Source organism: Astatotilapia calliptera, chromosome 8 (assembly GCF_964374335.1).
Source record: "Astatotilapia calliptera chromosome 8, fAstCal68.1, whole genome shotgun sequence".
In the NCBI taxonomy this organism is placed as follows: domain Eukaryota; kingdom Metazoa; phylum Chordata; class Actinopteri; order Cichliformes; family Cichlidae; genus Astatotilapia; species Astatotilapia calliptera.
The window spans coordinates 19232864-19516179 of record NC_137429.1 but is presented as its reverse complement, the minus strand read 5'-3'; the positions used below and the strand labels follow the sequence as shown (position 1 = coordinate 19516179).

Below are 283316 nucleotides of genomic sequence, written 5' to 3'. Positions count from 1 at the left end.
CTGCGCTTTGTCAAAGAAAACAAGCATGAGAAGCTGAGGTGTTAAAATGCTGCTCAAAAACCCTTCAATTTGGCTCATTTCCAGATAACTTAATAATCTTAATAATAAACACCTTCATTTAGAAAAAGCATTTTATATTTACTCTATTATCTTGGTCTAATATTTACATTTTTTAATTATCTAAAACACTTAGGTGTGACAAACATAACATAAATAAATAGGAAATCACACCACTTAAAGAGTTATCCATCAGCAGAGGAAGCAGTGTGGGCCATCAAGCAGATTCACCTTTGGTTTTCCGTTCTACGCGCTCTCTGGGGGCAGCCGCTTCCTCTGCCTCTACTTCACTGTCCGACAGGCCGACATCCTCATCTGACCACGCGTTTTTCTTGGGCTTCTTGGTAACAGGCTTGAACTGAAGAGTGGTCTGCTTGCCCGTCTTTGATGCTGCTGCACACGAGAAATGCACTTCTTTATGAACTTAAACAACAATGTAAAATTTAAGTGCAAACTGATATTTATTATAGCAACTTGCTTATGATTATCAACATTTTTGAGTGAATGTTATAGCAAGCACCAAATTTTACACAATCCAGTTTTGTGTGCATGAAGGAATGACTGCATAGTTTGGATTAGGTTGTTGAAAACATAATCCAAACTTTAATTCCCCAAAAATGGAGTTTGTATCCATGTTGGCGGAGTACAATATCATTTAGTTGAGAGCCGGAAATTTTCAAAACTTGAGGCTAATTTTGATTTTGCTCCAGCGAGGATTGTGGAGGTCAAGTCTGCAAAATGTGTATTGTTACAGGTTTGCCACTAGATCTCACTAAAGAGCTTCGTGGTTACACCAGTAAGCAGAGGTGTGTGATCATAGTTGAAATGATTTCCAGGCGATATCCTGAACAGTCATTTCTACCTTTTTCTGCTGCTTGGGTCTTGGTTTTCTTGCTCAGCCGTGCAGCTAAGCCCTTTTCCTCAACCGGCTCTGTATTTTCTGCATCCTCTCCAAACTCCATCTTCATCACAACATCTTCACTCTTCAGAGACAGAAATGAGGTCAAGAAAAATGTTACTTTTGGGCAGTTTGTTGTTCTGAATGTGTTAATGTAAAAAACAGTTTATATGCACAATCACATATGAAAACATACCTTGATTTTCTTTCCTCTCTTGCCCTCTCCTTTCTTCAGATCAGCCTTCCTGTTAGCTTCAGCCTTCATGGTGCTGGTGACACGTGGAATGACGCGGCGGCCCTGTGGAGTGGGCAAAGTCTCCTTTTTCACCTTTACTGCTTTGCCTTTTCCAGTTTTTACAGGAAGGGTGGCATTTTCCTTTTCCTTTGCCTCAACCCGCTAAACACAAGAAGAAGAAAAATACATCACAAGTTTGACCAGGAGCAAAAGCACCGATCACAGTTGTTCTTTAGATATAACATTATCACAATCTGATCACATGACTAACAAAGTGCACCGATTGGATATAAAGCAGAAAAAGGAAAAGAAAAGAGGAAAGAAAAGATCCAGTACCGCCAGTTCCTCAGAGAAGGCAGCAAGGTCCTCCCTCCACAGGTCTGCTGGACTCTTTTTCTTTAGGGTGTTTAGCTCTGTCACCTGTACAAGAGTTAGGACAGAAACACACGACCTTAACACAGGAGCTAATAATCTACCATTTCAAGCTTAAAGCATCACTAAGTTTGCCGCATAGCTCACCTTAGCATCCCTCTGTTTGCACAGCTCCTCCTTTTTCTCTTTTGTCAAGAACCACATGGGCATGCTCAGCAGATAATTGTAGTCCGGTCCAGTCGAGTCGTCTTTTTCTCCTCCTTCCCCCTCCTCCTCCTCCTCCTCCATCTCCTCCTCATTCTAAGAGAGTTCACACAGATGGTTATTTAACATCCCTCTCTGTTGTAGCTGAACTTTGTTGGAACTGTCGGAATCAGAGTGTCCCACCTTCTCCTGAGCCTGTTTCCAAGTCTTGACTGGGTCGGAGTCGTAGCCCATCTGTTGGAGCATGCGGATCAGCTCCTTCTTTGGCTTGTTCTCTGCACACACACGGACAGCATTAATACTAATCAAGGAACAACCAAACTAACTATGAATAACTATATCAGAAGATATACAGGATTTTCCACTGTTATTGAAAAATGTGCTTGAAAACAAACAAACAAACAAACAACAACACAGAATCTATTTGAAACTTTGCACTTACCAATGACCAAGGTGCCCTGAATTTTCTCCAGGATGAAGCGAGCCTGGTTGCTGAGCTTGGCGCTCTCTGCTCCCAGCATGCCTGCCAACCAGTCCTTTCTCAGCACGTAGTACTTCATCCTCAACTCAAAGAAATCTCTGATGATATCCTGCACAGACTCATACTTTTTCAGGCTACCCACATGGTCAAACAGAACCTGGAAAACAAAGGGAAAAATGCTGATGCTTCACAGGGTTTGGAAATATGTGGATAAATGTTTGAAATTTCACAGGAAAGCAATAGACGACTTTATTCATCCTGCTGTGAATGTGTGCAAATAAGTGGCAATCATTACCATCGAGTTGCAGGTGAGGGGGCTCTGCAGCTTGAAGACTTTATGGAGGCCAGCAGCCTCAGCCTCCCTCAGCTTCTCTTCTGTCATCTTGACCACAAAGCGCACCGTGGTGTCAGTGTGGTAGTCCTTGTAGTCTGTGATGAGAGGAGGAACCTTCTCTGTGCCATTCAGCATCGGCTCCAGCACATTCTCCTTGTAAGCCTAGACGAGAAAGTACATGAAGAGTTCAGCAAAAGGGTAAGAGGGTATTTATTTGAGTCAATCTAATAAACACTATGCGTACATATGGCAAAATGTTCTGGAAATGACTTAATTGACCAACCTGTGTCCATGTTTTTACAGGCAATTCAGAGATTTCAATAGTGGTCGAATCAAGGATGGAGATCTCTCCACTATTCAAGTACTGGTTATCCATCACCTGCTCAATTGTGCCTCTGAAGTCTTTATAATTTGGAAGCTGTAGGAGGAAAAACAAGCACTTAGTTTTTGCACAGCAAATCACCCAACATGGCAGATCTCAGGAAACCATCCTGACCATGGGCAGAGGTTCCTCGCCGTCGAGCATACGGTTGATGTTGCTGATGATCTCACGAATGTCGTAGTTTGGAATCTTGCTGGCCCAACCTGTGCCGATGCCTTCGGCTCCGTTCACAAGCACAGTGGGGATGATGGGAATGTACCATTCAGGCTCTACCCGCTGGTTGTCATCATAGTTATACTTGAGCAGGTTGTCATCCACTGCTGGGAAAACAAGGCGGGCGAGGGGGCTAGAAGTAAAGATTGGTGGGAGAATTTTCGTTAGTGACTCAGTAACTAATCCATGTAAAAAACTGTCCCCATTTTGTTAGATTCATGAAAAAAAGTGCAGAACATGGGCTGATAGTTCTACACACTTACATACAACTCATTCATCCACAATGCATGATGTAGCAGTGCAAGAAGTGACAGCGGTTTAACTACAATAAGCCTTCTTAACAATGACCAATAGTAGCCTCTTTTCGGTTGCTGGCTCCCTACATAAGCACTTCGTTATTAAATCTATGAGAAATCCTGCGTACCTGAGCATAGTGAAGATGTATCGAGGGCTGGCAGAGTCCTTGCCACCGTGCAATCTGGTTCCAAACTGTCCCAGAGGCTGCAAGAGATTCATGTTGTTGCTTCCCACAAAGTTCTGGGCTAAACCAATGATGGTCATCATCAGAGAGACCTGAAAACAAGAAAGAGTTTAGAGTAAATACAACAGAAACAGCTATGTACAGCCAGAATGACTTGCATTGTTTTTTTTAAATCTTTCTATGAAAGATCACTGCTTCTACTTTCCTTTAAATAAACTTTATTTTACCGGAACCTTCTCCATGTGTAACAATTCAAGTTCTGGCAAAATTGACAGCTACCCTTAGATATAAGAATTTGATGGCTAATAACATACAGTATTCAAAAGCAAAGCCTATTTAAAAAGAAGTGAACATTTTTCTGAACATAAAAATGATACAGTTAAACTGAAAAGTCAAACCAAGAATCTAAATTAGAAACACACTGACAAAACCCACACATTAAAGCCACCTCACCTCTCCATGGTGATAGGCCGACATCTCAGCCACTGAGCCTGCCAGCTGTGCCACCTTCACCTCTCGCTTGTCGTTCCTCTTGAAACAACAGTACAACACCTTCCTCTGACCTGGTTTCAGTCCTGATGTAAACACAAATGCATCCAGACATTAGACCAGCGGTTCACAACCTTTTACACCTGTCAAGAAGACTCAGCAAACCCTTCCCTGAACACATGCTCAAATGACTTAAATTTTAAACTGGATCTGGACAACTCTCAGCTTTCTATTTCTCCATAATTAGTTAATGGCTTTAAATCTTTCCTTTTTTCTTAATTATCATTATTTCACGCACCATCCACCAGGCAGGGAATGGACCTCTCGTTATCAGAGTTGGAGAAAAGTACCAGCTCCTTGTTGACGAAGTCGTTGTACGACAGGGACTTGGTTGACTGACCGTACAGGTACTCCTGCAAAGAGACAGTAAAACAGTCAAACTTAACAGAACAGAAACAAGATATTGAGTTCACCAGTTGCACAGACATTACCTCAGGCAGGTTGTGCTCTCTGCGCTGGCGTCTGTTAATCATAAAGTTGGTAAGCCACTCTTTTCGCTCTTCCACTTTCTTCTTGCTAAAGGCCTTCCCAGAGAGAAAAAAAGAATTGTAAAAACAGACCCAAGAACTAATGCTCCAACTGTTAGTCATGGCCTACAGGATGTTTAAAAAGTCCAGATCAAATATAAATTGGCCAAGGAATGATCGACACAGATGGCTAACATCTTACAAGGGTGATAGCTTCATCGTCTTCAGGTCCTGAGTACTTGAATGGGATACGATGTCTCTGCATATCAGAGAAGTACTCCTTGGCTTCCTGCGATGTGCTGGTTCCCAAACCTAGATGGGCAATAGCCACAAAAGAAAAAAAAGAGATGGTACAAGTTACAACAAAACAATATAGAAACTATAACAATGACAATGGCCATATGCATTATGTGTTGCTTACTTGTCCGTTTTACTACCACACAGGGGTTTGTAACAAACCTTTGTAGTATTTTATTTTCCAAGATTTGTGGTTTTGCTGGCTCTCCTTCCATGCATTGAATTCAGGAATACTGTAGAAAGACAGCTGATTTTTCTTGAAAGACGCCTGAAGAGACACAGAAATAAGATGTCCATCACCATGGTTCTTGATGCATAGTCATTTAAAGCTTTTCACATTTTAACATTATTAGAAAAAATGTGGATTTTTAATTTAAAAGTAACTTGGAATTAAAAAGAAAAAAAAGGGGGGGGGGGGGACCAAGCTTTCCATTAAGCTCTGAGTATTCTGAGGTTTTGACAGCAGATGGCAGTATCGTTTCAAATTTCCAACATGGTTAAAAACTCAGTCACATTAACAAATAAGCACATGCCATAGCTCAACTGTGCATCTCTCAGGTGTCTTTGAGGGAAGAAAAACAAAACAAATGTGTGCATGTTGCGAAGAATGCTCATAAGAACAATAAGATCTTAGAACAGGGGTGGGCAATTCCAGGCCTCCAGGGCCGGTGTCCCTCCAGGTTTTAGATGTATCCTTGAACCAACACAGCTGATTTAAATGGCTAAATTAGCTCCTCAACATGTCCTGAAGTTCTCCAGAGGCCTGGTAACAAACTAATCATGTGATTCAGGTGTGTTGACCCAAGGTGAGATCTAAAACCTGCAGGACACCAGCCCTCGGGGCCTGGAATTGCCCACCCCTGTCTTAGAAGAACAAACTCATATTACTTGGTTGTAGGGATGGGTACCCTAACGGTAGTAGCCAGACCGAAAAGCAGCGCACATTTCATTGCTTTATTTCGGAGCTTTTTTTTTCCCCCCTGAGATGTCATACACTTTGGATTCCAGCCAATCATTTTACCTTTGCAAGCTTAGTAGTCGGGCCCAGGTACGTACGTTCTTTTAGAGCAGAGCTACAGATTAAAAATGCCCAAAGCGAAGCGGTCAAAGTCTGGCTGTACTTCACAGCAAAAGATGCAAACTCAGCAGCCTGCAACAAGTGCTTTAAGGTGATACTGTGCAAAGGAGGTAACACCTCGAATCTGATGAAACACCTGGCGACGTACAGCATTTTGTTAAAAGCCGAGAACTGCGCCGTATTTGATAGCGCAGACACACCGAGCACATCTACTGTGGGTGGGTTGCCTGTTATGCAACATCCCCCAAAAACCCGAAGAGGAGAGTCCTGGCCCCTAGCCCTGCCAGTGTAGCAGAAATGATGACGGATGATGATGGCAGCAGCAGCTGTTCCTCTCTGCGTGAGTAGCTTAATGTTGTTCGTGTGTAATTTACGTTGAGTAGGCTAACCGCGTTATTACATTAATGCATGTAAGGTGAACTAGCAAACACCGTCGTAGTTACATGCGGCTGTCTTCTTGTTTGATGGCAGATAATCCCTTCACCCTGGCCAAAAAGGCTAAAATGACCAAAGAAAAAGTGGAAAACAGCTAAACATGAGAGGTTTTTGGACAAAGTTTGTTTTTTTCCATTGTTTAAGCACTGCTTCCAGCCAAGAGTGATGCCATAAATCCCCTATAGCTGCAGAAAAGGCTAACATTGTTATCTTTTTACAAAAAAAAAAAAAAAAAAAAAACACAGCTGAAAATGAGGTTTTTGGACCAATTTTGTGTTCTCCATTCTTTAAGCGCCGGTTCGAGCACCATTTCAAATGTACCGGTTTGGTACTGGTATCGGATAAAACCTAAACAATACCCATCCCTACTCGGTTGTGTTGTAACAACAAAACATGGCACATCACAACTCTCTCTATTGCTATTGTAGGTATGAAGTTGTAAGCGATCCATGTCTGAATGAAAGAACACATCATGTAAACTGCCAGATGAAGCCAACAATATTGCACATGGCAAGTCTGCAAAGGGCTTTTTAGAGCATCTACATACCTTGATGATGGGAGTGATGAACTCTTCCAGGAAGTTGTGACGCAGCAGCGAAGGCCAGTTGTGGTGGATGAAGTTGATCAACAAGCCCTTAATGTGGGAGCCGTCTTGATCCTGTGACAATAACACAGGTCAGATATATTGCAACAAAGTAATTGTGTGTGAGTGATGACAAAAAAGGTTAGTAAAGTGCTCTGTGACAACATTAGTAGCACTAAAATAGTTTTTAATAGTGGGCTGGGATTTTGAAGTCCGTCTTTAACATGCATCCATCCACCAATTCAGATTCTATTTCCCCATATATGTGAGAGGACATGTGGATTGTTACTAGAAATCGTAGTGATGATCCTGTTTTTCCCATCTGAAAGTCAGTGTTGGCAAATGATGAACAAAATTCATAAGCCTTGCTCGATGAAGAAAAACTAAAAATTCACTCAAACATCCATCTGAGGCTCATATGAAGCTTCAGCTGCCCCACTAATCTAAATTGAGTCATAGCTTTCAAAGTCATGCTCAGTGAAAATTACTTAGTAGCTCTCTTCACAGCTGTAGGGGAAGGATACCTTCCTCAGGTTAAGTGCATGTTTCCTCTTAAAACTGGGCTCACAGTTAACATTACACTGGATTTGTACCTGCTCTAACCACCATTTGTTCCTGCAGCACCTTATGAAAGGCTTCAGGGCCAGTATGGACAGAAAACCATTATGGTCACAAAGACCTATTCTTACATATATGTAGGCACAGAAACATGAACATCCTGAATATTATCAACACAAATAAGACACGGGAAGATAGGAAAGGAGTGAAAATAAAGATCAGCCAAAACACCTGATCTGTCATGATCATGATCTTGCCGTAGCGCAGACTCTTGAGGGATTCTGGGTCACTGTAGTTCTTTTTGTACTGAAGACCGATGATTTTGATGATGTTGTTGATTTCTGCGTTTTCCATAATCTGATTAGAAAAAAAAAATCAAACAAGTTTTACTTACAGCTGTTAAATAAATAGATGATTCAAGCAATCATTATTTTTGCTAGCCTAACCTGTTTATGTGAAGCCTCCCGGACATTGAGCATTTTTCCTCTGAGAGGGAAGACGCCATAGCGGTCCCTTCCGACCACTCCCAGCCCAGACACAGCAAGTGTCTTGGCTGAGTCTCCCTCTGTAAGAATCAGCGTGCAGCCAATGGAGTTCTTCCCACCTGTGAGAAAATATAGTGAGTACAGTAGGACTGCAGGTCATCTCCATTCTCGGGATGCTGGACTGTACCGACTGCGGCGCACATTACCTGCATCGTTGGCATCATCCAGTTTTGGCACACCTTTGATTTTTGTGTGTTTAACAGCCGAGCACTTCTTGTTGAGCTGGGACTGAGCCTTGAACTTCACCCAGTTCATGATACTTTCCACAATCCCACAAGATGTGGCCTAAGTGCAACAAAGGATGGACACCAGTTAGTGAAATCGATGAATGATTAAACTTGTGAGAAATACACTGCTGGTGGCTTTTCATCAGCACCTGTTTAATGAACTTGTCACTCAGGGGACACTTGGAGCCAAAGCTCTTCTGCTGCAGAGTCATATTCTCTTTGGTCTGAGAGTCGAAGGTGGGGTTTTCAATCAGGCAGTTGACAAACAGCCACATATGGTTCTTCACCTAAATGGAAAAAAAACATGAAGCGCACTCAGTTGTGCATTTTGTTAACAAACATTTTTACGGAATACACTTACATATTCATTTTCATTAAAAAAATAAATAAAATGAATACCTGGAAAGGCTTGACTGTCACCCCAGCTTTGTTCTTCTTCTTCACCACTTCAATGAGCTTGCTAACTACCTGGTCAGCCACATAATCAATGTGCCTGCCTCCCTAAAGTCCAGAGGACAAAAACAAGATCCATTTTGAGAATAAACACCGTAGGTCTTAATCATAGTGACACAAAGTGGCTGGAGAGCAGCCGGATTTCTGCTTGGCTGCCAAGAGAGCTCAGTCTAGTTCAATCATTCTTAAACTATTTCAGAGCTGCTCAAAGATGTAAATTTAGACAGCTTTCCAACAAACTTAATCATTTAAATTACTGATTTAACAACAGCCTACACATAGACACAATATATGCATTAGATCAAATCCAATGCACTGAGTTATTACCTTTGTTGTGGCAATGCTGTTGACAAAGCTGACTTGCTGGAAACCTTTCTCGCTCATGGTGAGGCAGACCTCCCAGCGCTCGTTGACAGTCTCATGGATGACAGTAAGAGGACCACCCAGTTCATCCACCTTGTCTTTCACATACATGTCCACATAGCTACGGAAACCTGTAACCTTAAGTGTGAAGTTCATACAGTTTATATCAGTTTTCAATGCATTTTAGCCTGAACAAATTAGGACGTAACATGTAAGATTTGTCTTGCTGACATCAAATATTTCATTAAATGAAGTTAGTAGAAATAATTTTAAGTCAGGTAAGTGACTACTTTTTACAAGTCCACAAAAAGCTTTGGATTTTAGGTTTAACTTTGTGAATGAAGTCTTCAGTCAACATTTAAAATACACATAATATATTAAAAAGCTTAATAAAATTACTTCCCAAAACATTAAGAGTTAACGGAAAAAAGTTAAAGATCACAGTAACTTACTGGTAGCTTCTTGCTATTGAAGAACACCCGGACACCCTTAGCGGATCCAGCAATATCATAGGCTCTCCTGGTCATCAGAGCCACTGTGTCTTTGTCAAGGATGCTCATCTTAAACTTGGCCAGATCTGGTCTGAAGGTGATGCAAGTGTATTCCTCTCCATCAAACGGTTTGATGCTAGCCTCCCCTGCTTTGCCCATGTTGTCATACCAAGTCTATGGAAGACATGGGCATAACAGAAAATGACATTCTCCCCAATCAAGACATAAAAATGAAAGTGGGAAATGAGGTCGATCTTCCTTCATACCTGCTTGAAGCACTTCTTCGACTGTTTACAAGCAGTCTCGACAGTGAACTTTGTACTGAAGATGTTGCAAAGCTTGGCACCGTATCCATTTCGTCCACCTGAAGAACATTTATAGAGTTAGGAACAGATTGAACATTAAATTAGGCTTTTTTCCTAATAAAACACTAAAATTTCAGCATTAATTGTGTTGGACATAATGATGTTGAAGGGAGCCTTTGTAATTATACAGAATATTTTCTCATTAAGAATGACAGAAAACAATCAGTATTATATAAAGCACTCAAATGTATCAATCTTACCAGTGACTTTCTTCTCGTCATCATCATAGTTACTTGAAGTGAGGAGCTGTCCAAAGATAAGAGCAGGTACATAGACTTTCTCCACTTTGTGCTCCACCACAGGAATACCCTTCCCATTATTCCATACACTGATGGTGTTGTTTTCACTAAAAGGAACAAAAATATACACAAGCGCTTGATTTGTCAGCTGGTAGCTGTAGTAGAGTTACTTTGTATTTTAATATCTTAAACTTGGTAGTGCACCATTATACACAACTCACGGATCAATGTTGATCTTGATGCAGGACATGCCCTTATCTCTCTGCTTGTTATCAGCTGCATTTACTATGGGAAGAGAAAGTAAAATCTATTTTTACTACCGGTACATTTTACTGGAGCTAAAACACTGTTTAATAAAGGTTTGTCATGGACATCTATAATTGCAAGAGCTTTTTACTTACCAAGGATCTCATCGAAAATCTTGTAGAGCCCAGGCACAAAGGTCACATCACGGCAGTTCAGTCCAGCATCCTCATCAAACACCCACATTTGCTAATGAAAAAAGTTAAATAATCACAAGGAGCTTGCATGTGTTCATTCAATAAGAACCATAATTGTGCAGTCAAAAAACTGCTTTAAATATACACATGACTGTTAAAGAAATTTTAAAACTTCTTACCTGAGTGACAGGCTCAACAGAGCCTATGTAGGAGTCCGGTCTGAGCAAAATGTGCTCCAGCTGCGTCTTCTTCTGATAGATTCTCTCCACTGACAGCCGCTTAGGATCCTTCTTCAGCTTTTCCACCGGCTTGTTCTCCAAAAAGGCCTGATGAAAACGACACAAGGTTATCTTTTAAGATTCATCATTCAACACTCTTTATTGTCATCATGCATAACGAAAGCAACTGAACCTCACACAGTGCAAAAAATAAATGAAAATAATATCAATATACTGATATCTTCTATAGGCCTTGCACCGTAACGAAGATGGGACTTATCTTTGTACTGCAGGAAACCTTAATATAATGATCAACATCATCTACAGTGCTACTTGCTGACAGTTTTGCATGTTTTACTGCACAAAAACACAACAATGTAAATGTACGGGGGGAGAGAAAACACCCCCCTTAAGTTGCTTGGCTCTGATTACATTTGAGGCTCAAGGACAGGGTTTAGCTCAGTATTTAAGGACAGTTTTTATTTCAAACACAATAAATAATGCGAGGAGAATGAATGCAGGGGTAACACCATTTCAACTGGCTTAACAGCATTAGCTATAGTTAATGTTTACAAGCTGCTGTGCCAAGAGTTAGGACTAGTTGTTAAATTACTAAAAGGGACACTCTGCAAGTAGTGCATTATTACGTCTAAACATCGCGCACTATTACATTAAGCAGCTCACGACGTTAGCCAAGTGCCTTTAATTGTTTCTTAGAAGTTTAGCTTACAGTTGTAGCAGGTTAGCACGTAAGCCTAATAACACGTTAGCAGCAAATATGAAAGCGACAGTAACGTTACCTTCAACGGTTCAGCCATTCTTCTTGTATTTAATGTTAAAGCCCTTCGTTTGAAATATAGTACACTCTAGGTTTGCAACAAGCTAAATAAATCCCAGCTACCCCCAATAATAATAACGGCTGCCTGAGCTGAGGTCCCAGTATGAATATTCGAAATTTTGTGGCAACATCTCCCGCCAGCTATATTGACCAATCATACTACTGAGCGCGTGACGAATTCCTCCAATGAGAGCAGCAAATCCGTTCTTTTTCAGTTAAATAACCAATCGTAGACGGTAAAAGTGGCATGAGCCCACCCATCTCTTGTATCACAGCCAATCAGCATTCAAAAAGAAGTAACCTACGTGCATGGGAATTCAAGAACAGACAGGAAAAGGGTTAGGAGGGAAACAAAATAGCCTGTTTCCTTGATTTGGATTTAAAAAAATTCCTGTCAGCTCTATTTTGATAGTGTCTAATGAAGAAATGCGACCTATATTTTATTATTACTGTTTTGTTTTCAATGTTCTTTGAATTTTTGTTCTACAAGTACAAACGAAGCTTTTTTTCTCTGATGATTTCACGTTTCTCGTTTTTTAATAGAGGCGGACTGAGCAGTCTCAAACGTGAATCTTCACTTTTTATCAACTGTAATACAATGATAATAATAATAGTAACTATCATAACAATTTCCAGAAACACACAATAAAGGAACAAACTAAGACGAAGTTATAAAGAAATTACAAATCAACTAAAATACCGCATTCTATATGGCAAAAAATTATTTTAAAAAATATACTAAAATTAATTACAAAAAAATATCTTTCAGTAGACATGAGTGTTTGAACGTGATGTAAAAGAAGACACTGATGAGGCAAGAGTCTTTGAAGGCTGACATGTTAGTTTATAATCCTTCAGGATTTACAGAGATCAGAGAAACTCGGGAAAAAAAGTCAGCTGCATAATCCAATCAGAAGTCATATCTGAGGAGGGGAGCTTGAACATCTATGCATATTTTATCACATTTCCAACAACTCATGCATTCATAACAGACAAGTAGTTTTACAGGTAAGAGATTCACCTCACAAATAAAATGCTGTTTCAGATAAACATTCACACCAGTTCAACTAAAAGAAAGATTTTCAAATGCATTACAGATGTGCACTGATTGTAGACTGGCTTGCTCATGCAACAAAAGCTCACTAATACTGAGATCCAGGGTCAGCAGGCTCAGACCCCCACTGACGCTGGCAAAGGGACCATAGCCTGATTGATGTCGCTTTCCTTCCTCCAACTCCCCAACTGTAGAGAAAAAGAGGACATGATGTGAGGAAAAAGGAAATGGATTTTGTTGTCTGGTGTTATGATTTTTGACACTTTTTGGTCACTTGGGATATAAAGCATGAGTGGCCTTTTAAATGTACAAAGCTTGCCTTGCAAGAAAAGTGTTCTGTTTTTCTGGGACCATGGTGCTCACTTCTTTTTTCTTTTTACACTAGAGTGTACTGGATCTTTCACTTGATTTATCACCACCTCTGCCACTTTCTTTCCTTTGTCTCTCTTTTACCTGCATAAAATACAGGAACTGCTTAAAATCTGTCTAGTGTTCAATATCAGATTTCTTCTTTTATATTGTTCCTTCCTGTCCTGGACTCTTCCCATGTAGCTGCACGATACCCCTAAACTGTGTTTTTTAGTCATTTATCAGCTAGACCTTCACTTTTTCCCCAGTCCTCTATTTTACTGGGATAAAAAGATTCATATGTGATGCTAAGAAAGCATTACTTCAGTAGCACAATTTTATTCAGCTCTAAGCAACCATCTCTCTTCATATTTCTTGTCTTGTGGCTATCAGTCAATGGAAATGCAGTAACCTGATTTATCCTACCGTTCTACCATTCTTATCTGTCTTCCTCTGCTATGTTGCCCACTCATCTGACCTTAGCATGGTAATAATAAGGCGGAGGAGCTTGAGTAGAGCTGCCTCGGTCCGGTCGATGTAGTGGATTGCAAGTACACTAATACACCCACAGCTGCACACATGAATGAAGGAGCGAGCACTTTTTGCACTGTTTATCTGATATTTATTTGCTTGGTATTTTCAGCCAAAAAGACTGAGTTATCTCCTTTAAGAAATCTAAAAGAATGTGCCTGCTGCCCTCACACTTTCAATGAACACAGGGTTGGACATGCTAGCTTTAAAAAAAGACTGTTTTTAAAAAAAGAAAACAGACAGTTTATGCAGTACCTTTACAATAAGGGTGCAGAATTTTGATCAGATCAACATATCACATTTGTTCAATGCATACAAAACAACATGCAAAAATTATTATTTCTTACATTCCAGATATTATCTATCTATCTATCTATCTATCTATCTATCTATCTATCTATCTATCTATCTATCTATCTATCTATCTATCTATCTATCTATCTATCTATCTATCTATCTATCTATCTATCTATCTATCTATCTATCTATCTATCTATCATAAAGAAAATTTTCTTTAATGATTAATAGAATACATAAACCTTTGATTTTATATATTTCTGTTGCATTTTTTACTTTTAATGAGGGCAAATGATTTTTTTAAACACTGTGTAAGTCTCACACAGACTTTCTCTTATCTAGCAGAAGTGGGCAGTTTGAAACAGGAATGCTAAGTACTTAGCATCCAAAAATAGTCACCCTGCAAAGTAGATGGACACTCTCAGTAGCTACCACCTGCCTTCCTGTTTATTTATTGATGGCTCTGTGTTTTCTGAAGCTTGACTGCTGGGGACGGTGGGAGAAAACGAAACTTGGAGTGTCACAGATGTGTTGATAGCTGTCTGAAGGAGATGCTTGATGTGGCTTGATGAACAGTGTCTTACAAGGAAAGGGCTCCTTTACGGATATTAGTGTGACAGGTAAAGAGCTGCTCCAACTGAGCACTTGACAAGCTTGTCAGAGCTTGTCCAGGAGAGCGTTTTGGGATTTGTGAAAGATGTGACAGCCAAGAGTGGAAAAAAAAAGATAATTTTCTTTATTTTGGCTTTGCATCTATCATAGACCACAAAAGATGAGCCAAAGATATTGGAGTTAATAATGACCCTGCACTGGAATCATTTTGATTGGTAGTGACCAGAATGGACAGGTTAGAAATGAGTAAATCAGAGGGACGGCTCAGGTCGAACAGACTAGAGAGAAAATAAGAGCAGCAGAGCTGAGACAGTTTGAACATGTGCAGAGGAGGGATAGTCGATAAACTGGACAAAGGATGCCGAATATGGAGCTGCAAACCAGGAGGAAAAGAGGAAGACCCCAGAGAAGATTCATGGCCTCTCTGAGCCTGGTTCTGCTGGAGATTTCTTCCTGTTAAAGGGGATTTTTCCTTCCTACTTTTGCCAAGTGCTTGCTCATAGGGAGTCGTGATTGTTGGGGTTTTCTCTGTATTATTGAATGGTTACATTACAATGTGAAGTTGCTTGAGTTGACTTGTTGAGTTGTGTTGTTGTGATTCGGCACTATATAAAGAAAACTGAATCATGATGTGATTTGATACAATTAAAAAGTCTTGTTTATTTTATTAGAAAGGGGGTTCATCAAATATAGGGTATATGTATCAATTTTGTTGTCCACCATTGAACATAAAACTATCTGCTGCATTATAAAACTGTAATAACAACTATCTTAAAATTACTTATAGTATAATCATTTCTTATTTTCTGTAAAAAATTGAATTGCTACCCTAAGTATTTGTGGGTGAATATAATTACATCATAATTTCAGATTTTGGAAATTATGCCCTTAGCAGGCCCTTATATAAAGTGCTACCAAACACTCTCTATGACGAGTAAGTGTCACAGCAGTGTTTTCTGTTGGATTTTACTTATATTTGATTAAATTCCCCTCAAACTGTGTGTAATTATTTCCTGGCAAAGGCTTTTCCCTGCGAGTAGCAGGATAAGAGAGAACTCCAAAAAAATAATAATGATGACAATGAACTAAAATGAAAACAAAATTACAGCTTCAGGTCCACTGTGGATATTTTGGCTCAGTCAATTTCAAGGTGTGTGACAGATAAAACGACCGCCAGTGAATGGCTTAAGGTAGAAAACAAAATCTCAGTAGCTCAGGCTGTGCTGCATGTGAGGAAGAAGGAAGTGTTACTCAATATTTAAACCTTCAACACTTTTTATTAGAGACAACAGTGTTTAGGAAGGAAAATAACATCTTAGAGCAAACGTCTAACATTCACAGCATTAATATACAGATTTTTTTCTCCTCTGGTTGCTTTCTGGGTCATGTTTTGACCGTCACATTTCCAGCTGTGTCCTTGGAGGTCCACAACATGACCTTTAAGGTGAACACCCCTCCCTGGCTGTCATTGTGAATACAGTGAGGGACTAAGAATTATTATTAGTTTGAAAGGGCAGCTCAGACCACCTCTATCCTGTGTTTGCAGGCAACTGCGAGCAACAATAGTAACTTAACATTTAAAATTTAACAATCGGTGATGCAGTGTTATTTAATCACACTTGTTAAAAATAATCTTACCATGAAGTGTTTTCCCAAACAGTACAGTTTATTATATTCAACAACCTTATTTCCTAAATGTTTCTGTCTGCAGATCTGTCATGTAAAGCTTTTTGTGTATGGTGAGCAGCTCAAGCCGGTAGTCTTTTTTTCTACATGTGCTTTTATTAAGCACTAAATCAAAATGATAAACATACAAAAACATTACTGATGCTAAAGAATTGTCACGCTGTACCCACTGGGAGTAAAAATAAAAATAAGATGTAAGCGCTAAATGCTGCAGTTCCTCGTATGTTCACAGCCTCGTACAAAAATTGGTTTACGGTAAGTCCATATTACTAAATTCCCTCTTCATGTCAACTTTGAAGGTTAGTTTTTATGTATAATGCTGTACAACCTGTTTGCACTGCTACGAGGCTTAGTAAATAAGATCTGAATAAATAAGGTTGTGGCCACTTTAACTGAAGGTGTTGTATGTAATTCAAATATCTGCTGCTGCAGGGGAAGACACTTCAAGGCAGGATTCACAAGCTTCAGCTCTTAAATGTGGGCGTTCCTGACATTTGCTCATGTGATCGTCATGGCAATAACAACCGACCCTCAAAAAAGACAAGCTAAAAGGAGCTTCAATCAGCAGGTAGCCAAGTTAGCTGCCTGTTAGCAACAGGTTGATTATTTGCAACAATCAACAATGAAATGCTACATTTTTACACTTAATGCTCTACAGTGAGTCTTTTATTATGTCTCCCTCCCCTCATCCCAACTGGTCGCAGCAGATGGCTCCTCCTCCCTTAGCCTGGTTCTGTTGGTAGTTTCTTCCTGTTAAAAGGGAGTTTTTCCTTCCCGCTGTCGCGAAGTGCTTGCTCACAGGGGTTTGTTGTTCGCTGGGGCTTTCTCTCTATTATTGTTGGGTCGTTACCTTACAATACAAGTGCCTTTAGTGAAACTGAAATAAAACTGAAATGAGCTGTACAATGAAATCCTGTTGCTCTCTCAGCATATCTGCATAGCATGATTTTATTTCCACAGAAATTCCGGGTCTTTCTGTGTGGAGTTTGCATGTTCTTTCAGTGTTTGCGAGGATTCTCCCCGTGTACTCCGGCTTCTTTACGCAGTTAGTGGGGTTACGTTAAGTAGTGATTCTAAATATCTGTACGTGTGAATGTAAGCGTGCATGGTTGTCTGTCTCTCTGTGTTAGCCCTGCATCATATTGGCTACTGCCACCTCTTGCCCTACGGTAGGCAGGGATAGGCTCCAGACTAGAGACTGGATGCATGAATTTCATTGGCAAATGGCTGCGCTGACATGACACGAATGCTGACACCTGTGCTGCAACTCCAGAGGTTGAATTTTCCCTTAACTTTCAGCATGAGCGAAGTGAAGAGGCATATCAAAAATTCAGTTCAGCAACACTTGATGTCACCCCATTCAAAGAAAATGAAAAGCGAGGGTGCTTCACCCGGAAACACACCTGTGCAAATTCTGCTTTAGTTGCTCAGAATGTTGTTTTAAATCTTTTTTTTTTAAACGTAAACCAACATTGACAGTAATTTCCAGTAATTCTCTGTCACTTGGTTAATGTCACAGTGGTAATCCATCTTTTGTATACAGTCTATGGGATCAACATGTCAGCAACTGTGATCAACTGACTAACTCTAAAAACTTGATCATGTACAGTTTTCTATCCTTGATACATCTTTTGACCACGTAGCTCCACTTTTGGGTTTCCTACCCACAAATCTGAAAGTGAGAGCCACGGCCCTGGAGCATATCAAAAACAAGATTTATGTACAGAAACAACATCACCGTTTTCCAGCATACCGCTATAAAGCCATTCATAACCTGCTTTTAGTGAGATTTAAGACTCCAAGGTTTGCACTTAGAAGCTTTTGAAATGGCTCTGGCAGCCGCAGCTCTGTGAGTGGCGAAGGCTCAAATGAATATCTGCAATACTTTCATATCGGCACCCTATTGTTCAATGTCAATAATATCAGACTTCAAAGACAAGACTCCTCGCAGAGAAGATGAGGTGAGGTGACCTAAGCAGGCGAGAAATCCTTTTAATACACTGTTCTCACAGCTTTTGATTAAAAGGCTCAAGACAGGCGATGAAATAAATAAATAAAGAAGGTTAGTGTTGTATTCACAAAGACAAGGCAGGGCTTTGATCTTGAGGAGGAGTAACCTGGGAGCAGGAGACAGCGTGTGCGTGTTCCTGTGCACTTAACTATATATGTATGCATGTGTAAGACTTTGTGTGAGCAGACCAAATGAGAATGAAAGAGCGGGATCTCATTAATATGAGTCCCTTTGTTCCACTAGAAGTCAGAGTACATAGAAAAAAATTACATTCCCACCCTTTTGAGGTGACATTGTAAAAAGTTTGGTGCTAGCATTTTCTCAGCCAAATCCCCACTCAGCAAGTTGACTTCATGGATTAATGTTAGCTTGTAGGTGTGCCACCTGCACAGGTACTGGGGTAATACAGAGGACGCTTGAAGCTGATCAGGAATGCAGACATAAGCCCCCCCAGTTACATAGAAAAAAAAGGGAAACTTTGATCCACTTGGAAGTGTACTCTGTCAGGACTAATGCATGGTTTTTAATGCACCATCTAGCTGCCAACCACCGTGGAGCATTTAAAATAATCTGATTAAGCTGAGAAAGACTGACTGCCAGTGCACTTTCCTCTGTCGATGAGGAAAGTAATCCTATTTTCTGCTGTTTCTCTGTCATATGCTTTTCCACCTATCTGATCCTTGTCTAATTGACAAGAGCAGTCTCATAACCTGAGGGCTGCAGAAGGAGCAGCAGCACGGAACGCCATGTTTCATGTATCTCTCATGAGGACTGAGACCCACAGATGTGTTATGATGCTTTTATCCAGCCTGGATCTCATAACACAAACAATTACTAGTCCCTAAAATAATCTTACAGTAATATGTCTGGACAGACAAAGAAATTATACGTTCTAAATTGAAACAGGCACTGGGATGGGAATTGGAAAAGGATGTGTTGGAAAACAGTGATTTTTATTTTATTTTATTCTTTATCTCTCACTGCTCCAGGATTATACAAAAAGCAGTTCATAGATGCATAAAATACTGTATTTCAACTCAAATAATCAAAAATTCTTTATGTTTATGCTTGACTCTCTTCCTTAGCACACATTCATCACTATCAATGAAAGAAAAAAAAAGAAGTGAATCATATGCCTTCTGTTATTCCAGAGCACCAGGGAGGGAGTTTGGGTGAAGTATCCCATTTTATTGATTTTAATTCCATTAATACCTTATGACTGGCTGCTTGGCAGGCTCTCCCAGGCTAGTGGCCATGCACGTCTGTTTTTATAGTGGATTTGATTGGACATCCTTATCGGGTGGCAGCAGGCAGGAAAGGGGACTGGAGACCGGCAAAGATCCACAGCGCTGGCAGCCAGGCTGCATGTTTGAAACAACAAGCTTCAGATCAAACATGATCAGTGTAGGCTGCCAGCACAACCGAGCCATGTTTGTGCACTGCATTGTGCATGTGCTCATTTCTGCGTTTGTGTGTGATGGTGTGGGAGGGACACTCTTTTACTTTCCTGGCACCTGATGCATGCACACTGAACTCACGTCAATCCCAGCAATTAGTAGATTCAAACGAATGAATGGATTAAGTCATGCCATCACATGGACTTTTCCTCTGTATATATGTCCAGCACTCAGCTCCAAACAGTGGCAGAAAATATCCGACCAGTGCGTAAATGCGCCGTGAGACTGTGCATTAATATCAATTTTGCCATGTATTTGGATCAAAGTCAGTGAGACACCGCCGTCACTGAAAGTCATGCCCTCGCTCTGTTTGCTTGCCAGTTCGCTGAGGCTTGGGCAATGTTGCCTAGTTTTCTCGTTGCGTGGAAACTAAAAGGCTGCTCTGAGTGAGAGCCCTGGAGTGAAGGGGCATTTCCACTGGCGCGTCGTAGTTTCCAGAGCGGCTTTCGCCGCAAGTTTGACGAGCTGCAGGAGGACTTACTGGAGGCGAACCAAAATATCGAACAAGTCGCTTGTTGGAAAGCGCACTGATCTGGTGGAAGATATTATTTTTGGACACTTGCCTAGAAACGCGCCATGGAAGGAAGAGGGAAAGCAGCAAAGACGTGAGTGTTTGTGTTTGTGATACTGGCCACGATGCATGTGTTTTTTGTTCTTTGTGATAATTTATGCAGCTAATCCCCCCCCCCCAAAAACCCCCCCCCAAAAAACCAAAAAAAAAAAATCGCCGTTTAAACAAAGATTTTAAAAACGTAGCTGCTGTTGGGAAAAGGCGCTTAATGCTGACTATAAGCAGGATGAAAGACAAACTTAACAAAGGTATCGGTTCCACGAGGTATCACCTTTATCTGCTTTCAGTTCATTTTAACCAGATGCTTGTACGTGAGGAAAACTGGTATTTCTGCAGGACCCGGTAGCCGGTTTAAGCCACTCATTTTAGCTCCTGTGATGTCAGCTGGTGTTGTCATTATCATAAATTAAAGTTTAAAACTAATGGCATCACCAGGCTGTAAAACTTTACGTTGAGGATTTGAAGAATCAAGTCAATCTTGAGGATACACTGATGAGTCAGTGACACAGTTTTCTAATCTCCAGCACGGAGTGAAAGCCATTGCATCAGAAGAGCTGGCTGCTCGGCAGTATTACTGTTTACTGTACTGCTCTCTAAGTCAAGTCAAAAAGATTTTTATTTGGAAATGGAAATCTACCGAGTGCAGTGTTTTGCTGCACGGAGCCAGAAAAGTGTATCCAGAATAGGGCTTCATGAGCTGAAATCAGTGAAATAATATTTGGCCTGCATTAAAAGGACCAATCCAAGTTAAACAGGCTATATCGAGGATGTTCATTTGTCCTTTCCTTGTTGCTGTTTACCCAGGCCGCCACAAATAACTGTCAGCTCAGGGGAGAGTGGGGTGAATTGTGCCAGTTTTTAGTTAACGTGACTTTAAAGCGAGGCCGTGACAGTAATGCTTTCAAATAAAATATGTACATATATTTTAGGATGTGGTGCATCCTTGGGCACAATCACTTTGAATCGGAAATATTGTATTTAAGAAATACAGCTTTCTGGAAAAAAAAAGTGGCACAGCATGCCCCTGGTGTGGGGTAAGTTGTGCCTTTGGAAAGAATACCTTGTGGTAAATTGTGCAACTGATTATAAAAGATTCTTTGTGCATACTCAAAAGCCAGTTCAAGGCATTTCATGGGACTTAGACCATAAAACATTGCTTCTAGTGCCTTTATATATTCTGCCAGTTCTTTCTCCTATGCTCATCAAAGACTTGATTGGCAAGTCCAGTTCTTCTCTTCTCACTGTATTGTTTTAATGTCATCCTGCATATGTTCATCCTCCTTGCCACCCGACGAATGGACTCCCCCTTCTCCATGTCCTCTAAAGGAGTGGAAACCCTGCCTGTCCTCCTCATTATAACTCCTTGGCATGATAGTCTAGTATTAATTGTTGGTCTGAAATTAAGATTGTAGTATAGTTTTAGTGGTAAACTGTAGAAATAAAAGCTACAATTACAATAAAATAATATATTTAAAATATTCATAATTGGGGGTGAGTTGTGCCACTGACACAGCTTGACACAGCTTAACCCAGGCCCCTTGGCACAAATCACTCCAACCCTACTATTTTGGAAAAAATGCATCATCCAGCAGTTTTGAACTAACATCATGCTAGCTGTGTGGACACAGTGTAGCTTGTCAAAGCATTAAAACATTTGTGCAATGTTTTCAAACTTGTCTATAACTGCTCAGACAAATCAACCGAAAAACCTTGAGCCTAGAAATTTTACTTTGAAAACCGAAAAACTGTTGTTTTCTTAACTTAAATGTGCTTAATTCTCATGCAGTGTCGTTCCCTTCTTTGCAGGATAAGTGAAATGGCTGACTGTTCAAAAATGTGTGGTCACATGACCAATTTCTTCTATGGTTCCCTAGAAACAGGGGGTGGCACAACTTCCCCACTGGCACAAATCACCCCACTTTCCCCTATTTAAAATTCACGTGGTGTTCGCAGCTGCCGCAATAGGCTACTGTTGTGAGACTACACACAACAGACACTAACATATATGAGATCTTAATGACTCGGATGTCTGGGTGTGTGTGTCCACGTCATTGCTCCATATTAAAATGGTCCCAGAGTGTGCGCAGGCCTGACAGCAGTGAATTTAGGAAGTGAGAGATTGACCTGTGGCTGCAAAAGCAATGCATTTGCAGTGCCAGCTGCATCGTTATTTATCACATTACGTTAAGAAGACTAACTGTTCCTAGAATATTTGCATGCATGCAATCTTTTGCAAATGCATTACAGATTTTTCTTAATTTTTTTTTATTTTTGCAGACCTGTGCCCCACCCTGCTACTCATCCAGCTTACACCATGTCTACTGTCTTGATCTTATTTACAAGTGTCCCTTGCCTTTTCCCTCTCCTGCCTATCCTTTCTCTTCCAGCTGTCTTTGTCAGCTGCCTCTTTGGCTTACTAACATCTGCCCTTTTCCTCGATCTCTCATTAGTGTCACGCAATGTTCTCTGTGCTGTCACTGCAATGTTACCCCTCTCCTTAAATCGTTGTGATATCATTCTTTCTCTCACAACCCTGTGCTTGTGTGTCCAATTTCCCCGTCTCACCCACATGCTTTCCCCATCTCTGTCACCAGCCCTTTTACTTCTGCTCCCCCATTATCTCTCAGCCAAATACCAGGCTGGCATGCTATGTGATGGGAAAAGTACTGCCTTTACAGAAGCATAACACTAGCCGTACAAGACCCTTAATTTCCTTGGGTTTTAAGCTTTTCTGTCGTGCTGTTTTACGTTCTCGTACACCCTGCTGCCACAGAGTGCAGAGGGAAATCCTTTGAAAGTTGCTTTGCCTGGCCTTGATGAAGATGGATAAATGGCATATCTGAAGGAGGCAAACCGCAGCAGTCAGTGCTTAATAGCACAAGCTTCGTCTGTGCTTTGCATCAGTCTCCCCAAATGGCTCATTACTGAGGTTGTCTGACACTCATTTGTTAACTAGTGTGCACTGAGGGTTTTAGCTGCATCTCATGTACACACCACCAGTGCCACTACTCCCAACCCCCCCAGTCATGTGATACTTTGAGGTACTTAGAGATCGATTTCATTTTTAATCTTGGTAAGTGGATCTTGCTCAGTCCCTGACCATTTTGGAGAAATTAAGCAGCCTGGTGAATTCTTCTTTCTCTTCAAACAAGGCAGATCATCACATTGTCTGTTTAGTTGTTTTGGGGGCATTAGCATTTACCTCAGCATAAGGATTGGGTGGCCAGCGCTAACGTTACACTGACTTAAGGAGTTTTTCCTGAAGAGGATTAGTAACAGGATAGGAGTAAGCCCTTATCAGCTATTAATGAAGTGTGTTAAGGTGGGTTGACCTGCAATTTTCAAAGACTTGCCTACAAAATATAAAAGTTTTATCATTTACAGGACACAAAGACAAGCTCTTATCTCTGTGTTACTTGCACTTCCCAGTAAAACTAGAACATGTTAAATAAAAAATCTGGAAATGTGACAAAAGACGTTAAAGAAAAAAAGTTAAAATGTAGGTGGAGTTATGTTTTGTTTAGAACATTTTTTTCCCTCTTAGTGTCACACTACTATGTTAATGCCCGTCTATGTGTACTGAAATAGCCCTGCACTGCAGGGATGTCAATTATAAAAGAGGCACAGTGACAGCAAAGTATTTTCTTAGCTTGTTTATTGTGCTGGGATGAAGGGAATCTTTGATCCTTTGAGTTTCTTGGAAACACCAGTTGATGCCAGTTGGCAACACGCTGAAATGAGCGTACAGTATTCCCGCTGCCTCCACAGTGCAATTAGATAAGCTCCTGTTGCTCCCTTAAATAACATCACCGCTTCTGAAGAACATTTACAATCATCAGTGTTTTACAAAAGAAACGTTTTTCACTGTACAAGGTGCTCTTCATTTCTTGCTTTCAGAAGGTAAACTTCCCACAGCCTGTGTCACTTTCTGTTGTTTTTTTATGCAACAGGTTCAACAGTTACTGGGGAGGTTGACGTGGACTTCAGCCCTCAGCTGAGGTGGTCCTCCCTGGAGCATGCCCACCGTATCCCACAATGTCCCTTCTTGCAGACTGGCTGCTACGCCACTCGGTGGTCATGTGTTTGCTGCTGCATAGTTTGGTGCTAATGACCTTCTGCTTTCATCATGCTGCCACAAGTTGCTCCAAGAACTGCTACTGCACCGAGAGCGAGAGTGGCGGCAAGACGGTGCGCTGCAGCAACCTGCAGCTCACAGAGATCCCGCAGGATATCCCCAATGACACACGACGTGTCTACCTGGATTTTAACCTCCTCACCACAGTTCCAACAAATGCTTTTGCCGGTTTAACCCAACTGGTTGAATTAGACCTTTCACACAATGAACTAAGTGAGTTAGAACCAGGTGCGTTCAGAGGCCTCGGCTCCACGCTACAGTTCCTGGACCTTTCTTCTAACAAGTTAGGAAACTTGACCCCTGATGCCTTTGAGGGGCTGCGAGCTCGCGCCAACCTAACAAACAATCCGTGGCACTGTAATTGCAATTTGCAGATGGCCATGCCTCGTGTGGACCTGGAGCCTGCATCACTGACAGGCGTTGTGTGCCACACTTCAGAGCCTGAGAAAATAGGAGTTGAAGGACTTGCCTTCCTGTTGGCACCGGACATAGACCTCTGTGTGGAGATGAAGAGGACTACAGATGTGGCCATGCTGGTTGTTATGTTTGGCTGGTTCACCATGGTCATCTCCTACCTTGTCTACTATGTCAGGGCTAATCAGGAGGACGCACGTCGACATCTGGAGTATCTCAAGTCACTGCCCAGCAGACAGGGCAAGTCAGAGGAATCTTCCACCATTAGTACTGTGGTGTAGGACTGATGATGGAGCTTTGCGTGGGAACTGAAATGGTATCCCACAACAAATAGGACTGAGGTACTGCCCAGCTGTTGTCACGGAGCCAAGTTGGGCAATAAAACATGTGCCTGCACAAGAAAACCAGGCAACCTAGCCCAGATGAATAATTCATGTTTCAGCAGCCCATTAGGAGTTTTCGTTGGGTGAGTTGATGGTTTAGTCTGCGCGCTAAAGAAGTAAAAGCTGTGGCATCTTTTTTCTTGAACTCCAAACATGGGGATACAAATAGAATTTATCCAGTGGTGCATGCACATTGATGTACCTCTCTCACAAACAGACAAGTGAGGAGGAAGCATCAAACAGCAATGTAAACTGTAGGACAAGGCAACACTACAGTATGGAACTCTGTACATCTGTTTCCCATTAAAGTCCTTACAGTATTCACCACTATAATATAAGTGAAGTGTTGTTTTGGGGGGTTTCTTATATTGAACTGAGCTGAAAATATATACAGCATTTGGAAAAGTCACTCTTTTGCAGATGCATCACTTCTCATGTCTCCCTGCAGATGTATGCACAATGAAGCAATACTCAGTTATTCTGTGATGAGTTTGATAGCAGCTACAGTACCAGAGCACCATATCGATGAGAACAGTCGACGTCCACCTGGCTCTACATGTAGGGAGTACTTCACAGAAAACTTCTGCTACCTTATGCCTTAAACAACATGTGCATTCAACACGTGTGTGTGTGTGTGTGTGTGTGTGTGTGTGTGTGTGTGTGTGTGTGTGTGTGTGTGTGGGAATGTCCTCTGGCTATAACTGCATATAAAAAGACGTGCCTTTTTCTGGTTGTTAAAGATTTAAGAGGATAGATTTGAGAGATTTGGTGGTTTATCTACTTCTTAACAAGCAACCTTTGCAAAGTCATGACAATTATAGCCTACATGATATCACAAACACATTGAAGCTCTGGAAAATGTGCTAATCATATATCATTCTCAGGAAAAAAAAGATTTCAGGAGGTAAGAATTTGCAATTATTTGTTATTTCATATCCAAGCTTCTTTTTTCTTAGCTGGTCGGAAAAGCCCAAACATACATTGCTTTTATCCTTTTACACAGAGGAATCCTTTATGATACCTGGTTATCTAGTGTCTGCTTTTGTACTGTTTTTCATATTCTCTCAAGCCTTTAAAAAGCTCCCATGGTGCCTGTGGGAACCATATTGTCTGATGCGGTCACTGGCATGGGTTTTCAAAATAACATTTATGAGGCCATGACCTGCTGGGTCCATTTAAAGAGCTGGCGGGGAAGTGAATCTCCGATTTCACCAGAGGATGGAAAATAGGAGGATGCATTTGTATCTCCTTTGATGAAATCATGTTTTTGTTTTTTGTTTTTCCTGGTATAGAAAGGTAAGAATAGCCCAGTGCAGTGCTGAATAATGAAATTTGATGTTGAAGATGAGGGGAATGGTTTGTCAACAAGGGCTTCCCTGTGTCGGACACACAAATTGCCTCTAGAGCAGAGCAAGACCAATGAATGATTTATGGTGGCCATAAAAACACTTGAGCAGAAAGACTGGGACTGCACCCTTCATCTTCTATGACCCAGTTCTTGAGGAGAAATTGAGGGAGAATGCCACAGGGGATCATCTGCCCCCATCTCTACAGCCCAGCTTACTCTTGCTTGGGTAAAGCACTTTCCAAATGTCCTTCGGCTGCTCATTGATGGTCCACAGAAGTTGCAGTAAACTCTGAGCCAGTTCCATCTCATTCTCAAACTCACTTTCCCAAAGGCAACCCTGTGCCTGTAAGGAATAGTCTGACAATTTAGGAAATACTCTTTCTTGATGGGGGATTGAGATCAAAAACTGGGGTATACTCCAAAAAAACAGCTTAAATAAATAAGTTTCACTTTTATATATCGATTGATTTATTAATTACCTGTACAAAAGCTAAAGTACCAGATTATTTCTTGGCTAAGATCTAGGGTTAAATGAACATGTGCTACTAAATGTATTTTTAGACAGTCATGCTGGGGCTATGCTATGCTATGCTAAGCTATGCTAAGCTAACGTCAGGGGCGAGGAAAAAATCGCTTCATACCCAAGTTATGAAGCGGTTCTTTAAGAAAAGCTTAGAAAAGATTGAAAGTTTCTGGGGGAAAAATACAAATTTAAAGGTGGTTGTTGGTGTTACATGCTTGAGTAACTTTTTCTGTTAGCAATATCTGATGAAGAGGCTTCGTGCTCCTGAGTTTCAGGAATTTGTTACAGAAAACAATCATCTCTTTGGATTTAATCTTAAAGAAACCCAGGTACAGCCTCCCACGATGAGCAGGAGCTTCAGCTGCACTGAAAAATAGATGGTGTACCTCCCTGTGACATTTCCTGCCACAGTCACTCACACACACACACACACACAAATAGTGATCTCTCCTACCCTCTTTCCTCCAATAACACACTCTCACGGTGGCTTTGAAACCAGCCACCGTAAAGGGAGCCTAACTGCAGGGGGAGATAAGCATTAAACTAGTAGCAGACATGTGTCTCAGTAGCTCTTCCAGCTAATATAAGTGAGTGTGTACATTCGTTCGTATCAGAGGCGCGGGTGCATGGCGGGTTTTGAGGGTGCCGGTAATGCAACACCTGTTCCCCATGCACACATAAATGTTGCTGAGGTTAATTTAAATTTCAGGCCAGCTCAGCTTGCCCCGCCTGCTACCTTGGACACGTTACACTGGTGTGAGCATTACAACTGCTAGGTAATGGGACACAAACTAGGGGATAAGGTGACTCATCCAATCCCACAGAGCACAGCGCTGTTTGGGATTGGGTTGCAGGTGAAAATGTTTCCAGGTTCTGAGATCACATAGTCCCCGAGTGAGGACCTGAGTGGGCACCTGTCAATTTGCTTTTTTAGCCAAAAAGGTAAGTGACACCTTCAAGGCTTTATCTGAGGAGACCGTCAAGGACATCCTCTGGGTAAGTGTCAATATTCTTTGAGGCTGATCTGAAGAGACTTTCAGGAGACATTGTTTCAAGGTCCCAGCTTTATTTTGTGTTACACAGCTCCCCCTGCGGTGGAAAGTGTGTAAGTACGAGGAAAATAAATGTCCATGTCTATACATTACAAATAGAATTTATTAGTCAAAGAAGATTGCATTTAAAAGACAATAACAAGGGCAAAAGTAGATAGCATACTCTAACTAAAAATTCATTTTATTTAGAGTATACTGGGAGCAAAATGACCTGCGGGACCCAAATTGGCTTGCACGAGTTCCCCCTGACCCATTTTCCTATACTGTCATTTTTTAACCTTATCAGTGACTGCTAGAGATCAGGTTATGTTTTTTTTTAAAGAAAATAATGTAGCTGAGCAGTGCTAACAAGGGCAAAAAAGAAAATATCTTTAAAAAATTACAAAGTTATATCTACAAAATTTCAGGACCTGGAGAAACCACCATTAACTACAACTTCTGGGTAGTACTGCATTAAAAACAGATGGTTCTGTGGTGGAAATCACTGCATGGGCTTGGCAGTGCTTCTGAGAAATACAACATCTGCCTTCTGATCAATTAGAATCTGAAATTCTTTTTAGAAATCGTGGAAACTCTTTGGGCTAAAGAGAAGAAATGTCTTTCAACCTGTCACAGATGTTGACAGATTAAAAGTCAACATCTGTGATGGCACTGGTGTCCATCAGTGGACGGTATAGGGGAACCATCCAAGCGTCTCTGTTAAGGCAGAGATATACAGGTTGTGCCATCTGCAGGCTGTGTTGTTCAGGGAAAGTAAAAACTACATTTTGCATGCATGTACGGGCATCTATACAGATATACAGATTCTAGTCTTAGAAGAATGCTCAAAATATTTTTTTGCTGGATTAATATTCAAAATGAGAATAAATTTGAAAATAAGAATGACAATTCTCAGTGGTAACCTGAATATGATTAAAAACAATTAACAACACTTTTTGTAATGATTTTAAAATCAGCCCAACTTTTATTTTCAAATGCAACAAAGTATAACGGCCAACATGCTGGGCACTGTTCTGCTGAACAACAAACAATTATATTGCCATCACTATTATAATCTTACAATGAAACAAAGTCTCAGATGTAATTATTCTGAAACTAAGTTTAGGCCTACCACAAGTTTGTTTTGTACTTATATTACTTATATAATCAAAATAAAATATTTGTTGTTCTGTCACAAATGCAGTCTTTAATTTAAACAACACATTTGTTTTTCATTCTAACACATGAGCTGGAATGTTGTAATATTTTAAGGATGGCTTCTTTCCAGTCCAGGCATTAGTGCCTGAATGACTATCATGGATCGAGGTGATCCAAATGTAGGTGCAGAAGAAAGTCTTTAACTTCCCTTAAGTACAGTGGCAGTGGATGTGGGTTGGAGATGCAATGAGCTTGAACCTGCAGGCGACCATCTTCACTGACCACACCATCTGTGACGGAGGACTCATCTCTCCTGGTGTCCTGCAAGCAAACGATCATATGTTTTAGAACACAAACTTAATTGCTTTCTTAAAACATTTCTTTTCTGCATTTGGTATAAAACAGACTCCAATTTAGACAATCTCAGGCTCCCTCCCCACCGGAGAGGTGACATTCAATGTCCCACTTGTCAGTCTGGATAGCCTTGACCACCACCCGACACACAATAATGTCATGAAAGCATCATTTTAAAAAGGGCTATGCTAACATGGCCAATAACTTTCATTCTAATGATCTGCAAAATGATTTGGGCACAAAACAAATTTTGCTGTTTGAAAACTTGCAGACTTCACTATATACAGTGTAGACCAGGGTTCAGCAACCCTAGGCACGAAGGGTTAACTGATGGCACGACCATAGCTGGACCGGCCATCGGGCATACCGGGCATTTGCTCGGTGGCCCGATGATTTTTTTCATTTTTTTTTGTAACGGTATAAACAATGAAAGGTGGTGGATTGGCCAGATGCTGGCCGGTGTGTAAAAATAACTCAGTTGTTTGGTGGTGGCTATGGCAGAGCTTCCACAGATTCAGTAAAATTAACAAGTGGTGGAGGCCAGCAGGTGGATGAGGGAAAGGGGAGGCAGGAGGAGCAGAGACCCAAGGCGGCTGCTGGTCCCAGTGTCAGGTGAACTGAACTTCAGGTAAGAAGTTATGACCTGCAGTCTCTCTGGGTCAGATATAAACCAAGTTTAGTTGGAGTTTATTTTCGTTGTGCTGACTTTTTACAGTCAGTTACAATAACTCGTACTGCGTACTAGCTAGCATGACAGAGTTTCTATACAGCTGGATCGGTGCTATGATGTTACTGATAGTGAACTTTATTTTATTCATAAGATTAGTTAGTAGAGTTGCCAACACTCCCGTAAAAAGACGAATCCTCCCGCATTCAGAGAAATTATTACGCGTTTCGTGTTGAGCTGAGAAGGGACGCAGTTTGTCTAGGATGGAAAAAGACACAAAGCTGGATTTATTCTGTGTCTTTGCTGCACAGCTGCTTCTTCTTCTCTCATTCTCTCCCCCTCCCTCTCCTGTTGCTACTTTAATCATGAAACTGATCAATGATCAGCTGATCGGCTTTTCTCTCTTGTTTGTTTATCAACCACTTTGCACCAGAAAGAAGAAACCGCCGGATGTCGCGCTAAACAACAGCAGCACGTTTAAGCTTGATCAGCTGTTGTTAGAATTTATTTAATATTAATTTCTACTATCAGCTGATGTTTGCTGGAGCCACAGCTGTAAAACCTGCTGGTCATGATATCGGTTTGTATATCAGGTGAGAGGGAAACATGAAGATGAAACCAGGAGATGTCCTTACTGAATCATCAGAGCTGAACAGGTGATGGAGAAACAGGTTTAACTTTTAGGTGACATGAATGAGTTGAAGGGAAGTTATGAACTGTTTCTGAGAGACAAATAACACCAGCATCCTTTTTCTACGTAGCTGACAGCTGGTAACTGTGCAGGGGCGGGTCTAGCAAAGTTTTGCCAGGGGGGCCATGTGGCATTAACAGGGAAAGGGGGGCACAAAGAAATACTTTCTTATTCTCATTTAAAATGTCTGGCTGTTATTAAATAATTATCTGAAGCTTACAACCAAAGTTTTTATCTGACATAAAATGTATAGAAATCATACATATACCAACAAGACTGTACATCACTGTCACAACAGCGTTTGTTTTCATTCAAAGGCTTTATGGCTTTAATACCTGGTGGGCTGGTTTCTAGTCAAAATGCCCGGGACGATTTTTTTTTGTCCCAGTCCAGCCCTGGGCACGACACGCAGTGAATTAATCTGAGAAGGTGCATCGAAAAATAAATGGCTGCGCCAGCCGTGCACGTCGCAAATCAGCTCGCATAGACACATTAGTTGTGCCTCTTCTTAATGAGAGTATCTTAGCCAACAACCCCAACTACCAGATTGAACTTGTAATTGGCTAAAAATAACTTGTAACTGGTGAGAGGGACATTGTTAGCTTTCCACATTCCAACACTTCAAAAGCTTCAGGAGCTTTCTGCTCAGCACAGCATCAGCACCATGGAAATACACGGATACATCCATAGACTCGAGACACAATGCATTTTTGGGACTTTCAGGTGTATGGACCAATGTTTTATTTTCTGAACAAACCAGAAATCTTTAATGAGCAGCTAGATTTGTCTGGCTGAGTTAATGCCAGTTAATGCGACATCGAAGCAGTTGGAATCCATAGAGGTGCGTGTTCATGGAGCTTGCATTTTCACCTGCTGGACATCACTACCTGACAAGTTTAACTGTCTTCAGAACATTGCAGAGGCCTTATTGACAGTATCTGGCTCTACATGTCTGTGTGAGCAGATTTTCTCTCACATGAAGAGTGTCCTCAGGTAGCCGTCTGAATGCTGGACACTCGGAGACCTGTGTCTCTAAGTGGGAGACCAGAGATCACATTAACATGCGTATCTCTGTATTAACAAGCATGCCATATTAGCTTAGTTTATTTTTCTTATCATTGTTGCGAGGAGACCATAAATAGCATTTGTATTTTCTGTTGTACAGTTCATTTGCTGTTATGGAGTTCTTGTTATGAATAAAAGATGTCTTTTTTTGTTTCAAAATAGCTGATAGCTATTCGCTGATAGCTGCCAACATCTGCAAACAAATATAATTCTATAAAGTGGTTCTATATATTGTGTAACTGTTCATATAGAGCGTTATTAAATTTATTGCTAATGCAATCGTATGGCACACTGACTTCTGAGGAAATTTTAAATGGCACTCGCCATCTGAAAGGTTGCCTACCCCTGCTGTATAGCGTCTTTCCACTCTGAGCACTCAAAGTGGTTTTTACAGCTTGCCTTATTCACCAATTCACACACGCCTTTTCTATGTAAGTGCTTTCTATCTAACATTCACACACATTCATACTCTGATGGATGCATCGGAGAGCAAGCAGTGGTTAGTTTCTTGACCAGGGATATTTAGCCTGCAGACTAGAACAGCCAGGGATCAAACCAGCAACCTTCTGATTTGCAGATGACCCCCTCTCCCACTACCAGAGCCTTGGATTATGATCTTTATTTCAACTTTAGCCTATATAAACTAGCTCATTAAAACCTTTTGTAGATTGGGCCAACCACAACCAAATGGAAAAAACTAGGTTTATCTGTGTTGATGACACAAACTTGGTCCTAGTGATGAAGTTCATACAGGTTTTGGTTACAATTGTCGAATATAAATTGTTGTTTATCATCCCGTTGGTTATCAGCTCGAACTGATTTAAAGAGGTGAAATCGGGTCCTTCAGGGAGAGTTGGGCTCTCTGAATGCTCTTGTTTGACATGTAAATGCAAATTAGATGTAACACATTTATTTCTCTTTTTTGCCCAACAAAACATAATGAAAAGCTAATGGTTCATTTGCAGGATGGAGATTAACAAATGACTTGTGGTCTATGCAATAACAGGAAGTCATAGACCAAATCCTCATAGTTCGTGTGTACAGACAGCTACACATTTTGTCATGACAAAGTCAGAATTACTCATGTTGATATAATCATCATCACCATGTCTGTGACGTGACTGACACTAAAACACTTCCCCAACATGATTTTTTTCCTCTTCAGACATCTTTTTTCTGAGGAACCTACCTCGTTAGTTTCAACGCATATCTACCCAGACGGGCTGAGATTCCACAAACCATCTTTCTCAATCCACATGAAATGAAAATCTTTAAAACTGGCTTTTGTAAGCAGTTACCGGTAACAACTGATTAAACACAACCGTCTTTATAGAAAATCAGTGCACAGGCCTTAGCTTTAGTGGAAAAACAAATACAGAAACAGATGAGGATTTTCAGCACAGTGGCGAATGATTCTGTTTTAAGGATCATTACATTCAGAAGAGCTTTCTGAACCCAGGAATAAGACTAAAATATTAAGAAAACCCCTTTCCTTTAATTCCTTTAACTATTTGTACATTTTATGGTAATCGTGCCCTTTAATCATTTTCTGGAGGGGTTTCAAGGCATTTAAGGTAGAACTATCTGTTTCATGTCTTCACATGCCAATTAAAATTCCATCTTAACCGCCACAGTATGTCCAGATTCATCCGTGGATCCAGCGTTTACATTAAGAGCTGAGCATTTGTCAACATAATTCAAAGTTCACCATACCACAAGGCTTTCAGGCACAACTGACATATTATACAAAGTGTAATCAACTCATGCATCAGGTATCTATCCTCTTCCACTACGCAGGGCACGACTGTTCAACCCTTCTCTGCTTAGCCCAGTGCAGGGCCAGCACATTGTTCCTCTGTTACAACCAAATCATGTTTCCAACAAGGTCGCTGCTGGGCCGTAGAGAGAGATTACAGCAGTGAATGAATGCCTCCTTTCACGGAGAGGAATGATTGGAGATCAGAGCAGTGTAGATTTCAGGGATCAGATTTGACAGCTTTATTTCACAACCCATCAAGCATGGCCACATATCAGAGCTACACCGACTGATCAAGTGCCTCATGTTCGAGCGGGAAGAGAACCGATCCTATCGACGGCTACAAAGGAGACACAGGACTGACCTGCGAGGTGATTACACTCTGATTATGATGTTTAGACATGTTTCCAAGTCACACCTGATAACCAAGGCAATGAAACTGACCAATAATTTTACGTTTTATTGTCTGATTGTGCAAACAACAGTCTGCAGTAAGGATACAGGAAGTATGACTTTAAACATGACTTAACATAAAATCTTGTGATAGAGCTGAAATGTACATGAGGGAACTATCTCACACATGCCTTGCTACATCAAATCTTAATGATTCATGAGTTGTAATAATGTTCCCGCCTTTTTTGTGGTCAGGTCTGCAGAACATGTAATAGACTAAAACCCAAGCCAGTAATGACTTGAAATGAATTCCTAATGCTGTAATCATGATTAATTCAGAAGAACTTCATCATCATGCCATGATGACTTCAGAGGAAGTGGTGACCAGATCCACCTTTAGCACTCTTAAATAAAGGATAAACAACATGTATTTACGGAACAGGTTGGCAATAAAACAAACAAACAAACAAAAAACCCTAAAATAATACATGATACAATTAAAACTCACATAAAAGCCTTCTACCACCTGAGGAACATTTCCAGACACCCATCAGACTATGCAGATGAAACCCTCAGTCCTTTCTTCATCACTTTCTGGCTCGACTCCTGCACTGGTGTGTTGTTAGGTCTGCTTAATAAAGCCCCAGAGAGACTGTAGTGTGTTCAGAACTCAGCTGACAGACTTCTTACCCTCTCTCAGTCCTGGTAACTTCTGCAACCCACCCATGTACACCTCCACTGGCTCCCAGTCAACTCCAGTGTCTCCTATAAAATCCTTCTCTTCACCTGCAACTCCCAGATGCTACATGACCCCCAGCACTTACTGGACCTTCTCCTCCTCCACACCCCATCATGTAAATATCACTACTTAGGGACATGTACAGTTGAAATAGCTTGTAAAATAAATAAATAAATAATAAAAAAGAAGAAAAAACGATGAGATATATATGATTATTATAATTAGATAGATCACACACTGGAATTAAGTGCATTAAATTCCATAACTGTAGCCTTTAATGTGGAGAACGTATTGAATCGTGATATTTTCTTTTAATATATTACCGATGCATGGCAAGTGTTCAATACATATACTAAGACGAGCCCACCAGGGGGGACTGTTGTATCTGTTGTAAGCCTTTTCGCTTCTTCTCTGCAGACGAGGCAAAATCCGGTGATGTCACTAACGCCAAATCAGTGGGCAGCTGTGTGAATGACAAGAGGAAAAACTTTGATCATCCTAAATACCGCAACAGCAACCACAGTAAATAAATAAATAAAAATCTAAAAACAACGTTTACAGTGTGGGGGTGCAGCTACGTGTGACTTCATCTCTTGACAGATTAGGCAGCTACTTTTCGGCTGCTCCCTTATTGACAGGGGAGCTGTTTGATCCTGGGATGAGATGTCACATGTTTCAGTCTATTAATAGATTTTTTTTTTAAAGGTACGTCATCAGATGACTCAATGGACTAACAGGCAAAATGACGACTGACAACATTAGAAAACTAAAGAACACTTTCAGCCCAAAAATCCAGTGTTTCAAAAGGCAATAATTCACTGACTTCTTTTTCATTTCCGTTTCCTTCTTTCTGTCCTTTATATTTTACTATATGACAGTTTTGCACAATCTGTAGGACGACAGTAATTAAGGAAATTTCACTTCCTAAAACGTAATTCTGGAATTGTATGACTTAACTGTCAAATTTCTTTCTTCTTTCTTTCTTTAAAAAAAATATTTTGTTACAATAAATAAGTAAATGAATAAATAAATAAATAAAAATCAGGTCCATCCATTTAACAAATTTCATTACGACTTTTTGAATTTACTTTTTAATTATTACTGTTATTAATATTATTTATTTATTTAGATTTATTTCATATTGTGTCCGTTTTTCAATTTAGTTATTTTATATTTGAATGTGACTCAAACATTTTTCATATTTTTTAAAACAAGTGTTTTATTTATTTATTTTTTGTTTTATTTTGTTCCTAAATGTATTATTATTATTATTGTTAATAATATTAATAATAGTAATAATAATACTTATTATTATTATTATTGTTATTATTATTGTTATTATTGTTATTGCTAAAATGCTAAAAATGCTTAAAAAAAACAAAAAAACATTTTTTTTTACTGTGAACTTGATTAAATTACTACTCACTTATTGGGACCAACAATTTGTATTTATTTATTTATTTTTTTTAAAGTGCAAACGTTTACATTTTTAATGGAAACACCATCGGATGAGTAATTGGGGGAATTTCCTCCAAACGGTCCAGCTTTACATATATAAGCGTACCATAAATCATTGATGGTGTTCACTAGAGGTCAATACTTTAAGGCATTTCCTAGCAGAGGCCATGCACATTCTGACTGGTGAGTAGTGAGGCAATCCTTACAGAATACTGATTTCTCCTCTCTGCTGATCGTCCCCAGAGAGCGAAAACACTCTGTAGAGTCTGTAGAGGAAGCTACAAGAAAAATTCAAAGGATCAGCCTTTGGACAAGCAGTCATCTCTGACTGATAGAAAGGCAGGTTTGTTTTAGACGCACCAGATGTTTTGATTCATTAATAGGGCTTTTATTCTGTGTTAACATCTGGTGCTTTTTAAAACATCTGCTCGGGCTTTCTTTTCCACCATGCTGATCTACTGCAGTTACTTTTGGCTCAAGCTTCACATTACACGGGCTGTTCTCAACTGCTGCACATATTTAGCCCCAAGGGGGGACATGCCCAAATCTGCAGCAGAGAGGACCGGTTGAGAGGAGGCTTTGTTCTGCCTTTTGTTCTCTGCCTCCACACAGCATACTGGATGAATATCGGGGTTGTTTCTATGTTACGCCGCTGATGCCTTGTTTGTTTGTTTTTTAATTTTTGTTTTGTTTGCTTCTCCTTTTTGCAGTTTTCGCTATTTCTTGCTACATGGCCACGTTCGCCCTCAGCGCACCTCTGCCGGAAAGAAGCGCACTTGTTGAAGGTCCGGAATTTCAAAAGATTGTACAGAACTGCAAGCAGTTGACAGAGAAGATCCTTCTCTCGATCCCCGAAACACACAAATCCTGCATTAAGACGGAGGTGAGACACACTAATGCAGTATTTCTTTAAAGCTTCTGCGTCATGACTTGTGTTTGATAATGTGCTGTCAGCGTAAGGAGCCTGCGCGGTCGAGCCTGCAGTCAGCGGCGTTTGTATCTGAAATGCGTTTATGTAGCTGTAATGACTGATATGAACAGTCTCTGGAAAAGAAACAGCACATGTCTGTCAATGTTTTTTTGTTTTTAGATGACAGGCAACTGAGTTATCAACATCTGGCATGTTTTTCGTTGTTTTTACACAGCTGGATTTTACTTGAGTATTTCTGAAACCACAAATAAAAGTCTCTTAATGACTCAGCATCTTGTAAGAACACAGGACAAATATTTCTGGTCTAGTTTTTAGGATGTGACATTTTAGTGCATTAATTTAACGATCTGCTGTTGCCTTCACTGCCCCCCACCCTCCAACTGGTGTTTGCTTTGGAATTCCTCGCTGCTATACATCCTTAACCATTTGATGTTATTTCTTTTATCGTAGACTCTGCAGCTGAACTCCACAGATAATGCGCAGTTTGAGATCATGAGGTCCAGGCTTGGCATCCCCTCTGCTCCTCATATCAAAGCCCTGTCAGAAAACGTCACTTTGGTAAGCATTCTTTGAGAGTGAACTGTCATCATGCTTTGAGAGTCTAAAAGCAGACACGATGACCAGTTTGTTTTTCTCTCTCTCTTCCATAAGGAGGACGGTTTGAGACAGCTCTATGAGGGTCTGCAGACGTACCGGGCCTTGCTGAGCTCCCTCAAAAACTACCCCAGGCTGGCAAACAAAGATAGAGTCACCGAGCTAATGGCTGATGTACGAGACCTCGCCATTCAGATCAAAGAGGTAGAATTTTTGCAGCCAGTCTGACAAATTGTTTTTGCATGTTGCATCTTCTTAATGCTTAAAATCATTTTCTTTGTTTTGCTTTTTTAGATGTTAAAAATTGTCCATCCACAAGGTTCACCACACCCCACCAAACCCTCCGCGCCCTTAAATCTACCAGCAGATTATGAATTTCAGGTGGCAGCACACCTGACTCTGGTGGACCTCCAGTCTTACATTCAGGACCTGGTCCGCTTCCTCAGGACTCTGGACCGCAGCACAGAGGTGGAGACAGAGTCCTGACCAAAAAGTGTCACACTTTGCTTTTGGCTCATGTCCAAAATGTACGTTATGGTATTTATTGATCTGTGAAAGCATTATTTATTTTTGTATTTGCATTTCATATTTATATATTTATTAACAGAACTGGACTGGACTATTTATTTTCACAGGTTAAAACTAAGGAAATGTTAACACAATTGACTAATGCTCTGTAAAGCAGTACATTAAGGTATTTGACAGTTGATTTAAGGTGTTGGTGGCACGTTAATCCATACCAACAGCAGAACATGAGTAAAATTGTATATTTTTGTATTATTTTTATTTAAATTATAATAATAATGTCTGTATTTTCTTATTTTTTAATAAAAAAAAACATTTTCTGAAAAACATTTGTACCTCTTTGTGAAAAAACATGCATAATTATACAAAACAATAAAATGAAACCTGAACTTCCAGTGAAGTTACTACTCTAATAGAGAAGTGCAACAAAGGGTGAAATAAGGACTTTGCTGTCATTATTTCCGCTACTGAACCAGACGGATGTCCTTTAAGAAGTGTTGCAAGCGGTGTATGACTGTGACAAGAGATGACCCACAGTGCCTTGTGTATGGTGTCATGTGTTGGGCTGGCTAGCATGTGATCATTCTGACTCAAGGGACAACAACGACAGCGGCCACACATCATGTTACTGAAACTCAAAAAACACAGAGGTGCCATTTCACCATGATGTGTCACAAAAACTCACAAAACAAATGCAACCAATAAACACAGGCAAGCAAAAAAGATTTGTCTGATTTCTTTATTTATTCCAAAATTATTTACAAGCGTGAAAAAAAATATATAAAAGAATATCAAAACAATGTGAGTCCAGAGCTCTTGCAAACTGTTTTCAGCCCTCCGCTGGGCTTTTGTTGCCCACCAACAGAAGATAAATCCGTCGATGCCTCGATTTATTTCGGAGGTAAATTTAAACCCGAGCCTCACAGAGCAGAGATGGCTTTGGCAGCTACACGTCTCCCCAGCGGCAGAGTCAGGTCAGTGATTGCAAGCACAACTTTAGGTTTGGCCAGAGCGGGCAGCTTCACCAACTCGTAAACCTAAATGTGCAGAAGAAAAAAGAAAAGTAACTGTTATTCTGAGAGGCGGTATTTCCCAAGAAACAGTAAGAATTTTATTGTGTTGCTCAAGGCTAATTGTCATTCTTTTTTGAGTGGGTGTGTTCCTGACCCTTGATCTGGTTTTCATGGGACACTTATTGTAAAATGTAACTAGAACAAAAGAAAAGAATTAAGAAATACTTTTTCTCAGAACTAGAAAAAGATGTTCCACTAAATCAGCTAAGTTGCCTCTGTCTTGCCTGTCAGTGCGCCCCAGGATGGCTGTGGCTACAATGTAGCTTGCCATCACCAGTGTGTGAATGGGTGGATGACTGAATGTGTAAAGTGCTTTGGGGTCCTTAGGGACTAGTAAAGCGCTATACAAATACAGGCCATTTACCATTTTTTGTCCATTACTATTTTTTTCTCCTTTCTGTTATCAATTCTGGTTTGTTCTTGGCATTTTATTCCATTTCAAACTCTGCACATGTTTTGAAAATGTGGCAACCCTAACATTTCGAAGCTTGTAGGAGTGATTAATATCTCTTGCAAATGCAAGAAGCATCTGTGCTATGACCTTCAGACTCCCTCTTGATCTTATCAGAACACTCAGTCTTTAAAGGCAGTAGAACACTTGTAAGCAGGATTCCTGAACCCTTCCCGATAATATCTAAAGAAGCAGTCATCCTTCTCCCTCCTTTATCTCCACCTGTCTGGCCTCTCCCCTCACAGCTCATAACTCACCATTGTAAAAGGCATGAACTGCAGGATGCTCCCACGGCTTCCCTGCTCCAGACACTCAACACACTCCTCCATGAAGCTCTGCACAAACTGGGTGTGAGGTCCAGCCATCTTTGAGCCAAGGATGGAGGAAATGAGGAGAAAAAGGTTGGCTAAAAGAAAGAGAACAGATGGTAAGTACTATCCTGCTGAATTATTTTATATCCCAAATCAAATCATCCCCAATATCAACACCACTGACAAGATGAGTAGTAGCTGCAGGGCACTGTTGGGCACTGACATTGTCGTGTTTATCGTTTGGCCCGTGAAAGTTTGGATGATAACCCTTTTTTGTGCCTTTTTAATAACACCACAGTGGATTTTCAGCCAAATAATCTGAAATACTTGACTGGAAAGAAGACTTTCACTTTGAATTTAAAGAGCTTAACACAAGTAGTGCATTAAACATTTAGGAATGACATCCATTTTAATATATGGTGCCCCATTTTCAGGTGCTCAAAAGTAATTGGACAAACTAACATAAAGTTAACTATACTGATTGCCGCAAGCGCCTTCAATTGCCGCTTATTAGTGGGTCTCTCTGCAGTGCTCACTTGGGTTGACTGACTTGGCCGCTGAAGAATATCCCGCTTCTTTGCCTCGAGAAACTCTTGGGCTGTTTTTTTTCAGCATGCTTTGGGTCATTATCCATTTGCATCGTGAAATGCTGACTAATCAGTTTTGCAGACTTTGGCTGATTCTGAGAGACAGCACAGCCCCATGCATTTAACACTTCATCCTGCTACTTCCATCAGCAGTCACACCATCAACAAATTTTCCATTGACGAAGGTGTCTCTTGATGGTAGACCTTTAAATGCTACGCCTACATCCTCAATGTGTTTTTGATGTGGTTATATGCTTAAAGGAAATAATTCTGTGATCACGCACTTTTGTTTTCTTCTGTGGTCTTTAACACTGTTTGGTTTTGCTGAGTTGACCACTTCATGCTTTTTTTTTTTTTTTCCACCATCTCTCTAAGTTTTATTTTGATTTCCGTTAGTCTAATGAAAGTCTTCTCTGCTTGCATCTCTTTGGACTTCATTGTGAAAGCTCCAGTGATAAGACAAATACAAGTTCAACGCATGGAATCAACTACAGATATTATAAACTGTTAGTGTGTCATGATATAAAGAGGAAACAGGCCTCACCTAGTCATGAATCTGCTTTTCAGTAAATATCCAATTATTTCCAAGCCTCAGAAAATGGGCATTATGAATAAAAATGGTTGCAACTCCTAAGCAGTTGATGTAATACTTTTGTTAAACTTAAATGAAAGCTTAAAGCTTTTGCACTTTAATTACAACGTTTTGGTCTAAAATCTATTGTGTTGTTTTGCAGAGGCAAAAAAAAGGTTCTTTCTAATATATATATATATTTTTAAATCATGCAAATTTTAAAAAGTCACATTCATATAACATATAGCATTCTTGCTAACTTTAAACATGCAAAATATAATTCTCAGTAATGTCAGACATTTCTTTTAGCGTGACTTTGATTGAAAAAAAACAAACAAACATCACACTAAAATTCACTTTACATGAAAATAATGAGTGTCTTAGCTCTGTGTTTGGCCTTGCAAACATATTCAAGGGCTGGATGAGGTCCCATTGGGCCTTCAGAATTGGAGATCTTGTGGCTTTAATCACAGCAACATACCAGCCTCTCCAGTTTCACATCAAATCGTTTCCCTGATTAGTTAATTCAGGATTTTTCTTGAATTTGTTCATCGTAATTTAGACATTTCTATGAAAGAAATGGGGATGAGAGAAAAGAGATGCTGGCAAGATTCTCACCCAGGACTCGGTTGAGGGGGTCCCTCATGTTGACAGTGTGGAGCTGTGAGGCAGATAGAGAGCTGCTCATAGACCGGTCTCCTGCAGGAAGACAAGGAAGATGTGATGGATGAGTTGACAAGTTTCATTTTCGTTCTACTAATTTAGTCATTCGAGGAAATTTTATGCTCCCCCCCAAAAAACAAACAAAAAAAAAACATTTAAAAATCTAGAGGATATGAAAAAGGAAGTTATGGATCCGTTGACGGTTGGTTTCCACTGCAATCTTACATCATAATCATAATTCCTGGAATAAGACATTTCAATGATACTAAAAATGAAAAGATGATTTTTTTTTTAACAAAATAAATTAATTCTGATTTTTTTTCTTAACATGGGAAATAAATGTTTCTTTCTCCTTGCGCTAAAAGATGTATTTTATTCATAATAAAATTTTAAAAAGTCTATAAAGTGAGGCATCCGGCATTGATGAACGGTTTCTAAATGATTGACTTTATGTAGCAAGAAAACCAGTGTCACTTTCAGTCTTAACATCAAAGCATTTTTTTCCCTAAGTCATGCAACACTGAAGTTTGACATCCTGTGTGGGGGTTTCTGTGTAAAACTAAACAAGGGAAAATTTCCATAGCAGTTAATATAAATGCTCATTACTTTAAGTCATGTGAATAGCAGGGTGAAAGGGGTATGCTAACTGCACAATCGCTCAAAGCAAGAAGCACTGGATGGCAGCGTTCAAGTTAGAACCTGCTGGCAGCCAATGCACTTGAAGGATAATTAATGAGGAGGAAGACCAGTTCACAAAGCATTTAAGTGCTTACTAGAAGTAACTTGCTGTTACAGTTCTGAAACTCTCTGGTATTACCACCATTATCATCCCCAGCTCAGACATCTGTAAACCACAGGCTTTATCATTTGACGGTGTATTCAAATCCAGGCACAAAGGGGCCTAACCTGGACTGGAAAGGGCTACAGGTTCATCCTCGTTGGAGCTGAGCAGCCGCATGAGTTTAGATGGTTGAGTGTCATCCAAGGGAAAGAGGCTGTTGTAGTCCTGCAGGGAATAATAAAGGAATCATGTCAGTATTTTTACACTCAAACACGTCCTCTTACAGAAAACACGTTCTCCTAATTTTACCAAGTTTTAAAATTTTTATTTTTAAAGAGCTTCTTTACCTCAATATCTTCTCTCTGCCTTTTGCGCTGGCGAGCTGAGAAAGAACCTTTGTGGTGAGAGGAGTAAGAGCTGAGTGCGCACCACACAGACAGCCTGAGGGGACATCCAGAGACAAAAGTCAAAACCGGAAGTCAAAAACGCCACAGCGACTGCTGCCCTTAGGGTATTAAGCTTCTCTTACTTGGCCAGTGCCTTTCCAGGTGGGTCTGCCAGGCTGCGCCAGTGGGCGGAGTCTGTGAGTAGATTGGGCAGTATGGTACCTAGCAGCGTGAGGGTGATCTGCTGGGTGTCCAAGCAGAAGATGCTGTAGAGTAACTCTACCACTCGATTGGCCCACTCCTGCCGTGTCTCCTTTAACAGTTCCTGTGTTAAGAAACAGTTTCATGTTTTCAAAAACTGGACATTGATTTGAATAAAATGAGATTAGTGACCATTAGTGCAACGGAATAATGTCAACAGTGTTTTATGCACAAATGTTTGCACAACCGACAACACGGACTCCTACGAACACTATTTAAGGTCAATGACGTGCAAAGAAACCGCTACAGGCTTGGGTAAAAAACAAGTACATAAATACATCACATATTCGTCAACATTTTATGAGGAAATTAATGCATGCAAAGCTTTTCTTTATCTAATGTAACCACATTGGTTTCACTAACGTCTTTGCTCTGGCTCGATGTTCTCACTTTTTCTGCTTAAATTTCAAAATTTAACTACGTTTCTGGCTAACGGTTGCTCAAGTAAAATTGTAACACATCAAGGAAGCCAATAAAGAAAATCTTCAAGTTAAAAAATAAATAAATAAAAATCATTCGCCTTTAAAGATCGATAGTGTTGCCGATGGTCACTGCATAAACCATCAGACCTTTTATCCGCGTACCTTGACCAGATTGTTAGTGAACCAGAAGACACCTCCCATGTTGAGAAGACTCTCGAACAGATGCAGAGCTCGGCTGTCCACCCAGCCTTTACGCAGCACTGCCTGGAACTGTTTGCTGAGGGCCGTATGGATGGGTTCTTTGGGTGGCAGCAGGTTGCGGTAGGGGATCGGCTCCTGGCCCTCCACTGGGGACCGCAGGGTGGCACCCGTCTGTTGGAAGACATCGGCGCACATGTGCTCCATGATGGAGCTCATTATGATCACGCTGGTGAGATTGTGGAAGAAAATGATGTTACTTTTAACTCGGGTGATGAGAGACGGAGAATCAAACTGAATCCAGAACAAGGAAATTTCTCAGAATTTGTAAAATATAAAGTCGGTGGGTGCTGGTGTGGATGTGCTCTTTATGCGTTTGTACCGTTCATTGTAAAACTGCAGAGTGTTCTCCCCATAAAGTGGCGTTACAAGCTGCCGGATCATAGTCTGGGGCTTCTCCCTCTCATCTCTTCCAAGCATCCGGACATGGGCTACCAACCATGCAACCGCACAGATGGCCATGCTGCACACTTTGCCCTTGATATTGTCAGTAATCTTCTACGCTTGCAATGGCAGCACCCAGGAAAGAGGAAGGATGTGATTAGCAGAATGAAGAGAAGGAAGGGTTAGAGACGGTCAAATTCTGACTAAAATGGGCATCCTCCCACTTTGCATTAGAAAACAAAGTTGAAAGGAATAGGGAAGAAGCGACAAGTTGGCTACACCTATTAGACGTCACTAATGATGCGCGTTTTCACAGCTTTTTTTTTACTCAAGTAGTCTCGACATATTCAGTGGAAAATGTCAAGTCATGACTCAACGAAATACAAGGGTGGGAAGGGTTGAAACCTGAAAATCATATGAGATACTTAGTCAAAGGAGCTTGCAAAGAAAAGCATCTGGACTTCTTTAAGACGCTTTTCTTTGCTAGCACCTTTGACTACGATCACCTGGATGACTGAGAACCTTCACAGACATGAGATACTTAGGAAACCACAAGAAATCTTTATTACCCACAGGAAGGAAAAATAGTGAAGCTAGACAAACCTGGACCGCCTCTACAGAAAGCACACCATTCTCCCATGCATTCAAGACTTCCAGTATGGCCGCTGGAATGCTAAGGCAGATCTCATGCCATTTCACCTGCCTGTCACAAGGTTAGGAAAAAAAACCCACATTCAGAGCATTGCTGGCCACGTTTAAGACATTTCTAAACACTAAATAAGTGCAAGTTAAAATCAGAAACATTTATGTCAAACAAAAATACAGTACAGTAAAAAACTGTGCTCTTTTACGTCTATCGTAATTGTTATTCAGGCATGTAAATGAAGTTCAGGGTGTTAAGCAACTTCATGACGGGGTTGAGTATGCCACCATCTAAAGAAAAGATCTAAAGTTAATTACCGCAGCAATGCCAGGCAACATCTGCACTGACTGTAAATGATTCATTTACAGATTTCACTCACACTAGTTTCATCTCTGATGAGTTGTTCAGCAGGGTCACTAGGCTCTCCACTTTCCCAGGCTCGGGTCTGAAGCAGGGGTTTTCTGGGTTCAGAGTCTTGCCCTCTTCAGGCATACATGTCTGCAGCCATGTTTCGAAGAAGGGCGTCTCTCCTGAAGGACTGGGGTCTGATAGGATCACCTGGACAAAAGTCAGCTGATCACAATCTGCTCAAAAAGACAGTATCTCTACTGTTTATTATTTTGAGGTGACCACCACATTTTTCTCCCTTTTTAACGCTAGCGAAGACCTTTATAGAATATTTTAATATGCAAAAAAGCCTTGTTGCTTAATACAGATGCAAAGTAAGTCTGTCCACAATTAACATAGTTAAGACTTGAATTTTCAACGACATAAAACTAATTTTTACATCGCAGGGCCACATACAGCCTACCAGAGAAATCCCCTTTCTGTCAGCATAAAGAAGTTTAACTACACATTTAACTCCTGAGATCTCTTAATAAAAGAAAAAGGAAAAATTCTCTTTTTAAAAAAAATATTTTGTCAAGATAAAGAAATGTTGCAGTTGTAAATTAAAGAAATTCTAAAATTAAATTAAATTTAAAACTCTTTGGGCTTAAATTGTAAGAGATGTGTAAAATGACATTGGAATTGTTGGCAGCTCTGTGTAATTATTGCCCTGTAAGTATAAAAGCTTTCGTTAATTCACAAAAACTGTTTTTTTAAACAGTGGATTCACTGTAAAATTATATATAAATAAAGTAATTTCTATAGTATGCAGTGAAAAAAACATTTCATACACATCTATTACCTAATTATAACAGTGCAGTATGAATGACGATGGGCAATGTCTTTATCAGTAGTAAAAGTTTTAAAACTTGTGAAAACAGAAAGTCTTCTGTTACATTTTCCAAAGCCGTCCAGCGAGCTGCAATAAAGCCATTCCTGGGCTGTTTTTGTGCACTTGAACTTTGTCAAACTGAACTAACCTCAGATCCATATGTCTGCACCACGTGGCAGAGCATGAGGAAGGAGATGTCGAAGAGCAGAGCCCGTACAGACGCAGACTTGGCTAACGGAAAGGAGGAGAACATCCACAGTGTTAGTATCCCACTGAAAGATCGTGTGAATGAAAGAAGAAATTCCCTATTCGGAACATGCCACTCTTGTATTTGAACTCACATCCTTCCCCGCTGATGTGCTTGGGAAACTCATTAAGCCTGGAACAAAACAGGGGGATGAAACATTACACAGTAACACACGAAAACTTCACGTTCAAGATGACGTTGCACATAATCTCCCAACACTTGAACATTGCCGGTCTTACAAAGTTCTTGTTACTAAAAGTTCAAAAGCGTAATTTACTCACTTAATGAACTTCCGGGCAAAGGATTTGAGTTTCCCAGTGGCTGCTGCTGCAGCCAGGAGCAGATCTAGGCTCTTCCCAGACAACATGTGGCCAAGAACACCGAGCAGACCCTCAGGAGACTTAGAGTGGTCTGCATCTACTGTCTAATGAACAAAGATGGAAAACTTATACTCGTATTTTTAAAAAACAAACAAACACTAAGCTGTTGTAATGTTGTGACCTTTAAAACACATTGATTCTGATATTTTCAGACATTAGGTCTCATTGGTTGTGGATCACTTTTACAATCATATACATGATTCTCTGAACCTTCTTTGGCACTTCTGTCAATGGCCAACACTACATCTGCATTTTGATATAATTTAATTAAAAACATGCACAATTCAAACATGGTTATGGGGTGCTACCTTGAGAATATTGGTAACAGTGGGCTCCGCCCTCAGGATGAGGCCTGGGTTAGGCTGGATGTTAGCATTTTCTGCAGTCTTTAGCCTGGGGGCGAACTCCCTGTCCTCGGTCCTGAATCAAATTTGCAGGGGGAGAAGGATAAAAAGGGACGGGGAAGAGGATGGGGATAGGATGGAGGTGTTGGGGGAAATGACATGAATATAGTGGATAAAATTCCATTCTCATTTCTCATCAATATAATTAAAATTTTTAAAAAGAAATATAGGTAATCTTTGTCCTAAAATATCCATAATCGCATGTTTTCTGATAGCAGAGAAACCCATACCGCTTTGATGTGAGGTTAACTGTATTTGAATCCGACAGCAGCCCGAGTTTATTACACTCTGTCAGGAGCATTCCAAGGCAATCACAGCTACGTAAAGAAGCAAAAGGGAAAAAAATTTAAAAAATTGGAACATCATTGAACTTGGTATATACAGGTAAACATAAACAGCTATACTATTAGAATACAAGATGGTAAATGGAAGATGGGTAATAATTCTAATAATAGCCGCTTTAACAATGTCACAGACGGCAGCACCTGAATATAAAAGATATTTAATTACTGCCATTTCAGTTCAACTCAATTATATAATGTCAAATCACAAAAACAGTCACCTCACGGTGCTTTATATTATAAGGTAAAGACCCCTGCAGTAATACAGAGAAACCCTAACAATCAGATGACCTCCTATGGGCAAGCACTTGGCGACACTGGGAAGGAAAAACTCCCATTTAACAGGAAGAAGCCTACGGCAGAACCAGGCTTAGTAGCTATAGCTGCTTGTGTTATCTATATAATCTTATTATGAGATCAGGGGCATCTCCAGTGACATTTACGAACACTTACTTGCATCTCTGATCTGCTTTGTCCAGGAGTGGCGTAAGCTTAAGTAAGTACTGAAATGCTATGTTCACATCCTCCATGAAATCCTGGGAAAAACGTTTGCAACGATTGAAAGTGACAAAGACAGTTTATGACATTACACACCCAGCGCTCAATATCTAGGTGTTAACTTCCAATACAAAGATCAGTCAGGCATTTACTTTACCTGTCCTCTGTCACTCTGAGGATATTTCTTTAGTCGGAGTAGAACTTGTGGGATCTGAGATTAAGAAATCACAAGTTAATTTCATCTGATTTCTGTGAAGGGTAGACAGTAATATTACTACCAAATCAGTTTCATGCAGACAGCTCAGAGGGGAGATTTAAAAATCACCGCACAAAATTTTGCACACTATTCCTTCTCTAAACTACAATAAAAATCCACAACAAACAGAGTCAAGGAAGCAGGCAATGATATAAACAAAAAGTAAAAGCAGCAAAAGGCAGACAAAAAGACAACAGAAGACCAAGTTTTCCTCGTTGAAGTGGATCTAACCTTAAGGAAAGTAAAAGCAGTCCATTTAAGCTCCTCTGTGCCCTCTGGTGACTCAATGAGGCCAGTGAAGCAAGCTTTCCATATCTCCAGGACAAAAAGGGGAGCAGGGATTCTCTGATGGGAATAGAAAGATTCCATTTGCATCACACAAAACCTCACCAGGAAAGGCTGCGTAATACTTTGGCCAAAAGCTGAACATTTTCTTTTTTGTGTGTAATGAAATTCCTTTGTCTTATAAAATCTGACAGTCTAAATTTTTACAGTTTTTTTTTCCACAGCTTAGTATTCACCTGCATTCTTTTGATCATCATTAACTGCTCCACCAGTGGCTGTATCTCTCCTGTCAAATTCATAGTGCCTTCCAGCATGATGAAGGCATGAACTGATGGAAAAGAGGCATAAACTGGAGGGTCACTCTGCTCAGACAGCATCAGGGGAATACTGAAGAAGAGAGTGAAGAAATCGGCACAAAGAAGTCAGATGGGACGCTTGAAACTATTGTCAAATTAAGATCATTTGCTCATTATTAACATGTCAGCCTCACCTTTTTACTAGTGACAAGCTCTCCTCTAATTTAGTATGCAGTTTTGAGTTAGTCACACTACTAAGACCATCTGTCAAATTAAGCACAGCTTGCTCTACATTGCTCCAGGAACCTGTGGAGGAAAAGCAGCAGCAGAAACAGTGTTTAGATGCCACGCTCGGCACAAAAACACACATTCAAGATTTGGCCAAAAATGACAGTTTTAGCTTAAGTGAAATTTTTGAATCACTATGGCTGACTGCCAATAATTTTGCCAATTGCCAGATTCCACACATATGCAGGTGTTTGCCTTAGAATTACTTAATATTAAAAGGTAAATAAACTGCCAATAAACTTTTGAGAGCATGTTAATAGAGCCTCGGGTAATTTATACACTATTGTACTGATACATCAGCAGATTACAGCCAGACTTCACTGAGCACAACCCTGTGTGTAAACAAATACCCACACACACTTCTATACCTTGGTCCTCCAATCTGGCAATGTGGACCAAAGCTCTGTTCTTGGTGCTGTTCATCAGACTCTGGAGCCTTTCCTGGCAGGCTCCAAGACTGGTCTCTGTGCTGGCTGATGGACCCAGTTCTCTGAGCTTCTCACAGTACCACGCGCAGCCCTGCAGCAGCCACACTACCACTGCCAGCAGAGCCCGACAAAGCCCGATGCATTCCTCTGTTTTTCCGTGACAGCTGGATCAATAAGAGACAAGAAGCAGTGACATTTTAAACAAGATACACACTCACTGGTCCCTTTATTAGGTACACCTTGCTAGTACAGGGCTGGATCTCATCGGCTTCATGGTTTGTCGTGTTGTTTGATGTGTTGTGCATTTAGAGATGCTCTTCTGCAAACCTTGGTTCTAAAAAACATTTCTGCATCCATCAGAATTTTAAAAGACGTGAATTAGATTCATGCAGATGCATTAGAAACACTTAACATACCTAAGGCGATGGCAGAACATGTCCATTATTTCTAACAGTGACTTGACACAGAGCTCCCGGGAAAAATCATCAAACTGTCACAGAAAAGACAAGTATTAAGATCATTCACATTTTCCTATAGTAAAAATAATTTTGCATTGAGTATTGTCATGCAGAAAACTACCTTGCTGATAGCCATAAGCACACTGGAATAAGACACCATCTATGGCAAGAGAGGAGACAAATAACAACATGCGAAACAACCAACAAGGTTAGATAATCTTCTCAGTTTCACACGTTTTCATTTGCTTTTTAAAAAAAATAAATAAATACAAGTGCTTTATCTCACCTGTGAACTTATGGCATATTTGAGATAAGACAAGATGAGTGGGTTAGGGGATGGTCCAATCATCGCCTGCTCCATCAAAGCCTCTGAATTATATACAAGGAACAGTTAGAGCAACTTTAGAAAACACAAGAACCGGTATACTTAAACAGACTACTACCAACCTGCAAGGTTGAGATAGTCCCATGTTACTCCCTTTGGGAAGTTTTTCTTGATGTTGATGGCCCACTGGTAGTCACTCCAACGATCTTTCCAAGCCTGCAGAATGGCTTGCTTCAAATTGACCATTTTCATCCTGGCGGGGGAAAAGATCAATAAAAATGGCCACCATTCAGTCACTGTTCGTTTTTTCGCTGTAACACTCAAGCTTATTTTACACTATTTCCTAGCTACGTTAGCTCATGCTATTTGCTAATGAAATAGTTAAAAGAAAACTTCTCCTGTCGGATACAGAAAACAAACAGTTTTCACAACAAATTAACACCAAAACGAGTCTTAAAGCGGTGCTAAATCTGATACCTACCTGACGCTTTGAGTTTTTAGAAGCTTACGCTAAAATATATTTGTTTATATAGGACCCCAGCTTCACGACGCAAGAAGCGACGTTTTTGTTTTGAAAGACGTCCCCGTTCATTGGTTAATCTCCTGACGTTTCAGTATTCTTCGCGCGGATTGGTTGAAGGGGAATACCGGCAGAGCTCCGCTCGACTAGCAGCAGATGACGCTGTTTACAAAGGTAAGAATCATGGCTCGGCCACTGTATTTATACCCCTTTCTATACATAAGGAAATGAAGGCAGCAAAAATGTTGTTGTGCCTTCCAGCTAAAGGTAAAACATGAAACCAAAGAACTGAATCATTTTCTAATATAAACAGCTATTTTAGCCTGACCCCTGTGATGTCTTGTTAGCCGTTTGCAGTGTCGTTTTGTTTGTTAGTGAAAATGAAGGAAAGTATAGTTCTTGCAGAGGCATGACTTAGTATTTTTTGTGTTATGCAACTTTTTGTTTCTACTCCTTTAAATTTTGGAGGCAAATACAGGACTTTATACACCACCTCATTTATTGGAGATTTTAGCTAGATTTAGTTTACTCAGCAGTATGAAGACCAAGTAAAACTAGCTACAACTACCATATTAAACTTGTTTACACAATATTGATTTGGTGATATTCTGAAATGAATCCTTATGGCTAATAAGTGCTTTTGCTTTAGGTATTTTTTAGAACAAATTTTTCTGATATACTTGCAGTTTTCCAGGCCAATGATGTATTTACTTATAAATTTCAGCAGCCCCATGTGTGTAGGTGTTATTATTATTGCTTTTTTATGACATAACAAACCTAAAATAAACCCAAACTTAACTTAGTAACAACTAGTGTTTGTTTCCACATTAACTGATTTTTTCTTGTACTTTTAGCTGTAAAATGATGACATAAGTTATACCTGATATAACTAAGTTTCATTTATTTTGTTTGATTATTTCATCCATGCATACAGTGAAATGCATTGTTGTCTTACATAACCACCTCATTCAGCTGTGTGATTCACTACCTCGGTGTACCTCTTTTGTGTGTGCCAGTCCAGTCCCTTTCAGCAGGATTTTGTTTATTATGTCAGAATGTTGAGGTGAAAAAAAAGAAGCAAAACAGGACATGTGTCTTTACAACAGTTCACACTCTTAGAAAGCCAGAAAGAAACAAGGGTGGAATAAACTATGAGCACATGTGGAAATGGCTCCTTTATTTAGATTTAAATAAATAAACAATCTGGTTACTCACAAAGCACATGCTCAAGAAGAAAATATATTCAGAACAATGCTGAAAGTGGCACTGGTATTTAAAAAAATTCTACTCAGGCAGGGGTTTCTCTATCTCCTTTTAACTTTTGAACTCAGTTGTATTTCATGCTAAAAGGGATACTGTTCTCTATATCAAAACCACCCAACTACTTCTGCTAGGGAATATCCTGTATTGAGTTTATGACTACAAAGACCCTTATTCTGCCTGACACTGGAGACGGTGTCCTGATAGAGCGAAGTCTGTGTCCTGGGACGGCCCTGTGCCAGCCAGCAAGAGATGATCCATGCGTCCTGGCGTTGTCTTGGTAGGTGAGGGTTGGAGAGATTATGAAGCTGTGAGGTGTGTGTGTGCAGCGGTGAATTTGGGCAGAGTGATCTTATCCCCTCTGCCTTCTACATAGTGGAGAGCTGCATTAGTGGAGGGTACTGAGAGATTTGAGTCTACCCCTGGGGAGACCAGAGAGACTGAAGTCACAGCTCTGTGTCTGTTCTCATGACTTCACTGCCGGGACAGACCCAGTTTTGCTGACTCTTATTTTTCTTCTATGTAACCTATTGAGTAATCCCATTATAATGGGACTCACTAGTGTTTAGTTTGTGGTGCTCAAAGTCTCCCAGGATTACCTGGATGTAGATACTTTCACTATGAAAGAACCCTGTATTGACAACTTATCTAATTTTGAAAATGGCACATAGTTTTTAAAGTATTATTTTCAGATGCTTATTATTTTTTAAAACTAAATTTTTTAAAATTCTCTCAACACCACCAATACCTTTCAGCTACATAATAATGAGATAAACATAAGCTACTATCTCCAAACACCAGCAATTAACAGTGAAACAATGTGGATTATGTGTTGCGTTGTGTTTTGTGTAATCAATTTATCAAATCCATTAGGGCCCATTGCTTAATAAACCATAATCATCCACCTGTACGGGATGCACAGAGAAGCAGAAGATAATGATCCCTATGAAAGAGCAGAACTAAATAAATGTGATATTTCATAGCATGTGTTTCTATTAGATCTTTATATCTGTTATACTTCTCTATTCTGTTTTTTTTAAACACAACATTACTGTCATTCATTCTCTCCTGGGGCCTCTGGGCACACCGAGATAATTACCAAGGGTTCAGAAGCAGGAAATGAGAGTGGCCCTCTCCTGTCCCCCCAGGTCGTCCAGTGATGTTGCTTCATGAATCAGGATAGACTAGAGGCAACTACTGTAACCAAGAGAAGCTAAGCACATGATGTGTCAGTACGTTTAATGTTGCATACAGCTTCTTTCTCTCAGGTTTGAACTCAAAATGAAAGTCTTTCTGGAGGGTGATGTAGAAACAGCAGCTTTAACATAGGTGAACAATAAAGTGAGAGACATGAACATCTGGTTAAAGCTGTTAAAGTCATGGCAACCGACTTTGGGAATAACATGTGTATGGGGAGGCTTTCTAAATATGATGACCCACTCTTGTAATACAAACAATGTACATAGGAAAAGCACAGTTGCAGTAAATAACATTATAACAAATTTATATGCACTAAACATTCACCTTCCACTTCATTAGTTACACCTTGTTAGTTGTGGGTTTGCCTTCAGAACTGCCTTAATTCTTCATGGCATAGATTTAACAAGGTGAACATTCCTCAGGGATTTTGGTCCATACTGACATGAGAGCTTCATGTTATGTTATACTGAGATCTGGTGACTGTGGAGTCCATTTGAGGACAGTGAACTCATTGTGATGCTCAAGAAAGCAGTTTGAGATTATCTGAGCTTTGTGACATGGCGTGCTATCCTGCTGGAAGCAAGCAGCCATCAGAAGATGGGTACACTGTGGTCATAAATGGACAAACAGGAACAACATTCTGGTGGTGTGTTAAATGATGCTCTGTTGGTAAAAGTAAAAGTATTCCTTACATCATTATATTACCTCCAGACTAAATCATTGACACAAGTCAGGAGGGCTTCACGCTTTCATGCTGTTTATGCCAAATTCTGAGTCTAGAATTTGAATGTTGCTGCAGAAACGGAAACTCCTTGCAACGTTTTTCCAATCCTCTATTGTCCAGTTTTTTTTAGCCTCAGTTAGCTGACAGGAGTAGCACCAGGTATCATTTTATGCTGCTGTAGCCCATCTGCTTCAAGATTCAGTTTGCTGTACAAGAGGTACTGTTCTGCATACCTTGGATTTAACAAGTGATTGTTTGAGTTGCTGTTGCCATCTAGTCTGCCCATCCTCTGATCTCTAACATAAATAAGACATTTTCAACCAGAGAAATTTACTCTCTGGATATGTTCTCTTTTTCATACCATTTTCTGTGAGCCCTACAGATGGTTGTGTGGGAAAATCCAAGCAAATGAGCAGTTTTTGAAACAAGCCCGTCTGGCACTAACAACCATGCCACCTCCAAAATCACCTTTCCTCTCCATTCTGATCCTCGGTTTAGACTTCATCAGGCTGCCTTGACAATGTCGAAAAGACTAAATGTGTTGAGTTGTTTTTACCCATATTATATCTGTCTTACTGATGTGTATAGTGAAGTTGAGGATAATAATTTTGCTAAAATAAAACAATAAACTTGTCATTTGATATAATAGAGAATTTCAAAATTTTGCCATTTCTAGTGTTTGTATTACAGCGCATTTATAGAACAGACAAAGAGCCCAAAATATCAGGAATAATAGCCCACGCTTTAAGAAAAAACACACACACACACTTGGAACTACAACATACAACTGAGGACTGTAGCACTAACAAAATACCTGTAGCTAGCAAAAAATTTTTATTATTATTATTATTTTTAATATATGCAGTCTTTTAACGTCTACTGGGGCACGGCTTACAGCCGTGGGCTTTTTACACAGGATGACAAGGATGGGTTGTAGGATAAGGCTGTTGTGTCTCTTCCATTTGGGCTACTACAAAACACATCTCAGTAATTGGATAAAGTCCCATCACACTTCAGGATCAGTTTGTACTGTCACTCAGCAGCGCTTTCAACTGGTTTTATTTTCATTTGTCTGACTAGAGACTGCTCTGGCATACAAACTGTTGTGAAGTGTCTGCTTGTAAAAAATACATTGCGTGTCTTTATAGGATTAATTTATTTATACCTCACTTCAATATAGTAATATCTGTCTCTAGATTATGTTGCTGCTATCATATTAAATCGTTGTCTGTTTTTATATAACATTATATTAACCATTTTTTGCAGCATTCAATGAGCTTTGAACTACTTTCCATCTAGTAATATTCTCAGTCATAGTAACACAGATTTCAGAAGTATCTTTCATTGAGTGATACTACCACAGCAGCTAATCAAGAGTACTTTGAATATTGAAATGCTGGCGAGGGATTAGAGCCACATGTGGTTTGACACCAAAGAGCTTTATATAGCTGCTTCAACACAGTTTTCCCCCATTTTACTGTCATCAGCAATTCAGCCTACAGGGAATGTGTTCCAGCATTATTTATAACTAGTCTATATGGGCTAGGTGGCAGAGATCCTAGCCAGGCTATGTCTTGCATCCTTTCATATAGTTTAATTACATTTTAGTAGGTGTAAGAGTTTATTTTTTTTAGATCATATCAGTAAATGTTTCTGTCCAGACCCCAGCTGGCTTCTTCGTCTATTCCCTGGGAGTCACAGAGGGGACATTCCCATGAGATCCAGGTTGTCAAGTCTGTTGCATAATTCAAGTCATTCTATCTATCTGGCTATCTATTGTAGGCTGAAGCCTATCTGTGCTATCACTGGGTGAGAGGTGGGATTCACCCTGAACCGATTGACAGCCACAGGGCTAACACGCAGACACTGACAACATAAACACTTACGGCCAGTTTAGACTCAACAGCTAACCTTCATGCATGCCTTTGGACTATAAACTCCACACAGAATGGCAGCAGGTACCGACCTGATAACAGCTAACCACTGCACTACAAAATACAACAATTAATGGCGGTGTATTGTAATAGTAACAAAAGCATAGGCTGTTTACAGTATTTTTTGTTTTTTACATTTTTAAGTTATGCATGTTGAGATGTGTTTGAAATAAATTGTTTTATACATCAGGACTCCATAAAAAATCATCTGGTCCATAGCAGGTTTTAAAATGATGGTATTACAATCAAAGATGAGCTACAAAGCATGAAATATTACACTGTGTCGTTATTTGTCTAACAAACCCTAATCCAAAATGTGGGCACAGTATACAGCATATGCTTCAATAGCTTCTAGGAAGACCTTCAGCAGCAATAACTTGAAGTAACTGTTTTCTGAATGACTTTATCAGTCTCTTGCATCATTGTGGAGGAATTTTGGCCCACTCTTCTTTACAACATTGTTTAATTTCATTGACGCACGTGGGCATTTGTTCATGCACAGCTGTCTTATGGTCCCGCCACAGCATTTTATCAAAAGTGAAGTCTGGACTTGTAAATACACCCTTACTGCTTCCAGAGGAGAATCAAATGCACTTGATTAACTGATCATGGGGAAGTGTGAGCACCTCCATAAAAGCAGACGATTTGGCAGTTTGCAGGTCTGGAGCATGCAGGTCTGTGTTAGCAAAATGCCAACTAGGAAATACATCATTAATGAACTTAAAGAAGCAACTGCTGTTTCCAATCAATCTGAGAAGAACTGTATGGCCATTTGAAGTTTTTCATTCTAGAGTGGGATTTATTATTTGTCGTGGAAAACAGTTGAGACAGTTGCTAATACTCCCAGGAGTGGACGTCCCAGCAAATTCACCCCAAGGTCAGACCGTACAAATCTCAGAGAAATTGCAAAAAACCCACAGGCTACATCTTAGACTCTACAGGCTTCTGTTAGCTTAAAGTTGTTAAATGTTAACATTCATTACACTGTAAATGTGATTTTTTTTTTTGTAGTGGTTGACAAGAGAAAACCTTATCTATCTTACAAGAACACTGCAGCATAACTTGAGTTTGCAAAATTGCATGAACAAACCACAAGAGTTTTAAAAAAGTGCCCTGTTTCGTCATAATGCACAACATTAAGGTTCCCAAAACCAAACACAGTATAAAAACATGAACACCTCACATCAACTGTCAAGCACGGTGGTGGACAGTTGATGGTTTGGGTTTGTTTTGCAGCCACAGGACTCAACAGGAGTCAACCATGTACTCCTCTGTATACCAAAGTAATCTAGAGTCAAATATGAGGCAGAAACTGAGTCATGCCACAGGACAGTGATCTCAAGCTCAGCAGAATACTATAACAGAGTGACTGAAAAAGAAAATAAAAACAAGGTTGTTGTAATGACCCAGTCAAAGTCTGTTGTCAGCCCGATTTGAGACAGCTGTGTGTGGATAAATATCCACAAGCTGCAATGAAGTAAAGCAACATTGTGAAGAAGAGTGGGTCAAAATTCTTCCACTATAATGTGAGAGACTGATGAAGTCATGCAGAAAGTAAATACTTCAAGTCACTGCTGCTAAAGATGATTCCATAAGCTACTGAATCATGGGGTTTATTTAATTGTCCACACATAGCTTTTGCATTTTGGTTCAGTTTTTGTTAAATAAACCTATCCCCACTGACTGCATGTCTTTGGACTGTGGTAGAGAGCAGCAATACCTAAACCCACTGGGAGAACATGCAAACTCCACACAGAAAAGCCCTGTCCGGGTGGTCGAGTCAGACCCGGGACATTCTTGCTGCGAGGCATCAGTGCTAACCACTGCGCTAACACCTACTACGTGAATATTTTAGAATTAACAGATAGTGCATTTTTATTTTACCACGATTTTAGGTTAATAGTGGCATATTCTACAGTTAAAGCTATAAAAATACAAAACAATTTTTATTTCATCATAATTTACCAAACTTAGAAGAAATAAAACCTCACATCCCAGCACTGACCGAGCATGACTGACTTGCCTGTAATTAATATACTGATTTGGAAAATTACTTTTAGCTAATAATTTTGGTCCCATGATACATTGTCATATGTGTTTATATATAAACACATATAAATAAGTGAGAGCAAAATTTACTTGAGAAATTTGAGCAATTTGTTAGGGTGGATAAACGGAGGCCACAAAATACTTAGCATAGCAAGAATTCAATGGGATTTCAGTTGCTCGGGATAATTAAAACTGAAGTCAGAGTCTCCCTGTCCCAGTAGGCTACATTTTATCCTGACATGCCCTTAATTATCCAGGACCTCTTGATGTCTAATCCTACTGAGGAAGTACACCAGTTTGACATCTCAGTCCTCTAAAGACGGCTCATTTTCAGTGTTAAGTTTAACTGGCTTCCACGACCCCTGTTACAGTTGATCACTTTAAGTAAAGTTTCACATTTTCTATGTATTTCTGATACTAAGCAATGCAAAGCACAGCATACACTCCCTAGTCCATGTTATATAATCAAAGTTGGCAAAAGCTTTCAGTACAGCCTCTGTGATCCCGGTGTCAGTTAGTGCTGAGGCCCAATGCCTGATCTCAGCACAACCAGCGGTCAGCAACGTTAACCCTATAACTGGACCTCAATGTGTGTGACTTAGTCACCCCAACTTATGGCCACAGATCTCATCCAAATTACAGATAAATACATGTTTCCTTTCAGTGTAGCTGCTGTTGTCAGTATGCCACTATTGTATTTGTAACTTCTGCTTTGCACACTCTGTGTGTCTTGTTAGGAGGCGATCTTTGTGATAGCTCTGAAGAATTATGTCAACCCACTAACCACCAGCAGTGCAACTGTTAACAGTTGCACAATATTGTTTATGAAACCTGTATTCCCAATTTCAAATGTTTTATACAAACAATAAAATACAACATTGGCTGATATTATCTTATAATGACTTTGTTACTTAGCCTAGTTATTTTGTATGTCAAGGCTGTACCTTCCTTTAACCCAATGACAGCTGCGATGGCTCCAGCCCCCAACTTTGAATTGCATATGGAAGAAGATGGATGGAAAAAATTTAAGGACCCCAACAAAATAAATCGCTTTAGATAATTCAGAGTTTTCCCTTTCAAATAGCAGCGAAAAACTTATTCAGTGTTGTTTGGGCTTTAATCAGCAGTGGAAGTCCTTAAACTTAAAAGAAAAACTTCAACGTATTTTAGAAAGAGAATGAGAGTTATTACTTATAGCACTATTCAGGCCACACTGTAAGTCATGACAACAAGTCAGCATGCACAAAACTAAGATGCTGAAACTATCATCCATCTTCTTATTAACATGTGTACTTTGTCTACTGTGTTATATCAATTTGTCTTCTGTGAAAAACCGTAAGGTTTCTTTTTACTCTCTTGTAGCAAAGTCATGTGTTGTTGCCATATTGATATGAAAAAGTCAGCTGCAGGCCTCCTGCTCAATTCCCCAGGGCCAAAAGGCCTCTGGCCCCAATAGTTGTTTGTGTGTCACAGTGGTTAATTGATGAGCCTTCTTGAATAATTGGCCCAAGCCCAGGAAGTTATCTGACTGTGGTGACACGAAGCTCGATCTCTCTTCTTCACACGCCCCTCGTGGTGATGTATTACCTCACGTGAGGGCATGCTTGAGGAAACTCTAGGTTTGAATTGGACTGTACATTTCAATACATCACAGACCACACTTGGTAGGGATGAAGAAACAAAAGAGATGAAAAAAAATTCACATTGTTTTTAATTGAATATTTTAATGACTTTGAATTAAAATAAAAAGCCCAGTAGACATTTTGCTGGACATAGGAAGACTTCTACAGAGGTCAAAGGTTTTTCCAATCATCCCTTTAAGAGAAATACTTGTTTAATCATTAACTTCTGTGCAGAAAGGAAACAACAGAAAGTGAAAATTTGAAAACTAAGACAAGAATTACATTTTAGCCTCTCAGTGTGATTTTTATCGTAGTGCTCTGGTAAAAACAGATAAATTTTGATTGTTGTATTCTATGAAAAAAAAAAAACCAACCCAACAACTTTGTATAAAAATAAGCAGGTTGTTCATCCTGGCTGCTCCTTATTATCATTTTCATAATCATTTTTACACTATAAATATTTTATTTAGCTAAAACTTTAGTGTGTGCTTCTTTTTTAAGGGCTCAGGTGGGCAACATGAAAATGAAAAACAATCTTTGAAAAAAAATATTCAGTAGAAATTGAATTTAATGAATCTCTTTAATGCAGCGTGGAAGCTGTAGACCCTTCACCTGTTTTTTATCACTAAAGTTTCGTGAGTAGGTGCAGAGGCTTCACACATCAGTGTGCAAAACCTTCCCAGAAGGTAATGAACATATGAATGTTCAGGGTAGGTAAAGGATGCTTCATTTATAAGCCCCAAAAAATCTATTTATGTTTCACTACATCCTACAAAAAAAGCAACATATAGCCAAGAAGTATCTTAGACTCACACGTATGACAACTTAACTGAAAACATTAGTCATTGTGACCAGCATAATAACCATGTTATGGTTCCTTTTTTCTATTTCCTATTTCTTTAAATCGGTTAAGGCCTCAGCCAAACAGGCACAGACAGTAGCTGGTGACCCTTGGCAACCACTGGTTGCTAGAGAAACTGGTGTTTCCTAACCAGTTATTGAGGGGTTGCAGGAAGTTCCTAGCTATTGCCAGGTGAAATCGGTCATAAAGAGGGTGCTCTACCCGTCCGTATACGTCTTTGTGACCAATTTCACCCAACGACAGCCAACAGCCTCACCACCTACCAATAACTGGTTAGAAAATACAAATTTCTTCCTAGATACCAGTGGCTGCTCAGTGGCCACCGACTGGTCTCTAGGCCTGTGTGAATGAGACCTAAATCTCCTTCTTTGCACATATAGAATCTTTTGTTTGCCATAATTTTTTGTATAGGACCATGAAATACACATTTTACTGAGGTAATAATTAAGCTGAACTTTATGCTGAACATGTTGAGGTTTGGATGATAAATTGGCATGGTATAGAATAAGGGCTCTTTTTTAAATCTTATTGTCCATGCCATAGAGAAAAGCTATCATGCTTAATAATTCTATATAGTTACTTTAACCTACTCTCTATATAGCAAACTACAAATAAAAGATTACTTGATTTGGTTTTAGATTTTTATTTGACAGATATATACTGTATGTTTTGATGTAGTTTTAGAAATGATTTAAATATGCAAACTGGAGACTCAAACTCCTTCTTAGAGCCTATCTACCCATTCTGTCTGAACTGGTTTTGGAAGATTAAGGTGGGAGCAATTACTTAACAAGTTAAGTCCAGGCTACACTCCACTACTTTGGTATCAATCATGAGAAATTATTTTTATTACAAGTTTTATTATAAGTAAAATACAAAAAACCTCCAAAAACAAACAAAAAAACCTCTATGGTCATTATCCTTGCACAAAACCTTTTACTTGTTATCTGTGAATGAACATGAATAAGCGCATTTTTAAAAAAGTGTGCTTCAGTGTTTATTGCTTCTATTCTGAACTCCCTCCAGTGTCTTAACTCATTTATTAGCATATTGCTAAACTGCATTTAGCTGTCTACAGTATGTACTGTTTTAAAAGCAAAAGTCAAGTATTAAAAAAGGGAACACTGTCTTTTTTTGTGTGTGTTACTGTTGGACGTCTGACTTTTCAGCTAAATGAAGGATCTGCTTGTTGTATCATCAATAAAATGTTGTCATGTAAATCTTCAATCCAAGTATAGTTTGAAATAAGCTCTCTTAGTAACATTATAACAACAGTAGTCAAATATAACCACTGTTGATGTAAACTGAATAGAAATGTCAGAGCAGTTATAAAGTTGGTTTATACATTTTGAGTATTTTAAACTTAATCTAAAAGCATTAAAGTGTTGAACATACACTCATCTGCCTAATGGGGTCATTATGCTCGCTGTGTCGCTGGTGTCGCACGCTGATTTAGATGTCACATCATCTGTTATGTACCATGTGCTGGTTGTGTACCTCTCAATTTTTGTAACCTGACGTGTGACGCCGTGGCTGCTCGCAGCTTGGGTGAAGACACGAGTGTATGAGCGTGTCGGCTTTTACTGCCATCTTAATGATACTCCGCCACAGAAGCTCAGAGACATACAGATATACAGAGGGAGGAAAGGTTTGAGAGTCTGTGGAAAAACACTCAACAAAGTCTTGGCTTCTGGTTTTGACTTCTTCTCCTCCTATATCAGCACTTATGTGGTGATATAGTATCAGTGGCAGCAAATATCATTCAAGAGAATAATGCAGCAGCTTCCTGCGCCATACTAGCAGGTTTAAATACAAGAGACTGTGAGACGAGGTTGCAGCAGTGAGCGAAGCAACCGTGCTGGAGACTTTATGGTGCTCGTTCATTTAGGATACAAACAACTAAATCTTAGATTTGTGATTTAACCTAATCATAGACCCACTCTCAGACAAAATAAATCTATCAAGCAGTCTTCCTTTATCAATTTTTGACAGTCAGTTTACTGTAAATTTAATTTAACTCTGGTGAAATAAACTTCAGTAGCAGTTAGTAGCAGGAAATTGACACCATACCTTTTAATTTCAGTTTGTTTTTTTAAGCATTGGGCATTCGTTGAATTAATCCCTTTAGATAATTTTATCTCACACACTTAGCTCTATAGGATGCTTGTCCCCTGATAGGTTAATATGCATAGATCCATTTTTTTTTTAAAAACATTAAGTGTAGTCAGTTTATACCAGTTTTGTCTTGATAGAATTCAGGATAAAGTAGTGAAGAGTGATAACATAAAGGTTTTAATTGATCTTTGCTTGTCACATAAGTGGAAAAAGTAAAAGAGCACTTCAGTGTGCATTTTTAAGGGTTGTTTATTTATTAATTTGATCAGTACAAACTTTGATATTGCCACCTGTAGCACGATTGTCTAAAATCAGTGATTAAGTTTTGTTTTACTTGACTTCTTAGTTGAACCGTATTTGCAAATGTCATCATATCTGTAGGCAGCCAAATCATGGTTTGTTAGCTTGTAAGAGGAATTAGGTCATTATAAATAGGGAGTAAATTCAGTTTCATTTCTGTTTAACACCTTCCTTTATATTCTTGTCTGGGTCCCTAGCTTGAGTTTCGAATGAAGTTGTAGACTTGTGTTGTTCTTAGCGGCTCATGGTCAGATGTTTGATCGTGGCTCATTGCATCTGAATGCTGCGGTGCACAAATTTTCAATGTGTCACTGAATGCAATTCCAGCAAATCGCAGCAATTCGAAGAGAGCTTAAGAGAAGCCTTCCAACATTATCTTTGATCTCAAGAACAATTTGAAATAGCAACTCTTAATTTTAAAAGTGTTTTTGGAAACTGATACTGCACACAAAACATAACTTATCTAATAAATGTATTTACACCTAAGGTTCGATTATAAGGTTTTGTCATAAAGGTTTTTTGATGCTCTATCAGTTAACACTCTAAACTCAAAATGACCGTGTGAAAAAAGATTCAAGTTTCCATAAAGGAAGAAGGTATCCCTCTAGCTTTTTCCTTGTTTGTAGACATTCTTTACCACAATTTGCCAAGCTGCATACACCCACTTTTACCCATTTTTTCCAATTAAGTCCCTTTTACTGTTGTCCTGTCACCTTTACACTCTTTCACAGTAGTCAGCTTTTCCTATGGCACTTTGCATTGTTCTGCATTTTTACCCTTAATAAAGTTATTGAAATTTGACCCTCAGGTCAAAGTGTAGAGGTCATATTTCCGATTCTCTACGATATGACCTTTGATCCAGGACCCTGGTGGTCTGTATGCGTTCAAATTCAGGTCGGCTATTTCGATCTGGACTGAGGTTCGCCAGTGCTCTGCTTCCACCACCTACATCCTCTTCCTCATCATCGCGATTAAGGAAGGCCAGCTCGTTTTCATAGCAGAAAGAATTAGAGCTGGGGACTAGGTACTTGTTTTCCACCATGTCCTTGGCACTGCAGCGGGGGGTGGACGGCACCTCATAAGTTTTGTGAAAGTGAGAGTAATCCACCTTGTACAGGTTCTTCTCCTCAAACAACACAGGCTCAAACCGGTGTCCCCAAAGGATCTCTGAGGCCAAGTAGGAGCTGCGAGCCTGGGTGGTCATGGCGGTTGCTTCAACCATTCCCTCCAAGATGACAACAATCTCAAAGTCTGCGGTCTCCAAGTCCTGTTTGCTGATCCCAAAAAGAGGGCTCTCCTCATCTATCTCATGTAGAATAGTGATAGGTGAAACCAAGAAAATCCTATCCAGGCCTTTGTCAAAGCCCACATTAATGTCTATCTGGTCTAGAGGGATGTATTCCCCCTCGTCAGTTATCCGAGGTTTGATGAGCTGTGCTCTGACGTGGGCCTCAACAATGTGGCTCTTGCGCAGATTCCCTACCCTCCACATTAGACACAGCTTTCCATCCCGCATGGCAATGACGGCATTGTGGCTAAACAAGAGCGTTTGTGCTCGCTTCTTAGGCCTTGCCATCTTGGCCATGATGGCGCCAATCATGAAGCAGTCAATGATGCAGCCAACTATAGACTGAAAGACCACCATAAAGACAGCTACTGGGCACTCTTCAGTCACACAGCGGTAGCCATAACCTATGGTAGACTGTGTTTCAATGGAGAATAGAAAGGCAGCCACAAATCCATTGACCTGTAGAACGCATGGAGTGAAGTTGTCATCTCCAGCTGGGTTGTCCAGATCTCCATGCAGCAAAGCTATAACCCAAAAAGCTAAGCCAAAGACCAGCCAAGAGACAACAAACACAAGAGTAAAGACTATGAGCATCCATCGCCAGCGGATATCAACACACGTTGTGAAGATGTCGGCCATGTAGCGCTGCGACTTGTCGTCCATATTGGCAAACTGCACATTACACTGGCCATTCTTTTTCACAAAGCGGTTGCGGCACTTGCGGCGTGTGTGGATCTTGCCATTGCCAAATCCATTCATACCATGCATGGTAGTGAGGCGCAGACCCTCTTCTTCAGATGACACAATGCTGTAGCGGTTGATTCTTCCCACGCTCATGTTCCTGACGGCACCTCCAGCTGCAGGGTTAGAGTAGAAGGGCAGACCTGGAGTCCCAGTGTGGGATCAAGGCCCCTTCACAGCTTGATCACTGGCTCAGTTGCATGTCAGTGAGTCATTTAGGTGGATGGTTGGTAGCCTTGTGTCTTAATCCAATCCCTGCAGAAAAAAATCAGAAGAGGAGAATATGCCTGAAAATCTTTCTGTTTATTTGTTTGTGTATTTGAAATTAGATATTCATTATTAAAGCTTTTAAATGATACATGTATAACCACTTTTCTGTCCAGAAAATGACAGTGAAATGTGTATTTAAGCCTACAACGACTTGGTTCTTTGCATATATTTATCTGAATGACAATGTTTTTTCAGGACATCATATCATTACCTTTCACAGCATTATACATATTTTTTATTAAAAACACACACACACAAAAAAACTACACTGACCTTCTGTAAAATTTCAAGTTATCACTAGTTTCTATGTCCACACGTGTCTTAATCAGTGCAGTCAGTCTTGCTAGAGTCCATCTTCTTTTAAGTTTGTAGACTCCCAAATCTATGCTGAATAAATAAAAAACTAAGACTTTCAGTATTGTAGCAATATTGTTTCTGTTGTACTTACTAGTACAAGCTGTAGTAGTAGTATCCATCTTCCTTTCTCTAAACCTCACGACTCAAAATCCAATTGGTCCTCACTCAAGGGCCCTCGTGTCTTTTGATGTTGACTGGGTAAGTGAGGAGCTGGCCTCACAGCACAGCCACTTCTGTCAACTAGCATTTCCCCTGCTTTTCTCTTGCAAATTATAAAGAAGGTTCACAGTGGAGGCCTTACCCTGCCAGATGTTTATTATTACTTAATGAACAAATTAACTCTTGTATGAGTCACTGCTCCTAATTGTTCTTTTTAATATAATGAGGATGCCTGTTGAATGAGCAGTGTTCAAAAAGTTATGAGAACAGGTCCATTAAAATCAAAAGCCTCACCTGATTTAAATTTTGCGGATCGTAAGACCCTCAAGCCAATTTTGAGGTTGGCTGGGTTTTTTAAGCTCTCTCAGTAAAAGTGTCATTATGTTGCCATATTAACTGGTGCTTCTACAATCGGCACAAGTGTGTCAAAACTGCAATTTTTCAGGCTTGATGAAGGTGCAGCCACATCTAGTGACTGATCCAGGTTGTGAACTAACATTTCGCCAGTGTAGCCACGAGACTCCGGAAATGGGACGCTGGTACACACTACCAGCGTCATGAAAGACATTGACATGAAAGACAAGTTTAAGTTTGCTCTATACAATTTTGAGGTCTGTTGTCAAATCATAGAAACCTGTCTAAGTGATCCGAAAAGAACTTCCAGGAAGAGATCTAAAAATATAAGTAGCACAAGAAGATGCTTTAGATAAGAGATTGGCCAAAGTTTAATCAGGTTTTTGAATCACAGCTCATAAGAGAGGCCATTAAGTACTAAGGAATCCTACAAAGTCGTATAAACAGTCTATTATTATAATTCTTCCATTGTTTCTTTTGAGGCCATTGTCCTTTTAGCATTCTGCTTCTGCCAGGGGACTGGATGGGGTAGTACTTGTTTATTTAAACTCCTAAGGGTATGTGTGCCACTGATTCCATGGACATGCAATTCCAGATGCTATATAAAGAGATTAATAAAGACGGGCTCTATTTATTTGGCCCCATTCTGTAAAATTTCCAGGGTTATTAATCATGTTGTGAGGGTGCTGCAGGTTCATATTCTCTTCTCTTGCTGCAGCATACAAGTAGGTAGAGGATTTTCTCCTGGTACAGTGCCCGGTATTGCACAATAATTCTTAATTATATGCTAGAACTTGAGCTTACAACAATATGATGAGGTAGACACATGATAAGTTGATATTTTAAACCTTGCAAGTGTAGAAATGTCAGAGTGGGATAAGATGGATCACAATTAGTAGAGCTGTAAAATGACTGTTTGGCAGCAGATAACCTGGCCACTGAGCTGGATGTCGAGCCTGAGGGTTAAGAAGTTTGACCCATGGGAGTTTACTGAGGTCCCTCTGGGTGCAGACAGCTTTTATTGCCTGGACACATCCGTTGTGTGTCTGCCTTCATGATTTGGACCCTGAAGACTAGACAGTTCAGTCATGTGCAATGTAAAATCCCAGGTGTCCCGCCGTCTGCCTAACACTCGCACTACGCGCTGCTCTCATTCACACTCTTTTCAGGTGTAAGTTCTCTTGATCTCTAGCCCAATTACATCATGCACAGTCTTTAAATTGTCCAATTAGGTAAATTCTTCTGTGTCAGGAAAACAAATATGCTATTTTTACATGTTTGCTTTCGACAAATGTTGCATTACACTCCCAGAAGAGCACAGCTAAAAATAGCAACCTTACGTTTGTTATTTACACACACACACACACACACACACACACACACACACACACACACACACACACACACACACACACACACACACACACACACACACAAACACATATATATATATTGCATTAGCTGAGGATCATGTCAGTCAGTCTGGAAGTTGCAACAGGTTCTACATATTGCTTGTTTAATTGGGATCATCTTTATTGCACCTTTATTATTATTTGTTAATTCCTATATCAAGTCAGCATTAAAATGTAAATCTTACGCAACATGCAGCGTGACGTTATCTCAGAGGAAGGCTATTAGCAGTGCATTTTTTTTGCATATTGTTTTGTTCTGTATTTAAAGCACTTCAAGTCTGAAAAACATCTTTGACCAAAGAACACACATCTTTCCTTTAAAAGGCAGGGCACAGAAAGTGATTTGCACCAAATTCAATAAAATTCTTGTGTAACCTTTTTGTGACCTCGCCCATCGTGTCTGTTCTTAGGGAGTTGAGAGGAGCGACTGGGGGAGATAATAAGCTCGCCTGCTGATTAGGATGAATAGAATGAATAATTGGATGTGCAAAATAAAAGAAGGGATTGGGCGGTAACAATGAAGTGGACTTGGAGAGGGCACCTCATCTCAAGACAAGCTCGCAGAAAACTGAGCTGCTGAGGAACTATGATCCCAGCCCACCTCCCAAGGCCATTGTAAAGGAAGAGCCGAGGCTCAGGTGTCATTGTATTTTCCTATAGCTCACCATGTGGAACCGTCTCATCTCAAGTGACCCGCAAGTATTTTACTATAGAAAGTGACACCACCTCGACATGGAGAGATGCTGTCTGAAATATGTTATGCAAACAACTTTACAGCTTATTTTTTGGGAGTTTTCAGGTGCACCAGTGACTAACTGCTAGACAGAAATAGTAAAACTATAAACAGTTACCAACACCGGAGGCTGGACTCTGTATGTAAGTCATCCTCCGTGCTGAAAAACCATCTTAGGTGCTCGGTGCATTGAATTGTACTATAAGACTGATAAACGTAACATAAATTACTGAGTCGCCTTCACACATTGTTAGAACAGCTGCTTTATTAAGTAGAACAATATTAGTGGGGTTTTTTACAGCTGCACCTGTAGCTATTCCACTGTTCAAACACCTGGTTCCCACTGATTGATCGTTCCCACATGTGAGCTCCACTCTGGGCTTTTTTGATCTTTACTTGTGCAATTTATTTTAATTGTTTGTGCCCACTTTCACAAGCTGAATCATCCATATTAAACCCAGACTCTGCAATTTCAAATATGAAGTGACGTCTACGGTAAAAAACTCTGACAACATTAGTTTTAATACAAAACTATTCGTACATTATGTCAAACTGAACTAAGCTGAGATAAAAAGCGAGATGAGGTCATTGAACTCTCGGGCAGGATTGCATAATGTTCATTCTCTTCATCCTGTGTCTCCTTTGTACCTGCACATCAGTGATTTCTTTATACACAGGCAGAAAAGTGCACCACCTGAAACAGCCCACTGGTCCCTTGATACTTGCTGTCCTCAACTCCCACAATATTGAGTTATTTAAATGTAAAGCAGGCAGATTATTTATTTACGTTGACTGGATTTATGCTTCGGTTGATTGACAACCTCTTGTGTTTTGAAACAACAAACAAATTCGTTTAATTTATGCCATTAATTATGCTACCAGATGCAAACCATATTTGAAAGTGAAAAGCGAAAATTGCCTGTTTAATTTGTCCCATTTTTATAAATATGCACAGCTATAATAAATAGCATATAAGCATGATTTATAATAACCTAGATCAGAAACTTGCAAAGTTAACACATTTACCAGTTTGGTGTGTAGACTAAACTGGTAAATCGGAGTTTCTGCTGTGCGTGATTAAACCATGTTTATTCCTCATTTTAATGCTTTCTCGCTCTGCATTCCTATTGTACTGAATAATAATAGGTGATTTGGATCAAAGAAAATGCCAGCTTATTTGTATCACTTTTGTTTTAACCCTGTGCGAATTGGAAGCTTGTCGATATCCTGCTGTGATATCAGCAGGGAAGGCCAGAATCTGATGCCATAATTAAATTAATTAACCCTGCATGCATGAAAGGTTTCTGGTGGAAAAATCCACACAAACTATAATACTATATTTATGTTAATTTGTGCTTAATTTAAGCTATACTCTATAACACAGTACCTGCTCTGTGGATTTTACACGACACAATTAAATTGCTAGTTCAATTTGTGGTGCTTACACTTATCAGGTCAGGTATCATTGCTTGGCATTGCTCATATTGAGAGTTCTGGGTTCGTGGGGACATGTCCTTGCTTGAAAAGATGCACATGACTTTGGTTTAGTCTAATTCAAGGATTTTTAACAGCTACTTCAGATTATTCTGATTGAATTTCAGCAGAATGACTGGTTGGTTCTGTTGGGAATTCTTAAAAGTAGAAATTGCCGTTTCCACTGCCACAGAGCAATGATATTTGACACAGAACGACAATAGATTCAGGCCCCAAGTTCAGGTTAAAGTTTTCTCTCCATATCTTACCTTTACGATTACTTGTCCTACACCAGGTTGCAGAACTAAAAGATGGTATCTTCTCTCCTAGTATCCCTGTTAACCAAACTGAAGCATTCTCTCCATCTGCCACTACAACTCCTCCTTCTTTGTTGCTAATCTAATACTGAAGAAAACCACTCCTTCGTCTTCAGCAAAAGGATAAGGCTTCTTTTGAATTTCTTCATCCTTCTTTGATTTCTCTCTCTCTTTCTCTCTCTGTCGTTTTCAGGTGCTTTTGCGAGCGTAGGTGAAGCGAGGCTGAATCGCACCAGAAACCTTGGCCCAAGCCGCCGTTAGTCAGCGCTGGACTTGCAGAACAGGTGCAAAATGAGAACTATCCAAGTGAAAATTCAGGTTTTTGTATCTCCATCTTCAGAGGCATTGTCTTCAACTGGTGTTCATCCCTAATTTTTATTTGTAATTAGTCTGCCTGTCATATTTTCCATAAAACTACTTATTAACAGAACAGCTCTCTCTATCAATCTTTTGCAATCTGATCTGGTTGGACTGCTGTTCCCTCTCTCGCGCACACACTCTCTCCCTCTGACTGTTTCTTTCTCACTCTCCCTCTCCCTCCCTCCTTCCTGTGGTGTCACAGAAGCTGCCATTTGCAGCCTCCCTCCCTCCCTCCCTCCCTCTCTCTCTCTCTCTCTCTTCTCCTTCCCTATTCTCTTTTTTTCTCTCTCTCTCTTGTTGTCTTCCTCCCTCCCTCTCACATCATGGTACTACCAGTTGACAGCAACTTGATGCACAGACGTATCATTCAGAAAACACACGCAGACCATCAGACATAGTTAATCAAAAGTAGATGAATAGCTCTTAATTCACCACCTTTCTGAGGGCCATTTGTTCAATTTTTACTCTGTAGATGAATGTGATCCTATATTTAAAAAGTAATTGAGGTTACTCTGTTATGTACTTCAGGTTCAGGTGAGAATATTGACGTGACCAGGGCAAAATGATAATGTGTCTTTTTGACCCTGTGGTAGCCAATTCCACGAATGAAACGCTCCATGGGTTCAAAATATCATGCTGCTGGGTGCTGTGTCTCAGGGAAGGGAGCTGCCTTTCACACTTGTCACCAACAACTAATCAAACACATCTGACCACAGGATGTGTGTGTGTGTGTGTGTGTGTGTGTGTGTGTGTGTGTGTGTGTGTGTGTGTGTGTGTGTGTGTGTGTGTGTGTGTGTGTGTGTGTGTGTGTGTGTGTGAAGCTTTTAAATATTAGAGAGATGACAATCACTATTGCCCAGTTCCTCTCACCTCTCACTGAAACAGCGTTTTACAAATAACCTCCTCCAGGAAAACACAGTTAACTCACAAGTCTATTTGTTTTGGTGCGTCACCGTGCCTGCAACACTCTCCAGTGTCCCTGGTTTTTGCCTTAAGTTGTTTTTTTGGAGAACAAGCTGTAGCTTTTTTCTCAGTCATCACCAATGTGGAGTACTTTACCGTTACCCTTGACAGCTTCAAAACTGTGACATTACCCTCAGAGCTGTGTGTCTGCTCCCCTTTTCGCACATCTTCTCAGAGAGCCTGTCATCAGTCAAATGCTAGAAGAGATGACAATTAGTAAGAGAGGGGGCTGAAAGAGTGAGAAGTTTCTAAATACAGCCATACTGGCTCAGCCCTAGCTTTATCACTAATGATTCATCAGTGCAGGAACCCTCCCTCTCTCTGTCTTTCTCTCTCTTTTTTTTCCCTTTCTCTCTCTACGCTCTTATTCTTTCTCCCTGGCAGCCTCTGATTTCAGACTTCTGAGGGTGATTTGCAATAGCCTGTGTGTGATCATCACCAGCCTATTGTGTTTTGCTGAGGACGTCAACTAATGGAGCTCAAAGAATCCTTTTAAGGGGCCTCTCAGTCTGTGTCAGCAACAGGTACTGTACTGGTTCCTGCATAATGTAAGGCTGTGGCGATGCAAGCTTTGAGAACAGTAGATCACACAGTTCACACATCTAGACTGTAAACCTCGTTATGTAACCGCACCATAATCACAGGTGGCTGCTCACATATCCATGTCTCTGTCTAAATGAGAGGGTTTTGCCTCCCAGGGAGATCGCTGAGTGGGATCACTCGTGCTTCCATGGCTACAGGTGTAATACACTTTCAATATTATCAGACCAAAAAGATCTGAAACGAAGCAAAAGAGAGATGAAGCGTGAGCAGAGTCAACAAAAGCTTCAGCTTTGGCTATGGAAAAATGAGTCTTCTTTTTTTCAAAGCCTGAAGGTTATTCCATCACCAGGGTGCAAAATGAGTGAGCCTGCTCCACCATGTTCATAAGAGAAACCATGTAGAACAGCAAAAATCATAGCAGTTAAGAGGTAACAAAGGCATATGTCCAGTGTAAAAATATACTAATACTGTTGTGTCCTGACACTCATAAAGTACACACTCATGTGTACTGGACAATGATGATATAAAATGATACAATGATATAAAACATAAAGAACTGTGATACCCAGTGTCTAGAAAATGAAATGTGCAAGAGCCAGCATGTGCGTAAATAATGCCACCTTATACAAGAACATAAACAAATGTAGCCTATACAAGCGTTTCTCTGACTGCTAATTTAAAAAGGCCCTATTTTAATAATAAAAAATTCCAGTTTAGCTTAAAGGAAAATTTAATCCACCCACATACCAAAGTATTTGTAAGGTGATTTTTCTCATTTCTGTTATAGGATATGAATACCAGTAGAATATTGACTCGTCGACATAAAGGTGCACTTTAGCTGTAAACTTATTCTTACAATTATTGTCTATAAAAATAAGAAATAAAAGAGGACCTAAAATTAAACCTTGTGGGACTTCTTTTGAAATTCACCAGGAAATGTAATCTTAATTTTGGTGACCCCAGTAGTAGAAAATATAGTTGTAGTGTAACTGAAATGTGATTACGATAACCTGAGTAAATGAAAAATGCCATTTTTAAATGATGATTTCATTTATTACAAGGAAAAAAGCTACATAAACCCATCGGGCCCTATCTGAAAAGGTGATTGGCGACTACATTCAATAACTGATCATCCACCCCTTAAGTGAGTTAATCTAATGAGTCTTTAAAATGACTATGGAGGAAGTCTTCTTTGCAGAGTTGTCATGTTGGAGGATTTTCCAGTATGAACAGCTTGTTTAAGGTCATGCCGATGCAGCTCAATAGGAAGTCCAGACTAGGCCACTCAAAAACCTTGTTTTATTTGTCTTTGCTGATCTGAAACATAGGTGTGAGAATCATTAAAAAAAACAGGAAAAAGGTAAACATTTTCATGACTTATATGACGTCATCTAATGCACTTCTACATGTAAGTCATGCCTGCATAAGCAAATAATAAGAGTGAGGGTCCCCCTTATAAAAACAGTCTAACTCCACTGTGCCACTGATTTCCGGTAAAACCTGGAAGCGAGAGGTTGTTAATTATTAAAACAATGGCTAAGCACAGAAAGTGAAGACTTCGTGGTAATGTGGTAACGTGGTAACGTGGTCCCTCTAGTTTTTCCAGGCGTGTGCAGCACTGTGTAATTTGCATTAATCAGACAGGCCCTAAGAATAAACTTTTCACAATCATTCTGGTGATAGTGATTGTGGCATTTTCATTTTTTTTCCAATGACACTTGCCCAGGGCAGACACCGCACAGGAGCTCTGTTGAATTATTGCTGCTGACAGCTCAATCTCTCTCCATCATAATCAAGGAATATCATCAAGAGGGTTTTGACGCACAAAGATGAATATATAGTGTTATTGATGTAAAATGCATGGATTTAATGAAATCAATTCTATTTTTGTCTGATTTACTTTAAAAAAATAATTTAAGGCTTTATTTATGCATTTTTACAAAATATTAAAGTCCTGCATTCTGTCACACTTACTGCATGTTATTAAAAATCGTAAACAAATTCAACCTTGCTATGCCTCTTTACCCCTTATCTTAACAAATTTTTCCATCGTTAATGCTTCTTTATACAGCTCTGAACTCTCCCCTTCCTTCTCTTCCTTCTTCCACAGCTTTGTCACTAAGCAGCCCAATTACATTATTCTCTGAGACTCCTGTCTGTTGCAGCTATTTCAGGCTTTGGAGCCATTCCTGTTCATTTCATTTTTGCAACTTCGTTTCTTGTCAGCAGGGATTAAGAATGTGATATTACTGTACTCACACTGGCTGCAGTAGTTGTGAAAAGTCCTTCTTGTTCTTGGGCCCAGCTGGTTGGTGATGGTGCATACTTGTTGGGGGTTGATTCACTCTTGGACAGTGTGGAAATAACGTCTTACATTTACACGTACGCATTCTTTTTGCCATTCTTTCATTTTTGGGGCGATTGTTGCAGAACATAATTGGTGCTTTTACGTAGATCATCATTTCTGGTGTCCACTTACAGGTAGGGATTGTTTTTCAAGAAGTAAAATGCTATTTATACATATAGACTCACATCTGCCACTTTACAACCTGCTATTACAACGGTGGACCCCATTTTGCCCTGAGAACTGCCCTAATTCTTCATGGTATAAATTTAAGGTGCTGGAAACATTTCTCAGAGTATCTGGTCTATATGTGCTTTATGGGATTGCGATTTAGTGACTCTGTAGAGCATGTGAGATAATTTGAGCTTTGTAACATGGTGTGTTATCCAGCAGGTAGCAGCCATCAGAAGATAGTAAGGCATGGACATGATCAGCAACACTACTCAAATAGGATGTGGTGTTTAAATGATACTCAGCTCATACTAAGAGCCCCCCCCCAAAAAAAATCCCCCACATCATTTCACCACTACAACCACCAACCTGATTGTTGATACAAGGCAGGATGAAACCAAGTGTTTATGATGTTTACACAAAATTCTGACCCTCACATCCAGATTCATCAGATCAGGAAACACTTTTTTTTGGATGGATTTTGGTGAGCACATGCAAGCTGTAGGCTTAACTTACTCATTTTCGCTGACAGGAGTGGTCCTTGGTGTGATCTTACTGCTGTAGCCTCTGCATCTGCTTCAGGGTTTGAATAAGTTGTACATTCAGAGATGCTCTTCTGCATACCTTGGTTGTAACCAATTATTATTTGAGTGACTGTTGCATTCCTAGCTGTGCATGATTCACAGTTAAGACTATATTTTATCGTCATTAATCACTAAGTAGAGTACTTTGCAGCCAGTCTCAAACTGAAGCAGAAGACGCTTAGGCCTTCGCTCAGACCTGCTACTAGATTAATATGTGTATCGTAAGCGTGCATGCAATTAACCTGCTATGTTCTCATCTCCCCTCAGCATGTATCATCTGGACACTCTCACCAGTGAAGCTTAAAACCTTCTAGAATGGAACATCAACTCTAACCAAGCACATTCATGCATTGTGTATAGAATGAACTCAACCTGATAAAAATAGAAAGGTCAATGTGATGACAGACATACTCAATGCAATTTTATAAACCCTGCAGGAAATATTACTGATAAATGATACTGTAAAACATGTTATTAATACATTCTTCATAAGGCAGATTATATGGTAGCAATAAAAGAATCTCTGAATCCCAACAATACCTTACACTGAGCTTTGGTGAAATCATCCTCCTGCTAAATCAAGTTGTTTTACCTCTTTTCCCTGTAAGGCGACCTTCTGATTGGCTGTATCTCATAATCAGAAGGGTTAAACAGCAGGTAGGTGGGGCTGCTGCACATGCTCACAGTCAGAGCTCTGTGCCTAAGACGCCCACATTAAGAATATCCTGCCTCACTGATGTCATAGAGTAGAAGGAACTATATAAAAGTGAGTATTTGGAGCATATAGAGCCTGAGATATAAAGATTAGTTGAGCATCAAAAATTAAAGTAAAACATGACATACATTAAAATCTCCACTGTTACATTCAATCTTGTTAGAAATTCCTGTCGTTTCTATTAAGCAAAGTTTTTCTCTTATGGCACACATATGTCCAAGACACAAAAACTCAACAATAGTGTCTTCCACAGTACCTCCACTGTCACAAGGGCTATGATTTAATGTGAGGACACACACTATTAATGCTTTTACATAATGATTTCTTCATCTGCACTTAACATTTCTCTCTCCATGCCATGTGGCAGGTGTTACATCAAGCTCAGGAAATGAACAATGATGGAGATTTAATCTGAAGTACACCTTCAAAAAGACCTCTTATCCTACGCTAAGAATTGACCTCCACTTATACACTGTATCTGCTGCTTCGACTTAGTAATTAGGTAACAAAAGAACAACAGGCAACAGTTCTGAATGTCTAGGATGTGTTTATTAAAATTGTGCAGTTAGGACTGGAAATGTTTGTACACTCACTGAAGCTGTAGAATTTATTTCCACTTCACATGAACACTACAACTGATTTAAAAAGAAACCATCAAGATGTTATTAGAGATTTTCAGCTTTATTTCAAGGAGTTGAGTAAAAAAAAAAAATACACTGAATGTTGAGAACTTACACATATTGTTATGCAGGGTGTTGTGCGCAGTAGTGGTGTGTGTATATGCATGTGTAGCGTTACTCTCTCCGATGACTTGGGTCCCGCCCCTTTCCCCTATGGAGCCAGTGTACAGCTGGCTCCACTCAGCAATCAACACTGCAGTATAAAGGCTGTGGAGAAAGGTGTGCAGCCTCAGTGGGCTGGCTCTGGCAGTGCTGTAAGGTTCTCATGCTAGTGAGGAAGTGTGTTACACTGAGTGGTTGCTGTTTTTTTGGCTCCTTTGTTTACCCCTCTAGGTTTCAGAATGTGTGGCTTCTTTTGTTTTGTTTATCTAGATTTTCTTGGCTTAGCTTTCTGTTAAAGCTATGTAAAAAGAAAACAAAACAAAAAAAAATCCTGTTTCATTTGGGAGTTTTTTGGTTTGACCCTCTTTTCATTTGGATTCTTTGAATTTGAAAAAACACAACAAAACAACAAATCATCCTCATCATTTAAACATTAATCGTGTTTGGATGCCATGGGTTTGGAGCATTCTCCATAATGTTTTGGACAAAGAAACATCTCCTGTAGTTCTGCCTCTGTACACCACCACAGTTGATTGTAAATCAAACAATCAGTATGGGATTGAAGTGAAAACTTTCACCTTTAATTAATATTTCATCATGAACCATTTCAAGAATTCCCCATGCTTGTTCCTACCTGTTATTTTGGTACAGCTATGATCTTATTTTCATGTGTTAAAAGAATGACATTTCAGAACTGCTCTGTTAATCTGTCCTTCTTCCTTTTGCTGTTATGAGTAGTTTTTCACCTAGTCTTTAACCTTCTCTATGTTCTCATATAAATTCTTTTCTTTATGGCAGATGTCGATAAAGATATGGCTGCCTCTTCAATATTCTTCAGCGTTTATTTGGCTGGAGGTGAAAGAGTCCTGCCATCGTTCATCACTGAACAATTTTCTTCTGTTTTTCTTCTACAGAAGTCTATTTGACTTTCATTTAAATCTGTGACTTTATAATAACAATTTTTTTGTGACATGTAAGCATATTTAGATATATGATTGAGGAAAGTATGAATAAAGTAACCCATTAACAGCTGATTAGCACCTAATACTTTTAGTTAAGATTATTAAAAATCATAACTCTTTGTCTTTAAATGTCCCATGGGTAACTGCAACAAAAAGACCTCAAGCAAGATTAGTCAGTTTGATAGAAACACAGATTTTTGTGTTACAAATCCTTTTAAAAGTTGAAGTACAGATTTAACCTTGTTGCTCAAATAGAAATGAAAAAGGACAAATTCTGAAAAGTATTTAAAATATAAAAGTAAAAAGTATCCCTGTAGATAACTTTTTTTAAAAGAAGTTGTTCTACAAAACTGCATCTTATAGTATGATAATATGAACCAAATTCCCTGTGAACAGTTTTACTTTTAGCTAGAAGACAGTTTCCTGTGTGACAAACTGTGCGCGGTGTGTATTTGCTGATGTTTGTTGAGCTGTTTGAAATGTTGCATTAAAAATTAGAAATGCTATCATTAATAGCTGACAGCAGAGTCATTCTCCTGATAAATTACTTGTAGAAAAATGCTTTGATTGGCTGAAAGTCTTCGTGTACAGCCCTGGAACTTGTCTGCTTGCTTTTCACGAGACTTTCATTATCTAATGTGCAGTGCTGGGGGTGAAAGTCGGGTGTCTATGGTTCCCTGTGTCCTCACCTAAGAAAAGCACCTGTCTGATTTTCCACTGATACCCTGGGGGTGAGAAATTAATCAGCTCAGGATCCAGTGTCCCCACAGCCACCCCTCCCTTGGCTGACCCTGACCTCAGCTTTAGCCCAAGTGACACACCATCCCTGTGGTGATCGAAAGCTCTCAACTCCTTTCGCATTGGTGCGAGTATGTTTACTCAAACACTCTTAATATCATTTTGAAGTACATGTGCTTTTCTACACTATTTCCTTCCTAACAGAAGAGACTTTAGTATGTCAACTTTAGTAAGAGACTCAATCAGATGGAAATATAGCACCGCAACACATTTAAAATCATACAAGCACAGTAGTCCCATATTTATAGCAACCAAGATTATCCAGGGTGGGTCACTGGAAGTGAGTTTGATTATATTAATGACAAGATCATAAGATAGTAGGTAGCCATAGCTAATTAGCTCCCACATTTTTAATCCAATCACATTTGAATTATAAATCCTCCCTATTTTGGTTCCAGGGAGCTAAGCCTTTATGGCATTTTTTAAAAGTGGTCTTCAGTAATAGTTGTCTTTTGAAGGCCTTTGAATGTTTTTCTTTGGCTGTTTATTACTCACTTTCATTTGTTAAGCCACTTAACACTGACCTATGAATCATTCAAGCATAGAAAGGTACCTAACTCAAGGGATTAAACAGTGTTGTGTCTATGCGTATTAGACAACTTAGAAAATAATCAGTTTTAAACATTTTAGACACTTTGTTACTAACATAATTTAACAAGCATAAAATATTTAAATTGGAAAAACTATCTACAGCAGATGAACTCTCTCAGAAAGTTATGTCAGTAAGAAACAGAAAAACTTCCCAACAAAGACCTGACACAGAACCTGAAAGATGTACCTAAGTCTCCAGTTGATCTTTCTGCTGTTCACTGAAGCCTCATCAGAAATGGTCTCAGTGGAAGGGCGGGGCTTCCCATGTCAAGACGTCCCATTCTTAGGGAAGGGAAACAAGGAGAAAAGGCTGAGGTATGCCACATTACACAAGAACTGGACTGAAAGTGGCAACAGGTCTGATGAAGTGATGAATCCAGTTTTTAAAAATTTTGGTGTATCCAGAGAAGGTCGGGTAATGTAGAATAAAAGTAGACTAATGAGTGCCTACATCATAAACTGTGTAAAACACAGTGGAGGCTCTGTCATGGTTTGGGGCTGTATTTCTGTACAGTTCTGTCGGAGCTTGACAAAAATAATGAATGCAGAAAAGTATTATCAAAGTTTGGTCCACTATGCAGTGCCAACACCTGATTTACAAGGATTTTTTTCAGCACAACAATGATCCTAATCCTTACAAACACACTAAAAATGCAATAAAAGCCATACCAAATACCAGCCATACCTGAATTTAATAACTTGCACTGGTACACTATCAGTCATGGATTGGTCTCCTCAGAGCCTGGACCTCAACATTATTGAAGCAGAGTGGGATCATCTTAACTTAACAGAGAACAGAGGCTGCCAACATCCAAAGAAGAGTATTGAGTGCCAGAGTTCAGGTTGTGTTGAAGAATAAAGGTGGTCAGAACAAATACTGAATTGAACTGGACAAATTCTGTATTTTATACTGTATTTACATTTATATTTACAAAATATAAAGAAATAAGGGGTGGTTCAAGATTTTTGCACAATACTGTACATACTTTCGTTTTTTACCATTTCATCCTTGCAGTTATGTAAAGGCAAGAATTCTCCACAAGAACATAATGAACATAGTGATTTGACACTGATATAGCATTGACAGACTTACACTGCAGTTACATTTTTACATGTTGTAGTGTTTTGGGATTTTTTTGAGGGGGGGCTCAAGGATTGGACTTGTCACATCACATGGCTGAAAATGAATTGTACTGTAGAACAATGTAAAAGATCTTCTATTGACATTTTGAGAAATCTTGTGTCCAGCATGCTGTCAGCTTATTGAATGCACTGCCATAGATTCTGGATTTTGCAATGAGGAAGGAGATGTGAAAATTTTGATTCTGAAAATTTTGAACACAAAACATGATTTTTATCAAATCTAAGTTGTCCCCTTTCCCTTCACCGATAACAAGAAATAGACTAATTCAGCATTTTTAGCTGTGACACATTCAACACCTGGCATCTCGGGTAAATAAGCATCTACAACGACAGCTGGGAATGTTTGTTGATTTGTGGAAAAATGCGATTCCCGTTAAACTAGATAAGTGCAGAGCAAGATTTTTCCTTGTTCATTCATTTCAGGATTAAGGCCATTCGGGTACTCTTAATTTATCCACATAAAACACTTAATGACTGTTTTTTATGTAAGCCACCCTTAGCTTTAGTGCAGCTAAAGCAGTGTTCCCACTTAATGATGTAATGTTGGATAAGAGATGGCAAAATTCATTACGACACATGTGGACATGACACAAGTTCAGCCTCTCTCTTTTGCAGAACTGATTATGTCTTCAGGGGCTCTTGGTTCTGTCTTTGTGATGTTTATATATTAGAGATGCTTTCTTCACAGTAAAATCAAATAATCCCTTGCATTTTCTTGTGGGTTAGCTAATATTAAGAACAAGTAGTCAGCAGATAAATGTGAATGTTCACACAATTTTTTATTTTTTGCTTCTCCAATCTTGTTTTTGGAGCAGCGATGTGACTGGACAGTTAAGAGTTGGTCCAAAGAATTAGACATGGTTTCAGAACTGAATGAAACCAAGTGATACTAGACCAAAAACCAGATCTCATACTATCATGTAGTCCATGGAGATAGAGGAGAATGAAGGTAAGATCTTTATACCGCTGTCTTGTTCTGCGTGTGCAGCTTCTTTAATGGTTGCATTTATGCATTTACATGCATATAGAGACTGTGTGCACATGCCGCTATTTGTAGCAGGTCTAGCTCCTTGGGAGCCCACCCTCCATCTGTCGATGCTACACAGCGGAGCCCAGTGAGGCTCTAATTTTACCCTAAATTTACCAGCAGCTGACCTACCAGCGTCATAGATGCTCATCACTAAGCATCGCAGACTTTGTCTTTGCCTTCTCGCTCATACTGTCTACTTTACTTTCTCCCTCATTCCATCAACATACACTCAGGAGAACCATGCTCCTTAAGCACTTATGTGCTTTCACACCTACACACTCATCTGTAATGTCATCAGAATAGACATACCAGACAGTAGATTAATGCTAAATAACAAAGAGCTTTTGGAAGTTATAGATATAATTGGACAACTTAAATGTCATGCGGAACAGGAGGTTGAACAAATATACAAGTGTGTTGTTTGACTGGTATGTTGAGGTGATGCAATAGAGGCCTGTGGCCTTGGAAAAATGAATTAACCAGTGGGGCATATGGTAGATTTTTGCAGGCATATGGTGAGATGCCATTTGCCCCTCTAGCTCGGGGCCTTTTTGGAGAATACTGCAAGATACCATTCATAAGCTCAGCTTTACACGTTAGAGTTGAGAGTGAAGAGGATGTGCCAGGACCATGTACTATGCTATGCTAATTTTTAAAAACATTAACTTAGAGAGGCTTTTTTGGGGGGTATGTTGTTTGTCCAGCTGCACCTTGGGAATTTTGACTGATACTGGTGTGCAGACACCAAGAATTTCAGACTTGGATGACTTTCTGCCATCATAGTTTATTTATTAGGAAGTCATGGTGTCCTTAAATACACCAAACAGACTCAAAATGGTGAATGCAGTCAATTACCTGTTCGTGTTCTGATAGATGACAGAGCTGTTAATTTCATAGTCACTAACACAGCCACAGAGAAAGAAAGAAAGTGTACTTTATTGGTCCCCGTGGGGAAAATCCCTCTCTGCATTTAACCCATTCACTCAGTGAAGCAGTGGGCAGCCATTGGGCGCCCGGGGAGCAGTGTGTAGGGACGGTACCTTGCTCAGGGGTACCTCAGGGTAGCTGTTCAGGGGAATCGAACCCCCGACCTTCCGATCATGGGGCCACCACTCTACCTACTGAGCTATCCTCTGCCCTAGAGGTTTGAACTCTAAAGGAAACAGATGATCCTTTCCTCTTTAGTCCCGGAGATGCAGTGTCCATGTTTTCCAAATAATCTTAACATCTGGCTTCCTATTTGTGCGACAAATTTTTAACCTGCATTTGTGGATGGCATGGTGAACTGGTACGGTAAAAAAAAATAGTAATTTCCGGATGTTTTCCTGACAACGTGGGGTGATTTTCATGTCTGTTTTTAGTGTAGTCCCTCACAGAAATTTCTCCGGATTCTCTGAATCTTCTGATGATATTATGTACCGTAGATGATGAGGTATTCAAAGTCTTTGCAATTTTATGTTGAGGAACATTATTCTGAGTTGGTTCACAATTAATAGATGCAGTTCTTGTGAACCTCTTTCCATCTTTGCTTCGGAGAAACTCTACCCGTCACCAAAACATTTTTATAGCCACTCTGTTACTGACCTGTTGCCAATTAAATGAATTAGTTGAAAAATGTTCTTTCTTTTTATTGCCGCTTTCTTCCCAGCCTCTTTTCCGCCCAACTTTGCTGAGACGAGTTGCTGTGATCAAATTCAAAATGAGCCAATATTTTAATGAAATAATGAATGTTTCTGAGTTTGAACATTTGATATGAGATCATTGCAGATCATTGAATTTTACTTTTGTTTCTTTTATTTTCCTAAATTGTTTGGCAGTCAGGATTATGTGATAGCAAAGTTTCCTCCATTCATCTTTTACCCAATTCAGGTGACTCTGGAGCCTAAGCTCCTGAAGTAAAGATTAATTTAACAATAATCCTAAATGCTAGCATTGCTTATTGTTCCCACATGCCAGGGCAGCATGTTGGTAAAGTGGTTAGCAAGCCTGCCTCATAGCAATAGAGCTGTGTTTCAGTCAGCTGTTTTTTGCACAGGTGTGGAGAAGCAAAAGATGTCTTTTCAGTTAATTGAAAAGTCAACAGATTAACACCTTTCACTTTTTCACCAACTATTTAATTATCTCAGCTCTGTGAATTCAGATTGTTTTTGCAAATCAATGTTTGCTCTTTCTAATTGTCCGTTTTAGAGTAGATAAGGACAGGAGTACAGTTCAACAATATTCACACCCATATATCCCTTGGGGTTGGTGTGGTAATACCAATTGTTCTCAACTTTGGAGCTTTTCAGGTTAGGTTCAGCGTTGCATGGCAGTAGCTGATCGCTAGGCCACGGCAGTGTCGTTGCGTCAGCTTTATTCTCCACTGAGGCTTTACGCTAATTCACTGCATCCGATCCTCCAGCAAGGCGCTCAATGGCCCCGCTCACTGGCTCCAAAGGCCAAACATTTCTCCCTTTGTTCCCTCGAGAGAGGCTGGATTTAAAGGGTTGGCAAGGGAAGGGAATGATATTCAGCAATTTTCTTTTTTTTTTTTTTGCTATTGCTATTGTTGAAGTGAATGAAGTTCACCACCACTTTTAAATCTTTAGCGACAATCTGGTAGAGTAGCGTACGTAACTAATAAGAATGTGTATTTGCGTATCACTGACCTGGGATAAGACACAGGGATTCACTTTGGCTTTGGTGAGAGATTAGTCTTTTTTAGTTGCTATCCCTCTTTAACAGCTCTCACTGTGGGCGTGTGGATCGAAGTGAGAAATAGACCGAGGCTGTGTGAAAGCCAGCCCTCATTTTAATTATGGGAATCACGTAATGTTGAGATACAGATTTATCAGGTACACTGATTCATATCAATCACTCGTTTTGAACTACAAACACACACATTACTAGAGACTAGGTTTATGCTCATGAAATATTGATCCCATAAGAAAACATTCTCACTGTTTAGGAACTTTTGTTCCTGTGTTGAGTATATGTCATTTTTCTGACTCAGTATTCAATGTGGCACTTAAGCAAAAAAATCAAAACAAAACAAAACTGGCATTTTGAAATATTATTAATGTTGTTCAGCAAATCACAGCATGCTGAATAATATTTGGAGCTGAATAATACACATACACATATATTGCAACCATGTGCAAGTGCAAGTTACTATCTTTGAAATGGTTCTTTCAAAAACGAGGCCCAGATCTGTGGAGCCAGTTGCCATCTTCATAATAATGGATTGGATTGATATAGTGCTTTTCTAGGCACCCAAAGCGCTTTACAATACCACTATTCATTCACTCTCACATTCATACACTGGTGGAGGCAGCTACAGTTGTAGCCACAGCTGCCCTGGGGCAGACTGACAGAAGCGAGGCTGCCATATTGCACCATCGGCCCCTCTGGCCAACACCAGTAGGCAAGTAGGGTAAAGTGTCTTGCCCAAGGACACAACGACCAGGACAGAGAGCCCAGGGATCAAACCGGCGACCTTCCGGTTACAGATGCGATTCCCAACCCCCTGAGCCACGGTCGCCCTACGCCCTTCATAGTGGCTTGAATGCATCAAGATGGCAATTAAATGGAGTCAATGCTATCATTGTGGTATCAGTTTGTGTTTGAATGTGTTTAAGTTGGCAATTACCTTCAATCTGCGATCTATACGGCCATCGACTGGAATAAATCGTCAAAAATCGTGAATCTGTTCTAAATCTTTTGCCACCTACATAAACAGAAATTTGTATTAACCAGTCAGTTTCAGAGTCCTGCCAGAATCTCATAGATCTGAAAAAGAAATTCAAAACATTTCTCCACAATAATGACAAAGTTGCTGCAAAGTAGTGATTTAACTGCAAAATTACATTGTTGCTCGACAGCCTTGGTTTTAAAAAGGAGTATTACCAGGATACAACAACCAGTCACCAGTGCAGACTGACCCAGCCGGACTGACCTGTAAAGTTAACTTGCAATCAAAAGTGGTGGTCCAGAGATTATTGTGTTGCTACTTGCAGTTGATCTGCAACAGCCACCGTTTATTTACAGTAGTGTAATTGAACTATTAAATAGTTGCTACTTAAGACCTTTGCACAACAGAAAAATATAATTAGTTCAATTAAATCACTGCATTTGGCAACAAGTGCACTAGTGACTCAAATCGCCCGCTGGGACTGAATGCACAATGATATGAAAATAGTAAGATATTACTCTTTTACCTCAGGCACTGCTCAATTTGAGTAGTCTCAATCTGAAATTATTTTCCTGTCTGCTCAGATGTGGTCCCAACTCTCCTAACAAGAGCTCAAACTGTCCCACTGACAATTTGAAATATGTACGAAAGTGGCCGTGATACAGCTTCAACTCCTGGATCAAACCATGAAATGTTCCATGCTGCTCATGACAGTTGGATGGACCCAGAATCTCAGTTTCTTACTTTTCTTCTTAACAGTCAGGACCAGCTCATCATGGCTGAATATTGACTTCATCTTTTTTGACAGTGTGTTTTTAAAGGGCGAATTGTCTGTGAAAACGCAATAATTTAGCGTTACCTGATAAGTTTGGATGCAGAAAATTCAGGATTTCATGATGTTTTTCGCAACACGTTTGGTGTGAAAAAAAAATTGCTACAAGAATTTTAATGACCAAAACCTGAGCACAGACCTCTTGGACAGGTTGTTAGTACAATGCATAACTGCACAGAGGGTCATGTTATTTGTGATGTAATCTTATTAAAATGCTCCAAAATATAAAAACACCACAATCACAGTTGAGGGTTTGAGTTCAGTGGCTTGATTAAACAAACGTGAAAGCTCGCAGACATCTACCAACTGCAGTCATTTGTGTCAGCATCCATTTTTCACTCAAAGCGGTGTAATCGAGCCCAATTTTTAGCCCTAATACAATCTAAACGACAGCGTCATTATTTAGCCCTGGAGGATGGCATTTCACACAGCCATAAACAATTCCTCAAATGGATTTAGGTGTAAAGTTGTACCTTTTGGGCTTTCTTTAGATCACTTGCAGTTTTAGTGCGTCTAATCTCGTGACTTTAAAAACCTAAAGCTGCCCACTCATAATATTATCCAATTCAGGAGACACTGGGAGGGGATGCTCTCATTACAGCAGTACGCCTCCTGAGTGAGCCCTCCTGTCACCATGAGGTTCAGACCCACAGCACTGTGAAAGAAAAGGTGCAAACTGCCACTCAGCACTCTTCTCTATTACACTGATGGGGAGAGCTTCTTATTAACCTGACAACACATATGTCAGTAAGATTAGGACTGAGAGTACCCCCTGAGGTTTGTCACACCTGTAACCCCATCTCATTCCTACTAAACATTTCACCACACTTTGCTATAATTCAGTAAAAGCTGTTTCTATGACCTATTGGCCTGATACAAAAGTGTCACGCTGATCTTTACACTTGTTTTCACAAGATGTGTGTTTCAGAATTCAGTCCCAGTTAATATAATAATCTTTATCCTTGTTCAGTGTCGAAATCACTGATCAGGCTGCCTTATTCCTGACAATAATTCAGGCTCACAGAGATTGTTTTGCCCAAACACTGCCTCCTACAAATAAATGTAATTTTGTGTTAGGGCGCTCACTCTGGCTGCAGCACAAGTGTCCTACACCTGCAGTGTTATTCACTGTGTTGCATCACATCTTTACCAGGCAACAGAAGTAGAGGACAGGAAGATCACAAGTGATGATGCTTCATGCTTTCATTTTTATGGACTTCTCTTATTTTTGGGCACACAAAATACCTCAAGTGGCTCTGTACAGTGACCTCAGTGTCTAGGCAATTAAGGCATGACAGATGGAGCTCACTCGTCTTGCCTGTGCTTCCTGAAATTATTGGTTCGTGTAAAGAATGACACATTAAATCAATAATAACCTATTTAAGTAATATCCTGGTCTATTTCATAGCGACTGAGCTTTAGATGAAATATTTTCTTTAAAAATACCCAAAAGACAAAAATAGATTATTATTAGGATAGGATTGTCAAATGGAAGAACAATGCAACATGGACATAGGATAAACAAAACAATACAAATCAGAAATAAAAAACAAACACGATGCTATTAATTATGTGTTTTTAATATGTCATTTCCCCATTTGGTTTCCACAAAATGTCTATTTATTCTTTTAATATTTATTTATTTTGTTAATTTCATTTCTCCATATTAAATTTTGTATGAGCGTTTACGTTTTTGCATATTGGTGCTCTGTGCTCATACAGAAATAACTGTGATGGCAGCTGGAAAATTGACCATTTAACCTTTCAGTAACTGGAAACAGTCCTCTAATTACTTTAATTGGTTGGTGAGGAAAAGGGTGTGGTGGCACCCTGATCACTGGCCTCTCACTGTCCTCTGAGCATCATCACCTCAGCTGCCTCATCACCCAGGACCACTCTATCCTCTCGGATTGTGTTTCACCAGTCTGCATTTCATATCCACCCCTTAACCCCCAACAACCCCATAGCAAAGTGTTTCTGTATGAGCAGACCTGATTATTTTATGGACTGATAACTGATTTTGTTCATGTGTTGTGGCATTTGAAAGTGAAACCAAAAGTGTACCAAAATGCAACAACTGTCGCCTCCAGGCACTTTATATTATAAGGTAAAACCCCCTCAATAATACAGAGAAAACCCAACAATCAAGCACTTGGCAACAGTGTGAAGGAAAAACTCCCTTTTAACAGGAAGAAACCTCCAGCAGAACCAAGCTCATGAAGGGGCAGCCATCTGCTGTTGGGTTTTAGGGGAGAAAGAAAGGACTAAAGATAGACTGTGGAAGAGATCCAGAGATCAATAAATGCAGAAAGAAACTGTTATAGCTGCCTCCCCTTTTCTCCAACTATAACAGTACTCTCACTTCCATTTGATCTCAGCTGATTTGATATTCAGATGAACCGCTGACCCTTTCTGACACCAAAATGAAAGTGTAAAGAAAAACTCGAGGCCATTGTCTTTTACAACAAGACATTTCTCTAGACTCTTAGAGCTAACGGCGAGGCACTTTTTGAAGTAACAGAGGCAGGAGGGGTGCAAAGGAGAAGCAACAGTGTACGTTGCTGTCAGTCTAGCTTATTATCAGGGCCTCTACAGTGAGTCTCCGAGGCAGAGCACCAGCAGAGAGGTGACAATCCCAGGACATGCAACCTTTTCCCAACAGTCACCCTTGGACTGCTCTCTCCACTGGAGAAGTCGTTTACGTCTTATTGATCAACTTGTTTTTTACATCATCTTCACAGTGGGCATGGAGCAGTAGATTACAGTGTCATGCGTGTTTTGACAAAGTGTATAAGGACCTAGCGTTTATGACCCACTTTCACCCAGTGACTGGGTGTGAACTCGCCTCATTCAGCTGCAGTCAGCATGTGTACTGCAGGCAGAGAGAGCAATTAAATGTTCCAAAGTGAGAAATTTTGCAGTTGTTAAGAGCTGAGAGTAACACCCGTTTTCCAAACACAAAATGCCTTTTTGTTGCTTTGCATCATGGTGTCTTGAGGTTTTCTTTTTCTGGTGGATTTCCCTGTTCATGGGTGGTGCAAACTGCTCTTCATTCTGAAGCGCTTACCTTAAGTGTCACAGTTTGTGTGGATGAAGTGGTGTGTGACTGTAACGTTGGGGTGTTTTCACTTAAAAGAAATCTGAGTGATCCTCAGATATTTTCATTGAATGTATATAAAAAAAAAATCTGTAAAATCTTTCATTAATTTGTGAATTTCCAGTTTGAAATCTTTTTTAATTCTTCATGGCATGCAAGAATTAAGGCCAAATTCTTCAGCGATTTTGGTCCATATTGAGATGATAGCATCCCCAGTGTTGGGAAGGTTACTTTTAAAATGTATTCCACTACAGATTACAGAATACATCGTGCCCAAAATGTAGTTTTTAACGTATTCCCTTAAGTTACTTAATGTGAGTACGTATTCTGAATACTTTGGATTACTCGATATATTCTCATGCTTTTTACAACTACATGAATGTACTATTGCTGTGTGATTTACTACTATTACTGAATAACTACTATTATCTATGCTCCTCCTGCCTCCCCTTTCCCTCATCCACCTACTGGCCTCCACCACTTGCTAATGTCACTGAATCTATAGCCACCACCAAACAACTGAGCTATTTTTACACACCGGCCAGCATCTGGCCAATCCACCACCTTTCATTATTTATACCGTTACAAAATAAATAAATAAATCATCGGCCCATAAAAACGGAAAATCACCATCCGCCCACTGAGCAAATGCTCGGTATGCCCGATGGCCAGTCCAGCTATGGTCGTGCCATCAGTTAACCCTGGGTGGTACGCGGGCCTAGGGTTGCCGACCCCTGCCTTACACCATTAGCCTGGATGTTGATTCAAGGCAGGATAATTACATGTGTTTACATTAATTCTGACCCTACTGTCCAAATGTTGTAGGAGAAATCAAGACTTGTCAAGTCAGACAGCATTGTCCAGATTTAGTAAGCCTGTGTGAAATATTGATACAATTTCCTGTTCTTAGCTGAGAGGGGAGGCATTGGGTATGGTTTTATGGAGCGATCGCGGCTCAAGAGTTGGGAGTTCGCCTTGTAACCGGAAGGTTGCCGGTTTGAGCCCCGGCTCGGACAGTCTCGGTCGTTGTGTCCTTGGGCAAGACACTTCACCTACCGCCTACTGGTGTTGGCCAGAAGGGGCGCGATATGGCAGCCTCGCTTCTGTCAGTCTGCCCCAGGGCAGCTGTGGCTACAACTGTAGCTGCCTCCACCAGTGTGTGAATGGGTGGATGACTGGGTGTGTAAAGCGCTTTGGGGTCCCTAGGCGGGACTAGTAAAAGTCCTATACAAACACAGGCCATTTACCATTTTATGCTGCTGTAGCCAATATGCTTCAAGGTTGAATGTGTTGTATGTTCAAAGATGCTCTTCTGCAGCTCTTCTGTTACTGTTTCTTTCTTACCAACTTGGAGCATTCTGACCATTCTCCTCTGACCTCTGACCGTTTTCTCCAAGAAAACTGCTGCTTGCTGGATATTTTCTCTTTTCTGGATCATTCTTTGTAAATCCTACAGATGGTTGTGTGGAAAATCCCAGTACATCAGCAGTTTCAGAAAGACTTTGACTCTGGCACATCATCAACATCCATGACGGCACATTCAAAGTCAGTTAAATCACCTTCCAACTTTTAACTTGACCAGGTTGTGTTGACCATGTCTGCATGCCTAAATATACTGAGATGTTGCCATGTGATTGATTAGAGATTTGCCTTGTTGATGTGTAGTTAATAAAGTGGCTGGCAGGAGTATTTTTCTACTTTAGATGAGTTTTGCATTATAGTGCAGTACATTAATGTAACAAAGTCTGAATGTCAGTTATAAACAGCGTGTTGTGGCTGGCACCTGTCTGAGGATTTGAACAGAGACCTTTTAACACAGTAAAGCTATTTGCTGTTATGATATTCAGACACAATTTTTTTTGTTTCTCTGGGTCTTCTGTATTCCCCACAGCCTTTGCTTCAGGGAAAATCTAATCGACTGCGGTGTAATTGGAGCTGTGCTAAGACGATCTGCAGCAGAGGAACGTCGGCACTAATCACACACACATGCACACAGGAACACACACGATGTGAACCGTGGCACTCTGGCAAGAGCAATTATTACTTCATCACTGGCACATTTGGCTACAATAGAGAGCGGCCTGTCCACAGGGAGATGGGAAGTCTAATAAGATGCTGTACATTTTCTCGCTTTTTCACCTTGTAACCTTTAAGAGAGCGTATAATTATCCAGACTTTTGTGGTCTTTTCATTTCAGCGTTATAAAGTTTTTATCAGTTCCCACAGTGAAAGCATGTGTTCTGTCCCGTCACATCTTCATATGCGTATTGTAAATGATTTCTGTCTTGACTGATTTGAAAAGTGCAAATGTGTGCAGTGTCATTACAGACTCAATCGTTTTACACTGTGTTTTTTCTCCTTTTTTTCATCACTCTGGCTTCATATTTGTGACTTTATGCTTGTGGTGCTGTATCCTCCTAAGACCCGAACTCTTCCACGGCATGCATTTTTAATTTCTCTTTGATATTTGGGCATATTGGGGCTCGATGAATGTAAAAACAAAGAATTACCAGATTTTTTTTTTTACCTTATTTTTGTTTTTATGAAAAATAAGAGCCACATATGAAGATATTAGCTTACATTTTTGATAGAACAGCAGCAGTATAATGTCCTCGTAAGTGGATATCAGGCCCTTGTAGAGCAGAATTGAGTATTTTGGTCTAAATAATCCAAAATGTGATGTCCACATATGTGGACGCCAGGTCCTAGGAGGGTATATGACCTTTTCTAAATGTATTCACACAGAGAAGGTAAATATGAAAGTTGCTAGAACATTAAAATGCATACGTTAGCTTACTGTTGTCAGGTGATAGATGCATTGTTGGTGAACTCTGATCTGCAAATTGTTTAAGACTTTTTAACCATCTGTTTTAATAAAATGTGGCCTCACTGGCGACTTCAGTGACACATTATCAGTCAGTCTGGACCTGACCTAAAGAAAACTTCAGTATATGTAATATTAATCGAGCTAGCAGTCAGTTTAGGTTAGTGATGCAGTGCTTTTCTCCTAATGAAACCAACACTGGCTGGATAAGAGCATATTGACAAAACAGGAGGACCTGTCCCTGAGATTAGAGCGCCACTACATGTAATTTACTTTATTCATATTTAAAGCTGATCGGCATGTTATTAATGTTTGGAGTAGTAAACACTAAATGCTATTTGTAATACTGTCTGGTTTGTCTGTGTTTCTTCATCTGCATCTCAGTGATGGAAACTGAAAACCTGTGAAAATGGACTGAACAGTTTGTCACCGTCAGCTGGCGCTGGATGAATGAAGTCTTTGAGGAGTTTTTTGGATTCATTTAGCAGCAATCGAGTATCACCGAGCTGTGCGTCTGCTGGGCTGTTGAATCATTCCGCTTTACTGACTCAGGCAGATGTAATTTCTTCCTGCTTTTCTCTCTCGCTCTCTCTTCTTTTCTTTTTTTTGAAATCCAAAATGGGGTGTCACTTTGTGTTTGTGCCTGTATCCTCCCTGAGGAATGACGAAGTGCTTCTATAAACCTCAGCACTGCTGAGTGTGCGGCTGTCCAGCAAAGTAACCACCGCGCTGTCAAATAAGTGCGAGTCCCCAAGTACGACAGGACTTTGAGTATGTTTCAGGGTCAGTGGCGTTCTTCTTCTTTAGCCATAACTGAAGCTGGGTCAAGCGCTCTAAGGATCTCACTTATTCTGTCAAAAGGTTTTAATTACAACCTGGAGTAAGTATTTATTTAAAGGTTCTAATAAATAAAAGTGTACAGACAGATCAGCGAGTTATAGCTTCAAGTGTTACGCAAGAAACACTAAAGCATACAAGCCAATGTTTAACAGCACAGGTAAGCCTTAGCAGGTTTTCCTTGTTCTTGTTTCTTTTTCTTAAAAATCGCAAATAGTTGCCATCTGCTTCTTGGACACCTGCTACGTTTTTATGAATGTTGGTTACTCCAGCCAGTGCCCAGGGGCGGTTTGTAAAAGAGAAATTATCAAAATGCATGTGAAGCTGGGTAGCGCTGAGTTCATACTAATGATGTAATGATGTGTTCCCTCTGCAAGTTATTAGGAAGTGACACTTGAATGCAAATCTAAAATCTGACTTGAAATCATTGAACTTGTTCGTTGCTTTAGTCCATATATTTAAATGCCGTTTTCATGTTGTAGTAGTTTATCAGATCACAACTTTTTCTGGTCAATGAATCAAAGCTTCATTGATGCTGTGTATAGATCTGTGATTAAGCTCACAGCTGCCAAGCAGGATTAGTCTTCCTGTGCTCCAGCTCCTGTCCATTTCTTTCTAATCAAGCTATCTGATCTTATTACTTCACTAATTAACTCCAGCCAATGGTATTTTTAGTATCTAGGTCAGCCTTGTGTCCATATGACCTGTTTGGACTGGCTGGACACACAGTAATAGTGTGTGATTAGTTTGATATGAATAAATGGCAGCTTTTTTGGATTAATAAAGACGATTAATGATTCAGCCTGTTATAAATTCACAAAACCTGTTAGAAAGAAACAACATTTTGATGGTGCTTTGGCCAAAAACACTACAATCGTGGATGAGAATGAATCCAAATATCCCCACAAATCACTTTCATTGTTTGATTTTTATGAGGTTGTATCTTTTTGTGCTAAACAATATTTTTATTGCCACTTAAATACTGCAGTGACCTTCCAGAGGACGCGTCTTTTCAAACAGCTGAGAGGCAGCCTTAAGAGTGATGTGAAATGACAGCAGGGATCACCACTGACCTGCCCACACAGGCAAACATCCAGCGCAACAACTTTCCTCTGAGAAATATTACCAGTCTCGTAATGTCACAGTTAAAAAAAAAAAAAAAATTAAAAACGTTCTTTTACCTTTTTATCTACTAAGATTCTAGCTCAGCTGTGTGCTCACAAAACAAAACAAACTTTAAGACAACAAGTTAGTGACAGGAAGCCTTAATAATGTGGTACAATAAATCCCTGTGGTTGGAATAAATGTGGTCCGAAGACTGCATCACATGGCACCAAATATTTATTAGTGGACCTTCCTGCCATTTGTTTAAAGGTACAATGTGAAAAATCTCACCACTAGATGTCAGTAGATTGCAGATTTCTGAGCTCTTTTCAGACTCCATGTGTCAAAATGACAGTTTAACCTAATTTGTTCCTTCAAGTGACAAGGATAGCTTTAAAAAATATTTTTGTCATAATAAAATAAACCTTTCAAAGGCTACTAGTAGAACTAGCTGTAGCATTATATCCGTGACTGTGCTTCATTCAGCCAAGAGAGATCAAAAACATTACATTTGGACTGTTTGGTTGAATTACCTGTCGAGCAGAAAGCAGCTAACTTCAGTGTCACGTTTAAAATTCTTCTCTCTCTGCAAAAATAAAATGTGTCTCCATTTTAATTCTGAGTTCATGAGAATATATCAATTGGCTGAAAGTGTAATTACACACTAACAATGCATGTTTATGAGCGCAACATTGTTGTACTATTAAATAACCCCAAAATATAAGTGTCTGCACCTTTAAACTTATTAATCATATACTTATTAATTGTATGCAAATATTTGGGCAACCTTGTTTTTGATTAAAGGCAAGCTATTACTGCAGATTTCTAGCTCAATAATTTTATTCTTTGACGCTCATAGAGTAGCTTCAAACATTTTACAGCTCAAAATAATTCTTGTTTATCTTATAGTGTCGCATCCTGTGTCTGAAACAGGCTATTTTTAGCTCCTCTCGAGAGACAAAAGTTATCTTTCGTCTGATTGGCTGCCCCGTGTAAACAGAAGTTTTGTGCAGCAGGTGGGCGGGGTTTGTGTGCTCTGAGCTATGGGGGCTATGGATGACCATAGTAGCCGTACAGAACCAAAAGTAGAAAAAAAACTGCCTCCTCTTTAGACTGTTATTAGTTGGTGGGGACTATATATACTGACCGTATTGTTTGAAACTTTGCCTTAACTTTGTTTTTTATGAAAATCCACCAGTAGAATATATGAGATTTGATAAAAAGAAATTGTGAGAAGTGCTCCAGAAAACCTTACATGATTTTAATTTTTTTCTAACCTCACATTGAAGATAATTTTCTCATGCATCTCTGGTCCATTTTCAGTGCAGCTGCTATTTTTAGATCTCTCACTGGAAGTCCCATTATAACTCCCTGTACTTTTAGCTCTGCATAGGGCACTGGATCTCCTCTAGTATGGCAGTGGCGATTCTTCAAAACGCACCTTTCTAGGTGAAATGGCAGAGAAGTAGATCTGTAGAGTGAAGGTTGTGTTTTCAGTGCATTGCTTCCTCCCAGCATAAGATGGCAGCGGTATACACCACATTTCTAGTCATTTCCCCTCAGACCTTCCCAGGATGTTTCAGTAACATTCCATGCTGACAGTTTCAGGATCTTTTCCCAGTGTACAGTCTGATGAATGCTGAAAAAAATTAGGAGCGTTCTCCTGCTCCCCACCTGACACCCTGCTTTCGGGCTGTGGACTCGTCAACATCGTGGTTGTCACCAAAGAGCCGTCTCTTCTCAAAAGCAATTATCCTGCACATGAAATTCAGACCTCTTTGATAAACAATATTATGTTTGTGCTCTGTACAGGTTTGAAATCTCAGAGGTGCAATGTAATTGGTTAGAATGGGACACCCTGGAAGCGATGCAAATTACTGCAGCAATACTGGAAGGCTTTTGATTTTTATGGTCTGGCTTTCAGAAGATTTCCATGACTTATCATAAAAATCTAATTGCTTAAAAGTAAGAGTGCATTACAAGTGAGTTGAAGAATTGTATACACCCACTGGACACTTGGGTACATCTTTCCATTACTAGATTCGAACCCCTTTTTTCTCTTCAGAGCGGCCAAATTCTGACCTAACCATCTGAATGTTTCAGCAGAAATTGAGACTCATCAGACCGGACATCTTTTCTCCTCAGTATTGTAGCCTCAGTTTCCTGTTTTTAGCTAACAGGAGTGGTCCCCGGTGTGGTCTTCTGCTGCTCGAGCTCATGTGCTTCAAGGTTTTTCTGTATCATACAATCAGAGATGCTCTTCTGCATACTTTATTTGTAGCAAGTTATTATTTAAGTTACTGCCTTCCACAACGACACAGTCTTGCCCTTCTCTGACTTTTTTCACCCAGAGAACTTTTCTCATTTTATTTTCTGTGGGAAAATCTCTGCAGATCAGCAGTTTCTGAAATACTCAGACCAGCCCGTCTGCCACCAACAACCATGGCACATTCAGAGTTACTTAAGTTACTTTTCTTACTCATTCTGTTGCTGCTATTTGTGTTAATGAGCAGTTCACTTTATGCATTTAACAAAATGGCCAGTTAGTTTCAGTTTAGTCTATTTGATCTCCTCTCTATAATAAGTTTTGCACTGCACCTTGTGAAACGCTGACCTATTTCTCATCAAATTGTAGGTACTATGGAGGCTATGAAACATTGTTTTTTTTCCTGTTATTTGTGATACTGTAATTTTACAGCACTATATTGATAATATGCAACATATATATAAAATATTCAACTTGGAAGCATCAAAATACATTATTGCATGTCCACAATGTTAACCTACAAACAACAGCATAGTTGCAGCGAGCATGAATGTGATTCTGTTTCAAATGCATAGCTGTGAATTGTTAGTCTTCCTACTCATGGTGAGTGTTTTCTCAACCACGCTCTCTTTGTCTGCTTTACAATCGCACTCAGAGTGAATCATCTGCCACTCTGAGTGCATTGTTTCTGACCAGGTTACCAGCTGCCCCGGCACTGGTGCTGTACCAACACAAACACCAAGCTGAACCTCATATCTGCCGCCGTCATTCTGTGAGTTTGCACCCATTGCCCTTATTTTTGTTTAAAATGGATTCATCCACAGGTTATGAACAGCAAATGAGAATCCCATTTCATTCTGAATGCACAACCATAACAACACACTGACAAAATAAAAAGCGTTTTTTGTATTTAACATGTAAAAGGACCAATGAGATGAATAAAGGCTGGGAGAGAGCATAGTTCTGTCAAAATGACTAATGTTTCCTCCACACTTGTATCCAGTTAAAAGTATTGTTAATGAGGCTATTAGTAATCTTTAAGAATGTAAATCCAATTAATACTTGATACTGGAAATTTTCTACATTTCATTCCATTCCCCTAAACTAAATCTGTGTTTTGGGCCACAAATTAGTCATTTGTAAGCGTCCCTTGGAAGAGGAAGTATGACTGGTTAGGTGGAGCAGTAGCACTGAACATGGCTGCAGTTAGGAATGCATGCATGCAAGCACTACTGTAAATTTTGATGCACCACGTTTTATGTCTGTAACAACTTTTGCATCCCCACTGGTGTCTTCCTCCTTTCATTCTCTATCTGGATCGCAAACGTGTGGACTCTTGTTTTTCAGAAGGAGATTCCATCTCCGGTTACCACACTGACCACGCATCACCATCACCTGAAACCCATGCCCTACAGCCACCAACCTACAAGCTTCTTTTGTCACTTTCACTGAGCTGTGCGGTGAGCTCCCCTATATATATTTCGTCTGGCAGAAGGTGTGAAGCACCACCTAAAGCCTCACTTATCAGTAAAGAGTGCACACAGGTGATGGCAATTATTTCACAGTCAGACAGTTTTAAAATAGGAGCCAGAATAAAAAATGAATTCCGCGAATCATGAAAGACTGCATTAAAATACAGCATGTTATAAAAAGAAATGTGCATTAAACGTGTCCTAATCAAGCAGCCTATCATGTTGCGCTTAGCACTTCCCATTCATTTGTTTTTCCACCAGCTACATTGAGGAGGTTGAGTTTCCTGTCATGGCTCCCAGTGGTCATGGTTGCCTTGCATCCCTGCAGCGAGCTGTCTGGCTGGCAAACCTTTTTCCATTTTTGCCTGATGAAGCTGGTGCTGGCTGAGCCTTTCAATGAAACCGTCTCCTCACTTTCGCCGCACAGTGCTGAGACACTCTGGCACGCTGCCCCTCAAGCCTCTTCCTCCTCCTCCTTCTCTTGCCCCCATTGCTTTGTGTCTGACCACCACATCCAAAACACACACACCCACGCAACACCACCCCCTCCCGAGGAGCTACAACAGTGCTCCATCCAGCAAAGATGTAAACTAAGCTAGCACAACACCAACACACCCTCCTCCATTATTCATCCACCGCCTTTAATGAGTTTTCCATCCACCTTCATGCATTTCCCACAATTAAAATTATTGTGTTCAATCACTTTAATTGAACTTTATCAACGTGTTATGCTGCAGTAAGTGGTCTTTTGTGTAAAGCAGCATGAATGGAGCGTGGCAGAATGGCATAATGGGCCAAAGAATGCAAAATGAGCGTACATTTTTGGGCAGATAGGGTGCCCTAACAAAAACAGCGTCAGCAGCAACGTGCAGAAGTGAAGCAGATTTGTCTTTCATATTCTTATTTATCTCTCAGAACTAATTATGTTCAGTCAGGAGTTTGATCACTTAACAAAAACGTGCCCTTCCGAGTGTCCCCGTGACATTCCCAGTGGTCTGATCAAATCTTGTGAAAATTAATTTGAGAGTTAATCCTTCTCTGTGACCCTCTTTTGCTTTTGCACTAAAAGGGCCGATCTAGGTTTTCGTTATGGTTCCAGGCCAACAGATCGTGTGTCAGTCACACAGATAATATGTTTGTTTACATACCCATGATCATGAAAAGGGTGCCAGCTAAATATTTGATGGCTTCTTCAAGTTACTCAGAGCCAGTCAGCCTGTGACCCAACACTAAAGTTGGATCCTGGCACATACAGTCATTGTTAAACACCTCTACAGGGCACTGGTTGACATTTGTGGGCACATGACTGGTTAGCAAATAATATAAAGTACTCTCAGGCTTGTGCTCTGCTCTCTGTTATTGTAGTCATGGACACAATCATGGCCCTCAGCAAGCAGTGGTCCTCAGTGCACTTAGCTCATCCATGATGAGATGTTCTGCCACAATATATGAGGTGTTTATATTCACCAATTTCTTCAATATCCAATCATCACCCACTCACCCCTATTTCCACCTTTACTTGCAGTCGCGTTCCCCTCACACACCCTTCTCAAGGCGTGCTCATAGATGGTCTAAACGAGCATCGTCTGCACTCGCCGCGCTGCAGGCATTCAGCAATACTCACTACACTACTCGAGTCAACCCACACACACCTCATTCCGCCTCCTCTGATCGCAAAGTAGCTACCCAATGAGCAGAGACAATATGAAACGTATCGTCCAAACAAAAGCCAAGAGAAACACAAAGAGCGAGTGGGACGGGAGTGAGCAAGAGAGCTGGAAATGAGACAAAAGTCTGTGACAACATGAAAAGCCAATTAAGTGCTTCGTCATGACAGAACATCTCATCTCTTTATTGTACATATTGTGTCGCTCTGTAAGACGTTAAATGAAAATACCAAGTCTGTACCAGACTGACACCTCTCACTGATAAATGGTCTTCATTGAAGGTTTACCTCAGGCTTTTTTCCCCCCACACTGTCTGTTAAATTCAAAGATGACTTTAATGATACATTTTAAAACACTTTGATATGCCGTGACAAAGCTAAGATCTCATTATCTGCAGAAAGTTCTCCATTGTTAATGTTTCAAATGGAAGCTAATAATGATTACATGCAAAAAAAATAAGCCATAAGACGTGGCGTGCATATGTAAAACTTTGAGGAAATTACTTTAATTTAGCCATAAACTACTGCACTCTCTGCACCATACATATGGCTATAAGTATGTAGATGTTGTCTTATCATTTCTAATATTTGATAAACAGAGTGTAGAATATTATTGAGGAAGAGAAACCCATGACATGAAAGCATCACACAGTCTCTGTAGGTTTATCAAGCTGCACATTTGTGATGCGCAGAATGACTTAAATCAAATCAAATGCACAACGACATCCGCAAATCTACTTTTTGATTCAGAGACCACCGCGACAAAAGCGACAAAAGCAGTTGCAGCTGAGCAGCAAATGCTGAAGCGTTATATAAAAGAAGTCAGTTAAATAGCGCTCAGTAAGTCAGCATGTTAAGCTCAGTAGTGTCTCTCCTTATAAACCTCAGAAGAGATGACCTGCCATTAAAGTGGCGCAGCTGAATTCACCTTAACTCGTGTGTTTTGACTACGTTTGTAAAGTGAAAACAAGCTTGATATTTATTTAATGACGGTTCAAGTGTTGTCGGGACGGCAGATAATGTGATCCGCACCAGAGCATCAAGACAGGTTAACAAAGTAAGACGAGGAGATAGATTTCCCCATTTACAAGCATCTAATTACCTTTATCGTAGGCCCTTAAATACAACATTAGATCTCCACCTCCTGCATTATTCTTTACCCTATCATTTCCCCTTTTCCTGCTCCCACTGTTTCTCGCACCATATTTCCCCCAGGGTCTCTCTGAAACCCCTAAATAATGCACGCCGACTGAAGGGCTGAAAGGGGTTCTGTGATGGATCACTTGCCTCTTTCTGGAGCTCATGTATTCTTCTGGTACTGAAGCAATGACACCGTTCTCAGGTGAATCTCTAAATATCTATATTTACACCAGACAACCTTTAATAAGAACCACTTTTTTTCTTTGTTCCACTTTTTAGTATCACTGCTAAAATGGGTCGTACAACAGGTTTGGGATTTTTAGGTTGAAGGTTTTCTTATGTTGGTTACAATGTTTATTTCTGAGTTAACATTTTTGCTGAAAACCAGTCTGTAGATACTCTACGGCATTATCACTTAATTTACTTGCTTATGGTTTACATTCAGTTCTATTCCTTCGCTGTTTTAGTGCCTGATAGTTAGCTGGTGTTGTTTTAGACCCTCATGAGAATGCTTATTGATTGTCTGTAGTAACTAGTGGGAAAGTGAAAAAATGCCCCTGAGAAAAAGTACTCAGCACCCTGAAAGTAACTGTTTGTCTACATAAAGTCTACTCATTAGATAAAATGAAACTCTAAGGATCCCCATGGGGGGGGGGGGGGGGGGGGGGGGGGAGTCTAAGTCAAAGGCAAAGTCTAAAAATAGCACATCGGCACAAAACACCTCCCACTAAATGTAGTGGAGAGCTAATTATTTGAGCTTGTTTTGCAGCAACAGCACCTTGCTGTCATCGAGTTGACCATGAAATCCTCTGTATACCAAAATATTCCAGAATCAAATGTGAGGCCATCTGTCCGGCAGCTAAAGCTTGGCCAAATCCGGGTCATACATCTGGGTCTGTGATGCAATCACAGCAGCAAACGTACAGCTGAATGGCTGAAAACGAAAAGAATCAAGGTGTTGTAATGGAGCAGCCAAAGTCCAGACCTCCAGTTAAGACAGCTGTGTATGAATTAAAGTTCCCAAACCTCAATGAACTGAAGCAATATTGTAAAGACGAGTGGGCCAAAATTACATCCCAATTATGTGAGAGACTGATAAAGCCATGCAGAAAAGGATTACAGGGACAGTACTTTGTCACTCAGGTAACACTGTTTGAAAAAAGAAGCAATAATGCCACAAATTAAACAAATGCATCAGTCTTATTTCAGTCTGAAGTGGTAATGAATTCCTCATCAGAGAGCATCTGTTTGCAGGTTCTTGTGAAATGTTTTATTTGTGAGTCGGACTGAATTTAATCATAACCAAGCTGATTTTTGTATAAAGATCACAGAGTTTGTGTTACCTGAACAATTCTGGCACTTGTACCTTGACTGTGGTCCACTAAATCAGGTAAAGCTAGGTCACATTTCTTATGAATGAACTCGCTGAGCTGCACAAGAATTAAGGATTAAGTGTGGCTGACCCCTGGTGGATAAAGAGATCAGTTTCGGTGCTTTCCTAGTTTGGAGTTTAATTTCACTTTGCACAGTGTCTCTTCTATTAAATTTGTTAAGTGGGGAGAGTCATCTCGGTGCGCCCTTTCTCGTGGTTTCAAAAAATATTGTATGTAATGAGCTTGAAATATTTACAATTTCTTCATTTGAATATGGTTCGCTTTAATTCACTTCTGTTGTTTCCTAAATCACCCATCAGTCATCCACACAATCATGATCACATTTTAACGCCCACACTTATTGGCAGGTTTGACTTTTTGTAGAGAGCCTTGTTTAGTTAATTGTGGTGTTGTTACAGGCTCATCTTACCACTGTCTCCTTGTCTGACCCCCATTATTTAAGAGATTACTTTACAGGCGATCTCCCTTGAGGTTTCCTTTACAAACCTTATTTTCCGCGTGCGTCACAAACTGGGTCCATGTGACTGAAACCCACTCTTTTTCTTTCCCCAAGGGTTTGGGGACGGGGCTATGTACCTCTATGTTTGAACCAAAGCTATTTAAACCTACAAGGGCTCTGTTCACTTCTAAATACGCCAACGCCACAGCCTGAGGTTGTACCCTCATGTGTCAGCCGCTCAACTGACGTCACCCAAAAGCACTTGCACACTTCCCTTAATTTGGTGTTCACTGAGCTCCATCCTGTGGCTGCATGTGGGCTAATGTGACACTAGAGGATAAGCAGAATGACCTCTAACTGTCTTAAAAGAGAACAGGCATTTTATAGTCAAGGTGACCCAGTCCACAGGGTGACTGAAAAGGACCTGATAAAATATGATACAGCTCAACGTCACACAGCACGGTATCACCAGAGAAAAATACTGAACTGTAAGTGCATGCCCCACTGAGATTACCAGAGGGCATGTTTGCTGATCTACATTTTTTGATTTTTTTTTCTTACACTTCCTTCAGGAAAGTGGGGCAAAACATAAAAATGTACTCTGGTCCCCACAGAATAGATCAGCTACAGAGGGCTTTTCAAGTACTTTTGGGCTCCAGCCAGCACACTGAAGTGTACCAAGTTACTGTAGAGGCTCATCAGTCATAGAACTTAATGACCCTATATTTACAGTGGTGTGAAAAAGTGTTTGCCTCCTTCCTGATTTCCTATTTTTATATGCTCGTTACACTTAAATGTTTTACATCATCAAAGAAATTTAAATATTAGACAAAAATAACACAACTAAACACAAAATGCAGTTTCTAAATAAACGTGTTCATTGTTAAGGAGGAGAAAAAATCAAAACTTCCATGGCCCTGTGTGAAAATGGGATTGACTCCACCTTGTAAAAACATTGGTTAACTGTGATTAACTACATATTTTGCAAAGTTGAGTTCGGTTTCACTGCCACCTGATTACTGCCAGACCTGCTGAATTAAGAAATCACCTAAATAAAACCTTTCTGACAAACTTAAGAGATCTCAAAAAAAGCAACACAAAAGCAGAACTTTTTGGAAGGTTTGAGTCCCGTTACATGTGGCATAAAACTAACACAGCATTTCAGAAAAGGAATGTCATACCAATAGTAAAGTGTGGTGGTAGTGTGAACGTCTGGGGCTGTTTTGCTGCCTCTGAACCTGGAATTCTTCTGTCTATCAAAACATCTTGAAGGTGAATGTCTGGTCATCTGTTTGTGACCTCAGGCTGAAGGGCATCTGGGTTCTGCAGCAGGATGATGATACAAAACACACCATCAAGCCCACCTCTGAATAGCTGAAGAAAAACAAAATGAAGCCTTTGGAGTGGCCTAGTCAAAGTCCTGACCTGAATCTGATTGCGATACTGTGGCACGACCTTAAAAAGGCGGTTCATGCTCGAAAACCCTCCAGTGTGTCTGAATTACAATTCTGCAAAGATGAATGGGCCAAAATTCCTCCACAGCGCTGTAAAAGACTCATTGTCAGTTATTGCAAATGCCTGATTGCAGTTGTTGCTGCTAAGGGGGGCCCAACCAGTTATTAGGTTAAGGGGGCAATCCCTTTTTCACACAGGGCCATGTGGGTATGGATATTTTTCCCTTTTAATAATAAACAACTTCATTTACAAACTGCATTTTGTTTACTTGTTATCTATGATGATCTAAAATCATTTACATGTGACAAGCATTCAAAAAATAGGAAATCAGGAAGGAGGCAAACACTTTTTCACACCACCATAACACAGAAATATTTTCCCTTTTAAAGATGAACAAGTTTCCTCTTATTGATAAAAACACTGATTGTTTGCTGTAAAGTTAATTGGCTTTCTTGGTTTATTAATTCAAATCACAATTTCATCCTTTATTGTGCATTTAGTGTATTTTATAAATTGCACATGGGTCACTATGCATAATACCTGCTGTCCGTGAATGAGAGGTGTTCAGTGCAAGTAAACTTTTAAAGAAAGCAGAATATTTGTGATCATTTTACAGGGAGAGCGAATGCTCTTTAGCCTGTGCTGAAAAATGACTCAGTATTCAGTCAACAATAACATGAGTCATATTAGACATGGATCACTGACCCCACCTGCAGGTCGTTGCCACTATAATCAATATGCGAGTTATCCCCAAATGGAACTGAAAGCGATGCACGCCCCGAGCTGTTCTTTCTCTGTATTCTCTGTGTCATTATTATGGGGGGCTCGAGGTAAATAAAACATATCAAAGCAAACTGCTCTCATAGCATTCTGGGTTTTTTACGAGATTTGAGATACAGCTGCACAAACTGGGTCAGAGGAAACCATACTGAACCACAACAAAGCTCTAAAATTCTAGAGAAATAGAGACCGATGTATCAATTGATCCTGTACTGCCATAAGGAAACAGAGATAGGGGATACAATGCTTGTGAAAGTACAATCTGACAAGTGCTTTAATCACCTTTTGTTTAATTTTTCATTAACTAAATTAAAAGCTAAAAAAATATATGGTCCTAACAAAATTGCTTATTAGAGAATATTTAGTGAATTTCATGATTTCTGACAGTGAGTTTAAAAGAGTCTGGAAATCCTCCACATTGAGACAATTTTATTAATCAAATGAACTCAACAATAAATAAAATATACAAACTTGTATGATATTAGAAAGTGGTACAGTGGGAGCTTCCCTGAGCTGAAAGGAATCTGACACTCTTCACCTACAGTTACAACTCATGGTTGTGTTTTGAAAAAGAAAATACAATGAAAAGTGGCTTTATCCTGAATGACGTGCGTTCCTGCATCATTGAGTGCTTGCAGCATCTCGACTGCAACAGCTCTCTAGTTTTCTCTCCTTGGTAACTTGAACTCTTGACAAAGATCGGGGATGTCGAGCATCAGGTCTCATCATGTGACTGTAAGTAAATTGGTTTGGCCTGTTTCCTCAGGCGCTGTTGTGCTCGTAGCTTCCTGCCCTTCTGAGTTGCCAGTCCCATGGGTGGTAGATACGTCTGCAACACACACAGAGTATGCAAATAAAATCCCCCCAAAAATTTTCACCCATTATGGTCTAATAAAGTGTAATTACTTACAGCTCTTGGATATGGGTTTCTGTAATGAAGACCTTTAAAATTTTTTTAAAAATAACAACGTGTCAGTGACAACGTTACATCAAACTATGAACAAATTACAAAATAAAAGCCAAGAAAAATCATTGTTTGGGTAAGTATGTAAGAGCACAACATAGCACTTTTCTCATGCTGTTACCGCAGGCTTGTATTGTTATTTTTTCTCTGCAGTTTCAACCACAATTTTTTTTAATCCAAATCATTCAGGTCATCAGGTCAGCTTTGCTGCTTACTCACGCTTGACATGCTGAAAACCTTTCAACTGACAAAGACTCAGTGTGTGATGTGTAAGAGTTGCGTAAACGCGGCACTGGATTATTGTTAACCCTTTCAGAATGTCTGTGCACGTCAGATGTTTCAGTACATTCAGTCAACAACACCATTCTGCATGCTTTCAGGCTGAAGACATCCCAAAATCACTGATACAACTGAATTAGAAAGGTTACATATTATCAGTATATTTCCCTGAGACACATGAAAATCAAAAAATGGTGTTGCTACTGTTGTGGCCTTTTGACATGCTCACTACATAAAAAACAACAACTTGCTGCTTTTCTCCATTCTTACCGATTTCTATCCTTGCTTCACATTCCTCTATACACTTTCTTATTGATTCTTGTTCTGTGAGCTGAAAAACAAAACAACACACAAAGTCTTAAAGATGCCATAAAGCCATTTTCTCTTTAAAAAAAAAAAGCATATTAGAGAGCAGAGTGTCGTTCACACCTTTTGGTTCCGTCTGAACAGATTGCGGGCCTCCTGCAGTATGTACTTCCTCTCTGTCTCCGTGTCACTTGCAACACCACTCTGTGCTTGCCAGGTTCGGGCAATGCGAAAAACACGCATGTACAGTGACAGCACAGTGGTACGGGTGGAGGCAGTCATCGGGGCTCCGAATCTGAGGAAAAAAACCAAAAGATACCTGCAAAATAAAGTTTTTACTGCATTATCTGTTTGTGTTCCGTCCCCCACATCGTGCCCCTGAATTAGATAAGCTGAAGATGGATGGATGCTCTATACTTGCAGCCTTTATTACTCGATTATACCACTGGTGGTTAGTTAGCTAGATGTGACATTATTTATTGCTCTTTTCTTTAACTACTAGGACTTTAATTAAGAGCTTTACTGCACAATTAAGACATGAAGTGCGTTATAATGAGAAACATAACAATAATGTGCATGCTAAGCAAGCAATTAGTAAATGAATATATGAACATCTTTCCAGTACTGTGCAAAAGTCTTGAGTTTAATCCAATAATAATGTCAAAGATAACACAGCATCTTTGCATTAACAAGGTGATTCCCAAAAAGCGATTAGCTGAAAACTTGGCATAGTTCTCCATGGTGTCCAAAGGGTCCTTAAAAAAAATTGAGGAAACTAAATTGGCGTAGGATGAAAATATCCCTTACAAACTATCTAGAGCAGGTGAACAGTACCTGAATGTCACGTCCTTAAGAAATTGGGAAAAAAATCCAGGAAAGACCAGACAGAGGACCTGAGAGATGCATCTGGCCCATTAGTCGATCCATCAACTGTTCACTGAAGCCACATTAAAAATGGTCTCAAGAAGCCTGGGGTATGCCAAATTACACAAGAACTGGACTGAAAAATCAGTGGCAACAGAGCTTAATGGAGAGGAATCCAAATTTGCAAATTCATTTACAAATCATTGTTACTCTTTGTATGTACAAAGGAGGTCAGTAGAGAACAATGACAGTGAGTGTCTACAGCTCTCTGTGAAATGCTATGGATTGGCCTCCGGAGCATGGACCTCAACATGACTGAAACAGTGTGGTGAACAGAAAATAAAAAACAAAACAAAAGAGATTTGAATGTCTTTCAAGACGCCTGGAGAACTATTCCTGGAGACTACTTAATAAAATGGCAAGAAAGCTGACTTCAGGATGTTGTTTTGTTGAAGAATAAAGGCGGTCATATCAAATATTGACCTTCAAGGCCTGCAAAACTCGGTTTAGCCTTATATACTATATTTCTATTATATAAATGATTTTCAATTTTCCTTGCAAAATATAAAGAAAAGACTTGCACAGTACTGTAGTTTTAGATTTTTAAATTATAGTTAAATATATTAGCCATATTCAACGCTAGATGCCACTAAAATCAACACTGAGATATTAAACAAACTGTTACATGACTGACGGAGAGGTATTAACTGTATGTTCTAGTATGCGCGCAGACTGAATTACGTTGTATATTAAATAAAACCATTCTCGTTATTTGTACTCACTGATGTTTTAGCATCAATTGCAACCTTGAAGCTAGCCCTTATTGTGACTGACCTAAACGTACAAAGACAGGGACATTAAATTAAAGGCAATGTTACTGCCTGTCACATTAACAACTTGAATTCGAATTGTCGCGAATCTTACTTTAATTAACACCACAAACGAAGAATTGACATACCCGTCTGTATCTGAAGAAGAGGCTAATTTACCAGCCGCTTGCTAGGACAGTCGCCTAATGATGACGCTTACTCATGGCTAATCGTGAAGAAGCTAAATAATAAACACAAACATAAAATAGTTCATATACTTTTAGTCAAAGTTGTATTTGTTTCACTTGTTAGTGGATAAAAAGTAGAAATAAGGCAGAAATTAATATAAACACCTCTACAGTTCAATGTGTATGAGCGATTGTAATTAATTTACAGTGGGGTTTTTGAGTCATTTTTCATTTTGGATATTACTGTGATCTACAAAACATCGACTTTTTCCTTGTCATATGAATACTTCCATCAATTGGTTAAAATAAAAGGATGTACGTTAGCGTCGCAGACGCGAGGATCAGCTGTTGGGTGCTTGTAGGCAGGGAGGAAGTGATGCAGGAAAATGTCCATAATGTAGCTCCACTCAATGACTAAAAGGGGGAAGCACAAAGAAATTGGGTGATTTAGTCCGAGCTGGCGTTTTAACTCACACCTAACAGCGAACACAACTGAAGATGGACTCTAAAGCTAGTTGCTAGCTTGTTACTTGCTTATTTTCTAAGCGTGGAACAGAATTCAACATTGATGTGGAAGTTTTTTTTTTGTGATCAGCTGCTAGCTAGTTAGCTAGCAATCTGAGTTAACGCGACGAGTTTGCTTCAGTTCGTATTTTTTGGCTAACTTCTTTAACTACTAAATTTCTTCAGCTATTCACAAAGTGATGTACATCCACACTCGACCGAATGTGTTTTCCCCTAAAGGTAAGTTTTTTACGGTGATAATTTTATTATTTCTTGATGTCTTAATCGAAAAATACCTAGCATAGCCGAGAGCTAACTTTTAGTTAATCGAGCTGATGCTAGCTAGCTATGACGACGTCGCCAGGGCCGGGCAGTTGGGATGGAGCTGTTAAATGGCCCGGTGCGGTGATCTAATGTGGCTCAATAGCAGCTTAACAACGACTGCCATCTGAATTTGTGTGTAATAGTTAAAAGTCCGAGGTGCGGGTGATTATTTAATGGCGGTTTACACTATATTTTTGAGTGTTGTACTTGTGTTGTTATACTCACCCTCCCAACAAACGTTAACTTGATTGAAATGATATTATTGTAGATGTTGGTAAAGGGCCGCTGAGGATATATCGATATAACAGTGTTGCATATGTAACACAGTCGTATTCCAGTTCACCTCGGGACGAGCTAATAATCTGGTTAAACTACTGGCTGTATAGGTCACTAGGCTGCTTAGTGTTTACTAACTCCAGTGCCAGCTTATTGCGGATTATATGTAGCCAAATAAACAAAATTTAATAAATATAAATTCAGACGGCCATCTGAGCTTAGTTAGGTGAACTTGGCCACAGCAGACGTGAGAGAGATTTTCCCCTACATGCCCCATGTATTGATCAGGACTGGCTTTTTGCCTTGATGTTGAATCCATGCATTAAATATGAAGTCAAGGGTCATATCACTGTTAGGTCAGTGATCACTGCGAAAGGTAGAAGTTGGTTTGAGAAGTTTCCTGAAGTTGTGGCTTTTACATCACAAACTGGAATATTGCGGCCCTTTTGAGATGTAGTTCCTTAAAGCCAACGGTGTCAAAGCTCAGCTTTTCACAGTTCACAGTATGCAACATAGCTAACTTATTTGCAGTTATAAACAAGTAAATGAAAAATCCTGAAATAAGGCAAACTCTTTGCAAGTTCTCAAATTACATATTAATAGCATGTTGACCAAAATAGACCTGCAGGTTTGGAAATGATGAGCTATCACTTTCTGCTTATGATGACAAGATAATGTGTCTTTTCAGCATTGTGGATGGCAAGGTCACAATGATGGAGCTCAGTAGAAAGACAATGCCATCTGAAGGATTGTAAGTCAGCTATTTTATTAGTTATCAGACACATGATCACCTCATGTTTTTCCGTCTGACTGATTAATTTCATTAACATGCATTCATCAAAGAAACATTTTTTAAGTTAAATGGGTAGGTAGAGAAAGCAGTTTACAAAGCAAGCTTTAGTTTGATTAATGTAAACTCCAGTTCAGTTGCAACTTGGTCAGTATCTCATAATCATGTATGCCTTTTGTGTTTTTGCCACATTTTACTTGTTAGTCCTTTAGAAAACCTAGAAAGTCCTGTATGCTAACTTGCAAGATGCAAAATATTAGTATAAAAAAAATCCTAACTACATAGAGCCAGTGTAATTAACATATGTTGCTGTAAAATCCTAAAAAAGACATGGATAACCATAGTAGCCCTGTATTCTTGGTCCATGTTTGGTGTTGTCAGTGTTTTTATTTTTCATCTGCTTTCATTATTGCTAGTAGAGAATGAAGAAGCAATATTGTGCAATAATCTACTGCTTAGTATAAAAGGAGGTAAAACTTCCTCTGTTCAAAGAGAACCCCCCCCACACACACACGTTTATGTGAACACGGCACAGAGGATGACCTATAAATGCAGTTATTTGTATCACAATATTTATACAATTGTATTCCTATTTTAATTACCTATAACTAACTCTATGGTAATACCAAGAAAAGCTCCTACAGCTGTCATATAAGAGTTATATAGGTCTTCTGACTTAACACACAACCCACCGGTAGGCTTCTGTGGTTAAGGGTGATACTCCTCTTGTACTACTTTTGACAAGGTTTCTATGGTAACCCGAACAATGTTTAAGCATTGAATTAATGCCTATAGATTATTTTTGTTTTGCTTTGTTTTTCAGGGTTTTTAAATCTTCCCATTGAAGACTTGGATCGTGGTAGATTTAGCAGAGGTAGCTTGACATTTTCTGTGTTCCTCTGTACTAATATCCACATTTTAACATTTTTTTTGAGAGTCGCTGGGTGTAACTTTTTATTCTTAATAAATGTTCTTCCCCCTCAGGCTTGAGGGTATGTTGAGACGTCTTGTGAGGCCAGAGAAGAGGCGTCTAGGTGGTTCAGACGGGGACTGAAGGCGAGGAGGAAAGACAGACGAGGGACCGGGAGGAAGACATGGGCCAGTGTGTCACCAAGTGTAAGAATCCGACATCCTCGCTCGGCAGCAAGAGTGGAGACAAGGAAAGCGGAGGAAAGTCTCACAAGAAAGGTGGCAGCGCTGGTGGTGTCGGGAGCCACAAAGAGGATCCTGGCACCCAGTGTAGCAAAGCCACCAATGAGCTGTCAAATGGCACCAAACCTTTAGAGGTCACAGTGGAGACGCCCATCATCACTGCAGGGGACACACGCAAGGATGAGCTTCTGGATGGAGATGGGCTGTCGGTCAAGCGCATTGAGGAGCTGTTCTGCTGTTACAAAGATGAACAGGAAGATACCATCTTGGAAGAGGGCATGGAGAGGTTTTGTAATGACCTGTGCGTTGACCCGGCTGAGTTTCGTGTCCTGGTTCTTGCCTGGAAGTTTCAAGCAGCAACCATGTGCAAGTTTACAAGGTAAGGTGGAGTTTTTGAGAACAGGGCGTGTTGTCATTATCCATGTTTGTCAATCAGGATAAACTAGCATGACCACTACACAGTTATTACTTCTGTGTGATTATAATGATACTGATAAGTATGTATCTTTGTCCGATGTACCACAGCACATAGCTGTTGCACTTATTTGTTTGTCTGACAGGTGTTAGATGATGAAAATGCTCATTAAAACAAGATTGCCCAAGTCCACATTTTTAAAAAGTCAGATTCATTTGTCACAGCTCATTCCTGTTAGTTAGTCTCACCATGTTTCACATCTTTCTTCATTGTAAGTCAAGCAAATAAAGGTCAAAAAGGGGGAAAAATAATTTTCCTTTTAAAATCTCAAATGAAATTTCCCAAGAAATGTTCCTCCATGAAACCAGTCCTTTTCTTCTCTGTAGCACATTGTCAGAAACATGTGATTAAGTTAGGCGGGATCCCTCTGGAATGAGGACAATCGCTGTATTATTGATTGTCTATTATATACAGTTTGATTACTGTGGGATTTGTTTACAGTAACACATTCAGTCTGTGTGATTAATACTTCCAAACTTGTTATCCATTTAAAAAAACATTAAAACTGTTCTCAGACAGCCAGCAGTTTCCATCACTGCAGCAGGGTACAGTACAGTGTTGGCTGCTGGCTACTTCTAGTTGTAGCAGCAACTACGTCATCGTCGGCTGCTGTCAATATAATATAATATAATCTCATCATGTGGACATATAGAGTGGGTTGCGCTTCAGAGGGAATGATAAGGGAATGTGATAAAGTTTTTTTTCTTTTCTTAAAGTAGTATCTTAGAAGTTGTCATTGATTAGATCAGACAGCTGATGTTTCTCCAGTGTTCTTTCTTTTCATGGATTTTTCTGTTTGTTCTTGGTGAATAGATATGCCCTTCAGATAGCTCAGGACCTGCATTATCTTCTCCTGAATTGTTTCTTCTTGGGTTGATTCAGTGATTGCCAGTGAGCCACAGAGGCAGTTTTTTCTTTCTTTCTTTTTTTTAAAAGTTGTACCATTGTGAACTCCCAATAGCAGTAGCACAGAGCGCTGGCAACCTTCCCTCTCCTTGCTATGTTTACATTCAAAACAATGTAGGGATTGGTGGAATAACCACTCACAGCCTGGGCAAACGTTTAAACCCTCCTAACACAGATTTGCAAACAGCATGCGTGAGGCAGTCGTTATAGAAAAGATCACTTTGCTTCTTGAGTAGGTAGCTTTTTACAGATACTCTACTGCATTAGTGCTGTTGGTGCTATGCTTGATAGGAGATTAGATTTAGAGTCAAGAGTTAAAGGTGAAAACACAGATTATTTTTCTATTTCATGTAACTCTTCTCCTTAATTTAAAGCAGCCCATTTGTTCTCTCTTTTCTGTCTCGAAAGTTGACGAGTTCCTTGTGTATTCTGACAAATCTCCATTCTCCGTATGGCTCCTGCAACTACTGTGAGCCATGAAAGGCGTGAGGGCGAACCAAATTGTTGCAGGCAAACACATTGCGCATCACTGAGCTGTCCACTGAGCTTGGAGATTCGTTATACTGACGTCCAGTCATCGGCATGAGTGATGAGAAAGCTTGCTGCCACCCGCTGCTATTAGCTCACCATTTGGCAGTCGCCTTTAATGACAATATGATGGTATCAAAACACAGATGATTGCTCGTCCCTAATGCTGGCTAATAAGGGAGACAGTCCAAGTCTCCTGACACAGATTTCCACGTCTGTACTGTGTAACACTATTTGCTGGAGTTGCACGTTCTCCCTGTGCCTGTGTGGGTTTCCTCCCACAGACCCGCACACACATTAGCTTAATTGGTGATTATAAAATAGCAGTGGATGTGCAGTATAAGATAAATCAGTGTATGGATGACAGGTTGAATGTGACTTGTGGTTTAAAGCACTTCAAGTGGTAAGTAAGACTAAAGCGCAATCTAAATGTGTGCCATCAAGCTGCTGGCAGACTAGTAAGTAGACTGACTCATCTCCAGGAAGCTGCATGTCATAAAGACAAACTGATGAACAGTCTTCACATGACCTACGATCAGGCTCTGTGTTCTTAAGGCTGGTGTGATAACCATTAAAGAATTAAATCTGGGGCATGATAAACATCTGGGTTAATAAAAATGGGAAGATAAAATGACTAGTTATGATCACACTTGGTTACTTTTTATGCATTTTCCTTGGGGAAGTCAAAAGGTTCTTAACTGCATGTGTTTATGTGTTGAGAATTTAATACTGTTCCCCTATTTAAGCTATTTAAATAACATGTTTTAGGCAAAGATTGTCACATGCTGTTAACTACTATATTTTGCACCCCTAATACCTAGCATATGTCCCTATTAACCCTTTTACATATATAAAAACAGCTTAGAAATACTATAACAAGTCAAAGAATACAGAATTACAGCTATAACAACATATGACAGAGTAGAATTTTACATATTTGATTAATAACGATCTCCTTATCTCAACTAAATGTGACAGACTAAGTCCCGTCTTCTCTCACTAAATCTCAATTTGACTTTCTCCCTTAACAAGTCAGCTCTTTAAAGGTGACGATCATTTATTCCTGTTATGTGCTCATTCTCAAAAGTATAAGTCTCAAGCTGGTCCTCAAGGGACACACGGGAAGTAGATCGTCTGCAGTTGAATAGAGCTGCCTATTGGCATGGTCGTTAGTCCGTCCAGATTTTGAACTCAGCACTTTTCTATTGAGAGGCTTTGGACAGTACCAGACTCTGGTACCCAACATGTTTCTTTGTGATCTGATGCTTACTGATGCTCTTTATATTACATTTGAGTTTTAAAAAAGCCTGCACTGTTGTAGAGGTCAAAGGAGGTATATCTGCCTGGGTCAGTGCTTTCAGCATGAAATGACTGTAATATTATTCCAAGCTGCAATGAAAGAATGAAGTTTTCTATAAATTTGATAATGTGTTCTTAAATAGTACAGGGATTTGTCACTGATGTTTGTAGTGTTAAAGATAAAGCCTGGTGATTGCCTGACATGTCTTCACAATGTTTTGTTGTACATTTTCTGCAGATTTAGGTCTTAATTCAGTCTACTTGTGCTCATATGGCTCTATGGAAAAGTAAATGGATTTTTTTCTGGTGCTTATCTTGACTGGAAATTGTGATTGTGATTCTGATGTCCACGCTTCTCGTGTTTGCATCACCAGGAAGGAGTTTGTCGAAGGATGCAAGGCTATCCAAGCAGACAGCCTCGAAGGCATCTGTTCACGGTTCCCCTGCATGTTGCTGGAGGCCCAGGGTGAGGAGAACTTCAAAGACCTGTACCGCTTCACCTTCCAGTTTGGCCTGGACGCCGAGGAGGGGCAGCGCTCGCTGCAGCGCGAAATTGCCATTGCCCTATGGCGGCTGGTTTTCACGCAGGACACACCTCCGATCCTAGAGCGCTGGCTGGACTTCCTTTCAGAGAACCCCTCGGGTATTCGGGGCATCTCAAGGGACACGTGGAACATGTTCCTCAACTTCACCCAGGCGATTGGGCCCGACCTGAGCAACTACAGCGAGGACGAGGCTTGGCCCAGCCTCTTTGATACGTTTGTAGAGTGGGAGCTGGAGCGCAGGAAAAAAGAGGAGGAGCAGGCACTAACAGCAAAGGAGGAAGAGGGGAGGTGTACTGAGACAGACTGCTCTCCCACCTCAGATAGACTTGAAACAGAGGGAAGCCGCGGCTCACAGACGTGGGGGGGCCACTGACCAGAAAACAAAAGAATATTTGTAAAGGAGGGAAGGATACAACCTATATGAGTGAACTATACATCTGTGAATCAATGGATGAATATTAGTATTACCATAACAGCTGTTCATTTTGCTCCCCTTTTTCTGTTGGGGTGGGGTTTCTGCTTTTCCAACCCTGTTTTTTGGTTTTTCAAAGGGCTCCAAGAACTGTTGTGTTTAATGCACTTCTATTTAAGTTATTGTTTTATTCTTCTGTCCTCCCATATTTGGGTTTTGTTTGGTTTTTAGTAATTGGACAAGAAGTCCATTTTAACATACAACTACCTACCACAATCCAGCAAAATTAGCTCTTTTTAAAGCTCTGTTTCAAAGGGCAACACACGAGGTTCCCCCCTACAATTACAGAAAGTGGATTTCGACCTGTTAGTACCACTCATCTTGTACAAGGAAATGGTTGTTATTATAATAATAATAATGATAATAACAATAATAATAATAAAGACGAAGGGAAAATCGGGCAGCATGTCCACAGATAATTTACTACCACACACAAGATTTACCATAAGGGTAGGAGTCAGTGAAATTGGATTAATATAGTTGCATTGTATGTTTTTTATCTTGCAGTGCTGTGAAATTTGAATTGGTTCCACTTGAATTGCCTTCACAACTGTCTGCCTGCAATTACTCAACTAATAGTAATGGATTACAATTCTGTAACAAGGGCATTTCATTTTTTTAAAAAATGATACAAACTTAAGTTTCAATTAGTTTTAAATCCAAGTTGCTTTCCATGGTTACAGATACAACTTCTCATCTGTGTTGAGTGTTGTTGTTTTTTTTTTTTTTGAGTGCTTACAGTGCGGTGATCAGCTTAGCTTGTGTAAGCTGCTGCTGTACTCCGTTCTCTACCATTTTGTTGTCCACCTATTTTCAAGAAGCAGAAAATGTCATATACAACACAATGATGTTGCCTTTTTTTCCAATATAAGGAAACCTGTATCTCAACAAATCTATTAAAGCAAGGTCTTGGTCATTTCTGGTCAGAAGATGCCTAAGCCTGCGTTATATTCAGGATCATTACACTGGGCGCGACATGAAGCTTTATTGTATATTGTTTACTTTTGGGAGTTTGAAGCTTCACAGTCTTGAACTGCTAAACAAAAATAGAATATGTGCACACTTCACAAATAAAGTTGATTGCTGCTGGTGATGGTTGTAATAAATTGCACAAAAACCTATGGCATGCTAAGATGCTATACTTGGGAACGCTTTGCAGAGAGATTGATGTCAACCACATCGAAACCCTCTTCAAAAATGTTAATTAATTTTATCTATAGCTTAGAGGTTTCTTTTTTTTTTTTTTTTTTTTTTTTTTTTTTTTGCCATGAGTGAGTGTTAATTAGACTGGTTAATCAAGAGTCTCCGATGGAGGTTCAGTGTAAGAGGGTGACCATAACCTGATTTGTCTGGTTTACAGCTACAATGGTTTTATTTTAACTCCCCCACCCCACCCCTCCTCTTCCCTTTTCCTTTTTTATATAAAATGTATTGATTTATAATAAATAAAAGCAGTGTTGAATTTTTGACCTTGAAAATTTGTCTCATTTCTCTTCAGTGATTTTACCTTTATGTAGATTTCTGCTGTGTTGCTCTGTTGGTGTCATAGGCAGTGCTTTAATACCCTTTCAGTCAGATGGAGTGTGGCTGGGCAGTAGGAGGCTTTGTGGAGGCTTGTCGGAGCAGGAGGTAGAGAGCGGACCGGTTAGGGGCGTGGTTCTCTCTGATGCGGCTCTCGCCATTGGTGGACAGCTATCCTGGTTACCAACCAACACAACACTGGGCACATGAGAAACCACTAAAAAGCTCGTGAATTTCAAAGATAATGGTTATCAAAGTACTCTTTTTTTTTTATTTTTTATTTTTTAAATGGACCGTGAGTATTTTTCTTGCATATATCAGAGTCGAAATAAAGTAAAGGCTTTCTGAGATTATGAAGACGGTACGCAGGTTTATATCTGTCTTTTAATAGTAGTTGGAGGCTAACTCGCTAGCTTTTTTAGTTTAGTTATGAACGTCAGCACTGCTTTTACTGAGCTATCGGCTGCTTGCTAACGTCGCCTGCGCCACTACACCTACTAGTTAATTCATGCGATACAACCGCATAGGAGGTTGATAACCCGTTATCTTTCGCTTAAAGTTGACATAGTCAACAATGGCTAGCTCGTTAGCTCTTAATAGCATAGAAATTATTGTAACAGCAACGCTACCCGACAAGCCAACTCCGTGCACGAGTGCTGATGAAAACAAAACCCTGGGGTGGTTTAAAACGAGTTTTGGTCAACCCCTGCTTAAAATAAGATGCTAACGTTAACACAATCGTGAATGTTTGGTATTTGGTCCCTTGAATCGGCCAGCGGGTGTGGCGACATTTTCCACGAGCTGTACTCAAGGTACTTTAGGTTTCATGTCACGGCTAACCTCAGGGTTATCATGTGTGTCCCGCTACAGTGATGGACAAATACGACACAGATTTGAGGGATACGTTTTGAGCAGGAGTGATCGCCTCTCTTCAGAAATATGGGATAGGGTCATGTGAGCAGCATCATCTGCAATCACACGATGGATAACGAGGTAATGATAGTTCAGATCATCTGCCATTTTACTTTACGTGATACACTTTTCATTAAACACTGCAATTTTCACGACCATGAAACTCTAAACTAAAGGCATGCCATTTTGTGCACCAGTATCTGAGCTGTCACCCTGTCTCTATACTCTGTCACTAACAAGAATTTTCTACCCTTGCTTCTCATTTCTCTGCCTCCCTTCTGCTCCTGACCTTGACAGATGCTGTAGCCTAGTTGACTTGTAGAAACTGAGTAAGGCTTTGTGATTTCTTTGTTCATCTTGCATGTTTCTTTAAAAATATATAACAAATGAAACGGCATGAGCTTTAGGCGATTGTGTTATGCAGTCAACCAGTGCTCCCTCCGAGACCCACTTTTTATTTAATCTGCTTAATTTTACTGCAGCCAGCATTATTAAGCTTAAAGCAGGCAGACATCTGGTCTTTTAATAAGGGCCATTTCATTTCAGCTGAGTGCAGAAATGTCTGAACAAGATGTATGCTGTCAGGGTGGTAGAACCCGTAGGGGTCCTCACTTTGGGATTTTTGGTTTAACGTGACAGATATCGTTTTACAATCCATCACTTGAACTACAGCTAAAGAGCTACACTTCATGCACTGTGCACATATTATTGCAGGATGTGATCACCACTGAGGATATAGTAGGGCTGCCTTTGTGAAAAAGTGGCTGAATTTGACAAGCCATGCAAGTATTGGGATCTTGGCCCATGCTGAGTCAGTAGTTTCAGCGTGAGAGCTCAGCTTGGGCTCTTTTTTTTTTTTTTTTTGGCAGTATCTTTTGCTATGATCAATTGTGTGGCTTCATATAAAAATTGAGAGTTTGCGGCTCTTTAGCAGCAGATATTGTAGAAACTAATACTGTGTTAAGGTTATCAGGTGCTGCTTTACAAATAATCAGTTTTTATTATGGTCCTAACCAATAAAACCTTTCTTAATTCATTTCTCCATCACCCATTTAACCTTAGGCTACATCCTGACTAAATGGTTTTTAAATCCAACCGTAACCCCTGTGTCATGACACATTACGCATCCTTCACTAAAGCTTTAGTTCCACACTCGGCGGAGGAGCAAGTTGCTTGCATAATTGTGGTGATGCACGCAATAAAGTGAATGTGCATACCTGTGCAAGAATGAGTTGTATTATGACAATTTGTTGCCCACAAACCGCTGATGTAGGCCTTTCCGACCTTTCATCGTGTGTGTCTGTTTACTGATGTGTGTGTTCTTGAAGGAGAGTAAGACGTGCCAAGGAGAGAAGCTCGCCTCTGCTGTAGATGACACTCTGGATGAATATTTAATCGCCCTCCAACACAAAAACAGGTGAAGTGTTAGTGCAGGCTGCCGGGGAAGAGACAGATTGGATTTCACAGGGGAAACGGACAACTCCTGCATGACTTTCAGTGCTGCCTAATTGGAGCTCTGATTGGTTTGCCTCCTTCCCTTGAGAAACAATACATATATTTTAAAAAGTAACATAGTCTGGAATTGGAATGTGTCATGTTGAATCCTTTGTTAGCCACGTCAAAACTGTGATAGGATTTGCTATATTTTCGAAAGCTATTTATTAGCTCTTTATTTGTTCTCCAGGCTCTTAAAGCGCCTTAAAGTCAAAGACCCCAAGGAGATTGAGTTGGAACGGCTTGAGCAAGGTTTTTCAATTTATCTTAATGGAGCCAATGCCGAAGCCAGTAGGAAGCAAGCCAAGGGCTCCAACCAAAGGTCTCCCTCCTCACAGCCACCTTTGAGGCCTACATGTACAGCAGGTATGCTTTTGCACTTAGACTCAAAACTAGATATTCTTATATAACACTTGATTTTTTTTCTTCTTGTTTATTAAATTTTTCTGAATCTGTCATGCAGGCAGATGTATTATTCTTGAGTGTTCAGTCATGTTTAGGAGAAATCAAAGGTACTATCTCATGCTCTTTTTTTGTTGTTGCTACTGTCACCCATGAACCATATGGAAAACCAGCTAATAGCCACCACTCCTCAGCTTGTAGTTTGTGTGACAGGATCCCGTGTCCAGTCCCAGTGAATAAATGATAGTGACAGTTGTAGCTGGCAGGCAGTTTATTCGTCTTCCTCTCTGTGCTGTGGACCATCTGTGTATGTGACTGTGTGTTCCTTCTCCTCCGAGGCATTAGTCTGCTGCACGCTGCTCATGTTCGTTTCTGTGCTGTGACTCATCGGCAGATGTCTGTAGAAGCGCCCACCAGCTAACTGAAGACGGTAGTAAACTGGAGCAGACCCACAGGAAGAGAAGCCACACTGCCCCAGGAAAGGTCCAGAGGAAAGAATGGGTGCAGGTGCAGCCATCTGATATCCTTATCCTATCTGTATTAACACTTATTGTTCAGCAAAAATAGACATTTCCTATTTTTAAGGACACATGTTTGATATTTCCTCTTTTCTAATATGTGCAGGATCCTGTTAAAATTCGAACAGAGGATGGACCAAGTTTGCTAATCTCCCCAACAAAGCGCTACTCTGATGATTTTGAGCCCTATGAAAGCATAGACATGGAGGTAGAGTGAAGACATAACAATGCCTACTAAGCCTGTATGTGTGGGTGTTTTATTTTTAGGGGAGGGACTATGTGCCAGATGCAGCTGTCTGTAGTACTTAGCATCTCTCTATCTCTTCTATTTCCCCTTTATCCAATCATCACGTTTCATCCAGAGCTCCAGTCCACGCTCCCCTCGTAGTCCCTGCTGCCAGAGGAACACCTGCAAGGTGTCGCACTCTTTCAGCTCCAGGCCTGAGAGCCGAGGAGACCAGGAGCACAGTGAGAAGGTACTTCTCAACCTTGAGGAAGTGAAGGTGAGTGGATGAAAATGTATGCGTTTTTTTTTTTTTGTGTCTTCTTGTCGAAGATGAATTAGATATAGAGAATCATCGTAATTTGGTTTATGCCTGTTGGTGGGAATTTATTTCACTTTTTAGTGGTAGTTTGTCAAATCACGAGGATGGTTAAACTGTCAGTATACAGGTCTGTGCCTGTGAGTGCGCAGGACGATGACTTGTGCATGGATGAATATATAAATGATGACCTTTGCAAACTAGGTTTTGCGTCGAAGCCTGGAGGTTAGCATGCGACGGAGCAGTCGTGGCTCAGCTGGGGAGGAGTCAGATGAAGAGTGGGTAGAGGAGCAGATTGAGAGGGATGAGAGCACAGAGAGTCTGGATGAACTGGGGCTGCCTCTCCCCTCCTCCAAGTCATCCTCCAACAGCTCTCGGCCCAGTGGCTCCCAAAGCCATTTTGACTCAGCGAACCTCATTGTGCTGGACTTTGGACCCTCACCTAAAGGTAGGCTAATATGGAAATTTGTTATTGATTTAGGGCGAAGCAAGAGAGGTAACATCCCCTGCTTTTCTGCGTCATCAGCACTGACCTAAGGATGTCTTTAGGCATGTTGTCAGCATATGAAAAGAAGCATCTATTCCTGATCTTAATCAATTTCCTTTATGTGGTGGGGCGTGGTCTGCGGTGCCGTGCGGACGCACCTGCACGGCATCCGCAATCACGCCCGCCGTGTTAAAACACGGGGACTCAGGGGTTGGTGGTGGTGTGGTGTGATGTGAATCTAATAAAGTTGGCTCTGAACGTCGCTCCGTGGTCCCGCCGTGCCTTATTCATGCCACACTTTATTTTTCCAGGTCGTAAGATCGAGCGTTCACTGTCTGCAAAAAGGAAAGAAAGTGTTGAGACTTTTATACCCACCAAACCTATGTTGGTGAAGAGCAAGACATTAGATAGGCCACCTTCAAAAGAGAGCTGGGAAGGTCAGAGTAAGTCATGTTTTACAAACTCATCTCCCGTTTTTGAATGAAAATGTGGCTGAGATATTCCATTCCACATGATTGTTGCTGGATAAAAAATGTGTATTTTCTGCTTAAGGGCCGAGGAGTCGGGTGGAGAGGCCGCTGTCGGCAAATAGAAAGTCTTCTGTCGAGGACCGGGACCCAGAGGAGGTTGCGATCAGGGTACGCCAGGCCATACAGAGAGAAAACAACCCAGTGCAGAGTGCAGAGCTCTTCAGTCGACACACGGTCTGCCTGAGCCACACTTCACTTCTTACATCTGTTATTACATCTCATTTTCATCTGTAACTGTATACTTTGCCTACTTTTGATTTTATTCAATTGAATTTTCCTGGATTTGACTCACATGTGAATCTTGTCCCATACATATATTTTTCACATCGGTTTGATTTGGTTTCTTTGTCCTCTAGGTCAAGGGACATCAGGTGATGAATGGTTTAGTGCACTACAACACTCACAACAAGGATGACAACAATGTCACTCTGGCCATGCAGAGAATCACACTCATGGGTCCCAGGTATGGTGACAGAAAAAGATACTTAAACACTCAGGAACAGAACGCTAACAGTTACAGTGTACTATGAAACAATTTTGATATAACTCAGGGGTGGCCAATTCCAGGCCTCGAGAGCCGGTGTCCTGCACCTTTTAGATGTGTCACAGCTGATTTAAATGGCTAAATTACCTCCTCGACATTTCTTGAAGTTCTCCAGTGGCCTGGTAATAAACTAATCATTTGATGATGGTGTGTTTTGACCCAGGGTGTTATCTAAGACTTGCAGGGCACCAGCTCTCGAAGCCTGGAGTTGGCCGCCCCTAACATAGCTGGACTTTCTTTGCAGTAGGTGGTTCAACAGAACCTATAAGCCCAGCAACAAAGAATAGGTATTATGATGGTGATTATTAACTTTCTTTGTTATCCCAGGCTTTTCAGTTAAGGCCATATGTGCACACTACGATAAAAGGCATGTGTAACATGTTATTGGACTGTTCTTCCACTAAACATTAATCGATCCAGTAATGCCTACTTCAGTCAGAGACATTACCAGAGATATTTGTAATTTAAAAAAAACATGCATCTGTCTGGGAGAATGACGTAAGACAGCAGTGGGCAGTTACTGCCTTATTTTCTGGGTGAGTGAGCGCTAATCAGCTAGCTGTCTCCCATTTCTCTCTGACGGACTGATCAGGTTCATTTTGTGACATTTCTTGAGGCATTTCATCAGATTTAACTAACATCTTTGACTGCAGCTGGAGAGAGGAGTGCTTGCTCTGTGCTGTAGATTTGCTGCAAGCTGGAGGATCACTCTAACCAGAACCTGCTGCAGGTGCAAAACTAGTTCATGGGCTACCATTCAAAGTTCACAGAGCCTGTAGAGCAGAACAAGGACTGTTTCACCAGCTGCAGTTTAAGACAGTGGAAGTGGAGTCTGTTCACATGATGAAGAACTTACTGTAGAGGCAGATTATTGCACCATATGTATATGACATTATTTATCAGTTTCTTTAAAAAAATCATACATGCCTCCTTTTGTGTGCATATGGTGTGTAAATGCAATCTAATTCAATCAATTCTGTTGGAAACACTGGAATATTTGTTCAACCATGATCCAGTTAAACTTGATGCGTGACACAAATTCAATTCTAACCCAATACATAATCAAGGAGGCATTGAAATCAGTTTAATTTTTGGCCATAACAAAGTGAAACTAATCTTCTTGTGTGAATATTTTTTTGTAATAAACAACAAAGAGTCTTTACTCTGTGTTATGTTGGCTCTATTACCAGACCAAGCGGGCTGTGACTTCACAGCTTTGTTTGTTGGTGTTACAAATGTTCCCCTCAACAGGTTGTGTATCTGCAGAAAATCTGTATAACTCATAGAACACATCAGCAAGAAAAGAACAAGTGAAAATGTTGCATTTACACCCAGTTTTATTGGTGGTAATTGAACCTGTCCTCTGTGAGAGCGTATAAAGTGTCCAGCACAAGTTACTATGGTGATGTATCCAAAAAAGGAGCCACCTGACATCAAAATAGTCTGACTTTAGGCTCAGCATACCTTGCTGACTCATTAATCTCACTTCCTAGTACATCTCGTTATTGCCTGTGGCAATTCGGTAAATGCTTTGATGTTATAACACCTACTGGTTGAAATATAACAATGAGTGTATACCCAATGACCTTGAAATTATGTATGGCTTTAGCTACTGCAGTGCTTTGCGTTAATATGAAGATTGAGGATAAATAAATAAATGGAACGATAAACAGAGCAGGCAAGCTAAAGTGTTGTCATTCTTTTATTCAGTCAACAACAGAAACTGCTGAAAGCCTTGGAGAAACTTGAAGGTGGACCTGGTTGCAGCATCCCTCAAAGTGTGAAAACAGACCACACCAAGCAGCCGGTGAGCTAATGACACACTTTCCCAGATCAGAATGAATAATCCTGATGCTGTTGGGTGGAATACCTCTGAACTGCCCGCTTTCTGCTGTAACAAAACAAATTTCCCACATGTGGGACTAATAAAGGTTATCTTGTCTTGTCTTGCCTTGTCTTGTCTTAATGTTTTGTATCGCTGTTGCAGAGAAGGCAGTCGTCACCAGAGTACACACCTGCATTGTATGTTACCATGGAGATACTGTCAAACTGGGGGAACGCGCTGCAGGTCGGGCTGACTGAGTTGCAGTTCTTCTGCCTCAGAAACAAGAAGCTTTATGTGTCGCCTCATGACTTAGACATCAGGAATGCTGACTTCCCTGGTAATTTGGGGGCGCTCGTCAATGGGAAAGTGAAGGTCAGTCTCTTCTGCTGTAGTGTGTGTGTTTGTGTGTGCGTGTGTTGTAATTTATTCCCCATCTTGTGGGAAATAAATAAGTTGCCATTATGAAAAAGTGGCTGTTTTGAGTTCTTTATGGTTTTTCATTGCACTACTTTTGAAAGTTTAACAAGCACAAAGTTTGTGTGACACAGCAACTAAACATCAGCTGCTCCCATCAATAAATGCCACAGCACTTGCCAAGAGACCATTGGCAGCCAACAAGGCCACAATCAGCTAGTACTGATGTTCAGACTATATATCTGTCCATCCTTCTTATGAATAAGTTGCTGTTTTTGTTTTTCATTTTGTTGTTCTTCTCTTGGTTTGACAGACCACCAAAGACCGTCATATGTGGACGTGTCCGTTCCACCCACCCATTCAGCTCTACTTCATCATCAGGAACACCGAGCGCTCTCCAGACTTTGGAATATCTTGTATTAAAATCTGGAACTACAACAGAAGCTTCAATGTATGTGTATTCAATAAATTTTATATCAATTCTTCAACACATTCAGTTACAAACTGTTTGATTTCTGCTGCAAGCTGATAGATGGTGCGTGATTGTGCGTTTCCATTATAACAGTGGATGACTGTGTTGGTTTGGTTACGTCACAGGTGCGTTGCTCTTTAAGCAGTGGCTGTCTGAGCTGCCACTCAGTCTGTCCAAATGTGGAACAGTGAGAGATTAGCCTCAGAGGATTAGTGTAACATGGGCTTCTGTCTGTCAGCGTCTCTGCTGTTAAGAAGGGGGCACAAAGACCCCAGGTTTTCCTAGTTTACACCGACCATTAGTACTTAGCAATATTTGTACCGGACTGTGAATAAGAGCCTGTAAGGTAAGGAGTTTGGAGTATTTTCTAGACTTCTCTGGGTTCATAGTGGTTTATTGTCTAGAGGATCAAAAGGTCGCAGTTGCACTAATTAGCAGCTAGCTAGAGCATGTTAGTCAATAGTGTGTTTTATGAAATTAGATTTTTTTTTAATACTCATCAGGTTGCAGCTTGTCATTCTTTTGCTTGAATTTTAATCAAACATTCATTATACAGAGAAATGAAATGCTAAATATTTCCCCACCATTTGGTTTTACAGCTTCACTCAAATGTTTGGTGTTAATTCTGTGAAGAATTGAAATGTGAAAATCATTATTTCTTCATTTTGTGGCATAACTTACTGCTTAAAATCAAATGCTTTTGAAATTGTTAAACATCCTAAATTAAAGACGCTTGTAAACTGATGTGCTGTATCTTTGCCAGGAGCTTGACGTAGGTGCGCGACATATAAAGCTGTACCTGAACAGCACGTTGGTGTTTGAAGGTGAGCTGGAGAAGGGCTGTGGCAACCAAGTCTTTGACTACAGCACCACAATTGATCTTCAGGATTGCCAGGTCTCCGACTCTGTGTTTTCCAGCCCTGTGGCTTCAGGACACAGTCTAAGAGGGGCCACTCCCCTTTGCTATGAAGACAGTAAGGGTGGAGAGGGTAGCATCTCCCAGAGATACCAAAGTTTGAATGCATTGTCTGACACAGCAGGCCAGAATGTGGTAGACATGCAGGAGAAATCACATACACCACTACCACCTATCACTGCTTCTGTGGGAGTGTCATCCTCTACTCGTCACTCGATACAAAGGAGCTCTTTTGACCTGTCTGCCTCAGAGGAGACCCACTCTCTCAGGCAGCAGGTGGAGCAGTCTGCACCCATGGAGCAAACAGTCACCACCCAGCCATCCTCCTCACGGGTTGCCCCGCAGTGGCTGCAGCCTCTGAACAGAGGTGCTCCAGAGGGATGTGAGACCAGCAGGGAGAGGCCACGGTGGCTGGTACCCCAGCATTCTTCAGAGCTCAAACAGCCATCAGCATCATCCTCTTCCATGCTCCCAGAGTTGCCATGTAACCCAGGGCGTGTGTGCAGAGGGGCGGAGAGGACGGCGAATGGGGTTCAGTGGAAGGCTGACTCTTTGGACCTGAGCTGCGACCTGCTTGAGGAGGTCGGGGAGCAAAGGTCAGACAGGCCCATCAGCGGACGGAGGAGCTCATTCAGAAACTCCACAGCCAGTGTAAGGCAGACAGAGGAACAACACCACAGAGCTACAGCACTGACAAACGCTGGTATGCATTGTCAGAATTTTCATACTGAAACAGAGAGACAAATCTGTATATATGGCTACTCCAGCCTTTCTATAAATTTAGCTCTATTTCATCTTTAAAAATATCAGGGTATCATCGGTCAGGGTAGGAGTTTTCATTACCTTATCAGTCCTTTCAAAGGAAATCGTATCCACTGATTAAAAATACAAAGGAATATACTTTTGGAGACTTTAGGAGAATAACATTAATATGTATATAGTTTAGCTAACTAGAGTCTCTATTCTCACCTTACTGGCAGTCATTTGTTTGATCTAATCATTGTCATTCTTTTTGCTGTTGATCACTTTGGCAAATATATTACTGCTCTTTAATCTTACTGATTCATTTGCATTGGGTTCATTTATGTAAAATTTTAAGTGGATATTTAGTGAAATACACAGACTTGTAGATTTTAGTTATATTTGATGTCGGACAATTCTTACAGGCTAATTTCTTTCCTTTTGGTTTGTTAGTAATTTATAGTCTAATGTTTGTGTGTTCTCCAGATGAGCCCATGTCTTTGGTGAGTGCTAGCAGAAGGCAGAGTAGCTCTCGGGCCCGGCTGCACAGTCAGCAGGATGACACCCTCATGGAGTCCTGGGATTCACTCACTAAGTTCAACCAATGTCAGCGTGGACGCATCTCCAACATGGCGTTCGAAGGCGACATATTTGATGAGTTTCTTCAGCGCCAGGGCTGTGGTCCACCCACAGTCCCACCCATCTCTTCTTCATCACCCAGAAGCCCTCTGTCCTCCTTAACCACTCAGGGGACACTTTGCGAAGGCCCTGATGACGATCCATCCATGGAGCGGGAGGACGAGTTTGAGATTCCAGTGTTGCCGCAAGGCCAAAGGCTGGTAATCAACATTTTGTCCACCTGGGGTGATCGTCACTACGTGGGTCTCAACGGCCTGGAGGTTTTCAGCTCTAGTGGAGAGCCTCTCCGACCTGTTCATATCCACGCTGACCCGCCAGACATCAACATTCTCCCAGCATACGGCAAGGATCCACGCGTAGTCACCAACTTAATCGATGGCATCAATCGGACTCAGGATGACATGCATCTTTGGCTAGCCCCATTTACTCCTGGTTGTAGCCACACCATTTTCATGGACTTTGGAGTGCCCCACAAAGTGGCCATGATCCGTGTGTGGAACTACAACAAGTCGCGCATCCACTCATTCCGAGGCGTGAAAGAGGTAGAAATGCTTCTGGATGGAAGGTGCATCTTCAGGGGGGAGATTGCAAAAGCGTCTGGAACTCTTTCTGGAGGTATCTGATCAGAACAACTTCACAAGAGTTTATGCTCCATTGTGTGTTGTTTTTTTGACCAAATTATCCTTTATTCATGCGCTCAGGACTGGACCAGTTTGGCGACACTATCCTCTTCACCACTGATGATGAGATACTGGAGGCGATGTCTCGTTATGATGAGACCTTCCTTAGTGAAGGTGAAAGTCCTGAGAGCATGGTGTATGAGGAGGAGCTGCAGAGACCACGCACTGCTGATGGAGAGGGAGAGGAACGACCTTTTACCCAGGCTGGTTTCAGAGAGGAAGACCTCACTGTAAGTACTGGTCTCATTCGAGAATTTGAATCATAAATTCATAAAGCAACTTATTCCAAAGTGTGACAGAGTTGACTTTCATTATGTGGCCCCAAATGATCAGAGCAGACAGGCATAAAGGCCAAACTAGCCACAGCATCAACAGGACTGTGTGGTACAGTTATGCTTTAAATGCAATGTTGTTTTGTTTTAGCTGAAACTTCAACTCAACTCTACTATGAGCCAATCTGAAGAGAGCTTAGAGCTCATTCCTGGGATGCACACAGGAAAGTGTGAGTACATCGGTCATATGCTGTCATATTATGGTTGCCTCTCTGTTTTTGGCTTTGTGTTTTGGATGTTTCTGGATGCTTACAGTCTGTCTTAATCCCAGGCCTTAGACTGGAAATGACCTTGACATGGGGCGACCCCCATTACATGGGCCTGACAGGACTGGAGATCGTGGGGAAGGATGGAGAGACTTTACCTTTAGATCTTAGTATGATCGCTGCTTCACCCAGGGACCTCAACGACCTACCTGATTATGGACATGACCTGCGCACACTTGATAAGTATGCCTGACACTAAATGTAACATGCCCTTTGATATTACAGTTAAAGTCCAGGCAAAGATTACATCATTATTATGTAAGATACAGTGTATAATGTCTACTGTCATTATTTAGACTTATTGATGGCCACAACATTACCACCGATGACCAGCATATGTGGCTGATTCCTTTCTCCTATGGAGAGTCCCACACCTTGACCATTACCTTCAGCAAGGCCCAGACCATCGCTGGTCTCCGTTTCTGGAACTACAACAAGTCTCCTGAGGACTCTTACAGAGGGGTGAGACAGTTTCTGCCAGGCTGAACCCACATTTGTTATGATGCAGAATAAAGTTTACTTCAAATACTAACGTGTTTATGATATTTCGTACTTTACATGATCATTTGTAAATTAACAAAATATTGTGAACTGAATTAGTGCCACTTCCTTCAAGTGGAGTCAGATCAGCTGATAATTTTGAACAAGTATAATTCACATATTACTTAAGGCCATATTCTGCTTTGCGGTTATAAAAGGTCTGTGGTTACAAAGCCCAAAGTCCAGTTTTAATACATGCAGTATCAGACCACATATTAGCTGACCAATCAATGTAGACTGGGCCCTTCTGGGGTTGGAGGGTTTAAAGAGACAAGAGATAAAATACTGTGTGAGAGAAATAACAACAATATTACAGTGTTTTATGAAAATTAATGTATGTAAACACACTGTATGACACCCTTAATATGGATTTATGAAGCTGTGAATCTGACTTCTCATTTGTACAAAGAACAGTACGTGCTGAAAAAGTGATGACTGTGTATAATGCTGCAAAGCATGGATTACTTATTGTGACAGATTTTTATTTTTAACCACAGAAGTTCTTTGCAGAACACTTTATGCATCTTAGAAAACATAAAAATGTCCACATGTTTGGTTCAGGTGAAACTGATTCATCTGTTCTTGGATGATGTTCCTGTCTCACCAACGGAGGGATTACTGATCAGGAAGGGACCGGGCAATTGTCACTTTGATTTTGCCCAGGAGATTCTCTTTGTTGACTTTCTCCAGACTCCAGCTGATAACGGGAGTAACGAAGACTACCACAGGTGAAGCCCAGAGTATGAGTTTGAGTAAAACTGCTGTTTCATCAGAAATTCTGAAAACTGCCTTTCCTTATTTATAACTTTATTTTTAATTCAGAGGACACTCTAAGAAACAAGAACAGCCCAGCATGGACTATGAGGCTCCCATCATGCCTTGTGGGTGTATCCTTTTTCTAAACAGATTTCACACATGCTTATGCATGCTGTGCTCCTGTCTGCCCTATTGGTCCAAAAATGTTCTGTGGATATTTTTTAAATGCACGGATCAGATTGAGTTCAGACCACGTTAAATAATCTGCATTGGTTGCTTTGGCAACACCACTGGCATGCACATGCTCATCAAGAGCTTACAGAAGGAAAATGTCTGGCTGGAGGAGAAATAGAAATGTGTCCAGTCATTTCAGTGTGTTGTGATATTGCGCAAAACCTTTCCACATATCAGGAAATAGCAGTGAAAACTGGCTGACAGGTTAGTATGTATTTAACACAGAAAAATCACTATATCGTTTGGTGTAGCGATAAGTGATAAGTTAAGCACTTTATCGAGCTCGTGTTTTCATCCACTGTTCTCACAGACATTACAATGTGCCCTCCTTTCACGTTCGGTCTAGGAGCCAGCCAGGGCTCACCTCTGTAACCTCTTACTATTTTACTCTTTCTGGAACTATTAACTTTGTGAAATAATGTGAACACAGGCAGAGCAAAAACCTTTGTTTCATATGAATGATTCGTTACTGGTGGTTAGTGACTGCTATTCTGAGGTTGCTGGTTATGCAATTAAGTGGTTAAAATCACAGGCCATGCCTCAGACTGGTGAATGTACACCAGCCAGAAGAACCACCTGGAATTTGGGTGGATCAGATTAAGACCAGGCCTTAAAAATGTAGTGGGAAGATTTAACCCATTGCATCCGAATAATAATTTGTCTGTAACTGTACACATTTTGAACTCTAAACAAAAGCTGAACATTATAGACTTGTTAAAGAAAATTTGTTTTTGTCCAGTAAAGTGGTAAAAATGTTCTTATCTTTCTTTTTTCCTTTTCTAAGCAGCTAGAAAAGGAAAAAGCTGGATCTAAAATGCTCGATGTTGTCTTTTCCTTGACTTTCACCTGTCAGTCATTTTTCAGCTCCAGCTGTTAACAACCTGGGGAGATCCATACTACATTGGTCTGAACGGCCTTGAGTTTTACAATCAGAACCATGAGAAGATCAGCCTCAGTGACAACAGTATCCTTTCTCATGATTCAGACTTGCATCTGACCTCACTGGCTCGAATTCACCTCACTTGCTGGAATATGTTAATGTTTACTGTTAATGTGGTCAAATGGGTGCCTGGTTAAGAATGCGTGGTGTACAGTTGTGGTCAGAAGTTTACATACTCTCATCGTGGGGAGAAATGTCACGGTAATTTTGGACTTTTAAGGGTTTCTTTCGGCTGTTCTTTCCCCAGGGTGGAATGATTTTGCAGCATGCATCTTTAAAGACTTGGGTAGACAAAGATTTGGGTTCACAATTATTTACATACATCGCTTTTGTCTTTTAATTAAGGTTCTTCAATGTCTTTTAACTTGACAAGGCCAAGAACTGTTAACTTCTCATTAGTGATCATGATTAACTACAACTGGTAGTTTCTCTTTGCTAACAAAAAAACGATATGTTTGCCAACTCTCAGTGGACTGACCAATACTCAGAATAATGAGAAAATCCAAGGAACTCAGTGAAGATCCAACAAGGAGAACTGTAGATTTACAAAAGCTGGGAAGGTCTCTTGGAGCCATTTCTAAACAACTTTAGATTCCAGGACCGTTGATTCAAACAATTGTACATATGTACAAATTATTCAGATGTCTCACCACTTTGACAAGTTTTGGAAGAAGACCCAAACTTTCACCCTCATATGGGAGTAAATTGGTTAGGATGTTCAGGAACCATGAAGGGCCAAGCCTGCCATGAGCTGGAACCTGCTGACACACCAGTGTCACTGTCAAGTGAAGTGAGCCTTACTGAGAGGGTGCCAACCAAGAAAGAAGGCCCTACTCGAAAATTGACACCTTCAAGCTTGAGTGAAATTAGCATTTTCCCACATGGACTACCCAAATGCATTCTAGAGAAAAGTTTTATGGCCAGGCAAGGCAAAGATTGAGCTATTAGGTAACAATGACAAGAGTGCAGGTATGTATGGAGAGGTAAAAGTGAGATTATCTAACCTAAGAACACTGTACCAGCTGTCAAGCATGGTGGTGGTAGCATCATACCTTGCGGCTGTTTTGCTGCCGGTGGTACTGATACACTGCACAAAGTGGATGGAATAATGAAGGAGTATCAATCACTAAATGGTTGAAACTGAGACATCGGTGGGTGTTCCAACAGGGCAATGATCCCAAAAGATCCAAAGACCTTTTCTAGCCCCAACCTTAGTGCTATTGAAAATCTGTGGACTTCACTTAAAATTCTTACAAGTCACGCTAATGAACTCTAACAAAGAAGGGTGATCAAATATCGAGGTAGAATTATACCTGCTTGTTTATGGCTACCAAAAGACGCTGTGTGAATTGGAGAAAATCCAAAACAAAATCAAATTTGTTCACCCAGTTCTTTTTAAAAGATTTATTAAATGCTGTATGATCATTCCACCCCGGAAAAGCAGCATGACATTCATGCCTATGTTGATTGGATGAAACTTCTGACAACAACTGTAAATCGGTCACTTTAGATTGATAGATATTAAGTCACTAGCTGTTAATGTTTTCCTCTTAAAAGATCAAGCATTACATCCTACTCTAAGACCATAAGGATTTCGAGCAGTAGTGCATGGTTGTTTACTCTTATAGGTAACTGTGACAATCAAATTGAAATAATATTTAGTGTGAATTATACTTGTGCATTTTATTAGTATATTCAAAGGGTTCAAATAAAAAAAGTAGTCTAGTTTATTTGATTTGGGTTTACATAATATATCTCTGAATGAGTTTGTGACTACTGTAAAACTCTGTTCTCATGAAACTCTGAGTAAAGTTGTGGGTAATTAGCAGCTGTGTTTATATTAATAAACATGATCAGACCTCAACATTACGTCCACCAGACATTGCTGCTTTTCCAGACAGTGTGAATGTGCTGGACAATGTGAGCGGTGATGTGAGGACTCCAGATAAATTAATAGATGGAGTCAACTGCACCCACGATGGAAGACACATGTGGTTAGCCCCAGTGCTTCCTGGCCTGGTGAGAAAGACAGTGTGTGTGTGAGTGTGTAAGAGAGAGACTGTTTGCAGCTGACACGAGTGTATGCTCTGTTTCCATGCAGGTGAACCGTGTGTATGTCATCTTTGATCATCCAGTGACTGTGTCCATGATCAAGCTGTGGAACTACTCAAAGACGCCTCAGAGAGGAGTGAAAGAATTTGGGGTAAGCCTACTTCTCTCTCTGCTGCGGGTTTAGAAATCGCTTCTGTTTGTTTACTAATGGTGCATGTTTCTCCGTGAGTCCAGCTGCTGGTGGATGACCTCCTGGTATATAATGGCATCTTGGACTGCGTAAGCCAAGTGACACGAGGCATCCTGCCTACTTGCGACCCTGTGGTGCCCTACCACACCATCCTGTTCACAGATGACGTCTACATTACTCACAGAGAGAGGAACACTGTCATCAGGTACTCAGGCTTTTTGTATTCATTTATCTTTTTTTTTTTTTTGGAAAGATGAATTCATGAACGGCTGCTTGCTTACAGGCTAAATGCTGATTGTTATTTAGGTTTGCCTTATTTAGAAAAGGGGTATCAGACATGCACTCGGCTGCCAGCCGACTGGACGCCTTGCAGAGTCTGAAATTTGCAGAGGAGGTTGTGTTGCAGGATGTTAAGAATGGGTAACATAAAAGTGTTTTTCCAGAATCTTACAAATTATCTTTGTCATCCCATACTACACTGAAGTGTGACGGTTAATCCAAGGAGCCATGCTCCTACTGAGATTTATAATTCCACAGTCTTCTTAAAGACATCTTACACTGCTCATCATCTTTTTTGTAAATGGATAAAATGTATGAGAGGACTTTTTAAATGTATTTTGAATGCTGCTTTGCTTTTGGTGTACGACCCTCTAGAAGTCAGATTGAGCTGCATGTGGCCCATGAACTGAAATGACACCCGTGATCTGTCATGTAAAATGCTTTTTGACAGGCCTGTTGCATTTCTGACAATCAAACAGATTTACAGACAAATTGTGTTAGATTAACTCAGTAGTTTTGAAAAGACTTGTACTCTTCTCCACTTCAGCCCCCGTGTCAGCAGACACCGTCAACAGTGAGTAACAGGATAGTAAAAACCCAGTGCTGCTGCCTCCTTGTGGTCACTCCCTGTACTGAAGATTCCTCCAGTGCCCTCAAACATCCCACATCCTCCTTACCACTTGCTTGACTTGTGATCCCCAGAGTCCCTCCTCTCCCTGACTTCGAGCTTTGTCAACCCTCCCTTTTGTGTTTTATTGCCCTTTTCCGCTTCTCGCTGGCACTACAGTTTTAAAGAAAAACATCCGCTGTGTCTTCCTTTTCTTGTGTTGCCTTGTAGTAATTATGTGGAAGATCAGGATGTGAAGATGACCAATGAGAACCAGATAGTTCATCACAATAAGAAGAAGCAGACGGCAGACCCAGGTGAATCAGAGAAGCGATTGGAGCACTTTAACATGGATGGATTCGTCTGTTTTAAAATGTCTTTGTTAACTCTTCTGTTCTGTTCTCACTCAATTCAGCTCTACGGCCTAAAACCTGCATGACTGATGGCGGGAAACATGGAAGGAGGAGGTACTGACTGACATGGAGTCAGTGTTTTTACAGTTTGAGGAGAGCTGAAGGGAAGAACCTGTGGCTGACTCTTTTATTCCACTTTTTTGGTGGGTGACTTTTGAAAACCTCCTTTACACCAAGTCCCAAAGCAGCCACCCAGCTGTCATTTGTAAAGGCGTCACCCCAGCATCTCACACGGTCCACAGTTAAAAGGACAGAGATTATACACACACAAGATTCCACTTTATGGTTGGATTTCTCTCCTTTTCTTTGCTGTGAAAACGAGTCCACAGATATCCTGAACATGTACTGTATAGTCGTCCCTCCCTCAGTGCCAGGAAAAAACTGTCGAGGCTGCATTTTATCAGCCATATTATTGTGCCTAGTACCAACACTATAATCTGTGGCTGCTACTTGTGACTTGTGACTTGTGCTGCATATCCCAATGCTGCTTCTGGCGTATACATAATCCAGGAAAAGAAAAAAAAAAGCTCAAAGGCCACATGAGTACACTGTCACATCAGGACGCTACGTTAATTAATTAACATGATTCACCAACGAGCCTAGTCATTTAGCTCTCGGCCTAATGGGTATGAAAACACTCCCACCAGTGCACAAACCAAGCCTAATGCTATGCAGCCACTAATTTATATCTATTAATATTTATATCTCTTGGATAATATATTTCAAAAGTGAGTGGTTTTACTTGTGGAAGTACTTTCAGAGAGGTTTTTACATTTGCAAGATTCACATTAACGACTAATGCGATAGACGAAGTCGAGGAACATTGAGAATTGAAGCCGCTCAAAGCTTCACATTAATACTAACAAATATCTATTTGGCTTCACACAATTAGGTCAGTTTGTTTTTTCTGCTTCGCATCAAGTAGAAAAAGCTCGTTTGCAATCCAAGTGACCTTTATTGAAGTTGCTATGCACATGCACTAGATTGTTTGACTTTTTTTTTCCAGCAAACATTTCCACAGCAGTCTTTTTAATTCGGTTAAAAAATAGAAGCAATTTTCCACTTTTAGCGTTTGAGTAGATAACAGACAACTTCTAATATGCAAATATTATAAACTTACCTCAAATTAAGAAGAGCAGTTGTTTAAAAGGGGATAAATAGGAATCTGTGTTCACTAAAATACTTGGTAGTCTGTGCTGTACTTTTTTTTCCGCTCAGTGTTCACTGTACTAACTTGTTGCATGGGAAAAACTCCTCAGCATTAATTTTTTTTTAGGTGTTTTTACTGCGTCATTGAGCCCCAGTATAAACTATTCTACACTCCTTATAGCTGGGAGTCATTGTATATGAAATGCAGTTTTATGTATTTAATTTCATTATGTCCCGCAGCAGTGATACTCATTACTCCAAATCTCCATTCTGCTCTGTGGAGTGGTGGCCATTATTGTAGCCGTGACATTTAGTGTTTTGAAATATTTATTTTTCTAATCTTGATTAAATATGTATATTTGAAGTAGGTTTATTGGAATGAATAAAATGTGAAAAAAGTAATAGTTTACCTTCAGTTTTCTGGAAATTCATCCTCTTGTTGTGCTTTTTTTTGGGGGGGGATGTCTGGAGTGATCTGCATCAAACTCTATAAGCGGGCCACTTGGGTTTTGCTGTTGATCTCTTATGTTCAGACTTCCTTGCCCTGACTCTTTCTCACACACATCTGAACTAAACCCCAAAAAAAGAGTCTATGAATAACCTCACAGGGGATCAGCAGCATGCTGTAAAGAGACAAAATAAGACAGGACAAGCCAGTTCCATAAATATATCCTGAGATATTTTTTATTAATGCAGAATCTGCTGTACATTTCATGATATCTTTAAGGAATGACCATTCAGTTTCGGTGTGATCTCAGGACAGAGCATTAGTGGAAAGGCACACCGCAGGTTTTATACCACTCGTACAAACATTCTACTGAAAAGATTACATCTCTGCAGACTATCGGCATTCGAAATGCTTAAGCCTCAGATTTTTCCAGCAAAGGTCCCATCTTCTCTCTGCTCGTCCCATTTCTGGATCTAAAGGGACAAAAATTTTAGAGGAAAAAAAGAAAACTTTTGAGACAAAAATATTTATTTTTAGTTGATTTAATAACTATGTAAGAGTGTTAGTCCTCAAACTACATTTTTGTACAACTTGTGATGTTAAGCAAAGCTTAGAGAGTGGAATCGCTTTGGCTGATAAAGTAACTCAACATGTTGATGTATTTTTAGTCAGCTGTGTGATTAGGGGCAAATCTCCAAACTGTGTTTTCCATGTTTTCCTTATTTTTGACTGTTTGGGCTGAGCAGGAATGTGAGGAATCATAAAGTTGTTTGACCCCTGCTAAATAAACTCTTCCCACCAATTAAATTACCATGTACATGCTGCCAATACGCTTTCAGCAAAGTGGCTTTTCTGTTAGAAATGAGATGGTAACATTTCTTATATTTACCCAGGAGATGGGGCACAGCGATTTGTAGACCCTTTTGTACCACTCGCAGGGCTGGGTGTCTAATCCCTTGGCATCCAAAGCTTTCTGGCAGCGGTAGTAGTCTATAAATAGAGAAACAACAATGGTGAATATCAAAAATAACCTTCCAGTAGACCCTGTGAAGAAATCTGACTGGGCTATCTTCAGGCCAGAGGTCAGGGTCAGTAGGTGAACTATGATAGCCTTTATCATGATTACTATGACTGAATAATGTTGTAATAATCCAAAATTGTACTAGGTTGTTATTGCCTTTTTAAAGCACAGCATAGTCTTGCTTTAATCGGCAGTTCCTCTAGTCGCTTTCACACATTTGGAGAAAACAACAGGCACCTCTTTGACCTTGAGGTGTAGTCTTACCCACGTAGTTGGACCAGCAGTTCCTGGTCTGGTTCTGGTTGGGGAATCTGGAGTCAAAGGGAGCCGTGCGGTATTTCTCAAGTTTGGCTTTAATGTCTTCGGCCATTTTCACCTCTGGAAGGAGAATCTAATGAATGGGTGCAAAAGGGGAAAGAAACAGCCACTCATTAGCCTGTGTGTGGTAGCCTCTTGTGAGGATAACATCTGCAGGTTGCCTTCTATGTGCGGAGATTGAACAGTGGCCGGCGGTGACGATCTGTGACGCCTTAAGATTTCATATTTGGGCAAGTGCAGCGGATTGCTGTCTGCGGCACCTGAAGGCTGCTACTAGAAATGCGGGACTTTCATCAGCTATTCTTCTCACCGTCCAATCTATAATATCAAACTACAGTCAAACATAAGCAGTGATTAAATATGTAGGACAAAGTGGGAAGGCCCTAAATGGTAAAATGCGCCTTATTAGCCGGTATTGGCAGTAATCAATAGCCTTAGTTACCAGGCCAAAAAGCGTTTCCTTCGCACGTAGCCCAGTTTCTCTTTCTTTTTCGCACAACCTGGTAACACATTCGCTATTTCTCTCTGCAGTGTAATTAGTTTCTTTAAGAATGCTACTGAAAACCGATTAAAACACTTCCTATCGATACCCAGAATTAGTGGTGCCATTTTTGACACGCCACTTCCCGAGCGGTTATTTTGATGACTACACACAGAAATGAATAGAATAAATAGAAATAATACCTAGCGGACGGTCTGCGCAAGACTGCGCAACCCTTTAGAGGGTTAGAGCATGCAGGTAAACGGTACCTTAGTCGCAGATGCTGGCTCGGCTCAAGTGACTTTACACCGGACGGTGAGTGTCGTTACTCTGAGAGACAGTGCGCGCTCCACGCGTGCGCTCCGGTCTGAAGATATTGGAGCCGTGCAGTTTTATCATAAGGGAATGGCGGATACAGGTCACATTGAAATGACAAGACTCTCACAGTCACACTTTGTCTACACGCAAATGTTTGCTTTATGTCGTGTTTTGGAGAATAAAAGCCCTGAGGGGTGAAAGCCCAGGGGCGCAGCGGGAGGTGTTTATTTTAGCTTTAATTTGTTGTTCGAGGTTTTACTCCTATGAAGCCGGAAGTTTTCGGCTCCTCTGTGTTTCTGTTAATCATTAATATGATGTTTTTAAGCATATGAGCTGGATGGGTTTGAGTTGGATGGCCATAAAAAGTAATTTTCCCTTCATGTGGGCTTCCTATATTTCGGATTTCAAGTGAAGTAAAGCTGGCCAAACCAGGAACTCTGTCAAGAAATGCCTGCAATCGTATGGAGGTGCTGCAGTCGCACTTTATAGGACCTACCAGCTGTGAGCTAAGACACGGAACAGATGAGCAGTCCGTTTTTTATGTGGCAGGTCTATTAGCCTGATAATAATAAGCAGAGTGACATGTTAACCGTGTAGTGCCTCAGGAGCACTAACTACACTTTCAGTGCATGAGCTGCATTTCCGCGCGTAACTCCTTTACAGGTAGTGCACTTGCACTATCCGCGCGCCTATCCGTCTCCGGTCGCTGTCCACGCGGGTCCACTCCCTTCCAGCCAAGTCTCGGCGCCTTCTCCTATTTTGCCTCAAGTGCGGCTTTCCATAAAAATTCCAAGCATTTCCCTACAAGGAGAGGCTCTCAATCCCCTCACATGTATTCAGGAGGAGCCCCACGGCAGTCTTGCGTCACGGTAAATAAATGACGCGGTGTACGTATTTAGGGAGTAAACTGCACGGTACTGCCCCGGAGATACGTGACTGCCTTGCATACATCCATGCCGACGGTCTGTCCGCGCTTTACTGCACTCTGTGTGTGCGTGCACAAGATGGCGACAAACGGCCTGTTTTTATTCATTTAGATTAAACAAAACCAATTTCTTTAAAAATATTTTAATATAGCTCAAATCCAAACATTTCATTACAAGTCAGAAAGTAAAGTCATCTCCAATAAAGGCCTCTTTCACAGGTTCAATATGTCCATGTTCAGCAAAAATAAGAACCTCGTCTTCAACCTTAATATAAGTTACCAAGGGAAAACAGCTTCACAAGGAGCTGTTCAACCACAGCAATAACTCTTATTTGATACAGCATTGACTAAATTGTCAGTGTGCGTTATATAGCATTACATCTTACAGCATGTTGGATTAAGTAAGTAACAGTAAAGGGTCATCGATGTCAACATCAGTACTGTTGACTGCCAGAGTGCCTTATTGATACTTTCACAGACAGGATCCCTTACAAATTTAACACATAACATTTAGTTTATACCATAAACCAGCCTTACAACTGAGTATCTATTTTATTTAGGCTATTTTTAATTTGACACACTAAGGAAAAGCCTCTGTAGTTGCATGCATCTGCTACCTTTAAAGCACAGCGTGACATACAGTTGCATAGATCTGAACAGTCCAGCTTCTACTGTTTTTAACGATCATTGCACCAATGCATGAAATTGCTAGAAACAATACATAAAGGCAGATCTGATGGGTTTATCAGCAGGAGAACAGCAGTCTGAGTAGAGTGATTGTCAGTGAACAGCAGCTTTTTTCTGATTCTATACAGGTTTAGAGTTTTGACAATATGAAGGATATGCAGTGAAGAAGAGTGAATATAGACAGTGTCCAGTTTGTCCACCGGAGAACATCCCTGTCAAAGCAAATCAACCTAAAGTCTTCTAAAGATAAAGGAGTTTCTTTGCTGGTCAGCAGTTGGAAATTCACAATTAGTGTACAACAACTTTGGTTTTGAAAATCAAGTTAAGTCAGCATAAAACCGATGATATACTGCACAGGTTACAGCCGGCCTTTTCACCAATCGCTAAAGCGGAGTCGGTTGAAGGCCTCTTTAATGTCCTCGTTGGATTTTGTAGTCCCGTCGCCAAAACGGAGTACTTTGCTGTCGGGAACGTCCTGCTTCAGCTTGCGCTTGCTGAGAACCACGGTGCCTTCGGCTCCCTCCTCCTTAGGACCTATCAGCAGGATGTAGGCAGCATGGCGCCCACGCTCCATCAGCGTGGCTACAATGAAAATATATAAGTTACCCAAAAATAAATTTAAAAAAACACTGCTCAATCTGATTTCCTTGTGTTGTTTCTTAAAAATAATTATTGTTGGTCCAGGTTCAACATCGCAAGTGACCAATCACGTTGCTTGGATTTTTTATTCCAAGGCGCAAAACTATGTCATCAACATGTGATTGGTCACTTGCAATGTTAAACCTGGACCAACATTAATTAAGATAATCCAGGTATAACACCAACACGGGGTGTTGTTATAAAGATACACCCTGGAAATACATCGTACCAGTAATACCTTTGCTAGAACAAGAGGTACCTTTAAATGCTATAATGTGGTCTACGACATTAGTGGACTCGAGGACAGCATTCGAATAGAGAGGATGCAGCATGTAAGAGCGTCGTTCACTTGTTACTGGTTCCTGAAAGGAAAACATTGCAGCTGTCAGGGAGCAGTTTTGTTTGTGAGAAACGTGTAAAATGATCATATTCATAAAGGTAGTGTACTTACAGATGAGTTTGACTCTGAGGGCATCAAGCCCCAAAACATGAAGACTGAGAAGTAGTTGGTGGTGTCGATGGAAACGGGTCTCGGGGAATTAGGACTGGCCAAGAGCTGGACTTCCCACAGCACACCGCCAGTCTTCCCATCCAGGATTATTATCTACATTTAAAACCAAAGTGGTCTAGTTTTTCTATGATTCACACTGATCACCTCATGCCAGCAGTCAGGCATCGAAATAAAGCTGTTTGTCACGTTTTCAATTTAACTTACCCTCTTTGTGTTGTTGCCAATATCCTCCTCAATGACAACATCTATTAAACCATCTTTGTTAAAATGACCAAAAGAGGGTTCACTGAAAAAAATAAAGAGAAAAGGCTGTTTTTCCACCCAGCGAGTCCTAGTTAATAACAACAAATGGTTTACTTTGATATTTATTTTGCTCTCCCACAAAAATGACCAGAATTTAATACTGAATGTAGGGCTGCTCAATTAATCGAATTTTAATCACGATTACGATCTGGGCTTTCAACGATCATTAAAAATGACTGAGCCGATTATTAGCCCCTCCCTCATTTATCCGCGACACCTTAAAGGCCAGTCCGTGAAAATATTGTCGGGCATAAACCGTCCGTGGCGCAAAAAAGGTTGGAGACCGCTGATTAAGAGGACCCGAGGGAAGCTCGGAAAGCTAAGCAGAAGTTATTTGGAGAGGAGAGTGACTGCTGTTGGTTGAAAAGAGTTTAAAAAAAAAAACTTCAGTGGTGTTGCACACTATTTTATATTATTTTTTAAAGTCATTGTTAACCCTTTAAAGCCGGTCAGAGCAGCACGCTCCGTTTTGCGTAACTATTTTTAAATCCCTGTAGAACCTGAACCGTGTAAGCTAGCGCAATAATTTGTTTTGCATATGAAACCGGAGGAGTTGTACTTACATCTGATGCCATCAGCTTGTCCTCGGTCACGGTTTCGTTCCACATATAGCTTTGCAAAAATTGCATAAAAAGCGCTTGCAGGAACAAAAACATAATATTCCAGAAACACGCTTTGCCGTTCCTATCAGCTGTTCGTAACACTTCCCACAGTGAAATGATGCACATGCTGTTTTCTTTGCAAATTTGCATCATAGGATTGTTTTTTGTTTTTCCTGCAGTATATAAAAATTGCTGTATCTCCAAAATAAAACTATGAAGACACTCAAAATAAATTTCCTGTGGTGGGAAACTATTTTTTGCAACTTTTTTTGTATTTAAAGTTTTGAGGGATAAGCCTCTTAAACTTCTCCAAGTAGAAATATATGTAAACAAAACAAAAGCGATTTTCAATTTTTTTTGTAGTTTATTGCACTTTTTTGCAATTTATGTAATTACTATGCACTTAATGCATACATATTATTAAAATATGGGCTATAACAGTTGTATTGATGTATAGCAACTTGAAATGCTCCCACAAATGGCACTACAGCATGTAAAAATAAATAAATAATATAAGCTCTGGTGGACTTGGTTCTATAGTAGGTCTTAAAGGGTTAAATAAATATCGTCAAATAATCGTGATCTCAATTTCAGTGAAAATAATCGTGATTATCATTTTTGCCATAATCGAGCAGCCCTAACTGAATGTTTGAGATTGTTGGTTTTTGTTGTGTTTTAACACAATCTGACTTCTGAGCAAATATATTATTTTAATGAGATGTATAAATTATTTAGTGGATATGGACATGTCTACAGTACATTTAGGGACTATTTTTCCAGGTCTATAAATGATATAGCTTTACCATCCATGCATCCACACTCACACATTTATAATCACCAATGAGCCTAAGTCCACAAACTGCATGTCTTTGTACTGTAGGAGGAAGGCAGAGTACCCACACAAACATGGGGAGAACATGCAAACTTCACACAGATAGGCCTCGGCCAGATGTTGGATTTGAACCCAGGACCTTCTTGCTGTGAGGCAAGTGCTGCACAGCTATGACTGCAGCTCACCAGGGGAAAAATAAATAAATAAAATAAAGATGTTTTTTGTTTCTGTAATTACTTAATAGCCTAACTTTTTTTAGGTGAAGTATTAAATTTAGAATCACAAATGTTAGTGTATCTGTAAACACTGATTATGTTATTGCACTAATGCATGCCATGTATTCATTATGGTAGGAAAGATGTAGGTAAGTGCTCTTGTTGTTTTTCTTCCCTTTCTGTATCCATGGCATTATGGAATTTGTCCAGCAATCTCAACGGTATCGACCTTGTAAGCACTCTGTACTGAGGTATTAATTAAGCTGCTGTGCTGTGTAACTAAGCACTTTCCTCTTATTCTATGCACATGAAATCTAAAGCATACACAGTGGGTTTACCTGAGGACTGAGCTGGTGTTGAATCTCCACAGTAGCTCCAAATGTTTGCCATCAAGCAATGCCACCTCCTTCCCAGCCACAACCAGCAGGTTGGATGAATCATCCGTTTCATCGGTTTTCAGCATTCGACTCACTTCAGACCTATAAAGCAGAAACAAATAGCAAGTCTCAGGGTAAAAATCCCCATGACAACAGGCGGTTTTGTAGAAGTGATAATCAAAGTTCCTTCTTACTTGTAGATGGGTACAAGGCCGTCTGTGCCACTGGCATTTCTCTCCAGGTGTTGGTCCTTCTTCAGACCCATATCCATCCCTGCTTTAGCCTTGGCAGCGATCTTCCACAGTGCCCAGCCATACAGCCCAGTGTCTACGAGTAAATACACTCACTCACTCAATAATTCCCTTTCCTGTCCTAGAATCAACAACAGGAAGAAAACTAAAAGCTGACGAATCTTTTGAAAAGTGAGTAAAGATGAAATATTACACTAAATGACCCTCACTGTAAGAACTGTTGTTAAAAAATGCAGCAAGGTTAATATCAGGTAATATCAATATTTAACAAACATCTCTATGATAACGTTTCTTTTACTGAAGCGTTTGATGCACACCTGAACCCTAACCAAATCTCTTTGACCCACCTCCTTTGTAGACATCTAATACCTGCGGGTAATTTTCTTTGGGTCCATAAGTTATTATTAATCAGAACATATGACTTTATTCAACTTTTAAATAAGTTGTTACAGGACAAAGATTCACATAATCTTTTAAGCCTAGACTAAAGGTGATCCTATAAAAGGTATAACAGTGCAGCTGTTATTATTCAGCTTTTGTTATGACTAAGCATTAAAAAAAAATCTGTAACAGTTTGAGTTTTGCAACTGTACTTGGATAAAATGCAACACTTATCATTGAGAACCTGCTCAACCGGTTTGCCTGCAGAGTAACTGTCACGGATGATTTCATACACAAACCTTTTTGCAGTAGTACGTAGTAAGAACCTTTCTCAGTGCGGTGCAGAAGATGACTGGCTGTCTCTGTGGAATCGAGAACCACCGTAGTGCCGATTTGGTCACCCGTCTTCCCTGAGAGCAATACCAGCTGAGTCTGCAGATATGACAGGAGACACTGAGACTGGGACGATTCCATTTTTGCTTTAATATTATCATTAATATCAACACTTTCAATGGGGAGCATTTCCATATTTGAGTCTTGTTACAGCAAGAGAAAAACATAATAAAATATACCAAAAACCAAGAAACAGAATAATATAACTCTTAACTTCACCTTTACCTGTGTGTTATCAGATGCCACCAGAGCCACATCACCAACTTTGTCCCCATCCAGATCTGGGACACTGAGAACGGGCGCAGAGCTGCGCAGCCCAGTAGGCTGAGACTGTTGCCAGATTTTCGTACCTGAGACAACCACACCACACAGTAACAACGTAGGTTACAAAAGACATCTTTCTTGACCTAAAACGGATCTTTAGAAGTTAAAATTGCTTTACTTCCTTTCTTTAACTAGACTTCAGGAACACTACATTAAATGGTATGTCAGTAATTTGTTGCCGCTAACAAATTGGAAATGGGTACAATTTTTTTCTTAGCCAGTAAAATCCCCATTTCTCTTCCTCTTAATTAAATAAAGGATTTGATTTGCCACTACTTGCATTGAGTTTGTTTTTTCACTAACCTGTACGTTTGTCGATGGCTGTGAGTTTGTCAGAATGGGACAGCAGACAGTCCCAGGTTCTGCCCGTTTCTCTTTCGAGGCCACACTGGGCCCAGTGGAAGTCGGGTTCCAGCGGACAGTCCCACAGGTTCTCTCCATGTGTGCCATCCAGTGCCAACACAAACACGCATGGTGAGGATAGACCTGGAAAACCCACAGTTTTTCTAAACAAACATAACACACAATGGGTGTATTGTATTTTCATAAACAGAGGATCAGTCTCTACCTTTATCAGCACATGATCTGTTCTGTGTCACTTCTGTGGTTTTGAGAATAAACAGGACATCCATCACCTTGTCTTCATTTGCATGTTCAAAAGCTAAGAAGTTGTAGGTTGCTGTGGTGAAGAAAAGAGAAAGTAGTGCCTAATTATCTCGCAACTATAACACTGTCAAGCAGTGAAATTGCACTCACCTGCTCCAGGGAATGAACTGTTCCAGGTAACGAGATATTGTGGCCTCACGGGACAGGGGATGATGAAGGAGAAGGCAAACACGATGGTGAGGCAAAGGAACAAGGACAAGAAAAAGACTGCAGTTCGCCAATGAGACAGTTTGGAAAAACCCAACTCCTTGCAGCTCTTTCTCTTCAGCTCTGTTGCTGATGGTACTGTTCCTGCCTCTGCACCATCTTCTCCTGTCTTCAGAGGGTCGCCCTCAGTGGCTTGGTCTGTGGTCTCCATCACTGCCTTAACGCATTACTGGCCCACTGACCTGCCTAAAAGGAGAAAAGAGATTATGGTAAACACTTACGTAAATACATACCACTGCAAATACAAATAGTCATATACAGTTCCAGTGTGGAGCGGATTATAAACCTGCATGTGTCAAAGTAACCATACAAAACTCGCTGGCATTCACAGATACACTCTGTGGGAAATAATACTGGAGGCAGCAGTGTCTAGCAGTCCAGCTATTTCTGCTGCATCAACCTTTGTGAATCTCTGCTTATTCAGATGTGCCAGCACAGATCCAGACGCTTCTCAGCACAAAAAGAGCAGACCCATAATAAACATCGCTCAGGATTGCACACCATATTATTTGTTCTGCAGCAACAGGCTTATTACTCACACGTAAAAAAAGAAAAAGAAAGATAAGGGCGTGTGCTACAAACTTCCTTATGTATATTACAAACAGACTCGCACAAAATTATTTTACCCCCCGAGACCGTGCCGTGAAAGTCTTTTCTTCGCCTTAGTCAGTTCCGGATAGCTATCTATATTAACGAGATTAGGTATTAAAAAAAGTTTACCCTCAACACCTGGGTGGATTAGTTTGCTAACTTGTTGAACGAAGGCCAGCCCCGAAAAAAGGGACTGTGTGTAATATTACCACAGAAAGCGGCCCTCGATTTGAGGTTAATTCAATAGTTTAAGCAGATACAGATAAGGTTTTTCTTACTTTAACTCTGCACCGCCGACTCCTGCGTTCTTTGGTGCGGCTAACTTTAGATAGCAGGCCTGACACAGGCTAACAAAACTGCCTGTCAACCTCAATTGCGTAAACAAATCACAGGCAAGCCCACCGTCCTAAAAGGTTCGCGTACCCCGAATTTGTCTGACAGGTAGCGCTACACATTGAAAATGTACACATTCAAATAATATTGAAACCTCCGAAACAACATGAACCTTAACATTAAGATTCATTTACCTAAATTTGGGTATTGCTTGTAGCAAGAGGTGCTTCAACATGATGAATGCCTATGGCGAATAGCCGTTGCCTGAAAGTCATAGCTCAGGGTCTATCAGTAAACGTGTTGTGATTGGTTGTTGTACGCGTACTTGGCCGTTTCGATTGGCACATTTAGACGGAATCTGGGGACTTCCTGGTTTAGCGAGGCTACAGAATAGTTTCGTCATTTCCCGGATATTGGACGGAAACGGGCGAGTTGAAGAAATAGAGGGAGAAGCAGCAAAAGGAGATGCTTGGATAAATAAATTCTCAAATAAGCCGATAAAACAGAGGAACCGTTTTCAAGTTGATTGACTTTTATCTAACCCCGTCGACGGAAGAACCGCAGTAATGTCTGCCCAAGCTCAAATGAGAGCTTTGCTCGACCAGCTGATGGGAACAGCGAGGGACGGTGAGTTGCTGTAGCATGCTAGCCGAGCTAGCTAGCCAAGATGGAGCCACTGCTGAGGCTGGCTTGTGTTGGCGTGTGATGGACAGAGCTGCATGAATGGATGTACTGCAGAGGGCTGTGGGACAAAGTAACGTTATATTCAGGCAGCCTGTTAAGGATTAATGAGAGGATTTAATGTTTGCATCCAACGTGGCTCATTGCAGTTTAATAGGTTGTAGTTTCCCTTTTATTACTTCTAGGATTTACTAAATTCCTAGCTTGTAATGTGCGTTGGCTAAACGTAGCTACTTGTTGTGGACTGTGAGGCGCCAAGCTAGGATGCATTGGACAGTGTACAAGAATATATTCCTGGCGTTAATTAATGTTTAGTTAATGGTAAACCAGATATCTTCTGTATCCATTTATATAGTTTAATTGGCATAATTTTAACCCTTGTGCGGTGTTCAAGGTTTTCAGTGTTTAGAAAGAGAAAAAATATTCTTCCTTCCTTCTTTGCTTACAATAACGTAACAATGGAAGCTTGCCCCATGTATATCTTGGATAACATATTTTCGGATAAAAATGTTTTTCCACCCATATTTTCTGATAGATTTTTCTTCATTACATTCTGTCACTAAAACCAGTATCACGTTTCTTCATTACTGTGCTCTTACAGGTGTTTTCCATGTATGTCAGTACTGCTTGGATTTGAGATCAAGTATCTTTGCATTAGTCGTCATGGCTGTATTGATTAAATAAAGCGTAATCTCACACCAAACAAGGGTTAAACGATAAACGGACCGTACTTTGCAGTCGGTCTTGCAGGAGTTCTAAAAACAAAATGAAACACTTTTCTAAAGGAACAAAATAATTTAGCACATATACTCGATAATAAAACACTTTCGAGATTAACTCGAGATTAGATTTTATTTAAAAAGAAACGGAGTGCAATACTGCGCTCGTTAATTTTGATTATCGCAGTTATGAGTGGACAGACGTCCTAAATGAAGTGTTTTCTTTTTTAGTAGCTTCCAGCCGTTTGGATACAAACATTAATTGGCAAATAATATAACCCGATTTAGTCCCATAGTTGGGATTAATTGGAAGTGTAATACATTATTACAGCAGCAGATTAGAATAGAATAAATAGATGCAGCATAACCTGTAACATCGGTGCTGTGCAATGTTAGAAAAACATGTATAATACACGCTTGAAGAAGCATAATTTAAATGTATGTATGTGTGTGTAAATATATCAGCTGTCAGGTCTGACTGCAGTTTCTTGCAGCCCTGCCGTTTTATAAATATTTTATCCTGACAGCTGGTTGTGTAAAATTTGAAGCTCTGAGCCTTTTTTTTTCCATTTTTTTAACAAGTTGAGCTTTAGAGTAAGAGTGAATTTGTGTGGTGAGCTTGTGGGTGTATGTGTGATGAGATATGATATCAAATTCTTCCCATACTTTTGTTGCATACAGACTGAACAATTGTGGCCCCTTTATTTTATTCATTAAGGTTCAGTGTATCTTTGCCAGCCTACATCAATCTGCAAAGGAGTTGCAGAAAAGCCTCATGTTCATCGAGCCGTGAGTCACACATAATTTTTAAAGCTGTTATGGTGAATATCCAAACAATTTGTTTGCCTTCCGGAAGTTATTGTAGCCTTTTTCTTTTTTTTTTCTTAAAAAAAAAAAATCACACAAATAGGTAAATCTTCAGTGGCACTAGTATTACTATTTGAAGTAGTATCACACAGCTTGAGCTAAGACGTCTGGTCGCGCTGAGTCCAAACGAGCAGTTTTCCATTACACGTCTGTTTTCAGAAGGCAATTTTAGCAGTCAGTCCACACACACACACAAAAAAAACTTTGCACACAGCATTTACAATCTGACTTGTGTATGACTCCCAACTTCTTACTACAGGTGTGCGCGAGAAAACTGTTCCCATTTATACTTTTCTACAGCGGGTTTAAAATTCTGCAGCTGAGGTCTTGAAGATGCAGAAGGGTACAGTATGTGGTGCAAGTCGCAGTGTGTATAACCTAAATTTTTTTCCTTGGATTTCTTTTGCATCCTTGTTTTGAATTTCCTTTGAATGTTCACAGTTATAAATAAAGGCTTGGCTGGAACATTTGATTTTAAAAATGTAAATCTATTTATAGTCGTAGTGGCCATCTTCCATTTTCTAATGAAAATGATACAGCATTAAGGTAGCAGCTGTACTTGACACGACTTAACTGAAACCTAAATTGTATTATTATAATGTTATGTTACACCGCTCCCAGCCCAATCCTTTGACCCTCATTATAGAGTGGGCGTTGAGCCTTATAAAAAGTTAACTGAGTTGAGGCTCTGATAATAACCCATTTGAGGCTTGGGTAAGGTAAGCACTAAGAATAAGAACAAAGTAACACACACATACAAAGCAACCTTTATTACTGCATTAATACATTAGTATAGTCCAGTAGAGGCACATTTACTCTACTAATGGATACCTGTAATGTTACATTAATAAAGTACAATGAAAACCCTGACAAGCAGCAATATACAAATAGCTTTTACTCATTTGGATAGGTACAAAGTATTTAAATGGAACTGTGGTATGTAGTACAATTACATTAATATGTATTGAAGCACTGGATACCTCGCCACTGTTATCGAGTATGTGAGGGCTGTCTCACTGGTTCTTCTTTTGGGCTGTTTCAGGGGATGAGACGCGGCAGAGGGTCAAGTTCACTGACGAACGAGTCTGCAAAAGTCACCTTCTCAACTGCTGCCCACATGACATCCTCTCTGGAACTGTAAGTGAGACAAACTTCAGTTCTGACCCATCCTGAAAGCTTTAAAAACTCAGTTCATTTCTAAGAGGTTGGAAAGAAATTTCAGAAAGGAAAAAAAAAGTGCTATAAGTGTCTTTAACTTTTGCAGTCTTTTTTTATTTTTTTACATTATCATTTGTTTATGTTTGAGTTTATGCAGCATAACTCATGTCTGTCTGGTTTTTTTTGGTGATAGCGCATGGACCTGGGGGAGTGCACTAAGATCCATGACCTGGCACTTCGGGCTGATTATGAAATTGCCTCCAAGGAGAGAGATCTTTTCTTTGAGCTTGATGTAAGTGAGGTTCCTTTTACTAATAATATATTAATAATATTATTAATTAATAATAATCTGGAGTGAGTGAGGGACAGGACGTGACTGAACAAACTGCTCTCCATCATGGCCCATTTCACACGCTCCACTCCACACTAACGAGGCAGCAGAACTCCTTCTCCCTTAAAATGATTTAACCCCGCTTTCAAAAAGAATGCTTCAGGAAGTCTTTTTTTTTATTTTTATACCTTCTTGCAGCTGTTTCCCTGATTTATTGTGTGCATATTATTTATTAATGCAAGTTGCACAATCTTAGACTTTTCACTTTTCTTTAACTCATTTTTATGTTTTCTTTGTTTTTTATCAATGTTGTGCATATTTAAAAAAATTGCTTTTTCTCACGGTTTAAGGCCCTAGGTGTGCGCTTGTGGCACTTTTGCTTTACAATAAACATAGTTAAAGAGTACTATTTGTATTCTTTATCGTACTGCTGTAACACAATAATTTCCCTTGTGAATGAATAAAATGTCTATCTGTCTTGCAAGTCAGCACCATTCATGCCAAAAGTGTTTTTGAAATGATGCAAGTGCAAATCAAAACATTTGTACTTGCCAAGTAGTGACTGCTGAGTGTGTTAATAAAAGGTGTTGCTCCTACAGGCAGTGGATCACCTAGAGTCTTTTATTGTGGACTGTGATCGGAGGACAGAACTGGCCAAGAAGCGCCTGGCTGAGACCCAAGAAGAGATCAGTGCAGAGGTGGCAGCAAAGGTGAATGATGCAACATTTTTATGCTTGATAAAGTCTGGCTTTCCTTATGCAACATCCAGTGAACCCTGTCAGTGTGTTTTTTCGCTCAACATAACCTGTTGTCTCTTGTGTTGGTGTGGCTGTTTTGTAGGCAGAGAAGGTGCATGAGCTAAATGAGGAAATAGGAAAGCTCCTGGCCAAGGCTGAACAGCTCGGAGCTGAGGGCAATGTGGATGAGGCTCAGAAAGTCCTGCAAGAGGTGGAGAAGGTCCGCACGAAGAAGAAGGATGCAGAGGTAAGGAGTGAGCTCTTAGAACTTCGAGCTTGTGGTGCTTTCCGTCTCTTAATTTTCTGAACTTCTGACACCTCGCTGCCTCTTTTATTCCCTCTTGAACCATTTCAGGAAGAATACAGAAACTCCATGCCAGCCTCAAGCTTTCAGCAGCAGAAGCTTCGGGTGTGTGAGGTGTGCTCTGCTTACCTTGGTCTCCATGACAACGACCGTCGTTTGGCTGACCATTTTGGCGGGAAGCTTCACCTCGGCTTCATTCAGATCAGAGAAAAACTGGACCAGCTAAAGGTGTGTATAACTTGTTTACAGCCAACTCATAAAAATATGAGTGACATGGTGCTGAATACTTGCTAGAAAGGGAGGATGATGTAAAGGCTTTAGATATGTTTGTTTTGACTTTATTTTATTTATTTATTTTTATCAGAAAACTGTGGTCGAGAAGCAAGAGAAGAGGAATCAGGAGCGCTTAAAGAGACGAGAAGAAAGGGAGAAGGAGGAAAGGATGAGGAGGAGGTGAGTGCCGATGTTAAAATCCAGATGACATTTACAGCAGTGCGTGTTTTACTGTTTAACTCTGGGGTTTTATTGTATAGGACAAGATCAAGGAGCAGAGAGCACAGAAGGTAAGGAAGCTCCCTCTTCTGTCTGTCAGTTCATTCGTTCCAGTCTTTTATGAGTCCGATTTGTTCTGTTCAAGTCAGCTAATGAAATATGCTGTCTGCTGTCTTTGCCAGGTCCCGTTCTCGTGACCGCAGAAGGAGACGCTCACGCTCTTCGTCACGAGACAGGCGCCGTTCCCGCTCACGCTCCAGGGAGAGGAGGAGACGGCATCGCAGCCGATCCCGCTCACGCAGCCGAGGACACCGTCACAGCCACGAGCAGAGCTCCAGACACAAGTAAACACAGACGAAAACCCTTATTAATCTATACTCCCGTGAAAGAGAATTGAGTAAACACATGGAGATCCGTGGGATACTGATTGCGTCGCCTAAGAACAGTCAGTGAAAATAAAAGGAAACAACAATTACATGGGCTTTTTTTCAGCCCTTTATCCAGCTTCAAGCTTGTGTTTTGGCATTTTACACATACAATCCTTCTCTTTTTTTTTCAACTGCTCTGTTGTATTTGTGTTACTAACCTGAATATCTCATATCGTTTTGTCGCTCAGGTCGTCCAGAGATCGAGAGCGCTCGTCCAGGGACCGTGACCGCTCATCCAGAGACCGGTCACGGGAGCGAGACAGAAGGGATGGTATGAACGGCAGGTCGGACTCGCGCAGGGCAGACGACAGAGACGTGGGGGACCTCTGAAGACCAAACTCCATCCATGACCACAACACCACAGCCTCCTCCCGTCTGTCCATTTATAATATCCTAATGTTAAACACTTTGCCTCGACACCCCACCCCTCTGTTTTCCCGCCTGCCTCCTTTCTTTGCTTTAGTGCAGCCAGAGTGCACACATACTATCAAGAATAGAATTGAGTTTTTTTGTTTAGTTGTTGTTGTTTTTTTCCTTTCTTTTTTTTTCTTTTTTTCTTTTTTTTCTTTTTTTTTTTTTTATAGCATCAGATACATCAGATTTTTGGGGATTTGGCAGGTTATTGGTCAGTAGTGGAGTGTACTCTTAATACCCACATCTGTAACTCGGTGACTTGTCTGTATCCAGTCCATCCCTCGTCTTGTTACTGCCCTGAAATGTGTCCACTAGAAAAGGCAAACTGATCTGCTGGACTGGAGCATAAAAATGTAACTGGTCCATGTTCTTTTTATTATTATCTGATGGTCTTTTGATAAAAAAAAAAAATCTGTCTGTAAATATATTCTAGGCTGACTAATTGTCTGAAAAAGCCTAGTCTTGTCAAGTAGTTTCTTGGTTTTTTTTTTTCCCCTCCTCATCTCCCTCCTTGAAGATTTCGTTTCGCTGTCCCAGTGCAGTTCTCGAATGTCTGTCCACATAATGGTCCTCAGTACTTAGTTCTCTAAAACCCACTTAAAGTTTTACATTCAAAGGTTTTAAAGATGTTAGCATTAGTATCCGACTTGCCTCCCTTTTTTGTCTTTTTTTTATTATCATAAGTGATCAGGTTACAGGTGACTTTCTTCAGTATAAGTGAAATCTTCTGATCTATATTGGTGGCAAGTCTCTTTATCATTTCTTTCTATCTTGATTTCTTTTTAACATACTGCAAATAAACAATATCTTTAGAATTTGTGTCAGCATGTGAAGCAGTAGGTTCAGAAATGATCAAGTTCAGATCTACTTACCTTTAAGTGAAAAATTTAAACATTTTTTTGGCCCAACTTGAACAGATTTCTTTTCCATTATGATTAAATGCAAACAGATTTTAATGGATGCACTGCTTTACCTAATGTGTGAAGTCATATCTGTTTGTTCTGCTGGAAACCTTTCTTTAAAGTCTCAATAAAAAAAAAAAGAAAAAAGCACCATTTGGAATTTAATTGTGTGTTGAATTGTGTTGACAAGGTCCTGTCATTGTTAAGATGTGATAATAATGGCTGAATTTTTACAAATGTGTATTACAAAGATAAATACATTTCATTTAAGTTAATTAGGCAGAGAAGAAGACAGCTGTTACACTAAAATGAACATGCATTACAAACGGGGCACTGCAGTGGTAAAATATTTAAAGGGGATCTCTTACACTGATTTCCATTTTTAGATTTATTGCATTCTACTGGAGAACCACTGCAAGATTCACAGCTCAGATTAATTCTTATTTTTTTATACTGGGCCTAAGTCCATCACCTCAATTCATCCTGGAACAAACCACTCTAGTTCCATTTCCCCTCTCTTTAAGCCAGCCTTCTTCTGATTGGCTGGCCCTTGCAACCAAAGGGTTTAAACAGCCCGAGCTGTGTACCTGAGGTGTGTCATATTTGCACCACTGTACAAAGCCAAGAGTAGAAAAAACATTCCATAAAAATTGGTGGAGGCCTTTGAAATCTGACCTTTTGACTCCTGGTTTACTTGTACGTGCTCCGATCGCTGTTTGAAACTGTGTCCATGTTTAATATGAGCATCCACAAAAAACACTAACTGTACATATATGGCATAAAATAAGGAAAAGCAAAATCAGTCCCCTTTAGTTTGCACGGCACCTGGTTATATTAAATTCCTACGTCTCATATTGCTGACAGAAAGCTCGGTTTTAACATCAGGTAATAATACCGTAGTGACCCTCATGCCGTGATTTAATGTTAGATAGTCAAGTCACTGCCACATGTTCGGTCTCTGGGGACGGGAAAACAGTCCTTCATGTAACGCTCTTCACAATGTGGATGCTGTTCCTCACAATGTACTGCTCTCCAGCTTCAGATCAACCTTCATTTTCTGTTTCTCCATGACTGCCTCCAGCTCTGTGGCCCTTCTGGCATCCTGTAAAAAGTAGAAATCAATTTAGACTGTGTAGCAATGAGATGAAAAGCATCAGCTGTTTACAGTAATTTGAACCTCAAGCTACTGAGTTCAGGTCATTCCATCTCAAATTACTGTGAGCCTTCTGCTCAACGCTGAAGGTTTTTGTGAAATCCATATACGTAGAATACATTTCAAGATGTTTTTAAATGGCCTGTCAGCACGTTTCCAGCATGTTTCTTTCACACAAAATATGGGACGAAGTTTGGACGTCACAAAAACTAGAGATAAACGTCGATAAAAGCCTAAAAAATGATGCTGGCCTTTCTTACCAAAATAATCCAAATACCAATGTAAAATTTGTCACACATACAAATGCATTTTTAATGTCTCTTAATCTTTTCCTGAATTATAAGACTCTTCCAGGGTAATCTGGATGGCACGTGGGACTTGAAAATAAGAATTTTGTTCTGTTTGGATTAGACTGTCTGCTGATCCGAATGTATCATATGTCCTCAGTCCAGCATGAAAGGTAAAAGATGAATGAAAATATGTTAAAAGTAAGTCATTTTAAATCACTGATTACACTCATACTTGTGTTTTTGCATCCTGCCAAAAATGATCATGTTTAGTTTTCCTAAAACCAATAAAAATGTCAATATTGAAGGCTTTGATATGGCTTCCCTTTAAAAGATATAGCTGTTCTCTTTTCGCTTACCTCTAGCAGTGATTTTTGCACAGCGAGCTGACTGTACACTCTGGCACCCTCCTCTGGAATCACAGCTTTCAGCTCTTCTTTGTTGAGAGAGAACAGCTGGGCGCCTGTCAGCACACCCAAACATGACACTGTCCTGAGGGACACAAAACATAATGGATTTCAGAGGATACTCCGGTGGAGCCGCTGCGTTCATCCATGTAATGGCAAAACGCACGTGTAGAGCCAGCATTCCCTGCTTATACACAAAACGTGGTTTATCTGGTCTGCGGTCACTTACGGTTTGCTGAAGCCCTTCCCTCTGAGCCACTCAGCCACCTCCTCTGGAGGAGAGTGGTAGTCAAGGGGGAGGGAGGTGTCAGCAGAGCGAGGGATGACGAGGGGTTTGTTCATATTGGACTTTCCATTCGTCAGTCTCTGGAGCAGCTCATCATTTACCAGCGTGACTGAAAAGTTTGGAGTTTAAAGAGGTAACGGTCACTTTCATGCTCAAATAATAATATAAATGCAGGACTCAGTGGAGGAAAGACATAGCTCAAAAGTGCATCTTAAAACATGAGAACGTGGTTTAAATCCAAAATAATGAACCCATAATTAGGTGACTTATGAGAAGCCTATCACTGTGCTTTTTTGTATCTTTTTTTTGGTTATATACTTTTTAAATAAATCTTATATTCACCTGTTAGGCAAACGTGCAAACCGCTACACTACAGAGCCACAGTCTAGGACACATAAAGTTGTAGTCCGTTACCTTTGTCATTGTCCTCAACAGCTTGCACATGCTGGTTGTATGATGGTAAGCTGCGTGGGCGCTGTGGGGAGTGGGTGGGGGTGGTTTTGGGAAGAGCAGGGGGGGTGGGTGGGGCAAGAGTGACATTCTTGGAAAGTGGAGGCGCAGCTGGAACCTGAAGGAACGTGGAGTGAAGAAAAAAATGAGTTTGCTCTGATGGAATGATCAGATGAGAGCTTGTGTGTTTCACACGTGCATGCATGTGTGTGGGTGTCTTTTTTGCCGTCTTACACTGGGGGGGTTGTTGTGGACAGGGCTCTCTATGTGAGCCATGGGCTCCAGGATGTTGAAGGGGACGAAGCCGACCTGGTTAAACCGATTGCGACACTTCCACCAGCGCTTGGATGACTCGATCACCTGTCAGACAGAGAGGGTTGCGGTCTGTAAAGTGTATCAACTGTAAAGCTGTAAAGTGTATCAACAACTGCAAATAGCTTTTGTCAAACAACGAATAACAGGACTTTTATGATGGTTCCTTGAGTGCGCCATAAAATGACTTGCTTCACTGTGTGTTACCTCCAGTGTCTCCCCCTGCTGCACTGAAAGCTCACTGCTGTTCCTGGCAATGAAGTCATAACTGCAGCAGTAGAGTCTGTCAGGCCCCGGTGGGAGTGAATTTCTGACCAAACGAGACAAAGTTTGTTTTTATTTAGTCAAGGTCAAAACAAACAACAACAACAAGAAAAACAGCAGTTCATTGATTTATGTCTTGTAGATGACTTACGTGTCATCGTTTGGTGGCTGAGGTGGTTGTTGCTGTTGTGGGAGCAAAAAAAAAAAAAATAGACAAGTGAAGACAACACAAGTTAGCACAAAATGCACAAAATATGTAGAGAAATATAATGTCAGTGTATATCTGGGTAAGGCTGACTGCATTAAAGTTTGAGAAACTAAGGTGTTATTAAAAAAACAAAGAACTAACTGTGAACCTTATACAGTTTTTAGCAGGGATGGACAGAAATGTGAGCTGACCTGTCAAAAAGCGGAAAGTGTATCTCCACTGTTTACTGTACGTAAGGTTTATTCATGCGTTAGTATCTTAAACCCCTGTGTTGTCCTTTTACACACTCATCCGTAGTTCTTGTTTCCACTGATCTACGATTAATGACTTCTAAATCACGTTATAGAAGTATTCCACACCTCTTGTTTTTCTCGAAGGGCTTCGAGTTTGTGCTGTGACTCGACCGGATCCTCCCAAACCTGCCCGTCAGGCTTCAAGGCTTCTGGCTTCCAGCCATCAAAGAACACTGGGGTGTATGGAGCTACAGGCCCACGCAGCTGAGACCTGAGAGAGCAGAACAAGTCACTGCCTTGGCCTTCAATGAGCTCAACAACCAAAACTATGATAGTTATTCAAGCAGTTTTCATTGATGGAAGTTATGACATTGGATTTTCCTCTTAAAGCTTGCTTACAATATTAAATATAATAGGTCTTATGTACATTTGACAGCTAATCCATCGGTTCCCTTTTCTTAACATGAGAAATCAATAAATCCCAAAATGCCTTAAGTGGATTTGTTATGTTTTTTATTATATAAATACTGTCACAATGGAACCTGATGGAGGGTCCTGTTAAACATCAGAAGAAAGTTTTGTCTTAAAGTAAGGGGACCCTCACCCCATGAGCTGAAACTGAGGTGCTGTGACAAAAGACCGAAGAAGACAGATAGGGATTGCTTTGTAGTCTTTCAGTCCAAGAATAAAAATATGGAACTGGATATGAGCAAAAAAACGTCCTTTTTAATCTCCTGTCTCAAAAAATCTGCTTATTTCAAAACGCAGGTAAAACAAAGGATTTCAAGAGAAACGAAGTACAAAAATATTGCCTGGTTGAAACAAAGATGTTGCTCTTCAGCAGATAAAATCTTCAGTGAACCCAAAAATGTAAAAAGGTGACACATAACTATCAACAGAGGCAAAATGCTCCCTTTCCACAGCCTCTGGCCAGAGTCGAGCTTGATACAACACCAAGACTGGAAGTTTTTAATGTGCTGCCTTTTTAGATTTCTGGAAAGTAAAACACCAGTTTCACAACTAGTAAGAGACAGACAAGCATTGATACCGACCGAGGGTGTGTCCAGTTGGGTCCCAGCGACGTCCAGAGCTGCCTCTCCTCCTCAGTCAGGGTATCTTGTAGAAGGGACACAGCAGAGCTGGTCAGGGCAGGACTGGATATGGCGGCTCCAAAAGCTGGTCCTCCTGTTGTTTTTACCATCTGTGCAACATACAGATGAGAAAAAATCAGTGTGTCTTTTATCCTTTCTTCCTCCCCTCACCCACAAGTGTTCGCAGCAGATGGCTGCACCTCCCTGAGCCTGGTTCTTAAAAGGCAGTTTTTCCTTCTTACTGTTGCCAAAGTGCTTTTTCAAAGGGGCCAAGTTATTGTTGGGGTTATATCTATATTATTATAATTTCTTTTCCTTCAATATGAAACGCATTAAGGCAGTTGTTGTTGGGATTGTTTGGCATTATATAAATTAAACTGAACTGATGTTCCCACGTCTGCTGTAATGGATCTGGCATTCAAAGTCTTAACAATCGCTGATGGTTCTAGCAAACCGCAACAACAATACCGTCCATCCTTCTGCCCGATAGCCGAACATCAAACCACAGATGTAACAACAAATGCAAAAAACTAATGGATACATCTGCACACAAAAGCCAAAGCACACAAGAAGAAGCACACACACGTCTTTGAGAGACAAGGCTGCGTGTTCCCATTCAGGTGTGTCAGTTTACACGAATCAAACACACCCTTTTCACCCTATTTGATTCATACTGGAGTGGAAAAATTAAAGCACATACTTTGAAATATTTCTTTCATTTCTGCTAACTCACAGTGTATCATCATGAGTGATGTTGATACTTTAATGAAGGGCATTGGACATTTCCATGAAATCAAAGTAAATAAATGATCATCTAAAGGCACTTGATTTCTAAAAAAGCAGCCACGAATGGCCCACCTTTTTTTCCCAGATGGAACTTACCAACGTCCTAATTTAAAACAGGCGTCGAGGGACAACAAAGTGGCCTTTCTAGTGTCGAGACAAGCTCAAATCTAAACCAAATGTTTGAGAGGTATGCACCAGCAACCCCTGCCCGCATACAAATACAGCCAAGGAAACTGCGTAGATCAAACAAATGCTGCATTTTTTGGTGATTTTCAATCAGGCCGCTGTGCAGGGAACTGCCCTGTGTAAACACTGAATAGAAGCTGTAGCTTCTGACAACATCACTTAACTACTCTGAAGACTTTCCATTATTTTGACATGACACATGCTTACAGTTCTGCACTGATGTCCACTAACATCAGGAACAAAAATGCTGCCTGATTGGGCCGTCAAGCAGAGAATGTGTCTTTTGAATCTAGGCATTTACCCCCAGTTGACTTTGCCCCCGCATGGCATTACGTGTCACACGGATTTATTCGAAGAGGTTGGTCATGCTCCCCTGCAGTGAAAGACAACACCTCATATTTACAGCATTAGCAACAACAGTTGCTGAGGTAGAGTTTATAACCCTGACTCACCATATCCAGAGGCTTGAACACATGGTGAATGAGGTCCTCTGAAGAAGGATTGGTGATGGTTGATTTCAGGCGAGCCTGAGAAATAAACAGAGGCGATGAATATGCAGCTGCCACGAGTAAGCAAATAATGAGGCTGGACTTGATGGCATACATACCAAGAGGCTGAAGCAATATTTGAATTTCTGGAAGATATCAACGAATTCCCCATCTGGTGGAGGGCGAGCCTTTGTGGCGAGTAGCTCGTCTGTTGTTTGGGAACAAAATATAACAGCAGTTGATGGATATGTTGCTTCGAACTAGAGAAACTGGAGAAATCTATGCATCTCCCTCTTACCTTCAGCGCTTTGCTTTTTACTTTTCTTCTTCTTCTTCTTTCTTTGGTTCAGCACCGTCGCAGCTTCAGCAGTCTGCTGCAGCTTGCCCATGAAGGCCTCGATTTCGTCGAAACAGTGATTAAGGATCCCCTGAGGAAAGAAGAATTGCCTTCGTTACGTGAAAAGCAGCCAAAAGTGGCGACAAAAGACACAAAAGAGATGAGCTGGCTTACCACTTCTCTCTCTGCTCGCAAGAAAGAGATATCAGGTCCGCCATTTGCTGTCGTGAAATAGAGCAAGGGACTCAGTTTATCCATGTTCATTCATCTCTGCACTTCCCAAAGCCGCCCTCTCACAAACACAAGCTGACAAAGCCATCTCTGTGCTCTGGAGAGACCTTTGCCTCGAATACCTGACGCTTCTCTCCTTTCCTCCTGCTCACTTTCCCAACCCTTCGGAATAATTCTGAAGCACTACTGAACAGGCATGCATGTGGAAAAAGAAGTCTTCTATGTTTTTTCTTACCTCTGGGTCCAGGGTAAGGTGGAGGGTTGACAGGTGGGGGATTAGGAGCATGCAGCACGGGAGGACTTGGTATGTTATAGGGGTCGAACATATCTCCTCCACTCTGAGAAAGCCTGCGGGGCGAGAGGAGAGATTCAGTGCTTCTCCCACAACACGGCACTACGGGTTAAAAGGTGATAACAGTGTTTTTGTTGATGATGGTGCAGGTGTACACTCAGCGCCAGCAAATGAGACGCCCTTCAGCAAGGGCTCAAGAAGTCATATTAACAAGCTCACATTCAATGCCGTAACAGCAGCATCCTCTTGGTAAGAGCCCCAAACAGCTCTATGAGCGCAGTGCACAACGCGGCGCCTCTAAGATTTAGCCCTTTCCCTTATAAAGAAGACATCTGATGACCTCCCCAGCACTCTTAACGATGGGTTTTGACACCTCAGTATATATCAATAAAGATGTGGTTTTATGACCAGTAGAACAGTTTCCAGGTTTTTCCAAGGGTAGCTGCGTAAACAGGGACCACTCTCACTAACTTCTAATGCAAACCCAGTCATTTTTGTCCAATAAGCAGGTCTGAAATATGCTTAGTTCAAAAAGGAGCTTTAAAGGTTACTCCCAGTAGGCTTACAAGGGCTAAAGAGTTAATCCTCCAGCCCTTATCCAACCATGAAGAAAGAGTGAACATCCTAATTTTGCATACTCGTTTCCACGCTAAACACAAACACTTTACATTAGCAAGCAATAAAAACAGTGAGTCCGCTTTGACTTTTTTATCCCCAAAAAAATACAAGTAACCTAACAGTGATGACTTCACTTTTTTAGAAATTTTAATTAAATTCTGATGTAAATACAAAAGGCTCCTGCTGTGTCTCTTACCACATGTCTCTGCCCTTCACGTGTCCTTTAAAGAGAAATGTTCTCAAAGCCAGATTATGCCCAGAGCCTTCGCCTCTGTTCCCTTTGCCTTCTCTACTCGCCGTCACAATGGCCTTGCTATCTCTGTCACACCTTCTTAAGTTATGTAGAAACCGGTAGAACGAGTCTTTTGCTTGCTCTCGCTCAGCTGTTTATACTGTTTGTCCTCCCTCTCTCTGCCTCCACACAGGTGGATGGCAACACAAAGCTGCTTTGACTCAGTGGAAAAATGTGACATAATGACAACGACGGCGAAAATCAAACTGCTTTAAATGGGATGTGGGTCTGAGTTTCCTTTTTTGTGGCTGCCAATTAAACTCCGCCCATGTGATTGTGAACACAGAAGCGTGCTCTCCCATTAAAACCGTGCCGAGAAATGCACTTTCGTGGGTGCGTGATTATGACAGTCACTGTACCTGTGGTCATCAGGGAGCAGCTTACTCTTGCTGGCGGTGGAATTCGAAACTGCCAACGTGACTTCGTCGCAGATTTGCTCTGCCTGTTTAAAATGACAAAATGTAAGTGGCATCACTGGTAAAACCTGATGCAAATAGACCCTATGACTCATCCAGGACAACACTTGGGGAAACTCCTCGCGCCGTCAGCACTCACCTTCACCGTTTCACAGTTAAAGAAGTGAATGTCTGGCTTCTTCTGATCTTCACCTTGGCAGACTAACATAAGGAGGGATGGGAAGTGTTTTTCTGTGTTAACAGCTTCACAGCGGAAGATGGATCTGAAGGCGTAGCTCTCCAGCTCGTCCTGCAAGGGCAGATAGAACTGATGGTCATTGTGGATGCAAATATGTGTGGTATTTCACAGCTGAGCACATTTAAATCTCTTCATCATCCACTGAGATGCGCCTGCCCTCACCTGACTCTGTACGTCTCTGAGATAAATGCCCCCTGCTCCCACATCCAGGTACATCTGTTGACTCCATAGCTTTTTATTTTGAGCCAGGGAGGAAAGACAGTTCTGAGCTTCCTCAACGTTCCGCACTTCCCCATTCTGCAGCGAGAACGTCAGAAGGTGCTGCAAAGTAATGAGGAAGAATGAGCACATGAGGAAAAATGCATGATAAAAAACATCACTCAAGGGAAGGCACTCACTGTGACGATATGTCGAGTGATGTTTGTCATGTTTTTTCCACTCTGTCAGCTGGAGATGTGTAAGATAAAGCAGCTTTCCTAAAAAATCACAGACCTAGAAAAGGAAGCAGAATACCAGGACCACTCAGAAACACATTCTGGACAGAGTTACGAGTGACATTTGTAGATGGAGAGAGGAATGATGGTGTTGCTTTAACAAGTTATCAGCAGCTCCTACTTCCTAAAGCTAAACAGACTTACTCACAAAAGAAATATCCTCATTCAAATGTGCCCTGCCCCTCCCCTTTTCCAGCTTATGTTTGTCTATCCCAGCTCTGCTTCAGTAACACAGGATTCTGGTGAGTGAGTGACTGAGCGAGCGAGCCACCCGACCTGTCTGGTAACAGTTCAAAGTATGATACCAACCTCTCTGTTTCTCAGTGACCACTGAACAAGCGTCACCGGCATCAAAGACAGCAAACACTTGGTATAACTCACATGGTGTCACTTAAAAACTCTGCCCACAAAAAAAATATCACTTAACCTCACATTTATGAGCACTCAGTGCCAGCCTGGTCTTGCACGAACATATAGTGTGGCATTTCAAAATGAACACTGGGACAGTGCGGTAAGCATGATGATTTGTGCACAAACTATAAGTTAAAGTACTGTTTTAAATCAAGGAAACATTTCTACATCTAAACAAAGCTTTACTTTGCATCCATCCAATATGTTTTTACAAAATATATTCTATGTGCGCAACTTAACTGTATAGATTTGACAGAAAGAGCTGTGGTCTTGTTGATGTTAGGTAAGAAGAGTAACACAATCATGCCAGGTTAAGTCAGAATTAAGTCAAGTGTCCATGGTGCTTTTGATTTTAGTACATTTTCATAAGCAAACCTTCAAAATCTGATCACAAATACTGAATTACTGGTAAATGTTTGGTTACACCTTCATAAATTACTATGAGTATCCAAGAAACCTATACAACATACAATAAAATGACTTACCATACTCATCTAAATGTATTTGAGAGTCAAATAATCAAAGACCTGAGATGTCAGAGACTGGAAATAGATGTCAAATCAGCTTACCGTAACTTAGTATACTTCCAGTGCCTGGATCTTGAGGTTAGCAGAAACCAAAACCTGTCTCGAGCCTTAGTGTGACTAGAGGTATCTTACTCACCCTGAGGTATGAAAGCCTTGACAAGCAGAGGTGTGTCACACTGTGGAGTCCCGCCCAGTATTTCACCCCACCTTAAAGATAAAAATATATATTTGTTTCTCTCTCCTGTACAAGTGCATTCCACACAGGGAAATGTAAAGGTTAAAATGTTGGAAGATAAAGTTGGTGAACGGTGACACAGAGTGAGTGGGTGAAAATAAATGCTCAGAGGCCTGAATTGAACCTAGTCGCTGTGCCACTGGAGTGGGCTGCCACGGAGAGTAACGGGGGGAAGGGAGGTCCATGCAAAGGTGCAGTGTGCAGGAAAATAAAACAAACCAGAGGTTGATTAGCTCAGATAATTTTTCATTGTCAGTACTTGAAGCAAATTGTGGGGTGGAAAGGTTTTTGGCTTCTGGGAGGAACATGCCAAAAGAGTTCGAGAAGGACAAATGAAACGTGTAGAGCTGCTGTTTCAGGACCCAAAGAAATCAGGCAATTGAGAAATCACTGACACAGTTCTGATGGGATCAAAGGGCCAAAAATCTTTATCTTTTGCTGTTATGGGAAATTTCTGATGAAGTCAGAATTTCTGCAAGTGAAGGAGATTTCGGGAGTTATTTAGTGTGCTTAGCAAAGGGAGGGGAAGTAGAGCTGTGTATTCTGTTGATAGGTTATGCAGCTGGCAACTGCACATGTACATATTAAAGAAGTTGTCATAAGACTCTATTCAAGCCCATTAAAAGTAGACCCTATGATTCAACAGAACCACCTATAGCAGCAGTAATCTGAAGTAATCCTTTTCTGTGTGACTTTATCGTTGTGGAGGAAATTCAGCCCACTTCTCTTTACAATGTTGCTTCACTTCACTGGAGTATTGAAATGAATTCACATACAGCTTTTTAAGTTGCTGCCACAGCATTGCAATCAGGTCTGTACTTTGACTGGGTCATTACAACACCATGATTCTTTTCTTTTTCAGCCATTCTGTTGTAGATTTGTTGGTGTGCTTGGGTTTCATCGGCCTTAAATTAAAGTTTCTGTGCCGAGCTTTAGCTGCAAACTCAAATCATCACCCGTCCACCACCATGCTTGACAGCTGGTATGAGGTATTTGTGATGATATGCTTAGTTTCCTCCAGAAGGTGGTGCTGTGCATCCTGGCCAAACATCACCACTTTCATCTGTCCAAAGGATGTTGTTCCAGAAGTCTTGTGGTTTGTTTAAATGCAACTTTAAAAAGAAGCCTTTCTCCACTGTGCAACTGTACTTTCATGAACTTCAACATTTAACATGCTAACCGAGACCTCTAGGGTTTGAGATGTAGCTCTTGGGTTTTTCTTTTCTTGGACAGTCTAACCTTGGGGTGAATTTGCTGTTATGTTCACTCCTGGGAAGGACTGGAGAAGCATTATTGTTCCACACCAGAAAACCGGAGAGGTCCTCCCACTTGCCGAGCGTCAAAAAATTGCATTTGATTAACAACACCTGCTGCTTTTTTACCATCTTATTTCCTGTGAAAAATGATAACACGATGGCCGATTTCAATATTTCACATTTTTGGAATTTAATTAGAACATAAAGATTATTATTTCACACAATCGAAAGAAGTGTGTGTGTGTGTGTGTGTGTGTGTGTGTGTGTGTGTGTGTGTGTGTGTGTGTGTGTGTGTGTGTGTGTGGTGGTTGGGTGATGCATGATTGCACAGTGTACATGTTTGATTTAAAGGGATGAGGTGGGAAACTCACAAGTGGGGTGTCATAATTCATAACAGTAATTGACAAGACAAGTCCCACTTTATCCTCCAATAGAGAGGTGGGGGCGGAGACAGTGAAGTTGGTGAGGTTGAAGCTCGCCTTTGGTTTATGGACAATTGAAAAACTATTTCAAGAACCTCTTCCATTACACGGACTTTGTTTGTATCACAAGGTATTTATCAATTATTAATTAATACGCCTAACCATTTCTAAATGCGTAGATTTGTAGTTTATGAGTTTATGAGTGATACTAGACAGCTCTATTTAAAACTTCCAAGCCGGCATACGTGGCACATTGTGTGCGCCTGTTCGCGTGAGAAAAATGTCGCTCCTCGGTCGGAGTAGAATTTAAACCTATTAACTATATAATCTGAACAATAACAATGCTGCTACAACCACTCACGGGCACGAAGTTCTAATCCCAGTAGGCTGTAAAAGCAATGTTGCGACTACTGCATCAGCCTCCGCCTCCTTTGTTTTCTTTTATTTTCTTATTTTGATAAAAGTGCGAAAACTGAGCAGAGACAAAAGATTTAGTGGTGGCAAACATAAAGGTAACAACTTAACCTGGATAAAGTGGTATTTCCCCACGTGTTCGGATTTTAACCATCTACCTAGCATCATACATGAACACGTGTCAGTGGTGAGTTAAGGCTCTGCCTGTTATGTGCGCAATCCAGGCTCAAATCGCTAAAATCTAGGTGAAAGCTTTACCCACTGTGGGTGAAGTGGGTAAACAGTGGTGCATTATAGTTAATTGAAGTTAGACTAAATTAAAAGCCCAGTTTTAACTTTTTAACACTCCATAGACCGCGTGTACCATAATAATAAAAAAGAAAACATCATCAAATGTATTTGTAATTTCTACACGTCTTTAAAAAAACTTTAATTATAAAATTCTTATTAAGTTTGTCATAGTTTAATATTTCTGATTTATTCGTTTATTTATTCATATTAACTTTCGTACTGTTGTGTATTTCATGATTTATTGCATTACAAGCGATGGTTTTGTCTCAATTTTACTTTGAAAGTTACACAAACACACAAATGGGAGTGGCTTCACGGTGTCGTGGCGCGAGACAGCGGAAGAACGCAGCTACGTCGTAGTAAACGGCTTAACAACGAAAATGCCGCGTTTATAACATAGTCAGCGGTTTTAGGTCTTACTTTAGTATTTAAGAATTTAATAATAGTGGTTTGAGAAATTTCTAGCATGTTACATTAAAGAAGAAATATAGAAACAGAACAATAACTGAGCTCGATGTTGTTTTAGTAATAATTCAGCAGCGACACGTGCCGTTTCCTCTAACCAAAAGGAGGGATAAAGGATTATCGTCGCTGCTCTTCGTTACTTGTCGCTTTTTCTACCTCTTCGTTGACTGCACCCGCTGCTTGCCAGGTGAGTTTGGCTTCATGTTAATTGTCCGCTTTCTGTAAGCTCTCCAACAGCTGAGTCCAGTCAAATGGTCGAGGATGCTCTTAGCCATGATGCCATTGCATCTTTAAGAAGGGACTATTTTTGGGGTGCTTTAAGTGTTATTGAGAGTAACTGTAAGTGATATGGAGTATATAATTGGCGCTTGTGTCAAGAATGATTTTACACTTGGGTTACCAGGAAAATTCATTCATCGTCTGGCGGCATAGCGGGTAACAGACAGTACAGTGCCCCATGCAACTAAGCCTAGTCCTGCCATTGTTATGGCCTAAATATTAGTAACACCTCAAGTTGTAGCATGTTTCAGTCCAGTGTTCTTTGAGTACAGATCCCAAAATTATAATGAACAACTGCGTAAAAAATGTAAAATAAACCTGGAAATAGTAAAAATTAAGGAAGTTGGTTTTTTTTTAAGGGTTTTTACTGATGTGGAAACCGAGAATCCACACAGACACTACCACATAGGCTAGATTCCTTTTTAGGCTTAAACGCCAAGGTGACAATTAAATGCTACCTAGGACTCTCCATTAGTTTGTAGAACTGAGGAAGCATATTGAGTGAGGTGATGGTGATGAAACATCTTTATGAATCTAGAACAATATCTTCAACTTGAGCTACTGTGACCTGGATGTCCAAGCACCTGTACAGACAGACTTCTTTGTGGTGTCTGTATGTGAGCAGAACCTTGGGAAAAAGTGTTGAAGAAGTTCTAATTCCAGTAGGCTGTAAAAGCCATGTTGATACAATTGCATCAGCCTCTGCCTCCCTTGTTTTCTTTTATTTTCTTATTTTATAATAGTGAGAAAAGCTTGCAAAAGCACACAAAACAGAACAGAAATAGAAAAAAAACAGAAATAGCAATAAACAGGCCATGACACTCAGCTTAATATCACTTTTACGGTGTCGCACAAACGTCAGGATCGATTACTCTAATGTTAATGATAGTTCGGTTATTTTGCTGCGTAAGCTGGTTTTGTTTAGTGGTGTCGAGCCAAACAGACGTCTGTTTCATTGAGAAATGAGCAGACAGCTTGCTCGTTAAGTTAAAAGAACGGTAGCTTTTTCACAGGATCCAAACATTTGGCCAGTGTAGTAACTTAGCCACTTTGTGGTTAAATTTAGCTGTCGTCTTATTTATTACCCCTAATTACACAAATACTAAACAGGAACAGAAATAGACAAATACAAACAGGAAATACTCCTTATGCTATTTTTGTAACAGTGTATAACACCTGAGTCCAAAGCTTTTTATCTCTCCTGCACTTTTCCAAACGTTTTTTTTCTTTCTCTCTTATTGTAAAAGCATGTGGATTTATTGATAAGTTAAAAAAAATATTTAATCCTGCAACTTATTACACATGGCATTTCTGTGGTGGCCCTGAGATGCCAGACGGACTGCTACTGAAGAAAACAACAACCAAAAAATTAAAAAGCTGTGAAAGCATGCGGAATACAACAGAAGAAGAAAAAAAAATGGAAATAGAATGCTGAAAAGCTTAAAACAGGGCCACCGTCAGCTTTGTATTTTACATTGACTTTGTCCACCTCATTTAAATATATTTGTTAAAACAGTGGACAGTACAGCCTGCATGTCAATGATGTGACAGATGCAATGGAGTGACTGGGACACAGTGGGAGTGGAAAGCAACAATAATGGTGCAAAAACAGAGCTGGGTTGCAGCATATTTGCTGGTCATCAGGATCTTACTGACAGATGCGAATGGAGGTGAGTATACGGTCAATTTCTCAAACCACTTGTTAAATTATTTTTTAGGAAACTTTGTTGAACCTTTGAGCTGTATTTGTTTTTTTTATGCTTTTGCTCTGTCTTTAGTTGTAATCTAAGAAGCTTTAAAGAAGGCGACTGGACTTCTTTAGATTTTGTGAAGATTTTGTGAAGACAATGAAGAGCTTATTCAGTTCTCAATGTTGGGAAAACTGAAGAACTTTTTTTTATCAAAAAAAGAAAAAAAGAAACATAACCTTGACTTTAATGGCAACAGACCTAAAAATACTTTTAGCTGCTCCCTTGTGACAAGGCGTTTTTTTGAAACCAACAAACTTTGCTTAAAGACAACGTTAAAGACAATATATATATATATATAAATCAGTGCGACTAGAAATGAAACATCCGCTTTTGGAGTGACAGTACATCAGTGAATATGTAATGCGCTCGATACCTGATCGCTCGATACCGCCATTGCCCGTGTGGCCGCCGTTGCCTTCCGCACGGCCGGCCTCCTGACCCTTTTGCGCGCCGCCACGGCCTTCTTCGCGGCCGGCCTCCTGAACTGTCCCGTCCTGGCCTCCTGTGTTATCGGGCCCCAGGCCGGCCACCTGAACTGTGTTTCGGACTCTGCTCCCCTGTGAGTTTTGTGTACCTTTTTTTTTTTTTTTTTGGGACTCTGGGGCCTCCGTCTTTGGTCATGGCCCGGTCCCTCCGTCCTGCGCCCCCTGCCGCCCGCCTGGATCTGGTGGTGTGTTTCTGTGGCTGTCGGGGGCCAGCCCTTGAGGGGGGGGTGCTGTCATGGTCCTGCGACCATGACTCAGTGACTTTGTGTTTGTGTTCTTTATTGTTATTATTCTCTTTATTATTCATGGGCTGTTTTGGGATGGTTTGTGTTTGGGATTTTAGATACTGGGTTCTGGGTTTGTGCTCCCTCTATTGGTCCCTGGTGTTAGTGTTCCCCTGTCTCGTCAGGTTAATCAGGTCCAGCTGTTTCCCCCACCTGTGTGTGATTTCCCAGTGTCTCTCTGTGTACTTATAGTGTGTGTTTTCCCTCTGCTCCTCGTCGCGTCGTCTGTGTTCATACCCGGTGAATCCCCTGCGTGCTCTCCCTGCTGTTCTCCCTTCATGTTCAGGTTTGCCACTCCCTTTGTGTAGTTTCTCCCAGTTTAGTTCGTCCTTAGTTCTGTTTGCCATCTCCACTTTATGTTCAGTATTGTCAATAAATCACCCTCACATCTAAGGAAGCGCTGCGTTTGAGTCCTCCTTTCCACTCTTCACACGTGCCCCGGACCGTGACAAAAATAATTTTGATAACCACAGATGTTTTCAGCTGTGTTTGGGCACAGTCTGCTTCGCTTTTTGCTCACAGCTCTCAAAGTCTAGATTTGTTTTGTTGACTTTTAAGCTTTCTTTCAGTTTGTATCATCAGGTTTGTTCTACACACTGTCAAGAAATACTAGAAGCTGATATTGTGTTAGCTTTCAATTTTTGTGCAGTTATGGCTAGAAATGAGAAGGGTTCAAATAGATAAATGTGCTTGTCCTAATTTGGAGCAGGGTGATTTGGTGTATATAAGAAATCACTCAGTAAGAGGATGGCTGCCTTTTTTATCTAACACTGGCTTATTACTGCTGAGGCCCAAAATCTTGGGGGGGGGGTGTCCAGTCCAGTCCAGTCCAGTCCATGACTGATAGTGTTCCTTCTGCTCCAGCTTCACAATAGGAATATAATATTTCTCAATTTGAACCTCCAAGTGTTTCTCTGTTCTTATGTTTCAGCTACTGAGGTATCCTGTGTTTTCATGGAGAGATGCATCTTACCATGCAGTTTCCAGATTGGCAATGAAACCATCATCTGGTGGTTTAAGACAGAAGGAGACAAACTTGTCCACTTATTCAACTATAACAAAGAGCAGCTTGAACACCAGGACCAGTGCTTCACAAACAGGACTAAACTCTTCACGGATCTGATCTGCAGAGGAAATGCATCACTTCAGCTGACAGGGGTGGAGATTCAGGATGAGGGCAAATATAACTGCATAACCCACACCACTAGAGAAAACCAGGAGTCATTTGTCAACCTAAACATTAACGGTATGAGAAACTTTCTAAATGTGCTGTCAGATTAGTAATTTTACACATATTATTAGTCACCTGATCACAGTTCTTTTATTGCAGCTCCAGTGAATGAGGTCAAAATTGATCAGGTTGACAACAGGATCACTTGCTGGTCAGAGGGGATCTACCCCAAGCCTCAGCTCACCTGGTCCACAAGCCCACCATCTAACATCACCTTCCTTAACACCACCACAGTCCAGCAAACTAAACAGCTGCTTTACAACATCAGCAGTTCTTTGATGTTTTCAGACGGTCTTTATAATGTGCTCTTTATCTGCACCATCAGCACTGGCAGAACCAGGAATAGAGCCACTCTGAGGAAAATTTGTGAGTAGTTCAACCAACTCAGGTGCTCAAACTTTGGTGCAACTGTAGGTTTAAAAATATATGAAGTAAACATAGTTTAACAAATGAGAGTTTTTGTACTGTGATTTTCACGTATCATATTAGACTGTAGTTTTAATTTTTGTGGTTAATTATATATATTAAATGCTTTCAGCTCTTATCAGTGATCCCAGCACTGGCGTGACAATCCCCTGCACCCTCTCAAGCACTTCACTTACCAATTTCACCCTCCTCTGGAGATTCAACCAGTGTCAGACCATCGTGAACCAAACCGGGATGAATGTCACCTACTCAGTGTCAGACGAGTGGAGACAGAAGGTGGTAAATGTGTCTAAGTCAGGCAGCCTAATGCTAAAGGACTTATCTGCAAAACAGGAGGGAATGTACACATGTAAGCTCAGTAATGCTGAGGAGATGCACACTACTCACATCCACCTGAGACTAATCAAAGGTAAAATCAAGTTAAGATAAAACATCATAAAATTTGTATTCTAAGGGGACATACTGTAGGGAAAAACTTAAACTTAACATCAGCTTCAAACTTGCCCAGGCCACCTGATGACTCGATATAGCCAGCTTTCTGAAGAAATTAATTAATCATTGATATCATTATTCAATTAATTGTGTATTGTGCTGCAAAATGTGAAGTAATTTGTGTAAGTGTCAGCCAAAGCCAACCAAAGATTGTGACTTAGTCATTGTACACTTAATTTTTTTTATAATTCACCAGTAAAACACGGCTGTCACAATTAAAGTAATGTTTGGGTGGGGAAACAAGGAAATATTAAGTAAGCTGTGTTTATAGTTATAAAGATGATGTACGTTCTATGATAATCACCAACATTATGATTAGTAACTACTTTAATTACACATTTTTTCACAGGGGGTCACTCTAGCACTGTAGTCATTATTACAACTGTGTGTGTAAGTGTGTTGATCGCCTTCGCTGCCCTACTAATCTGCAGAATCTACAGAAAATGGAGAGGTAAGGGGTCTGCGTTAAACTTTAATTACTTTGTTTGAGTTGTACCATTCAAACTGCAAAGGCAAATGTTTGTTTATTTTCCAGTGTTAAATTCTGTAGAGTCTACACCATAGTGTGTGATGATGTGTGCATTTATACTGTTGTACTGGCCTGTCTGCATCGTTCTGCCATCTTGAGGCATCAGTCACCAGACTGTGATACTACTAGGCAAACCTATCAGTTATCGTGTCTGCATCACTTGCGTAGTAAAGTATTTCTGTGACGGTACACAGCGTAAGTTGTGGTTTATGGTGGGTACTGTGGTGTAAATGTAACACAGTGCTGCTGTTTGAAGCATATGTGGATGCCAGGTCCTAGGAGGTTAAGGTGAGAAGAGGGAATAAAACATCATTGAAGGAGTACTGCTGTACAAATAAACAATAAAAATGTATAACAAATATAATTCAACAAAAACATTAATGACCAGAAAAATAACTAATACATTATGTATACTGATATAAGATAAATGAATGACCGGATGCTATAAATAGATTTTTTTAAAATCTATTTTTCCACTTGATGTGATGTCACAGCTTCTGTAGATTAGACATTAATTACTTTTTGACTCGCTGAAAAAACCCCCCACAAACTTCTTATTCTGAGGACAAAACAATAATGATTCAGTCTTAAGTACCAACTCTTATCAACTTCTTTTTGCAGATGACGTTGTAATCTGAAGGATTTAGATTTTGGACACTGAAGACTTTTTGAACTCATTCATCTCGCTTTCAAAGTCAAGCCTCAATCTTTGCATTTTTCTTGTCGACATTTTCTAGGAGGGTTTATGATTGTTGGTTTCACAGATTGTAAATTTATTTATTTATTTTTTTCTTACTGCAAGGTCAGCAGCTAAAACAAAGCACTCTTGTAAAATCCTGAACCCTGGTGGATTATACTTATTCAGAACACTTAGAAGTAGAAAGGACAAACTAAACATCTTCTGTCAGCATTAATGTAAGAATTTAAGTCCATCACAGCATTTAAACAAATAAGCACTCAAAGGAAAGTAGGTCATAGAAACCCTTGTAAATCAGCAGTCAATTCAAGTAAATTCAGTTGTATTTATGCGGCACCAAATCCCAACAACAGTCACTTCAAGACACTTTATATTGTTAGGTAGATCTTACAATAATACAACAGAGAAGAAACACATAACACAGACTGAACAAAGACACAGACTCACCTGCAGGCACTACAACAGAGGGAACAGAGACGTGGGACCAGGGCAGACACAGACACTGACTGGACACGGGGATATAGCGGACAGGGGAGACAGCAACTAAGGATTACACACAGACAAACCATAAGACATGACTCTAACAAAAACCCAAAGACTAGAAATTATAAATAATATAATAAACTCAAAAACCCTGGGTCAACGACCCAGGCATCCTAACAGACTCTCAACAAATTGGAGTCTATTAGATAGATATTATTTAAACCCCTGCATGGTCTAAGCTCTCAATAATGGTTTTATTATTGACTGTAATAAAACATTACAGTCAACAGTATCGAACGCTGCACTGAGGTCTAGCAGGTCAAGCACAGAGATGAGTCCACTGTCAGAGGCCATAAGAAGATCATCTGTAACCTTCACTAAAGCTGTTTCTGTGCTGTGATGAGCTCTGAAACCTGACTGAAACTCTTCAAATAAGCCATTCCTCTGCAGATGATCTGTTAGCTGTTTTACAACTATTCTTTTGAGAACTTTTGAGATGGAAAAAAAAAAAGGTTGGAGATTGGCATGTAATTAGCTAAGACTGCTCAGTTAAAGATGGCCTTGGTTAATGATGGTTTAATTACTGCCAGCTTGAAGACCTTTGGTACATAGCCGATTATTAGAGATAGTTTGAAACATTAATTAATGGTAAGACTTCTTTGAGCAGTCATCTAGAAATGGGGTCTAAAAGACAAGGTCGCCGATTTAGCAATGGGATGACCAAAAACCATATGCCTAATGACTGCGACCGGCTGGCCCAGGTTCTAATCCAACCCACGTCCTTTTGCCGCATGTTTTCCCCTTTTTCTCTCCCTCCACTTTCCTGTCACTCTGCTGTATCTATCTAATAAGGCCAAAAAAATAATGATGGTTTGAAGGAAGTAATACTGAAGTTAACTCAGAAAGATCAATTGGAGAAAAAGACTAAGTAAATATCAATGGTATTGAAAGTAGCTGTAGATAATGTTACTGTAAGATGATTATGTGTAATTTTTCCTGTAATAGTTGGAATAATAATAGATCTTCTAAATTTGTGATATGCCATTTCCTCTCCAGCTTACGAGTTTTCTCCTTAAGGTGCACTTTTGAAGTTTATATCAGGGAGTGAAAAAATTACTGTATGTTTTAATGCTTTAATTTAAGTCCAATGTACCTTTGAAAATGTGACCAAAGAGAATCATTTTATGCTCTGAGTTTTGAAAAAAGTTTCAAAACACCCACAGCTGCTAGTTAGCTGTTATTGCTAACTTCCAGCTGCTATTTTTACTTTATTTTGTATATTTTGGATTAATATAATGTTATATTTTTGTAGTTTTCTGGTATTTGTATTTTGGTATTTGCACAATTGTTTGTTTGTTTGTTTCATTTGAAACGCATTAACTAAAGATGAGAGTTTTAAATCCATCTAGTTTGGCCACTTTTTTAGTAAAAAGTGGCCAAATGATTTGGCAATAAAAATTTGTGATACTGTATGTAAATAAGGATTTTTTTAAACCCTGTAACACTGAGTGTTTTATATTTGATAAATGGGTTTTTGTGAGTTTTTGAAGCTTTACATCACCACTGCCATAAATGACAGAAAAGTGTCCTTTGTATTTGTCAGGAGGTTCAATAAACACTCCACTTTTAAAGCATTAAAGATTTCTGGCAATTATTTCATTGTTCAGGTCAGGGGTGTGGAAACTCCAGGCCTCGAGGCCCGGTGTCCTGCAGGTTTTAGATGTGTTCTTGATCCAACACAGCTGATTTAAATGGCTAAATTACCTCCTCAACATGTCTTGAGCTGTGTCCCAATCCAGCGACCGTACGCTTTGGCGGGTACAAGAAGTGTGGAAGTGAGAGGCTTGTGAAATGGGACGATCTGGCCTTCGTGGCACTGTTCAGGTAGCCTTGCAACCATGATACTAACTGCAAGAAACGTTTCATACAGCATTGTTTGACAGAAATGAAGGAGAAAAAATGTTTTTTTGTTTGTTCATTTTTTTATGACATCACTTTGATTTGATAAGTATCTGAGGCTGAGACCACAGGACTGTAAAAACATGATTGTTGGGCTCCATTTCTGTACTGAACAGTCATTTAAGATTAGTTAGTAAATAACAATTAGCTGATGTTGTTCATGAGACTAAAGTCATCTCACTTTGGCAATGTAAGTATAATATGGCCAATATTATAGTTATTGTCACATTATTATGATATATTACAGCAGTGAGCTTGAACTCTTACATTCACTGAGCTTCAGTAAAGGTTCAAGTTGCATTTATTTATATTTCCTATCACCTTAAATCTTCACTCAAAGACAAGTATCTTTGACAGTGTATATATAGATGTATTATATATGAGATAAATGTTGTTCTTTTAATATGTTGGCATTAGTAAATTTGGCTCAATACTTACATATATGTGTAAAAAGAAAATGTACGAGCTGTGATAACTGTGTCTGATAGAATGAAGAGTAGACTGATATATTAAATATTCCTTTATTGGGTGAGAAAATCAGACCATGTCATAACTGCTTTAAGTGACTTCTGCTAAATGGGACAAACTGGGCAGAAAGTATACAAACACATAACATCCTTATAGAATATGATGTAACACTATAGATCAACTTACCTCAGAATATATGAAGCATATAAACAATTACAGCAATATGATGCAACAAACACAGCAGTACTACTAATCCAAAATACTCAAAGCTTCATAGAAATGAAACAAACATTTATTTTTAGCTCCATTCTGCTGCTGATACATACTTTAGGTTTCTGAACATTAAACTTGTTGCTGCCTTTCATAGTGTGTAACCTGAAGGCCCTGAGTACTTTCTCCCACACTGCAAACACTGGAATGATAAAATTATTTGAACATTACCTAATAAGACTGATTCAGGACAGACAATTAGTTATTTGAAACTTTCCTAGCAGTCCTTCACAAACAGGGAACAGTCTGTCTATTCTCTGCATCTGTCAGCTGCTGCTGGCTCTTCCTCCTCCTCTTCCTCACACACTGCTGAGTTTGTCCTGGTGGATCATCAGGGGTGCAAAGCCTCACAGATGATGTGCAGCAGTGGGTCCCTCAGTCTGTACTCACTCTGGACACTTGGAGTTGTCACACATGGAAATCAAATGTGTGATAAGCTGCAGGATTCAAACACAAGTGTAACTTATAAATACATGTTCATACTTTTATTACACAATCAGAGAGAAAGACAAAGAGAGAGAGTGCAGGACAGACAGACAGGTGACAGTCTCAGGTAAATATGGTCTGTATTTGTATAGCGCTTTACTAGTCCCCAAGGACCCCAAAGTGCTTTACACATCCAGTCATCCACCCATTCACACACTGGTGATGGCAATGTAACCACAGCCACCCTGGGGCGCACTGACAGAGGCGAGGCTGTCAGCGCCACCGGGCGCCACCGGCGCCCTCTGACCACCACCAGTAGGCAACGGGTGAGGTGTCTTGTCGTTGTGCCCAAGGACACAACAACAAGCTGGGGCTTGGACTTGAACCGGCAACCTTCCGATTACAAGGCGAACTCCCAACTCTTGAGCTATGATCGCCCCAGGCAGTGTATACACTGCTACAAAACAGCACAAGAGAAGGAGGATTTAGTGTTTGTGTTATTACGAGTGCTAAACAAGAAGAGTTCCCAGATGGTGCAGTGGACACATGTGTGACTCCTGTGATTAAAGCATCTTTCTTTCAGCTTAAAGAGTGAGCCGTCAGCTCGTTCAAACACACGTTAAAGTCCGTTTGGCTCGACACCACCGAACAGAGGCAGCAATATGACATAGCTAACATTAACAGTGCAGTGAATCCTGCTTGTGCCGTGATATTCAGGACTGCAAACCGAGCAGCATCACTGACTTTCAGCTTGTTGTGTTTGTGGATATATGACTGACTTTAATTATCCATAAAATCATCACATTCTTTATAAGATTAAGGTTAACTATTGAACGGCGTATATTTTAAAGTAAAGGCTTTAAAACCAAGTTAGTGCAAACAACACTAATGTCACCTAACTTATGTGGCCGATATGTGGCCAACAGTAATGTTTTAATGTTCTTCATTGTTAAACACTTGCACATAAATACTGTAAGTGACATCATATTCAGTACTTACTTACTTTTAAAAGTTTACTCTTAGGCCGTTTTTTCCGAACAAAATATATATGGGACCAAGAAGTCTACACCGGACCACACTTCAAATTTGGCGAAACGAAGTGCGCATTTGTCTAGCGTATTTGTTGAGCGCATTTGGGACACCCTTCCTTGCATCGCGGTCACGTAATCGGTCTCCAAATGCGCAATACGAAGCGTGCAGTCGCTTCGTATTGCGAAGTCTGTCTGTCTGTTTGGTTTGGTATGAGATGGACCGCAGAGTGAAGGCAAAACGGCAAACAAGTGCTCAGCATCTCTGGGAACTTCTTCAAGACGGTTGGAAAACCATTTCAGGTGACGACCTCATGAAGCTCAGAGAATGCCAAGACTGTGGAAAGAGGTAATCAAAGCAAAGGATGGATATTTCAAAGAATTTAAAATCTAAAACAGGTTTTAAGTTATTTCGCAGTTTTTTGTTTACTACGTAATTCTACATGTGTTCATTCATACTTTTGATGCCTTCAATGAGAATCTACAATGTAAATAGTCACGAAATGAAGAAAAGCCATTAAATGAGAAGATGTGTTTGACTGATAGTGTGTATGTGGGGGGGGGTATGTGTGGTGGGGGATACGTGTTACACAGTGTTTGCACATATTTGATTTAAAGGGATCAGGTGGGTTTCTCAGAGAAATTGAAAAGTGGAGTGTCATATTTCATAACAGTACTTGAGAAGACAGGTCCCACTTTATCCTCCAATAGAGAGGTGGGGGCGGAGTCAGTGAAGTTGGTGAGGTTGAAGCTCGACTTTAGTTTAAGGACAATTGAGAAACTATTTCAAGAACCTCTTCCATTACACGGACTTTGTTTATATCGCAAGGTATTTATGATTTATTAATTAATACGCATAATTCTTTCCAAATGCGCAGATTATTTGTAGTTTATGAGTTTATGAGTGATACTAGACAGCTCTATTTAAAACTTCCAAGCCGGCATACGTGGCACATTGTGTGCGCCTGTTCGCGTGAGAAAAATGTCGCTCCTCGGTCGGAGTAGAATTTAAACCTAGTAACTATATAATCTGAACAATAACAATGCTGCTACAACCACTCACGGGCACGAAGTTCTAATCCCAGTAGGCTGTAAAAGCAATGTTGCGACTACTGCATCAGCCTCCGCCTCCTTTGTTTTCTTTTATTTTCTTATTTTGATAAAAGTGCGAAAACTGAGCAGAGAAAAAAGATTTAGTGGTGGCAAACATAAAGGTAACAACTTAACCTGGATAAAGTGGTATTTCCCCACGTGTTCGGATTTTAACCATCTACCTGGCATCATACATGAACACGTGTCAGTGGTGAGTTAAGGCTCTGCCTGTTATGTGCGCAATCCAGGCTCAAATCGCTAAAATCTAGGTGAAAGCTTTACCCACTGTGGGTGAAGTGGGTAAACAGTGGTGCATTATAGTTAATTGAAGTTAGACTAAATTAAAAGCCCAGTTTTAACTTTTTAACACTCCATAGACCGCGTGTACCATAATAATAAAAAAGAAAACATCATCAAATGTATTTGTAATTTCTACACGTCTTTAAAAAAACTTTAATTATAAAATTCTTATTAAGTTTGTCATAGTTTAATATTTCAGATTTATTCGTTTATTTATTCATATTAACTTTCGTACTGTTGTGTATTTCATGATTTATTGCATTACAAGCGATGGTTTTGTCTCAATTTTACTTTGAAAGTTACACGAACACACAAATGGGAGTGGCTTCACGGCGTCGTGGCGCGAGACAGCGGAAGAACGCAGCTACGTCGTAGTAAACGGCTTAACAACGAAAATGCCGCGTTTATAACATAGTCAGCGGTTTTAGGTCTTACTTTAGTATTTAAGAATTTAATAATAGTGGTTTGAGAAATTTCTAGCATGTTACATTAAAGAAGAAATATAGAAACAGAACAATAACTGAGCTCGATGTTGTTTTAGTAATAATTCAGCAGCGACACGTGGCCGTTTCCTCTAACCAAAAGGAGGGATAAAGGATTATCGTCGCTGCTCTTCGTTACTTGTCGCTTTTTCTACCTCTTCGTTGACTGCACCCGCTGCTTGCCAGGTGAGTTTGGCTTCATGTTAATTGTCCGCTTTCTGTAAGCTCCAGTCAAATGGTCGAGGATGCTCTTAGCCATGATGCCATTGCATCAGCCCATTTACCGCGCAAAGTCACTAGAAGGGACTATTTTTGGGGTGCTTTAAGTGTTATTGAGAGTAACTGTAAGTGATATGGTGTATATAATTGGCGCTTGTGTCAAGAATGATTTTACACTTGGGTTACCAGGAAAATTCATTCATCGTCTGGCGGCATAGCGGGTAACAGACAGTACAGTGCCCCATGCAACTAAGCCTAGTCCTGCCATTGTTATGGCCTAAATATTAGTAACACCTCAAGTTGTAGCATGTTTCAGTCCAGTGTTCTTTGAGTACAGATCCCAAAATTATAACGAACAACTGCGTAAAAAATGTAAAATAAACCTGGAAATGGTAAAATTAAGGAAGTTGGGTTTTTTTTTAAGGGTTTTTACTGATGTGGAAACCGAGAATCCACACAGACACTACCACATAGGCTAGATTCCTTTTTAGGCTTAAACGCCAAGGTGACAATCAAATGCTACCTAGGACTCTCCATTAGTTTGTAGAACTGAGGAAGCATCTTGAGTGAGGTGATGGTGATGAAACATCTTTATGAATCTACAAAGATATCTAGTCGCCTTCAACTTAAGCTACTGTGACCTGGATGTCCAAGCACCTGTACAGACAGACTTCTTTGTGGTGTCTGTATGTGAGCAGAACCTTGGGAAAAAGTGTTGATTTGCATTATTAATCTGTTTGAAAAGTTAAAAATCTTTCATTTTGCTCCCTTCAATTTCAGATGGAGAAGCAGCCCTTGCCAGCTGATGATGACAGGACAGAAGCCACAGAAGTTGATGGGCTCACTGGAGAGAGCAGCCCGCAGGAGACGTCTGAGCCAGACGCCCGAGCCGGATGGAACAGTAAAATAGAGTACTTTTTGGCTCAAGTGGGATTCAGCGTTGGACTCGGCAATGTCTGGAGGTTTCCGTATTTGTGTCACCAGAACGGAGGAGGTAATCGTCTGCAACTCTTAACCACAGTAGATCGCTGCCACGCACTGACTTCGTTGAAGGTTCAAGAGATCAAACGTAGTCATTTTAGGGAGAGGATGTGCAGCTTCTACTCTGCTCAGTGAAGCAGGCAAACACATGTGAAGAACGTTCACTGTTAAATGCACTCTTTTTGTTCTTCACTGTCTTTATTAGATTGTGTTTCCGTGTCTTAAACGAACACAAAACACGTTAAAATCACACCACACTACTAAAGTACAGGTCATGTGACGTGTGGCATTTCACATCACTTTGCTCCTATTTGGAGAAGTTCCCTTTAAGTTACCAACAATAAGGGAGTAAAGCTGTATCAGAAGTGGGTGGCTGTGTGGCAGAGGATATTGTTTTCAGCTCCTGGTATACGCCTCTCCACGTAGGAACTTTTAAAATATTATTTTGTAATGATATTCTTGCTTTCCCTCAGAAACTAATAAACAAAGTAACTGTCTTTGCATTACTGGACAAGCATGTGATTAGACCAACACCAGAAATGAAACAGTGGAGTTGTGTGTTTGCAGTCTAATCTGTATAAGCCAAATAGATCAAACTGGTGTTGGTGGAGGAAGCACTCAGAGCTGTCCTGCTGTCATGCTAGTATAAACATCTGCTTCTCCTTTGCACACGTGGTGTTGCTCTTTTGCTAACTGAGAGTCATTCTCTTCCCAGGAGCCTTTCTCCTGCTGTACATCCTGCTGATGCTGATTGTGGGCATCCCCTTGTTCTTCCTGGAGTTGGCAGCCGGTCAAGCCATCCGACAGGGCAGCATCGGAGTATGGAAATATATCTCACCCAGGCTCTCTGGCATTGGTTACTCCAGCTGTGTGGTAAGATAACAACTGTTGAATAATTAACCCTCCTCGCTTCCTCTTCCTAACGCTATCAGTTTGGGGCTGTGCGATATACAGATGTCTTTTTGTGCAGGAAGTTTTTATGAAGGAAAAAGTACTGTTTATGTATTAAAAGTTGTTTGGATAGAGTGGTATACCAAATTTGTTATTTGTTATCAAATAATTGTATTAGTCTGTCAGGGCCACATTCTCTTCTCCATCTTGAATGTCAGGACAGTTGTAGTTTATGAGAACAGGACTTTCTCTTTCATTCTGTACGGCCTACAGCAATGCGCATACTTTCTTCTTCTCTGGTTTTAACGTATTATCTTGTTTTCAACTGTTCTCAGGTTTGTTTCTTTGTGGCTCTCTACTACAATGTGATCCTTGCATGGAGTCTTTTCTATCTCGGGAACTCATTCCAGCACCCATTACCTTGGGAGAAGTGCCCAGAACAGGGGAATGTAACAGGTAAACGCGGCGCATTAAGGTTCAAAACTCACAAAGTTGTGAGCATGAGTGGTGTCTAATGTAAGCATTGTAATTTGATGTGTACTTTTCCTTTTCTCACCAGTAAAGGAATGTATCAAGAGTTCTCCCACGTCGTATTTCTGGTACCGCAAAGCTCTGGATATCACAGATTCAATCGATGAGACGGGCTCTTTCAACACTTACATCGTCTGCTGTCTGCTGGCAGCCTGGACCATCGTGTGTCTGGGGATGTTCAAGGGTATCAAGACGTCTGTAAAGGTACCTGTCCGTTCTTATTGTGTCCATTTGTTATAGCGAAGCACCTTTATTATATCTTTATTATATATATAAGTCTCTTCTTCAAATGTCTCAGTGTTAAATGACTGATGAGTGTGTTTATCCACAATGTAATATACACACTGGTGTTGTGTGAATCACATTTAAAGGAAAAACTGGTGACTCCATTAGAAATAATGCTGGAACAGGTTTGTTTGGTAGCTTTAAAGAAAATAACTGTTTTGGAAATGAAATATTTATTCTAGTGTTTACTCAGGAATCAGCTGATTAGAAAATAACAAATATAACAAAAATAACAAAAGACAAGTCCTTCATTTGTCTTGCTGAGTAACAGTGACATGCAGCGCTGCGTGCTGTTTACGTCTCTCAGTTGGGTTAAATCCCTGTCATGTGTTGGATTTCAGGGTTACTGTGAGTGCCTGAATCTGTGGAATGCGTGGCTTACGTGTTGGCTGACCTCAAATGGCAAAAACTATATCACATATTTTAATATTTTTGTAAATTTTAATTCATGGTTCATACCGTGGTGTTTGTTTCCCTTAATGCATTAAACAGTCTTTTCTCTTTGGTGCTGTACACCACAATGGGGGACAAACATTAAAAAAAAAAGGATTATGTGGTTCAAGTCCAAGAATTTTGTCTTGCCTACAGTAAACACATGATGGGGATGATATATTTTGCTGTATACTGTGTTTTGATGCTAACGTCACTCGCTCACTCACTGAGCTCATATCAGATGATTCCTGCTGTTTCTATCACAAGAGCCATATGTTTTTGGTGTGATAAGCACAGGCAGGCAGCGACGGAGGCCCAGTTAAAACTTGTGGTCTTAATAGGACAAATTTGTTGGCACATTCTCACACCATTGTCCTCTTTCTTTACTGCATTGGTATTTAAAATTCTGTTTTGCTTTTTTGTAGAGATGGCACAATACCACTTTTTTATGTCCGATACCAATATCATAAATTTGGATATCTGCCGATACCGATATGAATCCGATATAGTGTTTTTTAATCAACAAAACTGTTTTTTTTAAATATCTTGCTGCATTTTGTATAAGTTCATACTCAAGTTTAAAACAACAACTACACTAAAGCTATTCTGTTATACCTGTATGCAAAGAAAAATATTTCATAGTTCAGCAATACTGATCAATCTAATAAACTTAAACCTACACCATCCTCCCTATTCTGGTATTTTAAAGAGTACTTAGCGTAAATATTAAGCAACCTAACTAATAGGGTTCCAACTCCCAGCAACAACAAAAATAAATAAAAAATAGGGAACCACCCCTCACGCTCCACCTCATGATGCTTAATCAACGTAATCAACCTTAATTTGATGCAGTGTGAAAAAAATGCACAGAAATCAATTATTTTTCAAGAAATATTAATTAGATTCAACATCTTTCTTCAACAAAATTGCAGACTGCACAGATGGTACCTTCCCAAAGGAAAAAGTACTATAGCTTACTAGGGTATATTAGACTTAATAGTTACTATATACAGTAATTGACTTCTATTCATTTTACATCAAATTAAAACTTTGGGTGTCAGATAATTATTTATTAAAAGCTAGACATTTTAAATGAGAATAAGAAAGAAAAGTATGTCTTTGTGCCCCCTTTTCCCTGTTAATGCCCTATCGGCCCCCCTGGCTAAACTTTGCTAGATCCGCCCCTGCACAGTTACCAGCCGTCAGCTACGTAAAAAAAGATCCTGGTGTAGAAAGTAATATTAAATACATTCTAACAACAGCTGATCAAGCTTAAACGTGCTGCTGTTGTTCAGCCGCTGGTTTCCTCTTTCTGGTGCAAAGTGGGCCAAAAGCAAACAAGAGAGACGGACTCGCGACAGAAAAGCCAATCAGCTGATCATTAAGCAGTTTCATGATTGAAGTAGCAGCAAGAAGAGGCAGTCGCTTGTTAAGCTTAACGCAGGAATGCTTTACAAACATTCAGGGATGGACTTACACACTTGCTTTACTTCTCTCGGGATAACCTTGTCGGAGATGAAATGCCGGGTTGCTAGCGAAGCGCCACATGCTATCCAGACCACCGACAGGTCCCGCATGCCACAGCCGCTCTATCACGTGATGCATACTGCTCCGACGTGCTAACGTTCTGAGGCGAGTTCAAGTTTTGTGAGGTGCTTTCGTGATATTTAATGGATCGGATTACATTTTTAATTTTTCTCCGATATCCGATCCAGTAATTTAGGTCAGTATCGGACCGATACCGATACGTAATATCGGATCGGTCCATCTCTACTTTTTTGTTCATTTTAAAATATTGTATTCATTTATTTTAATCATTCAACGGCTATAACAAAAGAAATTGCTATATAAATGGGATAAATAAAGCTCAAGCTCCACACTGCTCTAAACGCTCAGTCTCAGACAGTTTTTTTCCTTCTCCTGGCATGTATGACATCAAATAAAGCCAGCAGTTAAAACCTTCTGTTTGCCAGGGGCAGCCAATCAGGAGACAGGTCACTTAAAGGGGCAGTAGCTAAAATGGCTTGTTTCAGTCACAGGATGAACTAAGGGGCTGAGCCCCAGTGCATGATGAATAGGGGTTATTTTGAACTGTAAGCATAATAAGTCTGTTTTAATTTCATATGCAGTTGTAATGATGCAGTAAACAAAGTTTACACGTCTGTAAATAGCTTTTAATATTTAAAACCATGCTGACCTCTATATTTAACATTATGTGTTTATTATGATGTGTTTTGCACACAGGTAATTATTCTTTCTGCTTCCCTAGGTGATGTATTTCTCTTCCATCTTCCCATACGTGGTGCTGTTCTGCTTTCTCATCCGAGGGCTCCTGCTGGATGGAGCATTTGAAGGAATCGGCTTCATGTTCTACCCCAAGGTATCGGCAGATAAAACGTCTGGTTCAGTGTAGAGAAGAGAAAGAGATATAAATAGTTCTTTGACACAGCTTTTGTTTCTGCAATGCAGTTGGAAATCTGGGCAGATGTGCAGGTGTGGCGGCAGGCAGCTACGCAGGTTTTCTTTGCGCTGGGCCTTGGCTTTGGGTCCATTATCGCCTACTCTTCCTACAACCCCAGGAACAACAACTGCCACCGTGATGCCTTCACCGTCTCCTTCATAAACTTCCTCACATCTGTGCTGGCTACTCTGGTGGTCTTTGCTGTCCTTGGTTTCCGAGCTAAAAACAAGGTCATGGAGTGTGTAGCCAGGTATGTTTAATTATAAGACTAAAATGTGTGTTTTGCATGTACCGTGTCATGAACACTGTTGATGTAGCTGAGGGAAATTGTGTTTGGATTTTCAAAATCAGAAATGTAATATTTTTCTGTATCCTGTTGTCTTTTTTATAGCAACTTGAATGACCTGTCAAAACACTTTCACGACGGTCTTGTGCCCAATAACGTGATGCCACCGTTTAACTACTCTGATCCCAAATCTGTGGCTCTGAAGGACTACAGTAACTGGTTTGAACAGTATGCATCTATGGTGCCTGGCAATTTAACAGACTGTGACCTGGAAAAAGAAATGCAGAAGGTAAACATTACGCTTCTTAGACTAGTTTCAGTTTGCTTACGTAGATGATGTTATAATTGGCTTGCAAATCATGATGACTAAAGCTGTGTTTATGTTCAGGGTGTGGAGGGAACAGGTCTAGCTTTCATCGCCTTCACAGAGGCCATGACCCTCCTACCTGGCAGCCCTTTCTGGTCCGCCCTCTTCTTTCTCATGCTACTCAATCTTGGACTCAGCACTATGTTTGGCACTATGGAGGGCATCCTCGCCCCCCTGAGTGAACGCTTCAAATGTCTGGCGAGGAACAAAACCAAGCTTACAAGTAAGAACCAGTTTTACCTCTTCTATTGTTTGAAAATTCATGCACGACTCAAGGCAATCGAAAAGATTGGTCGTTGACAGCTGTTAAACTGCACATCTGTCAATACTATAAAGCTCCGTAGCCACTGTACGCAATTGAGACTGAAGAGACTATCCAATGAGAAGGAAGAACGACTGTCATATAACTTGGTATTAAATACATTAGATGGTTACCCAGGCAACCAGAGCCTGAAATGCCAGCAAGTGACCAGCCTTCACTTCAAAGTGACAAGTGAGGCGTTTCCAGTGTGTGCATAGCTTCAGACTTTGAATCTGAAACTGATGTCTTTTAATAACATTTTGACGTCATCCACTGAGTTCTGTTATAAAGGCTCTATGCTGACATTAAAGAAGATGTTTTTTTCTTTATAACAACATGTGTGTCTTGTTGCAGTTGCCAGCTGCATCATTGGCTTTCTGCTTGGCCTGCTCTTCACTCAGCGCTGTGGGAACTACTTTATGATGATGTTCGATGATTACTCTGCGACGCTGCCACTCATCATCGTGGTGGTTTTTGAGACTTTCAGTGTGTCTTGGTTGTATGGAGCTGATAGGTGAGGTTTCTGATTGTGGTTAAGTGAGGTGTGTTTTTAACCATAAATCTCACTAAAGTCTTGTGTACTTTTTTTCCCTTCTCACTAAAGATTCCTTAATGACATTGAAGGAATGCTGGGCTGGCGTCCCAGTGTTGTTTACAAATACCTGTGGAAATACATTTGCCTGTTTGCTATGCTTGGGCTGCTCGGAGCCACCACTATCCGCATGTTCCTGTCTCGCCCCACGTATATGTCATGGAACCAGGAAAAGGTATCAAGTTATTTATTAACTTTATAAAAGTCTTGAACTACACTTCATTTCCTTATGAGAAAGAAGTGCAAGAATTTATTGAAGCATCTGCAAACATACATGCAAACGCAGTATATAAGGCAAAGACAATGTTTACAATTCTAACAGGCTTGAAAGCAGATATTTAATATGTCCACTTTCATCACAGCTAAGTTAGGAAAGCTTTTTGTGCAATGTCTTTAAGTAGTCTTCAGGAATAGTTCTTCAGACTTCTTGAAGACTACTCCAAGCTCTTCTTTTGATGTTGCCTTCCTTTTGTTCTGTTCTCTGTCAAGATGATCCCACACTCTGCTATAAGAATGTGGAGGTCTGTTCTTTGGGAAATCCATGACTGACAGTGCTGCACTGTGTGTTTTTGTTTGGAATCCCTGTCATGCTGAAAATGTAAACCCTTCATAAGACTTGTTGAAATTGATTTTTTTAGCATTAGACAAGAACTGGACTTGGCTCAGCCTTTTCTCCCCGTTTCTCCTCCTTAAGACACATTTTCACTGAGACAATTTCTGATGAAACTTTGGAAAACACTAGATGGATTAGCTGAAAGGCCAGGCTCAGTTCCTGAATCAGATTTTCCCCCCTTCCCCCCCCCCCCATTTGATCAGGACATTACTTTCAGATATTGCTCATCTGCTGTTGATAGTTTTTTTAGGCCTGTCGTTTCTTCTTTTGTCCGCCACTTGTCCGATTTCTTCATTTTTTAAAGAGCACACCGAGCTGAGAGTTATTAGCTCGTTGGGAATCATATTGTTGTCTTTTTTAAGCCTGTCGAACTGTTATGTTTGGCATTTTTCAAAGGATTAGATAAAGAAATGCAAAAAATGGTGTGTTTGCCACTGGTTGCTAGTAACAGAGTGCCTAGAATTTAAATTTGTTCTTTGCTAAATTGTCTCTTATGTGTCGACACAACACAGTGGAGTGACTTTTTTATGCTTGAACAGTTCATGGTCAGTGTTAAACGGCCAAAAAAGGACTTTTAGAAAGCCTGGAGAACTATTGCTCAAGACCACTTTAAAAAAGTATAAGAACGTGTGGCTCGTTGGAAGCAAAACATAAAGAAATGAGGGGTGGCTCCAGTCTACTGCAGATTAGTTTAGAAAGATATGCACTTTGTGATTGCAGGAAAGAAAACATCAGTTTGAGAAGAGATTTTTGGAGTTTATTTTTAATATCCTGAAGCTCAGTTTATTACTATCTTTCACAATACACTAAAGCTCTTAACTGTTTAACTTCCTGAATGATTCATTTGATTTGATTTTTCAGGCTTCTGAGGAGCATTTGGAATATCCTGACTGGGCTCTGGCTGTTTTGGCTTTATTAATAATATTTGCCACACTGCCCGTGCCAGTGGGCTTCATCCACGCGTTTCTACAGAAGAGAAACACAGAAAGTAGGGATGCAGAGAATGGTCACTACAGGATGGTTAACACTGAGGAAACTGCTATGACTGACCTTTCAGCACTGGAACATAGGAATGGGGACGCTGCTCCGGTTTCCTAAACCCTCAACAAATGGGCTGTATTTAAGGAGAAGGAACTTATCAGTGATATATAAGCTGATGCATTATAAAGGGACAGTCATTTTGTTACTGAGCCTTGCAGTTACCTCACTTGTTCAAAATCAGAAACACATCTACATAATGCCAGCTGTTAAACTGCATATCCGTCATGGCCTCTGTGAAGGCGGTGAACTACATTAAAAGAGGAAGTTAAGCAAGAAAGATGAGCCACAGTGAGCTGCACAGCTTCTCTGCTGTTGCTCACAGAATGATGGAAGAAGCTTGATTGTAATCCAAGGTCTTCACTAAAAGGACATGAGTTCCCAGGAGTCTGACCTGTAGTATTAAACTACGTTTTCTGTTACTGCCACTAATTACAGATGCTGCCAAATTAGTCAGAAATATTCCAAACGGCCATTTTAATATTTTCCTTTCTTTTTAAACTTTTAAAGTCAAACTAGATCTAGATGCTAAAGATGCTCCAGCAGCTTTTAAAAAGTTTGTAGTATGGAACAGATAATTTATTGATTTGTGAAAACTATTGGGTAAAATTTCCATTAAGTTATTTTTTACCAAAGTTAGTGTCCAAAGAAGCAAAAATATGCTTTTAATATAAGCCGTAAATATTCTATGATCCCAAAGCCAGTGTTGGAAACCAGGGTTTGGACCATCAGAGCCTCTGCTCCTGACCACTGCCCAGTCCACAATGTATGGAACCCCACAGTACCTCCTGCTGGCCCCCTCACTGAGGACAATTTTGCTGTGGGGGAACGTACGAGGGGCTATATTCCTAATGGGTGTTCAACTCTACCGTGGCTAACAAAGGGAGTGAGACAAAGGAGGCCCTGGGTCAGATCTATGAGACAGAGGAAGTGTCTGGGGAGACGGACAGAGGTCTGACCATCTCTGCTATGCAGCAGCCCTGAAACGCAGATCCAGAAACGGCAGAGGATGATAAAGATCATGTTATAGTTGTTTTGTTAACCTTGTTACATAGTTAACATTCATTTACATCGTCCTTTCACTCTCGTAGTTTCTCTTCTTTCTGTTGGTCATTCATTATGATAACCTGAGAATTGTCATTGATCATGAGCCGGCTGAGCTACCACGTCATTAACCTGTCACTGCTGTCTCTGTTGAAGTCAGACTTGTAGCGACTGCTAAGTATTTTCACTGTATGTTTATATTTTTCCTGAGCAACTTGGATTAATACCTACAGTACAACACTGTGCAGGTTTACTATCACGTTTACTCCAGAAATGAGTCGCTTTAGCTACGTATGCTGCTGTTCAGCACAGCATGTTTACAGTCAAAAAAACAACCGAGACCAGACTCTGTGTTTGAACTCGATAAGACATTTTACACTACGTAAGCAGGTGTAGCTGCCCAGGTTATAATAAACATGCAGGCTAGCATTATTTGTTCAAGGACACAGTTGATAAGTGTGTGGTGAGGTTTTTATGTCCTCTGTTTTTTAAACTCTTCGGTAACAAAGTCAGTGCAAAACAAAATCTGCACATCTGTGTATTTAGAGTACAAAGACTGACTGAAGCTGTTGTCAAGTGACATCATGCTAATGCAACAAAAAGATAAAAAGATATTTATATGATGTGTATGTATGTAAATGGTACATGTAAAATAGTTTTTATTGCTAAACATTTGAGTAGTTTTTTTTGTAGTTGTAAATGGAAAATTGCCTAAAGGACCTTTTGTGTATGTTTTTTGTAAAGATTAATATATTTTTTAGACTTCATTGCTCTGTGATATCGTCTCACAGCTGCAGTGTGTTTTCTGGTGTAGTTTTTCCGTTTTATCAGGATATAGTTGAATGAATTGACTTGATGGATCATTATGCTGTTTAATCCCGGGGGCCTTTAGCTCTAATAGGGCAGAATGAACAAACCGTTAAAAGCATCCTAGCATTCTTGTAACTTTAAAAACATTTCTTTTGACATTGCAGTAGTGTTCAAAATGTATGTAAGATACTATTGTTGTATTATTTGTTGCTGTTCTTTTCTTAATAAACTTTAGCATCTCATTCGTGTTTTAAAGTTCATAAAGTTTTGATAGATAATAGAAAAAGTGTAGATTTCTGCTGTCCCGTTCTTTACTAAAACATGCTCTTTCCACTACCTGCTGGGTGTTGCTGCCCATCAGCACAATTATTTTTCTGGGAAAGTTGAAGCATATCGAGACCCGCCGAGAGGTAAATGTCTGTGCAGCTACAACAAAAATGATACAACGACAATATGAACATTTGTTTTTCTTACAGCCTTTCTTTCTGTTACAGCTGGAAAGAGTAGAAGCTGTTTCTGACTCTTTCCAGCTGTAACAGAAAGAAAGAACATAATACTTTTCATTTTCTATAAATCCCCAGCAGCTCATTTACAGGAGTGCAGGTGAAATGAAACATGAGGGGGTGGGTCTATTGTAGCTTTTGCTTTCAAATCCGTGTTTTAATTTCAGATAAAGAGAACAGTCAGTGCTTTTCTTTGTTTTGTTTCTCTTTCTTATCCCTCAGTCCTTAAATAGTCTGAGAGTTCTTGCAGGGCTGCAGGCACGTTAAGGTTCAAACTGCTTAGATCAGCGGTGGAGAATTCCAGGCCTCAAGGGCCTGGGTCCTTACCCCTGGTCAACACACCTGAATCAAATGATTAGTTCATTACCAGGCCTCTGGAGAACGTCAAGACTTGTTGAAGAGGTAATTCAGCTGCGTTGGATCAAGGACACATCTAAAACCTGCTCGACACCGACCCATGAGGCCTGGAGTTCCCCACCCCTGGCTTAGATGATTAACTGTCAGAATATTAAGCTGAAAGGGCTGTACGTCTGCTCACTCCTAATATTCAGAGTGTAACTACACATTTAATACATTTAAATCCTGAAAAAGAAGTGCAATTTTCCCACATGATAAATACATGCTGCTGTAGTAAGTGAAAAAAGTCTGTCAGCATGCATCTTTAAACATTCATTGTAAGAAATAAATATAAAATGACAGGAAAATTTCTGTCAATTCATTGCCAAATTTGTCAGAAATTTTTATTATAGATAGTGAAAAAATGGGAACTTTCTATCATTTTATTGTTCATCTACATCTTATTCGTCTTGGTGTCGTATTAATGACAAGGGGGGAGGTCTTAATCGGTAGGCAACACACAAAAATTGACCTTTTTAAAATCAGTCCAGTGGGTCTGAGTGTTTGTCTTATGTTTGACACCTCTGCCATAAGTGCATTTACTAAAGGTAAGGTAAGGTAAAGGTTAAAGGTCAAGTTTTCTGAAAAATCTTGGGAACACAAGTTAATGAGTTTAAACAGATCTTTGACAAAAACAGGCAATGAAGTTCAGACACTGTGTGGTGATGTGTGCTGTCCTGACAATACATGTAAGAACAGACTGTGATTAAGATTAAGAGCATTCATACATTAAGACTTAGTGAATTATGTTTGCCTGTGGTGACACAGGTAATTCAGAGGCGACCTGGCAGGCATGTGCTCTACAACTTCATGAAGACTTGCGCCCCCTGTCAGGAGGCTGAGGTGTAGCACCTGAGGCTACCAGTAGTTTTATTTCATTTCAACTTTTTCTATTGTAGCTCAGTTCAGATTCTGTTTCCAGAGTACATTTTCTTGTTAATATAAATATTATTATTTTAAGTTCACAAAATAATTTCGTTTAGCTATATTTTTTCCAAAAGCCTAGTTTTCATTTTTATTTTAGTTGACTACAGTGTTTAGTTTTTAGTTTAGCTTTAGTTTTTTATAATAACTTTGTTAATCATTGCAGTATATCACACAGTCAGTTAAACTTCGGAGATATCAGTCTGTGCAGTTAGGAAGCATCAACCATAGTGACTCCATTTCACCTGATGCACTTGAGCGACTACAACAAAACAGTCTTTAAAATGTTTTAGCAGGTGCTGGACACAGACGATCTTCCTGACTGACTTCTGCTGAGGACTCAACTCAGCAACAGGAGCAGCAGTATCTGGTCTTGCAGGAGGAGCAGTGCCAGTGTGCATACCTCTCTAGACAATGATTGACCCATTGCCAAACCGGTCATGCTGGATGATGTTTCAGGGAGTGCTCTGCCGTATTATTAATCATGAATTTGCTCTCATCTGTGAAGAGAACAGCATTCCTTGGCTGGACTGAAAGCTCTGGTGTTCTCTGGTGAAAGCCAGTGAAGCTACATGGTGGTGCTGGGCTGTGATCGCGTGTCCCACTAACGGACGTTAAGACCTCGTGACACAGTCATAGAGTCTGTTTCCCACAATATGGTCTGAAACTTGAGTAGCCTGCTGGAGGTCATTTTGTGCTCCTCCTTTTCTTCATCACACAAACGATTACATATCGGTTCTGCTGCCCGGTTGATGCCCTTCTGCTGCTCTGTCCAGCTACTCTAGTGTACTGGCCCATCTCCTTATTTCCTCCACACTCTTGAGAGTGTGCTCAGAGACACAGCAAACCTTCTTGTGCCATGATAGAGGAGCTGCACTACCTGTGCTACCTGAGTGTGCTGCAAAAACCATTTCATCCAACCAGCAGCAAAAACAGAGACACAGCTCTGAGCTGTGACCAAACCAGGCTCACACAGCTGCTGCTTGGATCGCGAGGGGCAACCAATCAGGAGAAAGTTGGACTGAAGGGAATAAAAATTAGCAAATAAACTAAGGTGTAAAGGTGTATGAGAAAAATAAACATTATAATTAACTGTAAATCATGCAAAGCAACTCATGTATGAGTTAGAAAGACAATTTGGAGCTGGAAGCAGGCATAATAACTCCACCTTTATGATTGTACATGCTTTCTACTTTCTACATTATTTAGCATCTGTCTGAATCACTACAGATGATGAAAGAATACATGAATTTCACAGACACCTTTTTAATGTTCATATTTGTCCAGACTCTTCCAGACTTTGTGCATAGCAGTAGTTTCAACGCTGTTCTGTATGATTTATGCAGTTACTTTAAAAAATATCTATTAGAGAATAATACTAGCAAATAGGTTGATATTTTGAACTTTCACAAGTCATAGTAATGGAAAAAAGATATCTGTGTCTACCTGAACCTAGCACTTGCCACATGTATATGCTTGGGCGTGCTCACGTATGTCCCCTTGGAAATATTCAGTGTCTGGGGACTTCAGTTGTCTTGGATGCAGTCTCAGCTCAGTTGTTGAGAGAGGCAGGGGGGAAGGGACCAACGCCCAACTCTGAGAAAAACGGCAGCCTTGGTTTGACCTCAGGTAAGCACAGATAATTTATATTAATTATTATTATTTTGTCACAGTAAGTGAATATTTGATAGACAGTTAAATGGTTCCAGATATATGTTTTTAAAGCAGGAATGGGTCTGGTTTACAACATGAAAATTATTACTGTAGAAGAAAGCATCTGCAGTTCTCTTTTGATCATTTGAGTTTGTCACCATAACTGTTGTACAATGCACAGTATTGCGCAAAAGTCTTGAATTATCCCTAATTTCTTTATATTTTGCTAGGAAAATTGGAAATAGTTGCAGTAATCTACTGAAAAACTTGCAAACGAGTATACAGAGCACAGTTTGTACAATTCAAATGTGCGTGAAAGCCAATATTTGTCTCGGACACCTTTATTCTCCAACACAGGCTGAAGTTTTCCTGCAATTTCTTTAAGTAGTCTTCAAGAATAGTTCTCCAGGGTTCTTGAAGAACATTCAAAGCTCTCCTTTGAATTCTGGCTACCTTTTGTTCCATTTCTGTCAAAAGGATCCCACACTACTTCAGTAATGTTGAGGTCCGAGCTCTGGGGAGGCCAATCCATGACTGATAGTGTTTCAATGTGTGTTTTTCTATCCAGTTATGCTTTGGCAGTATTTCTGGGATCACTGCCATGCTAAAAAATGAATGCTCCATAAAACCTGTTTCCTGATATTCAGACCAGTTCTTGTGTGGTTTGGCGTCCCTCAGAATTTATCTTGACTACTAATCATCTGCTATGGGCATTCTTTTAGGTTTGGCACTTTGTCTGTTCTTCAGTTTATCCTCAAAAGTCTCCTCCAAATTCTTAAGCACATACTGCAGATTAGCTGCCAGGTTTTTAACCAATAGCACTGAGAATCCCCCGTTTGGTGCAAAAATACAATTTTATGCCTGTCAAACTGTTTTAGCCTTGGCATTAAAAAAAAGATCCAACTAAAGAAATGGGAACAAATTAAAAACTACTAGTAATAAAGTGTTAAAAGATTCAGTGTAAGTTGTATGTTATTTGTAGACAAGACACTGGTTCATCCATTGAGTCATGTGCCTTTTTATGGTTGAATGAGTCATAGGTAACTATTAAAAGGCTTACCAAATGAACAAAAACAGGTCAGGTATACAACACGACTGAAAGTGAGTGAAAAACCAAAGAAAAACTTTGAAAGACCTTCAGAAAGCCTGAAGAACTATTGCTCAAGAAACCAAAACATAAACAAAAACAAGAGATGATTCAACACTTTTGCACAGTAATGTATATGTTTCACTTTTAACATGAGTAAGATGCAGACTAATGAAGCAAAGGTTTTGTGTTTTATTATTATTTTTATTATAAGCATTGTTTTTATTTGTAGGTGTACTCATAGATGACCAACATGGCGTGCCTGGCGGCTCTGTGTCTCCTGTTTATTTTTCCACTGAGCAGCTCCCAGAGCACGCTGGAGTCTGAGCAGAAAATCAGCGCCCATAAGGCCCCAGGAGCAGCTCCTCCTCCTCCACCTCCACCCCCACACATAAGGGACCTACTCCAAAAGGAGGAAACCAATAATTTAAACGCAATGCGGACATGTAAGTGTGTAAACACTGGTGAAGAGAGCTTCATGTTCACTGCCATCCAGCAGTGAGACAAGATAATTAGTTAAAAATTGTACCATGTAAATCCATGTAAATTCTTCCTTAAAAAAAAAAAAAAAACTTGAACAATTTTTTTTAGATTAAATAAGTACTACTCAAAGTTAGATATATACTTTTCAATAGGAGTGTATGGCCCTAATATCATCATGATATCACCTTTGGTTAGGGTTAATAGGAAAGCATCAATATGAGCCATGTCAGGCTGGGCAGAGCACAACGTGTGCAGGGTTACACCGTTGTAGGGATCACTGCATCTTTTCAAGACAGACAGGAAGAAAGGGGAGCAACAGCAATGACCAGCCGACGCTTATTTGTCAGCTTCAGTCTGCACTTTAATGCATTAACACTGCAGTGTTCTGTGTGAGTATATGGAAAGTTCAATGTTTTCAGTAAGAGCTTACAGACTGCAGATTGATCCATGCTATGATTAACTGAAGTGCTGTCAAGTGCATTTCAAGTTCACTCCACTGATGTTTTGTTATATAAAAATAATATGTTTTCTATTACAATGTGATGCTGCTTATAGTTCAATTTAAAAAGTACAGGCTGACTAGTTTGGACAACACAGAAGAGTTTACATTAACTTCAAGTAATTGGAGAGATGGAAGAAAGTTAAGTTATACCCACTGAAAATATCTGAGTGGCTCAGTTTGGACAGCTAAATGTAAAGTGTTTATAATCAAATGGCACATGTATTGTTTGAAAAATTAGACTTCTGGGAACTATTTAGGATTTTTATATTGCAGTTGCTTGAATTGGCAGTGCTAAATGCTGAATTCCTGTCCATCTCAATTTTAAAAGGATTTTTACGTGAAAGCTCTGATGAACACCGTCTTGTGTTTGTGCCTCTGCAGATGCCCTTGTAGACAAAGATAACGCCAAAGTGGGTCTGTTCATCGCAGCAGCCATGGGAACATTTGCTCTGATGGCTGCAGTGTACTGCATCTACAACAAGTTCTACACCAAACAGCAGTACATGCACACCCAGCTCAACAATGACCCAGGTAGCTTTGATTGTTTCTGAGGTAGAACCATGTTCAATTTGAGTGGGAAACAGAAATGATCAGAACCTGTGTGGCAGCATGTGAAACTATTCCTGAGAGACTGTCAACAGCAACACTTATAAGACACTTATAAATTATCATCAGCGGGAAAATTACTCTCTCATCTTTTCTGTCTGATTTGTTGATAGCAAAGCATTTCCTGTTTGCTGCTGTTTAGAGGCAAAGTGATGCTTTAGTGTGTGGAAATGCAAATCTGTAATTTATACGCCATAAACAAGACTGATTATGTTTGATTTTCTGTTGTTTTGGAGTCTTGTCCTTACATTATCTTAAGGCTAAAATCTAAAAAAGCTTTTCTATTTAAAGAAAACTTTTAAAAGTGCATTTTATTTTCTGTCTGCAGACACAGACTCCCTGGACTCCCCCCCTGTGTTCTTTCACGCCTCCGTCAGCTCCAGTGTAATGGACCTGCAGAAAGCCGGTTACGGCTCCCTCTCGGACACTCCATCCATAATTTCTGTCCCACCCAGTTTGTCCCCTCCTCCATCTGCCATGCCCCTGCCTGCCCTCTTCCTCTCCTCTCGCTCTCTTAGAACTATATCAGCAAAGGATCTGGAGAAGAGTTACATATGACATGCTTGTGTAGGTTACTGTTTTTGAATGATGGATAAGGGAGTAGTTACAGTTACTTGAATGTTTGTGTTGTTTTTTTGTACACATAGACTCATTTTTGATTTTACTCAACAGCAGTAAAATAAAGAGGAAACTAAGGCACAGCTTAGCGATATACGGCGCCTTCACATCCAGTTCTGTTAATGTTAATCATGACTTCCTTTAACCTCACTGCCCATTATTCTCATTCACAGTCATATGCATGAACTGTAGTCATTTTTGCCGTGTTTTTGTTTATTACACATAATAAACTAGATATTTCCAGCATCTTATCAAAGCTTCACCACCCTCTAATTAGAAAATAAACTCTCCAAATTAAAAAAAATATATGTCTTTCGAGTTTTGTGATAAACAATTACAGCTCCATGAATTACTTCATGAGCTGCAATGCAAGTTTAACTAATGACTTAAGCAAAATAAACCTAACACGCCTGATTTAATCTGTGCATGTTAAAGGAATACAGACTCTTGGACTGGGAAAGGTGTTTTGCCTCTTTAAAACTATCTTGACTACTGTTTCAGAATTGATATTTTATGTATAATACTTTATATTTGATGATTTTGAAAATATAAAGTTAGGTACATCTTTAATATTTAGATAGTAAGAAGATTTTCTATAGTGTCTCTGCACACCACCACAGTGGTTCCTACATCAAACAACCATGATGTGATTGAATTGCAGACTTTCAGCTTTAATTCAGGGGTTTAACAAACATAAATAACATTACATTTAGGAAATTCAAGCCAAACAAAGTTCAACATTTTCAGAGGCTGAAGATTAATGACAGACTTTTAAGCAGTTTTCACTGGAACTGTCAAAGAGATGCTGGTTAATATGAAGGAAGCCATTGTTGGGTTGGGAAAAAAAGCCCAAATAAATCTATCAGAGAAGCAGCAACAACTTTATGAGTGGCCAAATCAACAATCAGGCACAGTTATAAAACAATGAACGCAATGGCGAGTTTCTCAAGGTAAAGAAATGCCACGAAACTGCTTCTCACTCAGTTGTCAAGTTACATCTGAGCCTCTAAAAATGAGGGACTGTTTATAAAAAGAGCTCCTATTGTCCAAATCCTCATGAACCTAGCTGTATATGCAGCACTTCCAGTGTAAAGAGACTGGAAGATAAAATCAATACTGACACTTTTGTTGATGGACAAACGAAAATGTGATTTTAAAAGACCGACCCACATACATAAAATACTTCAATGCAGTTTTTCTTTTTCCACTTTTTCTATCTACAGTATACAGTTACATTAAGCCTGTTTTACGCTAGTTTAGACATTTCTATATGTAACAAAAAATGTCTCGAAAAGAAAGCAGCTCGCCAATACGCACCAAATAAGTGACTCCATTAACTTATAATGACATATAGCAGCCCTGCCTCTGTCCCTGCTGGTAAGGTGCAGATCATGAAGAGATCAAGACTCGCCTCCTCCATTTGTGATGTTCTATTGATTTTCAATCCTTCTAAAATTTATTTCTGGTCACAAACGCGAAAAAACCTGCAATCTAATCCACAACCACTGTCCCGAGGTGAGTCTGCGTACCTTCTTACAAATACCCAGAAACTCTATTAATATTCTTGGTGGGACAGTGTTTACACTAACTCCCCATTCAAGGCTTGTGCAGTCCAAGAATAGCCGCGGCTTGGATAGTCGGTGCTTAAAACGAGGAAGGAAGTGCCGTATACCTTCCTCTCACTACACACTTGGAGAGATTAGCGGCAGCAGTAATCTGTTTCAGGACCATGGCCAGAGACAACGTTTGGATATGAATCTTATCGAAAGTTGCCTACGACTCTCTGTGAACCTTTACGGACACCAAACAGTGTGACGAAGTTTGTTTGGACAGGGTATCCGGAAAAGTGGGGCTGAACATGCATATTCGACTGGTTTTATATAAAGGGACTTGAAGGAGGCTCAGTCAAATCTCTGGACAGTCTGTCGCTAATTACGAGTCTCGTTTCACATGAAAGCGTGAGTTACGAAAGCTGGTGACCCAACCAAATCGGTTCTTTTAATGTGAGTAAGAAGCAAGAAGCCGGGAAGCAGAGGAGAAAGGCTGTGCGCTCAGTCGGGAGCGCGCAGAGACTGCACATTGGGCCGGTCCTGGAGACGTGAGGATGGAGGTCCGGCCGGACAGGTTTAAGGCCGTGGCAGCCAAAACTCTTGGGAAAATATACGGGTATGTAAAATCTCCTCCTCGGGGAACAGAAACAGAGCAGAAACATCTGCTGGATGACCTTTAATGTTAAAAAGGAGCTTTGTGTTTAGCGGTTAAGCTGCGGACCTGAGGGGAAGTTCATTCTTACTGATGCTGAAACATGGCCTGTTAGTCTATCAGTGTTTCTATTAAGAAGATTTAAAGAAATATAATGTCCAGAGGCCCGAATCAATAATATGGAAATATGTGTCCGCTTATAAATCTTTCATATAAGAAATGTGTACACAATAACTCGCTGTATGTGGCACTGGCGACTTAAAGTAGCTGATAAGAGATTAAAAAAGAAACCCAAATTGATTTTCAAACTCTCTTTTATAAGCAGTGTGTATCATTCTTTGTTCCCGAAGAACAAAAAAACAGAATGAAGTTACATTTCAGGCTCAAAATGTTCTCTCAGTGTAAGATGACGCGCTGGATCGATATTTGGATCCATTTCTCCTAAGCTTGCCGTGCTCTTACATTGTCACATTACAGAGACACTGTGACACCGTGTGTGTTGTGTGTGTGTGTGTGTGTGTGTGTGTGTGTGTGTGTGTGTGTGTGTGTGTGTGTGTGTGTGTGTGTGTGTGTGTGTGTGAGTGAGGGGAGGGGGTGTCCATCTGGAATTTTCTGAAAGACTAATAAAACTCTGTGTTTCACTTTCTACCATTTTTAGAGATTAGACAATGTTGATAATCTGCTCGAATTATTCTTCAAAGAGGAACTGTGTGTTTAGCGTAAAGCAGGCCTAAGAAGCCGGTCATCTCACATCTCATTGGTAGACAGTAACCTCTTTCAAAAAAACAGCTATTTTGTCATAAGAACTTGTTATATATCGGTTAGAATAACAGAAAAACAGACATTTAAGAACTCGGTATCATTTTAATGACTTATTGGGACACTTTTATAGGTTTATAGCGACAGTGCAACCAATTCCGTTGACACTCGGTGGCAAAAAACAAAACAAAGCAAAAACCTTCATTGGGCACTCCTGAGAAATAGCGTGTAATAACCTGGGCAGTTATCTGATAGCAAGAAACTCATAGGTGGACTCCCCTTTCTTTCTCTCGGGATTTGATGCAGCGTCTAAACACTTAAATCCCCTCCAGAAATAGCATCTCCCCGTCCAAGCTGTCGGCCCACGTAAATCCCTGCAGGGCGTACACCTTGGCCACGTCTCTCTTCCTCTCTAGTAGCCACATAGCTTGTCATCTTGTCCCTCGCCCGCGCACCCCCCCCCTTCATAGCCGGGATTAGGACACCTGCGGCAGAGAGCGCAGGTCATCTCACTGGAGCGCACTGCTCTCACGTGCTGTACCTGGCTGCTTTGCGTAAAAGGCTCACCGGCCTGCTTGACCGCTCCGACTCTCCGCACGCGAAATCCGCACCTTACATTCGAAAATGACTCTTTATTTACCTGTTGTAAATGACTAAACCTTTAGCCTGTTTTATTATACAACTCTCCGCCTGATGTTTACTTCTCAAGCGTCATCTTCTTCTTTTCAAAATTGATTAGCGCAAATTAGCAGTCACGCGATCGTCTGTGATTTCAGTCAGTGATCACAGTAGACAGCTGGTACTTGTCTTTATTTTCAGGTTAAGCAGGAATTTGACTCAAAGACACTCTGAATCTCTTATTTATCTCAGGTTTTATCCTCAAAACATTTACCTGGAAAACTCGTTCCTCGAGAGTATTTTATGATTAACTCTCTAATACTTTTTTCCTTCGTCCGTTATAACTGCCACATGAGCGGATAGAGGATATTTTAACATTTTATATTAGGAGACTTAGTTCACTAAGTTTGTATTAATGCCATGGAGCATTTTCAGACCATCAACTTTCTCTTATCTAATCAATTATTCCAAGGTGTCCGAGTTGACGGTCTGCCCTACATTTGTCCTTGAACTGTATTGATTTAGGAAATATAGAATTCAGCTCTGCTATACTCCAATATTCAGAACTTTTACTTTTTTAGGATTGAGTTCAATTGTTCCACAGGAATGATTCAATCTGGGCTTTTCTACAAGGTGTAACGGGAGAAAGGGAGAGAAGGTCAGGCAGCTTTTAGGGATTACGACGGATTTTCCTTAACCTGGGGTCAGTCATGAAAAGTCACTGCAACTGATACAGTATAAAATTAAAAATATAGTGGCCCTTTATAATAAAGTCCTTGACCTATAGTATAATTTGTCAAAATGCTTTCACCACAATTAGTCTAGGGTGTAATATTCAGTATCGAAAATACTAACTGATTCCAAATGAGTCTAAAATGTCAGTGCAGCAGAGCAAGGTTTTAAAGGAAACGAGACCTGCATTTTGAAGTGTTGAACACCTTTAGATTAATTTAGAAGGAGGCACAATTTATAATGTGACTATTTCTAATATAATACAAAACTTTAAGGCAATACAGACACGTTTTCATCCTTTACACAGTGTTGTTAGCAGTTTTGGCTGTATGGTGTAATCTCCCCTTTTCAGATTGTCCACATTTTGTTGCATTATACTTCATTTATTGTGTTTTCTGGTGGACATACCTTCTAAATAAATGACTTGGAGTGCCCCCTTAATCAGATAGGACAACTCTGAAGCATATTATATCTTGCGCACCAAAACAATGTGTAATTAGAATGAAAGAAGGGGTGTTTATGATATTCTATTATGCACATTATGCCCTTAACAATAATGTGCAATTGCAATGTAAGAAGAAGAAACATCATTGGCTGTTTCTTCTAAAATACCCAAAATATGTTAATTGCATAGAAATGCTCAGTGTTAATAATACCTTTCCTTTTAAAATGTCAGTTGTGTTTTGAGATGCTTAAAAATGACAAAAATTACATGGCAAATGTTGAGAAATTACATCATAAGTAGAGAGAGCTTTACTGTAAAGTGAGACCGAAAGCACTACAAGTGTACAGCTAGTGGAAAAAAAACTACATATATGGACACTAGGGAAATAAACTGGTGTAAAATAAGGAAGGACTGCTGTGAATTATGTGTGAGAATATGTGTGAGTCAGAGGAGATGCCGGTAAGGAGCAGAGTTAAAGATGAAAAGGAGACAGGAAGAAAGACGAGAGAGGCCAGCCCAGACAGAAATAGTCCAAGAGAGCCAGCGATATTAATAATTTAACAACGAAAATCATTAATATTTGATCGGTGTTGAAGATTGTTGGAACCCCTGCTTACAGTTACCAACAGAGCATGTTTTATAACGGCATAGCTGTTTTCAATCGTGTTGGTATTTTGTATGAATGTTCTGGACAGATTTGTTGGCAGGAACACAAATGGCCTCACAGCAGTTCTCTGGTAATAACCATGTCATTTTAAAGTCTGCAGGAAATATATTACATAGCGTGATATAAACAACTGCCTTAACTCCAGGGCCTACACAACAGATGTACTTATAAAAGCTTTTGCCACTAGATGAACAAGCTCTAAATGTTGTTGAATATCGCAAGTATGACACACAGATTTACTCACAACAAAAAAAGAGATCTGGGAAGTGTTTTGACCTGAGGTGTTTTGTCATATGTCCTAGTCACTTCTGCGATTTCCTTTGTTTGTCAACCTTCAGTGACCTTAGATAAAAATACACTTAAATCTAGGAAAAAAATATTACAGCATCAGAATCATAAGAATCACTTAAATGTGCCATCAGGACTGGGGTTTTTTTGTACAAAATTCAGCGTGTGAAAGGTTATTTTGTGTGCATATTTTGATTTGGATAATTTTATCAGCTTTGTTTGTGTTTGGTCTTGAATGTCTCACGCCATCCTTCAGTCTCCTTAATAATTACAATGATCACAATGTCTGTTTGGTTAGGAAGAGTATGGTGATGCATCAGAGGTTCACTGTGATCACATTTACCACAGCGACGTATACAACAGTGGAAGAGGTTTTCAAATTGCATGGCTGATCCAGGTCAATAGAAGCTGCTCACATGTATATATAAAACCTAAAGGGCAGTGATGTAGTAACTCATCCAGCTCAATGTTTCACAATTTATAAGATACTGCCTGTAAAATGGCAAATGTGACCTTGACCATGATTAGGTGATCAATGTTTTAAGTTTCACTAAAATCTATTCTTACATTTTCAATTCAATTTTATTTATATAGCACCAAATCACAACAACAGTCGCCTCAAGGCGCTTTATATTGTAAGGTAGATCCTACAATAAAACATTCAGAGAAAAAAACCCAACAATCATATGACCCCCTATGAGCAAGCACTTTGGCGACAATGGGAAGGAAAAACTCCATTTTAACAGGAAGGGGGGGGGGGGGGGGGGGCGACCATCTGCTGTGATTGGTTGGGGGCAGAGGAAGAAGACAGGATGAAGGACTTGCTGTAGAAGAGAGCCAGAGATTAATAACAAGTGTGATCTGACTAACGCTCTAACAGGCTAGACCAACGGCATCATGAACTCATTGGTCCTTTAGCTGGATGAGCTAAAAACTGATCTGTCACTTCCTACTTGTCCACCTCTGAAACATGAAACAATACATAGAAACTATTGTGGCTTTTAGATGCACTGACCCTAAGAAGATAAAACTGGAAATAGTTATACATCCAATATAAATTAGATTTTATTGATACTTTTATTGATTATTGCCTCCATGATTGCTTTTTTTTTTGTCACTGTTTCACTGAAGTGTTTGTTGCATTCCATGTAATCATACAATGAATGTGATTTACAGTATCATAACCTGCTCTAGTCTTTTCCTAACCTGTCAAAATTGTGGGTAATTAAAAATCAGGAAGAGTCGGTTATGAATGCTAATCTGGTTCATTTAATCTCCTTTTGTTCAGTACAAGTTGTCAAACAAAACATTCCCATGATCTCTGCTCTACATTTGCACAGTTGATTTTTGGCTAAAAGCTGCAGGTTTGAGTTTGTGGATGTGCTTTGGCGAAGTATAGCCATACTCTGTGCATCTCTGCGATCGGAGCTGGACCTGCAGTGGTCTTATCTTACAACTCAGCTTTTCACATGTCATGTTTAATAGATGACTGCTACATTTAGATGCATATTTGATGCTTGTCGGAGGCTGACAGTCCGTGTGGTTTCTAAGGGTTTTGCAGTGAGGCAGAAGAGCAGCTTGCTTTAGGCTTTTCTTTTTTGCTGGCGGTTTCTGTGAGGGTGCAGCGCAGAAATCCTGATTGTATTAACTTAATGTGATAAGTTAAAGTGTTAACAGCAGGTCCCAGCAGTGGGATGCTAATGGACATTTGTGCTGACTGTGATTTTTTTTTTTAAGATGCTTGACTTAGCAGTCAAACAGACACCCAAGAGGACTGTCTGAACATCTAAACCCACTCACTTTCATCAGGCCAAGTTGTCAGTCAACAAGCTTTTCAGGATCTGTTTTCACTGTGCCAGCAGGAGATTGGAAAACCTCAGGCTCACTTACTGATTCCTCCGAAGTTAAATCAATGACATGCATTAGGCTTTCAGGACTTAGTAACTGTTGAACCTAGTTATTTCCTGTCACTTATGAATCATTGTTTAGCTTAAATAAATCAGTAAACAATACTATCTGCTAGGAGAAAGCTTTTTGAAATGACTCATTTGCATGCAAGAGTGTTTTGTTGTGTATTTTCAAGGTTATTTCTTTAGCAAGTTATGCTTAAGAGATAAGAAATACAAATATTTTTGTCTTTATTAAAGAATACAGTTTATCTACCCCCTCTTCAAAGATAACTTGTCAGATTTGTGATACAGGAACAATAAAGTGACCTAAATGTAGATGACACTTTTAATCTACCCACTTTTCCTCTCAGAGCCATCGAGAAGAAACAGGAAAATGGCGAGACCATCGAGCTGTCGGCAGAGGGCCGGCCAGAGCTGGTGGAGGAGAAGGAGATGCCTGTGGTGGACTGCACGTGCTTCGGTCTGCCCAGGCGCTACATCATCGCAATCCTCTCTGGCATTGGTTTCTGCATCTCCTTCGGTATCCGGTGTAACTTGGGCGTGGCTATCGTCAGCATGGTCAACAGCCACACCATCTTCAAAGACAACAAGGAGGTTATAGTGGTGAGTGACAGCAGATGAGTCTGAGTTAATGTTAAATTCTCCCCTGAAGTGACACAGCCAAATTACATATTGTGTAATATGACTGTTTATGTTTATGTTGTTTTAAGGTTGTTTTGGCCATGGGGGGTTGTGCTAGGTACCCTACATATGACTATATATGTCCAATGGACTCATAAAATGCTGAGTTAGGATTTAACAACATGAGAAAATGTTACACTGACTGGAATGATAAAACACGAGTAAGCGTAACAAAGTGTCAGATTATTAAAACTAACACAGCAGTACTTTCATGAAAATGATTTCTCTCTGTATTATCACCTGAAGGCAGCACCTCCTATGATCCCAAACTAACTAGTCATAAAGAGAAGAGCAAATTTCCGCAACTAACCAGGACTGAACAATGCAGGCATCCTAAAAACCAACCCACCAAATCAAACAAAGTCAGAGTAAAAACAAAATACTGGCTATGAAAAAGGTTTATTCCAATTCCAGCTGTTTGATATAATTAGATATTAAGTATTGGACCACGCCTCCAAACACACTGCTTCCGGTTCTCATCTATAGCTTCCCCCAGTTCTACAAGCTATTCCCTCTTGTTTACGTGTCTCACCCTCCCTCCCCTTTTCAGTTCTTTAACTTCTTCAATGCTATTTAGTACACGGGGATCTGCCAGGCCTGGGAGCCGCCGGCAGTTCCCTTTGAGGCCCCCCCCAAACCGCAGCTCAATTCGTGTCCAAGCATTCACCTTTACCTACTTAAACGTTGTCAAACCTAACATGAGGACGCGGGCCCAGCTAGTGAATGTTTGATATATTTGAGAGATCTGGTGGAATACTTGTGGCTGGTCAGCAGATGTCAGTAGTGGTCAGCATCTGTTTTTTTATGGTTCTTATTTACTGTTAATTATCTAATGTCCACTTTTAGATGATGTTAAATACAGTCTTGCTTTTGAGAAGTGAAAGAATAACTCATCTGCACATATCCAGATATGATTTTAAATTATGTGTCTTACTGTGTGCCCCAACAGAAAGCACAGTTTGACTGGGATCCTGAAACGGTGGGAATGATCCACGGTTCATTCTTCTGGGGATACATTGTAACTCAAATCCCAGGAGGGTTCATTTGTCAAAAGTTTGCAGCAAACAGGTCTGTTAACCTCCTGCACCGTGCAAGGAATAATCAGCTTTTGTCGCACAGCATATTCAATGGGGTAATTTCTTCTCCGTGTTTTGTTTCTTTTTCAGGGTGTTTGGCTTTGCTATAGTGGCAACATCTTTCCTGAACATGCTCATTCCTACAGCAGCTCGTATGCACTTTGGCTGCGTTATCATTGTCAGGATCTTTCAAGGACTTGTGGAGGTGCTTCTCTCTCCCCTGAAGTGCAATGTGCTTCTGTTTACATAATGCAGTTGAGATTATTTACAATCATGCAAATTCCTACATTCTACTCCTATTCCCACAGGGAGTTTCATACCCAGCATGTCATGGTATTTGGGCCAAATGGGCACCACCTCTTGAAAGAAGTCGCCTGGCAACAACAGCCTTTTGTGGTGAGTCCGTGATCAGTGGCCCTGCTCTGCCTGCAAACAATGTGTGATAGATTAAGACAATTAACAACAAATATATCTAAACAATATCAAAATAAAATCAAAATTTTCCTGTTTTAGGTTCTTATGCTGGTGCTGTGATTGCCATGCCATTAGCTGGAATCCTAGTCCAGTACTCAGGATGGTCATCTGTCTTCTATGTGTATGGTAAGACGCCTTTAACCTGGGCCTCATTTCAAACCCTTCAGTTTGGAATGAATATGCATTTTTCTAATAAGCTAACTGAAAATACGGATGCTTGCGACGACACTGAACGCACACAGTAGAGCCTCACTCATAATGAAACTATGAGAAAAGGAAAACCACAACAGACCAGCGCCATAAATACCAGAAGGATGTAGTCTCATGGTAAAAAAGAAATTACACCACATGTCGTGTCAAAACTGTTATACGTTCGGACACAGTACCGTGGAACGAATCTTGAGCAATGCTTTAGTTCTTTTTATTTTTCGACAGCGCAGCAATTTATTGAAACAGCATATGTGACAAAAACAGTTTTAGTTCAATAGTTCAGTACAATTGTAACAAAGTTGAAAGTCAATATTTGACTACCTTGATTCTTTGGCACACAAAATCTGAACTCTTTGAAGGACATTCAAAGCTCTTCTTTGGATGTTGGTTGCCTTTTGTTTTGTTCTCTGGGGATCCTACATTCCTAATTAGTGCTGAGGTAAACTTGGGGAGGCCAATCCACAACTGTGTGTTTTCCCTGTTTCCCTTCTGTCTTCTTGACAGCCACCCTCCCACTGAGACAAACTCTGTTGAAGCTTCAGTGAACAATAGATTGATGTATTTCTTGGGAGCACTTAAAGTCACAGTGTTAGGCATTATTAAGGTATTAGCAAGTGCTTAATTCATTATTTTTGCAGCATTACTCCTCATTAGTTTGACATTCATAAAAACAGATATATTATTATGAATGTTATTATGATTATTAGTAGTGATGTAATACCAGTGATAGTTGTACATGATGTAACAATAACAGACAGATAAACATATCTGTATTTATAAAGCACATACTAAGGAGGAGTAATGATATATAAATGTTTAATTAAGCACTTATTTTACCGTGTGACACTTTTATGAAGTGCTACCAACGTTTTTACTCTTTCTTAAGGACTTTCGGATCGCCTTCATTTGCTGATAGTTTTTTTTAGATGTGCCGCTTCCTCTTTTGACCTGCAATTGTCCAGTTTCGGCAAAACTTTTAAAGGAAGCACTGCACAGCATGCTGAGATATGCTCAGCACATCTCAAGTATTTTGAGTGCTTAAAGATTCAGCAGACAGGTTTTTGCGAATCACTTTGTTGGTGGAAAAAAATATTTTTTTTGGATAGAAATGGAGCAAATTATTTGTACTAGCAATGTGTAGACACAACACTGGTTCATCCCTCGAGTCGGATCAGCTCAGTGTCACGTGGCTTAACAAATAAACACATTCTTCTGAACATAGTCAGGCACGGGTACAAAAACTGGCCTGAAAAGTAATCAACGTCTAAAGAAAAACTCATGAAGACTAAAGAAACATTGCTCAAGACCACTTTTAAAAGTTACAGCAAAGTCTGGCTACTTGGAAGAAGAATCTAAAGAAATGACTGGTCTTTGTTTGCACAGTATTGTAATAACAAATGAGTTAGTGTGTAAAAAAATAATCTTTTTTCTCCAATCTGCCTGTTCCTTCCCCAGGAAGTTTTGGTGTTATGTGGTATTGCTTTTGGATCCTGGTCTCGTATGAAAGTCCGGCAGCTCACCCCACCATCACCGAGGAGGAGAGGAAATACATTGAGGAAAGCATTGGCGAGTCAGCCCAATTTACAGTAACGGTCAGTACATGCAACAGATTTCTCAAGATCTCTCAATTAAAACACTGCACTTCATTCAAGGGCATTTCACTAGTTTACAGGATTGCTATGAAACCATGTTAAAAAAAACCCTCTTAAAAATAGATGAGTTTATATGCTGATTCAAAGTGAGATAACGGAGATGATAAACAAGCAAACACTGAGTCAAAAGCTCAATTGTTTATCTGTCACAGTGACAGATTTAGAAACTCTTTGTTAGCACTCATTTCTGTATCTGCAGTCAAGCAAAACTCAGTTCCACACACCCTGCTCTGTTGTCGTTTGTGATGCTCGTTTGTTTCAAAGGAAAACATTTAAGAAATTAATTAGTTACGTGTTCAAGCAAAGAGCTATACACGTTTGAGACAAAATCAGAGAACTTCTTTACAAAATCACTAAAATCATCATCACATTTTTCCCTTACAGAAATTCAACACACCGTGGAGGGCCTTCTTTACCTCCATGCCAGTGTATGCCATCATCGTAGCCAACTTCTGCCGAAGCTGGACTTTCTACTTGCTCCTCATCAGCCAGCCTGCTTACTTTGAGGAGGTCTTTGGGTTTGAAATTAGCAAGGTAACACGTGCAGCCGACAAGCAAAAACCTTTCAGCAGTTATATCAGAAAATAAAGGACATCACTGCAGCTTTGGTTGCGTGTCTTGCCACTGCAGTGGTAAATTTAAATGTCCTCATTTGTACCATTGCAGTTTGCACACCTTATATTGACAAATCATGAAGCACTGACAACAATTTTTCACCTTAATTTACTAAAATTGAATTTTTTAAATTGTGTTATTCTATGGAACATTTTTTTTAATATCAATTCATTTATAGGCTGTTACACTGAAGCATTTCTATTTTAGTGTTATTGGTCATTCAAAGCTTTGTCTCATATTAACACATACACCCAATTTAGAATCACTAATTAAATATCCTGTATGTTTGACTGAGGAAACCAGAGTACCAGAAGAACAACGGCTTTAGGGAGGATTTCTAGAGCCATTCTGGCACCATTACAATGGTCTGCACCACCCTGCTGCAAATAAGCAACAGGAGAATGCACAGAGTGCAACTGCCCATTGACAGGAAATGCTCTCTATGTTCCTTCCGCAGGAAGGATCCTGGACCTTGAATTTTTTATTACAAGATCCTGATGTCAGCCATCGTTCTGATGTCTCAGAGCATTATCTTGACAAAATAAAAAGTGTGTTGTACACCTCTCTCCATGCTTTTGCATATGCTATTTCTACACTGCTGACATTTATGTTCAAGCTCAACTTTGACCTTTAATGAACTTAAATTTTTATTTAAAATCTTGGTGAAAAATAAGAGTTTTCTAAATTTGTTTTTGTATTTGAATGTAGTTTGTCTTTCAAAACTGCACCTTAAAGTCTGGAAGAAACTATATGAATATGTACTTTTCTGTGCCTCATAAGCACGTTAGCTTGAGCTCCAGTCCAGGCAGATTATAACTGTAGTGACAGAAGTTGCTGCGATAGAGTGGTGAACAGTCTTGGGTCCAAATGTAAAATATTTCCTTACCCAGGTTTCTGAGAATGTACGTACAATAACATGGCAGAGATCGCACTGTTTGTGCCAACTTCCATGGATGTTTTGCACCTGTTAAGGCTTTTTTCTTGTTCTCATCTAGGTGGGGATAGTGTCTGCTCTTCCTCATCTGGTTATGACCATCATTGTGCCCATTGGTGGCCAGATTGCTGACTATTTGCGATGCAACCACATCATGACCACCACGAATGTCAGGAAGCTAATGAACTGTGGAGGTAAGAAAGAACCAACTAAAGGGAAGGGAAAACGAAAACTTGCATAAATGAAACAATCACATTTGACAGGACAGAAACAGCCTGGGAAGTCAAGGGCAATGTGGACGTGCTCACATCTGTGAAGAATAACTGGCAAATGCCAGTCAATCGACACAGCACCTGTCTGTGAGCACAGGTCCCATTCAAGGACATCGAGCTCTCATGCCACGCTCATGGACTCTCATTATCTGTGCAGCCTGTAAGGGCTGCAGGTTATGCTTCCAAACTGGACAGACTGACAATGCAATAACTAAGTGCTCCCTTAATTGTTTATGGAGCAGGGTATATATGGTCCTTTAATTTTGAGAGGTTAAATTGGCACATACTCAAAATCTTACATAAAATTATTTGAATTTTATGTTGTTTTCTGCATGCGCTAACTTTGAAGTGAGTCAAGCGACACTGAAGAAACAAGCACAGTAACACGACTGTGGTGAGAAGTCATTTACCACATAAGGCAAATGATGACTCACCAATAACAGAAGCCCTGCCACTGTCCGCTATTTTTACATTGTACAGAGAAACCAAACAGCAAACACCAAAGTGAAATGCAGAAGCTTGCAAGGCACTTATCTCTAACCAATCGACAAGACTTCCAGGCCCATTCGGTTAGCGAAAAGTGTGAACACAAGGCAACAAAATAAGCACTCACACTGTTATATTTTAAAACTATTTATATGTCTGTTTTTTGCTTGCTTGCATCAGGGTTTGGGATGGAGGCTACCTTGCTGCTGGTAGTTGGTTTTTCACACACAAAAGGCATTGCCATTACATTCCTGGTCCTGGCTGTGGGTTTCTCTGGTTTTGCCATTTCAGGTGAAATATGAAGTGTTCCTTCAAAGATTTTAATCATAAATGATATGCGACTGAAAGTTAAGCAGCTACATAGTTCTGTTTTTATCACAAGATGGTAATAATATTAATGGTTCCTCACAAGGTTTCAATGTCAACCACCTGGACATTGCACCGCGGTATGCTAGTATCCTCATGGGTATCTCCAACGGCGTAGGCACCTTGTCTGGGATGGTCTGCCCACTTATAGTCGGTGCCATGACAAAGCATAAGGTGAGAACTGTTTCTGAATTTGTGACTCTAACTGATAATAATGTGTGCTTGTAAGTGTAATCAACTTTCTCATGGTTCTCTCTCATGTTTCCCTGGTAGACGCGAGAAGAGTGGCAGGGCGTGTTTCTTATTGCCTCACTCGTTCATTATGGAGGTGTTATGTTCTATGGTATGCATAGTCTCCTTTCTTGTGCTTAACCGGATCAACTACAAAAATTCTGAATGAGGAAAATTCAGCAAAACTCTGTATACTTGTCAGCTATAGCAGTCAGTGAGTTTGTGTGTCTGCTGCAGGTATTTTTGCATCTGGAGAGAAACAATCTTGGGCAGAGCCAGAGCAGCTGAGTGACGAGAAATGCGGGATCCTGGACGAGGACGAGCTTGCAAATGAGACGGAAGAACTGTACCGCACAAGCGGTGGAGCGGGCTACGGAGCCACGAACCAGGCATCGGATCCCAACGGAGGGGGCATGGCTGGGGGAGGAGGAGGAGGCTGGGTGTCAGACTGGGACAAAACTGAGGAGTATGTCCAACCAGCCGGAACCAATAATTATCTTTACGGAGGAGAGGGCGACCGAGAGTTATAACGTAAAGCCAGCAGACACAGTTTATCAGCAATGTGGAATTTCACTCAATGGCATTAAAAAACTGGTGGGAATGTGGGGATGGACAATTTTCAGCAGGTCTGACTATTTTATCATAAATTAAGAATTTCACAGAGACTGCACAGTAGAGATGAAGACAGTAGTAAACGTAAAATGTGTTTGTGCATGAGTGCAGTCGTTATACGCTGTGTGGCAGAATGGTGTCACCGGCCCACCTTCAGACATGTCGGAGGACGGCTTTAGGCCTGGTGTGGCGTTCTTTGATGCTTAGTCATTGTAACTGTAGAAACTGGACTGACATGACATGGATTTCATTTCTATGCCTCTTATTTGTATTTTAATCACTCGTGATTACACATCTTTAGGCGCACAATGATCACACTGACTTTTCTTTTTAGGAGAAATTGATATCTATTGTCAGATTAGTTTCAAAGACAAGATTTTTCATAGGGGTGGCCAAGAGAGAAACAACCTGCTGTAGGTTTATGTATTAGTCTTCCTAGTCACATGGTACATTTACTACATAGAATAATAACATATTTGTTTGATTTTTATTTTTCACCCTTATTTGATTTAAAAAACAAAACAAAAAAGATCTGCAACCACCTGTTGAGATACTCTCATTCATGACAAAACAAGTTTGCTGAAGATATAGTAATTTCTGGATGTAATTTTTCCATTAATATATAGTTGAACATAGCCACCCATGGCCACCCCTTGTCTCTGCCCCTGGCCCCAACAGGTTTTTGTTTTTTTGTTTTTCTTTTTCATTATTGTCCTTAATGTGCACATTTTAGAAAAAAAAATCATGTGCCAATACAACACAATATATAATGTTCTGTAGTATTGGTTTATTCATCCACTGAAAAAGGAACTGAACATCCGCAAATAACACCACATCTGGCTTTCTGGGAAGTCTACATAGACATTTTAGATGCAGTTTTTAACCACTGTATGTAGTGGACTACTACCTTGCCTACTAGCTGTCATACTGTGAAAAAAAGCATATAGGATTAGTTTAAATCTCCAGAACATAAACATCCTCTTTTAAAATTAGACTCTTAGGTTAGAAACTGTTTTTCTTTCTGTTTCTTTCTGTTTCTATTCTTTCTGTTTCTATTTCTATTTCTAAATAGAAACAGAAAGAAATTTTGCAAAAACAGAATTTTGCTTTGTATGATTAACATCTAATACGTCCTCTATTGGTATTATTTTGTTCTGCTCCATCTGTGTTTGAGGCTGGCATCAGAGGAAGCAGTTTGCTGTCTCCAGTGAAGTGGCAAAGCACAAACAGCACCAAGCTGAGGCTGTGGGATCAGTTTTGTAGCGCTCTCATTTAAAGATGGACTTTAAATTGAATTCATGTGTGTTTAATAATCCATAAAATATCAATTAAAACCAAGACCAGTTAATAAAAATGCTGAAAATCCCAACGGCATTTCTCTGTACAATTTATCTTTGTTAGTACATGTGGTCATGTATCTAGTTAGTCATTAACTAGTAATGGGATGGTACTGTTTACTGATAGGATTGATATTAAATGTTAGGATTTTTACTATTTCTGTCATTTTTCATTCATTTATTGGTAAATGTTCTGTTCTTAATTATAAACTAAATCTATGTGTAAAGGAATGTGGAAAAATACTGAAGAATAAAGCTTAGAGGTGATAGCTTCCACAGTAGTCACAAATCTTTATATTTGGCAGTTTACCCTTATGCATTGCTGCCATTTTAATGTTTTAACCTTTCATATCAGACGGTACAGAGTATGTTAGATTTGTATTGTTGATTGTCATTTATGCTTAGAAATATTTACTTCTATATGCTTAGAGTTTTGTAATTAGTTGTAGATTGGTAGAGGTTTTGATCCTTGATAGTCTGCAAACTTTGTGTGTATTAGACAGCACTTTGGGAGCATGAGAGGTCATACCGTGTCTTATTGTTTTATGGTAGGATTAACGTAGTTGCGTCTGTTCTAGTCTAAGTGCTCTTTGTTTAGATGAACTGCAGGACTTCCTCACCGTGTTATCTAGGATGAACCATCTAGGGTGAGGGGGAGGCTACCCTCTTCCTGACCAAGGATGTTTGACCCTTTGATCAGCAGTCCACACACACACACACACACACACACACACACACACACACACACACACACACACACACACACACACACACAGGCAAGGTACTCTTTGTTTGTATGTAGACGTCGTATGTTAATGAACCTATGCATATTCATGTAACCTCAATAAAAGGATAGTGTATGGGAGGACGGACGAGAGCTACTGGGGTCAAGCGAAGGAACGGTGCCTGTCCGGTTCTCTCCCGTGCACGAGTAACATGAAGAACTTTGCCTACTTGTGTCTTGCTTAGCAGCGTAATTATATTGTCTTAACGTTCCAGCGAATAGGTTCAAGCTACAAACCTAACATTAATTGGTCCTTCGATGCCAGAGCCCTGGGATCGCATTCACCGAGGGGGGGATGCACGCTGAAAGACTGACGTCAGCCAGGAAGTTCCTGTGGATTCGCTGTCTGTCTTTCTCCTCGATGAATGGCGATCGGCGGGATTCAGGCTGATATTACACGCTAAGCAACGCCAAGTAAGTTTAAAGAGGCCGACTCTATAACCGTGTCGTTGTGCAGTCTCCGCCATTTTGTGAGGCGTTGAGAAGTTCGCTGCTTTGTGGAGCGATAACTGGGTTAGTGTCCCGAAAAAGAAGTTTTGGTTAAATCGCCCAAGGGTCCCAAGCGTCCGGTGAGTGTCCGGTTTTGAAATCGCCCTGGGTGTGTGTCCCGAGCGTCCCTTCATTGGGTTTTGTCGCGCGAGTGGGTGAGCGTCCCACAACTGGGTCAGGGTCCCGAGCGGTCCGGTGTGAGTCCGGAGTAGGCCTATTTTGTGTTGTTGTCATTGTTGTTGTCGTCGTCGTCGTTTTTGTTGTTGTTGTTGTGTGAGTGTGTGCGGAGCAGAACACGTGGTCTGTAACACCGACTGTTGTTGTTATCATGGGTTTCTAAGCAACCAAGAGTGAGTTAGAGGGAGAAAGACGTTTGTGCTGGACTTTGCTCCTGGCAGCACAAAGTATTTATGTATAAAAGAGAGAGAGCGAAGGCTCCACAGCTGCGTGGGTGCACGCGAATGCGGTCGCGCGGGTTTCACGCGGACCTGAGCCGTGCGGTTAATCGCAGGTTTATAAATGGAAGAGATTCAAATGTTAGAAGTTTTCAGAAAACACACCAGCCTTGAAGAGTGTGTGGAAAAGGCCAGCCCACATCAGCAGCTGTGCTCTGGTGGGTGGCTTTCCCCCCACCCCTTCCTGACACAAAATGTTAACAGCCTGTGTGCCAAACCATTGAGGTGGATAGTTGTTAAAAGTAATCTACATTAAGCTTGTGGTTGCTTAAATTCAGTACAATGACATGTGAGGTGAAGTGATATAGGTAAATATTTAAACTCATGAAGTGCATAGAGGCACTTGACCTGTGTGAAAGACTGTCGTCTTATTATGAGCCATTGTTGAGATATAGAGCACACCTGTGAAAACAACTAATATGCTCAACCCTGTATGAAACATCTAAAAATACATGATGGAGAAGCTGTGTTGAATATGAAAGTGTAAGACTTTGCCACTGTGGGCAGAGCAACTACTGTGTGATGTTGCGTTGCAGTTTTGTTTTTGTTTTTTGAGCTGATGAGCAAGCTACACATTATCAGATCAAGAGCTGTCTGAGAACTACTCAAAGAGAGGGAAACAGAGAGTGTGCAGTGTTTCCATGAGCAGTTTTTCTGCACCTTGACTCGTGTGTGTGTGTGTAGCATCAGCATCATGTTTTGTTTATTTGTTTTGTTGGATTAAAAATAATTAAATAAACTGGTGATCATGCTTATGGATCACCATGGCACATATCTCCAGCCATATGGTTTATTTATGCAGTTGAAAAAGTGAGTGTGAATGTGTCTGACATCACAGTGTTTTTGTGCACTGTGCAAAAGTGATTGCCTCTGATTGTGAGTGAGAGCGGTGATTTTGCAGGTCACCAGCTATTTAAAAAAAAAAAAAAAAGAAGAGTGAAAAAGAGAGAGAATTTATATTGTAGATGAAAAATAATCATAGGAAAAAGGTTTTGTGTTGATCAGCCGAAAAACAACTACAATGTCATTTTCTGCTTTTAAGAAAGGATTGTTCACACAAACACAGACAGAGAGAGAGAGAGAGAGATGTGTGTTGATTAAGCAGTGATGATAATAATGAACATGTCTTAGTTTGTCACTTTCAGGTGAAAAGCAGACCTGAATCAATTTTCCACATGCAGCAGTCGGAAGAAAGTTATAGTTTAACATCATTGGAAACATGCAGGCCAAGTTTCTGGCTGACTTATTTACAGTGCCATGTGTTTCTCAACCTCACAAGCGAGCTCACTCCTCCCTGAAGATAAGAAATGCAGCTCCAAAGCAATAACATGATAAAGAGACAGCAGCAAGTCCTGAGCACAAAAAGTCCCAGCAAAGCAGCAGCAATGTGGATAAACAGCAGCAGAAGAAGAAAGCAAACCCATCTTCCTGTCTGATTGGTTGAATTTCACGGAGGGGCGAGCAAGATGGCAGCGTGAAGAGGAGTTTTTGTTTGAGTTCTCAGCACGAGACACTTATTTGACGTCTTTCTGGCCTTCGGGACTTTTTTGGAGATCAGCGCGCTAAACTTGCTGGATCTGAGGCCAGGGTCTGCGGCGGCAGCATGTTGAAATGCTCAAAAAGGACTGAGTGACTCGGGCAAGCCACATGCGGCTAGCGACATGAAAGAAATGGACCCTTCATGATGCGTTCAACGTGCCAGCGCTGTGGTGGGAAAGGCTCCATCATAAACACGCCCTGCGCCGAGGTTCAGGCCAAGAAGAAGAAGACGATGACTTCCAAGCCCAAGAAGGTCGGCCTCAGCGTGGGCGAGCTGATTGTGAAAGCCGTGGCCGCTTCCAAGGAGCGCAACGGCCTGTCTGTGGCCGCTCTCAAGAAGGCTCTGGCTGCCGGAGGCTACGATGTGGACAAGAACAAGGCCCGTGTCAAGACCGCCATCAAGAGCCTGGTGGCGAAGGGCACTCTGGTGCAGACCAAGGGCACCAGGACCTCCGGATCCTTCAAGATGAACAAGGCTACTGAGAGCAAAGCCAAGAAGCCCGCCGCGGCCAAAGCCAAGAAACCGGCAGCAGCTGCTAAGAAGTCGCCCAAGAAAGCAGCAGCAGCACTTCAGCCACTAGCACGAAGTCAACCGCATCAGAGGACAATAGTGAGAGTGGCTGTGACTTCACTGTGCATGTGAAGAAAACGTTTGAGGAGAACTGAACAGTTGGAGTTTGACATTTGCCACCTGTGGAGTAAAATGGCAAGAAGAGACAGTGGGACACAGGACAAAGCTGAAGGAGAACTGCCGGCTGTTGGACTGTTGAAGTGGGAGAGGACAACAGAGTGAGAAGACTAGGTGAGAACACATAGGAATTATTTAATGTGGGAAATCAAAATTTGGGTTAGCAAACCTGGGGAAAAGAGAACTGACTGCTTAAGTTGGAAAATTGAGACGGAGTCTGAAACATTGCGAAAATAGAAACATATACAAAATCACACACACACACAAGCAGAACATGCATTAACCCTACTAACAATTCCAAACACAAAATGACTCATGAAGACTCATAGCACATTAGTTAAGAAATGATTAAATAATAGCAGAGAAGTGTGTAGAAAAGGCAGCTTTTAAGAACATGCTCTGCTGGAGATGCAGCTCCACAGACATGCATTAGACCTGCCTAATAACACAAACACATGTAATGAAAATTAGCTTGTTATCTTTCATCAGTGTTACAATAGTGTCAATTTAGCAGACACTTGTTATCAAATGCTGAATTTATCCTAAAGAAAAAAATTGACTCTCCAAGTTGCAGGACAACAATTTAACTTTTGTGGAAAAAAAAAAAAAAAAATCCTGGTTTGATAAATCAGTGATCAGGCAATAAATTTAGTGTTAAAATGGTAAATTGGGAGAAGCTTCCTGCTTGATTGAGGCAGCATAAGTAATTTACTGTATGAGGGAAATTGTCTTTTGTGATACTATTTTGAACATGCTTTTCTGTCGTCCTGTCAACTTAGTGGGTTAATAGCTGATATGCAAATTAGTTGATCGTTCTTAGATTAATGAAAGGTGACTGAATTCTAGCACGAGTGAATGAGATGTGTTGGAGTTGTTGTGTGTTGAGTGGAGACTCTAAAACACTGAGTTTCCTGTTTTGATGTGCGAGTGAATCCTGTATTTAGATACACAACTCTGAATACGTCAGAACAAACGTCTTTTGTGAAGTGCATGACAGCATGTCACATGTTTTATGATGAAGGGAAAAAGGAAAAATTGAATAAAATAGATCTGTGGCCTAAATGAGTGAAGAGCACAGACCTGGTGATTAAACTCATAGCTAATATGACATTAGGGTTATGTTGTGTGTTGTGCAGCTGATGGTTGGTTTGGAGTGAATCTAGCTGATGAGTCTTCTCCTGTTGTGAAGATGATGAGGAGTTTGTGTCATGACTTAACAAGGCCTTTTTATTTTGATACTTTCACAGTGCACTGAGAGTTTGGTTTGATAATCTCTGTTATTTTTTATTTTTCATTTTTGAACAAGCACTGATTTTTGCTTGTGAATTTCTTTTCTTTGAGCAGATCTGCAAGTCGGGAATTAAAAGCGTTACACGTCGTCCAGGAAATTGTTGCAAGTGAGTTTCTCCACATTTAAAATGGGCTCAGGAGAAAGCCACTTATTTGGGACAATTAGGAAATGAGAGTCCCCCCCAAAAAGGATTCAACGAGGAAATCCAGTCTAAATTATTTTTCTTTTTGAAATAACGTCGTTTTGCTGAGCGTGGAAACGAATGCGATGATAATTTCCACAATTAGCAAAAGAAGGAACCACTGAGTGAATGAGTAAGAATTTTAAAATAACTGACTGACTGACTGAACATGATTGTGTGAAGCTAACCCCCACCTGACAAAGGTGCAGATGAACCCATGTGTTTCCTTTTACAGGAGCAGAAAGATGACAGCAACACTCGAGGTTGCATGATGATTTAACCTTTTAAATGCCATTTTCTGTGTCTGTGCATTTATCAGGTGTGTTATTCATAGGCTTGAGTTGCTCACAGAGATAACTGTGACAAAGTATGCATACGCCTGCGCAAGCGCTAATATTTGCATTTTCTTTTCTTACAGCATGCCAGTTCTTCATGTGAATTGATGATGCTGTTGCATTGTGTTGATGGGAAAATGTGAAGGTTACTTTGATAATGTGAATAACCTGTGTGAAATTTCCTGTGTTGAGAACTGGTGTTGCTTCTTTCCACAGCTAGGGTTGACTTTATGGTGTTTTTATGGCACCTCTGGAACCTGTTGACCTGTGTCTGACCTCTGTCTGACTACAGTCAATGTGTATTGCTAATGTTAGTTTCTTTGAGAATGCTGTGGAAGATTCAGCTGAAACGGACAAGTGACATGAGTAAACAAATAAGAGATACAGTGTTTCTGGGATAGTTTGATATGGGCTCATTAGCTGGCCACTTTTGAGCCCATAGTAATATATAAGTGGAGTGACTTTGCTTAAGAGCAGTCACCGATTACATTAATGTTGCCTGAGTACATGGGATGATCCATGTCTGAGGCGACTTATGAAAATAATTGTAGTTTACTGATTTGAGAAAACCTGCACATGACACTTGTCTTGCTGATGTTGAATGCTTCTTGTCCTTATGATACAATTGTTTACAGGTATGGAGTTTGATTTTACTTCCAGATTTTGTTTTCCAGGCCATGATGGTGTGTATGCAGGCTCCTGGGAGAGCCAGGTGTTAAGCGAACTTAATATGCAAAGCACACTAACATTTTCATTGCAGGATTATAGGTCCAGGGTGGTGCTGCTCCAGGGGAGGAGATGCCCTGATGTTGCCTGGGATATGATCTAGCTAATCTTTTTCTTTAAGACAGGGATCCAGGTTTGGTGAGTTGATGCATGGGAATGTCCATGCGTCAAGAGGTGGAGTCCAAGGATTAACATTAAACAATGTTTTTTATTATTGTTGCAGTGATTTGTGTGATTAGCCGTTTATTTACAAGTATTAAACCTATGCAAGTGGTGCATCCATGTTCAGATGAGGCTTTGATGGCCTATAAGTGAAGTTCACTGAACTAAAGAATGTGGTTTGATGATTGTTGACATGCTCTCCAAATAGAAGTTTTTCTTCTTAGCAAGGAAATACAGGTGCAGCAGTAATCTCCTGAGAAATCTTCAGAGGCCCAGTGAGAAGCGTGAACCATTCCAGGCATAGCTGACAGCCAGGCAGTGGTTGAGGTCAAAGGTCAAGCTGGTTGGGGCCCATCATGAGATCAGACCTTGGAGCCACAGCAAGGACCATGAAACTGCCTGCAAAATAGAGGAGAGGATCGTCCACAAGATGGGAGCTGAGGCCAGGAGAGAGGCTTCAGGAGGATCAGAGATCATCTTCAGCACAGCAGACATCACACAGAGAGCTGTGCTACTAAGCTTCCAGGAGATTTTAAATAAAATGAAAGATTCAATATTGACGCTGAGGAAGACAACTAAGGTGTACGACGTGCTCTGCCTTAAACCTTCAGCAGCGTTGGAACATAAACACTCAGGGGATGAGGAGCGTGCCAAGCTCCATCGACAGCGTAGAAGGAGTTCGAGGATGACATCATGATTCTGTGAAAAGCACAGGAACCAGAAGCTATGGTGGTGATGACAGCAGTTTCCTATGAACATCACCTAACGCTGTGCCACTGTACTGTGCATACGATGACACTCTGAAGGCTGCTGGGATCATAATAGCAGTAAGACAACCCTGCACCCTTTCCACAGAGGTGTTTTCTGCAGAGTATGGACAATGAAGGAGTCATAAATATCCCCCTCACAGGACGAAGGCCTGAAGTGAGGTAATGGGAGGCCATAAAACTAGAGTGCTGAGAGGTCTGCAGCTTTGGAAATAGCTGAGAACCATGTTGACAAACAACAAAACCAACTGGTATGTTTGAATGTTTATTCTACATACATTTGGACTCTGGTCCTATGGACAACGATGGAAACAACTGGAAGAGACATTCATGACGCCCTGCAGAACTCAAACCACTCTGCAGAGAGACATGTGATGTGCACACCTGGAGGAAGCATTACCAAGCTGAGATGTTTTTGAAAATGTTACTTTTTTATTTTCACTATTAAATTAACAATTTCTTTGTTTGCTCGTAAGATGCAGTTTGCCATGAGATGAGCTCAAGGAATGGGATAACTGCTAATACATTTGTTGTACTGTGTGCCTTTTCAGTAATTTAGGGTGATTTGACATATGCTGAGTATAAAAATGTTTGCATTGAAACTGTCGGACATGAGGTATTCATACCTGGGAACTTTTCAGGCATAAAGGTCAAAAAGGGGGGAAATGTTAGATTTGTATTGTTGATTGTCATTTATGCTTAGAAATATTTACTTCTATATGCTTAGAGTTTTGTAATTAGTTGTAGATTGGTAGAGGTTTTGATCCTTGATAGTCTGCAAACTTTGTGTGTATTAGACAGCACTTTGGGAGCATGAGAGGTCATACCGTGTCTTATTGTTTTATGGTAGGATTAACGTAGTTGCGTCTGTTCTAGTCTAAGTGCTCTTTGTTTAGATGAACTGCAGGACTTCCTCACCGTGTTATCTAGGATGAACCATCTAGGGTGAGGGGGAGGCTACCCTCTTCCTGACCAAGGATGTTTGACCCTTTGATCAGCAGTCCACACACACACACACACACACACACACACACACACACACACACACACACACACACACACACACACACACAGGCAAGGTACTCTTTGTTTGTATGTAGACGTCGTATGTTAATGAACCTATGCATATTCATGTAACCTCAATAAAAGGATAGTGTATGGGAGGACGGACGAGAGCTACTGGGGTCAAGCGAAGGAACGGTGCCTGTCCGGTTCTCTCCCGTGCACGAGTAACATGAAGAACTTTGCCTACTTGTGTCTTGCTTAGCAGCGTAATTATATTGTCTTAACGTTCCAGCGAATAGGTTCAAGCTACAAACCTAACATAGTACGTCTCGCTATAAGTTCATTATTACGCCTGATTTGTACTCCACTGTAAAACAAAACATCTGTTTTCTCCATGTCAGCTCTGTTTCATGCATGATTCAGACACTAAGTATGCAGGTCTTAAACATTCCTGACCCTTGGTTTCATGTTACCCCTAATGCCCTGCTCCATCCCAGACAGAATATTGATCACTGAGCTTAACTGTGAGCATTTGGAAATGAAGCGGAAAAATAGATTTTGACGGCACAGCCGGTAAGAAGCACAAAGCCTTGGGGTCTCTAAAATCAGTGGTATCATCATGCATCCATTTGTGATTGAACATATAACATATTATACAGTATATGATACCTGATAAGCAGCACTGCATCCGGTGTAATTTACTTGCCCTATTGCATGCCAGTATGAATGTTGTGCAGAGGCAAAGGACACAGTAAAGAATGGACTTAAGAGAGCCTGAAGACCTAAAAAAAAATTATGACAGTAAAGGGTCAGCATTAGCTTTCTATTGAAATCAAATATCTTGTGTGTGTGTGTGTGTGTGTGTGTGTGTATAAAACCATTACTGGAACTACTGTAGATTTCCTCTATGATCACAGCAATACATTCTAAGTTTTCAAACCACAAACAACGACAAAACATGACATAGCATATTACCATCGTTCACATTTTATTTAGCACAACCAGTAAGAAATGCAGAAGCAGTGTGTTAAATAACCAACACCCTATTTTTCAATAGTTTGTAGAATCTCAAGCAGCAGTAACTTGAAGTGTCAACTCACTGGCTGCAAGTTGTCCGTTCTCTGCGGCTTCAAAACAAGCCTAAATCATTACCCCTCCACCTCCGTGCTTGACAATTGGTAAAGTTTTCACATGACTGCAAATTGGATCCTGGTTCAAATAACCTGTGTGGCTCAGACCCCACATTACATCACTTTACATTACAGGGGTTAGGGCTGTGTTCGATAGGGGACAAACATCTTCTCTCTGGTTGTCTGTCCAAAACACATCGTTACAGAAATTGTTTTGCCATCTTTAAACAAATGCATTTTTCATATTCCATGTGAAGACACAGATAAAAAGTAGTTTCGGTCCTGTGTTAAAACTGAAAACACTAACTGTTCAGCTGAGAAACTGTAACAGCTGTAATTTATCACAGATGGGTGTGTTCATCCTTATCACTTAAACACAATCACATAAACACCATGACTAAAGCTGAACATGTTAGATAATTACATAAGGCTATTTTACATATTGTGCTTTTATTTTAAAACCTCAAAGTTTCAAAGCTATGAATTATATTCCTCCCAGCCTTAGTGTCATGGTCTGTGTGCAGGTAGTCAGGAAAAGAAGCAAAGTGCAGAAGTCATGGAGGCAGAAGTTAACTTAACAGAACCTCAGCTTTATTGCTAGCAGAGTACTAAAACTGAAATAACACGGGAACAGAACACAGAGGCAGATACGGTGGTACGACGCAACGCTGAACATATGAAAATACAGACAATAAATACAAGAAGAACACGAGGGAATGAGACCAGATGGGGGACACAGCTGATACAAATTAACTGATGGGACACAAAACTAGAAACATCAACATAAGACACAGACCTTCAAAGTAAAACAGGAAATCCATAGAAAAAACTCAGAGGCACTGAACTAAACTTATATTAAATACTAGAAACTAAAAATTACAATAAAAATACACAAAACACTGGGTCACAGACCCAGGACTGTGACACTTAGACTAGCAGCCTCACACTGTAGCACAGGAGACACTGCAGGACATAAATGAATAAAAAATGACACAAAACATCTTTGTAGTAATAATATTATCTCAAGCCTTTATTCCTGCTATTTGTTTTTTAGCTATTTGTACATATTAACCAGCATCTGCGTGTGGACAGCAGAGAAAGAATTTCATTGTACAGAGAAATGCTTTTTCTTTACACACATGACAATAAACGCTTTAAATCTTTGAATCTTGAATCGTGTACAGTCTTTCAGCACAGAATATTAAATAATCTACCGTATGTACAAAAACAACAACAAAAAACCCTGAAAGCAAATGCAAAACGTTTCCAAAACAAAACAAAATCCCGTAAAGGCAAAACTTTTTTTCCTTTTAACACGACTCAAAATGAAAAAAAAAAAATCTTAATGTCTCATTCCAGCATTTCAGAAGAGAAAAAGAAATAAAACAATGTCAATAAAACCGGTCAAATAGCATCTCAATTTACTGGTTGCAACACATTTAGCCACAATACATCTGCGTTGTATGTGTGATTTTATTGAGAGAAAAATGTTATTGATATTAAATGGTTGAATATAGGACGCTAAGCAAGGGTTCGTTTACACTGAGCATAAATTTGTGATTAACTGATTTATACTAAATGGTGGAAACCGATAAAAGACGAGAAACACAAAGTACTTCAATCGCGTTGCCTTCAAAATAGAAATTCAGCAACATGACAACAAGCTGATCCGTTATAATCAGCATGACTTTAAAAAGACAAATAATGGTGTGAAGATGATTCATTTTTGTACGAGGAATAGTTTAAAAAAAATTCAAAACTGACCGTGGAGCTTGACTCACTGTTGCCTGTACTCTCAGGCTGTAGCTTCCATACTCAAAAAATGATGATACCATTTTTGTAAAACAGTTTATCTGAAATTGACCTGTCAAAATATTACATAGTATCAATTAAGAAAGTGGCTTAAGTGCTAAAAGGAATCTCACAGTGCAAAATATTTATCCCATTGCTGATGAGCTAATTTATTTATATTTTTGTATATATCACAAAGAAAAACACAGCTTTCAGAAATGCTCATTATACAGTACATTAAAAATATGATGGAGAAATCTAAATCATGTGATAATGCCTAAACTAGATGAATTAATAATGTGCAATGATGTAAGCAGAAACGCTAGTGAGCACTGCAAATATTAGCTTGTAGCATCAAAGCTGAAGGACACGATCAGTTAATAAAGCAGATTATTTGTAGACATTAAACTGAATGTAAAGTGTGGATGTGTTGCTTGTTTGTTGACTTGGTGTCACAAAGTGTTTGCTGCTCTTTTGGATTTTGCTGAAATTTTACTCTGTATCATTTGATTTAATTAATATATTAGAAACATTTCTCCCTGCCATTGAAAAAATTGTTATTGTAAAAACCTCACTCTAGCTGTTCCCTACAGTCTCTCACAGATTTATTTTCATTACTTATTATTGATTGTCAATCTGTATTGACACTTTCACGCCTGAAAGACTCCTGGAGTTTGTCAGATTTCTTAAACATTCATTCAAATCAAGGAATCTTAACTTTGGGATCGAGATCAACACATCTGCATGGTTTAGGTTTGCAGCATTAAACCTGTTTCTCCTGCAGTGGCGCAGCGCCTTTTTTATTCATTCGCCCGCTGTTGCAGACTCACTGGGCTTATCCTTCTTCCCTACTGCTTCATATCCACCCTCTCCGCCTGCTGCACCCTCCACCCCTAAAGTGTGGTATACCTGCTCTTTCATTTCGCCTTTCTTCAGTGCTTCGTATCCACCCTCTCCACCTGCTGCTCCTTCCGCCCCTAACGTGTGGTATACCCCCTCTTTCATTTCGCCTTTCTTCAGTGCTTCGTATCCACCCTCTCCACCCGCCGCCCCTTCCGCCCCTAAAGTGTGGTATACCCCCTCTTTCATTTCGCCTTTCTTCAGTGGTTCATATTCGCCACCTTTCGGCTCTCCGCCTGATGCTCCTGCAAGGGTGTCGTACTCTCGCTCCCTCCCAGATGCCTTCTCCAGAGTTTCATACTTGTCATCACCTCGCTCTTTTGATCTCAGTGCCACATCCTCATAAATCCGCCCTGAGAAAAGTACGGCATGCAGTGTGGTATGAATACAGTGACTGTTACCATACCTAAAAAACAGTAAACAATCCAAAGAAACAAAAAAATGCTACTCACCTCCGTCACTTCTTCTCCTACGTCGTAAACCTACCACCACTATCACCACCAACATCCCCACCAATACCAACAATATTCCCAACACCATCCCCAACTTCCCCTCCGTCTTAGGTGGTTTTGGAAGCTTCCATGGATCTGTGGGAACAGAAAATATATAAATCTAATAGTCATGAGTCTCCTCGTTGTACTCCCATTAACTTCATTTCAATAAAACTGAAGACGTAATGAAAAATATGCTTACCAGAGGTGGTGAGAATTACTTGGTTACTTCTGTGAGTTCGACCCTTATCCGTACACCAGTAAATAGTCTCATCGACATTGAGGTCAGCAGTTTGAAACACCATACTGTTATTGACGCCCTCCAATTTCAGTGAAACCATTTTTAGACTTTCTCCACCCCTGCACACCCAGCAAATCCACCCTTTCAGACCATCCTTATTTTCAAGCTTCAGGATAACTGCACCTCCCTTCCACATGTTCTGATAGCCTGTCTCAATGGTGAGTGAAGCGCTGAGACCAGATTCTGCAGGACAAATAAAGAAAATCATCTCATTATTATGTGTGAATTGTGAATTTACCTTTAGATCTGTGGAAGTTTGAGCTCTAATATGTGTTGATTGTGAATTCACCTATGACATTGACTGAAACAGGGTCACTCTTTGTCCTACTGATCTCGCACCAATAAGGGCCTCCGTCGTTTGAGTTTTTAATTTCCACTTTCAAAGTGTCTTGTCCGTCGATTGTCTCAGCATTAGGTTTGTGCCATGTCACTGAGCTCGCACTTGGATTGCATTTTAAGTAAACTGTATCCCCAATGAAGGCCATTTTAAATGCAGGTACCATCAAAACTAAAAAACGAGAGAAAAAGAAGAAATGCAATCAAGTATTTGTGTAGCCCTTCTGAGAAAAACTACAAATACACTGTTGCGCATACTGAGCAAATAATAAAGGGCAATAAATGCAGTACAGCGTGTACAAGTGACATTTTTAGAAGTAAGTGAACATGGATTACCTTGTGGTTTTTGACATCTTACCATGAGTGGCAACACTGTAACAAAAGAGCAAAAAAGTGCTTTTTAATTTGAACAAATTTACCACCAAATGAGATTTTTATCTGTGTGACATTGAGCAGGTACTGGCACTGTTAAAACAAAGGAGAATACAAGAGCATGTTCAGTGGAATTATTTCAACAAATATGAAGTAACTTAGTGGTTCACGGACTATTTTTTAAATAAAAAAAATACATTTGTGACTCAGAGTAACCTAAAATTACTGCGGTTAGGATTAAGAATTTTTAAAATTAAGTATAAATTAGTATTTGTTCAATTCAGCTGTAATTATGAGACACTGGGTGTTGTAAATATAACATTTTAGTTGATAGACTGGTGACCTGTTTAGTGCCCCCCCCCTCCTTTCTCCCATTTGACAGCTGAGTATGCAAAGGCCGCTGTAACCCTGAATTGGACAAGTGAATGGATGGAAATAATATTTGTCAAATATCTGCTTAACTGCCTGCATATGTATGAAAGATTAACTTTACATTTATCCAACACGTTAAGAAAAAATAATATTATTCATCATTTTGAGAAAAAGTCGAATCGTGGAGAAATACCTTGTTTAGATGAGTGAAACAAATTAATGTGAGACAACATCTTTATTGTGTGACGGTGTAACCATCAGTCCTGTTTCCTTGCATCTGTCCATTACCAGTCATTTCATTTTGTACAAATTCACTCTTCTACGTTTGTGTGGTTTTCCGTCTGACCACACGCAGCTTTCTGCACCATGTTTTCGACGTCCTTAAACCGATCACCAGACTGTGTTTATGTGCGCAAAGAGAAATAAAATCTGTCCTTGTTACACATAAAACCCGATTCATTAAGAGGAGAATTCTCCTTGATAAAGCCGCTGGAATTTCCACAATGCAACTTTTGTCTCAAATTAGATTTTTGACTTTAATCATTTTTTTCTTAATGTGGTCCTAATACTCAGTCATGGCACTTTGTCTAGAAACAACAACTCTTAACTATACATCTTGACTTTTTTCTCAAAATGATCAATAATATATCTTTTTTCTTAATGTGGTCCTAATACTCCTTCATAAACATCATACTGCTTCATAAAATCATTTGTCATAACTCACAAAGCTTTTTTCTTCAAATTAAATAACTCCAGCGAAACTGTCAAATATTTTTATTTAATGAATAATAGATAACTCCTGTTACTTAAATGCTAACTGCAGTACAGTTTTTAATTTTTTTCTCAAGTTTAAGAAATTACAATTGCAAAGTTATAAAAATAATTCCCAGCTATGTTTGCTTCATACAACAAAAACAAAAGTCCTGCATCATGTCTCAGCTGGCTTTCTTACCTGCAATGAGCAGCAAATGCTTTCCACTCGCCATGATCAAAGGTACTACGGGCAAGAGAAGCTTCACTTTAACTCAGTCACGGAGGAGTGACAAGTGACTAACTGGCTGCTTCCCTTAATGAGTCATGTTGAGGAAGTTGAGGGAGGGCCATGCATAATAGTACTGGAGGAAAACTAGTTTTTTAAAAACTATCTAATCATCTTAGTATACTTCAGCTTTTGACTTAGATTTTTCCTCAGTTTTCCTCCTCCGCAGTATTTTGTCCTATAATGCTACGGACAGAGAAAAACGGGAATGATTGCGGCAGTTTTCTTCACACAAGTGATAAAACTGTTCCAGTAAGCTAAAAGAGAGGAGCTTGGGAACTTTGAAGGGTGGGAAAGTTTTAGCACTCCGAAAGCTTTCCTGTGATAATGCAGGAGAGGGCTCTGGGGACACTAAAGGTATTGAACATACATGCTTACCTCATATAACGGTGAAGAACACCTGAAACAAACCACTCAAGTGCGCCATTTTATTTATTTATTTAGTTGGTTAGTTCTTCTTTTCATAAAGGCCTTTCCATATTTCATATTTTGTTTGTACAGAATTAATTTTTTTTACAGATTTTGTTCACAGAAGAATCACATAAGTAACTGAGCTCACTTTCCTAGATAAGACAATTCTTAAAATGTAGTTTAAATTATAGTACAACACAAAAATAAGTGGGTTTATCACAAAAATTAGTTTTTTTTGTCATGTGAAAGGTACAGTGGCACGTTATTGTTCTTTGTAGAAAATATCAAATTTAAAAAAGCTCCTCCTGTTTTTGTTACTGTCGTGTTTGTTTTGCAGCAGATGCACCCAAGTGTCAACTAAACATATAGGATGCTGTATTTGTCTAGTAGTTAGTACCGTTAGTGACAAAGTGCGGTATAAAGGGTAAGAGACAAGCTGTAGAAAGCAAAAGCAAAAACAGTCAAAATACCAAAACCAGATTGAAAAAAAAGTCGATCAAGATTTCAAATCTGTGACTTGAGCACTGCTATAGAGAAGCTCTTCATTTCATTACGAGTCACAGATAAAGTTATAAAGCAAGGAAAGCTATAATGTCTCAGCAAGAGCTTTCAGGTCTAAATTCTGTGATTAATAATCATAACTGGACTGATGATGCGAGTCATTCTGAGGTAAAGTCCCCTTTTGGCAGAGATGAAAACTACTGGCTTCTGTTTGAAATTCCTGGAATAATAGCAAAGATGTGCAGACCGAAGAATAAACCCGAGGCTTTTGCTTTACATTTACAATTTACATCTTACAATTTATGGGGATTTTATTTATTTATTTATTTTGGAGTGAATTAAATTAAATCTACCACATAATGGGATCAGTCTGGTACAAGTCAACTGTATGAGTTGGTGAGCAACACTGAGCTGCAGGATTCTGGACTTCCAAACTAAATACAGGAATTCCTGGGCAGAGTGAGCAACAGACCTAAGAGAATGTGCGGCGCTTTTATTTTTCCACCAGCCGATATGTGAAACAACACAACTCAATCTCATCAACAACTAACAACCTGAGTGAATCTCTGTTTAAATATCATAATCAGACTCAAAGAGAGTTCTTTGTTTCTTCACAAAAAAAAATGGACTTCAAGAAATGAATGCACACTAAGCACTCTGCAGTAGTAGAGACCTTTACAATTCCTTGCTGTTCACATCTTGGCTGACCTCACATGGACCACAGGCATCTCATATTATTTGCACACTCCCCTCCCTCATCACTTACATCCACATCAGAGAGCCTTCTGACCACTCACCACCATCTCGGGTGGCTGTAGCTCAGGAGCTTGGTGATTCAGTCTCTGGCTGCTCCAATTTTTCCATGTTAAAATTTGATATACTGATTGTTGCATAGATATAGAAAAAAAAGTGCTCGTGTGATTGAGGCAAGTTGTATAAAGTGCTTTGAGTCTGGTAGAGTAAAAGAAAAGCGCTATGGTGTGGTTTACCAGTGGCCTGAGTTATATGAGTAGTAGAGTGTGTATCGGTTAACTCTATCCTCCCTCAATTGTATTTAAATTTAGCTATCTTCAAAGGAGAGTCACACACTAAACATGTTACCCTTGTTTCTCTTATTTTTCTTTATTTGCTACCTCATTGTGTTTATCTTGAGCAACACTTTGGTAGCCTTGTCAGCCTATTAAGATATATGATGCATTCAGTGTTTTGCAATTTCTGAAGAGGTTGCCTCATGAAAGTTGTTAGAATAGGAGCTTTTCCTCTTAGTTTTTGTTTTGTTTCTTCCAGCATTGCAGTATAAGTGTTCAGAACTGACCTTCTGCTCAGTACTTGGTCTTCATGAAGCAGTTCTGAGAAATTCAGGGGAAGCTGTTGCAGTTTCTCACCAGTTCAAACTGTTGCAAACCCTTATAAAGACTGAGAACAGAAACACGGTGAGATGAGCTGTACTGCTGTTGCTACCACAACATGATGCAAATCAAAAAGAAATAAAAAGGTCATGGTGACCACACTAAGTTAACGCAAACCTAGAGTTCCCCATTTCAGGTTTAAAAACTGCATTGTAGCACTAAAAACTTTAACTGGAAATAATCTTCAGGTCAAATAGTTACATGACAGTTGGTGACTTTATATGCGCAGGTCACATCAGGACACTGTGGGTTTTACGTGTTAGATCACCCATGGCCTAATGTAACAGCTAACTCAGGGCTAGTTTAAAAAAAAAACAACCAAAACAACTTCCCCTTATGGAGGCAAAGCTGAAATAAAGAACTAACAAAATAAGAAGTGGATTTGTCTGCCTTAAAAACTGACAATGTGCAGTTTCTCCTCTTCTGTTTTTGTTTCCAAGAATTTAAACACAGTTTACAGGTTTTTCTTTTTTTTTTTTAATCTATTTAGAAATAGATTTAAAAAAGCGGAAGAGATAGAAAGCCTAATCCTTTTTTAAAAGACAACTTGTTTCTACTGCTTTCCTTTTCGCCTGTTTCTTTCACATTATTCTGATAACTTAAAGAAATGTATGCAGTATTTCAGTTACTTTAATTGGCCACCAGAGCCCAGCACTGCATCAGTTTTCCTTGAGAATAACACATGAATGGGGCCTTAAGCCAGATCTGAGCCTGTTTTTACTGAATGTCTTTATGCTAAGCACTTCTCCAATAAATATATAAAAAACTATTTAATTTTAAGAGTGAATAACTGCATTTAGGGCTGTGAATATGCAAATCAGTCTAAGTTTGTGAGTGCAGAACTCATAAAATGGGATTTTTATTCTTAGGCTAACATGAATGCAGTTGGGTTTGTAGCGTTTCAGTTCATTCACACAGAAACTGTGACTTGAATTTTTTTTTTTACACCAAACCAGCGATTCAAAGTGCTTCACAGCTTAAGATTCATAGATCAATATTTTGTCTCTCATCCTTCCTCTTTTCTCTTTTTTTGCCTTTTTGATTCCACGTCTACAAAAAAAGCTGAATTCACTAAAACACACAGGAAAATAAATAAATAAAAATCTACCCGGCATGTTCTTACTACTGTACGCTCCATCTGCCCATGACCCACTTTTCTCTCCTTGCTTGAGAGGGTTAACACAGAAAGCAGGAAGAAAGCTAGTTTCTCATTAAAAAAGACAAAAAAAGGACATTGGGTGGCAAAAGCAGTGTAAGCATCAAGGTAGGATGAAAAGTGTGGTGAATATGCACTATGGAGTGGCGCACCATTAAAGCAGAGCAACGACTAGAGCTCTTATCAGGGGTAACAATGCAGGTGTCATGTTGTCCTTAAGAGGCTGGATATGGCAGGATTCATCTCCATCTCCTCTTAGCAGAGGGTACTGTTGTGCACATTAATGTATTTGAGCCGAGCTTTGCTTCCTCCATCCGTCTCTTTGATGGGCTCTAAAAGCTGCCATAAAGCAAGCCTCAGGACAGTCTTTTCACTCAAACACTCCAAAAGCATAAACGCTATTCACTGAAAGATACTTGTTATATAAAGTTACTTATCTGACATTAGAGCATGGAATATATCATTTCCTAATTTATCTTTTTTTTATTACCTCGTGAAGACAGCAGTCTTGCAACTTTTGCTGTTTAGTGAGTGAAGAGTTCATGTCATCTTTTGCTTCAGTGGGTAGGTCATGCACAGGAAATGTGGGTGCAGGCTGGCTGTGGGTTAATGTCAGAAGCAACTGGAAGCCGCTGCTGCTCTGCTTCTGAGTGTTTACCTTTCCTCTGCTGGCAGCCTGCCCTTGCAGCAGGTGACATGTAGCTGTCATGGGAGATGCTGTGCCATGTAAGGATACTGACTCGATTCCCAGTGGGACGCAGAGTGACGCAACCACACCTTGAGCGTGTCACAAACAAGCAGACGTCACCAGAAACTAGTGGCCTGGTGGGGTCTTTGGAAATTTACACGCAATGTCACCATCAACAGAACTGGGAGACTTTTAATTATCATCTCTGGAAAATTAGATTTCGCTTCAGTTTGTGAGCTTGTCCAAAAATGTCTGAAAAACCTACCCCGACAACCTTTTATGACGTCAGAAAAGGGAGGAATTCAACATTTCTGTAACTAATAAGCCAGGCCACACCTGACCTAACCTGCCTTAGCGCTGGGTGATTAATGTTAGTTATGACGATTATAAAACAATTATCAAAATTCTTTCTTTTACAGCAGTCCCTCCCTAAAAGCCCAGTGTCACCGCCGATGAGACTGCGGCATGTTTCGTTCACTTCAAAGAAACTTTGATCACTGACAGACTTGTAGATAATTAATGATCATTAACGGTTTCCTTTGTGTACCCACAGACCTCGGCTTGGACTGGCAGGCAGGGTCTCTCTCCTGACTGCAACATCCTTTTTTATATATATATTCAAGGAAATTTTAAATACTAACAAAGGTAAATAAATGCATGATGTTTTCAAAATTCAAATACTATATCCATAATACAGACACTCATGTTTTCCCCTTTATTTAAAGGGTTTAAAAGACAGTATGTGTCAGTAAACTCAGATTTTATTTGCCGACTTGTTTAAGAATTTGCCCATTTTTTGCAAACAAAGGTTTTAAGAGCGGGAGATACATTCATCAGGGCTGATTGCCATAATTCTTCCCAGACTTCTTTAGCTTTCATATCTAGGTTCCCAAATGGCATTTTTCTGTGTTTAAATTGTGCCCATTGTAATTGTAATTCACTTTATCTATATTATAGACATGATACCTGCTCTTAAAAGAGGCCGTAAATGAAAAACATTATTGCTACAAACTGAAGCATATTGGATTTGTACGGCACACAAAGCCACAAAGACTTGAATGAAGAAGAACTGTTAAGCTGCTCTTTTCATTTAGTTACAGAATGAATTTTCCAGTGTCTGATAACTTTAGTGAAAACACGGGTTTTTGTTTATTTTTCCAATAATTTCCAAGACGTTCAGTCATTTTCTTTCCAATCTCCTACCATGAGCTGGATGACTGAGAATCGACACCGACATCTTCTTATTGTCTTGGAACGACTGTGACCACATAATTTCCTCTGGGATTAATAACGTATTCTGATTCTGATTCATCATATCCCAGTGGTTTTAATATTGTTGTGTACTGTTGTGTTGATAGTGTTTTTGTAGAAGTGTGTAATGATGCTGATTGTGGGCACATGTTTGCTACCTTTGGCATGTTTTTTTTTTGTTGTTTTCTTGCAGGTGTCATTATCTTATTTGTTTTCTTGTTAAAGGACACTGATAACAGTCCATCTTTTTACCTTTATAAAGTATTATTTCCGAGAGTGCTGGTCTTTTCAAAAGTCAAATATTAGCCATGTAGAAATGAAAACGATATCAGTAATGACAAAAACAACTGCTGTTATAATTTTTAGGGTTTTGGAGCATGGATGGTGAAAAGAGATGAAAAGTTTAGTAGGATTTAACCAACTCTTCCTTTTTGAGTAAATTTAAAGTAAAGATTGTTTGATAGTGGCAGCATTATTCCCAGGAGAAGCGTTACCATGTCTTCCCAATCTCTTATAATCAGGTAGGTGTTGATGCCATTTTCAAACATGTCATAAAAGATTTGTTTTTAAATTTCAGTCATGACAGCAAATAAGACATTTCCATCTCTGTATTTTAGAATAAGAAGTACATAAAAGCCTTTTCACTGTGAATGTGACGGACCAAGCAGTGAAGGAAAGTCAGGTAGAGGTTAAAGTTTTTTTATTTAACATTTAACTCCATAACAAACTTGGTTAAATCTGACATAAAAATCAAAATCTTGTGCCCATAAAAGAGGGCAATGTAACAGTCCTCTACTCAAAAGCTGACACAGACCTACCTAATCAAGATAAAGGGGAAACTTAAATAGCGTTATGTGTAAGCCTCTACTGTAACACTGATATTACCACTGTGGGGCTGTAACTGCAGCCATCACAGTGAAGTACTGTGTGAACATAAACTAGCAGTTTCTTAACCTGTTAAAGTAATGAATTTCAGGTTTATTAGGTAATTCAAGGTAACCACTTTTAATTTTCTTTGAATATTCCGATTGTAGAAAAGGCTAACACGTCCACTGTACTGGGATCAGGGAAGTGCCAGCACCAAACGGCTCTAAAGGATAAACGGCAAGACAGCTGAGAAAACAACACAAAGATGCACCAGCCCTCACAGATTCTTCAAAGTCGAACACCAGTGGTTATCACAGCGCTTGACTGGTTGGTAAATGCTCCACATATAGTTGCAAACCTGCTAAAACAAGGCAGCATGCCTGCTATATTTATCACTGGAAAGTTCCCAAACACAAACAGATTTTTTTGCTATTTTTTTATGACCTTTCAGCATCAAGGAGACAAAGGGAGCTGTGCAGTGTGCAAACCCATGGCCAGATTGTGTGTGGGACAGATAAAAGGTGGAAATCAGTGACGTGAGTGTATCTGATTGATAAATTGGCTGACATAATAGGAGAGGAGCTATGGAGCACCAGAGAGGTGGTTGGACCGTGAAAAACTGAAAGAATGAGGCAGAATAATGAAGAAAATTGGGGATAATTGAACAGAAGAGCACTTGGGTATGAAAAAAGAGAGGGAGAGGGAGAGTGAGAACAACTGACAGATGGTGAAGAGTGGGTACACAGAGAGGAAGGAGAATGGAGGAGAGACAGATCAATCTAGCAGCTGAAGTAAGACAGAAAGAGAGTATGCAATGCTGGAGAGGGAGTGCATGAATGTGTGTGCAACACGGAGAGAGGGAGGGGAAGAGAGAAGCTATACCAGGGCATAGAGTAGGTGAAAGAGTGTGTGTGTTTGTGTGTGTGTGAATGAAAAAGAGAAAGGGAAGCTGCACAATACAGGGGCTCGGGCTGGCTCATACCGATGCATATTTAAAGACTAGAAGGCTTGAAAATGTGATTTTGAAAGAGAAAAAGGCAAATCACTTTTTCATTTTTTCCCCTCATCTATGTTTTACTGACTGGATCTTTCTCTCATTTCTTTAATCCTGGTCCCTTTTTACTCTCTTTGTGGTTTATGAAGGAGGTCACTACGGATACAACAAGGAGCAACACAGCCTGAACTACAGACCGAGAGGTATTTAGTTTTTTGTGTTCCTCGATACTTACAGAATGTAACTGAAGGAGAACTGCTGTGCGTCTGTGTGTGTGTGTGTGTGTATCACACAACTAAACTAATATAAAGTGTTTGCAATACAAAGGAGCATTAACATCTTTATTGTGCGAACGTAAATTGAAAAGAAGGAAAGAAGGAAATGATCTTTAGCGGCGAGGTGAAAGTCACAGTGCTTATGAAGGAGAAGCTGCTGAAATTGTGACGGGGAGGGGGGGCATGCATGTCCTCTGAGGTCTAATTCACATGTTTTATGTAGGATGAGAAAAGTGGGACAGAAAACAAACAAAAAAAGTCACAGTGCCTCTAAAGAAAAGTCTGTAGCAACTGAGCAAATTACTCCCTCACAGCTGTAGGACGAATCAGTGAGCGCACACTGCTCTAATGTAATGCACACTTTAATAGATAAAGTAACAGCATTCAGCATGTGGAACGATCGTTATACATTTGTTTGCTCACAGGAGATGTAAACCTTGGAAGTTCAGTTACAACACTGCCTGCAGATGGTTTTTCTGTCCCGCAGAAAATTGTGATTCTTCTTTCTCCCCTTTGTCACCAAATACAGGCTTAAAGGTTAATGCCGAGTTCGCCGATGCTGTTTTGCTGTGACCTTGACCTTCCTTTTAGTACAGTGAGATAAATTGTGTTTTTACTGGACTCTGTGCAAAGAAAATTGAAAGTCAGTGGTTCTCAAGGTGGCTTCCTAGATCCCCCCGGGGGTTTGGGACCAGGAGCCAAAGAGTCCACAAAATACCTTCCTGTTAAACACTGTGCTGTTGGTCAGCCTCCATCAGCACAACCCTCTGCCACCCAGAGCATTTTATTTACGTTCTAAACATAATATATGCACTCTGGCTTTAACCTTCACTTCATCTAGAGGATGTTTTTAAGACACTGTCAATGTTAACATGATGAAACAAAAAGCAGCACACAGAGGGGAGAATGAAGGGTTGGGGAATGTGTCGCTGCAGACCACGTGGCACCCCTAGAGCAGTCATCCTGTGGGAGTGCTCTGATTAAGAGAAGGTACATATTTACACATGTGGACTGTTTACAACAATGGGACAGGCGTATCTTTTAATACCTCGCCCTCAGTTCCTGCTTGGCTCATTGGAAAAACACAGAAACTCTTGACTCTGTCCACGTTCTTAGGTGAAGCCAAATTAGCTAAATAGGTCTTAACATTATGAAGAGCTACCTGGGCCCAGAGCTTAGCGAGAACCATTTGTTCTAGAGGAGCTGTTAATCTGACTCCACTTTGAGTTATAACCATACATTTTTGGACTGTGACTATCGCTCACTATTACCCCATTTACAAAGTCAGTTATGGCCTGTAATATGACAGTGATCCATGAATACAAGAAATGGTGGAATAGCTGATAGAGTATGTTAGAAGTGGACGTTTGGAGAAAAAAACGGTTAATACTTATGCTTATATAAAAGCTACCTACATGCCTGTATTACTACCACCCAGACACTTCTGCTGGGATGAGTTCAGAAAGAAAAAGGCGCTGAAATGGAAAGGTGAGCAGAATCAAACGGGAGCTCATCAACACCCACATTTCACACACTTGTTTAGCTGTGACTTGTCAAAATCGTTGCCTGCTCGCAGTATTTTTGGTGTCAGCTGGTGGAAAGGTGGAAACCCTCTAAGGACCCTAGAGAACCGATTGCCATGCGCATGCAGCCACACACACATACACCTAAACGCCTCATTTGGTTCAGGCTTGGGTGAAAAAAGTGCACCAGAGTATTAGCTAGAGCTATGCAACAGTGATGCATTCCAACTCTGTGCCCTTTCATCCTATAGATACCACTTAATTGACTTCGCACAACCTCCTAAGACTGGCCCGACTGTCTAATGCACAACAAGCAACGCTGGCTTTAAAAGCATACTTTTTTCTATTGCAGAATTACACTGAGGGGAATTCATTTGGGAGAAGGAGAAAATAAACAAAGAGGGCAATTTGGAGCGGAGTGGGCAATGGAAGATTAATGGCCTCCTCAAAACACAGAACAATTGATCATAATGGAACAAAAGGAAGCTGGGCGACACTATCAATGCCAGTAAGGGACTGAGCGATTATACATAATATGTGAGTAACGCCAAAAGAGAATGTGATTATGAAGCAATTGAGTGGAAGATGAAATACGCTGGACAAGCCAAACGGCTCGATGTGTCAGCGGAGATGAGCGTCTCAGAAATCAAGTTTTCCGATTCATCCTGTCTCGTCTCCTGGTGTTCTTTCCTGCCCTGTCCTCCTCAATCGGGAAGAGCGGGAGTCCATTAGCAGCCTGGTCAGTGTAGCAGATGTGACAATGCTATACAGCCCTGCAATTCCCCAGGGTTTGGTATGGAGCAAGTGTAGGACAAAAAAACAGACGTTCTGAGCGACTATTTCCAGTGACAGCTTACTGCTGTGGAAGAATACAGCTAGGCTCCATTAGCAACAAGCTTCTACTGTATATATATGAAGCAGAAATGCAAACCCTGAAAAAAATACCCTGTAAATCAGTCCCACAGGGGTATGGAGCTATGAAAAACCAATACATAAGCAAAATAAACTTGCGCATATTTTACACACAAATATTAAGTGCCATGTATATCAGGGGAATCTGATCTGAAAATTTGGTTGAAAAACAAACAAACAAACAAAAAAAACTGGCCTGGCTCACTCTCTGCTTAACATTTAGTTGTCATCAAATAACCTTGAAAAGCAATTTTTTAATGCACTTCTAATTGTTATTTGTGGAGTCGATAGAGTCTCATTGCTGTGCTCATTAAGAAGAAACAGGAGAGACGAGTTGTTTCCCCTGACTCTGCAGGCTTTTCATTATTACATACAGGGAGATTTCCCCAAGGGGAAAGATCTGGAGAGTTGCCGTAAGCCATGAAAATAGATGCCAGCAAACTGCAACAGAAACTCAAACACCTTGAGCTTTACCGTTTCTGAACGCAACTTCAAATTAATGATTGAACCATTAAGTCGCAGTTGTTTAACGAAGACGTCTCAGAGAGTAGCAGCTGCATTTCAGATGCCCTGATTACAAGCATCTTAAAAAAAGGAGGAACACACTTCTGTGTTCTTGGCAGCTGTTGTTGCAGAAACCAAGTGAGAGTTCAATCTTCTTTATTACATAAAAACAGAAGTAATACATCATAAGGTGACAGAGCTCCAGCGCAAGTGGGTGATCGCACACCTTTAGGTCTTAGTATAATTGTTTCAGCTCATTAACCTCACTGTTTCCTTCAGTTGCTTTTTTCCAGGCCCTTCTGGCTCACTTCAGAGCTGTAATGAGGTGGTGCACATCTTGTCACACTGAAGAATAGGTGCAAAAAGAAAAAAAAACATGTATTTATTGTCCAACATCTAACCTTAGTTTGGAAAAGAAAATAAGAAGTGACGTTCCCATTTGCTACTATGCAGGGATAAATGTTAGAGATCGTGTTTCTCTTTTAGCTTAACTGTTCCTGGTTTCAGATTAAGATTTATTACAAAGTTCTTGACTCGGAGAACTCGGAGAATAAAGTGAAATTGCAAAGTTATTAATGAAGGCTTCTCCAGACTGTAGCATGAATTATGCTCTGTTACATGGAAGGTGGATAAACTTTAATGGGTCCTGACAGCCACTGACATGGTTCTCACTTTGTCAGCCATGTCTAACAGCATTTATTAGTACCTTGTTGATTTTTGTCTCTCAGCGTTATCTTTAAGTCGCTGGACGTGCAAGGTAAGTAAAACTGTCACTAGCGGACACTTAATTTGTGGCCATAAAATCCACCCCAAAGCCGCAAAACCTGCACTCATGTCCGTATGTCTGACTAGTTTGCTTGTGGCATGCTTTTCATTGCATTTAATGCTTTAAGGCAGGAGCTCTGCCATTAGTATAGAAAGAAAAGGGTTTCCTTGAAAAGCTTGCTGAACGCAAGGACGCCTATCCTGGTTGGAAATGTTTTGACTTCTTCGCTGTTGCTCTTCCTGCTCCTTCTTTTGTTGTTGAGAAACAGAAGGAAACCTGCTGTACAGTCGCCTCTGAAGTCTCTGCTTTCTTGACATTTTAATGAGCTTTTTGTAACTCCGTTTGCAGCGAGTGAAAGGGAAGCTCGTGTTTTAGCAGACAACAGAGGGTACTGTTGAAAAAACACGACTGCTGTATGATGTTTGGTACTGTACGTGTCAGCACTGCACCACAGTTTAATGCAGTTAGGTGAAGCAGTCAAGCTGGTGAAGACACTGGGTTCAATCCACTAGCACACACCGGTTGCACAAAACAAGCTTGGATTCAGCGCTGCTACAGGACACATGCACATGGACCTCGATTAGGGTGTTTAATAGCAAAACTGCATGCAGAATATGCTGGTGTAATGTTACATGAAGCGTGAAAGTGCAGATTTTAAGTTAGGGAGGGTCCTCTGTCTTCAGATGGAGGAGCATTTTAATATTATATTCAGAGTCAAAAGATCTTAAAATATACAAAAACTCTGCTGTTATCACACAAACTTAACCATAACTTATGAAAACAAGGTCATGGGCCAAAAAAAGGAGAAGCTGAAGAACCCTGATTTAGATTTCCTTTTTTCTTGTTGCTTTGTTGCGTGGGCAACAACACAACATAAGCCGTGCTATCAGATTAATGTTTATAGTTAGAGAGAAGTCTCAGAAATAGCACGGGGGATGTTCACTCCTAAATCTGTGCTGCATTGAGGTCTCCCGGCCCAACCAACCAAGTTTAGCCCAAGCGAGGCCCTCAGTGCACGCTCCACCTGACCCAATTATATCCAGTCTGAGGGGAAAGATAGCCCACTTTGATCTACACAAGACCGCCAGCCAGGCTTGGGCTGACTGGTCTGGCGCTTAACGCTGCTTTCCTCTGGACACTTTTCCAGCACAGATGTGTTTGACTGCTCCTTAAAGAGCTATCGACTGTGCTCGAAACATCAGGTGAGCTGCAAGTAACTTATGGGGGGCACAACTGTGGCCCCTTTCTGCGAAGAGAAACAAGAAGGGCAGTCCTTGGTGAGGTTTTTGGCCTGCAGATGAAAGAAGAAGGATGTTTTATGTGAAATGGAGAGCTGGGGGGTAATTATTTTAATCATCCATTTAATCACCCAATAGCAGTATTATCGTTTTTTTTTGTTTGATCAGCATGAGATAAGCAGCTGATTTAAACGCATCTGTTTGTGTTTGATAGGATCACCCCCCCACCACCACCATCCCCCACCTCCATCCTCGCTGCGGGAATTGCCAGTCTCTGGGTGCACAGAGGATGTATCTACTGCTGGCATTGTTACCCGTCTTTAAAATGAATCCAGTATGCTAGGATTGTCGATTAAACACTCGCATTTCGCCGGATTTTATGAGGCACGGATTTAATTACAGCCTGAAAATGCCAAGCCTCGTCACTGCAAGGGTAAATGAAGCGAATAAATTCCTCTGTGGATCTTTTTAAACTTTTGCTTTGGAGAATGTAAACACGAAAACTCACGGGATCTTTTAATTATGCTGTCCAGCCTTAATGAGAGCTGATGATGATGCAGGGTAGATCTCAGCTTAGCCCTTCCCCCGTAAACTCATACGTCAGACCATTCATATAAACCTAACTGCCCTCTCCTCTCCATGTTAGTGGCTCATTCTGTCCATTTTACACTGGAGGAGGCCCGGCGTGTTCTTGACGGTTCTTCGTCATTGGTCGTATGAAAAAGGCTGTAGGGTGGAGACCCAGTCAAAGAGAGGGATATAGAGGACAGAACTTGGCCGCTCCACTTTTTCAGGACGTAAAAGTGGGACAATCTGTTCCTTGGATGATCTCCAATTCTACTTTCCGGGGACCGATACACTGAAAATATATCTATACACATGCACTGTCCTACATAGGGAAAGACTGAGAGAAAAAGAGAGAGAAAGAGAGAGAGATTGACAAAAACGAAATATGAAAATGAGCTGAAACGACTGGCCATAAGGTCTTTCCAGTGTAGTGTGCTGGGGATGTGCTTTCTGTGGCCAAAACAGGAGAAAAACTGCAACATGCACGGATAAGACATTTACAGGAAGATCTTTTAAAAAGTGATGTAGCATAATCTAATAAACTACAGTGGGGATGACAAATTTTGGGCAGATCAAACATGATTCCTGCAGCCTTTATAACTGGTGTTGCCAAAAACGTGACTCTGACTTATTCACCCAAACATGCATGGTGTTTTGGTATTAATAGGTTATTACTACAACTTTGCCAAATAGCAAAATGTACAAGAATATCATAGAAGAGACGGATATAAATAGGGATGACTGTTAGCCATTAACTTTTTCTGTAAACCTCTCCATCCATCCATTTTTGCCCTCTAGGGGTCTAAGGAGGGCATCCGTCTCTGTCATCATTATCATGATTAATCAGTTCCTGATTCTTCATTACTACCTTTCATTACTGTCTTTGGACCCACATCCGACCAGGATTATGGAAATACTCTTCTCATAGGGTCTAATCATCATGCTGCAGTGCTGATGTCCCAAGGGCAGAGAGACTCACCAACTTCTGAAATCTTAAGCTGTGTTTCGTTTCTGCTCTTACCTTGCATGCATGTTAAATGTTTGTCTGGAGATCATGATTTATAGCAATTGTAGGATTGCATGACACTGATAAAATATTTCTAGCTTAGCATTACATAATATTCTGTATGTTTAGATGCTAATGGATAGGTTCACAGTTTTCACGTAGCTGTTTGCTCATCATAAGCACGTCTCAGCACAGTTTACTCTCACCGTCAGACTGAGACAACAGTTCTGGGCTGTTTAATGCGACTCTCTTTGGATGCTAACTTAGTACTGCAGCAGGGCAACTAGCACTTTCCCTTTAGCTTCCTGAAAGAGTAATCATTTAAAAATGTTGTTTTCAAATCAGACCAAAGGTAAATACGCCAACACCTAGGTGGGAATACTTACTGCCTAATTCGCCATACATGTTCATATTTGCAGTTAGATCCAGACTTTGCCCCTTTAAAGTGGTCTCGAGCACTAGCTCTTCAGGCTTTCTGAAGGTCATTCAAAGTTTGTCTTTGGGCATTGGCTGCTTTTTCACTCACTTTCTGTCCTCTCCTCGTACCTAAACCATTTTCCAAGGAATGTTTTTTTGTTTCTTAACACGTTCTCAGGACTTGTGAATCATTCAAGCATAAAAAAGGCACCTTAATCAAGGCAATAACCAGTGTTGTATCCACACATAACAGAGAACTTACCAAGAAAACTATTTTAAATTGAATCTTTAGACGCTTTGTTACCAGCAGCTTGTTGCAAAACACATCATTTGTTCCCATTTCTTTAGATGAATCTAAGAAAAATGCCAAAGATAATTAATTTCATTTCATTTATTTATTTATAAAGCACGTTTAATAACAACAGGGAGCTGACCAAAGTGCTGTACAAAGTAACAGTTAAACAATGACATTGACAACAATGACAGGTAAGAAAATTAAAAGAAAATTAGGATAAAAGAATTGGTAACTCTCATACAGTTTTACAGTTTTGAAAGCCAGAGTAAAAAAAATATATTTTAAGATGCGATTTAAAAAGAGTAACAGTTGGGGCCTTTCTAATGTGGAGAGGTAGATCATTCCACATTTTTGGTGCCACAGCCGCAAAAGCCCGATCTCCTCTATGAACCATCCTAGACTTATGTAAGGTAAGGAGCAGGTGATCACTTGATCGAAGGGCTCTAGAGGGCGTATAAAGCTGCAATAGGTCAGACAAATAGTCCGGTGCCTGGCCAATTAGCACTTAATAAGTCAAAAGTACGATTTTGAATTTAATTCTAAAACACACTGGAAGCCAATGAAGGGAAGCAAGCACTGGAGTAATATGTTGGTGTTTCTTCACACGAGTCAAAAGGCGAGCTGCAGCATTCTGTACAAGCTGGAGCCAGGCCAAGCTGGACTGACTGACACCCACATATTTGAATCTCTTTCAGGGGCTATTCCTGAAGACTACTTTAAGAAATTTTAAGAAAACTGCCTAAGAGAGTTCAGGCTATGTTGAAGAATAAAGATGATCCTACCAAATATTGACTTTCATGCTCATTAGAATTGTAGATACTTTTTTGTTTTGCTCAGTGTCAATAAATCATTGCACCTATTTTCCATTTTCATGGCAAAATGATGAGAGTTGGCTCAAAGGCATTTGCACAGTTCTGCAGCTGTAATGCCAAGAAAAGCTTTGAGAAGTTTCTTATAAAAATGACTACAGCCTAGTTCATTGTTAAGGTTTCTCCTTTTATGAAAATGCATCAAGATGAAAAAGAAGAACTTAAACTAAATTAAGTGTCAAATGGAGAAAAAAGTATGTATGGCTGCTCGGATGATGGATCGGCTTCCTCACTGGCTCATCTTACCCCACAGTCCACCCAAATTAAATCTAAATTCCTTCCTGAAATTACAAGCAAAATAGGTAACGGAACAAATTATGGACGAAGAGAAAAAAACAGTCATATTGAAGAACAATTCAAGTAAGTGGCTGAAATGAGAACTGTGAGTTTTGCACAAAAAGACTTCTGTCAGAGGGGTGAAATTCATTTCCTTATTACACCGCTTTTCTCCCAAGAGGAAGAAAAGTCAAGACGAGATGTGAGATGATGGCCAGCAACAGAGACAGGAGAGCGAAACAGCCGGCAGAAGCAGACTGACTGAGCTATTGTTGTTGCAGGAGTGTAGGAGTTGAGTGACACGATGGAGAAGGCAAAGACGCAAAGATGAGACAAGTCTGACATCCATGACGGCTAAGAGGAGAGTTTTCGGACTTGTGATTAGAGTTTTCACAGTTATATTATTAATCCATTTTACATAATGCTCATCGTTTCCCATTTTTAGCCTAACAGTACTGTGTGTGTGTTTGGCTTTCGCACTCACGCCTTTTTCACCATCTTTTTTTCCCTCCCTCCCCATCCCGCCTCCCTTTTCTCTCCCAATCTGATTACTCTGCTTTATGCAAACTGCAGCTCTCTCTGTCTCTCCCCCTTGTGTATTCCCCTTTCGCTTTTACATCCCAGTTACAAACATGTAGTTGACTCCTGCCTGCTCTCAGCCTGTCCTCCTCCTTCCTTTATCTTGCATTGTGTTGTTCAATATTTGATGAGACTTTGTTCATAAATCAGCCTCCTCTATTCCCTCATTTATTTGGATGATAGTGTTAATCTTTAAAACCATCAAAGTGTTAACACGCTGTTCTTTGTCAGCTTTTGATCAGAGACGCTTTCAGCCTAAAATGTGATGCCACATGTAAATCACACATATGACCAGAGGGGGTTAAATATGCCCTGAATGATTCAGGTAACTGATAATTCAGTAGCAGAGCTCTTTTGCTTCTTGATAGGCACTGAGCCACTTTCTCCAGAGCCCTTGTTGTTATTGCTTTAGGTGCTTATTTGTTTTCCCAGATTCATCAAAGTTCCTACATTTTTTTCTCTAAACCCATCCTTTGGTTTTGTCCTCCAGTCTTCCTTCATTTACTTGTTCTGACAGACATTGGATTTGCACTTAAAGGACCCACCCTGTCACTCTCTGAGAGTCTGTGGGAATTGACCACGGTCACTCTGCTTCCCTCTGCGCTATGCTTTCGCTCAGAAATGCTCAACCAGCAGACTTTCTTTTGGCCAGTGAGATGACCATTTCTCATATATCCACTCCGTCTTTCAAACACTATAGACACTTAAAAACCGATTGTTTGCAAGCATCCATCAAATAATATCTGTATTCTTCCACAGAATGAAACAATCACACACACATAGTGCAACGGTGTAAAGTGTGGTCACTTTTCATTGTTATATGGAAAAAAAAACCTGTTTCTGAGCCAATCTCTCTCCATAACTCACTCTTGTAATATTTTGAAAGGTCTTGGTATACACACTTGTTTTAGACAGCGATTTCTCTAATCCCAAACCAAACTTAATCTGTGGTCAGTCATCACCAATCCAGGGGTTAGGGTCCTCATACATGTGGAGGCGCTTCAAATAAAGGAGGTATAAAACTTTATTTTTATGACTTTTTTTCTGAACTGTGGAACGCCAACTTGTAAAGATAAACATATCAAAATTGGGAAAAATTTTTTAAGACAAAACGGTTGTCTCAAACCTATAGACTGTATATAAGAGATGACCATGCATTCCGTTATATATATTTAGCAGGCAAACCATTTACCGTAAGGCTATTTTAGAAGCCTGAATGAGACACAAAACTCTTTGCTGTATGTTTTACTCTCAGCTTTTCTATCTGTCATCCTGTGTAAATGAAGGCTAAAAAGCCCAAAAATTATATTAAAAATTGAAACTAGCAACCCAGTAGTCTGTATGCCTCTCAAGGACCTTTAGCTTTGACACCATCTCAGTTTTTTTTTAACTAGACCTCATGATGTGCCAAACTGTGAAATAGAGAGACGCTGCATGCTCATTTGCAATTTGTCAGTCTAAAATATACTTTGTTTTTCTGAACACTAATGGGAGCAAACATGTACAGAATTAGCTTTATGTGTTGTAACTAGAGACTGAGAACATAAATGAGGAAAGTGATTATTGTGGTCATAGTAAAGGGAGCCCAGGGTCCTCTTCTCCATAGAATTCCAACCAGGAGCCATTTCCTGCACACTATTAGAAAGAAAGCAGACATCCCCACTGACTTTACTTTTTAGATTTGAAAGCTACATCTACCTTTTATATAGGGCCGATGGCGCGATATGGCAGCCTCGCTTCTGTCAGTCTGCCCCAGGGCAGCTGTGGCTACAACCGTAGCTTGCCTCCACCAGTGTGTGAACGCGAGAGTGAATAAATAGTGGCATTGTAAAGCGCTTTGGATGCCTTGAAAAGCGCTATATAAATCCAATCCATTATTATTATTATTATTATTATTATTATTATTATTATTATTATTATTATTATTATTATTATTATTACTATTATTACTATTATTATTATTATTATTATTATCATTATTATTATTATTATATATTTGCCTTTTTTTAAACAGAGAATAAAACCTGAATTCTTATCCAAAATGGTACATAACACCTGCCTATAACCAACCATCAACATGCAACACCTTAGGGATTTTTCTTCTGTTACCTGCCTGTGACTGGAGACATCTGTGGTTTTTTCAAAAATGTTCAAAACAGCGCAAAAACATAAACACTTCAAACTGTGTAACAATCAGGAATTACAAAAGCAGCATCCATGTTAGAGTGTTTTAAAAGTGAGTATGCTCTTCATCAATATTCCTGTTGGGTGTCCGGCTCTTGGCTGGCTTCTTCATCTCTGCATTATTGTTTATGTCCATTGCAGGCCACTGTAAGCTGTGCCAGACACCTGTCGATGTCCTTGGTCCCCAATAGAGGTTGATAAGTCAAAAGTCCTAGATCACTTAATGCCCCGTTAACCCTCATCAGCACGTTTTCTACATAATCTATTAATAACCGATTGAATTATCTGCATGTTGGTAATTTGTGATTGATTGACGTTAGCTCTGTGTCCTGATTCGCGTTGTGCTCCATCTGTCCATCTGTGCATTCTGATTCCCATCCATGTCAGACTCAGCTCATAAGATATTCAGAGCACCACTCTGCAAATGAAACAGTGGGAGATTCCCTGCATCACTCCCCATCATTAAGGCGGCTGTTGGCAATGGTCCAGATCTGCATGATGGCAAAGCCCTGTAGCCAGACTTCACCACAGAAAAACCAGAACAAAACATACGGAGGCACCAGTATGCCAAATCTGAAGCATGAAGATGCAATGGAACAAGCTTAAAGCAAAAATCCACCCTAAGTCACGTTTTTTTTTAAAACAGCTGTTAGTGATCAGAGAGAAAGGTACTCTTCCTAGACTTTATGTCTGCACTCATGAAGGAAGACGGTGGCTTCTCCCTCCTTTGTTCCTGTTGAAATTTTGCTTCTCCTCAAAGTGTCAAGAAGTGCTTTCTTAAGAAAGAATACAATTCTCCAACTCTTCTTTACCGTACTGTGTAAAGTTGTGAGGTGTAATGCCATATTGCAGTTTTTCCTTCCCACTGTCGCCAAAGTGCTTGCTCATAGGGGCACATATGATTGTTGGGTTTTTCTCTCTATGTATTATTGTAGGGTCTACCTTACAATATAAAGCACCTTGAGGTGACTGTGGTTGTAATTTGGCGCTGTATAAATAAAATTGAATTCAAATGAATTGAATATGTACAGTACACAAATAATTAAACTGAAAGTTCACTAGACCAGAAAACCCTTCCTCCACAACGCTTCCTTTATTTTAATGAAGGAGCATGACTTTTTCTTTCAGCTGGAAAAGTAAATATAATTTGGGCATTTTCTTAAAACTATGTCAACAACTGCAAATCCAGTCAGTACACTCAGATGTGACTTTCCAGAAGCTGCTGATTCACTGAGTTATTTACAAACCTTTGCTGTGTAAAACCCCAAGCCCCCTTCAATCTGGCGTAGACAGCTATTAAGAGAAAACAACCCAATTCCTGTAACAAGCCCTCACGGTCTGATAATGGCCTGATTAGCAAAGCTTAAAAGCTGTCCAATGAGAATATGTTGGATGTTGTGCAGATTCATGCTTATTAAAAAAACACCATTTCTAATCTGGAGTATACTGCCAGCCATCCTATCCTTCATATCCTGTTGGTGAACCATGCAGACATGCTGGAGGTCAACACGTTTGCATCCAAGGGTGTCAAATCCTGCACTAAGGGTTACGATTAGGAAAAGTTAAGAAAATGATGTTTACCCCGTGATTTAGCACAGACACCAAGGGGCTCTTTATAAGCATCCAGATAAGACACCTGCCACCTTGTTTCCTAAACCTGTTACTTCATGGCACAGGAGACCTCGTGTGAAATTTGGAAATGCCACCAGCTTGGGAATGAAAACAGGCTGTCAAGGATGAGGGATAGGGCAAGGTCAACGAGTTAAATTGTATTTAACAGTAACAGAGTGCAAGGGTGGAATTTTCCTTTAAGAAGCGCACATTTAGCTGTTAGCCCTGGGCTGTGCCTCAAACATAGGTCTCCTCCATTGTCACAAAATACCAATGATCTTGACCTCGTGTGATGCTAGATCGCATCTCCAACTCACTCCCTCCTGCAGAAAACCTGTGATGCAAATTCACAGAGTTTATATTTAGCCTGTCTTTCATAAGTCTGCTATTCCCAGACGCATTCCCAGTGGCTAAATGGAAAATGTGGACCAGCTCTGTGCTATTTCACACATGTGGACTTATTAGCATTGCCAGTGGCTAGATTTTCTATTACTGCACGTGTCTTTTATGTACTTGAATTACTCATATTCCAGCATTACTAAGTTCACTCTCTCAATCAAAGCAAAGATACGAGTCAAATGACCGACATTTACTCCCTTTTCTGCCTTTTTCCCCTACAGCATGTTTCTAAGGATGAAGCCAGTCTCATGGGATAGCCATGTTTTGTCTCCATGACAGCTAGATCACTCAGCCCTCTCTGCAGTGACCTCTGCACAGCAAAGGATGCTGGGAAATAATGAGCACTTTTATCCCAGTCAGGATGACAAAGATGGGGAGGATGAGGAGGAGGAAGAGGAGCAGGGAAGAGAAAACAGAAAAGAAGAAGGTGAACGTGACATGGAGAATGGACGACTAGAGTATCTGGAGGAAAAGGAGATGACAGGAGGACGACAATCCTGGGAAGGGAAAGGCGGTGAGGTGGTGAAACCAGCAGCCATTGTGGTCGGTCGACAGAGAGTAGATCGGCCGCTGAGGCCGGGCAATCACGGCAACAGGGGGATCCCTTACATGCCCAATATAGCCCCGCTACATCATCAAGCTGCCAATAAGCAGCAGTATTTCATGGCAGCAAAGAAACGAGCCTTCATGGAGCGCAGCATGACCACAGTGGCTCCACTGGAGGACACTTACTTGACCATGATGGTGTTCCGCATTGGAATCCCCGACATCAAACAAACAGTAGGTGCATCAAAGACACTGCTCGTAACGTGTGTGTGAAATTCATGAAAGGCTGAGGCCCGCACAGCCGTCCCTGGAGCTTCTTGACTGATCATTTAAAAGTGAATAAAGTAGCTGAAGCAGAATTTTTTGAAGAAAAAAACTTGTCAAAACCAGTCCAAATCAAACAGTTTAAAAGTTTAGTTCTCCCTGTCAAAGAAAAAAGAAAAAGAAAGAAGTCTCCCTCACACTGCACTGGAGGTCTTTCCAAATGAGGAAGTAGTTCAAGCCAAGTCTCCCTGGTATTACTGCCTCAGAGACAGAGAGCTTTAATGTGACAAACAGAATTTCAAAAATAATATCTCAGGCTATTTAAACCATTAAGGCAGGTATACATTTAGTTAATGTTGCTGTTTCTGATTCTGATGTTATGACCAACTGCAGACAAAAAGCTCCAAAAATGTATTTTTTACATTTGTGACTATTAAAAAAAAGAAAAGGACAACAGCCATTTAATGAGAGCTGAACACTGGGCTTTGGTCACCTCCTTCGCTATTACCTCCCCTAAAACTCAGAAGCTTTTCAGTTTTCTTCCTGTCTTTTGATTTGCTTCCCTCCCTTCTCGCTTCTCTTCTAAAATCCAGCCGTTTTCCATCCTTTGAGTTAAAACACGTCAAATAATACTGATGCGTTGCTGATTCTATGTCTGTTTCAAATTATTCACAGAAAACACTGCATGGGTGGCTTGAAGCATACAATTTTTTTATATAAGTCAAACAGTGTGCACAACTGTAGAAGCACATTTCTAATTTCAAGGCTTTTCCATTCCAGTTATCCCGCGGGCTCAGAGATGAGTCCCAAAGGGAAGTAGGAACTCACACAGAGCTCAGCTTGTGCTGAGCACCCTGCAAGGGAAAACATATTCAGTCAACAACACCATGCAAGCATCTGCCTTGGGTCAGGTGGTCATAATTAGCTTCCAAAACTGAAGTTAGTCTCATTTCACACTTTGAAGCAGCTCTCAGCCTTACGGTGGCAGCAGGCGAGAATTGGCCAGCCCACACGCACCATATCCAGGTGAGAATGGGTGCCCCACTGTAACCCCTCCCCCATCCTCCTTTCTCCATTTTCAACTCCCTGAACATGCCGACTGTTCTACATGTCAGCTAATCTGCCCTCAATACAACAGTAATTGCTAATTATTTAATAGGTTTTTAATGAGTTTTGGGAGAGCTGAGGAAGTGAGTGACTGTCGAAGGGAAGAAATATGTGGAAGGCGTCTCTGTTCTCAGGTTTCCATCAGCCACAGGCAGCGTACCGAGATCCACACATCACTGACAAACACTCGGCACTGCAAACCCGGAAGCTGAAGTATTATTGAACAGAATTAAAAAGGGATAAAGAGAGGGGCTGAATATTAGGAGCTACTTAGACAGACTGAAGAAAGGGGGGGAAAGGATGAAAAGAGAGGAAAATATGTGCTGTAATAGTGCACACTGAAGATCTAAATAATAAAAACTGCCAGAAACATCTCAGGAAAACTGCATTAAAGAAGAAACGATGAGGAGAGAAGCAGCACTGTTATATACAGTATACATTACATTAGACCTCACTCAGAGGGATTAGCCACTCTATCTCTGTTACACACACACACACACACACACACACACACACAAGAAAAACCACTACACTGCACAAGTGCACTCCAATAAGAAGACACACACAGACAGTTTATAGCTCACTTATATGCATGCACATACACACAGTCATGCTCATCCCTATCATGTGGTTAACCTCCCAGGGACCACCAAGACATTGCTACGGCAACGGGTGCCTGCCTCCACTAATGAACTGGTTGCCATGCCAATAGAGTTTGCTACACTATCAAACAGAGTGCGGGCTCGAGGGGGGCAGAAGGGACATGGAAGTGTGCTGAGCTGTGCAGTTTTACTCACAGCCCTCTGAAATGGAACAATAGTATGGATACATACATCTCTCACACGTCTCAGCTCTCCTGCTGTTCAAGCTTCCAATCAGCTCGAGCTCCAGGTCCAGAAAGATGTCTTTCCTGTGGAACTGCACAGAAATGGGAGAATATGAGGAAATGGACAATGCAACAATCACAGTGAAATCATGTTAGGAAATCCACACACACACACACACACACAATACATCCGAGGTGTTTTGTAATTGTAGCCTTTGGGTGTATCCACAAAGTTTGCTCCTACTCTTCTGGATAATGGAGTAAACTGGACAAGGAGGAAATAGCAAAATATTTATCTATGCATGTGAGTTTTACTTCTTTATTAGCAGAGAAAATCAAAAAATAGGGTATAAAATGAAAGTGAAATAGATCCAAATAACCTGATACCACAGACTAAAAGGACAGAATGAGTCATCTTATAATTCATGAATGTGGCAGGTGATTCATTAAAAGTAATGCATTCATATTTTGCACGTCACACTCATATACATTCATCATGCACAAACTCCTTTTAGCCTTCAGAACTGCCTTAATTCTTCCTGGCTCAGATTCAACAAAGTGGTTAAAACATTCATCAGAGATCTAGATCTCCATATTGACATGATAGCGCCACACAGCTGCTGCAGATTTGTCAGCTTCACACCCATGACTTTGGAGGCAATTTGAATACAGTGAGTGAACTCAGGGTCATGTTGAAGAAAGTAGTTCAAGATACGTGTTGTCCTGCTGGAAACAGCCATCGGAGACTAGGTAGACTGTGGTCATAAAAGGACTGCAGACAGGCTGCGGTGTTTAAATAATGCTCGGTTGTTACTAAGGGGGCCAAAGTGCTCTGAGAAAATATTCTCCACACCATTACCTTAACAGTTAATACAAGACAGGACTGATGGGACTCATTAAACAAGGAAATGCTTTTCCAGTCTTCTGTTGGAAAGTTTGATGGGGTGTGCATTCAGACATGCTCTTCTGCATATCTTGGCTGTAACGAGTGCTGACTGGAGATAAAACTTATGTATAAGTTCAATAAGGAAGATCAGCTTCTAGTCTGTTCTTTACATCGTTATGACTTTCCCACGCTCTCAGTACTTACATCATTACACTAGTCCAGCCATCTTTTTATTTACCTTCTTTGAGTCAATCAGCCACCGCTCTGCGTGGTTTAAATCTCAGTGCTCTGTCATTCTTCCTTTCAGACTCTCATTCATGCAACCTACCTCGTTTCCATCTCTACCTCACTCTCAGTCTTCATCACCATCCACATCTAGACTCAGGGGATCCTGTCCTAAATCCAAAAACAAAAACACTGCAGCACTATAGTGCAGTTAGCGATCCACAAGGGCATCCTGTAAAGTTATCTAACGTACAGACAGCTAACTGGGCTCATCAACATCTGATTTGAAACACTAGGTTGTTCTTGGTGCTCAAAGCACTGAAAATATCCATTAAAAATGTTTTGACAGAGGTACACTACAACAGCTGTAAAACCTGTATATTTTTAACCACTGTTTCAACCTTAGTACGCCCTCTAACCCCGCCCCTGTCCTGTCCATTGTCTGACAGAGATGTCTCCAGTTTGATCAGGACTGCACAGTGTGGAACGCTAAGCAGCAGATCATCTGCTCCCTCAGTGAGTCCCTATGGGACGTCTACAACTATGGCCTCTTCCAGCCAGCTGGAGAGGGACGGGACGCCAAGTTCCTGGAGGAGGAGAGACCCCTGAGAGACTACTCACAGTCCTTCGAGAAAGGGGTGCCGTACCTGGAGGTAGGAAAGGGAGCTGTGACCCAGTGTAAGCCCCCCTTAGAGCATCACTTGTTTCTCTCTTTCTTAAAATGATGTAAAATGATGTCAAATCTAATATTGATTGATTTTTGTATAAATATTGTTGTACTGCAAACAATTTCATTTCTCAGAACCGTGATGATGTATTTGTAGTTCTTCAGCTGGAAGTAATCAAATATCAGATTCCCCTAATTCCTGCTAAACTTACAGAAGTTGTGACCTAAGTGCACTTATTATTACTCTACAGTGGTGTTGTATAGATTCTTTTATGGGTTTTGAATAATCTTGCTAAAAATTAGTGATCAAAAAAGCAAACGTAAATACAGATATGTTTTTAATGATTTGTACTTTCTGTAGAGAAATGAAGTATCCTGTATGATACTCTGAAACTTTTTTTTCTCATAACTGAGTAAAGAAAGTCTCTAATTGCAGGCAACTCCAAATTGCATTGTGTTTATTAGAATCCCCCTGCATCACAGAGTGAGTGGACTGCGTAAATGAAATCCTTACAAAACTGGATGGATTTAAATGCATTACGTATATTATGTAACCTGCTAATTACATTGTATTGCCTGGCTTTTTGGTAAGTGGGTTGTGAGACAGCATGAATCTGAGGTTTCCTGGTGTAATACAATTATCTCACAGTGCCCTCTGGTGGCTCAGCTCCTGTATGTGCTGCTGAGTTGGGCGGGGCTGGAAAGAGCATCTTCTTTAGCTCAAAAGTTTAGCTTCAAATTAGAATGTTTATATTTCTCGAAACGTTTGAGATGGGGTCCTGTCTGCATACTGATGAGGCCTTGTAACTGCACTCTCCACACACCCCACAGCAGACTGCATAGAGTTTAGGCGTTTTTGACACTAAAGTAAAGACAGAGTCAGTTAGAGTCATGGTAAGGGAAGTCATATTAAAGGAAGTAGAAACAAACAGAATGTATTATAAGTATCAGTTAAAAAAACGCATTTGTTCCACTAAGTACATCTACCTGTTAGCTCCTGTTGTACTGCTGCAGTTGTTTTACTGAGACTTTTAGGGCTGATTGCTTTTGTATTGTGGCTGCTAAACCCATCTTTACTTGGTTTTCTGGGGCATAGTGCGAGGTGCAGCTCAGCTCTGAGCTGCTAGACAGAAATTTCTTACCTCAAAGCTCCTCAGCTGTTAACTGATTTGGTGTGAGGACTACACACCCAGTCAGGTGGTTTCCAAGTAAAAACAGCAAAACCAGCCAAACACAGTACACTCATTAGTCTCATCTGTTCAAGAACAAATTTTAGGCTGATGTTTTTTCCCCTTCTGATCTTTATTCCTTCCAAAATAGAGACATTAAGAATACGACACATTAACACTCTGCTGCCTCAACACAAGAACATCAGTGGAAAACAATAGAAAAAATATTTTAAAATGAGCAGTTTGCAGTGCGTTCAGACCCTTTTACTCTGTGAGAAACCAGTCTTAGAATAACGCAGTGGGGCATATAATCAGTGTAATGAGGGACTAATGTGCAATCTGTCAGTTCCTGAGATGTAAATCACCTTATATGATAAATTAATCTTGTCAGTGTGATTTAAAGAAAACTGCATTAATAGTATTATTATTTTAAATGTCATTAATCAAACCTTAACCAACGCATTGTGGAAAAAAAGCCCTCATTAATCATTAATCCAACTTAATAGAGCCCTTCCCTAGATCCTTTCTAAAGCTGTGCGCGCAAGCCGCTCATTTGCATCACTTTGCTTGCGCTTAAATTATCATAATTGAAACATCAAATCCAACTTATTACATTGTGAGGCTGAAGAGTTAACCATTTTTAGCCTTTTCCCAAAACGTAAAAACAAATCTGACACAAATATTTTAAAGAAGCCAATTATGGAGTCATTCTAGCGACTCCGAGTGGGAGAACAGATCTCTGGAAACAGCGAGAGTTCAGCAACATCTGACAAGAATAATGGTGCTTTCTCTGAACTACGGTTTCACAGCACAAATTGTAATCATTTTGTTATATCCTCCAGTGTAGGCTGTCACCAAGAAACTGAACAGCTAAGTACCATCATCCTCATTTTCATGTGTGCTATGTTTTCCGGTCTTCAGTTTAGGTACAAAACCAGAGTCTATAAACAGACCAATCTGGATGAAAAGGCTCTCGCTAAACTCAGCACAAAGGTATTTCTTTTTTTTGTGTGTTTTTTGAACTTTGTTGTGCTTAATTGCATTCAGCAACATCTTTCCCTACACTCAGGCCAGTCTGAAGAAATTTCTGGATTACATTCAGACCGGAGCAATAGACAAAATGGGAAAAGTCCTCGATAAAGGTCTTGATCCGAACTTTCACGACCCTGACACCGGAGGTGAGTTTTACCTTTATTCTTTGCCAGTAATATTTAGCAATATCAAGAGCATACGAGGGTGAACTTTCATTCTCACCTTCTCTGTGGGTCAGAAACCCCCCTCACTGTGGCCATGCAGTCTGGCCTGTCGGTGGAGGGCATCAGGGTCCTGGTTCAGGGCGGCGCTCACTTGGACTTCAGAAGCAGAGACGCCATGACGGCCCTGCACAAAGCTGTTAGGGCTCACAATCACGCTGGGCTGCTGGTAAGGGCTAAAAAAGTTAGAGTCACACGCATGCAGAGTACAAACACACTCAAGTAGAGCGGGCGGTGTGGACAAAATAAATTAAAACGGAATAATGATTCTAATTAAAGGATAAAAGCAAAATAGCATAAATGCCCCATGGAAACAGGCTGTTACCTTTGAAGATAATTACAGAGGTGGGTCATATGATAATAATTTCTAAGTGGTTTTCTCTTGGCTTTATGTCTCTCGCGTTCTTATTGGTTAGTGTACACTTGTGAGCGCTGTTCCTTTTCTTTGAATAAACTACGAGAATTTTCCTCTTTTGTAGTTCTGAGAATTGCCTCAGCTGCGGGTTTAGTCACACACCGAATGCTTTGTAATGTGTGTAATTGTGATAACATTTCTTTCTCTTCTCCTTTTTTAAAATTATTATTATATAGACAACACCACCTCCACCATACACACACGCACATACATATACACCCCACCCCCACTCATCACAATAACTTTGTACCACATGCACTTATGGTACATGTGATGTACTTATATAAGAACTATCTGTAACATTTCATATTCCTGTTGCATTGTTTTAGTATTTGATTTAATAATCGCTGTGAAGAAAATCTATTAAGCCTTTGTTATATTTTACTACTCTACACATTCACACACACTTGGTTAAAATAATCCTTGTTCTTTGCCCTCTGTGTGTCAACTTGCCAGGCTCTCTTGTCCCTCGGAGCATCTCCAGACTCCAAAGACCGCTGTGGCCTGACCCCGCTGTACCACACTGTGCTGACAGGGGGTGAAACTTCCTGCTGTGAGACCTTGCTCTATTACAGGGCAAAGCTGGGCACAAGGGACGAGAACGGCTGGGACGAATCCCATCAGGTAAGCTTAGATTTTTAATCAGCTACAAATGCAAATCAATCACCCTGTGCGCCTCTTTGCAGATTCCCACGATTCACAGTTTTCATCATGTCTGTTTCATCATAGTTAAATCCCGTCTGGTTTCTGTCTCCTTCATGTTAACTTAAGCAATGCACCAACATTTCCCTTTCTTATTTATGTGACTGATGTGATCTACCATCACCTTCAGTGTCTCTCAGCCTTTTCTCACACCTCTCTCCTCCTTGCCTTCCTCACTCGTCTCTCCATTCTCTCTCCTTCCTCCCCTCCTTCTCTCTCTCCATAGCACAGGGATGAAGAGGAGTTTGGAATGGAAGAAATACATAAGGTACCCTTCATCCCACCATCCCTTCATCCCTAACAGAAAGCCATGCTGTGACTATTACGTAAATAAACCAAAAGGGAATGAGGTGACCACACTGTTTCCTCGAACCCGTTCACGTCTCGCTCATCTTGAGATGAGTCCAGTGCAGAAAGAGCATTGTATCTTAGCTCTTTCTCTCAGCGTAGATATGTGTGCATTGCCTACATTATGTCTCTGTGACATTCTGGGAAATTTGTGTTTGCACTGCAAGCCGGTTGTCATGGTATTTTATTTTGGTTTTGCCGTGCTCTGTGTTTTCTTTACTTTGTACGTATCTTGTGATATTTTAATCCCTGCAGAAAAATATGAGGGAACCTCTCAGGCTGCTGAAGGCTCATTTCTGTCGTTTTAATGGCTTTTGTTCCCTTTCTTTTCCACTGTGGTGAATTGTAATTTGCTCTCACCTCTTTGTTTTCTGTTAGACTACTGTGTGACAGATTTCCCCTTCCCCTATTTTTCGTATCTCTTTTTTCAATGTCTTTCATTTTCTTCCCTATTCTCTTACACCATCTTCTCCTTATCCCGTTTGAAACCATTCTCTTTAGTCCAACTTGTGTACTTCTATACTTTATAATATTGGGGATATTTCTATCATACTCTTGACATTAAAAGGCTTGCCAGAATGGCTTTGCACAACACTTGGAGCATCTGCTGTTTTATGGGGCAGACACCACTTCTCAAAATGCCTCAGGGAACACTGCGCTTCACATTTCTGCCCTGTACAACAAGGCAAGTATGGCAAAAAGATCCCTTATTAAACTATTATTACCATAATGTTTGCTGTTATATCTTCTACAGATGTTAACCGATTCCTTTTCCTCTCTGAATCACCAGGAAAGCTGCGTCCGTGTTCTTCTGTACAGGGGGGCGAATAAGGAGGCGAAGAACAAGCATGGTCAGACCCCGTTTCAGGTAAATGTTTTAAAAAATAATCCAGAGTTTTGAGGAACATGTTTTGCTTTTTTATTATTCTGTCTGCAGAGTGAAATTGCATTTGTAGAGTAGCTTTGACCTGCTGGAACAAATAATATTTCAGTTTGTCTTCGTTGTTTGCAGCTAGCTGTTTTGTCTGGTCATTTTGAACTCGGGGAAATCATCAAAAACCACAAAGACTCTGATATAGGTAAGATTCCCTGGCAACTGTTTCTTCTGCAGGGACTTTCAAACGTCACTTCCCAACACCTGTCTGCCTTGCTCTTTCCCAAATATATAATCCTAACAATGTACCTGTTTTCTCCCTCCCTTTCATCCTGTCACACCTCACATATTCACCTGTACCGTCACACCAAACCTCTGCATCATGTTATGTCTTTAGTGCCGTTTTTAGAGTCACCAAAGTTTGTTCCAAAGCGAAAAGAAAGTTCCCACACACTGCCCCTCCCTTTGCTTCATTCCCACCCCCTACTGCGTGCTAATAGTGATAACACCATGACCCAGTCTGACCCTCTGGCCCTGCCCAACAAGGCTGCGACCAATCCCAACCCAGGACAGGTACTGTCCAGCATTAGGTGGATGTCCATGTTTTGATCTTTTGTAATAGTAGCTCGCTTGATGATTTCTCATCATCTGAAATGATCAATACTGACGTTCTCTGCGGGGCTGTTTTTTGCAGGGTCATCGCAGGGCCTCAGTGGGTATGAGAAGCTCCAGCAGCCCCAGAACTCGTACCCGTTCACCCTCCAGAGGGAGAGGAGGCCAAAGTGACACAGAGGAGAGGCACAGGCAGCCACGAGGCAGACAGGGGTAAAGAAGCCTGCTGGGATCTTAATCTGACTAGGTCCTTTCAGGCCATCCAACAGTAGGAAGTCAGTCATCTCCAATTATCTTTAGCTGCATGCAAAGAAATTACTATTTATGTCTCAGATGCATACCTTTTACTATTTGCAATTGCAAGAAGGTCACATTTGTTTATATGTGGTATAAATCGGCGTTTTTGTGTAAACAAAAGAAATTTAGGATACATTCACTTTACCTTAAAAAAGAAGGTTTAAAAATGTAAAAAAGACTTAGTTAAGCACACAAGTTCTTTAAGTTATGGTTAGCAACTATATAAGAAACTAACAATCTCACGATGTGCATATTTACTATTGTCTATATTTACCTCCACTAAAGAGGTTGTGGCTTTGGTAGCATTGCGTGCGTGTCATTTCTTTTTGTCTGTAAACACAATAAAGCGAAACATTTTGCATGACTTATGATAAAACTTTGTAGGGATGTAGAGTGGGGTCCCATTACAATTAATTATAATTTGGCTTACATCCACCAAAGTCTTCAAGGTAGAAAACAAAGCGGATAAAAAGGCTTAAAACTTAGAAACTATCATTCTAATATAATAAATGTGTATTGTCAACATACCAAAAGTAACATATAAAGATTTAAAATATCATGTTACATTTGACCTCCGACCTCTCTTTCAAGGTCAATAAATTGATCTGAAGATCAAAGTGATAATAATGCTATACAGAGCTATTATAAATTATGTGTCTTGCTTTCATTTGTATTGACAACATAGACAAATAGGGATTCTAAATATCACTTTGCTTCAAACTTCTGACCTCTTCCTTCAGGTCAAGTAAGGTCAAAGTTTCATAAAATGTTTTTTATCTTTAAAACTGTGCTTCAAATTCTACTGCCTTTGTTTCTACCAACAACATTTAGGAAAGGATCCTGTTATATGGGGATTCTAAATATCTATCTCTAATCTCTAAAAAAATATAATAAGTGTACATCCAAATTTCATGTTTCATTTGACCTCTGATTTCATATTTACACTTCACATTATTTCAAGTTGACCTCAAAATGTGTCATATCTTTAAAGAAGGTACTGTCAAGAGAAAGACAATGAGCTCCCAAGTTAGTTAGAATTATTTCTACCATGACCTGAATCACTGAGAACCTACACAGACATACTTTAGTATAATACAAAGTGTCCTTTTGATTTTTATTGCACTAAAAACTACTTAAAGTTTGTTTAAAAAATGAAATGAATAGATACAAAATATAATACCATTCCCTTAAAAGTGAATACTGCCCAGAGAGTGAGCTGTCTTGGCGGAGGTTTGTACTCTTGTTTGATTTGTGTGTTAGAACTAAAAATAAGTGCAGCAGCACCATTAGAACTGAATGTATTTTGCTGGTAACTGACTAGTACTGACCAATATCATAAACTGGTGTTATAATGAGCCCTGCCAGACTGGTGACCTATCCAGGCTGTACCCTGCCTCTCATCCTAAGGCATCTGAGATAGGCTCCAGCATGACCCTGAATTGGATAAGTGGAAGAGGATGGACGGATGGAAGGATGGATGGATAATTATTAGATGTGCTTAATCATTCATTCTATTCTACCCTTCCAACATCAGAAATGTTGATCGGGTCAAAGCAGTGACTCAACCACTGGACAAAAATGAAAGAATAAATCCCTGGTGATAAGAAAAAAATAATAGTATTTGATGCATGTGATGTGTCAAATTCTGAAATATAGTGACAGAAATTTATGAAGTTAAATGTTAGACAAACTATATATATAACTAATATCATTAGTTTTGTGCAAAATGAAGGGAAGGAGTTTCTACAGTATGCACCTGTCATGCTAAATACTAGACGCTGTTGTGTAAATACACCAGCACAGAATAAAATCTTACTGTTGGTATGACAGATTAGCATGACTCAGCTGTCTCTGATGTGGCCTGACAGGCTGTATGTTGTCTCATTTGTTTTTCCACAGTGTGCCACTCAGTCTTATCTCTTGGTTTTCTAATGCACTCACTGCGCTTGTCTTTCTGCAGTGCGACCTCGGCGGGTGGCGGTGGGGGTCAGATGAAGCGCATGTACAGCGCAGTTCCAGGACGAGTGTACGTGGCCACTCGTGCCCACTCTGCCAGTGGAGACCGAGAGCTCTCGCTGAACAAGGGGGACAAAGTCAAAGGTGAGAAAAGCTCAGAATTTTCACATGCTGAACAATTTCTACTCTTCTGAGTAGAAGTAACCAGTGGAATCGTGTCATGTTATTGTTTAGCAGGGCAATATTTGAGTAATTCTTTGTTATATAAATTTCTAGTCATGCTGCTGCGATATAGTTTACTGAATAAAAATTTAGGCTGTTGTTTAGAGGAGATGTAGATGAGAAGGAAAGAGGTTTGCCGAAAAAAGTGAAATGAATAGGATCAGCATCCCAGTTCATCACAACAAAAATGTAAAATATTTCTGTCCTTTTGTCTGTTTCAGTGTTAAGTGTAGGAGAGGGTGGATACTGGGAGGGAACAGTGAAAGGACGCACTGGCTGGTTTCCTTCGGACTGTGTGCAAGAGGTACCAGCTCCCAGCAAAGACAATCGACCAGGTGAGATAAGCACCAAATTGAATGTTCTGGAGACTGATTGTAAAGCTAACATACAGCAGTGCTGTGCCTGATGGGAGAAGACGATTACTCATTCATGTTAAGTATGTCAAAAGGAGGGTTAATAAACACACACGCACATATAGTACATGGATTAGTGAAGGGACAAGCTAGAAAACGGGTTGCATATTTCCTTAGGCTGGAATTATCTTTTAAACTGTTGTAACACCCACATGTCACACTCATGTTCAGTAGTTGGTGCTTTCGGTAACGACCAGTGCTACATGCATGTGCAGCAGAGTTATTCACTTGTCTTCTATTTTCACAGCTGCTCACACAAGAAGCAAACCATATGCCACGCTGAGGAGACAAAAACAGGGTGTAAATGCATTTGACTGCTGACGACACAACACTTCAGCACAAAGACAGAGAAGGTGTCATGGCGGTAGCTGAATGTTTGAATTGGACATATGTTTTGCCTGCATGTGCCTTCCTTGCAGAGACGCGCAGCGAGAAAGCCAAGAGGAAGCTCTTCCGTAACGTCACCGTTGGAGCCTACGATGGCACTGATGGCCCCAGGTACAAAGAAAATGCTGCTGTGACTTTCATATTCTGTGCAAAAAGGGTATTAGTCATTGAGTGAGATGGGGTGGAAAGTGTTTTAATCGATCAGGAAATCAAGTCTTAAAATCAAATTGTGGTGTTTAATCTGGATTGCACTATCCTTTTATTCTTGGACGCTACTAGAGTAGCTTTGTTTGATTCAAAGCTCAAAATAATCCATATTTATCCTATTCAGGGTCTTGTTCCAGCACCTCAATTCATCCATTATCTCATCAAACAAGCTCCTTTAAGGCCTTTTTGAGACTTCTATCATTGAGCCAACTTTCTTCTGATTTGCTGCAAAAGAAAGTGGGTGGGTGACACTTTTGTGCTCAGAGCCAGAGCTGTGTGCCTGAGATGACCATATTGGGGTTTTCTGATCTCAATGATCTAATCTAGATCCAAGAGTAGAGAAAAACTTTAGAACACAGAGGAGCAGAGCAGTCTGAAGTCAGAGCTTTTGGCTCATATGGATCACAGCACATATGTTATATGGAAAAAGCGACCTGCAGATTACACCTACAGGAGCTGCTTAGCCATGGAAACCCATGCTACGAAGCTCCGAGGGTAGACTGATGTGCCTATGTTAATGCAAGAGAAGGTTTGACACAGTTAAATGCAGTTACAGCATATGCGTGTCAGCACTCGGTGACCCCGGTCGACAGATTTACACTGCTGTGGTTCTGAAATGCACACTCAAATTCAGCAGACTGTGTGGCCTGGTGTGGCAACACCAATGAAATCACCTGAGTTCAAAGATTAACAGGTGTGGCCTGATGCTGTTGTCCATATTTTGTATGCTGACCTTATTTTTAGATCTTGGGTGATACTTAATGTGAGCATCAGTCATTGTAAGAGTTTATATATGGCAGAAAATAACAAAATGCATAATACGTCCACTTTAAAGTCTAAAGTGCTGTAAATTTCAAGTTGATAGTGTTTATTCTGAGCTGTCCCCAACCTCCCACAAAGTGCATGCTGGTTTTAGGAAATAGAAAATAAAAATTAATAAAATAATATTAATCTAATCCTGATTGGCTACAGCCTCCGACGTGGCTCTAGTTGTGGATTGCCACTTCAGTGTGGGCAGCAAGCAAACTGTTGCAAGGCAAGACCGTGAGGCCGGTCTAGGTGATTGAAACAGTCATCACAATGCTGTTTTTTAGTTAAAGGGAGGTTCTTATGCGCGAAGCATGTGTGCACACTTGTTCCCCCTGCTGTGTTTAGTGTGTGTGCGTCTGTGTGTGTCAGTTCTCAGCAGTTTTCTGCCGATCCTGAACAGCACTTGTTCTCTATTGTGCTATGTGAACGCGTCAACGCTTAAAAAGAACAAAGAGCAGCGGTGTCATTTTTTAGCCCTGCCCCTTTTTAACTCCACGACACGAATGCGTTTGTCTCTTTCATTCTTCCATCCACATGCTCTTGTTGCTCACATTCACTGAGAGCAATAATGCTGTAATAAAGGAAGAGTTTCTTCTGAAGCAGCAACCTCATCCCTTGGCATCGAAGGTTGTGTGTTGTGAAGCTGCGTATGTTTGCTTAGAGTTGGTGTGCAAGTGAATGTGAAAATGCCTACGTCTCTGAGTGTACATACATCATTCTGCTGATGAGTCATGAGGAGGCTGAAGCACCAAGTGCTGGTTAGATCCCTGGGCTACAGCGAGAAGGACTCACTGGTCCCCCGTCTCGGGGTTTTATAGCTGCTAACGCATTACAGCTGACATTGCCCTTGTGCTGAGCAGATTTCAGTGTCATTCAAAAAAAAAAAAGGAAAAAAAAGGAGGCATTCGCTTTAATTCAGATGCGCTTGTGTTCCAAATGGAAATAGCAGCCACTGGGGTTACATTACCTATGCTAAGTTGGTTAAGCGTAATTGCAGAGCTGTGGTGAAGTGGTGCTCAATTAAGAGCAAGGTGATCCGGAGCATGTTCTGTCACTGCAGCTGGGCATTTGGGAGAATGTCAATTACTATTTCAGAGAGAGATGGAGAGAGGGAGAGTGTTTGTTAGCCTGTGTGGTGATGACAGCTCGGTTTTAGAGGATAGGAGGGAGTGAGAGCAAAGTTGGCAAATGTGTGCAAGATCAAATCCAGGGTGGGAATCAGCTGTTAGCATATCTGTGATTTACCAGTTAGTGGATGTGAAAATGAAAGCGCTGTCTCTCCCCGGTGTTGCCTCACATTTGTACCCATCCCCCGCATCCCCTCCCCACAAACCCAGAAACCCAGCTCTCCGTCTCCCCCTATTTAAAAACCAAACCCTCTTCTTGCCATCCACCAGCACACACACACACACACACACACACACACACACACACACACACACACACACACACACACACACACACACACACACACACAATACATCCTTTCCCTTTTGTGATAGTCACTGGTACTCTCTTCCTCTCTCCCCATCTTTCTTACACATTGTCTTTCTCTTGTCTGAAGTGCACAGGGTGCAGATCATCGCACTCTCTCTCCCTTCTCATCCCCCACCTCTCTCGCTCGCTCTCTCCTCGACTCTCGCGGCTCTCTCCGGCTGAGCTCTCGCTGGAAGACCGGGAGGAGGGAGGCAGGAGGAGGAGGAGGGAGGAGGAGGTGGTGGAGAGCGCGCGAGAGAGGAGGGGGGGACATGGCAATGGGGGGTTGCGGAGAGAGAGATTTCTCTCTCTCCCTCTCTTCTTCGTGGCCGTCACTGGGCCCCAGAAACAGGAGCGTGTGGTTCATTTACAGGTAGCGGCTGTTTCCTCATTCATTGGCTGGCTATGGATGTGAGGAGAGGACAATGGAGAGAGGGGAGAGGTAGATGATGCTATTGAGAGGCCGTGCCTTTTCAAAGACAGACTAATAAGCTGTGTATTCTGTGTGTGTGCCTCTTGGAGCGTGCGTGTGCGAATATGTGCGTGTGCGTCTTAAATCCGTGTTGTTCCTATGCATGTGTATATCTGTGGTACAGAAGTGGCTATTGAATGGAGACTATGCAGCATGTTTATTTCTGTGTCTTCCTCCCGTGCGTTTTTGAACACTGTGTGTGTGTCTGTGTGTGTTTGTGTGTGTGTGTTAGTGCATGAAAGAGAGCACATATTGATGCATTTCAGTCAGACAGTGTGGGTGTATTTCATTCTCTTTGAGTCATGATTTCTGTAAGCAGATATTTTTAATTCACCAGGACTTCCCATACATTTCTGTTGCTTTAAAAACGCCATTGTCACATCCCATATCATTTTTTCAATGTCTCTCACTGTATCATTAGAGACGTGTGGTATTTTTACTGTACTGGGAAAGTCAGTAAATTGAAAGAGTGTTTTTTTTCCCCTCTAATGTGGGAAAAGCGGTCATTTCTCTGCATGTTTGTGTGTGTGCGTGCTTTTTTCTTGATGTGAGAATGCATGTGACTATATACAATGAATCAAATATATGTGGCTTTCACATATAAGTGTGTATGTCATAGCGCTCGCTGTGGGAGTGTCTCTCCTGCACATTTATCTGTGTGCTTTTCATCTGTCTACCATGTCTCCATCCACGGTGTGCGTGTGTGTGTGTGTGTGTGTGACTAAACATCTGTCAAGTGCTTCACTTGTGATGTGTGTGTAATGTCTCTACATAAGCTATGTATTTGCATGTACATTCAGCAGGTGAATGGTTAAAAAAGCTCCCTTTTTTTCTCAGTGATTGTGGATAGAAGAGAGGATGACTCAGGAGGGTACATAATAACTCTAGTCTCTAGTAGGCTTACAGCTTTATTCCAGCCAGTTCACTGAGAGTGTGCCCTGCTAATTAACCAGGGACGTTTGTGCTTTTTATGGTCCTGCTTGGCTGGGCCGTGGTGGACTCTGTAGCAACAGACGAGTTACATAGCTTTGCATACGTAAAGGGAATCAGGTGTGTTACTGTAAGCCAGCAATGCAAATTAGAAACCCCCAAAAGACCAACTGTGGCCGTGCCCCCCCTTCCCCGTTATCCTTATACAAGTAGATGGATGAAGAGCCCGATGGATCTGTCCACCCACTCTGTGTTACTTTGATCCTCAGAGAGGGAAGGCATGATGGAGGACAGGGTGAGAGAAAAAGGAATGAGGTGTGAGGAGCAGATGGCTGGAAGGCGGCTGAGCGTTGGCGAAACAGTAACATTGATGGAGAACACACAAGGGATGGACCTCACTAGGGGAAACTAGCGATCGTCTGTTCAGTGCTAAAGTTACAGCTTCATGTCAAAGTCTGGATCCTCGGGCCCGTCAGCCAATGCTCATGAGTCCACTGAACCCGGGTTGCGCAGGCACAGGCAAAACATTGTTTGCGGGGTTATATGCATAAGAACCGAGTACTGAGAACTCGCCAGACATAAAAAAAAAACACACACACAAAAAACCCCCACCACATCTGCTGCCTAAAACCTAAAAAATATTTTACATTTTGTCCCTTTTTCATGGTAAATTATTTTTCATACGTCCCTTGTGAAGGCAGAGTTAGTGTGCAACCTTGTAGCCAAAAAAATCCTACCTCTACTCAGTACTTATCACGTACTTATCATGAAATAAATAGACAGTTTATTTTAACTTCCCATTTAAAAGAAGGATGAACGAAACAGCTTATTTCCAGGAAAAAACAAATTCTGTCCTTGAGCCTACCCGGAGCAGTTTTAGTGTATGTTTTGGCAGTCGAGCTATCACTATAAATAAGGACGATTCTTCAACCAGGCTACACTTCCTGTTCTCTCACTGTTCTGCCATTTTTTTTTCTTTGGGAAATCAAATCCTTTGATTTGATTTCCGTTGGAGTGTCAGTTTGAGTTAACTCAAGCAGCACAAACTAACACAAAAAATGAGCTGCCTGTGAAAGAAATATCTGGAATTCCTCTTTAATCATACAACTCTGCTCGAGCCCCGGGCTCTCTAGCAGGGGCAGGGTGAATTGACATTGTTAGAAAGTCAAGTCCAGAAATGACTCATGAGATGTGGCTGTGTGTGGCAGTGTGGAGTCCATTTAACTGGCCCTGTATTAGAGAAAGTGTTGTAAAGCAGCCTGGCCAAAACGTCCCAGACATGGTAATAGAATAATGAAGGAGCTTGCTGAACCACTACTCAAGCCGTCTCATAATAAGATTGCATCGCCAAAGCCTGTGATCGATGTTTCTATGTTCTCGGACTGTAGTCTTTGAGCAAGAGGAGCTGTTTGTGATGGTGGGGGGTGGATTAGAGGCCCGTCTGACTTCTTGTACATAATTTGAAGTGTCATGTATGACCGGTAGTGGTTGCGCAGGAGTCGGTGAAGCAGTATCCTTGCAAAAGCTGCCAGAGGCGGTGAAAGCTAATGCAGCGATTTGGGTGCATTTGGAAGTTTCCATTATCAGTGGATGTGCACATTTTTCTAATGTGCTGTTCCCCCCGGCCCAGTGCTTGTCAGCTCTAGCTGGATTACTCCATAGTATGGAATGTCATCTCATATACAATTCCTCCCATTGTGACACTAACTGTATCCCCCCCATCAACCCTCTTTTGTGTACCAAAGCTTTTTGTATGACATCCACAAGCCCAAGTATCTTTTGCTGCAGTGTGATTTCAGAATGTGTTGCAGTATAGCTGTTTTCCACATTTAGAAGATGCATTAATTGCATGACCGTAACACTTTTCTTCTACTAGACAATCATATCTTCATCTCCAACTCTCTCTTTTTTATTCACCCCTTCCTTCATTTCATATACCCGTTCTCTACTTTTTCCAAGTGACTACATCATTAAGGAGAAGACTGTGCTCCTACAGAAGAAAGACAATGAGGGCTTTGGGTTTGTACTCAGGGGAGCCAAAGGTGAGCGTCTTCTCAAAGTTCATCACGTATTGCCAAAGATTTCTAAGTCTTGTTAGCTATTTACTGCATAATTATCAAATCCATGCTCCTGTTGTGGGAACCTCTTGTCTTGTTATCATCTACAGCTCAGACTCCCATAGAGGAGTTCACTCCAACGCCAGCATTCCCCGCGCTGCAGTACCTGGAGTCTGTTGATGAGGGGGGCGTGGCGTGGAGAGCGGGCCTGAGGATGGGGGACTTCCTCATCGAGGTAACCGGCATGCTAACTGAAGCTTTACTTTTACTTTCAATTCAAGACCTATGAAGAAGAAAGTAGTTTTGTAAAACAGAAACTGGGGTCATATGTTCATGTATTATGCAACAAACATAGGAAGCTGCAGGAAACACGTTACAACACGTTACACGTTACAACAAACACGTTACAGCATTAGCATTTTTTCTTTTAAAAATGCTAGTGCTTTCTTCACTTGCTGTTCAGTGATTGTATGTCCTTTAATAACAGCAAAAATAGACAATAAAGACAACAGAGAATGGACAGGGTAAAGACATTTGTGTGCACTAAAAATATGTGCAGGATATGATGCATTGATGCGATTATTTCTATACTTCTCCTAAATATATAATTTGCATTTTAGTTATGGTCATTTGGAGGCTGCTGTGCTTGTAGTTGCTGCAACTCTCTGGCCTTTAAGAGTTCCTGTATGTTCCCTTAAAACCCTGGCACTAAAAATGGTGATTGTCAAACCTTTGTTACAGCTGACAGAAGCTGTTCATTACTATTCAACCTAATATGAGTCACTTATATAGCTGCCCAAGCTTTTGTAACTGTTATTAAGTTGCAGCTTGACTTGCTGGTGCACCTGCCCAGAAACCAGTAAGATTTATGTTTTAAACCACACAAGAAACCCAAATTGTTAAAGTGAACCACTGGGTAAGAGGAGACAATGCCTAAAGTGTGCACTCCAAACTGTCTCAGGTTTTTCATCCACTCTGTGCGACTAGAGTGGATTTTTCATTTTGTTCTGTGTTTTTCTGGCAGGTGAACGGTCAGAATGTGGTGAAGGTTGGTCATCGGCAGGTTGTCAACATGATCCGGCAGGGCGGCAACAGTCTCATGGTGAAAGTTGTCATGGTTGCTCGAAACCCTGAGCTGGAGGACACGGCTCGAAAGCGAGGTACTAGTCAGATTTTCGTCTTACGCCATTTGAATTCTGTGTTTATCATGTGATGATTAAGCTGATTGCATGTTTACGTCAACCTGAAAGCCTGTTGCAATGGGTTGTATACAAGAATTCTAAACATTAAATCTGCATTTGGCTGGCTTCCCTTGGCAGCCCCACAGCAGACAAAAAGACTGACTCCTCCTGCCATTGCCCTGCGCTCCAAGTCAATGACATCAGAGCTGGAAGATATGGGTAAGACGAAAGAAGGGACAAAGCGCAAAAGCATGAGTTCTGGGGGTCACATTGAAAAGGCTTCTTCTGGGGTGGGTTAGCAGTTTTTCTGCAGGAGGATGGTTTAGTACTGTGGTACTATTAAGGAAACACAGCATTAAATATTAACCAAGTTGATGCAGAAAGCCAAGAAAATTATCCAGAGTGGTGCATTTTTTTTCACTAGCAACAGCTTCATGGGAAGAAGTCTTTTGATTCATTTGCACTTATGATGTTAGCCATGAAGAGGAAAGGTGGCAATTAAACAGTGAGGTTAAGCGATACAAAAGCAGCGGCATGTTGTAAAAATGATGCATTTAAAATGTCATTTGTCACAAACAGCTCTGTTTTCTCTCTTCTTTTCAAACCAAATGTGCTGCATGCAGTGGACAAAGGTGGGAGAATCACAGATTTGTGTGCTCTCATGATCATTTCTGTCCCCATCAACATCCCTATCATCACATCAGCATTCACACCATCACATGTGTCTGAGTATGTACTTCATCTCTTCATCTGCTTTATACACTTTGCAGAAGTTCTAGTCACACCTAATTTCTCTTTCCCCAATTACGCGTGCAACAGCTGCCTCTCCGTGGAAAAAGAAAGCAGGTGAGTATCAGTGTTATCATCACCCCTATCAGCCTCTGAGCTTTAATTAAAAATCAGTCAGTTTGATGTCTTTTTTGCTTATTTTTCCAGAGTACGAGTCCTCTCAGGGTCCTGATAAGAAGAGGACCGTCTATCAGATGGCTTTAAGTAAGAAATCACTCTCACTGCTCTTGTGATACTGTAAGAAGGTGTTTAGATACGTTAAAGGTACAGTGCATAGTTTTTTGAGGTTATTTGGTATGTGATTATGACTTCCAGCAAACTGATATAGCTGCATCATAAACTGCTCATACAGGCAGAGTCCATCTTGTATTCAGTGGCTGAGAAATACAGTGGCTCTTTCAAACTATATATGACCATTTAACATCTGCTCATGTATACTTTTATCATCATTTTTCGTATTGTCTTTCTCCACCTCCTGCACCACGGGTCTCTCCTCCCTCATATCAAACCTAATCATCTGGATTGAAGTCACATGGAAATGTGCATAAACCTGCTTATCTATTCCCAGTAGTGTTGCAGTCACTTGTTGTCACCAGATTAGATATGTGAACCTCCCATCTCAGGGCTGCTGACAATGAGCCAGCTATACAACAGCAGCTCTGCTAACGTTATGCCAGCTAATGTTGGGCTGGAGTGTCCTAAAAAATATATAGTAAAAAAGTTTGATTACGTTACACAAAATGTATGATAGTTTATTTGATAAGTGTCCAACAGCATTAGATCCACTTCAAAGGAAGTTTCACTAACACTAGATAACAGCAGCTCGCTGTCACTGGTCAGAAGTGACCATCACTGACTCATCAAACTCATTTCATAAAGCTTTACAGCCTCATCCTGAGAAAATAGATATGGACACATATTAATGACTGAGGTAACCAGTGGACTGATAGCCTTCATTCACTAGAGAAGAGTTGTTGTCCCACAGTGCCATCGTAGCTGGGGTTGTGCTAGAGGTGAAATTTTACACACTGTACCTTTAAGGAGAGAGGAGTAGGATCACTGAAATCTTCCTTTAGCTTCTTTATTTACGGCTCTTCCACTACTCCTCTGTTTCCTTATGCCCTGACTTACGCCTTGTGTCTTATGCCCTCTGCTCTGTCTGTGTTTTAGATAAACTGGATGAAATCTTGGCTGCCGCTCAACACACCATGACATCAGACAACCAGGGCCAGAGAGGTCATGGAGGCAAGAGGGACCGAAGCAAGAGTATTGTTCCCAATGTGTCCAAGGAGGTACTGTTGGGAATTGTGAGGAAATTGTCCTAGTTGAGGTCATTCCTGTAGCACATACATGTCAACAAGTTATTAAAGGGGGCCTTTAATGCTCATTTTGACCTTTGTTTTTTTTATCCTTTTGGTTATTCCTGGATTATACTAACATTGCTCTGCATGCATCACAGTTCATAAAAGAAAATCCTTTTCTTATACCAAGCTATTCCTATTGCCTCAATTGGACCCCACCCCTTTTAATTCTTTCTGGCACAAAATCAAAGATTTAACAAGATGCTAGAAATATTCCTCAGACGTTCTTCTGATGACCTCTGTTGGGTTACGTTTGCGTTTGTATCGTTTCAAAGCACTTCTCATCTGACTTGTGACATCAACAAGGCATTTTTTGCCCAGAGAAGTGCCACTCACTGGTTATTTTCTCTCACTTAAATCTCCTTTCTTCTCCATTCTGATGCCCAGTTTGACCTTCAGCAGGTTGTCTGGATCATGTCCATGTGCTTAAATGCACTAAGTTGCTGCAATGTGAATGGCTTGAACTCATGTTAAGGAGCAATTTTGAATATAATCACCCGTCCTTTCTTTATATTTTGCTTCTAAGGAGATAGGCTTTTTTGGAAATGGGGCTTTAAAGTCACCTAGGAGATGCATCTGGACCTTTAATGGTTCCATCTACTGTTTGCTGATCATCAGAAATGGTCTCAAGTTTTGAGGAAGGCAAATACAGAGAAAAGTTTGTGTGTTATGAATCCAAAATTGAAAATTCTGATTCAGTATGTATGGAGGAGATCAGGGAGGGGTACAACAGTGAGTGTCTACAATGGAGCCTCTGTTAGGATTTGGGTATTTAGTGTTGTCTTGTCAAAATCAATGAAATTATGAATGCAGAAAAGTACCATCAGATTTTTCAGAATACCATCTGGAAAGCATCTGATTGCCAATTGCTTCATTTTTCAACATGAAAATGGGCCCAAACATACTGTCAATGCATACCTGGATAGGAAAACAAACTATAGAACACACTCAGTCATGCATTGGATTCAGATGATCCCACAAGAAACCTTGAAAGAGATTGGAACAAAAAGTACCCAGCATCCAAAGAAGAGTTGTGAATGTCTTTTAAAAGCCTGGAGAACTATTCCTGAAGACTACTTAAAGAAATAACAAAAAAGCTGTTGAATACTGTGTTGGAGAACAAAGCTAATCATACTAAATGATCTTTCAAACTCATTAGAATTGTAGAAACTGTTTTCGCCTTCTTTACTGTATTTCCATCTATCGATTTATTGATCTTTAAATATATATAACTATACACACACACACACACACACACACACACACAAACAATTACTCAACAGCTATTTCACCCTCTCAGATCTTCTCCACTGCTTTAGCACATACAGTATTTAGTCATGGAGGTGACTAATACCAACAAAAATAATTCAAATCTCTAAACCAACTTGGTCTTTAGCTCTGGGTGTTCTCCTGCCCTCGCTGCACTTTAGAGAAAATGATTGACTATTGACCACCCACTCCAAAACATTTGTTTAGTGTGAGTCAGATTATGTCCATTCATCTATACTCTGCTGCCTAATGTACTGTTACTCAGACTTATTGTTTTTTATGTATTGGATTATTCTGTATATATCTACTCAACAACAGCCAACATCAGTTTTATTTGATTATATCTAAATTACTGTTGCATTTCTTCTCTTTATAAACCTCCTTCATTTTAAATTCTCATTCATTCTCTTTTACTTACTTTTCTTTCTTTTTTTTGGTACCTGAAGCAACCATATGATCAGCAGTCATCACTGGCAATGGTACAAGCTGGACCTGGTTTTGACTACAACCAAGCTCATTTTCAACCAGGCCACGGTCCCCAGCATGCAGTCATGATGCGTCAAAAATCTATTGGTAATGTCAGTTCTTCTTATGAGATATCTGCCAGCTCAGTACAGCTTCTTCTTGTAAATGTTTCTAAATGTGTGTGACCTTCTTCTTAGGTGTAACAGAGGAGGAAAGGCAGTACCTTCACCCACCTGCTATGAAGTTAGCTCGCAGCCTGTCTGTGCCTGGACCAGAAGAAATCCCCCCACCACCAAACACATCTGCTCCAGAGCCACCTTTGTCTGCAGGCCCTCATCCGGGTAGAGGACCTGCCATGCCAATCCCTCCTGTATCTCAACCTCACTACCAGCTCCACTCTCAGCCAGGGCATCCTTCCCAAGCTGGCTGGGAAAGGGCAGGACCAGGTGTAATGAACCAGCAGGTCATGGTTCCCACCCTTCGGAGGCAGTCAGAAGGACTGTGCATCAGAGAGCCAGAGGCGCCCAGGAGAGGTGGTGGCAAGATGGGAGGATTAAGGAGAGGCTACAGCAGTGCTACACCCCCAACAAGTGCTAAGCCTAAGGCCCAACAACAAGCACCCCAGCATCAACCACCTGTGTCCAACCGGGATCAGAGTGGAGGAGTTGGCAGAGGGGTGGCAAGGAGGGGAGGTCGGGGAGCTTTGATGAAACAGTCAAAAGTGGAAGATGGTCTGAGACAGCATCGAGGAAAAGGAGGTGCAACTAAAGAGAAGAGCTCTATCCCCATTCCCACCATCATTGTCAAAGCGCCCTCCACCAGTAGCAGTGGTCGAAGCAGCCAGGGTAGCAGCATGGAGGCTGAGCCCTCCCAAGATGTGGAAGACCAAACCTCTGGAGAGGCAACCCCAGACAGCCCTAATACTAGCCTGCCCTCACCACTCACCTCTGTGCCACCTCAACCTCCAACGTCGACTTCTTTGCCTTCATCAACTGTTGCCCCTTTGGTTTCCTCACAGCAAAACCTAGAAAACTTGGATTATAGTTCAGCATTTGGTACAACATTTGCGGGTGGAGGAGCACGCAGGGAAAGGGAACGCTTTCGAGATATGAGGAGAAAGAGTGCTTCTTTCTTCCTCTCATCAGAGGAGGACATCCAAGTGGAAGCAGGATGTGGAGCTGGAGAGGGAGGAGGAATACAAGGGGTACGAATTCAGCCTTTACAGGGCTCACAAATGGAAGTGCCCACCCCTCGGCTTCGGCCTTCCAAGTCTATAGATGAAGGCATGTTTTCTGGAGACAACTACGTCAGCTATTCCAGCAGCATGCCCCCAGCTTTTGGCCTGCCTGAGTATTCTTCCCCTGTCCTCAATCAGGACGGCCAGCCTAAGTCAGCTCCCTCAATGTATGGAACCCAGCCTGCCACTACCTTCATTCACCCACTTACTGGGAAGGTTCTGGACCCCTCATCCCCTCTGGGATTGGCCCTGGCTGCAAGAGAGCGGGCTCTAAAAGATGATCGCAGGACACGACGAGAGGACAGACATTTTGGCCGGCAACTTTCCACAGTAGGAGCCTTCCCCACCCCTGTTCAGACTCCAACGCCTTCTCTTTTTGCAACGCCAACGCAGTCGGCCTACACTTCTCCAGTATCTCTCCACCTAAGTTCCCCAACCACTACCACCTCTCCTGCATCTCTGAGCCGGCCACAATCACCAAGGATATTACGTTTGGGGGGGGCAGGTGGGGAGCGTGTGGAAAGAGAAAAGGAGGGAGGACCCAGGGAAGGTCTTAGAGTTCGCTTCTCTGAAGACAGAAACAGCCAATATTCAACCCAGTACTACCCACAAAGTCCCAGGGAGCGAGAAAAGGAGATGTATGACAGCAGGCCTGCTCCACCCATACAGCCTCCTCCCCCACCAACTCAACCTGCCCCCCGCAGACCTTCCTTCCTTCAGATGGAAAGCACTCCCAACACCAGCTACATTCCTCAGTATACTGTCCCCACAGCCCCTTCACAAGCACACGAAGCAATGGAAGAAGCTAGGGCGGGAGCAGGTGGAAATTTAGGACTCATGGTTTTGCCTCCACCAGCTCCATCAATAGACGTAGACGATGAGTTTGTCTTCGCAGATCCCTTGCCCCCTCCTTTGCAGTTTGCTAATGGTAAGAATGAGAGGGTCCGGGAATTTTCACAACATCGTCAACACCAGGGTCAGCATTCTGTTTCTGCTGCTCCACCCGCCCCACCTCCTCCCCCATCCCCCAAGACCTCAAATCCTCCCCAACCCACTTCACAGGGTGGCGACTCCGCTACCTCCAGCCTTACTTCCTATGACAGTGAAGTGGCCAACCTCACGCAGTCAGCTCTCTCTCCATCTTATCCATCCCCACAGATCTTTCCCTCTGCCTCCACCTCCATTACCACCACCACCACCACCTCTGCTGCTTCTCTGCCTCCTACATCGCTGCACAGACCCCAGCCCATGTCCCATTCCCACACCTATTACAGCAGCTCTAACGACCCCTCAATAGGTATTCATACCCCAGCACAGGACAGAGGCACTGCCACCCTCACCACTACCATGACCTATGCTACCACGACCATGACTGCAACTGCTGCTGCCACCACCACCACAACTTCTCCAGCATCCTCTGACTACAGTATGACTATGGCTGGGCCCAAGGCTGGCTTCACCACAGGGGGAAAAGCATCTGACCACACTCATCAGACTACTATTATACACAAGAGCGGAGACTGGCAAGAAGCTGTGGTGGATTCTGGAATTGAAGAGCTGGACAGTCACAGTAGCAGTGACCACCATTTAGAAATGCTGGGACTCTGTGGGCTAAGAGGAGAGAGAGGAGGGGTTGGAGGAGATGGGCGAGGAGGAGAGGGAGAGAAAATCAGTGAACATCAGGATCCTTGCACAACCTACTCAGGTGGGCAAACATTTGAGGTGCACAGCGCCAAATTGGCAAATCCCGTGTTTCCGAAGATGACTCATTACAAGGAGGGTGGAGGGAGGGGCCCATCTGTAGCACTACGTAGGCAGAACAGCACCAATCCCGCTCCTTTGCAGTTACACAGACAAAACAACCCAGAAGACACCGGTATAGATGGAGGATTTTCAGATGAAAGGAAGCACAAGCAGAGTCGATCCAAGATGGAAGACGGCTTCAGCTCTGCCCTGGCTGCCTGCTTAGAGAGGCCCATGGACACTCGATCAGTGGGCTGGAGTGACCTTGGAGAACACGAGCAAGCTGGAGTCCAGAGAGGCGTTTTGGTTTTGGATGGCCGCAGAATTCACTCACCTCTCTCAGGTGTGAAAGCCAGCATCATCAATGAACTAAGCTCCAAGCTACAGCAGATGAGCAGCATGAAGAGCATGGATGAGTGGAGCCACACTCCAAAGTCTCCCACCATGCATAGGTTTGCTGATCTTCTTGATATTATAACTAAATGAAAGATATTTGATAGTGTGAATTACATTTTACAGGATAATTCTATTTGTCTTTTAGGTATTCAGCGGATTACAGTGATGCTTTTCATAGCCCTCCCACTGGACGCTCGACCTCACCGCTGCCCACTTCCTCCCCACAGCATCGTCAGACCCTGACCCCAAACCTCTCGGCAACACCTTCTGTCTCGCCCTCCCCTCAAGTCCCAGTTCAGCGCAACTGGACCCGATCCCCTTCTCCACAAATGCCCTCGTCCCCAGTTCATTCACATCCTCCCCATTCTCCAACCTACTGCCCATACCCAACATCACCTAAGCACAGGTCCAAGATGCGTAGACAGACTTTTGATTTTCCATGCAGTCCTACTAAAGAGATGCGGTCTTCAGTTGCTCGACGTCGGGCTCCCAGTCCTCTTATCTATAACACTGAACAGCAAAGCCCCACCCCTCCCAGACCCTCCTCTCTCCCAATCCTTCCAAGCACACCCGTCTACAGCAACCCATTTGAGTTTCCCGGGCCCCTTACTCCTCCTTCTCCTGGCATCCCTCTAGGAGATGCCTACAAAGCTTCAACTCCTCCACTGTTTTCTCCATCTGGTGTGCCAAGTCCAAATCCCTTGCTTGTCTCCCGTTCACTCTCCCCCACTCATTTTCTCTCTGGAGCCTCTTCCCCCATGCATTTACCACCTAGCCCTTCCTGTCTCAACTATCCCCATCTCAATCCTCCTCCTCCAACTAAACCATTTGCCATCAAACCCCTACCCTACTGGACCAAGTATGACGTGGCCGACTGGCTGGCTTATCTGAATCTGGGTGAACACAGAGAGCGTTTTATAGACAATGAGATAGATGGATCACATCTGCCTTCACTCACCAAGGATGACTTCTTGGATCTAGGAGTGACACGTGTGGGGCATCGAATGAACATCGAGAGGGCACTGAAGAAACTCACTGACAGGTGAGGGAGGACTAATAGACTCTGGAAAACAGAGAGGCAACGAGGTCAAAAAGGAGCACTGGATGATGAAGGAAAGTCAAAGAGTCTCATTACTTCCATGCAAGTTAGCTCAACCATCCCCTTCCTTCATTAGAGGCATATAAATTGATAAGGTCATCGCATCTTCTCTCCATTCCCTTCTCTTTCACTTTAGTAACTTAGTCATATCAACCTTAGTCGTTCCATCTTTTTTAAGTTTCCACCCATTCTTATTCTTTGATTTGGCCTCCTTTTCTTCCCAGGCGGCTCTCTTCTCCTTTGCATGTCAGTACTCCTCCCCGAGACACAGACTGAGAGAATGAAGGTGTGATTCAAAGATGAAAAAGAGGGAAAGAAATGAAATGACAAAGATCATCAGTAACAGAAGATTTGCAAGAGAAGAACAGTGGACAACAACAGCTTGCGTTGAACTTGTTCGAATCCATGGATATGTGGAGAAACATGTTGTCTTGCACATTTGTTTTAGAGCACTGGATGGAAATTTGTAGAACTATTGGTCAAAAGAGGTGATGAAGAAAATAAGAATTTCTACAGATAATGCTTTTCATCTGAAAATATACTTTAAAACTTTTGATGGACAGGCATTTAATTAACACACCGTTTTGTGCTGTAAAAGAATAAACACACATACGTACTTGCACTCATATTCTCACACACACTGACAGATGGATTCTCACACCATCTGCTGCTTTGCAGCAATGAGAAAACTTGAGTCTGAGTTCAAAGAAAAAGTTGCAAAGTTGCTGCTTAAAGGGTGAAGCCCAATTAAATGTTACTGATTATGTCTGAGCCAGAAACTCTTGTAAAAGCAGAGGGCCATATCCTAACATCAGTTTTGTAGCTTTAAGCAGATCAGAGTATCGATGGCTGCGAGTACTGGAGCCAAAGTCAGAATGTGGGAGAAAGGCTTTTTTTTGTAAATGATGATAGAAGAAAAGCTAAACAACCACAGTACTGTTTTATATATTTGCCATTTTCCCCCCAAAGGTTGCCCCAGTATGCTTTGTATGTATGTACTTTGCAAGCGCTAAATATATCTTCCATGTTAAACTGAATTCACTATTAGTAGAAACCATTTGTTTTGTACTAAGTGCTGATTGCAATCATTCATTTCAAACTGGTCAGGGTATTTCTAAACGTTGGAATCAAAGTTGTGAAAAACGAGGACAGAAATTTGAAAAACTGTTGTTGTTAAATTAATCTTTTTATTGTTGTCTTGATTATTCTGCAGAAAGGAAATGGCATATTAGAAATGAAATGTTTAGCATGTCATTTCAAACCATTTTTCTTAGACTTTCTTGGTGTTTACTGGCCATAGCACAGGTCAAAGGGTGGCTCCATCCTCTACCATGCCATAATGTTGAACGCCCTCTCTCTCACACAGCAGGTGCAGTGATCAAAAAGGGCTTTTTACTGCTTTTGTCTGCCTGACTTCCTCAACCTTAAGCCTCTGTGAGTCTGTGTGTGTCTGATTTTGTGCGTGTGTGTCCATCTGCCTGCGTTGGTAGTCAAATGCTTTGCCCCCTGAGCCCCTTTCTTTCTCTAATGCCTTTTTCAAAATGTATTTATAATGCTCAGACAGCATTGTTTATCTTTTCTCACCAGATGACAATCCAAATGTTTCACTGTTCCACACACATTACCCCTCAGAAAGAAAAGCTCTGACTCACTTTTAAAAGGGATTTTTCTGCGATAAACTTAAAATACTATGAGTGTTGCATAGAGGTGAACATGAACATCCTGGATTTTGTTTTTAACGTGCCAGTTTAGCCATTTGCAGTAAAATCAACTGTAAGGCAAAAACACATCATTTATAGCTCTGTATGTAATGATGATGATGGCAACGACAAAGATAACATATAAAAATATAGTATAATGAAGATTATAATATTAAGTATGTAAACATTTTAAGAATCTCCGTCTTCCAAATAGTGTGGGCAAAATTCTTTGAAGCTTTGTTTTGTTTATGGTTCATTTTGGGTTTTCTGTAAATGCTTTCTATACTGCTCGCCCTGTGGTGACCCCTGTGAAGCTGACACGTTAGTATACTGCATATTTTCTACATGTGAGTTTAAAATTACGGCTCTGTATTCTTATGACGAGTTGCTATCACATTATGGTCGAAAAGGAGAAAGGATTGAGCAGTAGTGTAGAAAGCATTACATACTATGATTTAAAAGAGCATTTTAGGTCTAGTGAAATGCATAACGACTATGACTACATACAGTTTGAGCATAAGTATGCAGAGATAAAAGGTATATATAAATATATAAATATATATATATAATTTTTGTTTTAAATAAAATACAGTATACTGGTAAACAACATGATAGAGGTACAACTAAGGTGTTGAAATAAATGCTAAAATAAACTATTGCCCTGTTGTGATTCTCATTTCATGTTGGATTCCCTCTTCTGACAGATTCACATAATGATCCAATTTCAAGTGCAGTGTTTGAATTGAGTCATTTGGCAGCAGCTCGTCTCAGCCCTAGGGTGGTTGAACACAACATTGTTTTCAGGTCCAGGATTGTTTTCCCATCAGGCTCAGTGAGCTAATAGGACAAAAGTTTAGAGAGCAAGGATAAGAAGATGAGATGGCTTGATTCAAAGCAAACACTGGCTGCATTCATGCAGCAAAACGAATGATGCCCGTGAGGCATGAAGAACAATGCAAAACAACTTGAAAGAAATGACTGTTTTCTACCGTGGTGGTCAGTTTAAGGTTCATGGGAGAAAACTGTAAATGTAATCATGCTGATTTTTTCGTGCCAGTTTTCCCATTTATTTTCTTTTTTTGCATTTCTTTTTGTTGAGTTTTGCACACAATTAGGAAAACTACCAAGAATCGGTTTTCTTTGTGTCATAAAGCCACAACTGTTTTCTTCTCATGGGGATACTTTTAATCGAACTTATTCAATTTAATTTATTTTTTTATAGCACCAAAGACGCTCCAAAAATATAAAGCAAAGACCAATAATCAGACAACCCTCTTGAGCAAGAACATGGTGACAGTGGGAAAGAAAAACTCCCTTTTACAGGAAGAAATCTTCCATCAGAACCAGGCTCAGGGAGGCTCAGCAGGTCTTACCAACAGAAAAATTCAGGATATCCTCAACAACTCACCTCTGTTATCAGCTTCACTGATTCATCAACTCATACTGACTCCTTTTATAGCCTCCTCCAGAGTAAATTGCCATGGACACCCAGTATATTGACAGCTAAGGTAAACAGTGGACTGACACCGCATACTCACTACACATAAATGGTGGCCAGAGTCATTTATCCTGCAGTGGTCACCACAGTTGGATTTTGCACTTGAATTGAGAGAGTAAGTAAGAAGACAAAATTCAGTTGATTGCAATCTACTGACATCTAGTGGTGAGATGTTACACACTGTTAGCATCGCGAGATCTGGGACTGGAGGGAAAACAACGAAAATGGCTATGTCCATCTTTTATATGCAGTCTTTGGTTTTCAGGTGTTTTTCATGGGAGGTCTTGCGGCTTTACAAACAGAGGAAACCAATTTTTAAAGGACTATATAAGTTATACTAATAAAAACTATTTTTGTACCAGGCTGTAAATATGCTTTATTCTAATGTAGATTTTAACATGGATACTTATTAAAACTGATTCAGTTTTAGAGACAGCTTCAAATAGCCCATCCAGGAATTACAGTTTCTGACAGCTCCTTGTTGGCTTCATGTTTCGGTCCCAGAGGCTACCACTTACTCACAACATGTGTAGTTTTAATAAGGGTTTTTCAAAGTTACTTTTCTTTACTGATATCTTCAAGTTCATTTTGCATAAGGACTGCATATCTGGTACAAATTAAAAGAGTAACCATCACATAACTGGGCAATCTGACTGGTGAAACAAGTCTTTAAACTTGTACTTAAAGCATGTAGAACACTGTTTCTGTTCTTCCTACAGATATTTTCTTCTTTACACTTGTTCTTTTTTTCACTTGAATAACAGGATTGTTTGTTGAATTTGTCACCAATCTCTATTTTAATTTAAACTCTGTTTCTCCAAGGTCTGAAAAGTAATAGTAAGTAGCATTCAGGTCTGTGATTTGGAAAATATATAATGGTCTTTAAATATTAAAATGTAATTTTCCATTGCTATGAGCACAATTACTATTCGCTTGGCTTGCATTGTCTCGAGGATGCAGCAGAAATCTTAGATGCTTACTCGGAAACCAGGACACACAAAGTCACAAACTCTGTTACTAGAGACATCTACCAAGTGAGAAAACAAACGCTTTCACAGTTTGGACACATTGACCCCTAAATGTTACTTATATACCCTGGATTTTTTTCTCAAAAAGACTTTAATGGAAGTCTCGTTCTAACCATATACACGTGCATATCTGTGCTTTCACCATGGATTTCAAACCTGTCCAGAAAGTCGCCATCCAATTCTGTGTCAGACTGACTTGTATGTCATGGGTGATGCTGATAACAGATGGGTCTCTGACTACAACCCAGAGACCAGACAGCAGTTATCAGTGTAAAAAGAAAGCACATGTGCATGCCTGAAGGAGGCAGATCAGGTCAGGAGCATGACCAGGAGTGTGCTCATTGTTTTTGTTTGTTTGCTTGCTTGCTTTTTGTTTTTCAACTGTCAACACTGTGTTCTACTGTAATGTCTTGCGATCTTCCAAGAAAAACCTCTGATGCAAAATGTGATACCTGCCATTGTGCATCAACTCAATTTACATGGAGAAGGCAGGAGGCTTTCGGCCATGTCTACACAGCTATCCCCCCCCCCCCCCCCCCCCCCATACAAACTTGAATTCATACAGTGTTATCCTCTTCCCCAAAACAAAACTGAAGTGATGCTGTTTTGTTTGTTTGAAAAAATAGGATGCATCCCAAATGTGGAAATGCAAATGATAAAAACTGGAATTCCACAGAGCGATCCAAGTGTAGCAGGAGGCTTAGATATTTTCATTATACCTCATTAATCTCTGTCAGGACATACTGTGACTTTACTTGCTAGTTTAGTGAAGTTGTCAGAATTGAATAATTTTAGCAAAGACCCTTAAAGTTAAAAGAATGCTGTTATTTTCTTTCATCCATCTTCTTATCCTTATGGTCGGAGGGGGGTTGGAGCCCAGCACGGCTGTCATGGGGTCCGGTCAAAAGTTCTATCACAGGGCAAACACAAAAACAGACAAACCTTCACTACTGTGGTCAATGTGGAATCATGATTTACCCTAACATGTCTTTCGACTGTGCAGAGAACCCACGCATCTACATGGAGAACATGCAAGCATATGCACACAGAAAGGCTTAGATTCAAACCCCTCTTTGCAGCGCGACAACAGTTGCTATTGTTACAGTGGTTATTTCCATCTGCAGCAATTTATATTTGATGTCATGGATCTGTTCTGAGACCTCCTCCTGCCTTCCAATGTGCATCTCTTCTGCAGCAGCTTGAGAAAGACCCCAGCACAGAACAGAGCAGGCATCAGTGTACATAAGGCACAAAAGGCATCTTTTGTACAGTCCAATACC

General features: G+C 40.5%; 18 protein-coding genes, 1 long non-coding RNA gene and 1 pseudogene across 51 annotated transcripts in view; 12 read left to right on the top strand and 8 right to left on the bottom strand.

Moving 5' to 3' along the window:
* The window catches only part of top2a (DNA topoisomerase II alpha), a 13800-nt gene extending 1845 nt beyond the window's left edge, over positions 1 to 11955 (bottom strand). Inside the window, exons 1-30 of one of the 2 annotated variants that reach the window (XM_026178890.2) lie at positions 11766 to 11955; positions 10927 to 11073; positions 10709 to 10799; positions 10529 to 10592; positions 10269 to 10414; positions 9970 to 10067; positions 9665 to 9877; positions 9177 to 9350; positions 8796 to 8897; positions 8546 to 8683; positions 8316 to 8454; positions 8071 to 8228; positions 7856 to 7981; positions 7031 to 7141; positions 5133 to 5238; positions 4876 to 4985; positions 4638 to 4730; positions 4445 to 4559; positions 4111 to 4232; positions 3601 to 3749; positions 3078 to 3309; positions 2865 to 2999; positions 2543 to 2743; positions 2209 to 2404; positions 1950 to 2041; positions 1710 to 1862; positions 1527 to 1610; positions 1152 to 1352; positions 920 to 1040; positions 289 to 450 (exon numbers count right to left, since the gene is read on the bottom strand). In XM_026178890.2, the coding sequence (XP_026034675.2) occupies positions 289 to 450; positions 920 to 1040; positions 1152 to 1352; positions 1527 to 1610; positions 1710 to 1862; positions 1950 to 2041; positions 2209 to 2404; positions 2543 to 2743; positions 2865 to 2999; positions 3078 to 3309; positions 3601 to 3749; positions 4111 to 4232; positions 4445 to 4559; positions 4638 to 4730; positions 4876 to 4985; positions 5133 to 5238; positions 7031 to 7141; positions 7856 to 7981; positions 8071 to 8228; positions 8316 to 8454; positions 8546 to 8683; positions 8796 to 8897; positions 9177 to 9350; positions 9665 to 9877; positions 9970 to 10067; positions 10269 to 10414; positions 10529 to 10592; positions 10709 to 10799; positions 10927 to 11073; positions 11766 to 11783 (3997 nt within the window). In that variant the 5' untranslated portion in view covers positions 11784 to 11955. The remainder of the gene's footprint in view (positions 1 to 288; positions 451 to 919; positions 1041 to 1151; positions 1353 to 1526; positions 1611 to 1709; positions 1863 to 1949; positions 2042 to 2208; positions 2405 to 2542; positions 2744 to 2864; positions 3000 to 3077; positions 3310 to 3600; positions 3750 to 4110; positions 4233 to 4444; positions 4560 to 4637; positions 4731 to 4875; positions 4986 to 5132; positions 5239 to 7030; positions 7142 to 7855; positions 7982 to 8070; positions 8229 to 8315; positions 8455 to 8545; positions 8684 to 8795; positions 8898 to 9176; positions 9351 to 9664; positions 9878 to 9969; positions 10068 to 10268; positions 10415 to 10528; positions 10593 to 10708; positions 10800 to 10926; positions 11074 to 11765) is intronic. The other variant, XM_026178891.2, reaches the window with a different exon arrangement.
* An 8029-nt stretch (positions 11956 to 19984) lies between these two features.
* lrrc3ca (leucine rich repeat containing 3Ca) lies at positions 19985 to 25635 on the top strand. The gene is made up of 2 exons (XM_026177624.2): positions 19985 to 20404; positions 24321 to 25635. Exon 2 carries the CDS (start codon positions 24406 to 24408, stop codon positions 25198 to 25200), a length of 795 nt encoding a protein of 264 aa, XP_026033409.1. The 5' UTR covers positions 19985 to 20404; positions 24321 to 24405; the 3' UTR covers positions 25201 to 25635.
* A 10634-nt stretch (positions 25636 to 36269) lies between these two features.
* csf3a (colony stimulating factor 3 (granulocyte) a) lies at positions 36270 to 38862 on the top strand. 3 transcript variants are annotated; one of them, XM_026178888.2, is made up of 5 exons: positions 36270 to 36668; positions 37196 to 37368; positions 37867 to 37974; positions 38068 to 38214; positions 38305 to 38862. In XM_026178888.2, exons 1-5 carry the CDS (start codon positions 36653 to 36655, stop codon positions 38494 to 38496), a joined length of 636 nt encoding a protein of 211 aa, XP_026034673.1. In that variant the 5' UTR covers positions 36270 to 36652; the 3' UTR covers positions 38497 to 38862. The 3 variants fall into 3 exon arrangements, with proteins under 3 accessions (XP_026034673.1, XP_026034674.1, XP_080161296.1); XM_026178889.2 differs by lacking the exon at positions 36270 to 36668 and adding an exon at positions 36690 to 36824; XM_080305170.1 differs by lacking the exon at positions 36270 to 36668 and adding an exon at positions 36784 to 36828.
* A 398-nt stretch (positions 38863 to 39260) lies between these two features.
* med24 (mediator complex subunit 24) lies at positions 39261 to 51366 on the bottom strand. 2 transcript variants are annotated; one of them, XM_026178884.2, is made up of 26 exons: positions 51233 to 51366; positions 50874 to 51004; positions 50713 to 50795; positions 50548 to 50586; positions 50385 to 50458; positions 49909 to 50132; positions 49447 to 49558; positions 49193 to 49343; positions 48903 to 49016; positions 48573 to 48626; positions 48371 to 48453; positions 47807 to 47893; positions 47481 to 47592; positions 47074 to 47216; positions 46887 to 46924; positions 46694 to 46776; positions 45706 to 45884; positions 45287 to 45386; positions 44622 to 44797; positions 44204 to 44468; positions 43502 to 43683; positions 43320 to 43413; positions 43098 to 43197; positions 42147 to 42227; positions 40317 to 40465; positions 39261 to 39572 (listed from the first exon to the last, which is right to left on the bottom strand). In XM_026178884.2, exons 2-26 carry the CDS (start codon positions 51001 to 51003, stop codon positions 39456 to 39458), a joined length of 2970 nt encoding a protein of 989 aa, XP_026034669.1. In that variant the 5' UTR covers position 51004; positions 51233 to 51366; the 3' UTR covers positions 39261 to 39455. The 2 variants fall into 2 exon arrangements, with proteins under 2 accessions (XP_026034669.1, XP_026034670.1); XM_026178885.2 differs by having other exon boundaries at positions 47481 to 47580.
* Positions 51367 to 70871, top strand: LOC145430317 (uncharacterized). Its single transcript, XR_013910794.1, has 2 exons — positions 51367 to 51445; positions 70635 to 70871. It is a non-coding gene; the product is annotated as an uncharacterized LOC145430317 (long non-coding RNA).
* kcnj12a (potassium inwardly rectifying channel subfamily J member 12a) lies at positions 64017 to 65611 on the bottom strand. The gene has a single exon (XM_080305169.1). It carries the CDS (start codon positions 65460 to 65462, stop codon positions 64161 to 64163), a length of 1302 nt encoding a protein of 433 aa, XP_080161295.1. The 5' UTR covers positions 65463 to 65611; the 3' UTR covers positions 64017 to 64160.
* Positions 70872 to 104817: 33946 nt separating the features above from the next.
* lyrm1 (LYR motif containing 1) lies at positions 104818 to 109005 on the bottom strand. 14 transcript variants are annotated; one of them, XM_026178881.2, is made up of 7 exons: positions 108133 to 108207; positions 107775 to 107866; positions 107599 to 107650; positions 106076 to 106247; positions 105917 to 105977; positions 105314 to 105345; positions 104818 to 105232 (listed from the first exon to the last, which is right to left on the bottom strand). In XM_026178881.2, the coding sequence occupies exons 3-7, from the start codon at positions 107610 to 107612 to the stop codon at positions 105119 to 105121; spliced, it is 393 nt and encodes a 130-aa protein (XP_026034666.1). In that variant the 5' UTR covers positions 107613 to 107650; positions 107775 to 107866; positions 108133 to 108207; the 3' UTR covers positions 104818 to 105118. The 14 variants fall into 14 exon arrangements, with proteins under 14 accessions (XP_026034666.1, XP_080161285.1, XP_080161286.1 ...); XM_080305159.1 differs by lacking the exon at positions 108133 to 108207 and having other exon boundaries at positions 106076 to 106271; positions 107741 to 107836; XM_080305160.1 differs by lacking the exon at positions 108133 to 108207 and having other exon boundaries at positions 107741 to 107836.
* dcun1d3 (defective in cullin neddylation 1 domain containing 3) lies at positions 108183 to 116562 on the top strand. 2 transcript variants are annotated; one of them, XM_026178876.2, is made up of 5 exons: positions 108197 to 108557; positions 109606 to 109668; positions 110531 to 110581; positions 110692 to 111238; positions 114442 to 116562. In XM_026178876.2, exons 4-5 carry the CDS (start codon positions 110802 to 110804, stop codon positions 114983 to 114985), a joined length of 981 nt encoding a protein of 326 aa, XP_026034661.1. In that variant the 5' UTR covers positions 108197 to 108557; positions 109606 to 109668; positions 110531 to 110581; positions 110692 to 110801; the 3' UTR covers positions 114986 to 116562. The 2 variants fall into 2 exon arrangements, with proteins under 2 accessions (XP_026034664.1, XP_026034661.1); XM_026178879.2 differs by lacking the exon at positions 109606 to 109668 and having other exon boundaries at positions 108183 to 108557.
* A 197-nt stretch (positions 116563 to 116759) lies between these two features.
* Positions 116760 to 135881, top strand: katnip (katanin interacting protein). Of its 6 annotated transcripts, none has more exons than XM_080305158.1 (29): positions 116760 to 116900; positions 117476 to 117598; positions 118846 to 118934; positions 119202 to 119377; positions 119808 to 119920; positions 120038 to 120139; positions 120294 to 120434; positions 120678 to 120921; positions 121272 to 121397; positions 121513 to 121598; positions 121847 to 121953; positions 123745 to 123841; positions 124022 to 124231; positions 124587 to 124724; positions 125509 to 126364; positions 126889 to 127656; positions 127743 to 127951; positions 128145 to 128223; positions 128325 to 128502; positions 128616 to 128781; positions 129421 to 129587; positions 129682 to 129746; positions 130703 to 130813; positions 132669 to 132808; positions 132891 to 132992; positions 133076 to 133236; positions 133858 to 133884; positions 134149 to 134234; positions 134333 to 135881. In XM_080305158.1, exons 2-29 carry the CDS (start codon positions 117587 to 117589, stop codon positions 134389 to 134391), a joined length of 4815 nt encoding a protein of 1604 aa, XP_080161284.1. In that variant the 5' UTR covers positions 116760 to 116900; positions 117476 to 117586; the 3' UTR covers positions 134392 to 135881. The 6 variants fall into 6 exon arrangements, with proteins under 6 accessions (XP_080161284.1, XP_080161281.1, XP_080161283.1 ...); XM_080305155.1 differs by having other exon boundaries at positions 121513 to 121664; XM_080305157.1 differs by having other exon boundaries at positions 121272 to 121403.
* Positions 135882 to 136136: 255 nt separating this feature from the next.
* Positions 136137 to 138585, bottom strand: cox6b1 (cytochrome c oxidase subunit 6B1). Its single transcript, XM_026177613.2, has 4 exons — positions 138017 to 138585; positions 137213 to 137339; positions 136817 to 136917; positions 136137 to 136400 (listed from the first exon to the last, which is right to left on the bottom strand). Exons 2-4 carry the CDS (start codon positions 137316 to 137318, stop codon positions 136347 to 136349), a joined length of 261 nt encoding a protein of 86 aa, XP_026033398.1. The 5' UTR covers positions 137319 to 137339; positions 138017 to 138585; the 3' UTR covers positions 136137 to 136346.
* Positions 138586 to 139117: 532 nt separating this feature from the next.
* Positions 139118 to 146556, bottom strand: fam234a (family with sequence similarity 234 member A). Of its 4 annotated transcripts, none has more exons than XM_026178865.2 (12): positions 146497 to 146556; positions 145262 to 145564; positions 145074 to 145184; positions 144809 to 144991; positions 144401 to 144531; positions 144088 to 144220; positions 143351 to 143483; positions 143118 to 143258; positions 141032 to 141113; positions 140768 to 140920; positions 140576 to 140678; positions 139118 to 140259 (listed from the first exon to the last, which is right to left on the bottom strand). In XM_026178865.2, exons 2-12 carry the CDS (start codon positions 145527 to 145529, stop codon positions 140051 to 140053), a joined length of 1647 nt encoding a protein of 548 aa, XP_026034650.2. In that variant the 5' UTR covers positions 145530 to 145564; positions 146497 to 146556; the 3' UTR covers positions 139118 to 140050. The 4 variants fall into 4 exon arrangements, with proteins under 4 accessions (XP_026034650.2, XP_026034649.2, XP_026034653.2 ...); XM_026178864.2 differs by having other exon boundaries at positions 146248 to 146553; XM_026178868.2 differs by having other exon boundaries at positions 144407 to 144531; positions 146248 to 146553.
* Positions 146557 to 146704: 148 nt separating this feature from the next.
* luc7l (LUC7-like (S. cerevisiae)) lies at positions 146705 to 153485 on the top strand. 2 transcript variants are annotated; one of them, XM_026178870.2, is made up of 11 exons: positions 146722 to 146929; positions 148421 to 148491; positions 149612 to 149706; positions 149921 to 150019; positions 150658 to 150768; positions 150899 to 151042; positions 151151 to 151327; positions 151464 to 151552; positions 151633 to 151662; positions 151774 to 151935; positions 152208 to 153485. In XM_026178870.2, exons 4-11 carry the CDS (start codon positions 149924 to 149926, stop codon positions 152347 to 152349), a joined length of 951 nt encoding a protein of 316 aa, XP_026034655.1. In that variant the 5' UTR covers positions 146722 to 146929; positions 148421 to 148491; positions 149612 to 149706; positions 149921 to 149923; the 3' UTR covers positions 152350 to 153485. The 2 variants fall into 2 exon arrangements, with proteins under 2 accessions (XP_026034654.1, XP_026034655.1); XM_026178869.2 differs by lacking the exon at positions 148421 to 148491 and having other exon boundaries at positions 146705 to 146929.
* LOC113028522 (epidermal growth factor receptor kinase substrate 8-like protein 1) lies at positions 153484 to 163484 on the bottom strand. Its single transcript, XM_026178860.2, has 19 exons — positions 163385 to 163484; positions 162309 to 162402; positions 162073 to 162231; positions 161812 to 161961; positions 161616 to 161698; positions 160290 to 160402; positions 159998 to 160044; positions 159785 to 159914; positions 159606 to 159694; positions 159451 to 159525; positions 157988 to 158136; positions 157062 to 157206; positions 156646 to 156677; positions 156438 to 156540; positions 156153 to 156278; positions 155883 to 156036; positions 155412 to 155577; positions 155135 to 155267; positions 153484 to 154437 (listed from the first exon to the last, which is right to left on the bottom strand). The coding sequence occupies exons 2-19, from the start codon at positions 162336 to 162338 to the stop codon at positions 154351 to 154353; spliced, it is 1971 nt and encodes a 656-aa protein (XP_026034645.2). The 5' UTR covers positions 162339 to 162402; positions 163385 to 163484; the 3' UTR covers positions 153484 to 154350.
* A 1797-nt stretch (positions 163485 to 165281) lies between these two features.
* On the top strand, positions 165282 to 172743 carry LOC145430316 (V-set domain-containing T-cell activation inhibitor 1-like). Of its 3 annotated transcripts, XM_080305154.1 has the most exons (8): positions 165282 to 165385; positions 166487 to 166612; positions 168221 to 168374; positions 170156 to 170470; positions 170555 to 170821; positions 170994 to 171290; positions 171723 to 171824; positions 172524 to 172743. In XM_080305154.1, the coding sequence occupies exons 3-8, from the start codon at positions 168302 to 168304 to the stop codon at positions 172538 to 172540; spliced, it is 1071 nt and encodes a 356-aa protein (XP_080161280.1). In that variant the 5' UTR covers positions 165282 to 165385; positions 166487 to 166612; positions 168221 to 168301; the 3' UTR covers positions 172541 to 172743. The 3 variants fall into 3 exon arrangements, with proteins under 3 accessions (XP_080161280.1, XP_080161278.1, XP_080161279.1); XM_080305152.1 differs by lacking the exon at positions 172524 to 172743 and having other exon boundaries at positions 171723 to 172091; XM_080305153.1 differs by lacking the exons at positions 165282 to 165385; positions 172524 to 172743 and having other exon boundaries at positions 166474 to 166612; positions 171723 to 172091.
* A 5218-nt stretch (positions 172744 to 177961) lies between these two features.
* On the top strand, positions 177962 to 188627 carry LOC113028523 (sodium-dependent neutral amino acid transporter B(0)AT2-like). Of its 3 annotated transcripts, XM_080305151.1 has the most exons (13): positions 177962 to 178062; positions 179167 to 179293; positions 180107 to 180320; positions 181023 to 181180; positions 181534 to 181654; positions 181758 to 181933; positions 184716 to 184826; positions 184916 to 185157; positions 185299 to 185482; positions 185582 to 185783; positions 186216 to 186375; positions 186466 to 186628; positions 187928 to 188627. In XM_080305151.1, the coding sequence occupies exons 3-13, from the start codon at positions 180107 to 180109 to the stop codon at positions 188162 to 188164; spliced, it is 1968 nt and encodes a 655-aa protein (XP_080161277.1). In that variant the 5' UTR covers positions 177962 to 178062; positions 179167 to 179293; the 3' UTR covers positions 188165 to 188627. The 3 variants fall into 3 exon arrangements, with proteins under 3 accessions (XP_080161277.1, XP_026034648.1, XP_026034647.1); XM_026178863.2 differs by lacking the exon at positions 179167 to 179293 and having other exon boundaries at positions 177967 to 178062; XM_026178862.2 differs by lacking the exon at positions 177962 to 178062 and having other exon boundaries at positions 178955 to 179293.
* Positions 188628 to 193308: 4681 nt separating this feature from the next.
* LOC145430315 (uncharacterized) lies at positions 193309 to 197034 on the top strand. The gene is made up of 4 exons (XM_080305150.1): positions 193309 to 193410; positions 194754 to 194967; positions 195888 to 196037; positions 196441 to 197034. The coding sequence occupies exons 2-4, from the start codon at positions 194766 to 194768 to the stop codon at positions 196668 to 196670; spliced, it is 582 nt and encodes a 193-aa protein (XP_080161276.1). The 5' UTR covers positions 193309 to 193410; positions 194754 to 194765; the 3' UTR covers positions 196671 to 197034.
* A 1366-nt stretch (positions 197035 to 198400) lies between these two features.
* On the top strand, positions 198401 to 213571 carry LOC113028521 (vesicular glutamate transporter 1-like). The gene is made up of 13 exons (XM_026178858.2): positions 198401 to 198896; positions 204702 to 204954; positions 205982 to 206100; positions 206199 to 206313; positions 206417 to 206504; positions 206622 to 206708; positions 208248 to 208384; positions 208829 to 208978; positions 210055 to 210187; positions 210932 to 211042; positions 211164 to 211291; positions 211391 to 211460; positions 211586 to 213571. Exons 1-13 carry the CDS (start codon positions 198835 to 198837, stop codon positions 211876 to 211878), a joined length of 1746 nt encoding a protein of 581 aa, XP_026034643.1. The 5' UTR covers positions 198401 to 198834; the 3' UTR covers positions 211879 to 213571.
* Positions 213572 to 213670: 99 nt separating this feature from the next.
* LOC145430314 (histone H1 pseudogene) lies at positions 213671 to 221956 on the top strand (annotated as a pseudogene). Its single transcript, XR_013910793.1, has one exon. The product of XR_013910793.1 is annotated as a histone H1 pseudogene (transcript).
* A 1462-nt stretch (positions 221957 to 223418) lies between these two features.
* LOC113027841 (uncharacterized) lies at positions 223419 to 228477 on the bottom strand. The gene is made up of 6 exons (XM_026177662.2): positions 228365 to 228477; positions 227005 to 227040; positions 226622 to 226840; positions 226234 to 226515; positions 225993 to 226127; positions 223419 to 225893 (listed from the first exon to the last, which is right to left on the bottom strand). The coding sequence occupies exons 1-6, from the start codon at positions 228396 to 228398 to the stop codon at positions 225445 to 225447; spliced, it is 1155 nt and encodes a 384-aa protein (XP_026033447.2). The 5' UTR covers positions 228399 to 228477; the 3' UTR covers positions 223419 to 225444.
* A 20601-nt stretch (positions 228478 to 249078) lies between these two features.
* Positions 249079 to 280168, top strand: LOC113028520 (SH3 and multiple ankyrin repeat domains protein 1-like). The gene is made up of 26 exons (XM_080305565.1): positions 249079 to 249929; positions 253453 to 253656; positions 255761 to 255832; positions 255909 to 256017; positions 256110 to 256261; positions 256964 to 257131; positions 257436 to 257477; positions 258126 to 258242; positions 258348 to 258425; positions 258570 to 258636; positions 258829 to 259004; positions 259126 to 259256; positions 261301 to 261440; positions 261740 to 261853; positions 262351 to 262429; positions 268173 to 268255; positions 268381 to 268505; positions 269295 to 269430; positions 269590 to 269670; positions 270271 to 270297; positions 270388 to 270444; positions 271411 to 271532; positions 273317 to 273443; positions 273533 to 276767; positions 276857 to 277753; positions 278035 to 280168. The coding sequence occupies exons 1-26, from the start codon at positions 249474 to 249476 to the stop codon at positions 278084 to 278086; spliced, it is 7047 nt and encodes a 2348-aa protein (XP_080161691.1). The 5' UTR covers positions 249079 to 249473; the 3' UTR covers positions 278087 to 280168.
* Positions 280169 to 283316: the final 3148 nt, after the last annotated feature.

Coding starts and splice junctions, on each gene's coding strand:
- LOC113028521 (XM_026178858.2), top strand. CDS start 198,835: ATGGAGGTCCGGCCGGACAGGTTTAAGGCCGTGGCAGCCAAAACTCTT. Junction 206,505..206,621: donor GGCAACAACAGCCTTTTGTG/GTGAGTCCGTGA, acceptor TTCCTGTTTTAG/GTTCTTATGCTGGTGCTGTG. Junction 208,385..208,828: donor CAGCCCAATTTACAGTAACG/GTCAGTACATGC, acceptor TTTCCCTTACAG/AAATTCAACACACCGTGGAG.
- LOC113028523 (XM_080305151.1), top strand. CDS start 180,107: ATGGAGAAGCAGCCCTTGCCAGCTGATGATGACAGGACAGAAGCCACA. Junction 181,655..181,757: donor AGAACAGGGGAATGTAACAG/GTAAACGCGGCG, acceptor TTTTCTCACCAG/TAAAGGAATGTATCAAGAGT. Junction 185,483..185,581: donor TGGAAAAAGAAATGCAGAAG/GTAAACATTACG, acceptor GTTTATGTTCAG/GGTGTGGAGGGAACAGGTCT.
- kcnj12a (XM_080305169.1), bottom strand. CDS start 65,462: ATGAGCGTGGGAAGAATCAACCGCTACAGCATTGTGTCATCTGAAGAA.
- lrrc3ca (XM_026177624.2), top strand. CDS start 24,406: ATGTCCCTTCTTGCAGACTGGCTGCTACGCCACTCGGTGGTCATGTGT.
- katnip (XM_026178871.2), top strand. CDS start 118,828: ATGTGTGTGTTCTTGAAGGAGAGTAAGACGTGCCAAGGAGAGAAGCTC. Junction 119,378..119,807: donor GAGGCCTACATGTACAGCAG/GTATGCTTTTGC, acceptor ACTCATCGGCAG/ATGTCTGTAGAAGCGCCCAC. Junction 120,922..121,271: donor CTTTGGACCCTCACCTAAAG/GTAGGCTAATAT, acceptor TTATTTTTCCAG/GTCGTAAGATCGAGCGTTCA.
- lyrm1 (XM_080305159.1), bottom strand. Junction 105,978..106,075: donor TGTTCAGACGGAACCAAAAG/GTGTGAACGACA, acceptor TTTGTTTTTCAG/CTCACAGAACAAGAATCAAT. Junction 105,233..105,313: donor GAAACCCATATCCAAGAGCT/GTAAGTAATTAC, acceptor TGTGTGTTGCAG/ACGTATCTACCACCCATGGG.
- LOC113027841 (XM_026177662.2), bottom strand. CDS start 228,398: ATGGCGAGTGGAAAGCATTTGCTGCTCATTGCAG. Junction 226,516..226,621: donor TGTTTCAGTCAATGTCATAG/GTGAATTCACAA, acceptor TTTGTCCTGCAG/AATCTGGTCTCAGCGCTTCA. Junction 225,894..225,992: donor TAGGAGAAGAAGTGACGGAG/GTGAGTAGCATT, acceptor TACTTTTCTCAG/GGCGGATTTATGAGGATGTG.
- dcun1d3 (XM_026178879.2), top strand. CDS start 110,802: ATGGGCCAGTGTGTCACCAAGTGTAAGAATCCGACATCCTCGCTCGGC. Junction 111,239..114,441: donor ACCATGTGCAAGTTTACAAG/GTAAGGTGGAGT, acceptor TTGCATCACCAG/GAAGGAGTTTGTCGAAGGAT.
- luc7l (XM_026178869.2), top strand. CDS start 146,869: ATGTCTGCCCAAGCTCAAATGAGAGCTTTGCTCGACCAGCTGATGGGA. Junction 146,930..149,611: donor GATGGGAACAGCGAGGGACG/GTGAGTTGCTGT, acceptor GGGCTGTTTCAG/GGGATGAGACGCGGCAGAGG. Junction 151,553..151,632: donor GAGGAAAGGATGAGGAGGAG/GTGAGTGCCGAT, acceptor TTTATTGTATAG/GACAAGATCAAGGAGCAGAG.
- LOC113028522 (XM_026178860.2), bottom strand. CDS start 162,338: ATGACAAACATCACTCGACATATCGTCACA. Junction 159,526..159,605: donor AATATTGCTTCAGCCTCTTG/GTATGTATGCCA, acceptor TTTATTTCTCAG/GCTCGCCTGAAATCAACCAT. Junction 155,578..155,882: donor TGTTGAGGACAATGACAAAG/GTAACGGACTAC, acceptor CAAACTTTTCAG/TCACGCTGGTAAATGATGAG.
- LOC145430315 (XM_080305150.1), top strand. CDS start 194,766: ATGACCAACATGGCGTGCCTGGCGGCTCTGTGTCTCCTGTTTATTTTT. Junction 194,968..195,887: donor TTTAAACGCAATGCGGACAT/GTAAGTGTGTAA, acceptor GTGCCTCTGCAG/ATGCCCTTGTAGACAAAGAT. Junction 196,038..196,440: donor CCAGCTCAACAATGACCCAG/GTAGCTTTGATT, acceptor TTCTGTCTGCAG/ACACAGACTCCCTGGACTCC.
- csf3a (XM_026178888.2), top strand. Junction 37,369..37,866: donor AATCCTGCATTAAGACGGAG/GTGAGACACACT, acceptor CTTTTATCGTAG/ACTCTGCAGCTGAACTCCAC. Junction 38,215..38,304: donor TCGCCATTCAGATCAAAGAG/GTAGAATTTTTG, acceptor TTGCTTTTTTAG/ATGTTAAAAATTGTCCATCC.
- LOC113028520 (XM_080305565.1), top strand. CDS start 249,474: ATGCTGGGAAATAATGAGCACTTTTATCCCAGTCAGGATGACAAAGAT. Junction 257,132..257,435: donor GCTGGGACGAATCCCATCAG/GTAAGCTTAGAT, acceptor CTCTCTCCATAG/CACAGGGATGAAGAGGAGTT. Junction 270,298..270,387: donor TCCGTGGAAAAAGAAAGCAG/GTGAGTATCAGT, acceptor TTATTTTTCCAG/AGTACGAGTCCTCTCAGGGT.
- LOC145430316 (XM_080305152.1), top strand. CDS start 168,302: ATGGTGCAAAAACAGAGCTGGGTTGCAGCATATTTGCTGGTCATCAGG. Junction 168,375..170,155: donor ACTGACAGATGCGAATGGAG/GTGAGTATACGG, acceptor CTTATGTTTCAG/CTACTGAGGTATCCTGTGTT. Junction 170,822..170,993: donor AGCCACTCTGAGGAAAATTT/GTGAGTAGTTCA, acceptor AAATGCTTTCAG/CTCTTATCAGTGATCCCAGC.
- fam234a (XM_026178865.2), bottom strand. CDS start 145,529: ATGGAGACCACAGACCAAGCCACTGAGGGCGACCCTCTGAAGACAGGA. Junction 145,185..145,261: donor CAGTTCATTCCCTGGAGCAG/GTGAGTGCAATT, acceptor TCTTCACCACAG/CAACCTACAACTTCTTAGCT. Junction 144,992..145,073: donor CAGATCATGTGCTGATAAAG/GTAGAGACTGAT, acceptor TGGGTTTTCCAG/GTCTATCCTCACCATGCGTG.
- med24 (XM_026178884.2), bottom strand. CDS start 51,003: ATGAAAATGGTCAATTTGAAGCAAGCCATTCTGCAGGCTTGGAAAGAT. Junction 50,796..50,873: donor GGACTATCTCAACCTTGCAG/GTTGGTAGTAGT, acceptor TATATAATTCAG/AGGCTTTGATGGAGCAGGCG. Junction 46,925..47,073: donor TTTGCCCGGAAGTTCATTAA/GTGAGTAAATTA, acceptor GTTTTGTTCCAG/GCTTAATGAGTTTCCCAAGC.
- cox6b1 (XM_026177613.2), bottom strand. CDS start 137,318: ATGGCCGAAGACATTAAAGCCAAACTTGAGAAATACCGCACGGCTCCC. Junction 136,918..137,212: donor CTGCTGGTCCAACTACGTGG/GTAAGACTACAC, acceptor CTCTATTTATAG/ACTACTACCGCTGCCAGAAA. Junction 136,401..136,816: donor CGCTGTGCCCCATCTCCTGG/GTAAATATAAGA, acceptor TTGTCCCTTTAG/ATCCAGAAATGGGACGAGCA.